The 288,358-nt window shown below is 35.8% G+C and overlaps 1 protein-coding gene across 1 annotated transcript in view; it reads left to right on the top strand.

Annotated features, from left to right (window-relative positions):
- The window catches only part of ALX1 (ALX homeobox 1), a 20,571-nt gene extending 16,388 nt beyond the window's left edge, over window positions 1-4,183 (top strand). Inside the window, exon 4 of the mRNA XM_044226823.1 lies at window positions 3,559-4,183. Coding sequence (XP_044082758.1) covers window positions 3,559-3,879 — 321 coding nt within the window. The 3' untranslated portion in view covers window positions 3,880-4,183. The remainder of the gene's footprint in view (window positions 1-3,558) is intronic.
- The last annotated feature ends 284,175 nt before the right edge of the window (window positions 4,184-288,358 follow it).

Raw genomic sequence — 288,358 nt, 5'->3', positions numbered from 1 at the left:
TGATAGAGGAAGATAATAGCTCACTTTTTTACAGAGCTCTCCTAAAGGGAATGAAAAATTTTTAAAGAGGTGAGCTTCTTATCACAAGAATTAAATATAAGTGAAAGTGTACGAGGGTTTTTTTTTCCTTTTGAAGGAAGTTGGACTTCAGTAGTGTCTCTTAATCCCAGGTGATTTTCAGAATTCCCGTAATATTGTCATTGCTCTCATTTTAATACAAATCCCATAAGCCGCACCCTATGCTTAATGGGTCAGAATCTCCAAGAAGATGTATCTATGATGAAGAATAAGTACTTGATAGGAAATAAAACTACCTAGAGAAATACAGTCAATAGTGTCTAGGGATGAAATTTTCATGATAATTGTCAAGATTATACAGAATAGTGATTATGGAGCTCATATCATGAAACAAATTTAGATATATTAGCATAAATTGTCCATAAAATTTTGGTTATACCTGCAAGATGGATCAGTTCAAATTTCATATTCCTCAAGCTTTTTTCAGTCACTTAAATTTATATGAAGTGCTTATTATGTATTGTGTTAAGCTGAAGGATGAATAAAAAGTTTATGAGCAAACTTTGGGGTTTTTGCTGTCAGAGAATAGAGCCTATGAACCCCCACAAAGCTAAATTCAGGAATAAGTAAATAAATAATTTCAGCTTGTAAGACTAGTTTTTATATCATTGTTGCATTTCTTAAGATTTGTTGGGTTCAGATTTGACCTCTACCGTTGGACTTACACGGTAAGGCTCTTAAGCTCTCTGTTCTGTAGTTTTACCTTTTACAAAATGGGGCTACTAAAAGCAAAGAAACATCTTTTAGTGTGTGGAAATGATGAGGCGTCTTCACAGTACATCTAATACCATGCATGCAGTAATTAATTGATAGCCATTAGCTGTCATGAGGATGATTTTGATTGTTGTCATCAGATCTTTAATCACCCAGAAGGAATACTTCAGAGGAAGCAAAACCTCAATTCATTGGGGATATTGTCTTTTTATGATTTGGATCTAACTTTCGATATCTAAACCAACTAAAACTCTAAAGTCAGATGAAGCCAGGAATTTTTAAATGAAAGAAAGATATGGGGTGGAGGAGATAGAGATCAGGAGATAGGACATACCAGTAAAAATGTGCAACATTATCACTACCCAAGGGACTATTTGGGTATCTTCTCAAATCCAACTAAAATATTGCTGTAGTTACATGCTTTACCAGTCTGTTCTGTTAAGAAAACATTTCTTTCTATATGCTAGAAATTCTGTTACCAAAAGTAGCACATTTAACTTGTTTGATCATGTCCAGATAAGAAGTTTTGATCAAACTAAAAATACTTGTTTGTGCCAGGGAAACTGGAGATTAATATGAATTATTATGAATTATATGAATATGAATTATAATAGATTAATATGAATTATTTTAGGGAGATTAATTAATAGATTAATATGAATTCTTTAGGGAGAGAACACTTTCTTAATTTACATTCATAGATTACTTTCCTTGCCTTTATCATCCTCATTTCCTTTTTTAAAACTTAGTTATTAAATACATTTCTGTGCATTTAAAATATGATAGATGATTTTAATAATAAATTTCAGCAATACTATATATAAATTGAGGAATCCTCTAACAAACTTAAAATGTAAATAATCTTTCTCTACCGCTGTTTTGCCTTTCACTTATTTTTTTCAAAAATAAGCAAGCAAGTTCACTCTCATTTCCTGAAAGCCCTTTTGTCAGACATGTGACTGTGGGTTTTGCAGTGTAGCACAATGTTTGATTGAATGTCAGAGGAAAATCACCCAGATCAAGTTAGAAGAGCTAGGTTGACAGAGTAATGACATTAACAGTCCCTCTTACTGGTTTGAGATACATAACTCAGCAATCAGTGGCACCAGTCATTATAATTTGGCTAAAGTGGGATGCATTTAGTACAATCAGTCCAGATTAAAACAACATAACCCATGGTGACTTAAAGATTAATAAAATGTGCAAACCATTATATATATCTATAGATATGTTTCACAGGTTTAATATATTTAAAGCAGCTTATAAATATATTTATATAAATATTTCTGAAATAACACTGAAGTGAGCATTGTGCCAATCTTTGAAGTCCCAACTAAGAGATGAAATTAGTTGTTCAAATTTTCTCTTATGTTTGAAACTGGTTAAGCAGTCTTTTCTTGAGTGACAGAGTAACATCTCCACCAGTGCCATGTAGAAGATTCAGTGACATTTTATGCTATTAATTGAAAATAAGTTGTCCTAAAAAGAAGAATTTAAGTGTGAGTATTGTGAAACTACACCGGAGATTATATGCAGTAGACTGGAATCTTTATGTAAAAATAAATATAAGCAAACATTATTTGTATATGTGTTAAAAACAATTGAGGGTATGATACTAATGATCCTGATTTTAAAAAAGGAAGCCAGATGTGATAAACATAGGTATTACTGCTCTTGTAATTCAGATTTTTGTGATAGTATTGCAGTTTTAAAGTTTTGTTTTCTAAGGCTCAAACTCTCATTTCCCTCAGCTACTACTGTTTGCATGTTTTTTCTCTGTGCTTCTCAGTAATGCATGTGATCACTTTTTTTTCCCCCTCTTCTTTGTTTGAAGAGTTGGTCTAAGATACCTCCTATTTAAAACTCGTATTATACAAATTCTACTTAGTGTCTCCTTTACCTGCAAGTAAATTTAGAGAAATTTGTGTTTGTTGTTTCCTAATACTAAGAAATGTGAATTTTCTGCACACAAGTGACGATCTAGTTTTCAGTCTTAAATAAAATGTTATATAGTACTTTAATTGTACTCTTATGATATTTTTGCTAGTACCCGCATATTTTTCTCAGTTGTGTTTTCATTATTTGGTAATGGTTATGTTTTAGAATTTTAAATTATTTTGCATGTCATAATTCTGTTGTTACCTCACCATATCGTAGATAAAGCATAGAAAAAATGTATAAAATATGTATATATTTCTCATATTCACAGAGCTATGTATTTAAGACTATAGGAAATAGAAGGCAATGAAAGACTAACCATTCCCAATAATGAGTTTGATTAAAGAATCTACAGAGTAAATATCAGGAATGGTTTCCAACAAAAGCTGCCACACTGAGTCCAACTGCAGAACTTCAGATAATGCAATTGTGTCATTGAGTTTAGAAAGATAAGCTATATTTAAACTTAAAACCGTATTTTAAACTGCTCTTCTAAACACATGGATTTGTCGTGAATCTTGACTAAATCTAGATTTCATTTTAAAAATCACGACTATAAAAAGAATCCTCAAGAGACTGACATGTTCTGAGAGTATTTGATGTCAGATATGTGGGTTTTGGTGATCTATTACAGTATAACAGATTGGAAGAATCTTCCAAATAATTACTTTTTAGGAATCACTTTATGTACTAAGAATGTCATTACAGACCACCCAATGGGAGCAAACAATAAATAGCTGACAAAATTGAGTCAACCCTGTTTAACAAATGTAAGGGAACAAAAGTGAGAATGCGTAAATGTAATATTTGTTGTTTTATATATTCCAGATCCAGAACAATTTGTGGGCAGGAAATGCGAGTGGTGGTTCTGTGGTTACTTCATGCATGTTACCACGTGACACGTCCTCCTGCATGACGCCTTATTCTCACTCGCCTCGGACAGATTCCAGTTACACAGGGTTTTCAAACCACCAGAACCAGTTCAGCCACGTGCCCCTCAACAATTTTTTCACTGACTCTCTTCTTACTGGGGCTACCAATGGACATGCATTTGAAACAAAGCCAGAATTCGAAAGGAGGTCGTCCAGTATTGCAGTTCTTCGAATGAAAGCCAAGGAGCACACTGCCAATATTTCATGGGCCATGTAACATACAGTACTCTTTTATTTTTCCTTTAATGGCAAAGTAAAACATTCTATTTCTCATATTTAAAGGATACCACAATAAGCTGCTGTGTGTGGAATTGCTAAAGGTCAAGATATACAGTGAGACCAGCTTAAATGAATAGTTGTTATTATTTAACATTAAAATCTAAGAATGAACCTCTGAAAAGACTAAATAGGTTTACCATCCATCAGTCTCCACAAACTCTGTTTTAGTAGTAAATTTTTTTTTCTATTGTACAAGTCGATGAAATACGACCGTGCAACTTCTTAAGAGAATAAATGTATTAAACAAATTCCTCTGTTATAGATTGATTTATGTCAGTTCTGTATAACAAGAAATCCCTTGTAAAATAATATCTGATAAAGGAGGAAATGCACTGGGAAAGTGTCAAGATACCAAAGCTGTCAGGTAAATATTGAAGCAGGGTGTTTTGGGGAGTTGACTGTTATTTCTCTCTCTCTGGCTCCAAGACACAATGGGCATATCCCCCGTTGCTGAGAATTTATCTGCAGGCCTAAAAGATTTTTTTACTTATAGATGTTTTAGTGAATTTCCCATGAAATAGAACTCTTCTGAAATGTCCAGCATTTGCATGAAATATTTGGGCATACTTTCCTGAAACCATGTGGCTAAAGGTGATAACTGAAATATTCCGGTGTGATTTAAAATACAGTCATGAGAATAGTTTCTATAAATGCTACCTTTTAAATGGAAAAATCAGCACCAACTCAGTGAAAAAGCCAACACCAACCGACTTAGCATCACACACGAGGAAAAATGTAAGTTACAAAACCAAACCTGCTGCTGCTTTTAAACTAAAAGTATGTCAATTAAAGTGTACGCACAAACTTCTAATAAATACACCAGAAGAAACTTTTTTTTGACATGTCACATTATGCTTTATTATGAAACATTTTCAGTTAAAAGAGCAGCAAATCCAAATTTATATTTATTTCCTGGGCTTATGCAAGTGCACATGTGTGTGTGTGTTTGTTTTTGATATATAAGCCGTAAGCATTTTTTTGCTACTGTGGTTTTGCATAGGGAATTAAAATGTCAGAAGGCTCTTTAAAATTTCTGGTGGAAAAGAAAAGAAAAATACATTGCATCTGGAAAATTGCTAACCCCTTTGATTTACTTCTCCTCCCTTTCCCCTGTCACATTCCAAGCTTTTTCAGATGAGTGAAATGTCAACCTCCTTAGAAGACTCTTAATTCATAAAGGCAAAGTAAATTAATTGAAATGAAGATGGGTCCCATGGCTTGGATCAGAGCAAGTTCTGCTCTTTGTACTCCCTTAGAATCTTACTTGTGGTTCCTGTAGACTTTAGGGATATGCTTGGAAGCCCTCTAGACTAAAAGATAGGAAAAAATGAATTCTAAAAACTAAATTTCAGAAAAGGTACTTAAATCCAGTGTCTCTTCCTAGTAGGAAAAATATTTACAGCAGTTAGGCATTTTTTTGTAATAAAACTTTAAAATCAAGCAGATGATGGAGATGAGTGATGTCCTAAACAAACAGCCCTTGACTTCATAATAACTCTGTTCTTTATTACTTTTGGGTTCTCTCTTTTTAGTTTTCTTCCCAGGACAAACTTGTTCAACTTTGGCCCTGAGAATTATGCTTACATGCAGAAGCTCTTGTTAGAAGGTTGTTTAGGCAGCTGTTAAATATCCTTCATGTTTTAAAAAAGAAGGACTTCTAATACATTCATGTGTCTGGTCAATAGGAGGTTGGTAACTAAAACTTAGAATGAAAGTGTAAGGTTTTCTTTTTAAAAATTCCCAAGTTAGTAGTGTTTGTGTTCATTTTCTCCTGCTTTCTTAATTTAAATTTTAATGTCCCTCAGCTAATACATTGTATTTTTAAAATGAGGGAAAAAACTCATTTTTGAATCAAGTGTGAATTTCACATCATCCCTTAGTTTTCCTACTACACTTTTTTTTCCTCATTGTATTCTAATAATTAGTTAGAGCTTCTGTAACTTATTTTTTTTTAATTTTAACATCTTTTTAATTGAGGTTCTACATCTGCAATGGTTTGTATAAATTTAATTCAATCAGCACTCTCTTTTTTTTTAACACCTACAATGTGTGAAGCACTTTTGGGGATTAAAAAAATAAATAATAGAACCATGGCTTTGTCCTCTATGAGTTCGCAGCCTTCCTGGACTGATGCATCCATAAAGTTTACCCTCTCAGCCATGCCTCACATTTTATAATGGCAATTAAATAATTGAATGCAAATCTTGGTGAGAACATTCTAACCTTTCTTTTTCATTGGCTGGATTTTATTACATATTTAAATAAAGATATAAGAAAATGAACTTTTGGTGCAATGGGAAAGATAAAGCTAAAACAAAGAATGCATAGAATGCACTTCCTGAATTTTCTCATGCAATTTCTGAACTTAGGTTAATCTCAATTTCATATACTAGAATTCAGATCGCTCATAAATCTCAGCACTGCCTTGGTGGCTCAATCTGTTAAGCATACAACTCTTGATTTCAGCTCAGAACATGATCTCAGGGTTGTGGGATGGAGCCCTGAGTTGGGCTCTGTGCTCAGTGTGGTCAGCTTGTCCCTCTACCTCTGCTCCTAACCCTGCTCTCTCTTTCTCTTTCAGATAAATAAGTAAATAAATAAAGGAAGTCTTTAAAATAAAAATGTTGATCTTACACACCTAAGAGAGGAAACATTAAGGAGTGTTTTAATTTACTTTTATTTGGGCTCAAATTACTAACAGAAGTGATCCTGGGAGTTTGGGTCATGGAAGTAGTTGATCCACTTGGACATTTGTTCCCATGCCATTTTCATCCCCTACTTACCCCTTCTACACTTTTTTTTTTTTTTTGCACAGACAGTTTAAGAGATGATTCTTGTACTCTTCTCTTTCTCCTGAGCAATTTGGTTAAGATTTGGTCCTCAGGAGATAAATTTATTGGGGAATTAGATAAGGGTTGCAATTTCATTCGTAAACATAAAATGAAATTTCAGAAAATGGGTTGTGGATTATTGAAGACATAATTTCCTTGAGAATATTAGTGATTATTTTCTCCTTAAATAACTTCTCATGAAATCAGAAAAAGAAAGCCACTGTAATCTTTGCCCTCATTCTTGACAACTATCCCCGAAGAATAACAGAGTTACTTAACCTATATAACCTTGAGGAAACTCATGAAATTGAGTATATAAATTACTGGAATGTATTAGCTTCATTGTTTCAATAGGCTGTTGATTTTCTTTTTTTACCTCCAAGGAAGGGAGGAAAAGGCATACCTATGCATTTAACAGGGTTCTTACAAAAATGATACGTTACTCTTTCCTTTTAGTATCTTTGCTTTTTTGTCTCATATACTAGCTGCTTATTTGACCTCCGTCTGCAATTCTTTTATCACCTCCCTATGTTTTATATAGTGCTGTTTTCCGTATAATGCTGTAGTTTTAGTCTGTCAGCAGCTAAACCAATGTTTTGGCTAAAAAAGAAGTGGAAAGATCAACTACAGTGTTTGCATAAACTCTTTGAAATATTTAAATTGTTTTCTGAACGTACCAGTAACCCTGGCCTTTGTTTTTCAATGTTTATTTCAAGGAGAATTATAAATGATGGGTAATTGTTAGACATAATTTTTAATTATTAATTCAGTCATTATTTTATTTGCTGCCAAATATTTTGGGAGAAATGTAGAAATGATCTTATTTTTAAAATCCTAGTTGGGCTCACTTCTTTTCTCTTTGAAATGTAAACGTATGTTTACTATTTAAAACATAATTGCTAACTTTCAGCCAACCCTACTTTAAGAAATCGGGCATCAAAAATTTCAGCAGACATTATTTCCTTATAGCTATTCATATTTTGCATTGTAGAAACTATGGCTTTTTGTAAGGGATTCTTTTAATAAAACACTATATTAAATAGTATTTTTGTTCTTAGCGTCTAAGTCTCATTACGTATATTTTATGCAAGCCAGGCAGCAATGTCACTAATGATCCAAGTGAAAACAAAATCAGAAGTAAAATGCTTCACAGTCGGGTCCTCATTTATGGCAGGAATTTTCAAAAACAGATTAAACATGATCCTCGTTTTCCAAGGCATAGAAAATGCTCAGACCGGATTTTTTGTCTGTTTTAATAACTCTCCTTTGTAAGTGAACATGTTCCCACTATTTATCCTAGAAATATATTGCAAAAATTGTGAACAAGCTTTCCAGACTAGGGGTAGCCAATTTTTCAGTTTTGCTGCATGGAAGAGGAGAGAATTGAAAAAAGCCTTTTCTTTCCTTGCTAGCCTTAGCACTGTATACCACTATGCGTTCTTTCAGTTCCAGGGGCAAATAAATGACTTCACTTGAGTATTTCATGTGCATGACGTTATTCTATAGCATGTCTGACTTGAGAGGCATTACTTCCTGAAGTTTTTCATGCATTTTCACATCATGTACACTTGTATTATTTTCTTACTCATTTCCCTTAACATACATTCTAAAGACTTAAGAGAGTAATTCAGAATCATCACCAGCATTGTCAAAACACAACAAGTTTCAAGTAGAAGGCAAAAGGAGCCCCCTACAGGCTATTTATGCTGTTCAATTGGTGAACATACAAAAGATTCAAATCCTTAAAAATCTTCCTAAATCACTAGAGGAGATTCATGACTTAGGTGGGAGTGGGGGTAGAGAAGGATGTATCTTTGTTTAGAAGTCAGAGAGGGTCCTTATCCTGAGATGGGGAAATAGGCCCTTAGTTTCCCTAACCCCTAAAAGAAACTTGGCATTTTCTTTTATTTATGACTAAGAACAACAAATCTCAGTGGTATTAACAGCACTGTGATTTTGTCACCAATAAAAAGAACAGGTATTAGCATATTACATTAGAGTTAATACAAATATCTTGAAATAATTATAATTCAAGTTTATCACTTGATCAGGACAGTTTTTCTTAAGATAAATTTTAGCTCTGTTGCTGGGTTTTGTTATTTAATCTATCAGTAAAGATACACAAATATTATGAATTAATATTATAAATATTTGGACACCTGTGTTTCGATATAATTGGTTTCCTTCATAAGCCTTTTTATTTTATTTACTAAACATTTTGTTTACTAAAATACCTTCTCTAAGAAGGGGTTCACAAGACCACTAAACTGCCGGAAGGGTCCAAGGAGCAGAAGGGATTAAAAAAAAACCCTTTTTGTGGGTCAGCATTACTTCCGCATGTCCAATAATTTTTCACCCCAGAGCTTAGTCATACGTTATGGGAGGAGTAAAATCAGGTACATAATAGTTTACCAGGTTATCTCTTACTAGCAGAGGGTAAGATTGAAAGAGAATGGGGCTTTCTAAAGCAGGCAGCCCCACAGCATTCATGGACGAATGAATAAATGAGGGATTTTAAAGAGGATCACTGAGAAGCCAGGATGCACCAGAGAGGAATAAGGCGCTTTTTTTTTTTTTTTTTTTAAGACTTATTTTTTGAGAGAGAGAGAGAAATGAGAGCACATGAGCAGGGTGAGGGGGCAGAGGAGGAGAGTTTTTATCAGACTCCCCAGTGAGTGCAGAGCCCAAAGTGGGGCTTCATCTCAGAACCCCAAGAGCATGTCCTGAACTGACATCAAGAGTCAGACCCTTAACCGACTGAGCCACCCAGACAGGTTGCGACCAGGCTTTTGAAGAAAGAGAGACATGTTCAGGTGGTATCATGGAAGGAATATGGCCTTAGGATTTCTAGTCCTACCACTGTTTAGCTTTAAAACTTTAGGCCTGTCATTCGGTCCCTGTGAGCCTTAGTTTTTTCATTGAAAAACTTACATTTAAAACAGTGAAAAACTTACATAAAGCTTTAAGTTAACAAGGCATTTTCACATTTATTTTCTCCTTCGACTTTCACAATTTTGTAACAAGGGGCTTTCTTATCATCTGCATTTCATGGAGGAGGTAATTTATAGTCAGAGAATATAAGAAATTTCTAAATCCAAAGTCTCTCCTTCTGCTTTCTTACTCTACAGACTTTCCTTAAGGCTATGCAGGAAAAAAAAATTGAAATATGCATTTAAAAATAATTTATTGTAGTCTGTGAGGTGCTTAAATAACATACTTTTTTTTTTTAAACAGATTCCAGTTATTCCTCCTATTGAGTCAATGTTAATTTTTTTCTTCCTTCTTTTTTTCTAATCTTCAAATTCAGTTTTATTCAATTAACAAACAAAATTATTGAGAATCCTTTTGTGCCAAGACCTTAGAGAAATTAACATGCTGCCTGGGGAGGTGAAGAGTGACCATAAAGAGCTGTAATAAGACATGGACGTAGCTCCTGCAAAATATATTGGAAAACAGGTAAGTGAGCAATTAATTCAACCTTTTGTAAGTCATGGAAAGCTGCAGAGAGGAGGTGTCTTGGGTCCGACACTGAAATATGAATAGGAGGAGCGCCCGGCTGGCTCAGTCAGTAGAGCATGGAACTCCTGATCTTGGGTTGTCAGTTCCCATCCCACGTTGGGTGTGGGGACCACTTAAAAAATAAAATCTTAGGGGCGCTTAGGTGGCTCACTGAGTTAATTGTCTGCCTTTGGCTCAGGTCCATGATCCCAGGGTCCTGGGATTGAACCCAGCATTGGGCTTTCTGCTCAGTGGGGAGTCTGATTCCCCCTCTCCCTCTGTGCTCTTCCTCTTTCAAATAAATAAATAAAATATTAAAAAAATAATAACATCTTTTAAAAAAAGATGACTAGGAATTTACAGTAATGTATCATTTTACCTCTTTTTCTCTGAAAGAAAACCCAAATCCATTTTAAAAAGCTGTGTTCATGCTACTTAAAATATTTTCAATTTTTAAAAAATTTTATTTTATTTTCTCAGTGTTCTAAGATGCATTGTTTATGCACCACACCCAGTGCTCCATGCAATACGTACCCTCCCTAATACCCACCACCATATTTTCAATTTTTTGTTTACATCATACCACAATTTCTTCTCTAATTTTAAATATTTATTCTCCTTATTTTATTAGTATTATTTTATTAATTGAACCAAAGTTATCAGATTCACCAGAGAAATAATTTATCTTATCCAATGAGGTTTTATAAGTCTCTACTCTCAAGTAATACAATGAATGGGTGCCAAACTCATAATATTACTTAGTGGAGGTTTTGAATAAATGTAAACTATGGCCTTTGTGTTCAGGGGATATTCAGTTTAGTTGGATAGATGACATTTGTTAAAATTTGTCTCCCACGAAATTATAGCACACGTATTTTAATAAGGTTTCTCTATAAATACATAACAGAAAAAATGGGGAAAAAATTCCCAAGTGCAGCTTCAAAATACACATCTGCAAAAAGCTGATAGAAAAGTTCAGTAAGGAGAAGGTTTCACCCTGGTATACCCCTTGATCTCTGACCAAGAAAAAGACAGAAGATTCTGAGGTCACCGCAGGAAAAATACTCCCCACTCCATGAAAGGGTAAAGGAAAAGAAGCAGCAGTTGGGTGTTGCTTTTGTGTCTTTAATTTAACTCTTTGTCTGCCTCGGGATGGTCAAAGTTTGTCTCACTTTATACAAAACTCTTGCCTAAATTCTATAAACAGAGGTTTAAGGAGGAAGTGCTCTCTTATCTTGATCCCTCTTTTCCCAGCTGTGAAATTGATCGATGTTTTTAAGCCCTAAGACAGCTCCCCTTGTAGAGATGTTTTCTGGTTCAAAGGAGAAAAAAGGCAGGAAAAAAATTATTCTGAGAAATACCTTAGAAGAAAATTGTAATGATCTAGGAAGAGAGCTGTGTAGCTAGATGTTAGTCAGACAGTGAACCCTTAAATTGGTTAAAGTATTAAGAGTGAAAATACATGGCGAGAGAGAATTTACGAGGCTCCTGTAGTTATGTGACTCAGATTAACTTTTTGTAGCTATGTGCAAATTTCTTAGATTTAAAATTGTGTAATAGTTTGATGGGCTTTGGCTGAGATCACTAACAATTTAGCAGAAGAGAATCAAGATTCTGATCCCAGATGTGTCACTAATGATCAGTGCCACCTCACCTCTCCGTTCTCAGAGTTCAATTCAATTCAGCAAATATTTATTGAGTGCTTATGGCTGCCGACTTTTGTAAGTCAGAGAAAAGTAATGAGATGTGAGTAAAATGTGACAAGTCCCGAGGAAGACAGCCCTACTTACAGAAAGCCATTATCATCGTCGGTGTTTTAAACAGAAGTTTGATTTAATTGCATTAATAACACCAACAGTGTACATTGCTTTGAGGTACAGTAATTTCCACACCGGATTTTGATTTTTATCTGCATACTGGATACAAATCACAGTCCCCAAGGCTTGACTTATAAGTAAAATAACACCATCCCCCATCTAGCATCAGTTATGCACATCCCTAATAGCTCAACTGAAGGACAGCATTAGCCATTATATAAACTAATTGGGTTAATTCGGCTCTGGAATTTAGGCAAATAATGTAACTGAGATAAACAGAGGGTCACTTATGCGTCGACTTGTACACATTTATCTACACTTCTTATTTATACTACTAAATGCTTAAAACAACACTAGGCTATAAATTTGCCTTTTCTTTCTGATTCTCTTGGCAGGGTTTCTTACATGCTTAACTTTTAAAGAGTGGAGTTCGTCTCCTCTCAAATAAATAAGAGAGCAGTGGAAGGAAAAAACTGCAGCTACAAAGTAGTTCTAACCCATTAAACGCAGATGGCTCACAGGGGGTTTAATCATCAGGAGTGAACACACATCACGCTGAAATATAGAGCTGTTTTCTATCACTTGTTACCATTTGAACGTCTGTCTCAGGAAAGTGAATTCCATATATCTTCCTGGCCATCAGTTGCCCTTTGAATACTCCTCTCTCTGATGTAGCTAGATTTCTCTTCAGAACTTACTGAGATGAATGAGCTCTTGCCACACGTAGAAGTGAAAGAAAACATTTCTTTCTCTGCCAGAACAGATGAGATTCGTCATTAAGAGAATGGATTTGACCTTGTAAAGTAGACCAAAGCAATTAACAAACAAACCCCTTTGGGGCAGAGTGCCTTTATCCTAGTCTTCCAATAGAAACTGTTTTTTTTTTTTTTTTTTTTTTTTTTTTTTTAAAATGCCCTCACAGCCACATTGCAAAGACCAGGGTATCTGATCACCTGAAAAGAAGCTAAACTCTGGGATAAGAATTCATCTCTAAATTAAGTTTTTCCATGCAAAGAGAATTTCGTTCTCAATTAAAAAAAAAAGTCATACAGTTTTAATCTCAGCTATCGTAAGTCAATTACCATTATCAATAGGTCCTATCGATCAGAAATTATTAAAGAGATCATAAAACCAATTTGATAGCAATGTATAAACCAAAAGTAGAAATAAGCATGACAGCTTATATAAAATGACGGAAAACTCCATTTGAGGACAATTTATAATATCTAAGGAAAAGATTGTGCTTTGCATCTTTCTCAACTCACTAGTTAATCGATGCATTTCCTGATGCCTGGTCTCTTTTCTATAGTTTCTTCCCCCACTCCTTATCTTTCCCTTGTTCTTTTATCTGTTTTCCTCTTTCCCAGAGCCCATACCTAGCTAAAACCCATTCTTCAAGTCTAAAGTCTTAGGTGATATTCAGGGAAAGAGCCGCTACCAATCGCTGGGACAACAGCAATAGTACTGGGTGTGGTGAAAAAATAATGAATACTGTTTTTCTGAAAATAAATAAATTGGAAAAAAAAAAAAAAGCAGCTTCCTTGCTTCCCTGAAGGGCATGTTCCCGTGCTATTACAGTGATTGACATAATCTTGAGTAAACCCAGCTGATAAGCCACAGAAAGGCTGCTCATCTACCTGCAACACTTTGGTCTTGCTATTTCATTTGTCTTTCCGCCTGAGTTTGTAAACCACTCAGCAATTGAAACACTTAGATACAGATTAAAAGTTATCGTTTCATCCCACAAATGATATTTTGAAAGTCATCCTTTCTAAAAATCTTGTGCATGTATTTTGCTCAGTTTACGTTTTAGTTGACAAAAATCTACCTTTGGAAAAACAAACAAAATATGGGTAAGGGGGAAGGATATCAGACTAGCAAAAGATCTGAGATCTCAATGCATTTTTTAAAAATTCAGAAACTTTGCAAAATTTATTATGGAGGGAAATACTAAATTTGCATTATTAATATTATTTTTATAATTAATAATAATAATTATTATATTTACCAGTAGATGACACTGCACGGGTGTTGAAGATGTCTACACCCATACGATCTGGGGAAAGAGCGGATCATCAATCGTGCTCACTGGTGTGAAATGCGCCCTCCACTTGAGTTCTCTTTTGTAGTGAGAATATTATATCCAGGAATCCCAACAGGTTATGTAAGGAAAGAACATAAATTCATTAACACTCATTTTATTTATCAAACCTTTAAACAGGGCTTACTACATGGCAAATGGGTAGGTTCTCTTATTTCCTTTTTCAGATAAGAAAACTGAAGAGGAGAGAGTTGAAGATTCCCTAATGTCACACAGCTAGTAAATGGTAGGACAAGGACTGGCCTGGATATTTGATCTAGTTGAGCTCTCTCTGCTTTGCCCTCTCTCAGTTTACCCACATGAATTACTTATTCACCTAGTCAACATTTTTAAGAGAACAGACTCGAAAATCCAAGGTATACAGAAACAGATAGATTCCAATTAGAAGACTACAGAATCTTAGGGGCTTGGGGGTACTGTTGAGGAAAGCAAAGGGGTCCTCCTTGGGAAGGAGGGGTTGTGTTGGTCTATTAGGAAAAACCACCAACAAAGAAGAAGAGAGGATCTCTACATAAAATTCACCAGTTCACAACCTTGCTTAGGCAGGATGCTGCATATTTTTAGAACAAATATATTCTTAGCATTGTCCAACTATATTTTATTTCTGACTGATGTAGAAAATACTTCAAGTATTTTAAAAACTGTAACAAGCAGATTATAACTTGTTCAGTGTCTTGCAGCATTAACTGCAGTAACTCTTGCCTCCCCCTCACTCGGGGCATCTACGTCCGTGACAGCTCAGTGCTTTGGCCGACCCAGAATTGTGCCATCTTGGACAACCGGAAGCCCAGCTTCTCGTCCTCTGACGGTCCCCCACACCAGTCAAACATTCTAACTTAGTTTCCTCAGTGTGCCTATTATCGAACCTCATCAAATCCTCCGTCCCTCCATCTTAGCCTGTTTTCCCTGACACTGTCTTCCATAGCTACTTCCTTTCTTACCCTTCGTACACCTCACGGTGTACGGCTTTCAACTACTCTTTGTCCAATACGTTCAAAGGCCTGCTGTTTTCCTTTTATCACACCTGCCTCCACCTGGGCTAATGAAGTCGCTAAAAAGGAATGTGTGCAGATTAGCTCCATGAAAAGAATGTATATTATCTCCACTAAAAATGCGCGTCTTCAGTCCCAAAGGGAGCTTTGCATGGCTGAATATAGTCATTCCTGCTTCCTATTTTCCACCATACACATTTTGCAGCTTGTCTGCTCTTCAAATCTTTATTTAATTTAGTGCTCTCCCATCTCACTGCACCTTCTTCACTAGAAAAAAGGCGGAAAAGAGCCATCCTAACAGAACTGCCAATTTCTTGCCACTACACCTACAATGGACCTATATCAATAAGTGTTGCTTTCTTCTGGTTTATTTTAAGGGAAGAGACATTCCCTTGTAGTTCTAATCCTCATTCTGTGCTGTATCCCTCCCAGTCTTGTCATGATTTTTCTGCCATCTCCTGTCTGTTTAAACTTCTCCTTTCAGCCATTTACAACCCATCTCATTTGCTAAAAAATAGTGATAATAAAAGTTGGCAAAAGATCTTCATGCTCCTTCACTGCTTCCAGATTTGCCCCAAAACATCCTATGAAGGTGTATATCTGCACTCAATATCTTTACATTTTCATTTGCCCCTCGCTGAATACTCAAACCTTTGCCATAGCATTTTGAGTTCCACCAATTCATAAAAATTATTTTTTTCAAGATCACCAACCTAAATCCAATGGTTGCTTTTCAATTCTTTTGATCAGTTCTGTTTTTGGTTGAATTATGTCTTCCTAAAAGTCCTAACCCTCAGTGTCCACGAATATGGTCTTACTTGGAAGTAAGGTCTTTACAGACTGAATCAAGTTAATATAACTCACCAGACTGATGAGTTAGGACAGATCTTAATCCAATAACTGACATTCTTAAGAGAGAAATTTGGATATAGACAGATAGGGAGAGAATATCATGTGATGATGAGGCAAATTTTGCAGTGGTGTGTCTCCAAGCCATGAAACACCAAGGATTGCCAACAACCACCAAAACTAGGAGAGAGGTGTGAAACAGATTCCCCCTCAGACCCTCCAGAATTGCAACACCTCAATTTCAGACTGAATACATCCCAGCTTAAACCTCCTGGCATGTGGTGCTTTGTTACAGCAGCTCGAGGAAACTAATACAAAGGCTCGGATTCATTTGGTACTTCCGATTCTGACTACACCTTCCTTCCTGCTAAGGAGAGCCTTCCACATTCGTTTCTGTGGCACCGAACTCACCCAGTCACCCTACTCCTTCTCCTCTTTGCCCCCAGCCTACTCTTCTATGCTTAAAAGTGATTCTGGTTGCTCTACTCTGTCTTCTTCTCACTATCAATAGTCTTTGCAGATGTTTTTACCACAATAACCATATCCGTGATTGCATTCAATGTGGTACAAAATAGAGCTATATATCTGATCACTTACTGGCATGCTCCAGACACAAATGCAGAGGGAAGCTCCACTGACTGAACATAAAATCCCAACCCGCTTCTGCTTTTATATGTATATATGCACACACACATATACATATGTAATAGATAAATATAAATATAATATTTAATATATGTAATCATGTATATAATAAACATAATTTATTTTATTTTATTTTTAAAGATTTTATTTATTTATTGACAGAGAGAGATGACAAGCAGGCAGAGAGGCAGGCAGAGAGAGAGAAAGGGAAGCAGGCCCCTGCTGAGCAGAGAGCCCGATGCGGGGCTCGATTCCAGGACCCTGAGATCATGACCTGAGCCGAAGGCAGCAGCTTAACCCACTGAGCCACCCAGGGGCCCCAACATAACTTATTTTTTAAAAAAATTTTACTTGTTTGAGAAAGAGAGAGAGAGTGAGCATGGGAGGAAGGGTAGCAAGAGAGGGAGAGAAGCTGACTCCCCACTGAATGGAGCCAGACACTGGGCTCATTCTCAGGACCCTGAGATTGTGATCTGAGCCGAAGTCAGACGTTTAATCGACGAGCTACCCAGGAATCTCAATATTATTTCTTTTTTTTCAAAGCACTTTTAGGTTCACAGAAAAATTGAGAGGAAAGTACAGTGTTCCTGTGTACCCCTTCCTATTATTCACATCATCTTGCCTTAGTGTGGTACAAGGGTTGCAATTGATAAGTCAATTTCAATATATTATTATTATAAAGTCCATAGTAAGTTTCACTCTGTGTTGTACATTCTATGAGTTTTCATAGATACATTTACCATTACAGTAGTGTACAGAATAGTTCAGTTCAGTTCACAAAATTCCTTGTGCTCTACCTATTCATCCCTCCCTCCATCTTAACTACTGGCAATCACTGATCTTTTTAGTATCACTTTCTAAATGTTGCATAGATAATTATACAGTAGGTAGCCTTTTCAGATTGGTTTCTTTCATTTAACAATGTGCACCTGAATTTCCTCCAGGGTTTTTTTGTTTGTTCGTTTGTTTGTTTGTTTTTTGTGGCTTGATGGCTCATTTCTTTTTGTTAAATAATATTGAATGGATGACACACTGTTTATCCATTCACCTAGTAAAGGGCATCTTAATTGCTTCTAAGTTTTGGCAATTATGAACAATGCTGCTGTAGGCATTCATGTGAAGGTTTTTATGTGGACATAATTATTCAAATCATTTGGGTAAATACCAAGAAGCATGATTACTGGATTGAGTGGTAAGAGTATGTTTAGTTTTTTAAGAAATTGCCAAACTGTCTCCCAAATGACTTTGTAACTTCGCATTCCCACCAGCAAAAAGCCAGAGTTCCTACTCCTCCACATTCTCACAGCACTTGGTGTTGTCAGTGTTCTGGATTTTGGCTGTTCTAATTGATATGTAGTGGTATCTCATTTTAATTTGTGATTCACTAATGATATTTGATGTTGAGCATCTTTTCATATGTTTATTCTCCACCTATATACCTTCTTTGGTGAGAGTCTGTTCAGATTTTGTCTGTTCAGATTTTTTCCCCATTTTTTAATATATATATTTTCAGAGGTTTTATTTATTTATTTTTCAGAGAGAGAAAGAGAGAGAGGGAGAGAGAGCGTGCACAAGCAGGGGGAGCTGCAGGCAGAAAGAAGCAGGTTCCTCGCTCAGCGAGGAGCCTGATCTGAGACTTCATCCCAGGACCCAAGATCATGACCTGCCAGAGGCAGAAGCTAAACTGACTGAGCCACCCAAGCGTCCTGATTTTTTTCCTCATTAAAATTTTTTTATTGCTTTTTAAAAGTTCTTTGTATATTATAGATGCAAATCCTTCATCATATGTGTGTTTTGTAAAGATCTTTTCCTCCTATTGTGTGACTGGTCTTTTCATTCTTTTGACAAGCATCTTTCACAGAGAGAAATTTTTAAGTTCAATGAAGTCTAACTTACCATTTTTTTCTTTCATGAATCATGCTTTTGGTATATATCTAAAATGTCACTGACAACCTAAGGCTACCTAGATTTTCTCTTATATTATCTCCTACATTATCTCTGAATTTTAGAGTTTTGTTGTTTATCTTTTGGTCTTTGGTCTGTTTTGAGTTAATTTTTACAAAAAAGTATAAGGTCTGTGTCTGGATTCACTTTTTTGTATGTTGATGTCCACATGCCCCAGCACCATTTGTTGAAAAAATCACCTTTACTCCTTTGTCAAAGGTCAGTTGACAGCATGTGTGTGTCTATATCTGGGCTATTTCTGATTTTCATCTTCTATTATTTTCACTTGCCCACTAGAAGCCTGAGGTGTATTCTTTATTCTCTTCTCTCTCATAAATCCTGTGCTAAGCACTTCGCACTTATTATTTAATGGAACACTACAGTAATCCTATTCTATTATTAGGACCACATTAATAGTGAGAACTTGAGTTCAGAGACAGCTCTATTTATATAAATAGATTGAAACATTTTTATTCTTAACCCCCGTGACGTATTACCACACACAGCTCACAAGCAGCCGGCCAACTGGACTTCAGGAAATGAACCCTCAACCCTTACGCTAATTTCTACATATATTTTGAAATCATAATGTCTCTTCAACCTTATGGCCATCGGATTAATTCAAGTACCATCAATTTTCAGAAAATTTACTAACAATACTCTCTTAATGGGTTTCTTGTATCCAGTCTGGCTCTAGTCCAGATTGTTATTTCTTAAGCACAAATCTGATAACACTAAACATAAAACCATCTCATGGCTCCCCATCCCTGCTAAAGAAAGCAGACATTCCAAAATATGTTTACAACTCCCCACTCCATCCAAATCTCAAATTCTGCCATAACGATCTGTTTGTACTTCTCCACGGCACTGCCTATAGTCTTAAATCTGCACCTTTTTGCATGTGGGCCCATTTGCCACTGACGGTTTTTTCTGTTTCTTTGACTCTTTTCCTTCAGGTTGTAACATAAACATCAGGTCCTGGTAGCGTTGCCAGATTTAGCAAATAAAAATAAAAATACAGGATACCTAACGTATTGCATGATCATACTTATATTAAGGAATTATTCAGTCAAAAATTAAAATGTAACTGTGTGTCTTTTTTTTCTGGCTCCCTATGTCCTGTGAAGCCTTGTCTGTAATCCCATCACCTAAGATTGGGTTAATTCCTACTCTGATCTGCTCCCATAGCCTCCTATGTGTGCACCCCTCACAAGACTCACTTCCTCTCTATTATTCATGTAATACTTCCATCTCTATCACCATTCTTAAGGACAGAGGTTGTATCTTTTCCAGCAGGATGTTTCCAGAATCTTGATATTCCATGCTTGGTGCTCAACAAATGTTTATTAAGTGTTTTTAAATAAATGGATTCAACACATTTCATTCTAACCCATTGTCATGGCAGTTGCTATTAGCTGTATGTACTATTAAGATATATTTCACACCTAATTTTGATACATCTGGTAGGGATGGCTTTTTGTATTTAGCTTTGAAGCTCTTGGTTTAGAATTTTGTGAAATTACATAAATTAGCTTCAAGTAATTCCTGGCCCACTTCATGTCTTCTAACCATAGAGACAAAAGTGTGCCCAGTGCAGTGGTAGGCTGCCACCTAGACAGAAACAAGGCGGAGCTCTCCTCTCCTACTCAGAAGCTGGAAGTGATGACCAAGATGACAAGTGTTGCTCATTTACCTCACCTGAGGGGGAAAAATCATTACTTTCAATATTACTCATCTCCATTGATATTTGTTCTCAATAGTGTTTTAAGGAACACTAATTTCCTAGGCTGATAGTAGGCTTTCTTCAAATGCAGACATATGGTTAACTTTGGTTTTCAGCTGGGTTGCACGAATTTGAATAGATTTCTGTCCTCTAGGAGTTTTCATAACTTTTAACATGTAAATAGTGAATCTTCAGGAGGTGATATATAATATAGGGGATTTTGCTAATCTAACTAATCACAGAGTCATTTTGTTAGTTATCACCTAATGTGGAAATACTAATGTAGATTTTGACGCTCTCCTCAGGGTAAATGAGTATATCGACCAGATTATATTGTTAAAAACAGGCTCTTTGGAATGCCTGACTCAGAGATGTGATGATATAATTTATCTAGTAGACCCAGCTTTATTAGGTCACATTCATCTGTTTTGAGCTAGAGCTCCAAAAAGTTTCCAAAATAAATGTCCTCAGGATTTAGTGTATATAAAGTCAAGTTTGTATTTGACACAGAAATTGGTAAGCCCATAAGGAGCTATGGAAAATCCTAGAGCAGTTATATATAATTCAGATTGCTGAATATTTAGTATTATTGGATTTTAAAACAAGAACTTCAAAGGTAAGATACACTTCTCACTAATGAAAAGCACATGTGATATGGCTGAAGTCCCTCAACCCCCCATAGGCAATAGTCAGGGCCAAGCTGGTGTGTGATCAGAGTACTGGGCCACCTGGGAGCTGCAGTTTGAAGTCCCTACCTTCCACATCATACTTAACTCCATTATTTGAATGAGGTTGTTACCAGAGGCTTAATATATATCATGTTGTATCTGAAAGGTGGCACATCACCTATTAACCCAGAAGTAAGCATGAATTTGTTCCTATTATTGTTAAATACTATAGCAGTAAGATTTAATAATAATTTCCATTTGTTCAACCACATATGCCAAGTACTATGCCAGTTGCTTTATGTGATAATTGTGACAGCAGCTGATACTTGTGAGCACTCAGTGTGTTATACACAACGCTGAATTTTCTATTTGTGTTATTTCCTCTAATTGCTTCAACAACTCTTTGAAATTGACCTCACTATCTATATCCATCTTACAGATGATGAAAATTCAAGTGACCTACTCAGAAGGTATAGTAAGCAGCTCTGAGATAGGCTTTGGAATGATCTCTGTCTGGGACACCTGGGTGGCTCAGTGGGTTAGGAAGCTGACTCTTGATTTTCACTCAGATCCTGATCTTGTGGTCATGGGCCCAAGCTCTGCAGGGAATCCCGCTGTCAAGTCCCTGGTGGGGACTCCGTGCTGGGTGTGGAGCCTGCTTGGGATTCTCTCTCTCCTCTCCCTCTGCCTAGTCTGACTGGAGGTTGGCTGGGTTCGCTGGTCATGGAGGAGCCTCTTGGAGAAGCGGGGTCCCACCACCGCCTCTGAGTCTCTCAGAGCTGGTCCTCCACACCCGCTTCCTGCTGCTCTATTTTGTGAGGTTTTCCCCAGAATCGCTGCGCAGTCTTTGGCCGCCAGGTGAAGAATTCAGGAAGGGCTCAGCTGGATGGTTTATTTTTGCTTCGCTGCCAAACCGGCTTCATCACTCACAGGACAAGGCCTCAAGCACTTCTTGACCTCTCTCTGCAAGTGATGCCATACCCTCCAGGACTCCCCCACATGCTTTGGGTTTCTTACAGCCGGTCATTGCAATTCAGAACTCCCTGTTTTGGAATCACAAGCCAGGAAGTCAGAGCCTAGTCCTCTTGGTTCCCCAGCCTGTGAAAGAGAAGGCTTTTTAGTGGCAACTGTATTGGCCTGCGCAGCAGGGGACATGGTTCCAGCCCTGTTTCTGACCCCTTTCCGGCTGTCTGGCCTTGGGAGGATCCCCATTTGTGTAACTGGAAAACAAAAACAAAAACCAACGAAACAAAAACCAACCAAATCTCTCTCTCTCAAGGAAAAAAAAAAAAAAAAAAAAGGAAGAAAGAAAAGAAGAAAGAAAGAAAAAGAAAAGAAATGATCTCCCTGTCCTGTGTGTCTGCATTCTTAAGCAGCACTATGCTATTGTAATGTACATGATGTAGATATCCTTAATACCCTTTTCTTGTGGAAGAAACTGAGGCTGAGAAAAAAATATTTACTTTGCCAGAGCATTGAGGGACTGGGTACTACCAAAGTAAGCAGACACACCAAAGGTAAGGTCTAGGGCAATAAGAACACAGAGTTTTTGGCTGTGCAGAGAGGTGAGCAGAAGTAGAAAAGAAAGAGAGTTGGATGAGTCCCAAAGGGCAAAATGTTCTTCCTAACAATTCTGTTTCAGATTTTAAGGAAAATCTCCAGCAATTTAAACTTGATGATACTTTCTATCTAATTTACCAACTGTATAAATAGTAAAATAAGTTTGATGTAATGTGATTTTTTTTTCTGCTAAAAACATTAGGAAATAGACCACTTGAGGTCAGGGTAACACCAAGAAGAATTTCCCAGCACTAAAATGAACCACATTGCAAACTCTTTCTAAGTGCTTAGTAACGTCCTGAAATGGCTCCATTTACGTGAGGCTTGAAAAACCAAAGGGGCCTCTTCTGAACTTTTCAACCACAGAGAGGAGTGTGCCTTAAGAAAATATATCCCAAATGATATAGCAAGTTCTGGATATAGGTTGGTGAGTCTCTTAAAAACTTAAAAACATGAGTCGATAAAACATATTCTTCCTGTTGAAAACCCAAATAGTACAATCTTCAGACAGTAAGCTTCTGAAAGCCATAATAATGAAATATTATATATTTAATGTTCTTTACTTTCTGTAATTGTATTTTAATTTCTTCCACTATTTTTTCATATATGAACTACATCATTAAAGATCTCACGATTTCTTTTATGAAATGTCCTCTTCAATGACTGGGTCATAGAGATGGATATTAATAAAAATGGACACTTAGTGATCTCAGACATTCAGCTAAGAGGCTTTGGAAAATAGAAACTAAGAATTTGTCATGGTTGTTGCTTGATTTCAATCTCCCTTTCAAGCAAACTTCCCTTGGAGAAAAAGTTGTTCCAGCTCCTACCGCCCGGGTGCAGGTGAGGTTATTAATAACAGTTGTTATACCACAAAGGTCAGTAAAGCAAATTATTATTCTGCTAAGCACTTCATCACCAACTTTCAAAATCACTCCCATAAGGCAGCTATCATTTTTATACCCAGTTTATAGATGAGGAAACTGAGGTTTAGAGAGAATAAGTAATTTATCCAAAGAAAGACAGCTAGTCGGTGGTAGAGCCCTGCTTCCAACTCTGGCAACCTGACTCCACAAACGAACACAGGTAACCATTATGGTCTAGATGGTCTTGCATGGAAAGAGCCTTGTTGAGAAATGAGTTCTGACATGACTCTAACCTTAGTTTCCGTGTCTTGGATTCCTCAGCTGTAAAATCAGGGGATAATCTAGCTGACCCCTAAGATCCATTGAAAATCTAATGTTCTATGATTCCCTCTAATTGTTTTAGCAAAACCTTAGAGAAATGACTCCTTGTGCAATGTCCAAAATGGATTATATTATAAATGGAAAAAATATAGAGAATGAATGGTGATTTATGAAAGGGGAAGTTAAAATCATACATATTAATAACGTATGAAGTACAGTGAACTCATTTAATGTTCCCTGTACATATGAAAAAATTGCTTTCACAGATGCCTTTGGCAACTGCATACCTAGACGGTGGAACTTAAACCTGGAAAACATTTACTTTTTTTGGTTTTGTTTTATGTATTTGAATTCAGACAGCTAATATGGAGTGCCCCTTTTCTCATTTATATTCATAACTAATGGTGAATTAGAAAAATTTTGCCATAGAGACGTTAACCCCTGATTTCTAAAACGTGCTTGTCTGATTTCTTGGGTGTGACCAAAGGACTTTAGTCTTTGTTTGGATTTTCAAGTGAACTTTTCCTCTTTGTAACTTCATCTTCCATTTTTATTAACCAGTCAAGCATGTTTTACTTTACACTGTGATAAGGGGATCAGAAACAGCTTCCCCACATCTAAGACGATCTTAATCAATTGCAAGGAATACATGAGTGGCATGGTGTGGAAGCTTCCTGCCTTGAGGAGGAAGAGATCTCCTCTGGATTATTACTTTTGATTTCATTGATAGAGGGAGAAAATTAGGTAACCTTGAAAACAAGATACTTTTGATTGTGAACCATTTTGAGAGTCCATAAGGTAAATTGTCATCGCCCCCCCGCTTGACCTTTAACTAACCTTTCGCTTTTAACATATGTTTTGAAGTGCCAGCCATGTTGATTTCCATGGCTGTTTGGGTACAAGTTTCAGAGAAACTTACTGCCTCTATGGCTTTAATCACTTTTTTGAACTTTGAATTGTAAGCATTTAAGATACTCTTAGGACTCACAGGAGACTGGCTAAGTGGCACCGACTACAGAAACTTCCCACAAGATGTGCTAAGTCGTCCCTCAAGATAACTCTGAAATCTTACTAACCAGGATACAAATAAGTAGCATGCACTCCCTGTTCATGTGGTGAAATGCTGATTGAATCGTGCAATCGATTGGAGATCTTGAATTCCTCTTTGTGGCACAGGCACAGGTAGGCCCACTGGTTTCTGGAGCATTCTCCAGGTCATTTCAGTGTGAATCATGCCATTGTGTGCTGATATTTCTGTCTTTTAATGCCATAAAGAATGAGAGATGAAAAAAGTAAATGTAAAGTTAATGTGATAGGTAACTGCCATGGCAAAAATGAAAGCAAAGTATCAAAGGTTCATTTTCTTACCCTTTCACTGTGGCATGATCTAAAAACGCAAATGTGCAATTAATCATAAGCATGCATAAAATGGTCTTCAAAAGAAGAGACTAGTAAGTGTTTAGTAAGTCTTAAACACTTTGGATTCTCTAGCTTTATTTTTGGCTCCTGTTAAATAACTCTAATTCTCTTTTCCCCCCCTATTGTCTTTGCTCCCAATGCTCCCACCTCTTAAAAACCTACCACTATTTTTATTTTTATTTATTTATTTTTTTTAGAAGAAGGAAGGTCACAGGAATGGAATGAAAATCAAGTCTCACTAAGGTCCAGGGCAAGGGCTGGCAGCCTTCCAGAAATGCTTTTGCAAAATACTGGTCTCCAGTTTTCATTGTCAAGGGGGAAAAGAGAGAAGGGATTTTGGAACACTGAGAACCTCTGGGGATTATCGCTTGCTCAGACACCTCATTACAGGGCTTTACTGGCAGGAGAGTCCTTGGGGCCAGGGAGATGGTGAAGAAGGACATCATGAAAGCGTGAGTGTAGAAAGAAAAAAAGGAAGAGAAAGAAAGAAGGACAGAAAGAAAGAAGGAAATTAAGAAAGAAGAGAAGGAAGAAAGAAAAAAGAAAAAAGAAAGAAAGAAAGAAAAGAGAGAGAGAGAAAGGAATGTTTTCATTTGTAATATTAATGGTATTAGCTCGCACTCTATGTGCCACTAAAATTACCTACTGTGTGTTGGCATCTCGATATTAATTTCTAATGAAATAATTAGTATCATTATGTGAATTAAATCTAATGAAAAGATTTATGAACAGCATAAAAAAATATGTATTCGTTGCTCTCCTGTGAGTTTCTAACTGATAGCAATACATTACACAATGAATGGTGCATAAGAAGTGCTCGATAAAGATTGTTGAATTACTTTAAATTAAATGTCATGCATGCGCAATATAGCTAGTTATCAAATTTGAACATACACTTTCTGTCCAGCAATATGCTAAGTCTCGTGGAGGATATAGAGGAATAGATCTTCCACATGGATTCTGGCCTCGAGGGGCTTACAGTTTAACTATGATCATAATACAAGTTTCAAAGAAAGTTCTGTGTAATGTCAATTGCATTAAATTGATCTTGAGTGAATGAGAAAATCATGCCACATCAAAAGCCTTTAAATAAGACTTTCAGTTGGCAGGGATAGACAAACTTTAGCTTTTAAAAAAAACTCAAGTATCTACAAAGGAACTAAAATTTCATTATTATGTAAATACATGTGTGTCAGTACCTTGCAGAAAAATTCTTTCAAATAAAGACCCCAATCCCTTTCCTATAACAGCATTTAAAAGTAGATCTCAGTGTGACACATGTGTGTACGTGTGTGTGAATGTGTATTATGTGTGTTGTTGTATGTGTGTGTGTTAAGAAAATGGGAGAGAAGGAGAATAAAAGAGAAAGATGTTCTAAGTCCTTAATGAACGTACCTTTCATGAGTTAATGACTAACATTAGTTTGAAGAAAAACCTCTTCCTAAATATTCTAAGTAAAAGCAAGATAAAAAGGGAAATTTCTCCACCTTGGAATAAACATTTAATCTAGTCACCATGTCTACGTGGATTACTACAACTCTGCATCTGGTCTTACCTATCAAGACCCATAGCTGATCTCTGTACCACAATAGAGTGTAAAACTCTCATCAAGTCACTTCTCTGCTTGAAATTCAGCAGTGTCTTCAAGAGCTCCGATTGAAGTCGCAATCCTCTAACGCTGTTCACAAGGTCTTCGGGGACCTGGTATCTGCTAACATCTCTAAGCCTTTCTCAATTGATGTTCCAGCCCATGGCCGATTGTCGTGCAATCCTTGGATCTTTCTGATCTTTAGGTTTCCCCATATACTGTGAGCTCTTTCTGATCTTTAGGTTTCCCCATATACTATCTTACCTGAAGAAAATGTTTTCTTTCTCTCCTTTGTGTCTCATGATCTTCCCACCCTCTGAGTTCAGACTTAAAAGTCACATATCAGGAGGTCTTTGCTGACCCTTTGCAGAAAATGCCTTACATGATTTTGCTCAGAGTCTCCCTAGCATCTTCTGCTTTCCTGGTTATAGGAATCACACAACTTTGTTAAAGTTGTTCTTGTAAATATCTATCTCCTCATTACTCTGTAAATTTTCCTGAATTTAGGGATAATCTCCATTTCGTTCAGTGTCTGGAACACAGTAGAAATACAATATTCATAGCATTCATTCATCCCAACAAACAGGTGTTCATTGGTACTAAGCTGTTTTCTAGGTGTTTGATATATAGCCGTGTACAAAATTCTCTGTCTTCATGGAGATTCTATTGTAAAGGAATAAATAAAAGCAAAGGAGTTTAGAAATGATGAGGGTTAAAACAAAAAGCAAAGAGGGAAAGAGGGATTGAAAGTTGCTGGGGTGGTAGAGAGTTATCACTGAGATGTTTAAAAGAAAAGCCTCATGGAGAGGTACCTGGTTGGCTCAGTCGGTGAAATATGCAACTCTTGATCTCAGGGTTGTAAGTTTGAGCTCCAAGTTGGGTGTAGAGATGACTTAAAAAATAAAATTTAAAAAAAAAAAAAAAAGCCTCATGGAGAAAATTACTTGGAGCCAGAGAAGAGGTCAAGGGGATATTGGGAGGCAGGATGATGCCACACAATAGGTAACTGTCAGGCCCTGATTGTCCCCATTGTGTTAAGAACATTGTGAGACATGAGATTGGATAGTCCACGGGGCCAGATCATTAAGGTACTTACCAGTTCTCGTAAGAACTTTGACCTTTTGTTGACTTTTTATTTGGAAATCATGTTAGATTTGTAAAGAAGTTGCAAGTACATGTGAGAAGTACATGGGATTCTCTCATACCATTGACCTTCCACCGTCTAACCTTTATGTCTCTCATAATCATAGTACATTAACCAAGCAAGTATATTAATATTGGTGCAATATTGTGAACTAAACCATTCAGATTTCATCAGATTCCTCACCGATGTCCATTTTTTTTCTGGCTCTGGTTTGCCATCCAGGATGTTGCCTTGCTCTTCCTCATGTCTTCTTAGTCTTCTCTCTTTTTTGTTCTCATAGTAAAATCACTTTATTTTTTTTAAATTTAAGTTCAATTAGCCAACATATAATACATTGTTAGTTTTTGATGTAAATGTCCAGTGATTCATTAGTTCCATATAACACCCCGTGCTCGTCACATCACATCCCCTGCCCCTTAATGCCCATCACCCAGGTACCCCATCTCCTCACCCACCTCTGTTTCTGCAAACCTCAGTTTGTTTCCTCTGGTTAAGAGTCTCTCACAGTTTGTTTCCCTCTCCTTAGTCTTCTCTTATCTGTGATATTTTCTTAGTCTTCCTATGTTTTTTACATTCTTGAATTTGTGATGAAAATCAGTCAAGTACTTTGTTGACTATCCCTCAAACAGACAACAGAGTTTTTTTTGTTGTTGTTGTTTGTTTGTTTGTTTTGTTTTGTTTTGTTTTTCTTATGATGATGAGGGCAACGTTTTGATTTCTGGAAAGAATAACTGCAAAGGTCAATGTTGTTCTCATTGTATCATGTCAGGGGGTACTTCGTATCAACATGGTTCAACCCTGGCGATGTTACCTTTGATCACTTGTGTAAGGTGCTACCTATTTTCTTCACTGTAAAGTTACTACTTTTTTTTTCTGATTCAGTACTTTATTTAGAAGGGGAATTCACTACTACCTGCAGTAATTACCACGGTGGTGTTCTAATGGTAATTTTCTATTTCCCTCATTTCTTCTGTTTTTATCATTTGAAATTCTTCCATAAAGCAGTTGAACTACATATATGATACATATATATGAGTTATATCTATTTAACCATGTATATTTAAACTCTATATATCGTTTCACAATAATTCCGTTTCTACTTTTTAAGGGAAATGGGGTTTGCACATTTTAAAGAGAACTTAATTGTAAAATTTAGTTATTTACTAGTAGTTACTATTCCACATCCCTACCCCTCAGTTGGGAGCTCTGTGTGCCGACTTGCATCTGACCAGTTCCAAGCGAGAAGAAATGTGCATTCCTTATGGTCGGTATATCTCCTAAGGACCAGGCAAAATGACACAAATATTGTTCTTTGAAGAGTGCTTCAACAGTGGTAAAGCTTGATATTTTATCTGAGTATGTAGTAGCATAGCTCATAAAGTAAAAACAAAAAGCAGTCATTGACAATAATATGTATTATAAGTTAGTGACTACTATGTCAAATGTATTTTTACATCAAATCATGCACAAAAACACCAAAAAAAAAAAACAAAAAACAAAACAAAAAAAAACCTTCTGAAGCTCAGTTAAGGACATTGGTAGAATGTTTGAGGACACCATGCTGAGCAAATAGCAATAATAAAGAAGTTCCCGGGGACTGAAATTGACTTGGTAAATACTACTCAGCAGCTTGTTCAAATGACGGTTATCTTTCATTGCTTATCATCATAAGTCAAGAGAAAACAAACTTAGTGTAAAAGAGCTCCCTTCAAATCATTTTAATAAATATCTTTGTTTTATTATTATTTTATTTATTTGCATGTCTTCAGTGGACAATTCCAACAGGATTTTTCAGATGGTTAGAATAGAACCTGGGTCACCAAAGTCTTCTTAGACACATAAATAAATTGAGATTTTCCTGGATACACACATTCCAAGAAAACATTTCAGTGTGAGTCATGTTGTCCAGGTGCCTAAATTCAACCTCCTCTTACCTCTCCCACAAACAAGACCCACAGATGTTTCATCATCCTCAGATTTGTTGGAAAACGATGCACACACGTGCTTTTCCCTCCGTTTTCATCCTTCTTTCTTTCCTTTATTCCATTTTGTCAAATCTTGCTTTCCTTTCAGCTTCTGACCTGCTAGCTCTCTACCACTGATTCCATATAATTCCTCCTTGGATTTCCTTAGCATCAACAATTCTATTTCTCCACTTGCTTTCCTCTTTTCTTCAGTCATTGCAGGGTAAAGAGGACCAACTGATCCTAAAATCCATTTAGCACGTCACTCCAATTACCTACGTGTCTTTTTTGCTTGTGCAGCGTGTGCGTGTATGCACATTCCTTCTTTCCAGGCACAAACAAGTGTGATTGTTTTTTCTGTACCGGTCACATCAATCACAGAGTACACCCTTCTTTTTTTCCTCCTGACCTGACTGATTAAGTCAGTCAAAACATCAAACTGGTTTATATGACTAGACAGCATCACTCTGTGTCTTGTTTGTTATGACATGCCATGGTTCCCTGACATTTTTGTAAATTTCAAGTTATGACGTTTTCTTTGAAATCTGCTGCTACTATTTCTTAAGAAAGATATCTGTGAAGTGTCTAGCTTTCAGCTGTCCAGTTGGAAATCATCACTCTCTCCCGAATACTTCCGCTGTACTTTGATCAGCCTTCCATTAGTTCATGTGTATGGTTAGCTGAACACGCAACTGTTTCCTCTGATAGATTATACATTCTTCAGAGAGTAATTTCAAACAATAATTTTAGTATTGCAGAGCTCTTTTTATTTCATAGGTATCTACGTATATATTCTATGACCAGGTGAATACAAGCATTCTAATTTTCAAAATTAAAATTTTGAGTTAACACTAGCCAAAATTAAAAAAAAAAACCACACTATAAACAAATGGCAGCAGGAAATATGACACCTGATTTAAAAGAAAAATAGTCACTATGTAACTGTTAGGTCTTCTATAAGATCATATGTAGCAAAAACTGGGAATAGTTCATTTTTCCCATTACTCTCCCTGACTATAGAGATCTATAGGAAAAAACATAGAGTAATTCTTGTGCTTATTTATGGAAAGAATTTTTTAATTTTTTTTCATTGAGTTAAAGGCAATGTACATTTTTGTAGGCCAACATGCTTTGAAGCTTTTACTTAAATTTAAGTTTATGTAACTCTTAATTGGTAACATGTGCTCTATGTATATAAATGTATATACAGTATACCTATGGATATAGATATAAAAAAAATCATACAAATCCTCTTTATCTGTTTATATGCTTCCCCTTTGCTGCTTCTACAATTTACTAAATCCACCTAAGTCCTAACATATTTCGATAAATAAAAACCATTTAAAAATGTATTTATGCATTTGCTTCTCTGTATCACAAAAGCACATTTGCAGGCAGAGGAAAGAATAGAACAAAAAGAAAGACGAGGAACAGAGGAAAGAAATATGTATGTGAATGAATGCATTTGTGGGGTAACATGTTTGTGTTTGTGCCTCTGACAAGGGATCGGTGAATACTGGACTATATGAACAACTATGTCTACACCTTTGAATCTCATTCTCCATGTATCATCTGGTAATTTAAAAATATCTTTTTGCTTGGGGTGCCTGGGTGGCTCAGTCGTTTTTAGCATCCCACTTTGGCTCAGGTCATGATCTTAAGGTCCTAGGATCCAGCCCACCTCGGGCTCCGTGCTCAGCAAGGTGTGTGCTCAAGGATTCTCTCTCTCTCTCTTTCTCTCTCCCTCTCCCTCTGTCCCACCCCTTCCCTCCCCCTGCTCTCATTCACTCTCTCTCTCAAATAAATAAATAAAACTTAAAAAATATATCTTTTTGCTTATGAATATGCTCCAATTTTGTAAATGAGCATCTTTTATGTTACCAAAAATAATAAGTATTAAAAAAATGAGAATAATAACCATGCTACCAATTATGTAGATAATGCAAAGCTTAAGTCTTAATTTTTCATGTGTGGCTGTTTAACCAAAATGTTAATACAAGCTTTTGCCACTGCTAGTGAATTTTAAAAATTATAATGTTTTTGCTTTCTTAAGTAGAGTAAGATATGAAATTGGAATAATTGGAATAATTATGTGATTCATTTGATCAAACCAGGTTTTTATTCTTATGAGAGATTGTGCAATACACCTGTGTAACTTAAAGTGAATAAATAGCCAGAAACTTAAATTTTTGTTATATGAAACATTAGTTCACTGTAATAATTCTTTCAATTATTTAATTTTATGTTGCATGTCAAAGCAACAATCATATATAAGATTTGCAAAGCATAAAAACTAAACACTTCTTCCCCAAACAGGATAACTTAAGGTTAAAAATACCATAAATTATTTAGTAAAATAGCATATTCAAGAAGCGGTCCCCATCTTTTTTTTAAAAATTCTTCATTCTAAATAAGTCTTTCCTTTTATCAGCAGTTCCATGTTGTATATAATTATAAGGAATATCACTTAAATCTCTAGTGTAATCTGTTTAACTTGAAAAGTTGTGAATCCTAAATATATATAATCAAACAGCAAAATATTTGTTTCTGTGCCCATGGAAACATAAATGATTTATTGATAATATAAATATAGGCATTTCAGTTTCGGTAAATTAACTAGAAGTTGTCAGCCCTGAGTATGGTATAAGGAAAGCTTTTATTGAAAAGCACATAGAAGAAAGAATATTTATTCAAACTGGAATACTTACCCATGAGTCTGAAACAGATTCATTCCTATAATTTTTATTCTGATAGCATTTAAAGGATGTGAAATAGTAGATCTCATGAAAATAAATAATAGGCTTTCTGTTTTCTGGGATTTTTATTTTATTTTAAGACCTGAAAAGAAAAGAAAATCTTAATTAGTTATAGCATCATAGTAACAAATGTATTTCATTTAGCATTTTTCAAAATAGAAACTAACTTTTTTAAAGTTTAGGCAAATACATGCCTTTGATAATCAGGCAATAAACAAGGTTACTAACCTTTTTTTTTTTAATGAATTCAATAATCTTCAAAACTTGTGTGTCAGAATAGAGCTGGATTTAATTATAAAAAAAATGTTCACAAGCCGTTTCCTATAATATTTATGGATTAACCATATATTAGGTTTAGTGAGTCTAATTTTTTCAGTCTAGTTGTTCACTGTAGACTCATTGTTTCTTCTTCACAATTTACATACATAAACACACACACAAGCACACACTCATCTTATTAAAAGGGCAAAAGAGTGAGGGGAAATTCAAAACTTTATCTCAACTTTTTAGTTTTTCTTCTGGGCACTGAAGAAAAGAATGAAACTCTGCATTCACTGAACATAGGACTTAGGAGATTTTTTAAAAATTATATTCTTTGAAAATTGACCAGACAATACCTCCTCCCAATTGAGGATTAAGGCCATAACGAACACACGAAGATACACTGTTGTTCTCTGTCTGGAGGACGTGTGTGTCATTCCCGCGCTTTCTCACTCTGGTCCTCTGATCCTTTTCTCCCTGCCTTGTGGTCCTCATGAAGTTATTCCCTTCTGTCTGTCCTCTCCATTTACCATCACCCTCTTCCTTGCCCTTTAGGAAGGGGGATTGGAAACTGATGATTTAGATAAAATGAGGGAGGCACAGAAATATAAAAGGTAAAAGTGAGAAGAAGAAGGGACAGCAGGAGAGGAAGTGGCCTTAAGAGACAGAATGATAAGGGTGTGCAAGGCAAGACATACTACACATTTTTCTTTCCTTTCCTCTGTGATCTATTCCTTTCTTGGAGATCACTCGATTATATGTAGATATGAAGTTTAGGAAGAGACACAGATTGTTTTAGAGCAAACATCTAATTCAGAAATTTATTCATGAAGAGAGAATTCAGTATCTAAGGGGTTCTTAAAGAAAGAAATCTAAACTTAAGAAGAATGTGACACTGGTCTTTTTGCTTATTGGAAATAAAGCTGTGAATTCTTAAAAAAAATGTGACACTGATTTTATATAATCATCTAACCAATTATCATTTTCAAATGATTAATCTATTTTGTTCCTAACTTTAAATGTCTCAATTGTGAATCTAGTACAATCCATTTCACTTGCTGTGGCTGGTACAGTGGTTCAAGGCTTCCAACTTTATATAAGTAAACTGCAACTTCCAAAGGCATTGTATCCTAAAAATGCCTTCCTAATTTGGTTGTTTGGAACCTAACAGACCTTTCATTTTCTCCAACAGTAAACCATGTTAAAAATGAAGGCTAAGATCTCAAGATAATTCACAAAGACACATTTAACCCGACATTGCAGCCCAGGTTACTCCCAAACACACGTAAGAAACATCCCCCAAGGAAGAACGATGTGCCTAACTACACTGTCCCCAGCAGAGGGGAGGCAGTCAGGTTTTTCCTGGCTTCCATAAGGTATTTTCCTTTTATTTTTGCTTTTTCCTCCCTCCTCACATCATATTTATTCCTTCTCTTTCTCCCCAAATCACAGTTGTGGATGTCAACCAGCTCACAAAGGAGAACTTCTCATCCATATGGTGAAGTCAACTTTAATCCCCCCAATTTCATGAGGCAAAGAGTACTTGTCTAAAGTACTGGGATGGAAAAAATCGGAACACTTGCTTTGTTTTACAAACAACAGATTTTGTTTAAGGATGAGGATTTTCATTTTTCCTCAGGTTTTTCTCAGGCAGCTCATTGTCATTGTGTGTGTTATGTCAGAAAGAAAGGATGCTGATTGTATCTGGCTACACAGACCAGGACATTTATTACATGGTCATAACAATGAAGTAAGATGCTGAACTTCTGAAGGATAGACATACTGCATATATTTATGGCTTCACACATTAATGGAAGACTAGATTACAAACAACTGTTTTTAGATTTAGATTTTTTTTTAAAGCAAATTCTAAAACCAGAAACATTTCACCCTCCCCTGGTGTATTTTTATAATTCCTTTATGGGAATGATGCTCTGTTTCATGTCTGTAAATTTTACTCGATTGCATCCTCAATTTGGTTTGGATGCAGTCTGTGTGCCTTTCCTATCACATCTTTAGATCTGGTCAAGGCTTTCCCTTAAACCTAAAGGAAACAGTTGAAAGGAAAAACCTAGAATATAATATCTTAGGAAGACTCAGACTTGGTCTGTCTATGTTTAGATTTCTTCCGAATTTTGGCTCAGATTTAAGCTTTATTGGCAGCCTCATTCAGAACTGTGGCTTTATTCTCTCTCTCATTCTTTCTCTCTCTCTCTCTCTCTTTTTCCTTTAGCTAATATGATTTGTTAAAACATTCTCTGTTTATTTCTTCTTGCTTAACATTTTTCCACACAGCAGGCATAATGAATTTTTGTTTATGATGGGCTGTGCTGCCTGAATTATGGTATGGAATCTGGATTTGGTTTCCTTGGAAAGGTATTTTATTGCTCTTTTAGTGGATTTATGCTGCTTCTGGTGTTCTCCTAGACATGAGTGTTTCTGAAGTTGATTGCTTAAGAGGAGTTATTTTTAAGGAAAACTAGGCAGTATCTGGTAATAAATAACTTCCATAATTTATTAGAAATAGGTTTCTTGGTATAGGTGCAAGCATATTCCCTGCAAAGTATCTTTGTGTCTGAATTGTGAAATGTATGGTTAAAAAATATATATGCACCTTTTAATGGAAGTTCATCAAAGTTCTTTAATGTGCCACGTGCCCTGGGGCTGACTGATGCTGTTCGACTACAGAGAACACATATTGAAATACACCCTCCCTAAAGAGAGTTAAGGAGATCGTATTTCTTGGTACAAGGAATATCGATATGGGCCACGCTTTGAAATGAAAAGTTCCTGGTTTGTAACTGAAGAAAGGATTCTACCTCTTTGAGATAGCCCATTGTAAATTTACATTATATAAATTAAACTTCTAAAGAGACCAAACTACAGTTTCGGGGTTTATGTGTCAACACAGCGCATGAATGGACTTAACTTGTGAGAGCTTTCCATGAGAAGGATATTAATTTGTTCATTTTTGAAATCCATACTAAAATGGAATGCACTTTCTTTTTACATCAGTTGTATGGTGTTTGTCTTGGGACACAAGATAAATAAGTAAGTAAAAGCCAAACCCTTCCAAACCCATGTGGAATTATTTTTAGTTTATTTACTTGCAAAGTGGCCCTCCCCATATCTGATGTCTTACAGAGGACAGAGCACAGGCTTTGAAGGTAGGCTGATCTCTTTTGGAATTCCAGTTGTACCTCTGAGTAAATTACTGAGTCTATGCTGAGTATCCATTTCCTCATCTGTTAAATAAAATTAGGAATGCCAAACTTGAAAGACTGTTGTATGGACTAAGTGATGTAATGCACACAAAATGACTACTATGACATCTGGCAAATATGATATGTTCAATAAATGGTAGCAAGTGGTACTTTTATTATTATGCATTCAGTGGTAATTACTGGATCTTGACAGACATTTTGAAATAGAAAGATGGACATCTATGCCAGGTTTTCCTGAAAATACATGCTTTGTACTTAATAGCCAGCAAAATACAGATCAGTAACATAGAAATGGTATTTCGAGACAATGCAAATATAATATTGTTGCATAAAGTAATTTTCCTCCAACACTGATCCTGTTAAAGATTTTGCATTCAACCACTCAGGATCAAAGGTTGAATAGAATTCAAGTCCTGTGTGATTAAAGTGGTGAAAAGATAAGACCAAGGATAAATGGAGCAAAAGAAATATTTGTGGGTATTTTTTGGTTCAGTTGAAAGTCGTATCATTTCTATAACGTGGTTGTTAGGGACTGAGGTCAGACTGCCTGGATATGGGATCTTAGACAAGTTGGTTTTCTTTTTGCTTCCATTTCCTTGACTAATATTATAAAATTGGCCTAATAATAATACTCCACAAATCAATTTTTATGCTTCCATAGGTTAATACACATAAAGTTTTAAAAATGGTAATTCCTGCTGTGAGTAGGAGCTATGGAATGAATAAGCCACAGGGACGAAAGGTACAGCATAGGGAATATAGTCAATGGTATTAGAATAAGGCAGTATGGTGACAAATTGTAGCTACACTATATACTTGTCTAGACATGTCTAATCACTATGTTGTACATCTGAAACTAAGGTAACAGTGTGTATTGACTATACTTAAATAAGTAAGTAAGTAAGTAAGTAAATAAATAAATAAATAAGTACCTATGCAGAGGAGGTACTCAAGAAATTTATCTAATGAAATTATATAGAGAGAAAGACAATGATTTCTATTTTCATCTTATTTGTATATACAAAAGTCAGGAAAGTGTGGGAAATTTTCCTCATGTGAATGACATTCTTTTGTTCTACATGAATCTTATGGTTTTCTCTTTATATTACTTTCTAGTGAAGATAAGCTTAAAAAAAACCCCAAAAATTAGTATTTGTGGACCTACCCTATTTCATTTTTTGTAGCATTTTCATGTGTAATTTTTATAAGAGAATCACATGAAATATCAAAACATTTATGCCCCTGTGTTTTTACTTTTTTCCCTTCCTTTTAATGTTTTGAGAGATTTTCCTCTTCCTTTTGATGTTTTCCGCTATACTGCCTGCTATCAGTTTGGTAGATCCTGGCTTACAGTTTCCTTTTCATAATTCTAAAATTATGAACCCTGAAAACTGTTAAGTTTTTGTAACTTATTTGGTAGAAAAACCCAATATAAACAAATAAATCATTTGATTACAAAACATGACCTGAAATAATATGATATTGATAGTCTTTTTTTTTTTTTTTGTCCACCAAGTATGAATACTTATGTGTATATCCTCAGGAAGAACTAGGTTATGCTACGATAGTAAACAGCTTCCAAATATAGTGGCTTAAAACAACACATCCACTATGTTTTGACTCTAGTCACTCAAGAACCTGGACTGAGAGAGCACCTGCCATCCCAAATACTGCTGGTTGCCATGCCAGGAGGGTGGAGAGCTATAGAGGATCTCTCACTAATTAATTAATACTTGACCTTAGAAATGACAGATGCCATTCACAAAGAGAACTAGCCACATGGCTACTCCCAACCACAAAAAAGATACTGCTACTCTACCTCTGGTAGGGAAGAGAATTGGAAATATTTTTGGTAAACACCACAGATGAATGCAACTTATGTTTTACTGCAGAAATACTATTCTGGTGATTACAGGTGATTACAAAGTACAGTTCCCAGTACCTGATTGTGATCTTATAGATTACACATTGTAAAGACCCTATTCTTTTTCTAAAATCCAAAAGATTTTTGGATTCCACCAAGAAAACATCTCAGATATGGAATTAAGAGTTAGTGCTGTGTTGATCTCTAGGGATCTGAAGAATAAGAATGTAATCTCCATTTGGAATCACAGTTCAATGAGAGACATAAAAGCCACAAACTTTCAAAGCAATGCATAATAAATTACATTAGGGATTTGGAGAGAGTGTGATTGCAGTAGAAGTGGAGTGGGTAGGTAGGCCTGCACCAAACAGAAGGCTTCAGACAGAGGTGGTGTTTAACTGGGGATGAAGCATGGCCAAAATGTAGATAAGTATTGAAGAGGATGATAAGCATTCCTGATAGATTTTAATAAAAAAAAGTGTTTTTTTTGGTGTTGGGGTCTATGCTTTGCTCATACATGGATAATTTGTATGTGCATAATTTGATTGTACATGCGATGTTTGCAGCATATTAAATATCATGGTGGTTCCACCATGGTAAAAGGATAAGAGATAAGTCTGAAATAAAAGTTAATGCCCAATCATGAAGAGATGCTGTAGTAATGCAGTTTTAGTATTATTCTGTGGGTAGGAAAAGGCACTCAACCAAGTTTTGAAAAACTTGGGGCATGAGATATTCTATTCTCTACAAAGATTGGGATGTAGGAATGTCAACACATTGGAAACAGTGATTTATGAAAAGAGAAGTGCATCTTTTGTTTTTGTATATCAGTCCTTTTTAACATTATCTTTTCAACATAGGGCTTATAGTCAACATTAAACATGCAAACTAAAATCTGAAACATCTTTATATCCGTTTGAGCAAAACAGCGTGTGGAGACATTCCTCACTTTTATGTTTAGGTTTGGCTGGCATCAACTTGTCCTTATGTGTGTTGTATTTCTGGAGTCCTGTCTGGTGTCAAATCCATTTGCCACTGTCATTCTATATTTTAATTCTTGAAATATGTGCGTAGAAAATGATGGATGAACTTTGTACAAGAAGTGGTATAAACACCTCTTAAAAACCGCAGCTGCGCTTGCACCAATCCTTGAAGTGAAATTGCAGGAAAATCTCTGAAAATGAGGAAAACATGAAAAAATAGAGCAGTTTACATTTATAGAGGAAACACTTCATTTAGAAAGAGATATGGTATATTTGAGAAATATTGAAGTCAGAGATTCCTCATTATATTTTGCACATTTTATAAAATTATAGAATTTACAAAGTGTATAGTCCAGTAGGATCATATGCTATTAACTTGTGGGAAATATTTTGAAGTATGTTCCAGCATATTTTTTTAATAGTACATAAAGTTTAAAATGCTTTTCCATATATTAAGTTCAGTTACTAAATGCTAAACTTATTGAGGTGGCAAAAGTGAAAACTATGTTATATCTTCATCAGGCAGAAAGCATTTGAGAATCACACTGTACTTAACCAATTAAATAAAACTACCCCATATTAAAAATACTATGATATGACTTTTTATTATAGAAAAAAATTACGGCAGACCTTCTTGAAAAAAACACTTTACAAGAGACTTATTAATAATTGCTTGTGAAATATAATTTCCTTCTTATTTACTTCACCCTGTAGACCAACATAGAATGGAACAGTGGAATGAACTGGAACTTTTATTGAAATAATTATGGATTGAAATCCAGTTTGTCATTTATTAGCTATGGTCCTCAGCAAGTTGGTTCAATTCTCATATGTAAATTGAAGACTGTGACATCAATATGTTAAAAAAACAAAATTTAACCGAGTAAACTTTAAAGAACTTCTTGGCTTTATTTAGTGATTCATGAATTGAGTAGCATCCTATCTAACAGATTAAAAGGAACTCGTAAGAATTGGATAAAATGGTAGACTTTTGGGTACCTGTGTGGCTCACTTGGTTAGGCATCTGCCTCTTGATTTCAGCCCAGGTCATGAACTCAGGGTCCTGGGAGAAAGCCTCATGTCAGGCTCTGTGTTCAGCGCCCAGTCTGCTTGAGATTCTCTCTCCTCTTTCTCTGCCCCTCCCCCTACTTGCATGCACACAGACATGCATGTGCACACACAAAGACACACTCTCACTCTCTGTCTCTTTAAAATGTATAAGTAAAATCTTCAAAAAAAAAAAAGTTGGGGGGGAACAAGAACAAGAAAAGAGTGGATTACCTCATCTTTCTTTGGAGAAATGTAGGGGTCTATCAGGTAGATTACCTCACTAGTACTGACCAGATTTGTTAGTTCAAGATTACATTCCTGGGAGAAGTTGAAACTACGATTATGTTAGATAATGTGGATTTAGCCCACCTGACTACATTTTGGATCTGTTGTCTTTTTTTTTCTTTTTTTTTTTAGCATAACATAAAGAGTTCTGCATGTGAAAGAAACAATGCAAAGTCAATTCAGTCAATAAGAGTCATTGATGGACAAAGAGAACTTTGATAGGGTTCTGATTTCACAGCTAATGGCCCCTCACCTCCTTTCACAGAAACTCCATCTTGATGTTTATCATTCTTCAAATGGAACAAACTGTTATTTCCCAAAAAGTTTGGGAGAAAAATATTCCAAAGAGAGGAATCATATTGCATTCTTTTAATAAGAAGAATCACTGCTGTATGCATGGATTAAGTTGTACCACAAAGAGGAAGTTGGGGATATCAATAAAAAACAACAGAATTTCATGGAGATGGGTCAGGATGGGAGTACTAAAAACCAGTTTGAATTTGATATTATCTGTGGTATTGTGATTTATTCATAAGAAATATATGTTAGGTCTTCAACCCAGTTCCTGGAACTCCTGAAACGCTCAGAATGTCCCGTGATTAGAGTGGTAAAAGTATCTCTTGTTGTGTTAGTCAGGTGACTTTGAAAAGCCCTCAGGTGTCCTAAGGATGGGGATTGGTTGCCAGGGGAACCAAACTAACCATTAGAGGGTTGGAATTTTTGGCATCACTCCATACACCCCGTTTCCAACCTCCTTGGAGGGGAGAGAGACTGAAATCAATTGAGTTGAATCAATTGCCAGTGGCCTATGATTTAATCAATCATAACTAAGTAGTGAATCTTCTATGAAATCCCAAAAGGACAGTGTTCAGAGGGCTTCTTTTTGTTGAACCAACCCATGGAGATGCCAGAAGAGTGGTATGCCTAGATTGGGCTTGAAAGCTCTGTGCCCTTTCCTCGTACCTTGCCCTCTGCATCTTTCCCATCTGGCTGCTTCTGAGTTCTATCTTTTTATAACACACTGGTAGTCTAGTAAGGAAAATATTTCTCTGAGGTCTGTGAGCCACTAGAGCCAATTAATAGAAACTGAGAAGAGGATCACGGGAACCTCTAATTTATAGCAGGTCTGTCGTAAGTATCAGGTAACAACCTGGATTTGTGGCTGGCGTCTGAAGTTGGGGGCAGTCTTGTGAGATTAAACCCCTAACCTGTGGAATCTGATGCTATCTCTGGGCAGATAATGTCGGAATTGAGTTGAATTTTGGGACACTCAACTCGTGTCCATAACATTGCTTGATAGGATGGGCAAGCACAGCACCCCAGTGCTCAGTGGAACTGGGTCCACTGATCCATCCATTTAGGATCGAAACTTCACATCTGATGAAACCCATTACATCATTAGTGTTTCAAAATATGTATGTCCCAAGATGATTATGCTCTTTTCCATTTCTAATTTCTTTTCTGGCCTAATACCTCTTCTTTTCCCATTCAAACAATTTATGTTCTCTAAATTATAAAAACCTTCATCCTACATTTGAATCTACTGATAACTTATTTACAACCTGATTTATTTATAATCTTGAGTTCTAACCTTGATGCTATTTTCCTGATATTGCCATGTTTATCTATTCTTGGTCAGTCCTCTTAAGTACTTTTTCTCTGATTGTTTCTTAAATCTTTGTTATTCCAAGGATGCTATCCTCTGTATTTTCCTCACACTTTCTAACTCTGTATCTAGCAGGCTGGTTTTAACGATCACCTACCTACATATTTATTCCTAGGAAATGAATAAGTTCTTTATTGTGAAATAAAACATTCTCTGTGATGGGACTGTTTCTTTCTCTCTCATTGAACCTTATTCTGCAGCAATAAGAGAATTCACACATCATGGCAGATATGCTATATATTCATGAAAACAATTTCTTTCCCTTCTGTATAAAAAGATGGAATATACTTCCAAAGCCTCCCTTGCAGATAGGAGTGGCCATGCCAATGGTATTATAGGTAAATGGAACTGAGGTCAATTACTTTCAGGACTGTGCATGAAAACTTCCCAGAGGCTCTCTTCTCCTTTCAGCTTGCTTAAAATCTTGAAAACCTTGCCACATATTGATAGTGGTGGAGATTTCACATGGAAGGATCCCGGGCCCTTGAATCATCACTTTATCAGGAATCTCTCTGACATCAGGAGTACTTGCTTTGACGGTACAAGGATGAGAAAAAATTACCTTCTAGTAGGTTTGAGTCAATGTACGTTTTGGGGTTTGTTGTTGTAACAGCAGGATTTTGACTAATACACATGCTGTACAAAACTCTGGGACTTCGTCCTTGCAATCTCCTCTCTCTGGAAAACCAGTTTCACCATTGTTATTATTCAAGATGCAGCATAGGCATTACTGTTTCCAGAAAAAACCTCCTTGGGACCCATGTTTTTGGGTAGAAGATTCTTGTTCCCACAGAATGTAAGCTTAGTCCTATTAGTATGGTTCAACATTAAATCGAATTTACATTCACCTATCTTGTGACCGACCTCCTCAACCAAGATGGAGATTTCATAAAGGGTAGAAAGCAATCATTTTGTATCTTCAGCCAAGCTTGGCATTGTGTTCCCGGCTGAAGATACAAAATGATTGCAATAAGGTTGTAATAAATTCTTGCTGGACTGACCTCAATGCAATTTCCTCACCTATAAAAATAACATAATAATTCAGACTCCATATGGTTACTATGATGATTAAGTGAGGCAATCTATGCAAAGCACCTGGCACATAACAGGTGCTTACTAAGTGTTCCTTTTCATTCCTTCACAGAGCCTTCCTTAACGACTTTGTTGCATAGTTTCATCTATATTTTTATATTAATTCTTTCTAGTCAGGATAGAATCTGTCTCTTAGTTTTACTGATAATTATTTTACATGTGTATTAATTTTCTCTCCTCAACCAAACTGTAAACCGCTTCTCGACACAGCTATGTTTTATCCTTCTTTCTAGCCTCATTGCACCTTGGACAGAGGAGGTGTTCAATATACACTTTTTAAGTTGGCTGCGATCTCTCTGTATGTATTCTATTATGTTGCATTAAAAACGGCTCCAAAGCCTGGTCTTCATGACAGAAAACAAATCTTTGGCCAAGAAATAAGCCAATGCATAAAACATGCTGTCAACTTGGCTTTCATACTAACCTATGCAGGTGTGTCTATGTTTAGGGAGTAGAATATTATGGTATATCAGTGCCAATTTAAGGGGGAGAGGAGTGGTGAGAGGGGTGTGTGTGTGTGTGTGTGCGTGTGTGTGTGTGTGTGTGTGTGTGTGTTACAGATAATCTGTAAAACATAAAACTTTCTAGTGCTTGGAAACCATTTACTGGATTTAATATCTGTGCTTCAGGTTCTGCCTCTAGAACCATATGGAGTTTTGTCAGGACTTGACCTTATACAGTTATGGATCTCCCTATTTTATACCTTTTAAATTCCTCCAGGAGTGTATCCTCTCTTAAACCAAGCCTTCTATAGCAACAATAATCTGCATTTACAATTTGCACAAGTTGTCAGAGTTGCAAGTGGTGGAAAGAATGGGTATTGAGGATTAAGGTGGAGAGGAGCTAAAGGTAATCTCTGAATTACAGTGCAGGAGAAGAGCACAGTCTAGAATCAGACTACCGGATTTCAGCCCTGGTACTACTGCCCCTTGCTTCAGGATGCAAGTTTGTTCAAGTTCGTTAAAGCATTTGAGAAGTATATAAGTGCCTAATATGTGCCTGCATTGTTTTAGGTGCTCAGGAAAAAGCATTGAGCAACATAGACGAAAGTTGTTCCTGCCATGGAGCTTATGTTCCAGTGGGAGAAGGTGGACAATAGACAATAATAACAAAAACATGTAGAATGTTAGTAAAATTATCTGAAGAAAAAAGAAGTAAATAAGGAAGACAGATATGGAGTGTAGGGTAGGTGGGTATAAATTTTTAAGAAGGACATCAGGAAAGACCTCACTGATGAGAGAGCATTTGAGAAAAATCTCCCTAAAAAGAGAGGAAGAGATTCTGCAAATATGGGGAAAAGAGCTTTCTAAGAAGGAATGAGCAAGTGCAAAAATTCCCAGCAACATAAGAGGAAAGGAAGGTAGAGAAGTTATAGGCCCCTTAGGGCCTTCTGGGTCATTTCTGGGACTTTGGTTTTATTTGATTGAGTTGGGAAGCAATGAAAATATTTTGAGCAGAGTTGTGACCTTATATGTTTTCACAGGATCACTCTGGTTGCTGTTAAGAATAGATTGAAATGGGGTGAGCTCAGAAGCATTAGACCCATCAAGAGGATATTGCAAAAATTTAGCCAGGAGTTTTAAGACGAGGTTTTGACCATATGATGATGCACTTTGCATCTGCATGCAAAGATGATACAGTAAGAGTTCAGTCCTGGAAATATATTTTTGAAAATAGATTTAGTAGGTTTTGTGAGTGGATTGCAGAATGAGGGCAATGAGAGAAGACAGTCATGGACAACTCAACAGTTTTTGGCCTGATTAAGCAGAAAGGTGGTCAACGTTTACTAATAGGGGAAGGCTGTGGAGCATATTTTGTTAAATAAGAATAGAATCTAGTTGAAAAGCCCATTATACATCCTAGGTAGAAAGATTCATGAGTGTTAAATTCAGATCAAAAGATCTGAACTGGAGATACAGATAAGGAAGTCAGTTCAGCCTATAGATAGTACTTAAAGGAATAATATCAGATAACATTAGTATATAACAGCCTATAGATAAAAAAAGTTTAAGATCTATAAAGTGTGCACAATGATGGCACCTGCCTCAATGGGTCATTCTGAGGATTAAATAGTTACACATGCAAAAGGCTGATGATATTGACTGGTACACAATAAGTCTTCAATGAATAGTAAATGTAGTTGTTTTACTTTAAATACTATAGATCGAGACAGCCTTATTCAGTTATCCTGAACCCCAAATTTTGTTGTTAAATGAAGACTCTATATTATTTGATACAACAATATTCTCATATGTAGTCTTTCTCAAACATATTTTCCTACAATTGTCTAACAAAAATAATTGATATTTAACATTAGAATTGGAGTTGAGCAGTGGTTTTATTTATGCTGATCTTTCTTCCATAGGGAAGTGGATTTGTTCAGTAGGTCTATTCTAGTCTTCTATGATATTCTGTTGCATACCTCTCATTTCATTTATCTCAATGTATCATAATGTGTGTGTGCATTTTACCTACTAGATTATGAAATTCTTGAGGATACATGTGTGTCTTATTTATCTGTGTAGTTCTAGTGCATAATTTGTGCAGGATCCCAAACACTACTCAATAAATATTTGACGAGGGGTGCCTGGGTGGCTCAGTGGGGTTAAAGCCTCTGCCCTTGGCTTGGGTCATGATCTCAGGGTCCTGGGATCGAACCCCATATCAGGTTCTCTGCTCAGCAGGGAGCCTGCTTCCCCCACCACAACCTGCCTCTCTGCATTCATGATCTCTGACTGTAGATAAATAAATAAAATCTTTAAAAAATAAATGAAAATAAATATTTGGCGAATGTATGGAAAAGATGGGTGAACATCAACTTTGTGTTAGGCGTTATGCTTGGGCTTTTGGTGGGATGGATGACTTATTTATTCCATAAAAGAGTCTGGGCTAGATTGGCATTATTAGCTCCATTTAAAATATGGAAAACTTATGCCATAAGCTAATTGATATGCTTGAGACTAACCATCTAGTTAGTTGTAATGTTTGTATTACAACACAGGAATAATCTAAGACCCTCCTGTTCCCTTCTTTATCCAAAAGCTCTTGTTAATATGTAAGTTTCTTTTAAAATAATTATGATGATGAAAGGTAGTCATTGGTCCTTGACTGAAAAACTTTCAAACAAGTTCAGTTCACTAATAACAAATAGTATATGCTATTAGATAACTTTAATAAATAACAGCCCTTACATATCTTAAGCTCAAAGATAAATTATATTAATATGGCAATTAAATATTATGTATATAATCTGAGTGACCACAAACCTACAAAAATTGGAAAGTACATGTAGAATGTTTTTTTCTGAACTATTTAAGTGCATAGTGTCAAGATGATGCCCCAACATCCTTAAATATTTTAGTGTGTATCCATTACCAATGTTATGCTGTGTAACCACAATATGAGCATCACAATTAGGAAATTAACACTGACACACTATTACCATTTAATCCTTAGACCCCATTCAGATTTTACCGGCTGTCTCAGTGATGTTCACTAGTGCAAGAATCCAGGTCAGAATCATGTTTTATATATGTTTGCCATTTCACTTTAATCTTTTTCAATATGGGACAGTTCCTCAACTCTTAGGATCATGACACTTTGGTAGATTACAAGTCATTTATTTTGTTGAAGTGACTCTCAAATTGGGTTGATCTACTGTCTTTTCCAGTGATTAGATTCAGGCAATGCATTACTGACATCACCACTATTACATCCTGCTATATAGAATATGATCTCAACTCGTTCCATGCTGATGGTTCTCATTTTGATCACTTAAGGTAGACTTCTTCACTGCAAAGTTAATCTTTCGCCTTTTATAGTTACTAGGAATTTTGTACATACTATGTCAATATCCTATTCATCAACTAAGTTTCAATTAATTCATCTTTTTATTTGTAACAATATGGTTTCAGAGTTTCTTATATTTTCAGTGCATTATAATCTGTTTTTGTCAACCATTTTGATGCTCATATCGTCACTGATTTGGCCAATGGTAACCACATTCAAGCTGGCTTCTGTATTCTTTTGACAGGTCCTCAATCATTTATGAAGTACCTTCTGCTTCCTGATATATGAAAATGTTCCAGCCGCATTTTATAGTTTTCTAGCTTCAGTCTGGATTAAAAAAAGAAAAGAAAAAATGGGCCAGCATGTGATACTTTAAAAAGTCAAAATATACATGCTTATTTGTAATTCATCATTTTAAAATTTCTTATGAAACATTTTTCTTTATATTTTCAACTCAAACTTCTAGCAAATAATAGGCACAGAACCAGTTTACAGAGTTGTTGTTGTTGTTGTTGTTTTCCAACTCATAGATGATAGTTTGCTTGTATTATTTCATTCAATATCAGAAGATAAGAAGCAAATGTTCTAGGGTTGAAGAAGATCCTAGGGGCTATATACTCTCAGGCCTCTTTTGTTGCAGAAATCTCTTTGTAGGTTCTTGACTGATTGCCACCCAGTTTTTTGAAGCATTATAGAGACAAGTTCACTACTTTTTGTTACTATCTTTCTCTATATTAGATAATTTTCATCTTTCAAATTGAATCAAATGCCTATTTCTCTGACTTCTACCCATCAATACCAGTTCCACATATTTGTGGAAGACAGAAAGGTCATATATCATTTTCTGCATACCAGCCATTCAAATACTGAAGAAAGCTTTCATGCCAACCTTCCTGGCCTTCAGGTCTTCCTTGATCCTGGTAAAATAGCTCCAGTTTCCTAATTGTTCATAAAACATGTTTTCTTGATCCCTCATTTTTTTCTGCACTATGAAAGTATATTAATCTACTCAGAAAATAGAAAATAGCTCCAAGACTACAATCTTTCTATTTAAATCTAATAATACAAAACTGTCATTTTATATTTGGGATGTCTAAGATACCATCTCTCTCGGTCATTTCAATGAGAATGAATCTCAGTGGGAACTGGGATCCACCTTGTGACAAATAAGAATTTTCTTGAGCTATAACTAAGAATGCACTAGAAAGTCTACATTCTAATATCTCTATACAGAGACGTTGCAACCTAGTCATTTTTCTTAAGTATTTTAATAATGCATTGCATTTTTTAAATTCTATATTTCCAATAGTTTTGTATCTTTAGTATAAATGCAATTAATTTTCAAATGTGATATTGAAGAATTTCATTGAAAGAAATTTTAAATTTTGAATTAAATCCCAGAAGTAGATTAAAGAAGAAAAATTGAGAATGTTTCAAACCATTAGAAGAACTTTAATTAAATTCTAGACCCACCAGTCTTCTGTTGAGAAGACCTTACTCCTGATCCCTAATTTGAAGCCTTAGGATGTTAGAAAAAATGTTATTCATTTCCATTGGCATGGAGGTCCAACGGGTGACTGGAAACTATGGTGAGAAAGAAAAAAATGTCATGAAATAATTCTCTCTGCCTAAGGATACCTAACTGGGTGTCTAAAATGCTGAGAAGAGAATGGCTTTGGGAGAAGTTCATGATGTCGGCTTATGACCTCCTCTAAATCAGAAAGAACCTCAAGTAATTATAAGAAATCAATGAATTTTACATTAAGCTCTGATTTGATAAATTACTTTTTAAACTTTGAGAAATAATTGTGCACTTTTGGATTTCTTTGACCAAAATGTAATGTATATTAGTGAGACTGTGGCACAATGTAACCCATTTTACCATACTAAATTTAATAATGATGTTCATTTCAGAGGAGATAAAAGGATAATAAAGTAATAGCCTTTTGGGGGGAAAATAAATAAAAAGCAAAGAAGTTAAAAAATAAAAGTGATAAAAACATACCAATGGTAGTGCTACTTTAAAGAATTTATATTTGTATGTTCATTCTGAAAACAAAAGGGAGGAGAGAACATGCATTACTTTAATTTCCACAAAGGTAACTCCTTATGAGAGATATGGAATCAATTAGTTCATTCTTTCAAGAAAAAAAATGTAAACTCAAATCATTTCAAGTGGGCAAGCAAAATGTTAACTTTTAAATATATAACTTCTTAAAATTTTGTAACATGTTCTGATGCATTTTTTTCTTTTTAAATGACACTTTTAAATGACAAAGTAAATTATCTAAAGAAAAGAAGACTTCCTCAAAATAATAACGTATTTGTCAGTTGAGACAGAATGACAGTCAGATACTGGTTATTTCATTTTACATTTCTCAAAAATAGAGCTTCATTTTGTAGTTTTGACAGGCATGATTAAAATTCTGATACTTTAAGAACATAATTGACCCTATGTAAGAATAAAGGATTTTTTAAAAATCTTGTTCTACATAAAATGGTCTCATAGATGCATCTTTTTCCTTACCTTCTGTAAAGATTATTTAACTTTGGCAATGGAAATAAAAGAAGGTATTTCTTAGCATGTTTCATAGCAAACATTAGAATCCCCTTAAGTGAAGAATAGTCTTTCAAGATTGTTTCTATAAGGCTAAATCATAACAATAATAAAGAAACGAGCATCAAGACCAAATGGAGAACAATATTTGGTGGTTTGCATAAACAATGATTCTTAAACCAGTCTATTACAAAGTGGTGGGCCAATATTTTTCCTAATTATGTCTTACTGAGACAACCAAATGTTCACATATCAAAGGATCCCACAAGATACATTTTTGAAATTTAAAATTTCACCTTTTCCTACATTTGCAGATTTCTGCCTTCACTAAAAGTTGATTTTAATATAAAGGATTTTAAAAGCTTAAATAAATGTAATGTTATATTAAATATCAGGAAAGAATGAAAATTTAAGTATCCCTCAAATTGATTTAAGGTGGCCATGGTGAAAAAGGAACAGGTTTTCTGGTGTAAGTCTTTTTCTTAACAACAGTTCGCTCATCATTATTAATAGCTCAAAAGTTTCAACTCTGAAATTTATCAGATAATAAAAACTAATGCCAAGTGATTTTAGACTTTTGATATAGTAACTTTAGTTAGAGTTTAGGTTATTGGAAATTTACTGGAAAGGACTCTGAACATTTCATGGATTTAAAGTTTAGTGTGATTTTATTTTTAAGGAATACCCAGTTCTGCTGTATGTCTCCTGCCATTGTGTCCTGGAGACATTCTTCTTTCCTTCCCTAATGTAGTGCATTAGTCAAGAGCTCAGTGACCTCTGACAAGGCTCAGTATGGGATTATAGCCTGACAGGAGGCAGCTGGAAGGAATAGTTGATAATTCACACTTAGAGTAATCTCTGAAAATTGCAGGGCAGTTATGAGGAAGTAACAATTTGACTCCCTTGTGAAAAAGACTAATAAAAGATATTTCAAGTAGAGTTTGGGACACTAACTATCGCTTCTAAATTAAAACTAAATCATCAAGTTCCCTAAGCACCAGTCAATAGGGAACATGTTTTCATGAATAGATTCAATCTACAGCCCTATTTCAGGCAGCTACCACTTTCGTCTGTTGATAGAAACCTCATTAAGACAATGGATTATCTATAATTGACTAACTTTTTTAATACAGTTCTAACACATCTCACATGTAAAAACATTTCAGCAAGGGCTCACGGAGAATAATAGTTGTCATCAGAATATGAAATGGTCATTTTCTGTAAAAATTATCACAAGAAATCAATAATACACATTTTGTTGGCTTGTATTTCTCTAACATGCTATTTAAACTGTGGTATTTTTTCAAATAATAATTGCTTTGCTATAATTTTGCTTAAAATCCCATTGTCCATCTAACAGCAAAAATATTTTGTGAAAATAACTTTCAAAGATTAAATTATGTTAAATAACTTCAAATCATCATACATATTACATTGAATATTTTATATAATATATAATGAATAATATACATGTTTTAAAAATACAAATGCCTTAATTTCTCTAATGACCTATTCCTCTAAGTCTCAGACTATCAGAAATTTCTTCATGCTACCTGCTACAATATTCTTGCAGTTGTGACTGAAACCCATCCCATAATAGAAAAATGAAAACATCAGAAAGAAATTTCATTGGAAAATTCACTATTTTTTTTTAGAGATTTTATTTTTTTGACAGAGATCACAAGTAGGCAGAGAGGCAGGCAGAGAGTGAGGGGGAGAAGCAGGCTCCCTGCTGAGCAGAGAGCCCAATGCGGGGCTCCATCCCAGGACCCTCAGATCACGACCTGAGCTGAAGGCAGAGGCGTAACCCACTGAGCCACCCAGGCGTCCCAGAAAATTCACTATTTTTATTCTAATTTTGAATTTTCACAGGTATAATCTATGTTGATTGATTTATACGTAGCTGGCATCAATAAATGTGTAATGGATAAATTCAAATAATTGGTTGGCATTGATCTCCTAATTGTTCAAACTACAGGGAAATAGTTTTCTCAGGTCATATAACAAATAGTTTCTGCCATCCACTGTCAGTGTGACACTCTGTCAAACGCTGAATTCTGTTTTGCTAAATGTCTTTAAAACTTTTTTTTGCTCTGTGGTAAATTCATGGTTTAGCCCCTAAACTTACTCTGTGTAAGTCTACAATGCATGTTAAGAACACATGGTTAATAAACCCATAATTAATCATATTAATCTTTGGCACTTCACAGCACTCTTCGTGCACAGTGGACTAACCTTCCTCCCAAACAAGAACACACACCGAGTCCCTGATTTTCTGCTTAATAATAAGAGCTTTTTGATCTGTATACCTAGTGTCTATGCATCTTTTTAAAAAAATATTTGTTCTCTCAAAAGACTCCACCCCCAAACTACTAGAACTCATACAGCAATTCAGCAACGTGGCAGGATACAAAGTCAATGTGCAGAAATCAGTGGCTTTCTTATACACTAACAATGAAAATACAGAAAGGGAAATTAGAGAATCGATTCCATTTACTATAGCACCAAGAACCATAAGATACCTTGGAATAAACCTAACTAAAGAGGTAAAGGATCTGTACTTGAGGAACTATAGAACACTCATGAAAGAAATTGAAGAAGACACAAAAAGATGGAAGACCATTCCATGCTCTTGGATCGGAAGAATAAACATTGTTAAAATGTCTATACTGCCTAGAGCAATCTATACTTTTAATGCCATTCCGATCAAAATTCCACCGGCATTCTTCAAAGAGCTGGAGCAAATAATCCTAAAATTTGTATGGAATCAGAAGAGACCCCGAATCGCTAAGGAAATGTTGAAAAACAAAAATAAAGCTGGCGGCATCACCTTACCTGATTTCAAGCTTTATTACAAAGCTGTGATCACCAAGACAGCATGGTACTGGCATAAAAACAGACACATAGACCAGTGGAACAGAGTAGAGAGCCCTGATATGGACCCTCAACTCTATGGTCAATTAATCTTTGACAAAACAGGAAAAAATATACAGTGGAAAAAAGACAGTCTCTTCAATAAATGGTGCTGGGAAAACTGGACAGCTATATGTAGAAGAATGAAACTCGACCATTCTCTTACACCGTACACAAAGATCAACTCAAAATGGATAACAGACCTCAACGTGAGACAGGAATCCATCAGAATCTTAGAGGAGAACATAGGCAGTAATCTCTTTGATATCAGCCACAGCAACTTCTTTCAAGATACGTCTCCAAAGGCAAAGGAAACAAAAGCGAAAATAAACTTCTGGGACTTCATCAAAATCAAAAGCTTCTGCACAGCAAAGGAAACAGTCAAAAAACAAAGAGGCAACCCACGGAATGGGAGAAGATATTTGCAAATGACAGTACAGACAAAAGGTTGATATCCAGGATCTATAATGAACTCCTCAAACTCAACCCACACGAAACAGACAAACACATCAAAAAATGGGCAGAAGATATGAACAGACACTTCTCCAATCAAGACATACAAATGGCTATCAGACACATGAAAAAATGCTCATCATCATTAGCCCTCAGGGAGATTCAAATTAAAACCACATTGAGATATCACCTTACACCAGTTAGAATGGCCAAAATTAACAAAACAGGAAACAACATGTGTTGGAGAGGATGTGGAGAAAGGGGAACCCTCTTACACTGTTGGTGGGAATGCAAGTTGGTGCAGCCTCTTTGGAGAACAGTGTGGAGATTCCTCAAGAAATTAAAAATAGAGCTTTCCTACGACCCTGCAATTGCACTCCTGGGTATTTACCCCAAGGATACAGATGTCGTGAAAAGAAGGGCCATCTGTACCCCAATGTTTATAGCAGCAATGGCCACAGTCGCCAAACTATGGAAAGAACCAAGATGCCCTTCAACGGATGAATGGATAAGGAAGATGTGGTCCATATACACTATGGAGTATTATGCCTCCATCAGAAAGGATGAATACCCAACTTTTGTAGCAACATGGATGGGACTGGAAGAGATTATGCTGAGTGAAATAAGTCAAGCAGAGAGAGTCAATTATCATATGGTTTCACTTATTTGTGGAGCATAACAAATAGCATGGAGGACAAGGGGCGTTAGAGAGGAGTAGGGAATTTGGGCAAATTGGAAGGGGAGGTGAACCATGAGAGACTATGGACTCTGAAAAACAATCTGAGGGGTTTGAAGTGGCGGGGGGGGTGGGAGGTTGGGGTACCAGGTGGTGGGTATTATAGAGGGCACGGCTTGCATGGAGCACTGGGTGTGGTGAAAAAATAATGAATACTGTTTTTCTGAAAATAAATAAATTGGAAAAAAAAAAAAAAGATGATCAGAAAACTTGCTCAAGTATGACCCGAATGAACTATCAGGATTAAGGCTGAATGTCCACAGTCAGGCTGGTTTACGTTGATGATCTGAAGATGGCTGAAGGAAAGGAAAAATACAGGATATCTGCTCAGACATCACTGATGGGTGAACTGCTGGTTTCTTTCAAAAGGTTTTGAGGTGTGGTAACCTCTCACCTGCTTGGCAGGGAGCCTGCTTCCTCCTCTCCCTCTCTCTCTGCCTGCTCTCTGCCTACTTGTGATCTCTCTCTGTCAAATAAATAAAATCTTAAAAAAAAAAAAAAGCCAGGGCTCTGCAGTAAGGGACTCCTGACTCCCACTCAAGAGGAGCTGTAGCAGAGGCGCCTGGGTGGCTCAGTGGGTTCAAGCCTCTGCTTTCGGCTCAGGTCATGGTCTCAGGGTCCTGTCATTGAGTCCCGCATCTGGCTCTCTGCTTCAGCGGGGAGCCTGCTTCCCCTGCTTTCTCTCTCTGCCTGCCTCTCTGCCTATATGTGATCTCTGTGTGTCATATAAAGAAATAAAATCTTAAAAAAAAAAAAAAAAGAGGTGTAGAAGCTATAGGTAACATGGTAGGTGGAGGGGTCCTCCTGGGTCTCTCCTCTGGCATGTGCATTAGGTACTGATTTACACCATGTGTCTCCTATAAGAGAACCCCTTGTTCGATGACCAAATTTAGAGTTGTTTCTTCAGTTTAAGGTTCCTCAAGACAATGACAAAATCTTGTTAAAATTAGCTTTCTTGCTTCCCCACTCTTAATTTACATTTTTAAAGAAACTGTGAGCTCGAAGGATCTATTCTTCCTTTTATGATTTGTATTTCCTGAGATCGAATGAGAACAATATTATGCCTGCAAAAGGCTTACAGGATAACATTTAGTGTATCGTGTTCTCGGTTCTTGCAAATTAGGTGATTTGTTCTCACCTCACAGGTTATTCGTTTTTTCTTTCCTAAAGATTGATATTTTTCCCATTCTTGATGAGATTCTCAGATACTCTGCTAGATGGGTTAAGAGTCCAAGACTTCACACAATAAGACCCAAACTCTGGCACTTAAAAGATATCTGGTCTTGAGCCACTTGTTTAATTACTTCAAGGTTTGCCTACTTTTCTCATTGGCAAAATTGAGGTTAAAGTCCCATAATTCAGGAGCGCCTGGGTGGCTCAGTGGATTAAGATGCTGCCTTCAGCTCAGGTCATGATCTCAGTGTCCTAGGATGGAGCCCCCGCATCGGGCTCCCTGCTCAGCAGGGAGCCTGCTTCCCCCTCTGTTTCTGCCTGCCTCTCTGCCTACTGGTGATCTCTCTCTCTGTCAAATAAAATAAATAAAAAATTAAAAAAAAAAAACCTCCCATAGTTCATAAGATCATAATAGTTAAATGAGTGAACATAACTGCACATATTTTGAAAATTTGAAGGCTTCCTAATCATTTAAAATATTAAGCTATGTTGTACTTGTTTCTTCCTTTAATGTACATATTTGTTGCTAATGTATGTAATATAACTGAAGCTAGATTATTTTTTTTTCCAGACAAACTTAGACATAGTACTATCTAAAATATATTTTCAATGATTTTGAAAAAAAAATTAACTCTGAGATGTTAGTTATTTTGGATTTTATGCTTACAAACTCACTCATAAAGTATTTCTTTTATGGTGGTAGATGGACTGAAAATAATGGTGAGAAACATGAATTTTTTACTGTTCTGAGCATAATTAGTATGCTGTAAGAGGCCTTGTGTGAAGTTCATTGTTGTTTATAATTTTAGGAAATGATAAACACATAACAAGACTTTCAGAACTTTTGAGTTGCATTTAAAACAAAGCCAATGGCCCTCTAAACACTGCTTATCAAGAACGCCATATGTTTTTTGGCTACTGTTTCAAGTTTTTTATTCCTTTTTCTAACCTCACTTTAAAATGTTCAGGCATATCTGATTGTTTTGTTTTGTTATGCAAAGTATCAATAAAATTGTGACGTCTAGCGTAAAAATCTATATATTTTAAATTTCAGTTTCAGGGAATATGTGTTTCCTCTTAAATGTAGTAAAAAGTTCTGTGGTTCAATTGCTCAACAGTGAGTCCATTTCTTTCAAAATACACTCCGCATTTTAGGGGATTAGATACATCTTTTAAAATGCTGCTGTAGAATTCCACAGAACTGTCTGATGGCTCAGACTTACCAGAGTTACCCTCACTTGAAACCGGCCAACACTTTCTTTTGCCCAGTTAATTATTTTTTTTAGACCTCATGACCTACCATGCAGCAAAATCATAATGAGTAGCGAGTATATATGACTAAGGATGATTATTTCATGCCATGCTTTTACTGAAAAAATAAAATATATTCATTGTTTGCCATTAGGTTTTATTATGTGGCTAGCATTTCTGTGATGTCCTTTATGCTTTGCAAGCTCATCTAGTAATGGGGAGTTGATGATACGATGTTTAACCTCAGACTGTATATAGTGCCAGCCTGTCTCCTTGAAACTCAAGTTTAGCACATCTGAGGTGACAAATAAATCATTCTCTTAAGTATCTCATGGGGAACTGGATATAAAAATGCTATAATTCCCCAGATAAAGAAACCTCAAGATCACAGGCTAATTTTATAATTAGGTGTATGTTAGTGCCTAGTATAATGCCTAACATGCACACGACATGTTTTGGTAGGCTCCATTATATCAACTAGAAGCTAAAGATTGTTGAAAGATGATGACTTAGAAGAACCACGTGAGGGGCGCCTGGGTGGCTCAGTGGGTTAAAGCCTCTGCCTTCGGCTCAGGTCACCCCAGGGCCCTGGGATCGAGTCCCGCATCGGGCTCCCTGCTCGGCGTGGAGCCTGCTTCCCTCCCTCTGCTGTTCCCCCTGCCGTGCTCTCTGGCGTGCACACGCTCTCTGTCAAATAAATAAATAATCTTAAAAAAAAAAAAAAAAAGAAGAAGAAGAACCACGAGGTCTTAATCTGCTAACTTTCCATAAACTCCTACATCACTACTTTTCTCAGGTAATTACCTTTTGACCCTTACTACTCCTAGGATGCTCTATTTTGACTTTAGGGAATGTGCAAATCATTTCATGGAATGCCCAACTGCCTATGTGATGTGGGCAACGGTTTTTCAAGCATGACCAACCTGAATAACATTGCCTACTTGTTCAAAATTCATTGAAAACCATTTCCTCTGTGTTCTATATATGGCAATAAAGTTCAGAGCAAGATTTTTCTGTCTCAGGGGAAGAAGGAGGAGTATCTCATATTTACACAGTATTTTCCCATTCAACTCCTTTAACTCATTTTCATTCATTAAAAAACAAATAAGACAGACTAGATTCCATGAAATTCTATGTACAATTGTGTATGCAGGTATAAGTTTATCTGACAAAGGGTTCAATATCTTTTTTTAATCAGATTTTCAAATATTTTCTGACATACTCTTTCTCCCAATTTAGAATCTTTGAGATTGGAATTTTCTGAATAAGGCAGCAGAGTCAAAGGAACATTTACCATAAGTTGTAATGTGAGTAGAGACCTGAGTGTAAGTATAAGATGTATATAAAGAAAAGTCACATCATTCAGAGTGGTTGGAGCACAGGGCATAATGGAGTGTACCTGAAGAGGAAGCTGAGAGCTATTTGTCAGATGTTGTGAGAAGCCTTATGGGCTAGACTTATGAATTTAAGGTGTATCCAATGACTCATAAGAGGGAATTACAAATTTCAAAGCAGGAAATAACAGCGGATTTCTTTCTCTCTCTCTCTCTCTTTCTTTCTTTCTTTTTTTTTTTTTTCAAGATTTTATCCATTTATTTGCCAGAGAGAAAGAGAGAGAGAGAGCATGAGTGGGGGAACCAAGAGGGAAGCAAGCGCCAAGCTGAGCAAAGAGCCTGATGCAGGACTCCATCCCAGGATCCCAGGATCACAACCTGAGTCCAAGGCAGATGCTCAACCACATGAGTCACCCAGGCATCCCTCTTTCTTTTTCTTTAAGAAAGATGGGTGTGGAAAGTTTACTGGTGCAGGAGTTACTAGATGCAAGGAGCAGTAAGATGGATATTGTACTAATTTAAAAGATGATGATCAGAGATGTCTGGGTGGCTCAGTTGGTTAAACATCTGCCTTGGGCTCAGGTCATGATCTCAAGTCTCACCTTGGGCTCCCTGCTCAGAGGGGAGCCTGCTTCTTCCTCTCTTTCTGCCCCCCCTGCTCACGCACTCTCTCTCTTTCATGCTCTTTGTCTCTCTCAAATAAATAAATAAAATCTTTTAAAAAAGTGATGATCAGATTAACTAAGGGACAGTCATAAGGTATAGAATAGGAAGAGTCAAGGATGAGGAACAATCCCTGGTGAAAACAGGAGAGCACATGGGGCTCAGGGAAGAAAAGGAGACAAGTAGAAGTAGAGGGACTATGGGAGAGACATGTGTTGATCTAAGAGAGGCATTTTCACATTTTATAACACATACAAAACACTCACTAATGGTTAAGCAAATTATAGAATGTTCTCTTTAGGAGTATCAAATATCCAGAAAACTCAAAATGTTTCAGGTTTTACACTAACTAAAGACAATTACAAGGTCACTGGCGACCTCTCTGAAAGCAACGAGAACAGATCTGTGGACACCGCAATCATAGTTTGGAATAATGAAGAGTGAATTTGACCTGAGGAATCTTTCATGGTGAGGCTGATCTGCTCTTATAAGTTTCACCAAAAAGAGAATAACTCAATTCAAAAAAGATTTATTGATTAGTATTTTGCATCAGGTTCTGTGCTTACTACTATATTCCCCAGTGGAAGTTAGTGCCTGGTGGAGAAAAACAGGGATTTAACGAGTAAGCTGAGCATTAAGAAAATGTAAGATAAAGATGCCAAGGGCTAATATAACAAAGCAGCTGACCTACTTGAGATCAAGGAAGACCTCCTGGGAAAGACACAACTAAGATGAGAAGGCGAGTATGAGTGGAGAGTAACCGACAAACACTGAGGGTGTGGGCTGGAGCGTGGGCGTAAAAAAGGGGAAAGAATATCACTGACTGAGAAATATGTCAAAGGATAGCAACAAGAGAGATGGTAAGAGTTTTTAAAATCGCAAGATAAAGCATACTTTATGAAATAACTTTCATGATAAATCATGACTTAGATCAAGTTTAGATATAAGTTTCATGGATTTACCACCTCATGTAAGAAACAGAACAGTTCCAATTATATTAAAGCTATTAAAGCACTCTGTGTTCCTATTTTTTGTATCCTCCCCTTTTTCTTCAATATGTAGAACTAGAATATATATTTATTGTTATATAACTAGGAATATATATTTATTGAATATATATTTATTGTTATGAATTTAGTGTATGTTACTTGTTTTGCTTTATATTATTAACAAATATGTATATGTCTAGTCCGTACATCACTAAATTTTTCTAGTTTCTGAATGTTATGTATTTTTTTTTCATTCAACATAATGTTTTGAGACTCTTCCATGCTTATTCTTGTAGCTGAGGTAAATTCATTTTCTTTGCTGCATAGTTGTCCAGTGTAAAAGGTTTCAAAATTTATGTGTCCATCTATTAGGCAGATTTTCTTGTTGTTTTCAGAATTTTGCTTTGCCAATAATACAGCCCTACAAATTCTTGTGTATCACCTGTTTCCCAAGTGTGAAAATTTCCTAGGCCATTTACCTAGGAATAGAATTCTGGGACATTGGACGTGGACATGCTTAGCCTTACCATGCAATACCAAAAAGTTTTTGGGACAATAGAGTTTTCGAAAAACTGAAAGAATTTGAGACAGGATGGTCGGTTATGAGGAGATAAAATCAAGGAAAAGTTTGTCAGTGTGTGTGTGTGTGTGTGTGTGGTTTGTATGTTTTCAGCAACGGAAACATAAGCATATTTATGAGAGCATATGGGAGGAAACCAGTTGAAGGAAAGATTCTGATGATAAAAGTGAGAAACTACATGATTAATGGGACAAGTTCCCAAAGGAGGCAGGAGAATATGAGTTCAAGATCATAAACGAGAGGGAAGAAACTGAAGTTCTGAGACGTCAAGTAAACAGAGATCTGAAGGCTAGAGTTTAAAGCAGAGAATAAGAAGAATCTGCCAGTTATACTCCTGGTGTTTCTTTTCACTGGTTAAAACTGGTAAAATGAACAAACAAACAAACAAACACAATAGCAGTGCAGCATAAAAGTAAACACATTTTTCCTTTATAATTTAAAACAAATATTATTTTGAATAGTGAGAAGGTATATGTGTTATAGGTTTTCCCATGGACAACTCAAGTTAACAGGGGGAGCAAGCATGATTAAGTCCATAGGCACAGTGAAAATATCTGAAAGCTGCTCTCTTGGAGTTATCCCTTGAAAAATATCTCTTGCAGTTATGCTAGTCACCATTTTCCACTAGCATTTAGCTGTCTCAACTAGGTTTTCAAAGTAACAGAGCTATATTCTTCAAAAGGATACAAATAGGGTTGAATCGTCTTTTTCTTATACTATTGCTTTTATTACAATAGTCAAGGGAACTAAATTTTACCAGTACATTGAGCATTACTAACAGAAGGACCAAGTTGGGAAAATTCAAATATTTGTCATGTGTCTACGAACAGCTATGAGAGTCAGTTGGAATAAATATCTATTAATCAACTGCTCATGAAGAAGTGTGTATGATGACTGCTAACTTTTTTTGCAAAATCCATATGCATGTCTGTGTATATATATGTGTAAATGTATATAACATTCTGGATATATATACTATATATAAGTATATATTTCATATATATGAAAAATATATTTGATATATGCATATATATAAAATACTTGTATTATCTTTTAGAACTATTGTTAATTCTTTTAAATGGTTAGACTTTTTGGGACAGCTAATTTTCCTGAAGTTGGAAAATGTGTTTCAGGATTCTACCTTTTGCTTCAAGAAATGGCTTTAGAAGGGTCTTAAAAAAAAAAAAAAGTGCTGATAGGTAAAAATTAATCAAAGGAAGGATAAATGCTTCCAGACTTTTGCTACTGTTTGTATCTGGGCTAGACAAGCCTATCTCAGCTTATTGATTTTCCAGTCTGCCTAATTTTCTTTTCATTTAATGACTCTGTTACAAGTGTCTGCTTTATGTTTTTCAAATACTTAATCATCTACTTGTTTTGTCCCAGAGGAACTTTTTATTTATAGATGTAGCTTAAATATACATGTGCTGCTTCTTCTCTATTTGATACCCCTTGAGGATCATCTCACTAAAAAAACCTTCTCTGTTCCCTTCCTTTTAAAGTCAATATTCATGCCTTATTTTTGTTGCTATTAGAGGTCAAAGCAGCAAAAATCCTATAGCCATGCTGGCTTTAGCTTTAGTGAGAAACAGGGAGCTATAAGTTGGAAAAACACAACATAATTTATATGGTGTGGGCAATATCTTTAGCAGTCTGCATGAAAAGATTTCCAGTGAAGGCTTGTTGGTCTCCCACTCGAATGTCACACCTCTATATCTCACATGAGGTCATCAGAATCACATATGCGTTTATTCCTTTGGAAAAACTACCATGTGAGGAACATATTAAAGCTCGACATGATTTTTCCATTGCTGCCAGCGCTAAGGTCACAAACAACTCTAACCTCAGCTGGAAAGATAACACTTTATTTCTTAGGGTCTTTTAAGAGGAAGGGTTTCCATTTTCTTTATAACCCAGGTCACCTTAGAAAAGATTTGTGATTACTGTTTGTAAGAGAGTGTTTTAGCTTCTGGCTAAAACTCCTGATTTTTTATACTGATCTGGTTTCAACATCTACTCTGTCCTTTGCTCCTTGGTGGGGCACAAAGGGCCACAATCTATTACAAAATGATATTTTTATCTCCACTTCCTCCCTCCAAAGATATGCTTGAAAATAGAAGTTATATGAAAAAAAATAAGTCATACAAAATTCATGTGTCCAGATTTATAGTGGAATTTTGAAAAGATCCTATTGTAAACTGAAAAGTTACAAGCTGGCCTCCCCAAAGTCGTTGCTGATAACCTGCTTCATCTGTCTTATGTCTGGGAGCTAAGCTTCACTCAGAGATGAGACAACCTTTCCAACTCTGAAGTCAACATGAGAAGAAACAGTGATGGTGTAGGTAGGAGATGATTTATATACGTCCAACTCCTCTTACCTTCCTCAGACACCCATGGAAATATTTCAGTGACTTTTGTGCCTTATTTATGCCCAGAATAATTTGACTTTTTTTTTTTCTCTCAGTAAATTAGTAACTATACTGACTCTAGGGCTCATTTAATGAGTTCATTTAAAAAAAAAAGAAATCATATGGGCAATTTTCAAAGTATGTTCTCAGTCATTATCTCATTTAGCTACATTAGATAATTATAAATTAACAGATTAAATGAAATTACCCCCTTTTCCTATCCTATTGAAAAAGTTGAGGCTAAAAGTATTTAAAATGACCTTGTCAAGGTCACATGGTTAATCAATTATAGAGTAGTATTCTAGATTCCCGACTCTTAATCCAGTCCTTTTTATTATGTTGAAATATGAAATATTTTTCTCAATTCACATTCAGAATCTTACCCTGACATTTCATGTTTAATGTCTTTCCTGGTTAGAATCATGCTTAGACAAATTTGCTTTAGCCAATTCTCAGCTGCACAAAAGCCCCTTTATCTGTGTTGGTATAAATCAATTAACCTCTTTTACATTCTGCTGAAAGTTCTAAACTTCAAATGAATTGGCCATTAACTTGGACTTTGAGCCCAGTATACTAACAACAATGAAAACAAACATCTATATGATGTGCAGAATGTGCTGTTAGTATCAGTTCAGTTTTCTTAAGCATTCCTAAAAGGGGGCCACCGGGGGTTGGCCCTGATGTATTGCACAGTGGCAAGTTCTGCTGATAGAGCTATTCCACTGTGGGAATAGCTATGATGATTTCAACTAGCCTCCCCCCCACCAGGTTCTTATTTAGATTCCAGCTAGTTAACATACAGTCCAATCACATAGCTTTTAACTAGTCTCCTTCCAGCGGGAATGGGCAACAATTCCAGCATTCCCTGCACGAAACAAGTGCATACTTAGAGTGAAATTCTCACAAGTACGTGATGGGAAAATGAGCCAGAGGTGTAATTGACACAGCACTTTGCAAATGATTTATTAAGCTTCATTGGTTTTGGTTTTGGTTTTTTACTGTGAGGTGTAATAAAAAAAAATTCATTTATCTCGCTGAACAAGAGTCCCTCGAAAGCTGTTTGAAGCATAACTAAAATGAGACACATAGCAAAGAAATTGTCTGGAGTTTCAAAGAGGGCTTATCTGTAGTCTTCCTTCCTTTCTTTCCTCCTTCACTCCCTCCTTAGCCCCTCCCTTCTTCTTTCTCTTTTTTCTCTCTTTTTTCTTGATGAAAGAAATGCTTCACTCAAATGCAACCTGTTAGAATTTTGTAAGGTTCAGAGGATATTATATCAATGAATAACTGCATACACTTTCTCCATTTTTTATTCCCACTTGGGTAACAGTTGACTGCCTACCTAACATATCACATGGTGTATAACATGGTCCTCCTACTCATGTCTGTTTTCTAAGTCCCAGCATAGGTAACTCACTACATGAGCTCCATAAAACCTGAGGCAGCCTATGCCCTGTTTACTTAAGGAGGTGAATCCAGATCAAATGCTTGAATGTCTTGGCAATAACAAATGCTATAAAAAGTTTCTACATGCTTATCCTTAACTTCTGAGCTTCTCTCTTCAAGGATTTGTAATAAGCAGCTTATTAACCAAACCATGGTGCCTTCTTGCCTGGCTTATGCCAGTAAAGAGCTTTCCATTTGAATTTATCTCTTCTATTCAAGTTTCCACGGAGAAGCCAGGGAGATCTTTCTTAAAATGTGAGCAATCGAGTAATTCCTTACTTAAAATCTGTCATGGATTGCCCTTTGCACTTCATGGTAGACACACTTAGTTGACAAGAGGACCTTATATGAACTGGCCCCTGACTATCTCTTCTACTTAATTTCTTTCCATGTTCCCACTTGTCACTAGGGTTCTGCCACTTGGCTTTGTTTAATTTTAGAAGCTCTGTGCATGACCCTACCTGTTCCTGGAAAGCTTTTCCCCTGCCTCTTCCTAAGGCTGAATTCTGCTTATCTCTAGGTCAAGGATGGACAAAGTTCTAGAAAAGACAAGATAGTAAGTGTATTTAGTCTTTTAGGCTAAACAGTCTCTATCATAACTATTCAACTCAGCCATTGGAGAGTGAAAGCTCTAAATGAAGGAGAATGATTGTGTTTCAGTAAAATTTTATTTATGGACACTAAACTTTAAATTTTATATAATTTTCATGTGCAATTCTTCACCCTTTAAAATGATTTTTTAATATTTTTAAAAAAGATTTTATTTATTTATTTGAGAGAGAGAGATCACAAGTAGGCAGAGAGGCAGGCAGAGAGAGGAGGAAGCAGTCTCCCTGCTGAGCAGAGAGCCCGATGCAGGGCTTGATCCCAGGACCCTGATACCATGACCTGAGCCGAAGGCACAGGCTTAACCCACTGAGCCACTCACATCTCCCAAAAATGATTTTTAATGTAAAAAAACATTCTTAGCTCCGGAGCACAAAACAGGCAGTATGGCTTATAAGCCCCTTTGTTTCAGGTATGGCTTAAATGTTATTTTGTAAAGACTTTCCCTAACTTTGGTACCTGATTATGTCTATTTCCTTATTTTAGCACTGTTATTTATATCACCTTTTCTTTTCTCTTGGTAATTATTTTCAAATTTTTTTGTTTACTTATTCTGTCTTTTCTTTTAGTTACAGTTTCCCTGATCTTGTCTATTCCGTTAGTCTCTGCATATCCGCAATTAAAATGATGCCTGGTACATGGTAAGTGCTCAGTATTTGTTGACTTAATTAATTCTGTTAACTCATTTCACTATAACTCAAGTGCTTTAAAAACAGCGACATCAAATGGTTTTGTGTGTTTTAAAACACAGAATGGAACTTAACACAAACATCCTGTTATCTCTCTCATTGTGTCCTGTCTTTAAGCTTAGACTTTGTTATTTGTTCAATCTATGAATAACACTGAGTGACAGTCCAAAAAAAAAAAAAAAAACCAAAAAAACCCCTACCTTCTACATAGTCACACCGTGTACCATATTTTGTTTACAAAAAGGTCATAAAAAGAGACAATGCATTATTCTAGTCTTAAGACTTTCATTTGACCGTCAAATTACAGTCATTATCACAGAAATGGATTCCTGTGGTATCATTTGAAAGTTTCATAACATGTCTTTGAAGACACGTCTGGTAAAGAACCAAAAAGCAGCAATAGTTTCCACCGTCATTGTTGATGACCATCTGGTAACCTGCTCTTTCTGCCCCCTTCTCAATAGCAGAGTCCCTGATTGTGTGTTCAGGAAAGCAGAATCTCGTTTAGCCTCAGAGTGAATGTTAATCAGTTTTAGCTAATATTCACAATTTCATCCTCTCTGCTAATGGAATCACCAGGCAGGGACCAATGACACCAAAAGAGGTTTGTTCGAGGCTTTTGGGAAAGATTTTCCTTCCTGTAAAAAAAGAGACACCAAAAGAGGAACTGCCCTTCCCTTCTCTGAACAAAGTTATGTGAAGACATAATGTCTAGAGCTGTGGCAGCCTTTTTTGGAACATGAGTGGAAAGCTAAGAAAAATAGAGAGATACTGCCTGGGTCACTGGAAACTCCTTCCATTTCTGTGAAATAATGAAATATTCTCTGGATATGATTCTCCAACTGTGATGTGCATCTGAATTTTTTGGAAAACTTGTTAAACTTAAGATTATATCAGTAAATCTACACGCTTCCAGGTGAGGTTGATACTATATGTCTAGGGTCTATACTTTCAGTAGAAAGGCTTTAGGCTGCTGTTAGTTTTGACCTAGTTGGAACTGAAAAGCCTTACCTTATATATTGTACAAATCTAATCTACATAAAGAATGAGAAGCTGATTTCTCTTTTATCTCCATTTACACAATCAGACTAATATATAACTTGTATAACTTTATGTTGCTTTAATCAGGAAAAAATAAATGTGATTCTGTCTTAACAATGACCCTGTTTTTCTGTGAAAAAAGTAATCAAGCCACAAGAGGCTGTCTCCTGTGATAGCGTTGAGTTATAGAAAAACAGAAGCTTTTGTTGAAACTTTAGCATTGTGGTTTTACTTGATAGTGATATAGTTTTTTATTACAATTTTTCAATAATGATAAATATGGGAAACAGATCATGTGGACTTTCAAAGATACTTTTACTAGTAGATACATTTCTTTGGAAATTTGATCAATTAAAAAGAAAGTTTACTATTTGTTGGCTAATTGAACATAATAAAAAAAAAATTAGGGGTGCCTGGGTGGCTCAGTCAGTTCAGCCTCTGCCTTTGGCTCAGGTTATGATCTCAGGGTCCTGGGATGAAGCCCAGCATCACTCTCTGCTCACCAGGAGCCCGCTTCCCCCCCACTCTCTGCCTGCCTCTCTGCCTACTTGTGATCTCTCTCTCTGTCAAATAAATAAATAAAATCTTTAAAAATAAATAAATAAATAAATAAAATTTTAAAAACATGTTGAAAATGTTTAAAAAACTGATGATATAGTATATGCTATAACATAATAAAATATAATGAAACATAAAAATATAATAAAATAAATACAACATAATAAACATAATAAAATATAATAATAATAAAGTACAATAAAGTAAAAAAGAATAATAAAATAATAAAAATAAAAAGAAAGTTTGCTCAGCTAAACTTTTGGAGAGTCATGCAAACCACCATTTTTTTGTTGTTACATGAAATTTTTTTTCAAATGTTCTTTTGGAGTCATGTCAGCATAGAATGAAGTGTGTCAGAGCAGAGACAAAAGAACCAAGGTAGCAAAAAATTGAAGATGCATCTAAAAACTAAGAAAAATCCCATTTTTAAATTTAGGCCTTTTATTTTGGTATGTTAAGGCACAGCTTGCCCAGAACAATGCAAATGTGATGGGATAGTGTTGTGAAATGATAAACAATGAACAAAATTGTGTCAATACAAAAATTGACATAGGAAAGTAGAAATGACAGCTTGAGGATGAAAACTGTTTGCCTCTCATGGTAAACACAAGATGACTTTCTCTGGTGATTGGTTGTTGCTTATGGGAAATAATATCCTGTGTATTTATTGTGATTATTGCTTCCGTGCAATATCATTTATCCGATGATCTAAAAATATGTTTTGCGTAATGGAAGTAACTGTTGCAAAGAAATCTAATTTCATCACACTCCCTTTTTCATATTTTCCAAATTAAAATAAAGTTTATGTCAAAATTAAAAGTTCATTCCCTTCTGAGAATGAGTAACGAACTGGATTAGCAGCCAATCATAATGCAGAGACAACTGATGGGTCATGAAATCAATTCAGCAACCCAGGAACACGATGTTAACTTTGGCCAGTCTCTGAGAATGTTTGCCCAAATATTCAGGGTGGGGCTGACTGTAGTCTTTCTTTCTGCCAGCAGGATGCTTAAAATAAAATTTTCTTCTATGAAGCTCCTTCCTACAAGTGTTTATTCTCTGATGAAATCGTAAGAGAAAGCTTTTTAAAATTTCATAAATTTTCCTAGGCACTTAATCTGATACATTTTCTACAAAAATCCCAGAATCTGGTCTAAAAGAGATAAGGAAACGGGATGGTTATTTAGACCCCAGCTTTTTAGACAAATCATTACTAAGGACGGATTTATGTCTATCTGATCCTATAGAATCAATGACAGCCCACACCTCTCTGAATTCTAGAGTACCTCAAGTCTCTAACTATATTCTGACTTTGAGTGCTAAAGATTTATAAACAGTGATATCTGTTGGTGTGTTTATTGTCAGATGATTCCTATGATCTTTGCTTTTGCATTGTGTGACTTGTTTATGGGTTTTATATACATAGTTCATATTGCGTACTTTAAATATTCCATTATAGATATTAAATTACAAATTGGATGATCTTAGATTAAAAATTATAGATCCACATAGAAATATCCCTTAATTCTTTAGTAATTGTAGTTATTTATGTCACAAAGGAATAACATTTAATAAAAAAACTAAATAAAATTGACAAAATGTTTTATAAATATTTTTACATAAAAAGTTTAATATAATGTTCAGGAAAGAGTCTATATCATCACAAATGTTGTGAATTCATGTTACCAACATACTTGATTGGATTGCCAAAACGATAAGTATGTGAAAACTGGCCATTTTCATTTAAAACTTCTTTGGATGCCTTACATAAAACCCAAGTGCTCCGGCTCAGCCAACTGGAGAAGACAAAGGTTTCTAAACCAAGTTATACCTGTTGGGTCCTATTGCCCAATCTCATGATGGACTATATTGTTTCTTTATTGCAAATATTAAGAAAAAAGGGGTTGTTTGGGAGCTAAGCAGTTCGAATTAAAGATATTAGTATTCCATTTAGATACAAAGATTCCATATAATTCTATAAAAATTATAAATTTCCCATCATACTTATAATTCTAGGTTTGTTTTCTTCAAAATATATTTAATGTTTAATAAATTATTTGTTAATATGGCTAAAGAAGGTCTGGCAATTTAACATTACACAGTCAGAAAATATAGAAAGCATTGATAATATCCGTATGAGTTCGGCTAAAAATCTTGTCTTTGGAATCTTCAGAAGAAATTTACTTACAGTTAGAATTTTTGTTTTCTACAGTAAAAGAGCAAGTGAACAAATCAATACATCCTTATTTTAAGTTTAAAAATATGCCATAAGCCTTTGCTAAACTCTAGCTTACAATGCTTATTGCAGAAAATTAAAATTATGTGATGCTGTTTTCTCTTTAAAAAATCAATAAAAAGCCATTTTATTTGAGCTGTGATTTTCAAAATTATAGCCTACTGGTTTAGATTCACTGTACAACCAATTCAATGATGAGCAGCATATGATCATTAGAAGAGTTTTAGAACAAGCTGGTATAAGAAAATTTAGTTTAGACATCACAGACAGCCTTCACATGTTTAGTTTCCTAAAGAGCCACAAGTAAAAATAATAATTAAAAAAAACCCTATACTGAAGCTTATTCGGTATAGTTGTGTTTTCTGGTAAAAAAGACTATAATACTGTGTATCAATTGTTGAGGTGACCCCGACAATAAGGCATAACACGCCCTGAGTCCTCACCGTGGGGCCAGATGCTGCCCCGAACACCTGACAGGCATCTCTCCGTTTCATTATGCCACGGGCCCTGAAAGGTAGGCATTCTTTGTCTCTTTGTTTTAAAGATCTGCAAACTGAGGCTTAAAGTGGTTGAATAACTTGCTTATTGTCACCTGATTAGCAACTATGGTAGCCAGGTCTGAATCTAAACAGTCTGACTCCAGGGTATAATATAGAACAATATAATTGTTCTCAAATTGTTGTCTTGACCCCAATTTCAAAGCCCCTAGCTAGAGGCTGGTTAGTTACTTTCTCGTAATCAGCTGATGAAGTCCATATATCAGCCACATTCCTTTTCTGGCTTGCATACACAGGACCTCAGTGCACTGGCCCTGGAGCCAAGTACTGGACAGCCGGACCGATGCCTTTTGGTGAACAGGTGAAATTATTCAAATTAGCCAGTCCCCAGGGAGCCTGGGAAGCCTAACCCCACCCCATTTACCTTACATAAGCTGTTTCCTTACAGCTCCAAATTCCATCCCCCTGACCCCGGGTGCAACCCCGAGTGACCCGCTGACACTTTGGGTCTGTAAGTAACAGTGTTCTGCCTTCCATCTGTGCCAGTGTCATGCAGTTCCCTTTAAATCCTATCGACACAAGAGTGTACTCCCTCACCCTCTCTACCGGGATGATGTACAGTGAAGGTCCTTAAGCAGTTATTCATCAGTTTAGATCTATAACTACTGCGAAAACTCTAGACCAGGACTGTGAATAGCAAACCTGTTGACTTTCTTTTTCTTATACACTTAATTGGTCTGGGTTCATATTAGCGAGAATTCCTTATAAGCACTCCCTCTAGTACTTTGCTCCCATGTATCAGTGAAGGTCATATTTAAGGTAAAATTGAGGTTAATAGGACAAAAGAGAGGTTACAAGCTTAAAGAACAAGAATAGGCCTATATTTTCTGGCAAGTTTATGAATAATAAATTGATAAGCAAATTAATCAGAACAGGAAAATAATTATAATTTTTAAATAACCCAATACAGTACAAATATGAAATGATTCAAATGAATAATTACTTCTTTTCTTTTTTCAAAAAAGACTTTATGTATCTATTTGTCAGAGAGAGAGACAGAGAGCGGGGAAACACCAGTGGGAGAGGGAGAAGCAGGCTTCCCGCTCAGCAGGGAGCTCGATGCAGGGCTGGAGCCCAGGATCCTGGGATTACAACAGATGCTTAACCAACTGAGCCACTCAGGTGCCCCTGAATAATTATTTCAAATAGGCTCCTTACACGTGGATACTTAGAGATGAAGCCTTAGTGTTGGTTTCCTTTCTTGGGTGCAGTAATGAAGTGGTTGCAGTGTGTAACCCATTGTGAATTACTTTATAGTTTAATACAGAGTTTGAAAAACATTGTTTGTCAAGAGTCAGGTAGAAGGAGCACCTGGCTGGCTCATCGGTTGAGCGTCCAACTCTTGGCTTTGGCTCAGGTCATGATCTCCATTTGGGAGAAGTGAGGCGGGCTCCACAATCAGCACACAGTTTGCTTCCCACTCACTCTCACCTCCCCCTACTTGCCTCTCTCTCTCTCTTTCTCATTCTTTCTGACATAAATAAGTAATTAAAAAAAAAAAGTCAGATGGCTTTGAGGGCCATAAGATCTTTGTCCCAAATACTCAACTCTGCCTCTGTAGTATGAAAGTAGCCATTAAACTCCTGAGTATATCTGTTCCAATAAAACCGGTTACAAAAACAGGCAATGGGTTGAATTTTGCCCATGGGTCATAGTTTGCTAACCACTGGTCTAATATTCTGAGTATGATTCTAGCTTCCTTTCTTTTCCATAACTGACACATTTTTGTATAAGGAGATTCCAGTTTAGGAAGTATGAGGTCTACGTGCTGGGGACAAGGTAAGTCTAGAATGAACCAACCAAAGGTGTCTCTGCAATTCTAGTTGAATTATAACCCAACTAGACTTTTTAGGACAGTTGGTATAGGTCCCATAGAGAAAGAGAGTGCTTTATTGTGAAAGTGGCAGCTTTAGAAGACCACCAATATTCACGATAAAGTTTATCTGACCTGCTGCTCTGCACTTTCTATTTGCTAATTTCTAAAAAAAAATTACGTGTACCTGCTAAAATACTTACCACTCTGGTGCAATGAACTATTGGTTGGAACTAGAAATGAATGATTATCTTTTGCAGGTGTGAGTAACAGTAATAGTAATAATAATAACAATAGTATATGCTAGTTAGAAGATTTACTGTGTTAGATTCTGCCTTATTCATTAAGACTCAGGCCTATTCTGTCCAGGAATCCTTCCCTAATGTCATGGATTAGGTTTTATATTCTTTTATTCCTCATGTCTCAGCACAGCCTGATTGTCTTGTATCACAGCACTTACTACCCTCGAAGGGCTTAATATTAATTTCCTCCTAAGTTGGTAATAAGTGCCTGGGGGTCATGAATCCCTTAGAGTCCAGGCCCGGGCACCCCTAGAGGCTAGCACAGTGCCTGGCTCCTAAGAGGCTCCCATGCCTAAGTACTTTCACAAGAAATGAATGAACAGATACCTCAGGCCGCAGTACAGCAGACTAGCTGTGGGAGGCCTTGAGAAACTGAAAGGAAAGGCTGAATCCTGGGGTAACATCAAGACTCAGTTGCACCCAAGAAAGGTCCATCATTCTGAATCATTCCAGCACAAATTATAGGCTTTGAAAATGGTTGGTGAATGTTACATTTTTGAGTTTCCTGCACTGTAAGATAGCTTAAATTTCACTTTCTTCTCTGGGTAGCCCTCATTCTGATTGTATGTTGGTTAGTTCACTCAAGCAGAGGAGAAAGCCAGTTCGAAAACAAACCACGAATCAGATTGCTTTTCCACTCTGATTCCCCTTTGTGTTTCTCACAGTACCAGAACTAGGATGCCTTTAGAGATGTGTCCTGATAGGTTACCAGGAATGAAATTTCAATTCCAGTTTGGCACTAAGGGAGCCGCTCTCCCAAATGTCTTTTACAATGTGCTGACTGGAATGCTTTGACCATAAACCACTGGTAATAGCGAGAAATTAGGCCCTGGTTAGAAACATATTACTGCGTTGCCAGATCCTTCTGTGGAATTCAACTACTTCACATTTTTAGGTTAAAGAAAACTAGATCTCTGCACTTCAGCCAAATCTGGCTTTGGTTTCAAATTACTTCGGAGAAAATTTCTTAGCTGATAATTCATCTGACATGGTTTGCTTCACATGAAGATATATTTACAGTGTATATGGTAATTAAATATATATTTTTTTCTATTAAGAAGGTGATACCTACTAACTAGAAGATCCCAGTGGAAGATACTAGTTATCCTCTGGGGGTGGGGAAAGGGGAGAGAAGAAGTGGATGGGAATTATGGTATCTTAGGTAACTTGAAATGGGGAAGTAGGGGTTTGAGAAAAGCAAAAAAGATCATGAGAGAAACAAACAACAACGATAACAAAAATAACTCTGAGGACTCTAGAGAAATATCTGGGTAAGTCTAGGACATTATTTTAGGGAACACTGGGAACACTCTTGTTAGGTTAGTATCAAGGTCTTTAATTCTTATGGGGCTTGTTTGGTTATTTACATATATTGCAGATACGTACCCTCTACACACTGTTATTTTTCATTTCTCTTAATCTCTCTTTATCCCCTTTATTTTGAAAACATGTTGACAAAAAGAGGCATCCTGGAAAATCTCCCCTAAACTCAGGTGGGTAAGATGTCAGCATGAAGTAGGCCTGCATTTCTCCAGTAACTTGCCGTCCTCAGCATTGTTCAATGACCATATCATTAGGAGAAGGAAAGGAAAAGTGAATTGGGCAAAATAGGAGGGGGAGAGAAACCATGAGAGATTGTGGACTCTGAAAAACAAACTGAGGGGTTTGGAGGGGAGAAGGGTGGGGGGTTGGGTGAGCCAGCTGGTGGGTATTAAGGAGGGCACGTATTGCATGGAGCATTGGGTGTTGCACATCAACAATGAATCTTGGAGCACTAAAAAAGTAAAATAAAATAAAAAGAAATGAGTATATCAGGAGTACCAATGTCTCAGGGAAACAACTTATTAGAATTTCTAAAGGAAGAAACAAACATTTCTAGGGCAACAGTTTGTGTCAAGGAAAATTCACTAATCATTTACTTACTCAACAGACATTTATTGAGTGCTAGTTATATGGAAATAGGTGAAAGTAGTAATAAAAAAAGACATTATATTTCATAGTCCCTTCTCTAGAGGAGCTTATTTTGTAGTAAAAATTTCCAACTTGACATTTTAAAGTTATGGGATTGCTGACAGATTCTAACTCCCAAATTCCATTATAGATTCTTATTTGTGATAAGCCTGATCTGTGATCTTTGCAAGTATTACCTACTCGGTCATTTTTATAATTGATCTTATTTCAGATTTTCTTATTTTTGAGATCCCTCCCCAGTAATTTCTGACAATTAATTTTACTAACTGCTAAATGTAATCTGCCAAAGTGACTGTGTCTATATGCTCTAAGCTTTTTGTCAGTCTAAGAGATTTTAATGAGCAACATGGAATATATTCTCCCCAAAAATAGTTCAATTTTCCTTACTTACGTAAAATATTTCTAGTATGTTAGTGCACAGGTTTTTTTTTTAATTTCAAAAATTTCTCTTGCATTTAAGGAATGAAAACCGTTTCAATTTTAATTCATGATTTGTTATAGTCACAAGACTTAAAATACAGTCTTCGGTCATGGCGATTATAATGGTTTCTGCTATTCCTGTTTTAAAAAGGAAGCTTTTAATTGAAGTAGAATATATATTCAGATTAATGTACAGAACAAAAATATCTGCTTAGTTCTCTGGACTAATTAGCATAGTCATATATAGTCATAGGATGCATTATACTTGTAAGGCAATATCACCTTTTCAAAAACCTAAATGTTTAAGATTTTGGATTCAATTCCCTGATTTCCTTCCTTCCTCCCTCTCTTCCTTTCAAATTATTTGACAGAGAGAGAGACAGCAAGAGAGGGAACACAGCAGGGGGGAGAGGGAGAAGAAGAAGCAGGCTCCCCGCTGAGCAGGGAACCCAATGCAGGTCTTGATCCTAGGACCCCAAGATCATGGCAAGAGGAAGGCATATGAGTTAAACACTGAGCCACCCAGGTACCCCGAACTCCTCGTCCTGATTTCCTTTCTTAGAAAGCAAAGGTTGGAATAAAATACCAGTTTCCCTAAATTTAAGTTATGCCTTCCCCTTTTTAAAAGAGAACTTAAAAGTACTCAGACAACACATTATGAAGGATTGTAACATCTACACATAGACATATTACATTGGCAAGGAAAAAAGAAAATTCCCATCCTTCAGACCATTATTTTTTGGCAGATTTTGCTCAGCTGTTTGTGGAGGATAATCACTATGCCAAAATGTCAAGAAACTAATGATAACTGATACTGATGATTTATCTTTTGCACACTCCTTAGAAATAGACATTCTCTTTGAAAGTTAATCTTTCTTTTTAAAATTTTTTTATTAACATATAATGTATTATTTGTATCAGGGATGAAGGTCTGTGATTCATGAAATTAATCCTTCCATTACTTAACAAATGCTATACCTACTAAATACAGGAATAATAATGAGAGTAATATGTCCAGTCATACACCACAATCAAACTTTAATTTATTTCTAAATCTATGCATAAATACTTAATGTTATTGATTCATTCAGATATATGAGGGTTTCCCGGCACAAGTGCAAATTATTTAGACTATGAAGTTTGTAAGGACACAGTACAGAGTAGCCCAAATAACACTGAAGTTGCAATCAGGAGATGTGTTCTGATTTATATTCTGTCTCTGTTAGCTGTGTGACTTTTGGCACGTTATTTTAACTCCAAAGACATTGGTTTTCTTATCTCTTCAATTTACACCCATTTCTAACATTTAGTGATCCTTTTTTTTCTTAAAGAGTATTTATTTATTTATTTATTTGGGGGAGGGTGTGGTGAGGGGACTCAGGCAGAGTGGGAGAGGGAGAAGCAGGCTCCCTGCTGAGCAAAGATCCTGGATCCTGGGATCATGACATGAGCCGAAGGCAGACACTTAACCAAGTAAGCCACTCAGGCATCCCACATTCAGTGAATCTTTATGGCTCAAAGCCTGTGTAGAGACAAACGGCCTGATTTGAATGAACTCAGTGCTTTTAAAGATTACCCAGCTGACTTCCTTAAATTTATCCTTTTGTTTTCCTTCACGAGTTTAATAGTGCTTTTTGTTTTGTTTTTCACACAGCGTTGCTTCTGATTGTTTAACTGCTTTGTATAATTTGACATAGGTGCTTGATTACCTAACATTTTGATTCAGGACAGGCACAATACTGATGGAAATAGCAAAGATAAGCATAGAAATCCATGAACAAGACTGGGCCCTTGAAGTCCAGCACTGAAAAGATGATTTAACTTTCTACATTCATTTTTTAAAAAATTCTTTATCATCATGTAAAGCAATCTGCCTGTTAACCTGTGCCATTTTAAGCATTTGGTTACTTATCTAGATACTTAGAATTACTATTTCGGCACCTAAAATCTGAATTTTCCCCACATCTTTTACCTGAAATTGCTGTTACAACTTTTTTTTTTCCTTTTTTAAGATTTTTATTTATTTATTTGACAGAGAGAAATCACAAGTAGACAGAGAGGCAGGCAGAGAGAGAGAGAGGGAAGCAGGCTCCCTGCTGAGCAGAGAGCCCGATGCGGGACTCGATCTCAGGACCCTGAGATCATGACCTGAGCGGAAGGCAACGGCTTAACCCACTGAGCCACCCAGGCGCCCCGCTGTTACAACTTCTTAAATGCCATATTGAATCATTACTTCTCATTCCTTATTTTACTTGACCTGTGCTTGGTATTTATATTCCTTGGAAATCCCGCCTCCCCCAGACATTTGAAATCTCTTTCTTGGGGCACCTGGGTGGCTCTATCGGTTAAGCGTCTGCCTTGGCTCAGGTCATAATCCCGGGGTTCTAGGATCCAGTTCTGCATCAGATTCCTTGCTCAGTGGGGAGCCTGCTTCTCCCTTTGCCACCCCCCTGCTTGTGCTCTCTCTCTCTGTCAAATAAATAAATAAATAATTTTTAAAAAAAAGACTCTGCTTATGAAATCTCTTTTTTTCCTCTCTTGTCAGGCTGGTTTGATTCAGAATTCTTTGCGGGCTCCCCTTCCCCTGCCTGTACATTCAATGTTGATTTGATCCATAGCCACATTCTGGTATATCTTCTGATTTGACTCACTCTTTTTTAAAAATTATTTTTAACATAGAACGTTTTATTTGCCCCAGGGATACAGGTCTGTGAATCATCAGGCTTACACATCACGGCACTCACCATAGCACATACCCACCCCCAATGTCCATAACCCCACCACCCTCTCCCTACTCCCCCATCACCCAGCAACCCTCAGTTTGTTTTGTGAGATTAAGAGTCTCTTATGGTTTGTCTCCCTGCCAATCCCATCTTGTTTCGTTTTTTCCTTCCCTACCCCCCCAAACCACCTACCCTGCCTCTCAAATTCCTCATATCAGAGAGATCATATGAAAATTATCTTTCTCTGATTGACTTATTTCACTCAGCATAATACCCTCCATGTTGCAAATGGCAAGATTTCATTTGTCTTGATGGTTTCATAGTATCCATTGCATATATATAGAGAGATATAGATATATAGAGAGATATAGATATAGATATATCTCTCTCTATATATGCAATGGAATATATAGATATATCTCTCTATATATATGCAATATATTTATATCTCTCTCTATATATATAGATATATATCTCACCTCTTCTTTATCATTCATCTGTTGATGAACATCTAGGCTCTTTCCATAGTTTGGCTATTGTGGACATTGCTGCTATAAACATTTGGGTGCATATGCCCCTTCAGATCACTACCTTTGTATTTTTAGGATAAATACTCAGTAGTGCGATTGCTGGGTCATATGGTAGCTCTATTTTCAACTTTTTGAGGAACCTCCATGCTGTTTTCCAGAGTGGCTGCACCAGCTTGCATTCCCACCAACATTGTAGGATGGTTCCCCTTTCTCTGCATCCTCGCCAACAACTGTTGCAACCTGACTTGTTAATTTTAGCCATTATGACTGGTGTGAGGTGGTATCTCATTGTGGTTTTGATTTGTATTTCCTTGATGCTGAGTGATGTGGAACAATTTTTCATGTGTCTGTTGGCCATCTGAATGTCTTTGCAGAAATGTCTGTTCATGTATTCTGCCCTTTTCTTGATTGGATTATTTGCTCTTTAGGTGCTGAGTTTGGTAAGTTCTTTATAGATTTTTGGATACTAGCCCTTTATCTCATATGTCATTTGTGAATATATTCTCCCATTCTGTCAGTTGTCTTTCAGTTTTGTTTGTCTTTTGTCTTTTGGTTTTGTTGAAAACCAAAAGCAAAAGCTTTTAATCTTGATGAAGTCCCAGTAGTTCATTTTTGCTCTTGCTTCTCTTGCCTTTGGTGATGTTGCTAGGAAGAAGTTGCTGTGGCTGAGGTCAAAAAGGTTGCTGTCTGTGTTCTCCTCAGGGATTTTGATGGATTCCTGTCTCACATTGAGGTCTTTCATCCATTTGGAGTCTATTTTTGTATGTGGTGTAAGGAAATCGTCCAGTTTCATTCTTCTACATGTGGGTTCCAATTTTCCCAACAACATTTGTTGAAGAAATTATCTTTTCCATTGGACATTCTTTCCTGTTTTGTTGGAGATTAGTTAGCCATAGAGTTGAGGGTCCATTTCTGGACTCTCTATTTCATTCCATTGGTCTATGTGTATGTTTTTGTGCCAGTACCATACTGTCTTGATAATTACAATTTTGTAATAGAGCTTGAAGTTTGGAATTGTGATGCCACCAACTTTGGCTTTCTTTTTCAACATTCCTCTGGTTATTCTGGGTCTTTTCTGGTGCCATATACATTTTAAGATTATTTGTCCCAGGGTGCCTGGGTGGCTCAGTGGGTTAAGCCTCCGCCTTTGGCTCATGTCATGATCCCAGCATGCTGGGATCAAATCCCGCATCAGGCTCTCTGCTCAGCAAGGAGCCTGCTTCCCCTTCTTTCTCTGCCTGCCTCTCTACCTACTTGTGATTTCTCTCTCTGTGTGTCAAAGAAATAAATAAAATTTAAAAAAAAAGATTATTTGTTCCATTTCTTGGGAAAAAATTGATGGTATTTTGATAGGGATTGTATTAAATGTGTAGATTGCTTTAGGTAGCATGGACATTTTCACAATATTTATACTTCCAATCCATGAGCATGGAAGTTTTTTCTATTTCTTTGTGTCTTCCTCATTTTCTTTCATAAGTACTTTATAGTTTTCTGAGTACAGTTTCTATGCCTCTTTGGTTAGGTTTATTCCTAGGTATCTTATGGTTTTGGGTGCAACTATAAATGGGATCAACTCCTTAATTTCTTTTTCTTCTATCTTGTTTTTAGTGTACAGAAATGCAACTAATTTCTGTGCATTGATTTTATATCCTGACACTTTACTGAATTCCTGTATGAGTTCTAGCAGATTTGGGGTGGAGTCTTTTGGGTTTTCCACATAAAGTGTCATATCATCTGCAAATAATGAGAGTTTGACTTCTTTACCAATTTGGATGCCTTTAATTTCTGTTTGTTGTCTGATTGCCAAGGCTAGGACTTCTAGTACTATGTTTAATAGCAGTGGTGTTCATGGACATCCCTGCCATCCTCCTTACCTTAGGGAAAAGCTCTCAGTTTTTCCCCATTGACAATGATATTTGCTGTGCGTTTTTCATAGATGGCTTTTATGATATTGAGATATGTACATGCTATCCCTACACTTTGAAGAATTTTGATCATGAAAGGATGTTGTACTTTGTCAAATGCTTTTTAGCATCTACTGAGAGTATTATATGGCTCTTCATTTTATTAATGTATTGTATCACATTGATTGATTTGAGGATGTTGAACCAACCTTGCAGCTCTGGAATAAATCCCACTTGGTCATGGTGAATAATCCTTTTAATATGCTATTGGGTCCTATTGGCTAGAATTTTGGTGAGAATTTTTGCATCTATATTCATCAAATATTAGCCTGCATTTTCCCTTTCTGGTGGGATCTTTGTCTCGTTTTAGAATCAAGGTAATGCTGGCCTCATAAAATGAGTTTGGAAATTTTCCTTCCATTTGTATTTTTTGAAATAGTTTTAGGAGAATAGGTATTAATTCTTCTTTAAATGTTTGGTAGAATTCCCCTGGGAAGCCGTCTGGCCCTGGGCTCTTGTTTTTTGGGAGATTTTTGACAACTGCTTCAATCTCCTTATTGGTTATGGGTCTGTCCAGGTTTTCTCTTTCTTCCTGGTTCAGTTTTGGTAGTTCATACGTCTCTAGGAATGCCTTCATTTCTTCCAGATTATTAAATTTGCCGGCTTATAGTTGCTCATAATATGTTCTTACAATTGTTTCTATTTCTTTGGTGTTGGTTGTGATCTCTCTGCTTTCATTCATGATTTTATTTATTTGGGTTCTTTCTCTCTCCCTCTCTTTTTTTTTTTTTTTTTTTTTTGATAATTCTGTCTGGGGTTTATCAGTCTTATTAATTCTTTCAAAGAACCAGCTCCTAGTTTCATTGATTTGTTCTACTGCTTTTTGGATTTCTATTTCATTGATTTCTGCTCTGATTTTAATTATTTCTCTTCTCCTGCTGGATTTAGGCTTTCTTTCCTGTTCTTTCTCCAGCTCCTTTATGTGTAGGATTAGGTTGTGTACCTGAGACCTTTCTTGTTTCTTGAGAAAGTCTTGTACCACTATATATTTTTCTCTCAGGACCACTTTTGCAGTGTCCCAATGATTTTAAACAGTTGTGTTTTCATTTTCATTTGTTTCCATGAATTTTTTCAATTCCTCTTTAATTTCCTCGTTGACCCATTCATTCTTAAGTAGGATGCTCTTTAGCCTCATGTATTTGAGTTCTTTCCATCTTTCCTCTTGTGGTTGAGCTCTAGCTTATGAGCATTGTGTTCTGAAAATATACCAGGAATGATCTTAATCTTTTAGTACCAGTTGAGACCTGATTTTTGACCCAGGATGTGATCTAGTCTGCACAATATTTCATGCGAATTAGAGAAGAATGTATATTCTGTTGCTTTGGGATGGAATGTTCTGAATATATCTGTGATGTCCATCTGGTCCAGTGTGTTATTTAAAGCCTTTATTTTCTTGTTGATCTTTGCTTGGATGATCTGTCCATTTCAATGAGGAGGGGTGTTAGATTCCCCTACTATTATTGTATTATTGTTGATGTGTTTCTTTGATTTTGTTATTAATTGGTTTATATAATTGGCTGCTCCCATGTTAGGGGCATAGACATTTAAAATTGTTAGGTCTTCTTGTTGGACAGACACTTTAAGTATGATAGTGTCCTTCCTCATCTCTTATTATAGTCTTCGGTTTAAAATCTAATTGATCTGATATAAGGATTGCTACCCAGCTTTCTTTTGATGTCCATTAGCATTGTAAATTTTTTTCCACCCTCACCCTTTAAATCTGGAGGTGTTGTTGGGTCTAAAGTGAGTTTCTTGTAGACAGCATATCAATGGGTCTTATTTTTATTTATTTATTTTTTTTATCCATTCTGGTACCATGTCTTTTGATTTACATTCAGGGTAACTATTGAAAGATATGGATTTAGTCCTATTGTATTACATGTAAGGTGACTGTTACTGTATATTGTCTCTGTTCCTTTCTGGCTCTGACTACTTAGAGAACCCCTTTCAATATTTCCTGAAGGACTCATTTGGTGTTTGCAAATTCTTTTAATTTTTGTTTGTCCTGGAAGCTTTTTATCTCTCCTTCTATTGTCAATGAAAGTCTAGCTGGATATAGTATTCTTGGCTGCATATTTTTCTTGTTTAGTACTCTGAATATATCCTGCCAGTTCTTTCTGGTCTGCCAGTTCTCTGTGGATAAGTCTGCTGCCAGTCTAATATTTATACCATTGTATGTTACAAACTTCTTGTCCCAAGCTGCTTTCAGGATTTTCTTTTTGTCACTAAGAGTCATTCGTTTTAATATTCGATGATGGGGTGTGGACCTATTTTTCTTGATTTTGTGAGGGATTCTCTTTATCTCCTGGATTTTGATGCTTGTTCCCTTTGCCATGTTAGGGAAATTCTGTATTATAATTTGCTCCAGTATACTTTCTGCCCTCTCTCTCTTTCTTCTTTTTCTGGGATCCCAATTATTCTAATACTGTTTCATCTTGTGGTATCACTTATTTCTCGAATTCTCCCCTTGTGGTCCAGTAGTTGTTTGTCTCTCTTTTGCTCAGCTTCTTTATTCTCTGTCATTTGGTCTTCTATATCACTATTTTTCTCTTCTGCCTCATTTATCCTAGCAGTAAGAGTTTCCATTATTGATTGCACCTCATTAATAGCTTTTTCTTTTTATTTCAACTTGGTTAGATTTTTGTTCTTTTATTTTATCAGAAAGGGATTTTATTTCTCCAGAAAGGAATTCTCTGATATCTTCCATGACTTTTTTTTTTAAAGATTTTATGTTGTTTATTTGACAGACAAAGGTCACAGGTAGGCAGAGAGGCAGGCAGAGAGAGAGGAGGAAGAAGGCTCCCTGATGAGCAGAGACCCCGATGTGGGGCTTGATCCCAGGACCCTGAGATTATGACCTGAGCCGAGGGCAGAGGCCTAACCCACTGAGCCACCCAGGTGCCCCTTCCATGACTTTTTTGAGCCCAGCTAGCAACTTGATAATCATTTTTCTGAACCCTAGTTCTGACATATTACCAATGTCTGTAATGATTAGGTCCCTAGCCATAAGTATTGCCTCTTGTTCTTTTTTTGTATGTCTTTTTACTTCCTTTTCATTTTATCCAGATAAGAATATATGAATGAGAGAATAACATATTAAAAGGGTGGCAAAGACCCCAGAAAAATATACACTAATCAAATCAGAAGAGATCTGAAACCAGGGAAGGGAGTGAGGGAGAAGAAAGAGGGGAAGACAAAAAAAAAAATATATATATATATATATATATATATATATATATATATATATGGTGAATAGAACAGAGACACCCACTTGATTCTGGGTGTATTCTCATCACTTAGAAGAAACTACCTCCCAAAATTTTAAAGAAAGTAAAACTTATATATATATACAAAAATAAGGGTAAACAAGATGAAGGGATGGAATATGAATGTAAAGATGAAAATTAAAGATTCTAAAAAAGGAATTGCTAAATTGGTTGGAAAAAGAAAAAATAAGAGGAGAGAATGTGATCAGGCTGGAGACTAGAACAAAGCCATGTGCTAGATTTAGGGTATATTTTGATCTATTAGAAGAAATTGTATCCAAAAATTTTAAGGAAAAAATCCCTATATGTGTACAAAAAGTATGGTTAAATACAATGAAGGGGTAAAAATATGACTATAACAATGAAAAATTTAAAAGATTTTTAGAAAAGATATTGTTAAGATAAAATAGTTAAACTTTAAAAGAGGGAAAAGTTAAAAAAAATAGAATAAGAAAAAAATAAAATTAAAAAATAATTTAACTTTGCAAGACTAAAGGATCATCAGGAAAAAGTCATGAATTCTATGTGTTGCTTTGCCCTAGCTCTGGAGTTCCACAGTTTTTGTTGATTGGTGAACTTGGTCTTGGCTGGATGTTCTTGATGATCTTCTCAGGGAGAGGCCTGTTGCAGTGATTCTCAAATGTTTTTGTCCGAGGCAGAATTGCACCACCCTTGCCAGGGGCTGGGTTAAGTAATCTGCTTGGGTGCGCTCTTGGTAGCCTTTGTTCCCTGAATGCTTTCCATAGAGCTTTGGAGGGTAGGAATGAAAATGGCAGCCTTCCAATCTCCGGACTGGAGGAACTGAGAGCTTGGGGCTCCACTCAAGCTGCCTCGGAGAAAAGCAGTCAATCCCTCCCATCTCCCTGGTCTCTGGCCGTGCTCCAAGCTCACCTGGCCTGTGACTGAGTGTTTCTATCTCTGGCGCTAAGCCCTGTTTGGAGTCTCCAAACCCAGCAGATTGTAGCTGCATGCTCCCTGCTGCTCCTCCTGGTGGAGGAAGTAGGGGGTGGTCTCTCTGGATTTGCCCTTGTGGGGTCCCTGATTGAAGATCAGTGGCCCAACTCTGCCTTGGATCATGATTTAAGGTAACCCTGAGCTGAGAGCTCACTGCTCAGCTCTATCTCTGTAGCCGGCTTCCCTGCTTGCATACCAGGCAACTCTGCCACACTCAGAGACCCCTGGTCTTTCTGTGACCTTGCAGGCCCTGAGACCACACTGTCCCCTTGAGGGTTCCACTCTGCTTAGCCTCTGGAGCGATGTCCCTCAGTGGAGCAGAATTCTAAAGTTCTGAGTTTGTGCTCTGCTGCTCCACTGCTTGCTGGGAGCTGACCCCTTCCCCTGCAGTCTATCTTCTCTTTGCTTTGGATTCACTTCTCCGCACGTCCTACTTTTTGTGGCTTGGAATGGTTTGATAACTATCTAGCTCAACTCCTGGGACCTAATATTTCAGTTTGCTACTCCTCCCCCATCTTGCTTCCTTTCAACCTGACTTATTCTGAAGTGATTTTATCACTTCAGTACAATGCCCTCCAAATCCCTATCTCTAATTTTCTTTTTTTTTTCCCAAAGATTTTTCATTTATTCATTTGAGAGATAGAGAGCACATGAGTGAGAGTACAAGCAGGGGAGGGAGTTAGAGGATGAAGGGGATGCAGACTCCCCAAGGAGCAGTGAGCCTGATGCAGGGACTCAATCCCCGGACCCTAGGATCAGGATCTGAGCTGAAGGCATCCTCTTAATCAACTGAGACACCCAGGCACCTCCCCTCATCTGTAATTTTCTACCCAGTTCCAGATCCTTATTTCTAACAGCATCCTACTCCATTTAGATCTCCTACAAGACCCTCAAATTCAGTATTAACACAAGTTAAAATAATCTTCCCCCACATCACCAAATACTCATTCTCCTCTCATATTTATTTTTAACACTAGCATGACATCTGTGCAGTCATCTAAGAGAGAAATCTGGTACCCATGTTATTCCTTTTTCCCCATGGTTTCCTGATTATAAAACAGACTCTGGAGTCCCTGAGTTTGAATTGCAATTCAACAGATCCTCTCTTTACTATCAGTGTGAGCTTGAGGGAGACACTTGACTGCTCGGTGCCTTAGTTTCTTCATCCATAAAATGGGGGTAATTATTGAATGAACGCTTGAGGGTTGCTCTGAGCATTAAGTGGATTATGTGTAAAGTCCTTAGAATGTGATCTGGCAAAGAGTGAGCACTGAGTAACTGTGAGCACTACCATCATTACTTCTGGGAGGTGTCACCTGGCTTTCCACTAGTGCCTTCTTCTAGGACTTCATCATCTCCACCTGGACTGTGGGGCTCTCAATGCCTCAAGGTCCTCTTGCCTGCTTTCATGCCCTGTCTCAATGTATGCTTCCTTTTGCCACTTGAGTGATCCTACAGAGTTTTTGAAATCTAGTTATATTTTTCTCTTCTTGACTGCAATTTGTAAGGGGCACAATAACACCTTATACATTATTTTTATTTCCTGTGCTTGGCACAGAGCTAAATCTTTGTTAAACAAAATGATGAGCGATTGTTAGTTTATTTAGAACTATGATGTCATGCCAGGTTTAAAATTTCATGGTAATCAAATTATGTTTACTATGTAGAGTCTTGAGGAGACCAAAAAAAAAAAAATGGTGCTATTACTCTGTGTGTTTTTAAAATATATAATCAGTAGAACTTTTGGTGAGCTGTAATATCTAAAATAATCTGTTAATTTTAAACTCCACAGTCTATTTAGGAGAATCTTACACAGATTATTGCAGGAAGTTTCTAAGTCTAATTTAACACTTTTCTGTCAAAATATACCCCCTCTGGTTAATCTTTTACCATCACATGGGGCTAATTAGGAACTACTTTTTAATGTTTTCCTAGAGAATTAAGAATCCATGATAGGCCCTCTCTAACTAAGCCTGCTAAGCCTGCTGAGGAATCCAAGTAGAACTTTAGTGACTGTTGAGCCCAGAATTAGGCCACAGACAAATATTTGACACCTCCCTCTTTGCCGGAGAACCCAGGACAACACAGCAGGCTCTCTAATTAGATAAGGTACAAGTTAGAGCCTCCAATCCATGCCTTATTCAGGTTAGTCAGTCTAACTGATAGCTAATCTTTCAAGAAAACAGAAATGGTGGAAACTTTGCAGCTTCAACTAGCTATTTTGGAAAAGACTGGGATTCAAGAATAATAATTTTTTCTGACTTTGTTTGGAGATACTCTGGCTGTGCCAAGGGATTCATTAATTCAATCAGTGTACGTATCAAATCCAAATCATTCTCAAGAAAATTGCTAGTGTACTCAATAATAATTTATTTCATTTCAAATTTGGAGATGACTATAAAATTATACTTAGAACAACAATCCTGAAAATTGACTAAATGATGGGTTTGATTGGGCTTGACAATTAATTAGGCCTTTTTGCAAGCAGAATTATATATTTTTCTTTGGTGGTCAATTACTGCCTGAGATTGAAAAGTCAATTTTCCATGGATTTAGATGCCAAGGACATTTACTTCTAAATGGAAAAGGATTTATGTATAACTACCTTAATTATAAATACTAATTTGAGATTATAATGCTCATTCTGTATGGGAATAACACTGTATGAGAAATTATTATGTCTTCTGAAATCATTTCAATTTCTGTTCTCCTTCAGTTCCTATATTAGACTTTAAGTTTGCTCTTGTTTATGATTTGGTTCTTTACTCAATTACATGCTTCTGAATTGAAAAACTACCTCCTGTATGTCTTTGTATTATCTTTCCATAGTGCTTTTAACATACTGGACATACACCAAAAACCCCTCAAACTTCTATTTATACCTTTAATCCTCAAAGCAACCTTATGGGATAAGTACTATTATGCATATTTTATACATCGAAAATCGGAGTTTCAGAGAGTTTAAAGAACCCTTCACCCAATTCCACCTGGGTAGAAAATGCAGAGAGGGAGAATGACTCATGACTCTTTCCACAATGCCATCTTTTATCTGGTATTGATAGTGACTAAAGGCAGCACTTAAAAACTAGTATATAAGTCCCAGAAAAATCTTTGGCTAAAAGTTACTAAATAATTGAAAAAATTTCCATGGAGTTTGATAAAATTTTTGTGGTAGAGTAAATGCCCAAAATCAGCTAGGAGACTTCTAAGAAAAACCAGGAAATGAGGACTTGGCCATAGTCAGTGTTGGAACTTAGTATGAAGCTGTATTAAATGAGACAACTTGGCACTGGCTCAAGGAAAGAAAAATATGACAAGCAGAATTTAAAAAAAAAAATACTCAATTTATTTATGAGAAAAAGAGAGTGCTGGGGGAGGGGGAGAGAGGCAGAGGGAGAAGCAGACTCCCTGCTGAGCAGGGAGCTGGACCAGGGTGCTGGGTCCCAGGACCCTGGATTCATGACATGAACCGAAAGCAGATGTTTAACTGACTGAGCCATCCAGGCACCCAGACAAGCAGAATTCTTAATAGGGATCCTAGAAAGAGACCCTTTCTGTGACTGTGTACAGTATCACCTTAGCTAAGTCAGATTTGTGCTTCTCAGAGTTCTCAGAGTTTTGGGAATGACATTTCCAAAACCTTCACTCATTGTACTAGTTCAAGGGCTGATTCTCATTCTCTCTGATAATCTTTTCCTGATCACTTGAACCAAAAGTGGATCCCATCTCCTCTATACCTCTGTGATTCCTCCTTACCTATTCTTTTTTTTTTTTATGTTTGTTTTTTTTTAATTTTTATTTTTTTTCAATTTATTTATTTTCAGAAAAACATTATTCATTATTTTTTCACCACACCCAGTGCTCCATGCAAGCCGTGCCCTCTATAATACCCACCACCTGGTAACCCAACCTCCCACCCCCCCGCCACTTCTTACCTATTCTTTTAAAGAATGGACCTTCTGTAGGAGGTTCAGCATGATGCCTTATTTCTAAGAAGTAGTAACAAGGGAAAAATCCAAACATAATATAGAAAGCAACTTACTCCTAGACCAGGGACTTTAAAAGTGACCCATTATTTTTATTGGACAGATTATAAAGTGCTACCAAGGACATATTGAAGAATACCAGAATATTTAACCTTCAATTGAAGTAAAGAACCACAAAAATTTATCATTCCAAGGTTGTTGCCTGGTTGGACATTTTATTAACATGACATTTTAATATATAGAATAGAATTTCTCAAGCTTTGCTCCTTAAGATATTAATAGATATTTTTAGAAAGAAAGGAAGAAAAAAAAAGCAAGTTAATTTGAATAAATTTGGCAAATACTGGCAATAATAATTACCTATTGGCTACTAACATTGATAACTGTCATACAAAATTCTCTAAAAAACCTAGATGTAAAGAAGCCCTGTATTTGTTTAAGCTAGTCTTTTCTGTACTTATTTCTATACAAAACACATTTTTCTTACAAATTTTTAAAGATTTTATTATTTATTTGAGATATTGTTTATTTGATAGATAGAGAGAGAACACAGATAGGGAGGAGAAGGAGAAGCAGGATCCCCGTAAGCAGGGACCCGAACATGGTGCTCTGAAAAGACCATGACTTCAGGATCCTGAAATCATGACCTGAACCGAAGGCAGCTACTTAACCAACTGAGCCACTCAGGCACCCCATAAAATTCTTAAATTTCATAGCATTAAAAATTCTTATGATGTTCTCTATCAATCTTCATAAAATTTAGTTTAATAAATGTATTAAATAAGTTAAATGAATATTAAATAATTTAATACTAAAAATTAAATAACTAATTTAAGAATTAATAAATAATTCATACACTTCAAAAATCAGAAAAATGCAAAAGCATTACATTTAGATTTTTTTTTCCACCTCTATCCTTGTCCACTACTCTGATTAGCCACTTTCTTAGATTCTTGCTTATGCTTCCAGGATTTTTTTCTTCAAGGACAAGGAAATTGGAACACCTGGGTGGCTCAGTGGATTAAGCCACTGCCTTCGGCTCAGGTCTTGATCTCAGGGTCCTGGGATTGAGCCCCACATCAGGCTCTCTGCTCAGCGGGGAGCCTGCTTCCCTCTCTCTTTCTGCCTGCCTCTCAGCCTACTTGTGATCTCTCTCTCTGTCAAATAAATAAATAAAATCTTTTTTAAAAAAAGACAAGGAAATTAAAATACATATATTTTTTATTTATCCTCTTTTCTTATACAAAACATAATACGATAGGGATGCCTGTGTGGCTCAGTAGGTTAAACATTTACCTTCAGCTCGGGTCATGATCCCAGAATCCTGGGATGGAGCCCTGTGTGAGAGTCCCTCTCTCCTTCTCCCTCTCCCCCCACTGGTGTGCTCACTCTCTCTCTCTCTCAAAATAAATAAATAAATAAATAAATAAATGAATAGAATCTTTAAAAAACACAATATATACAATATTCTATACCTTATTTTTTTAAACTTAAAAATTATTCATGTATTTCTTTCCACAGTAGTATGTAAGGGGCAGCTTTATTCTCTTCTAAAGCTGTGTAATGTTCCATTGAGTGTATACACTACATGGCTTGTTTCATCCATTCCCTAAATTTGGATAAATACATTGTTTTAAAACTTTTGCTATTATAAAACAATGCCACAGTTAATAAGCTTGTATGTAGGTCTTTTAATAGGTGTACCAGCTTATTCATAAACTAAATCCTGAAGCTTAGTAGGTCAAAATGTGAATACCACAATTTCATTAGACGTTACCAACTCCCTTTCTACAGACATCACAGACTCCACTACCACTGCCAGTTTCACTGTATCTTCGACAATAGAATGCGTTTGTAAGCACTGATTTTTGCTAACATTATAGTTAGAAAATTGTAAGTTAATTTTTATTTTCTCTTACTATAACTGAGGTGGAGCATCATTCAATATGTTTAGGGTCCACTTGTATTTTGGAGGAGGTATGAATTCATATCCTTTGTTTTTTTTTTCTTTTAGAGATTTATTTATTATTGAGATGAGTCCTTTGTGTGTGAGAAACATTCTAATTATGCTCTCTGTTCTCCCTGTATCTTCTAACTTTGAAGATGACAATTTATTTTTCACCATGCAGAAATCTTGGTATGGATGCCTGGGTGGCTCAGTAGGTTAAGTGTCTGCCTTCAGCTCAGGTCATGATTTCAGGGTCCCCACCAGGCTTCCTGCTCAGTGAGGAGCCTGCTTTTCTCTGTCCTGCTGCTGTTTCCCCTGCGTGTGCTTTCTCTCTCTCTGTGTCAAATAAATGAATAAATAAAATCTTTTTTAAAAGAAGTCTTGGTATTTGTGTACTCAATTTTGTGTGTGTTGTGTGTATTGTGTGTGTGTGCGGTCTTTTCTAAATTTTGGTTCTGGAAAATTGCATTTTCCAAATGAGTACGTGATCTTCTATCTCACATACTCTTAATTACAAAGTGACTGAATTAGTTTGCCTTCACTGCCAGACAAAGTACCACAGGCTTGGAGGATTAAATAACAAATTTATTGGCTCACAATTCTGGAGGCCAGAAGTCCTAGAAGGAGGTGTTAGCCTGTGAGGTGGGGTTGGATCCCACAGGTCTGGGATCCTTACTCAAGCCAAAATCCAATCAGCAGCTCAACCAGCTGGGCCACCTAGGCGCCCAGGGTCGATATTTTGGAAGTCTTTTGCCTTGGCTTGTAGATGGCTATCTTCTTCTGCCTTCATATGGTCTTTGTCCTAATTTCCTCTTTTTAATAAGGAGACCATTTATATTGTATTACGGCTTTCCCTAATGACCTCATTTAATTCTAATGATCTCTTTAAAGGCTCTTTCTCTAAATAAAGTTATATTCTGAGGTCCTGATGATTACTGAATTTTGGTGGAACATGGTTTAGTTTGCAACAGTAATTTTGACATTCCTGGCTTGGAGAATTGGAATCTGTTTACTCCATTTAAATCTTGACGGGTCTTTTGACTGCTTCAATCAATAGAATATGGCAGAATTGATAGTATGTGACTCCCAAGGGTAGGTCCTCAAAAGATACAGCTCCCAGCTGAACAAGTCCTTTTGGAATGTCAGGCTCAAAACCATTTGATTTTCATCTTTATACCTGAGGGAGAATTTGAAGGAATGTGTGTAAGTTTATGTGGAATGCTATGTGGATGTCTGATTCCAGCTTTATCTTCTTTCTCATGTATGTGATATGATCATTTTTGCCTGGCTCTTAAATTTAGAAGTCCAGTAACTACAAAGAGATGTCTCAGTGCTCTGAATAAGGTTTCCTTGGCACACAGTGTCTTTCAACGAAGCAATATGGTTCTTCCATTTCTAAACAATTTCTTTAGTTATATATTGAACTTTCTGTTGGGTTTCACAATTCCATTTTTCTTCTTCAGGAATTTCAGTTATATGTAGAATGGATTACCCTTTCCTGTCTTTTATCATTTTGACTATTGTATATGTGTACATATGGCTTCTTTAGTATCTACTCTCCCTTCTTTTCTCTGTAATTTAAGCCCTTATTTTTGAAAATTTTTCACTATTTTACTCCTATTTCCTTCCTTCTACCAGTTCCCACTTACTCTCTCCTGTTTGCTGGTAATCTCCTGCACGCTGTACAACTATTCTGAGTTCATGTATTTCTGGTCTCCCGTTATATCGGCAATTGCTACATTAAGGTGGTTTTTGTTGTTTGTGGCAGTGTTCCTGTTGTAATGTTAGATCATATTTTCCAAATGCTTTGTGACAACTTTTCATTCTAGTGAAGTTTATTATAGTGAGTTTTTTCTCGTATTTTCAACTCTTTAATTTTTTCTTTCAATGCATGAATTTTTAAAATTTTCAATAAAATATTTTTGTTTAATAAAATATTGGATAAACTATTAGGGAGGGTTTCTATGTGTGTATGTGCAGAGCAGGGACAGTGGGAAGGAGGGCGAGGATAAGTGAGGATAGCTTCCAAACTTACCATCCTGGCTCCTTGTCCTCCTAGACATGCAGGATTCTCTAACTTACTTAAATTCTCTGGTCTTTGCATAATTGTGCTTATTTCACTGGCTTACTGTGAAGAAAAATTTGAGCATAGTTCTGGTTGTATAATGAGCATGCAGTATATGGAAATTTTTGTTCTAGCTTTTCTCTGACCTGATTTGACTGTGCTATAAAAGTTAGTAAATGGTTGGCTTCTACTGTAGCATACATTTAAACACAGAAAGCAAATAAATGTTGAAGTATGAGTCGCCAAAACCTTGCCTCAATAATTCTGTCCTTTTTTGGCATCAACCTCATTGTCTTAGACAGAAAGCAGATACCAGCTCTGGCCTGCTCCATAGGGAAACTCTTCAATATTTCTTAATCATCTTAGTGAATGGAAATTTACAGATGCTGGAAGAGGGATGAATGACTATCATCTTAAAAAATATCAATCCTCATCATAGCACAAACGAGATCTTTGGCTTTAAATCCTGAAAGATTCTTTGACTTTGAGTGTTCTTTCAGTTTATACATATTGATCATCTATTGCATTTTCTAGGACAATCCAGTGGAAAATATTAGAGCAGTTATCATAGATTAAAGATGACAAGTTTTTGATTGATGTATGAAATAATTAATCATTCAAATGTAACCTTTCATTAAGAACATATTTGTAGGCATTTCATAAATAAAAGATGATATTTCTTAATATTTGATGTTAGAAGGACTTTGTTAAAATAAAAAATAAAGAAGATATAAGTTAATTAAAACTAAAGTTTCAAAATGTATGTAAAAAGCAAATGAACATGTATGCTACAGTAGAAAAGTTATTATTTATCTTTCATTCAAAAGTAGATTTCTGGGATGCTTGGGTAGTTTAGTCAGTTAAGCATCTGACTCTTGGTTTCAGCTCAGGTCATGATGTCAGGGCTGTGAGATCAAGCCCCAGGTTGGGCTCTGGACTGGGCACGGCCTACTTAAGATTTTCTCTCTCCCTCCACCTCTCCTCCCTTCCTCTCTAAAAAAAACAAAACAAAACAAAACAAATGAAAGTAGATTTCTATGTTAAAAAAATCTAATTAAGTTCATTATAGTTCACATATATAACTATGTGAAATTATTTTATGTACCTGTGTACTTCTTCGGGGAGACTTCTGTCATCTTGATGTATTAAAAAACAAGACATTTACTAATAATCTTAAAAATATCTATATATTCCTCAGAATATTATAGGAAATATGTTCCAGTGTATACTTCAGAAAACTTAGATAATTTATGTAATGGAACTGGCAGCTCAAAAAAGAGAAAAAACCAGTATTTATGTGCTTTGCCAGCTGTATATCAGTAACTTGCTTATGAAACAGCTATTTCTTTTAAATAATTTTTAAAGGCGCAAAACTTATTATTTGTTATCATTTATTGGGAATTGAAATAATCATAGTGTTTATCCAAACATAAATGGTTCCCCTCTGCTCTGGCACTGAGGCTAAAAGTTTGGTGAAAATGAACTTTCTTTTCAAAGATTTACAATTCTTTAGGTTTTTTCCCCCCCATTGGAACAAAATGCTGAAATATCATTTTCCCTTTAAGCATACAGTATTTCTAGGCTCTCTATTCTGTTCCATTGATCTATGTGTCTATATACACAATGGAATACTATGCAGCCATCAAAAGAAACGAAATCTTGCCATTTGCGACAACATGGATGGAACTAGAGCGTATCATGCTTAGTGAAATAAGTCAAGCGGAGAAAGACAACTATCATATGATCTCCCTGATATGAGGAAGTGGTGATGCAACATGGGGGCTTAAGTGGGTAGGAGAGGAATCCATGAAACAAGATGGGATAGGGAGGGAGACAAACCATAAGTGACTCTTAATCTCATGAAACAAACTGTGGGTTTCTGGGGGAAGGGGGGTTGGGAGAAGGGGGGTAGGGTTATGGACATTGGGGAGGGTATGTGCTTTTGGGTAAATTGGAAGGGGAGGTGAACCATGAGAGACTATGGACTCTGAAGAACAATCTGAGGGGTTTGAAGTGGCCGGGGGGTTGGGAGGTTGGGGTACCAGGTGGTGGTTATTATAGAGGGCACGGCTTGCATGGAGCACTGGGTGTGGTGAAAAAACAATGAATACTGTTTTTCTGAAAATAAATAAATTGGTAAAAAAAAAAAAGCATACAGTATTTGTGTTTTAGAGCCAAAACAAAGTAAAGCCTTCTGGGAACTTGCCTTTCCTCATTTTTCAATTAATTCACTGAGTAGAAATGATGACCTACAGCTCTTAAGTTTTGGCACTTAAGTTCACCTCAACAACTGTTGAGTAAATGAACTCATTTGCCCATGTAACTTTTTATCTGTCTCAACTATTTTCAGTTTGTTGTCTCTAAGTCTATTGCTTGACTCGACATGCTGTAAGTCCTTAACAATGCATAATTCTTTTATGATTATTATTATTAATCTCCATTCCTATTATGGTGCCAGTCACAAGTTATACATTAATAGTTACCTGTGAATTCAAACAGTCCATTTTCAAATTCTTATTGCACAGACCTGAAACTACACCGTACATTCTTACAAAGGTCTGCTGTGTTCTTGTGATACATGTTTCCTCTTCTTCATACTTGGTCAGTCTTAGATTCCTAAGAGATCATGGTTGGTGAGAAAGATGGTGACTCTTCCCTCATGGAGGACAAGCCACTTAGAAATGATGGACTTTAAAAAGTACTCAGATGACATTTTGAGGAACCTCCATGCTGTTTTCCAGAGTGGTTGCACCAGCTTGCATTCCCACCAACAGTGTAGGAAGGTTCCCCTTTCTCCGCATCCTCGCCAGCATCTGTCATTTCCTGACTTGTTGATTTTAGCAATTCTGACTGGTGTGAGGTGATACCCAGCAATTGCACTACTGGGTATTTACCCTAAAGATACAAACGTAGTGATCTAAAGGGGCACATGCACCTGAATGTTTATAGCAGCAATGTCCACAATAGCCAAACTATGGAAAGAACCTAGATGTCCATCAACAGATGAATGGATAAAGAAGATGTGGTATATATACACAATGGAATACTATGCAGCCATCAAAAGAAACCATTTGCAACAACATGGATGGAACTAGAGCGTATCATGCTTAGCAAAATAAGTCAAGCGGAGAAAGACAACTATCATATGATCTCCCTGATATGAGGAAGTGGTGATGCAACATGGGGGTTTAAGTGGGTAGGAGAAGAATCCATGAAACAAGATGGGATAGGGAGGGAGACAAAACATAAGTGACTCTTAATCTCACGAAACAAACTGTGGGTTTCTGGGGGAAGGGGGGGTTGGGAGAAGGGAGGTAGGGTTATGGACATTGGGGAGGGTATGTGCTTTTGGGTAAATTGGAAGGGGAGGTGGACCATAAGAGACTATGGACTCTGAAAAACAATCTGAAGGGTTTGAAGTGGTGAGGGGGTGGGAGGTTGGGGTACCAGGTGGTGGTTATTATAGAGGGCACGGCTTGCATGGAGCACTGGGTGTGGTGAAAAAATAATGAATACTGTTTTTCTGAAAATAAATAAATTGGAAAAAAATTTAAAAAAAAAGTACTCAGATGAAGAGGTAAATATTGTGGTATGTGCTATTCAGAAATATCTCGGGTACTGAGATAGAAAGTGAGAGACCTACTTTTGAGTGGGTAATCGAGGAATTCTCTGAGGAGGAAATTGGAGGTGAGAGATGAAGATTGAGGAGTCAGTCGCGTGACTAGTTCGCATTCTGAAGTCAACATCAGTAGTAAGATTTCTTTACAACATGGTCACAGGTAGCTTTCCTTCCTGCCTCTCTGTTCTTTATTTTTTTGAAGTGTCTTTCCTTCACCTTTTCCATTATTAACCTTGTTAGGAACAAACTTGTATTTCTACTTTGACTTCCCTTTCAAACTTTTTTTTTCAGGAGCCTTTATCTATCTCTTATGAACTTTCTACCCAGCCCCCAAATCCTTAATTTTTAATATTCTTCTCTTGTTCTATTGCATTGCTGTTTATTTTCCATCTTCTGCATCAGGAAGCCTGCTTTAGGAGCTGACACTACTCTAGAAAGATATGTTGAACTACATGTTGCAAGAACTATCATGCCATCCAACATTTCTTTCTTTCCTTTTTATAACTATTTTTATTTTTAAAAATAATTTATTTATTTGCCAGAAAGAGAGAGTACACAAGCAGGGGGATTGGCAGAGGCAGAGGGAGGATCAAGCTCCCTGCTGGGCAGGGAGCCTGATGGAGACCTCAATCCCAGGACCCTGAGATCATGACCTGAGTCCAAGGCAGACACCCAACCAACTGAGCCACGCAGACATCCTTCAACATTTATTTCCTAAACAACTCAGTCACACAAGTTCTATTCATGTCTTTTTTTTTTAATCAAACCTGTCATTTTTATTATTTACATTCCCACTCAGGATGTTTACACTTGGTATCCTCTTTGGAATTCAATTCCCTTGATTATTATTATTTCTTCTTCTTCTTCTTCTCCTTCTCCTTCTCCTCCTCCTCCTCCTCCTCCTACTCCTCCTCTTCCCTCTTCTTCTTCTTCTTCTTCTTCTTCTTCTTCTTCTTCTCTTTCTTCTTTGGTATTTTAAAAATTATTTTAAAAAATTTTAATTCCAGCATATTTAACATACAGTGTTATATTAGTTTCAGATGTACAACATAGCAACTAGCAATTCCATACATTGGTCAGTGCTCATCATGGTAAGTGTACTCTATAATCCCCTTCACCTATTCCACCTTCTCCCCTTGAGTAACTTAATAGGTTGTTCTCTATAGTTAAGATTCTGTTTCTTGGTTTCTCTCTTTCTCTCTCTTTTTCATTTGCTCATTAGTTTTGTTTCTTAAATCTACATATGAGTGAGACCAAAAAAATCTCACTTATTTCACTTAGCATTATGCTCTTTAGCTCTATCCATGTTGTTGCAAATGGCAAGATTTCATTCTTTATTCATGGCTGAATAATATTCCATTGTACATATACCACCTCTTCTTTAGCCATTCATCTATGGGATTGACCCTTGGGCTGCTTCCATAATTTCCTATTGTAAATAATGCTGCAATAAACATAGGGGTGTATATATTCCTTTGAATTAGTGTTTTTGTATTTTGGAGGGTGGTAAATACCCAGCAGTGGGATTGCTGGATCTAAGCTAGTTCTATTTTTGACTTTTTGAGTAAACTCCATACTCTTTTCCACAATGGCTGCACCAGTTTGCACTCCCACGAACAGTTCAAGAAGTTTCCTTTTTCTCTACCTCCTTGCCAACACTCTCATTTCTTGTGTTTTTGACTTTAGCCATTCTGATAGATGTGAAATGATCTCTCATTATAGTTTTGATTTACATTTCTCTGATGATGAGTGATGTGGAGCATCTTTTCATGTGTCTGTTGGCCATCTGCATGTCTTCTTTTGAGAAAAGTGCATTCATGTCTTCACCCATTTTTATTTTTGTTTCTTTGGCATTGAGCTGTTACAGTTCTTTATATATTTTTGATACTAACTCTTTCTCAGATATATAATTTGCAAATATCTACTCCCATTCCATAGGTCATCTTTTAGTTTTGTTGCTTTTTTCCTTAACCGTGCAGAAAAATTTTTATGTTGATGTGGTCCCAATAGTTTATATTTGCTTTTGTTTTCCTTGCCTCAGGAGACATATCTAGAAAAATGTTGCTATCGTTGATGTCAGAGAAATTACTGCCTGTGATCTCTTCAAGGATTTTTATGGTTTCAGGGTCTCACATTTAGGTCTTTAATCCATTTTGAGTTTATTTTTGTATATGGTGTAAGAAAATGGTCCATTTTCATTCTTTTGCATGTGGCTGTCATTTTCCCAACACTCTTTTTCCCATTGTATATTCTTTTCCTCTTTGTTAAAGATTGACCATACAATTGTGGGTTTATTTCTGGATTTTCTATTCTATTCTATGGATCTAGGTGTCTATTTTCATGCCAGTACCATGCTGTTTTAATTACTACCCCTTTGTAATGTAACTTTAAGTCTGGAATTGTGATACCTTCAATTTTGTCTTTCTATTTCAAGATTGCTTTGGTCACTCAAGGTCTTTTGTGGTTCCATACACATTTTAGGATTGTTTCTTTTAGTTTTGGGGGAAATGCTGTTGTATTTTGAAAAAGATTGACTTAAATGTGTAGACCCCTTTGGGTAGTAACGATATCTTAAACTACTTATTCTTTTAATGCACAAGCATAGAATGTCTCCTATTTGTTTGCATCATCTTGAATTTCTTTCATTAGTATCTTACAGTTTTCAGAGTACAGGCCTTTCACCTCTTTCATTAAATTTATTCCTAGATATTTTATTGTTTTTTTGTGCAATTGTCAATGGTTGTTTTTTTTAATTTCACTTTCTGCTATTTCATTATTAGTGTATAAGATGCAACAGATTGCTGTAACTTTACTGAATTAATTTTTCAGTTCTAGTGGTTGGTTTGTTTGTTTTTAGTGGAGTGTTTCATGTTTTCTATATATAGTATCATGTCATCCACAAATGGTGAGAGTTTTGCTTCTTACCAATTTGGATGTCTTTTATTTCTTTAAGTTGTCTAATTGTGGTGGCTAGGATCTCCAGTACTATGTTGAATAAAAGTGTTAAAAGTAAACAACCTTGTCTCGTTCCTGACCTTAGGGTAAAGTCTCTCAGTTTTTCACTGTTGAGTATGATGTTGGGTGTGGGTTTTTCATATAAGGCCTTTATTATTTTAAAGTATGATCCCTTTAGACCTACTTTGCAGAGGATTTTTATCATGAATGGATGTCTTAATTTATCAAATGTTTTTTCTGCATCTATTGGAATGATAATGGTTTTCATCTTTTATTGATGTAACTTACCATGTTGATTATTTTGTGAATATTGAACCATCCCACTTGATCTTAGTGTATGTTTTTTTAATGTATTGTAAATCCCACTTGATCTTAGTGTATGGTTTTTTTTAATGTATTGTTGGATTCAGTTTTCTAATATTTTGTTAAGGATTTTTGCATTTATATTCATGAAAGATATTGGCCTGTAGTGGTGTCTTTATCTGGTTTTGGTATTGGGGTAACACAATTTGGTATTGGGTATTCCACATAGAATAAATTTGGAATTTCCCTGTCTCTTGTATTTTTTAGAGTAATTTGAGAAGAATGGGTATTAACTCTTCTTCAAATGCATTGTAGAATTTGCCTGTGAAGCCATCTGGTCCTGGACTTTTGTTTTTGGGGTTTTTTGATTACTGATTCAATTTCTTTGATCTGTTCAAATTTTCTGATTCTTTCTGCTTTAGTTTGGGTAAGTTACATGTTCCTAGGAATTTATCTTTCTTCTAAGTCTCCTAGTTTGTTGGCATATAGGTTTTCATAATATCCTGTTACAATTATTTATATTTCTGTGGTGTGAGTTGTTATTTCTTTTTTTCATTAGGGATCTTATTTATTTGGGTCCTGTTTTTCTCTCTCTGTCTCCCTCTTTCTCTCTCTCTTTTATGTGACTGGCTAGAGTTTTATCAATTCTGTTGGTCTTTTCAAAAAAACCAACTCCTGGTTTTATTGATCTATTCTGTTGTTCTTTTTTAGTTTCTACATAATTTATTTCTGCTGTACCCTTTATTATTTTCTTTCTTTTGCTCGATTTGGATTTTGTTTGTTCTTTTTTCTAGGTCCTCTCAGTGTAAGGTTAGGCTGTTAATTTTAGATTTTTCTTGCTTCTTGAGGTGGGTCTGCATTGCTCTAAACTTCCCACTTACAGCCACTTTTACTGCATCCCAAAGATTTTGGGCCATTGTGTTTTCATTTCATTTGTTTCCCTGAAATTTTTATTTTTTCTTTGATTTCTTGGTTGACCCATACATTGTTCAGTAGCTTGTTATTTAACCTCCATGTATTTGTGCTCTTTCCAGACTTTTTCTTATTTCTAGTTTCATATCATTGTGGTCAGAAAAGATGCATGGTATGACTTCCATTTTTCTGAATTTGTTGAGACTTGTTTTGTGGCTTGATATATGATCTATTCTGGAGAATGTTCCTTGTGCACTTGAAAAGAATGTGTATTCTGCTGTTTTAGGATGGAATGTTCTGGATATGTCTGTTAAATCCATCTGGTCCAGTGTGTGTCATTCAGAGCCACTCTTTTTTGTCGATTTTCTCTTTGGATGATCGGTCCATCGATGTAAATTGGAGAAGGCATAGTCCTTGAATATTCTGTTTGAATTTAAATGTATTTCTATAAATAAAAATATTAATTTATAACATTTTATTGATGACTTATTTTCTGCCAAGCACTGTGGTATGTGTTTTATTTAAATAGTCACATTTAAAATTCATAATCTATTGGTGATATTATACTACTACAATCTTTATTTACAATTTGAGAAAACTATAGCCCAGAAAGATTAAGTAACTTGCTAAATTTATCTCAGTTAGTTACTTCATAATGAGCCACCAATAATCAAAATTTTAGATCATCGAACATGCTATAAAGTAATCGGTTTTTCCTTTATATAAAAGGAATTTTGGGGCATCTTGGTGGCTCAGTGGGTTAAAGCCTCTGCCTTTGGCTCGGGTCATGATCCCAGGGTCCTGGGATCGAGCCCCACATGGGGCTCCCTGCTCAGTGGGGAGCCTGCTTCCTTTTCTCTCTCTGCCTGCTTCTCTGCCTACTTGTGATCTCTGTCTGTCAAATAAATAAATAAAATCTTTTAAAAAAAAGGAATTTATATAATTTTTATAAAAATAGTTTTTACGTGATAAAAAATCTTGGAATTAATGTCATCTTTAACATCCTTAACTGCCTTCTCCTTCAGATCCAAACAGTAGCAAAGTGTAAAAGTTCTATTTCCCTGTCCTTTATACCTTAGTCTGCTAGTTTTCATTCCTACTGTCTCCATTATTGGTTACTTTCTCATGATATCCTTGAAACCAACCTAAGAATTTCCAAAATGGTGTTTTACTCTTCAGTTTGTCACCAGTTTATCTTTCATACTGCTTCCAAATAAATCTTCATTAAAGTATGGGCATAATCAGGTGATTCCCAATTTAAAAACTCTTCTAAGGCCATTTTCCTTGAATTTGACATTCAAGACCCTCCATAAAGTATCCTACCTATTTTCTAGCCAGTGAAGAGATTTTTTACCAGCTCCCAAGAATGAATGTTGTTTTCAGAAATTTTGTGGTCAAATTGTCAAACACAGCATTATAAACAAATTGCATTATATAAGCCTATTACTAAAAATTGTTTTAAAAACAAAGGCAATGAGAAAAACCAAAGGTAATAAATGCTCAAGACTCATCAGTTTTTAATCATTTTAATATATTTTATAATTATGCTTTTGAGATTATTTATATATATTGTATCTGATGGTGGAAACACTCTATAATGGTATGCTCCTTTGTGTCTCTTACTAATCCCATTCAGAATGTGACCTTGGAAGATTGAAATCCCCATTGTGGGAATATTTACACCATAGAAATTAGAAAACATTACAAATCAGGTTTTAGAATGTATTATTTTGTTGAGTATTTGGAGCCAAGTTCAGTAAACTATAGCCTGTGGACCAGCTGTTTTTGTATTGGAATTCAGCCAAGTTCTTTCCTTTATGTATTGCCCAAGTGCTTATGCACTGCAATGGAGAGTAGAGTAGTTTTTCTTTTGTTTATTTGTTTGTTTTATCATCTAGACTATTTATTTATTTGTTGATGTATACTTTATACAGTGACTAGTTTTGACAGAGATAGTTGTCTCCCAACATTTACTCTCTGGCCCTTTAAGGAAACATTTGAGGACCAGCGGTTGCTGTTGTAGCAGAAAAGGAACTAAAGATAACAGGGAAACATATGGAAGGGGTTGTATGGCTGTAAAATGTTGTTTACAAAAACACATGGTAGACCAGATTTGGTCCATGGACTGTACTCTGATGACCCTTAGTCTCAGACTGGTCTATGACTTAAGGAAATCATAGAAAAAAAATGATAATAATGAAATACAAACTTAAACATGTGTCATGTCTGTACAACTCAAGTTGTGAATATCATAACAAATTGAGAAAATATTATTTCAGTATTCAAAAGCTATTATCCAATTCAACAAAAAAGTTTCTCATGTCATTAATGAATGAATGGAAGTTAGCATACATCTTTATTGTTTTACTTTCATCTTACTAAGTAATGAAAGTAAAAATATTAACCAGTATTCATATTGGAATTACACTGGATTGTCATTTGCAACTATAGTTTGCCTTTGGATACAACAGTGCAGCAAAAACTGAGGAAAGTCCTCATATTTTATTATTATTTACAAAATTGTGAGTTATATATCCTTTACATTAGAAACATTTATTATAAATTCAGGTATATTTGTATATATGCATGGGGTACCTGAGTGTCTCAGTTGGTTAAGCATCTAACTCTTGATTTTGGCCCAGGTCATGATCTCAGGGAGGTAAAATCAAGCCCCGTTGGGGCTCTGTGCTCAGCATGGAGTCTGCTTGAGATTCTTCCTCTCTCTCTCTGCTGCCCCTACCCCTGCTTACACTCTCTCTCTCCAAAAAACAAACAAATAAATAAAATCTTTCAATATATGTATTAAGAAATGCATGCATACATTTTTTTAGGGAGATGGTCATTAAACATTTTCAGCAGACTGTATATAACTCTATTTTTAGCTCCTCTCCTTCCATGCATACATTCAAATTAAAGTGAATATGTAATATTTCATGGTGCACCTTTCAATTTTCCCTGCTCCCTATGCTCAGGTTTCTCATTTCTCATGGAAATGACTTCATGATCTAATTATGCTCGTCAGTCCATGCTCTCCAAGACTGTGCTCACATGGCACCTTTATTAAGAGTTCTGGTACCTCTCTGGTCACATAGGACTTGTTTCTGCCCTACATACTTATAGCACTATTTTTTGTATTTCTTTCCAACATTTGTCAGGGTTCTTTGTGTATCGCCCCAATGCTTGATTAAAAGTTCCACAAAGAGGGGTGCCTGGGTGTCTCAGTCAGTCAAACGGCTCAAGTCATGATCTCGGCGTCCTGGGTTGGAGCCCCCTATTGGCCTCCTTGCTTAGCAGGGAGTCTGCTTCTCCCTCTACACTTCCCTCCTACTCATGATCTCTCTCTCTCTCAAATAAATAAATAAAATCTTTATTAAAAAGATTTCCATAAGATGGAACTCTCTATCTCTTGCATTTCCCCCTCCCTATGGAATCCAGTCATCGGTCTTATGCATAGTGTCTAAGGTACTTTGTTGAACTGAGTTGAAGAAGCACTGTACAAATAAAATGGCTAGGATATTTTTGTCAGCCTTACTTCTTTCATAAAAATCCCCTTAGTAAAACCAGTCTCTTCACTTTCTCCTAAAACACATCTTTTACATGTATGACCCTGGCCTACGCTATTTCTCTAACATGTAGGTTCATTGTTTCAGTCTCTTCACGCTGTGAAAGTAACAGACTGGGTAGCTTATAAAAAACAGAAATTTATTTCTCACAGTTCTGGAGGCAGGTAAATCCAAGATCAAGTCGCCAGTATGGTTTTATCCTGGTGAAGACCCTCCTTCTGGTCATTGCTGATACCTCCTCACATTGTCTTCACATGGTGGAAGGGGCCAGCAAGCTCTCCCAGGTATCTTTGATAAGAGCACTAATCTTATTCCTGAGTGTGCAGTCCTCATGACCTGATCAGTTCCCATAGGTCTCACCTCTTAATTCTATCACCTCGAATGCTAGGATTTCATTTAAAAGTTTTTTTTCAGCTGGCGGGGGGCGCGGGACACAAACTTTCAGACCATAACATTGATCTGTTTTTCTCTTCTTACCTGAATCAAACCTGAAAACCAAAGTTGGTTCCCATCTCAAGCAGGAAATATTCCCTGAAAATAAGAGCAAAGGGAGAGTTTCTTTGTCTAAACTTCAGCATATTTCATTTACTCAGTATTCTTCCTAAATTGTATGTGTAAAAATTTATATGTAAAAAAAAAAAAACCCTCCCTAACTGGATGTAGTTTTCTTGGAAAAAGGAATGATATCTTCCTTATCTTCACAAAGCACAGAGTATTTCCAAAGCACTCAGGACACAGTCTGGCACTCAGTCGCTGAGTCTGTTTCACAAATGAATAAATTTCTCCTAAGTCTCTGTATTCCCTACAGTGTTTAACGGTGCTGAACACACTGTAGTCACTCAATAAATAGTTGTTGATTGATTGATATGTTAATGAAACATAAAAACTGAAGGTAATTGAAAATTCGACTTATAATTTATTGGAATGCAATAAAACTATCTTCAGTTTCTAAGTACTCTAATACTTTCAACTGTTGTTTCATCTTTACATCATGGACAAATTTTAATGTAATGTCATGAGGCTGTTGTCTGCTTGAATTTATAAGACACTTAAAAATGCTCAGGCCCCACAGCCATGCCAGGATCTAGGAAATCTGCAGTCATTTATGATTAATGATGCTCTGTGTTTTGTGAGGGATTATTAAAAACAGGAGACTATGACTTCACTGTTTCTGACAATAACTTTGAACACAGGGTCAGTCCTTCAATTTTAACATGTTTCTGTGAGATTAAAAGAAAGTAAAAACATTGCATTGGAAGTTTTACCCAGATGTGACAAAATAGGAGACACAAGTTTTCAATCTGTTCTTTCCAATGAGACGTCACCTCATTCATGGAATATTGATGATGAGCAAATGTTACTGAAGGGCCAATCTAGTCATCAGAAAAACATAGAGTTCAGGACACTATCAGGCATCACATGGTCAATTCATAGAAGATGTTAACCAAAGACTTAAGGGCGAGTTAAGAACTGACTCTTAACAAATGCAGCTTAATATCTGCATTTCCCTCCAGATGAGTAACTGGAACGAGATTTATCAGGTTTAAAAAAAAAAAATCAAAGTATTCAAAGTTCTACCAAAAATATAAAAAAGTACTGGATGTTTGCTGTAAAAAAAAAAAAAAAAGAAAGAAAGAAAGAAAGAAAGGAAAAGAAAGAAAAAAAAGAGAAGAAAATTGTATAATACAATGGTCACTTTTATTCAATTACTTAAAAAGAATAATCATGTGTTCCAGCAAATAAAAAAAATAGGAACAACATGATAGTTTGCTTTTAATGGACACTTCGGATTCAAGAATACACACAGCTCTCCCTCTGTTATCTTCTTATTTATATAAGAATATCTACAATTTGCCTATAGTTATTTATAATAGTTGGATTGCAATTACTGATGTTTTTAAAAGGAATATATGCTTTTACAAAAATGTACTCAAACTCTTCAATTCTGCTTACTGGCAACATTTTACAACCCCTAGGAAATACAAACTAATTTCTCATAAGCATTGTTACAGTCCTCCAAATACGGCATTGCCCTAATTCCGTCTCTGCTGGCATCGTGAAAGCACTCTCTTCCTCGTCCGGTCGTAGGCCTCTGATAGCTGCCCGGTGTGTTACTTCTGCGTTCTAAGCACCTCGCCAGTTGCTGGGCCACCGTCTGACCTTAAATTTGTATGAAAAATTAAGTGGAAGACCAACGATTGAGTTGTGGTTTTTCTCAGTTTCAGATGATTGCCCCGGAGTCTGGCAAGGGAAGAAAAAACCAGCTGCTCCATTGGGTTGTCACTTTCCAGTCCTTCCGTGAAACAGTACCAGAAAGGATTTACTTGGAGCCAGCTTTCAGCCAATTCTTCTTCCTGAGAACGTGATGACGTGAGGATAGACAGGCCGAAAGAGAGAATAATTCAAAAAATTTCTTCCTCACTTTATTACGACAAGTCAACTTCTATTTTTTTTGAAAGGCTCCACTGAGTTCTTGCTTCAAAGCAGTGAAATGATGTGTCAGAGCTCTACGGTTAAATTAAACAGTTCTGTGCCGTAAGAACAAAGACCCCATCGTGTCAGGTTTTCAGTTGTTACAGTAACCCCAATTTAAGATAATCAAACAAGAGATATCTGAAGAAAGAACACCCATTCATAACCATGCAGTTCAAAACCATCTTTCCTATTAAACTGAACAGGATTTGTGAATTAGAAGGTGTAGTACACATGTGCTGAAATGAAGCTCTTTGCAGTTAATGTCACAAAGGAAGTGAGTTATGGGTTTTTTAATAAGACACATTTCTCTTTAAGTACTCTGAGTTATGGTGCTGCTTTCCACCAATAAAATAGGACTCAATTTCTGGATTTTTTTTTTTGGTTGTTATTTTAATGGTTTGATCTACCTTTGTATCCATCCCTTCAGTATTTGACCGATCATTTAAAAAATACTGTTCATTGTAAATAGATCCAAATGTCCTGGGTGTAGATATCTAACAAGGTTGGATAAGCTCCAAGAACTAGAAAATACAAATAATTGGCTCAGAAAGATTGTTGTTAGTATTCCCTCTTTATATTTGGGGGACCAAACAAGCTAGAAACTTCAAGACCTTGCTGTGTTTTAAAAATCCTCCTACACACATAAAGTGAACCAGCAACACATTTTGTACCCCTCCTAAGTACCAAGGAATTAAGTTAAAAAAAAAATAATAAAATCTTAAAAAAAAAAAAGTTCCTAGGCACTCGTGACTTTTGTTCTTTCATTTCTTCCTACAATGAATATTTATTGAGCACTTAGGCTGGCACTTATGAAACCTTAATCTAGGTCTTGAGAGTATGGCAATAAAGAAGGTAGGCATGAAGCAGGGTATTTAGTAATGTGGAACGGATCATAAGTAAGTAACTTGAAAATCGTAAAATATTATTTAGGAATTTTTTTTAAAGATTTTATTTATTTATTTGACAGACAGAGATCACAAGTAGGCAGAGAGGCAGGCGGGGGTGGGGAGAGGCAGGCTCCCTGCTGAGCAGAGAGCCCGATGTGGGACTCGATCCCAGGACCCTGAGATCATGACCTGAGCCGAAGGCAGGGGTTTTAACCCACTGAGCCACCCAGGTGCCCCTTATTTAGGAATATTTATAAATCAATCTGAGGAACTGAAATAAAGGTGCCATGGCTAGAGTCCAGTGCAATGGGGTGAAGTGGTAGTAGAAGGAATCAGAGAGGGTGGCGAGGCCAAATCACACACCACCTCACAAGGGTGGGCAAGGAGGTTGGCTTTTTTTCAGCGGTGATGGAGTGCCCCGGAAAGATTTTAAGGAGGAGATAATACAATTTGATTTATGTTTTTAGAAAGATCCTTCTATCTGCTCTGTAGAGAACCGATGATAAGGGAAGTAGTTGAAGCAGATTCTTCACTCTCTTACTCCTGGAGGGTAGAAGAAGCAAGGCAGCCCAGAATAGGACAGGGGTTCGTGTGTGTAATGGAATGCTGATAAAGTCCTCCTGGTTTTTATCTGTCTTTCGTGTGTGCTGTGAAGATCGTCTTGCCTCCATTCCCCCAGGTGCTGTTTTCCCTCTACTTCACCATCTGTCGTATCTATAGGCTGCATCCCCTTTATGAAATCTTTGATCATTATCAGTAAATGTTTGTTTCCATAAACACATATTTAATAACAAATCATACCTTATAATAATATGTACTACTAATAATTGCTATAGTAGCTCTGATAATAATATAATAATTGGGGCTGATTCCACTTATCCCAAAAACTGAAGCATAAAATACTGTTCTCACTTACAAATAATAAAGACTCAAAGGTGTCAATATATTGACCACCTGCTAAGCAGGGGAACCAGGGTCTGAACCATGGGTTTTCAAACAGGAGATCTATCTGTTTCACTACACTAAAGTGCCCTTTTAATTAAGAATGTATTCTTTTTTGCTAATTAACAGGGATCTTGGCAGACATTGACACCAAACAATGCTTCTGTATATGCTTGCAAATATAGGGTATCAGTAGGTAGAAGTTACTGTTTTAACCAGGGCTAACATTCTCCCTCTTCCAAAATACACAATAGACTATGAATATAGTTCATAGTCTACAGAACTCAGGAACTCAGGTTCAGAACCTTCTTTCAAGGGAGCATGAAGGAAAGGAACACAGAGTCATGATTAATAGTGTGTAATTGTGTTAGTGCCTTTGCAAACAACAAAAGTCTATCCAGTTTGTGAATACAGAGTGGTGCCATAAAACTGCCTTGGTCATCACTGTCTCCTTATTTTGGAGGAAATGATAGCTATAGAATTACACAATTGCCAAAGCAAAACGGATCAGAGAACAAACTGTTTGTCAGTTTCCCCCTTTCATCACCCCATCCCTCCATGGCCACATAAGATAGCAAGAATATAAGAGTGATGCACATACATTCTCTACGAAGACTGATTTGCACATGTTTCCTGAAGAGTTCTTGAACCCACGATGGTGGATTTCTCTTACTGCACTATGCCAGGAATCTCTTTCAGGCTGAAGGGAGTAAATTATGATACCTTATTTTCTTCTTGGCTGTTGAATTTTGATTATAATTTTAGCCTATTGAGGTGAACAGAGATTGCTTCTGAGTCACTAACTGGAGATTGATTTTCATAAGAAGACTAGAAGGAATGTTAAGTCAGTCCATTTGTAAAATCGAATTGCCTACTAACTTTGATTTTATACTAGCACATAATGGAAGAATTAATTCAAACAATGCCTGATTTCAAAATAAATTTCACTTTAAACAGAGAAAGGTTGAAGAATATAGCCACTCTAGACAGTTTAAAATGAAATTAAAAGTATTCCACTTCATCTATGTAACAAAAGTGGATCTATACTGTAGTCTAAAAGGATAGGGAGAAGTGGGTGAAAAAGTATGGTCTATTTTGAATTGCAGATGTAATTTATATTTCCTAAAGGTTCTTTTTCTATGGGTTTCTCACTTTTGTTACTGAAAAGTTGCATAATTTGGATTTATTTAAATAACTTATATTCAGTTTTCAGAAACACTGATCTGATGTATGAAAATCTTATGAGTGTTTTGAAACATGTTATGTAAAGTCCCAAAGCCATGTTTTTTTACCAGTATAAAACTGGATTCAGCAGTTGAAAAACTGAGTTGGCTATTCTATCAGAATTGACAAATCTTTATTATATGCAATTACTCACAGTCTGTCCTAATTTGATTACATTTAATATAATAATTTTAATGTTGATCTTAGCCACTTTGAATTATATAACAACTCATATTCATTTAATACTTTGATTTACCATTATTGAGCTACTATGGAATTTTAGAAGATACATTAAATTAATGCTGCATATTTTTAAACAATAATGTGAAAGATTATAGATCAAAAGAGAACCTACTGCGTATGAACCTTCTACTACTGCATTGCCATACAAAAAATGGAATACTCAGTCATCTAATTGTTTATACTCTGTAACATTAGATACCAAGATATTAAGGAAGATTGAAATGTTATGAAGTATCAACATGGTGAAATTTTTATTTTAGTCTTTACTTAGATTTTTGGTTATCATTTAAAAATAATATTAGATTTAAATTTAGTTGAATATATAAATATATACATATATATATATATATATATATTTTCATTCCTTATGCTGGGCCTTTTATTCCCTATTTTTTGAAACACCATTCTTTAAAACAAAAAGCACAACTCTTTCTTCATGTTTGAAGGGAGCAATGATTCTTGATGGGAGTTGATTTTTGTCCCCAAGGGGACATCTGGTAATGTCTGGAGACATCTTTGGTAGTTGTCAATAGTACCAAGTTTGAGAAACACTGAAGCAGAGAAACTTAATGCTAGAGAATGCAATAAAGATGAACTAATAATAATGTAAGCATAAGAAGTTAGGACCTGGCTCTGTTTGGTTAACAACTTGTCTTGTACATTGTAGAAACTCAATTGTTCCCTAAAGATTTGTTCTGTTTTCCTATATAAAAGGACACGAATAATTATTCTTTTCTATACCCAAATAAGTTAGTAATCATTGTTGTAGGGCAACCTTTTCTAGTCACTGTATGGGAAGCATTTTTAGAATTATGTTTATGACACATGTCAGAATGCATGTAAATGAAGAGTTGAAATCTGTTTTAGCTTGCTCTAGAATAAGGGACATATTAAGATGGATTTGGAAATACATACATGTAGCCATTTTATTATACTGTGAAATTACTGCTCGTTCTTATGAAAAAATAAAATTTGTGAAAAGGTCTTTTTTTTGCAATTTTTAGCCATAAATGATAGAATTTTCATATACCCCAGGCACTAATATTACTTATAAATTTATACCATACACCACTTTAACTCTTTAACTTAAACTTTTTTTTTTTTTTTAAAGGGGAGTGATCAGAGCCAAAACCGTATGCTATGGCTTTTGCCCTATGGAACTCTCAAATACACTGCAAGAATAATTATTCCGACTTAATGGAGTTACCAAAGAGAATGTGGAGCTGGCTGGTAAGACATATGTAATCTAATGAAAACCCTCTGTAAATCCTCTCAAGGCTTGTGTTAAGAGTTCTGAGCTGTGTGGGTTTTCTCTTATTAAAAGACTAAATAGCGGCTGAAATCTCTAAGAGAATAAATGGAGGCTAAAGATTCACAGACTTTCCTTCTCAGGGGATTCCATCATAAGAGTATAATAAAGAGTTGAGTCCTTTGGGAAATCAGTGTCTTCATGAACAGGAAGAGGGGAGAGAAACACAGAGAGAGGGAGAGGGAGAGGGAGATTTTTATTATAGTTCTCAAAAATATATAATGTTGAAGATTTGTTTATTTTGAAACTAAAACATAAATTTAATTCCTCACCATTTTCTTTGATTAGTCTCCTAAGTGTCTTTCTACTCACAGCCGCTTCTCTAGTCCACTCTTCAGAGCTTTGTTTGTTGTTCAATTGTTTGTTTTGTTTTCAAAAGCACAGATCTTGTCTCCAGCCAGAAAATATTTGACCCCCTTACCATGGCAGGAACATTCTTTCAAAATCTGCTCCCTCCCCTTTTTTCCAATTAGTTCCCACCACTCACTCATGCACTATCCACACATATCTCCCTATGTCTATAAATGCTATGATCTTTTATACTTTTCTTTTTTGCTTCTCCAGTTGGGTAATGTGAAGGCCTTTCAAGTGGCAAATCTATAAAAATCTTCTCTAATCTTTCTTTGACTTCAATTCCCTATATTGTTAAAAGAGTTTCTAGGGGCGCCTGGGTGGCTCAGTCAGTTGAGTGTCTGACTCTTGGTTTCAGCTCAGGTCATGATTTCAGGGTCGTGGGATTGAGCCCTGCATTGGCTCTGTGCTCAGTGAGGAGACTGCCCCTTCCTTTTTCTCCTCTTATATTCCTCCCCACCGCGTTCTCCCTCTCTCTCAAATAGATAAGTGAATTAAAAAAAAAAAAAAAAAGAATTTCTACACAACTATGTTAAACAGTTTACTACACTCTACTAAAATTATATGTTTGAGTATACATTTTTTCATCAGCTGTTACATCCATGAAAGAAAGGGCACATGTTATTAAACTTTGTATTCCTACTGCCATTGCCTGGTATATATGCATTTAAAAATTCAAAGGCTGGGGGGAGGGGGGTTGGGAGAAGGGGGGTAGGGTTATGGACATTGGGGAGGGTATGTGCTTTTGGGTAAATTGGAAGGGGAGATGAACCATGAGAGACTATGGACTCTGAAAAACAATCTGAGGGGTTTGAAGTGGCGGGGGGTTGGGAGGTTGGGGTACCAGGTGGTGGGTATTATAGAGGGCACAGCTTGCATGGAGCACTGGGTGTGGTGAAAAAATAATGAATACTGTTTTTCTGAAAATAAATAAATTGGGAAAAAAAAATTCAAAGGCGAACCACCTATAAGAATGGTTAGAATTAAAAAGACTAACCAAACCAAGTCAGTCAAGGCAAGGATGTGGAAGGACTAGAACTCTCATACACTGCTGATGGGAAAGGAAAATCATACAAAACCTTTGGAAGAAAGTTTGGCAATTTCTTAAACAGCTAAGCGTATGCTTATAAATAACCTGACCATTCCCTTCCTGGATAGTAACTCAATAATATGTCCACACAAAAAACTTGTACATGAGTGTTCATGACAGCTTTATTTTAATAACCCCAACAGGAAACAACCCAAATGTTGATTAACAGATGAATGGATAAGCAAACTGTGGTATACCCAACCGGTTGGGATATTTACTTACAACAATACCAAAGAATAAACTATGAAGTGTAATAATGTAAATTAATCTCAAAACAGTTATGTTAAGTGAAAGCAGCCAGACAAAACATAGTCCATGCCGTATGGATCAATTTTAAACCGATATTAAGGTACACTTGAAACTCTTAAAATGCAAAGTTCTATAGTGACAGAAAGTAGCCTCATGTGTGGTTGTTCGGTTGGTTTGAGGTGAATACTGGAGAGTTGGAGAAAGGAATAGAGAAAAGGACTGCAAAGGGGATTTTAGGAAAGTCTCAGGGTCCTGGGTATATTCTTGATCTTTTTAAAAAAATTTTTTAAAGATATTTTTTATTTATTTGACAGAGAGAGAGAAAGAGAGGCCACAAGTAGGCAGAGAGGCAAGCAGAGAGAGACGAGGAAGCAGACTCCCCGCTGAGCAGAGCCCGATGCAGGGCTAGATCTCGGGAGCCTGGGATCATGACCTGAGCCGAAGGCAGAGGCTTTAACCTACTGAGCTACCCAGGCACCCCAGTATATCCTTGATCTTAACTTTGGTAATGGTTTCATGTAAGTAAATATATGTAAAAACTTTATCAAATGGCATATTTTAAATAAGTGCAGATTGTTCTGAATTAGTTGTAACACAATATATATTTTTTTTAAAGAAACAAAACTAGAAGGTGGAATCACAATGAAAAGACATTTTGCAAGTAATTTACAAAGTAGATGTTACTGCATTTCTTAGGGTGGTACTAGGTATTTATATTTGTTGACATAATTTGGCCATGTGTACTCTCCTTTTTTCAAGAACTCATGGAATTGTTGATTTGGGATATTATAAAGTCAAACTCTACTCCATTACATAATATATATTTTTCCCTGTTACTCAAAATATGATTATTTAATATCTATATTTAATGTAGTGTGAGGGATGCCTGAGTGGCTCAGTTAGTTAATCATAATGTGGTGTGCTGTAATGGGTAGAAAAATTAAACTGAGCATTAAGTCTTATATTTCTAGGGTAGCCACTAGGTAGGCCACGAGCAGATAATTCAACCTTTTTAGCATTAGCTCCTCATTTTGTAAAATAAATTTGCTGGTGTGGAGAGAAGACAGTTCAACAAATATTGAGGTAATTTTTTACAAAAGCACTTGGGGAAGCTGTTAGTGTGGAAGTGTTAAAAGATATACCAGAAGGACATTGGGATTTTTTAGAGTTTATTTGAACAAACATCGATTTGAATCAGGCAGCACCAAACCAAGGTAGGTGAGGGACACTGTTTCAACAGGAGTGAGGGGAAAGGCTTTTGTAGCCCAGTGTTGGCTCACAACCTTGAGGGTTTCCTGGGTGAAATCTGAAACTGGCCTTTGTACTTGGAGGGCAAGGAGAGACTGAAGAACAAAGAAGACCACTGCTGGTTGATGCATTTCCAAAATTCACCCCTTCTCTATCTCTATCTCTAGGTCACTGCTCAAATGTCACCTGATCAAAGAATCTTTACTTAACCATCTTATGTAAAAAGAAATCAAACAAAACAACAAAAGACAATACTCTCAATTCTATCATTGACACACAGCAGATGTACAAAAATACTCGCGTGGATACTCAATATTTCAGAGTAGTCTGCATATTATAAATGAGGACTATGTAGTCTCTGCAGACCACTGCAGGTTGGTGGGCAGCAGGTTTAATAAGCAAGGGAACTAATACATGAGACTGATCTCCAGTAGCCGCAAGAGGAGTAGATCTCCACACCCCCCTGCTGGAATCTTTTTTTATTTATTTATTTTTTATTTTCAGTATAACAGTATTCATTATTTTTGTACCACACCCAGTGCTCCATGCAATCCGTGCCCTCTATAATACCCACCACCTGGTACCCCGAACTCCTACCCCCCCACGCCCCTTCAAAACCCTCAGATTGTTTTTCAGAGTCCATAGTCTCTCATGGTTCACCTCCCCTTCCAATTTCCCCCAACTCCCTTCTCCTCTCTATCTCCCCATGTCCTCCATGCTATTTGTTATGCTCCACAAATAAGTGAAACCATATGATAATTGACTCTCTCTGCTTGACTTATTTCACTCAGTATCATCTCTTCCAGTCCCATCCATGCTGCTACAAAAGTTGGGTATTCATCCTTTCTGATGGAGGCATAATACTCCATAGTGTATATGGACCACATCTTCCTTATCCATTCGTCCATTGTTGAAGGGCATCTTGGTTCTTTCCACAGTTTGGCGACCGTGGCCATTGCTGCTATAAACATTGGGGTACAGATGGCCCTTCTTTTCACGACGCCTGCTGGAATCTTGAAAGTTTATATGGACGCCCTACCTGAGTTTAGTCATATACATGGCCCAGGTAATTGCAACAATACATTACTCTTTCAAGGTTGCGTATTTGAAAAAAGCTCCCAAGGACTTTCTAATGTTGACCAGAGCAGGCTACTCTTTAAAGCAAGTAGGAGTAGGGGTGATCTGGAAAGGATGCAAGTCAAAAAGGGCCTTGAATGCCATCATTAAGAGGTTTAGATTTGTGTTAATAGAATCATGATTCAGAAAGCAAGCTCCTGACACTCTGCACTTAAGCAAAGCCCCAGAGTAAACATGAAAAACCTTTTACTCTATCTAGTCTGGAGAACACTGATCCTCAAGACCAGGAAAAAGCATGCAGTTGGATCGTCTGGTTTACAGGAAAGGCGGTTAAACTGAGTGTACACAAATTGATTTTGAGGTACTAGTGAAATGATTAGATACAAAAGACCATTGGGCAACTGATACAAAGAATTGGATGCTTATATGTATGTATTTGATACTAAGAATTTTAGGCTAAGTCAAAAACTAGAATATGAATAAAACAGAATATGAATAAAAGATATGCTATTTTTGATGGTTTATGATATACAATTGTCCAAAAAAATGCCCAACAATTTTATATACTCATTAACTCATGTAAATTCTCATAATATTCCACTGAAGCAATTTTCAGTCTCCTCAATTGGTTTTAACTCATATCCCTGACCTCAAAAGGTGAGAATGAGCCAAGGCTCTGACTTTGACCCTTTTTACTCTTCTAACTATACTCATTCCCTAAGTGATCTTGCATCTAATCTTCCCTCGAAGTACAACTTTATGTTGAAGACACCAACATAAATGGAGTGGACTGGACTTCCCCAGAACTTTGAATGTCTAATAGGTATCTTGACCTTAACATAGGCAAAGGCAAATCTTGATTTTGCTTTCCTCACCCACATTTCTTTCTGTTCTTGCTTATCTCATAAAATGGCTACTCCATCCATCCAGTCACCGAGGCAAAACAAAACAAACAAAACAAAATAAAACAAGAAGCTATTCAATACTTATTTTCCTCTCTCATACTTCCTATCCAATCCATAAGTAAATGCAGTAAGCTCTACCTTCAAAATATATCCAGAGTTCATCCATTTCTCACCACATTTACTGATACTGTCCTGGCAAAAAGCAAGATTGTGGCTCACTTGGATTAATATATTGTTCCTCAAAGAGTCTCCTTTCACTCTTGTCCCATTTCAGCCTGTAATTCATATAACAGAATTGTTCCTTTAAAGATTTTATTTATCCATTTGCCAGAGAGAGAGAGAGAGAGATCGCAAGTAGGCAGAGAGGCAGGCAGAGAAAGAGGGGGAAGCAGGCTCCCCACAGAGCAGAGAGCCCGAAATTGGGCTCGATCTCAGGACCCTGAGATCATGACCTGAGCTAAAGGCAGAGGCTTAACCCACTGAGCCACGCAGGCGCCCCCAGAATTGTTCCTTTAAAACATATGTCAGATTGTGCCACTGCTCTGCTAATAATCTTCAGATAAAAAAGCTAAAATCTTTACCAAAATGCCTAATGACTTCTCTAACACCATCTAATTTCTCTACCCCTGTTCCAACCGGGTTTACATATCTTAGTATTTCTGGAACTCACTGTTCAGGCTTCCGCATTGGGGCATTTACACTTGGTTATTTCTTTGATCTGGAATACTCTTCTCTCTTACATTTCTAAAATTCACCCCTTCTCTATCTCTAGGTCACTGCTCAAATGTCACCTGATCAAAGAATCTTTACTTAACCATCCTATATAAAAAGAAATCAAGCAAAACAACAAAAGACAAGCCTCTCAATTCTATCATTAATGCATAGTAGGTATTCAAAAATACTTGTGTGGATACTCAATATTTATTTTTTTTAAATTTAATTTAATTTTATTTGTGTGTGTGTATTCCAAAATTTATTGTTTATACACCATACTCAGGGCTCCCTGCAATACATGCTCTCCTTAATACCGCACCCAAATAGGCTCACCCAACTCCCTACCCCCTCCCCTCCAAAACCCTCAGTTTCTTTCTCAAAGTCCACAGTCTCTCATGGTTTGTCTCTTCCTCCAATTTCCCCCAACTCATTTCTCCTCCCAATCTCCTAATGTCCTCCGTGTTATTCCTGATGCTCCATATGAAACCATATGATAGTTGACTCTCTCTGCTTGACTTATTCAATCAGCATAATCTCCTCCAGTCCCATCCATATTGATACAAATGTTGGGTATTCATCCTTTCTGATGGAGACTTAATAATCCATTGTATATATGGACCATATCTTCTTTATCCATTCATCTGCTGAAGAGTATCTTGGTTCTTTCCATAGTTTGGAGACTGTGGCCATTGCTGCTATGAACGTTGGGGTACAGATGGCTCTTCTTTTCACTACATCTGTATCTTTGGGGTAAATACCCAGTAGATATTCAATATTTCAAAGAGTAGGCTGTGTATCAAAAATGAGGACCATGTGGCCTAAATGAAATTTCTAAGTTTCATCTCTGATAAATTATAGGATTAGAATTTGTATCCAATCCTTCCTGACTCCAAAACTTCAGTTATTTTATGGGGATTTAAATCTTAATGTTGATTCGGAAATCTTCAAAGAGATTATTTGAAACTGTAGGAGGATAAGAGATTATACAATGGGTAGACCATATAGATGGACCAGGGAAGGACACTAGAGTAAGGATTCTTCATCTTTTTCAGGTCATGGGTTCCTTTGCAAATTGAACAAAACTCTTCGGCCCTCACTCCCCAAAGCACATGTAAGCAAGTACCATAATCTTGCCTAATATTGAATGGAATTTATAGAATCTATTTCATGCTCTAGCTGAAAGGGACAGAAGATAGTAGAAGAAGGTACGGATTGCATGGAGCGCTGGGTGTGGTGAAAAAATAATGAATACTGTTTTTCTGAAAATAAATAAATTGGAAAAAAAAAAGAAGGTACACTTATAGATAGTTTATGTAGACTAGTGTTTGGGAATTTTGAGAATGGGATGGCCTCCCCAGTCTAAAGGTTATGATTCTTACTTCTCTGTTCATGCCTAAATTATTGAAACAGTATGTTCCCATCGAGTCAAGACAGAACAGACAAAGAGATCCTCCATACCCTCATTTTGCTCATGAAACAACAGGGGCAAGATGGCCCCAGGTTCATGCTTGTGTACCTCCAACTGGCTAGTTGCAGAGATTAGATTTCACATGTCATGAGTCAAGGCCCCTGCTCCTTTTACTATACATGCTGCCCCCTCAGAAGAACAGAGTTGTCCTCCTGTGCTTCTTAGCTGTTTTCAAGGTGCTTCAGTACAGTTATTGGTGTTTTTCTTCATCAAAATGTATATTGAATATAGATGATGGACAACGCTTTGCATGGGAATTATTCTTTTGTATTGCTAAAACATGCTGAAAAGTCATTTTGTAACTAACTCACAGTTAGTTTGAGAAATTGGTTAGTGATAGCTGATGAAAAAATATTTGATGGTTAAGTGAGAGCTTACAAATCTAGACATGGATTAAAATACTAGTGTAAGAATTTCATTCCATTTTCCAACTTACTTTAATCTGCAGTTTGGTTTTCATTGTGCAGATGGCTGAATGGTGCAAGATTGTGACATTGTGGTCAATTGTACAATTCTGAGGAATGTTGCACATTCCAGATCTTTGTAGCAAAATGTCAGTGTATATTCATTTATTTGGAAAAACTTAAATAATACCTAAAATCTTCAAGATCTGATGTAAAATTAAAAGAAATAATTAATTCATGTATTTATCTATTTGACTATCCATCTATCCATTCACCCACTGATTAAAAAGGTTTTGGTCCATAAAGTAGAAATCCTCATACATTATTTATGAGGTCTCTTAGTGACTGACGAGACTACCCAGAGTGCTAATGTACTCTCTGCTGTAGCTTATCAGTTAACTAGTGAAATTTAACACGAATGGTGTCAGCTTTATATTTAGAGTGTAACTGTATAAACAAAAGAAGCCACTAGGAGAACCTTGTTTTAGAGTTTGCACCTCATTTAAATTCTTAATTTGTCCCTTCAGTGTAGAAAAGACAATTGCAGTGTGGCCCTGTTTTCAGTTAATGAGCTTCAGAATGGGATTAGGTTTGCCTCACTCAGTCTTTCCAAAATACACTAACCTTGAATCACACAAACTCCAAGAAAAGGTAAATACTCTGTTCTGATTCAAATTAACTTCAACAGAGAAGACAATCCTGTGTTGTTTGTTTTATTATAGCCTGAGCTAAGAGTCCTAAAAGTTAAAGTTGATAAAAACAGACATTTCCTTTGAAAGTTAAAAAAAGAAAAATATTAATGTGGCATACTTGTTACTTTTACTTAATTTTTTTCCCCCGCTTATCTGAAGTTTTCTGTTTCTAGTTATTCAGTAAAATTATAGCAGTAACTAATAGCTTGTAGCACTCTTGTAAGATTGAAAATACTTGGGTGATTCTATTATTTGGAGTTAAATCAATCTTAAGGAGCCAGTTATTAAAAAAAAAAAGAGCCCCTAATATATGAAATATCTTCAGTATATTATGAGATTATAAAAAGAACATAATTATGTATATATTTGTAAGATCACTTTAAGGATATCCACTCCTTTTTAATCACTTTTTGGGGATTTCATAGGAATCAGGACATCTGAAATTATCACAATCTAGTTTTCTTTTTCATGAAGGTAGTCATCCATCTCCCCCTAAAGCGAACCCCACATTCACACCCAAAATAAAAACTTATATGTGGGGGGAACCAAGATGGCATCAATTCTCTCTTATTCCATTTTTGGCAGTATTTTTTATGTACTTCCACCTGAGTCTGATTTATTTATTCCAGAATTCTCTGACTTCAAAAATATTCTGATCATGCTGACAAGCACATGTACATCTAGTCCCTTCTAAAGATAAAATTAAACTCATACTTTATTTATATAAGAGATGAATGCAATACATCTGTTGGTGTTTAATTACTAAATATCAGGTTTTTTTAGTAGCAAAGAAGCAACAAGGAAATTCATTGATTTAGGTCAAATTATTCATGTCGTTAAAAAACATTGACTTTAAAGTGTTGTTTCACATTAGTTACTCAGCCTGGGTTAGGGAAATCAACGCAGTTGTAAGTGGAAATGTGTTTGAATTAAAACAGTTAGGCTTGATTTTCTTGTGTCTTGCATGTCACAGCAGGTATTCAAGCACAGCCAAAACTTGGATGTGCTGACACCTGTAATCAGCACAAAGGGTCTCTTTCAAACTAACAAATCATCCCTCCCAGTGGAAGTATAAACAAAACCCTAATTGGAGATTTTGCTAACTATTCTCCCCTGCTGTGAATACTAGTCAGTATCTAGTGTTTAAGCAGTAACCTCAGCTATAATTTATAATCACCAAAAGATAAGAGCAAATTCTCTTGATTCAGTCAGTGTAACTATGTGTGCTTAAATTGAGCCTCTACCTTTCAATGATCCATCACCAGCTAGTATTAAACATTTTGAAACTATTTTGAAATTGCAAGGAGACAAATAATAATTAACACTTGTAGTGCAGATAAAGTGCCATTCTCCTAAGCACTTTTACATACATTAGCTCATTTGATCTAAATACGTTTGAGATAGATACTAATATTATTCTCAATTTATAGGTGAGGAAATTGAGGCTATGTAGTGGTTTGTCCTAAGCATCACAGCTACCAAGCTGTGTAGGTAAGAACTGAATCCCGGTTGTCTGTGTTGAGGGTTAGTACCTTGTTTTCCTCACTAACAAATAAAGATCTAAGTGAATAAAAACTAGCTCCTATCCCATTTTAGACAATTGAATTGAACACAGATGCAAGTGAGATCCTTCCTGCTAGCTTCTGAGATCCCCCAGGGAAGGGGTTCATGGATTCTGAGATCCATAGCTAACAAGCAAGGCATATCTTTGATTAAAACAATTGATTGCTGGAAATAAATGAAATCTAAGTACATGATGAATTAACACAAGTAAAGAGCAAAAGTGGTACTAACTCAATAATCAATATGTGCTTCATTTCATTTCAGGGAATATTTCTTTCTATACCACACAAGAATGTAACTTTCCCTCTATTTCTTAATGTGATTATCAATACTCCTTAACAGCTACATTCTTCTGTTCCCTAAAGTATTCTTGGGCTACAAATTAAGAACTTCTGAAATTTTCATTAAGTCTTTCAGGTGTTATGCTAGTGTAGTCAATTTAAATCGTGCTATAATTTTATCCAAAGACTTGTTTACTTGTTTAAAGTCTTGCTACTTCGCTGTGGCTATCAACCAGCATCAGTAATGCTTGGGAGCATGTGAGAGATGCAGAATCTTGGGCTGCAAAACATAGACCTATTGGATTAACATCTGCATTTTAACAGGATAACCCAGGTGATGTGTGTGCAAACACATTTCAAAAAGAAGTGGTTTAAGCCACCCTATTTAAAGGAGAGAAGGGGAAAGCTGAGGTTTCAATAGCCATTAGGTTAAGTTTTTAAGAATTGGGTCTAGTCCTCTCTTCTGCTTGTACAATAGAAAAAGAGTAAGTAAATCTTAACAGAAAATGTATCTGACTATATATGCTATTGGATTAATTAATGAGATTCATGTTTTATTTTTTTCTTTTCTTTTATTATTATTATTTTCAGAAATGTTAGGAGAATAATCCAGTTAGGTTTGGGGGTGTTAATTATGTACAGCAGCCGTTTTAAGGTCCCCCATATTGTTTTTATTTTTTGATACCTACTACATCTCCATTTCTATTCTTTGTGATTCAGTGGGACTACAATTTAAGGGTTTATCCAATAAGAGTCTATAATGATTGGTCCAGGATTAGCACGTGACCCCACACTGACCAAAGAGAGCATTTTTCTAAGGCTTTTCCCACCTCCCTGTGCTGTATCTTGAAGGCTGCTCTAGTTCACTGAGATGGTGAGAACTAAGGACCACTGAAGACAGGAGTTTCCATGGATCATCACTGCCACTCTAAGAATGGGGGACATTGCCCGAGAATGAAACCTATAGAGAAAAAAAGCAAACCCAAGAGGCAGATTCAGACACCTGGATCCAGTTACAGCTTTGGATCCATCACATGGACTTTCCAGGTATGTGAGACAAGTCTATTTTTTAAATTGAAATATAGTTGACATATAAGATAATATTGGTTTCAGGTGTACAGCATAATGATTTAGTATTTGTATATAGTGAAGTAACTGCTATAATAAGTCTAGTTAACATCAGTCACCATACATAGTTAGTTTTTTCTTCTGATGAGAGCTTTTAAGATTGAATCTCCTAGCAACTTTCAAATATGTAATACAGTATTATTAACTATAGTCACCATGCTGTAGATTACATCCCCAAGACATTAATTTTGTAACTGGAATTTTGTACTTTTTTTCCTCTTACATCCATCTTGCCTCAGCAACCAATCTGTTCTTTATATCTTTGAGCTCGGTTTTTTGTTTGTTTAAATTCCACATATAAGTGAGATCATATGGTATTTGCCTTTTTCTGACTTTCTTCACTTAGTGTGGTGCCCTCAAGCTCCACTCATGTTTTCGCAAATGACAAATTTCCTTCTTTTTTACAACTGAATAATGTTCCTCTGTTTGTTGGGGGGAGGTTTGTGCATGCACATTTTTTCCCACTCACCTGGTGATGAACACGTGTTGTCTCAGCATCTTGGCCATTGTAAATAACGCTGCAGTGAACCTGGGGATGCATATATCTTTTTGTTAAGTGTTTTTATTTTCTTCAGGTAAATACCCAGAAATAGAATTGTTGGGTCATATGATAGTTCTATTGCAGTTTTTTTAAGGAGCTTCTATACTGTTTTCCTTTAGGGCTGCACCAATTTACACTGCCACCAACAAGGTCCACATGTTTTCTTTTCTCTGCATCCTCACCAATACTTGTTAAATTTCTTGTCTTTTTGAGAATAGCCATTAAGTGATTGCTGATTTTGAATTGTCCTAATGATTGATGACATTAAGCACTTTTACATATGTCCATTGGCCATCTGTCTTCTTTGGAAAAATGTCTATTCAGATGTTTTGCTTATGTTTTAATTGGACTGTTTGTTTTCACTACTGAATTGTATGAATTCTTCATATATTTTGGATGTTACCCCTTATCAGATTATCTTTTGCAAGTATTTCCTCCCATTTGGTAGGTTGCCTTTCCTTTGTTGATGGTTTCCCTTGCTATAGATTCTCATTTTAAAATGTAGCTATTTTCTAGTTTCTAAAAAGATGTTTCACATTTTAAAATCTGTTTATTAAATTGACAATGTGTTTTTATCTTAGGTTTATCCCAAAAGATTTTAAGGTGACTTACTAAGACACAAGCATAGTCTTTGTGAGTTTTATTTTTTTTAAAGATTTTATTTATTTATTTGAGAGAGAGAGAGAGAGAGCATAAGCAAGGGGAGCAGAAGGCAGAGGGGGAGGGAGAAGCAGGCTTCCTGCTGAGCAAAGAGCCTGATACAGAACTCAATCCCAGGTCCGTAAGATCATGACCTGAGCCAAAGATAGGCACTTAGCCAACTGAGCCACCCAGGTGCTCCCCTTTGTGAGCTTTAAATATGAAGGCACACTGCCTATATTTGCAGTGTTGCTTGTCTTTAGCTGTGAGAACTTGGTCAGATGACTCCTCTTTCCTGTCTGTTTCCTTGTTCGTATGATCTGATACTACTATCATCCTATACACCTCTTAGGGTAATTAAGAGGAGTCATTGATTCATATTTTAACTGCTTAGTATAATCCTAGCATATGGTAAGTGTAATGAACTTTAGGTACTACTGGTATGCAACAACAGAGTTGTTTAAAATTAACTCAAAATAAGCAAGGGACGTGTGAGAAAGTAAAATAAGGATTAAAAATGAGAATGTGCCAAGTGGAAATTAAAACCATAAAACATGTGCCACAGAATCCTGCACCTACCAGAAGCAAGCCCACATTTTGGCTATCAGCATCTTAGTTGCCAGAGTGGATGTCAAAGTAGAAACCATCAGTTACTTGATTCATAACCCAAAAAGAAAATTAATTTTTTATATTTATATTATACTTTACATTATACTAAGTATCCTTATGAACAATAAAATTGCCAAAAAAATTTTAAACAAAAAAATCATGTGCCATAATTTACCTAATATATACCTTAAACTTCACATGTAGTTTGTTTCCAATATTTACATAAGCAAATTTATAACTGAGATATTTTTGCATATAACTATTTATTTATTATTTTAAAAAAATATTTTATTTATTTGACAAACACACACACAAAGAGTGCACATAGCAGGTGGAGCAGCAGGCAGAGGGAGAGGGAGAAGTAGGGAGCCTGATGTGGGGCTCGATCCCAGGATCCTGGGATCATGACCTGAGCTGAAGGTAGACAATTAACTGATGGAGCCACCCAGGCACCCCTGTGTATGACTTTTTAATGTGTTTAGTATAACTTGTTTTGGATAGATCACTGAAATTGAAATTGAGGTCAGAGAGTTAAAGAAATCTCATAAAAAATAGTGTATTTGTAAATATTTGCAAAGAGTCCACTGGCTACAGAAATCTTTTCTCCAATCAACTCATCAATACATTTTGACTTTCAGGTAATTAGCTATGAATATAAATACTGAAAGTAGCTTGCATTTGTAATCTTTGTAGTTTGAGACCTTGCATTGCTATATTCACCAGGAAAACTATTCACAACAGATACCTTACCAATGGCAGTCCAACAATTAATTTTCTACATGAAGTATTTTCCTTTAACACGTACTAAACATTTACTGAATACCTATTTTTTCCTAGAAGAGTTTCAATGTGTAGCATTTCATATTTTTGACTTACATTAGTAAATGTTTAGAGAGAAACACAAAACAAAGGGCAACAGGTTAGTAGCTGAGCATAAATAAATTTATATTTCACTCACCTACCAATCCAATGTAGGTATTTCTGATTGGGATGGAGGAAGACCTCTGCTTCATTTAGTATATTCAAAGAACCAGGTTGAGGGAGGCTCTGCCTTCTTTGACAATGGCTTCCACAGTCATCCTGAGTATCAACATCCAAGTAATGTGTTAGTGAAAGAGAGGGTAGAGAAAACATATCCTTTATGGTCTTGTCCTTAAAGTGACAAATAACTTTTACCACCATTCTGCTCCCCCAAACTAGTCCTAAGCCTAGTTCATATCACCTGGGGAATAACCTTTCTAAGTTTCTGTTTTCCCATGTGTGAAATGGGGATAACAATAGCAATCTGCTCCTCTGGCAATTATGAAATTTAATGCTATGTATATAGCACTTAGCTCAGTGTCTGACACATACTAAGGGCTCACTTAATGATAATTCTCTTGTTATTGTCAGTTTTAGTATTAGATAGGACATACAACCTAGACATATATTATGAAACAGTTTTAATTACATATGATTAAATTGAATAATTTTTAAAAGAACCCCAAGAAATGGGAAAAAATGTTATCTACCAAAAACCCCCAAAACAAACAAAAAAACATTTGTGGTCTCTGCCTCTCTGTAGTATTAGATATCAGGAAGGGAAAATGGAAAATAAATGTTGTGGCCAACAATTTGACCACTGGACTAATGTATAAGGCAGTAGGACGATATGTTAGTATATGTAGTTACCTGGAAAATATAGTATGTGCTTCATTTAGAAGAAGGTATGAAGATATGTTCAAGAAGCTGAACTTAGGGATGAACAAGACATTGGATAAAAGGGATGGTGGTAAATTCTAACATTTTAAGTTTAAGGATTATTACAAACATTAGTCTGAAATAACTAACAATTTAGAATAGTCAACAATGTATGTTGTGAAATTAACAAAGTAAGTTTGAAGCATGTGACTATTTAAATAAAGGAGAATTGTGAGGAAAGGTACAGTGAAGGCTGCTCTGCTGAGAACAAAGAGAGAGGAGTGGCATGGAATGTGGTTGAGAAGCATGCCGGGACCAAAACAAGAAAAGCCTTTCTCAGTGTATTGGAAGTATGCATATATCAGAAGCTAATACATGATGAAATCTGAGCTTTTAGAAAAATCACATTCGGTGCATTTTGGCAAATGGATTGGAGAAATCTAAGAGTGCATGTGGTGAGTCTGTGCAAGAAGTTGAAGCAGAAACACTGGTAGTTCACACAAGGTGCTTGGTGTTAGAGGGAGAGAAATTGAGATGACAGAATATCTAGGCCATAGAACTGGTAGAACCTAGTAATGGATTGGGTGTGTGGATGAGAGCGATGTGAAGGATGATTCTGGGTGTACGCTTGCGACCCGAGGTAGTGGGTGGTGGACACCACTCACTAAGACTGGGGTTGAAGGATCAAAGGAGAAAACTTGAGATTAATCTGGGACAAGTTGAGTTTGAGTGGTGTCGCAGCCGGGGGGACAAATCGACCAGGAACGTGAGGGTAAGAGGATGGTGAAAAGAACTTAAGGGACAAAGAGATGGGGGCAGGAGGAGCACTGAGGAGGATGTCCAACAGGGCTAAGTTTATTCAAAGCATTAAGGCCATATATATAGTGATAGGAGAAGCAATACACCTGTGTCCAGTTAAACAACCATGAGTTCCCATAATACGTTTCACATTTAACGATAAGCAGACCTCGTGACGCCAAACGGCTGATGCTCGTACAATTGTTCTGTATTGATACAGCAAGCCTGAAAGTAATTTATGAGCAGTACTAGGGCAGCAAGGACCAGCCACGAACTTTTGACCCCAACTGAATTGTTCTCATTTGTTTAGCAAGCGTGTGGGAAGTCACGTAGGCGAGCACGCAACACACAGCACAGACCCTTTCTCAGTGCCACTCGACTGTTCCTGTCCTAAACCTTTTGTTAGGTTATTTGGACTTTAAAGGAGGCACAAGTCAGGGCCTGGTTTGGTCCTCGTCTCAAGCCTTATTGCGGCCTCCCACAGAGAGGCTCATGCTTGTGGCGATGGCCATGCAAGTGGAGAGGCTCTATAGACATTTGGATGTTTAGATCAAAGAGATTCAAAGGAAATATTTGTAGAAAAACGTTGACACATAGTCATTGAGTAGCTTAAACTGGAGTTCCTCAACCTTGGTACTGTTGACATTTTAGGCAAATAATCCTTTGTTATGTAGGGTCTACTGTGCATTGTAGGATGCTCAGATCTCCCCTAGCCTCACCAGATGCTAGTAGCAGCCACCTAGTCATGACAATGCAAAATGTCCCAGACATAATAAATCATCCTCCGAGGGGCAAAAATTGTCCCATTGAGAAACACTAGCTTAAATGATAGTAACTAACAGGACAATGTGAGTCATGAAAACCCTATAGCCCTACTGAGACCAGTAATTCAGTTCTAAAAAAAATATGGCTCAGACAATTTTCCTTGAAACGAAAAATTGTTGTGGGTACAAGAACGCATAACAGGATTAGAAACAAAATTTATTTGTATGTGCTATTGTAAAACTAGCTAAAGTAGGAGCCAATGTAGATAGCGAAATAGAGCCAGAAGCATTAGAGATTTCAAAATGGTTAGAGATGGAATTTACTGTAATGGAGAATAAATAAGGTATATGATAAATTATAAATTCTAACTTAAAACTGGTATATCCTTTATAGTGTTGGTTAATCCTAGATACCCATGAATAGGCTTAACTGAGAGACAGTGTTCTTGCTGATCCCATTATCAGAAAAAACAGGGCTGAACTGCATTTTCAGTCACATGAGCATGAAAGATGAGAATCTTTCTCATTTGAGTTTTTGGCCCTGTTATTGACAATGAACTCTCATGGCTTCATGGAGAATCTTAGTATCTTTGAAGGCTGATAGAGTATTAGAATAGTAGAATCCTGTAGACTGACATTATTTGTTGCTTGATACTATTAACAATATTTCCGATACATAATTTTTATTGATTTGCATAAATTTAGATTATGTCTGTTAGAAATATTTGAATTGTTCTGATTATTTCATTGGTAAATATTTCCTTTGTTCCCTGAAAAATATGCAAATATATGATGGAAATGGACAAATGGAAACTGGTGTAACCTGAAGTACGGTTAAATTATGCAACATTTGCTCCTTTTTAAAATTAAAGCTAGTGTTTTCATGTACAAATATTCAGTCAAACAATGTTTTCTAAAGTACTCACATTTAACTTGCATTTAAGTAACTCACATAAAACTTTCACTTGACCATGCTCTGGAATGCTCTTGATATTATACATCTTAGAGTCTCTCTGCTGCTTAACTTTGATTTGGAATACTCAGTATGGTGAGTTCTAATTTGCCTCTAACTGCCAACTCCTTTGAAAGTAAGGGTGAAAAAAATAGAAATCTCTTTTAAAATTTAAAGATCTCTTTTTTTTTCCATAATGACCAGAAATTTCTAAATCCTGGTTTCTAAAAACCATGCCGTTTTGAAATTTATCTGGCGGATAGCACCGCTCTGCTGCATTACATGTGGTTGATGTTAGTCACATCCTTGATGTAACATAACACAAGCTGGCTAAGGTAATCCAATGTGACATATGACAGCATTTTGAGCCAGTCTGGGATATTTGAAAATATGCCATCTTTCAAAGACCATGGACAGATAGCATGGTGAGCCAAGATTATGAACTCTGCTGCTTTCATTTTGAACGACCACAAAGGCAAGGTTTTGTGATAATTAAACCGTGAATTCCAACATGGTAGACGTTTATAAATAATAACAAAAGTGCAATATTTTTGATGATGAGTTTATACTTGAAACCACTGAAGTGAAATGATTAAGAAAACATAACAACTAAAGAGATGTGATGATGCATTATTACAAGTATATGAAAAGATAATGCAGAAACCAGCTAACGATATCTGGTAACAAAGATACAAAGAGGTGACTAGTGGGCATCTGGTTATTTACCATTTGTTAGAAGTGCTCAGGTCAAGTCAAGTATCATTTTAGTAGCATTAGAGGAAAACCAGTCTGGAAACATGAGCACCCAGGCAAACATCTATGTTTTCTACACATGTTGCACTTCTCTGTGAAAAGTCTCTCTGTACTCAGTCTAATTTATTGTGCAGGCTGTGGAGAATTTGAAAACCACGTTTTCTTCTAGGATTACTTCAAGATCAGCTCCTTTGGTTTTAAATTTGTTTCACATTTGTTGGAGCAGAAAATACTAGTGCTAATAATACCTGATAAATAGTGATGAGTTACAGAAATGAAAATAAACTAAACACTGAATTAGATAGAGGACGGAAAAGGAAATTGAACATAATGTGTACATCTTAGAATGCAAAGGTAAAATTGAACTACATGTAAAGGGTCAACAAGACTGTTCTTTTTGTGAGATTTACAACTGAAAGTTGTAATATGTGATTGCCTTACTCAATTGTATTTTAAAGTCTCTTCTTTCATAAAAAGCTCTTCTTATCTTTCCAGGTAGGTAAAAATCAGTAAGTAAGTCTGGTGCCAATTTGTTAATAATGTGATTTAAGTAAATGTGGAAAACAATTCACTTTCTTGCAAATTAAAAACCCAGAGTTTCAAAAACATATTGCATGCATATATAAACATATGTGTAAGTACATGTTAATTATTTGTGCAGATATTTTAAAAATAATGACATTTCTTGAACTGCCTAAGATGACATTATAGCATAAGAGGGAAAGGTGTTTTCTTTTTTTTTTTATTACTTCAGGTACAATAGCAAAAATTCCCAATACTTTAATATCACTTTTACAGCTTATAGTAATGTTTTCCTAATGCTTTCTCCTTTGAAACTCAAAGGTATGTGTATATCACAAAGATAAATTGTTTTATCCATTTAACAGAAAGGAAAATTGAAATTTAGTGTTCTAGTAATTGATAGAATCTTAATTTCAGTTCAGGTTTTGAACTTGAAGTCTACTACCCTTTTTGTTTGTTTGTTTGTTTGTTTCTCATAAAATGAGGATTTTGTTGATGTGACCCAAGACCTAGTGACTGATAGCAAAATTTAATGTAAAGATAAACAATTTAACACTAAGTGGAAACTGGATCAGTAACTGTGATGTTATACTTTAGTAATGCTGGAAGTGAACAAAAGGATTAACTATTGAATTCTGGTTGATAATTAGATTAAAGGAATTCTCTAGTTAAATCATTGTAGAATTTTGTACTTAAGGCTATAGTATGTGTTGGAATAAAAACACAGTAATGCCCAATGAATCTAATAAAGAAAGTCTGATATTTTTGATTTAATAGAAACAAAAATATGGCCAAACTAACTGTGATAAAATAACCTAGTAAAACCCATTATAAAAACAAACAAAATAAAAATCATTTTGTCTTTTTGGAGGAAACTAAAGGTGCAAAGGTATAAGCTGAGGAATAGCAAAGTCAAGCAAATTATTGTATTTGTGGGGTTGGTTTCAAACATATTACAAATCCATCTATCAATGACCCTGTGTTAGCTATACTAGACAGGAGTTGCCTAACCAGAAGGAGAGAGAGGATACTAGAAACAGGATTTAATGTTTGTTATGTGCCTGCTGTGTCTACATTTTTAATAGATTATTCTCATAGAAAATTTTTGAAAATGATTTTCCCTTTATATATACCAAGGTTTGCAGCTCAAAGACTAAGTGACTTGTTCGAGACGGTATACCTAACGTGGCTGATGAGGGGTTTGAACCTGTTACAGAGTGGAGATTTAAGTATTGAAAATATTAAAATATATTAATCTTAAAAGAAATATAAGCAGATGACAAATGACAGAGGATGGATGTAGAAATGGAAAAAAAAAAAAAAAGGAGTTTTTTTCAAACTGATAGTCTAGCATTGGTAAAAGCCCACTCAGGAAAACTGATGTGATTCAGTTGAATAACAGATCATTCTGTTTGGTTCTCTAGTTCAATGAGGAATTTCCTGGATTTTGACATTCTGAAGTACTCTAAGGTAGAATATAGGGTATGGAGCTGGGCAACTCTGAATGCATTTCCTTGATGATTAGTTTACTTTCTGTGTTACTTTGGGTGATATACTTAATTATGCTGACCCTCAATGCATTCCTCTGCACAATGAATATTAATGATACTTGTGGGCATTCTGTTAAGTTATACTGGAGTAACAAACATTACCAAAATGTGAATGGCTCACAACAAAGGTTCATTTTGCTTGGACTGCAGATCCTTTCCAGGTTAGGCACAGCTCTGCTCCATTTTCTTCCTTTCCACAGTAGGAGGCTCCCCATTCAGCTTGTGTTTGTCTCAAGGCAGAGGGAAGAGATGTAGAAACCATCAGATGACTCTAACAGGGTCTGCTTGCATGATTTGTGCATCACTCTCACTGAGTGACTTTTTTACATTTCCCAGGGGAAGTCACATACCCAATCCGTATGTGAATGAGGCAGAAAGTATTGTCTCATAGGGAAGGTAGCGAATAATTGAGAACAATCCTACAGTCTATCATAACACCCTCATTATTCTTGTGAGGATTAAATGAGATGACGAAAAGGAGTTTCTAGCAGAGTTCTAGGCACATAGTATCTGTTCGAGACATTTTAATTTCACTTCCATCCCATTTGGGATCCAGAGTCAAGTTTAACACAGGCCAAGCTCAGGAAATATTGCAATTTTATGTAACAATTTTCAGGTGTTCATTCCATGACCTTATTATAGTAAGTGAGAGAATTACAAATGAGTGGGTTACTTTGTTTCTCATTATAGACTGGGAATTAAAAGAATTAAAACCTTACTGAAAAATCATAGTAAGTTAGACCTTAGTCCTCTTATTTAATTCTTAATATATAATTAACAAGTTAAGACCTGGCTTATAAAAGTACATTCTTAATTTCTTAGGAATTCCTAATTTACACACACACACACACACACACACACACACATTCCCAAAATATATAAAACAATTAAATAAACACTATTAACAAAATAACAAGGCAACTTCAATTGGAAGCCAGCATTTGGGATAACAGATGAACATAAATTTTGGTCAGAGTTATTTTCCAGTTTTTTTAAAAAAAAAATCTCTCGGGAATTTTGCAAACTTTAGCACAAGAGGAAAATTCCCTATTGAATGTTTCTGAAAAGGTCTCTTTTCTATGTCATGTGGTCAACGCTAGCAAGAGTTTTGTATGAGTAATGGATTTAGTCTTGTGGATTTTTGGATGAATCCTTGAGGAAAAAGCCAACAAGTCTTGCCTTCCCTCTATGAGATCAAAGACACCACTGTATTTTTGGTATGAAAAGGGTTTTACCATGTTGCCAAAAATATGCTGTTTCCCCATCAGCTGTGTAGTGGCCATGCAATGATTGACAGACCAAGAAGTCTCTCCAGGGTGGCTCCATTTCAACTTAATGGTAGTGTTTAATTTGAAAAGTACTCTGAGCCCTTTTTGGATGAAACTTGTGACAGTACACAAATAGTTTTGCCCTCAGCTAAGAGTCAGTCGACAAAACCCACTGTGTGAGGTATTACTCTAGTACGAAGCAGCCCTTTGTGAATTCATGGAATAAACTTTTATCTGTGTAAGACCAAATTATTCAGCTGATGATTTATCAGCCTGTTTTTTTTTTCCACAATAAATTCAATGGAGAAAAAAATAATCTCAGATGAAGACTAAAGTGTTTAAATTCTCCCAGAAGAACAAATTTGAGAATCCTTTTCATGGGAAAAAAATGTCTAAGAAAGTCATTGGTAAGCCATTCTTCATTATAAACTATTTAAATAATGGAAACCTGTCATCACATGATTTTAATATGCAATGGACTGAAACACAGTTTCTCATACAGCAAATAACTGACAGGCAATGGGCAATGACAGGTGAGTATTAGTCATGTCTTATTGGGGGGTCCCCCAGTGTATGATCTTTGTTACATGTATGAGAGAACATAGGAGAATTCATTTGTCTGTAGTTTTAGCATGTTTATTTTTTAAAGGTTTCAGTGTATCCAATCTACTGCAAAATTAGATAGCAAAAATAGCAAAGTAAATGAGCAAAGGTTAACTAAAAACCCCTATCAGTCATTTGTGGAGAGAGGAAGGATATACAGATAAATAAGGCTCCTTTTAAAAAGCGTACCCTTCACACCTCACACTGCAATATACATGAGCGTGGAGAATCCTGTGGAGAGTCCAGCAAATCCCAGAAAACATCCTCCGCTAGGAATTACCTGCATCTACACTAGCAGCCCTCAGATTTGCCGCATTCCTTGGCTTTCCTCTGAATCTCAGGCCCAACTCAGTGAAATGATGTGGAGAGAAAAAAACAAAACAAAAACACACCAACACTTGAAGCCCTGTATTTTCCAAATCTGGAGACTGAGGAGACAGTATCTTGAATAATTCGGACGAATTGGTGACTGCCGGCAGAGGTCACCTTCACCAGAAATCTGCCTTACTTTTTGCTTGAGTTCACAGGAACTCTTTAATGTGAGAGGTAAAAAGGGGTTGTGTGTTGTGTTGCATCAAGAGTCTGTTTTCTGCTCACTTTTGATGCTATGAAATCAAATGAAACCCTTTGGAATGCGGACTGAAATGGGAGGTTATGGAGGTGTGGCCTTGTCTTGCCCTCAACTAGTTGGTCCAATGCCAGTAAGTATTCATTTGTTCTCCCTCTGGTATTGGGGCTGTGTGTTCCGGAAGTATTTTTGGAAAAAAAGAGAGAGAGAGAGAGAGTGAGATTGAGAGGGAGAAAAGTCTATGTGAAAATGATAAATACTCAGTGAATTTTTTAAGGTTTCATCGTCTCAAATATGTATTTCGTGAATTCTATTTCATCCCATTTTTCCAAATTGATATTTAATGTCTCCACTTCCATTTGTATATATCTTGGCTTAAATATTCTACAGCCTGCTGGGGACATTTAGGTCTGTAGTCTATAACGCCTAATGTTCAATCTATAATGCACAATGTATGTTTTAATTATTTAAGAGCATAAGCCTTTTAAGTGAAATTCATGAAAACCTTAAAAACCCACACGAAATCTAAAGTTCACTTGAATAATTTTAATTTTACTGACAAAGCATGCTATTTTCAGTAGTAATGTTGGTACATGTGTATAAATGCATTTTTTTTTTGAAAGTGTAAATTGATAGACTTCTTTCTTCTAATTCCTACTTCGCAGATGTCCGGTTTATACTTGATATCAGAATGATCTTTGGCAGAAAAAAAAAAAATCCCTGCTCTTTGGCAGAAATACAGGCTGTAGGCCTCAATTGTTAGATTTTTGAAATTCAAATAAAATACTTGGATGATGGTTATCTATAGCTCTATATCTCCTGATGCTTGAATTTGCCTTATCACTGCCTGAATCATTGTCAGGAAATCCCCCTTTTTAAAGATTTCTCTAAATTAGGAAACTTTTAATCAGTTTTGTTCCTGTTACAAAGTCCAATTCTACCATTGACAACAGTCAGTAAGGGGAGAGGCTTTTGCTCCTAAAGTGTTTATCTTTAGACTAATGCTATTTGAGTCAGAGATTAATGATATTTACTAATAAAATATTAATAAAGTAACTAGCAAGTTTAAAATATGCTGAAGTGAAACTCAACCCATTTTGTGTTTAAATTCCTGAGGCTTTGATTAAATCCTAATACATATCATCCAGCTGCATTGAATTCATTTGATGGAAACACTTGATAATTGTTCACCTTATACCCTTATCACTTAGACACATTCTCTAGCGCACTCTACTTGCTATTTCTTGATATAATAAACTCAAGCACCAAAGTAAAAACAAAACAAAACTTAAACAGCAGTTCGAACACTGAAGAAAAAAGTAGCATACTCTGAAAATAAAAACAGAAACCCCTAAAATAATGTTTTATTTATCACATATAAATGTGTTTTCCTAAGAATTATTTCCAGTATGGGCCACCATATGGAAGTAGAAAGCCATTATGGGAATGAACTAAGATGGTTTGTATCACCTGCATAACTTGTTTTATTCTATGCCTTCAGGCTTCAAAATCTACTTCCCATATTTTTTTCCTTTCTTAAAAATAATGTACATCAGTTTAATTTATCCCAGGTCCTGACAGAAGGATCGGATTTTAAGCATTTAATGCTGTGGTTTCAAATCCAATTTCTCAGTGTTCATCGTTTCAAAAGTGGTAGAATTCAGTTTTTGAAAAGGTTCAAGAACTTGGGGAGGATTGGCATACTTTCTAAAGCCTTACATTGATGTTAAAGGCAGCTCTGTACAGAGAGAGCAGTTTGGTCTGAATTTTTCTATAGTGCTTCAGGAAATACTAAACCCCTTGCCTACTCCAACAAGAGTCTCTTCTTAATGGTGTCAACCTAGGAAAATTTTTTAAACTCATAAAGCATATTGAATAAATAACCTATTTACAGATTTTTCTGGGCTATGGCACTGATTGGCTGGTATATTTTCCTAAAAGGAGGGTATCAATATATCTGCTTAAGGCTTGATTCCACCGCATGTGTTCCGAAACAACTTTCCTTAAGACCAATGGGATTTTTATCCATTCAGACGCTGAGGCACTAGATCCTTGCACAGTAAATTCATTGTAGGCTCTTTTATTGGTGGTGGGTGAACCCCAAAAGGTCAGGAGTCCAGATTGCATCAAATAAACATCCAGAATCTCAGATGCTTTTTTGAAATGGGCCCAAGTTTACTTGAACCTCTTTTCTGGTTTGGAAATCAGGCTGAAAATTTTACAGAAACAGATTTTCTTGTGAGATCTCAGAATGTTGTGGTTTAAGCTAAGTAATAAACAAATTTGAAAAATGAAAGGCAAAATTGGCTCAGACTCACCTGGTTTCATTCTATTAAATGTCTGAAACTGAGTGGCATTGTGTAATATTTTAAAAAGAAAAAAAAAAAGACTTTGGCTGTGGTTTTGCCTAGAATCATCAAACATTCCTGCTGAGGAGGTTTAAGAGAACTTTCTGTCACTCTCTCCTCCCCCATCCTTATGTTTCAATGAATTTTCATCTCTTTTGTTTGTTGGTTTGTTTTCCCTTTCCTGACTTCAGCATTTGTCTTCCATTTTTAAACTGTTAGTGAAAAACAACTCTTTGACCTTCTTTTGAGGTGGAATAATGTTTATTTATTTATGGGTGTTGTCTCCCTGAAGTGCATATCGTGGCATTTATATTTATGGAAATAAAGTAGAATTTTTAAAATACTTGCTATTAAATACCAGGCATGAGGTAAAACTTTCATACGCATCATGTCTTATTGTCCCAGCAAGACTATTGAGCAGGTATTATAATCTCTCTTTTATAAATGATAACAAAGCAGTTTATGAAAGGATGGTAACTTGCTCAATTGTGTAGCTATATTACTTATAGTTGGGAAGTAACAGAGGAAGGGTTCAAGTGGAGGATGCCTGACTTCAAAGGCCATTCACTTTACTAACACTTTCCAAAGTTTCCTCCATAGTTGCAGAAGTTTTCCAAAGAGGTTTTTTGTTTTTTTTTTTTTTAAGCTCATTTATCCCTTTCTAATAACTTTAACCTAACCATTACATATAGTGGGTTGTATACATCAGATGTTAGCTGGAAGGAGTATTTGTTTTGTAACTCTTAGATACGAATAGGAAATTTCTATAGTTAAGAAAGTCTGTTATAATCATGCCTTGGATTTTTGAAGCTCTGTCCCATACACAAAGACCTTTTGTGGGTATTATCTCCTTCTGATCTGTCCAGCAAACTAGGAGGTAGGGAGATAAGGCATCTTGATCCACTTGTACAAATGAGGAAAACTGAGGCTCTATGAAATTAAGCTATTTTCCCAAAGCCCTGAAACTGCAAGACATTTAGAAGGAACTCTAACTGAAATCTTTCACCTCCGTGAGTGTCGCTCTTTGCAAATCAACATTTCAGAATTCCATTCTGTGGTCTCCCAGTACCTAGTTTTATTTTCTCACTCTTCCCCTTTTTCAATTACACTATTTTCTCCACAGTCCTTTTGCAGATTTCAGCTCTGAACATATATTGTGCTCCTGATAGAAAGCGCTCTGCGCTATCTGATAAAATCCAAACTACTTTTGCAGAGCCCAAAATAGTCTGGACACATGATCCCAAAGCTGTTCTTGTGCTACCCATTTAAGTTATGTATCAAGTCTAAATTTAATCAAGGCCACATTTTATTTATACATTTCATGCATTAAACTCATTTAAACTTTTAGTCAGATTTCATTAGAAGAAATACTACCGTGCACATCATGCAGGAGAAAAGCTAATGTACTTCAGGAATTTGAAAGGAGTTCGAGATCGGGGGTCTGATTTCACAATTTCTCTTTCTTTCTCTCCTCAGTGCTTGCAGCAGGTCTGTGAGCGGCACACGGTTTGTTTCCTAGGACACTAATATAGTCAGCATGCTCTGTACAAACGTGTAAACACAGACATTCCGTGTAATCAGGGAGGTTGGTGTCTTAAGGCAAGATTATGTTTTTTTAGGAAATGCAATTTATGTTCAGGATTAAGTTTCACTCGCAGACTGATAACGTCTGGGGTTCAGGGAGATGATAATAAGGGTTGTATCCTTACTCCCTGCCCTGCCTCCAAAGCCTTGGATTCGTCTTCCTGGATGGCCTTCATTCTCCTGATCCCAAGTACAATGATTTAGCTTCTGCATTTCTTAGAGACATGAGAAGAGTCAGTGATGTGAAAACACAGAACACATTTTAAGAAATGCCAGGCATCTCTAAGCCTTGTTGGTGGGTGCGAGGAAATATGGAGAGAGATGAGGAAAAAATACGGATGACACCCGAGTTAACATGCTTCACAAGTCAGGATATTTAAATTTATGTTAGGTACTTTGGTCTTCTTGAGGTTGAGGTGGGATTGGGTAGCAAATGAGACATGATTCTTAGAAGGTAATCATTTTTATCTGCTGTGGCATGGCCCTAATACTAGAAAACAAATTAAACATATGACATCACATCAAAGTGGAAATAAATCCACTCAGAATATCACGTCAGCCCTTTCTACAAATCCCTCCATTGAAGAAACTAACTGCTCTTTCTTCTCAAATCAATAAAGTTTTTACAAGTTAAAGAGTGGTTTTCATGCCAAAAACACACCTTTTTTTTTTTTTAACCTAATACTAAATTCACAGGTTTTCTTTCTTTCTTCTTTAGCTGCAGAGTCAGGGATCTGAGATTCCCCCACTTCTTCCTTTTACACAAATTGGGGATCATGCAAGAGAGAACTATGGCCTTGATCAGAGAGCTGCGTTTTCTCCATCTTTAACTCCCCCCCCACCCCCACACAAGTGAATTAAGTACTTAGAACTGGAACTTTTTGGACAGCAAGGAAGACTAAAGTGCTTTTTTATTATGGTAACAGGTACTGCCTGCAGACGGGCCTTACCACAGAAACCTCAATCTGTTGAGGCTGTGACTTTGAGGGGGGGGTGTGCTAACAGGCAGGGTTGTGGGGGTGGTGGGGGTTGGTTGTTTGTTCAAACATATTTTCTAAATTACTTGTTCATGTCAGTTAGGAGGATAGAACTGGAAAATGCAGCTTTGACTTGGTTTTTACAAAGTCCTTGTGTAGCATTATAATAATCTGAGTAACTAGATAATGCTCCTGTTGGCAGGGAATCAAGTCTGATAGGGCAAGATCAATTCTATGTTGTGATGACTCCTGCAGTTTTTCTTCTAAGACATTGGAAAGAAAACATAGTAGCTGAGAAAAAAAAATTCCTTTATTCCCCCTTCTAAAGTCCCACCTCTCGAAAAATAGAATTTTATGATGTTCAATCTAATTTATTTTCAAGATCATTTATTTAACAAGAAGAATGTCCTCCTGGACTGAGATGAAATATAAGTGAAGATATATATATATATATATCTCCCCACAGAGTTAATGTTTACAGCAAAGCGCTAAGCATTGAGAATACGGAGCTGAAATGGAAACTCTGACATCACTTTATCTGCAGACCTGCTGCCTTAACTGGGGAGAAAAATATTAGCCCTTGTCCAGTTTGCCTTTTCCATGAGGTGTAAAAAGCACCCTATTCAGAGGGAGGCTATGAAACCCAGAGCTCCTTTGATTGCTTGCATGTTATTCATATACACGCCCATTGTTGTAAACTGGCACTGGGCGAGCCCGCTGATTCTAACCATATGGCTACATGCAGAAGTGTATTGAGAAGTTTCCTCTGGGGTGCCCACACAGTGTCCTACTGGCTTCCCGGGCTGCAGAAGAAAATAAAAAATCTGCGTTCTCCCATTAGGAGATTTAATCCAGATGCTCTCAAGGTTATATATTTAAAGAATGGATCTTGGACTTGGAAAAGTAATGTTTCCAAGCTTTGAGGGCTCCTTGCTTTTTCCACTGGGTGGCGCCCAAAGGCCATGCTAGTGAAGACGACTCACACCCTAGAAACCAAAAATCTAATTTTTAAAATGTTTTAAGGGTAGATTAATTCAGAACTACCCCTCTTCTAATCCAATTATGGGTGCATAACGTCAAATGTCACTCAAGCTGTACTTGTACTACCTGCTGTGTGGTCAATGATGATTCCCCATCACAGAGAGCAGTCAGAAACTTTAGAGGTATGAAAATAGTTCATCTGGTAAACCAGAATTCTTGGAGAAGAAATATTTTGTATTCAACGTACACATTTGGATGCCCAAATGGCCAGGATCATTTCTCTGCAATGAAGTTCTTTTCCCGCAACTTTTTCCATTTTTAAGGAAGATAGTTCCTGTCCTAAATACTTTCCAAAATTCCAGAAAAACACCATTTCACTTAATAGTAGTTTTTGGTTATGGCCCATTATTAATGATTACAAACCTTCCTTATTATTTCTGGAACTGGAATTTTGGGAGCTACAGGCAACATTCATTTTAGTTTGATAGCAATCCTTTATTGCGTGCCACATGAGCCAACGGTAAATAGGAAATCTTATGTAGAGATTTATGCTTTCTGCACATCGACTCTACAAATCTTGTTTTATAGGTCTTTCTTGGCTTCAAAACTAGCAACATTACCAGTATATGTAAGGTATGCATTAGGTCCAAACTTGTTTGCTGCCTCTAGGACCAGGTTATATGACCCCAGCTCAATCCTATATATTTTGTCACTAACCAGAGCCAGCTTTATGCAAAATATTGAAGTAGGTGACGTTGTTTTGGATAATTGTGCTTTCTTTCCCTGATCAAACAAAACACAGATATTAAACGGACTTGGGTTAGAATCTTGATGTTTCTTGATTACGTGATCTTGGGTTATTACTTCATATCCCTGCACTTCTATTACCTACTTTAGAAAATGAGAATAGTAGTCTGTATAACCATAACCAAAAAGGGTACTTTTGAGTATTTAAGTTATATTAAATGTATGAGGAACTTACTAGTCTGGCCTGTGTGAACTTCTCAATAGTTGATAGCTGTTGTCATCAGGAATAAACATTTAAAAAACCTCTGCTTGTCTTATGATCTATTGCAGTGCCATACACACTACCCTGGGATCTGTGCAGTCTGAGTTAATAATTCATTTGTTCACTTGTTTATTCCACAAATATTTATTAAATATCTACTGTATGACAGGAATTTGATGATGGTATTACAACAATGAACAAAAAGAGACATGAGTGCTGCCCTCAAGGAACTTAGGTTCTTGGAAGAAACACACTATAAACAAAAACACATTATTCAAACAAATTTTAAAGTTGTGATAAGTATCATAAACAAAATACAGCATAGTAAAAGCTTCAATGTAGCCAGGGTCACCCTGATCTTTGAATAAAAGGAAATAATCTGAACTTCTTTTATCTTTTTTTTTTTTTTCCAAAAACTAATGTCTTTTTCATAGCTGTGCAAATTCTCCTAGATTTGATTTTCTGAGTCAGCCTTTTCTCTAACTTTACATTCCTGCTAAAATCTTTATTTCTCTGTGATGTTAAATCCTACAGTGATTTTCTTCTCTTTGCTTCTCATGGACCAAGATAGATTATTCAGCCTTTCTAATGCTAACAAGATTTTGATTTAAAAAAAAATAGTCCTCTCATTCTGAAATTGATTAATCTGGTTGTTAGTTATTAATAGCAATGCTGATACAAATAAAGATTTATGGTGAAGATCAATGATAGTGAGCCTAGTCTGGTGGAGAAAGATTTTATAACAGAATTCCTTTCTTTTGTTTCTCAAATCATGTTAGATAAGTTTGTTTACCAAGCTTATACGCAGATTGGCTTCCGCAAACTTGGAATGCGTGTGCACAGGCACTCATACGTACACATGTGTGTTCTCTCTCTCTCGCATGTGCACACACACACATGTGCACACACACACACAAAACTTTTAACCAAAGCTTAAAAAAATTCCACAAGTTTCAATCTTCAATTTAATTTTTTTTTCCTTAGTATTTCATGATGTCTCTCTAAGGAAGTAAGATTTATAAATTTGGTGAAAAAAACATAATGAAAAATATTTTTTTAGCTAACTATTATTATCAATCAAATTATTAACAATAATTGTTATTGATTATCAATAATAATTGATAATAATTATCAATAATAATTGTCAATCAAATTATTAACAAATAATTAGTTCTATTGAACTAAAATAAAAAATAAAATGAATTAAATATAAACTTATTTCTCAAACTTGTTTAAGTCTTCTCTTGTATATAAGAAGCCAGTTTTGATGGCCACATTTACTGTGGTATCAAGGAGTGAATTTGGAGTTAGGAGGCCTGGGTTCTAATTATCCAAGCAACTATAAATAAGTCTCGAAAGCTTTTTGAAATGCATTTTCCAGTATGGCAGCCAAGAGCTATAGGTGTGCTATTTATATTTAAGTTTAAATGATTAAAACTAAAATTTGAAATTCAATTTCTCAGTCAGACTAGTCACATGTTAAATGTTCAGTATTCACATAGGTTAATGACTATTATGTTGAAAAGCTCATTTATAGACATTGCAGAATGATCTATTATCTTTTTTTCCAGATTTATTTATTTATTTGGGGAGCAAAAGGGGAGAAAGGCAGAAGAGGGAAAGAGAGAACCTCAAGCAGACTCTGCACTAGGTGCAGAGCTCAGTGCAGGCCTCTATCTCACCACCCTGAGATCATGACCTGAGTTGAAATCAGGAGTTGGAAGCTTAACCAACTGAGCCACCCAGATGCCCCCAGCATGTTCTACTCTGTAGTATTATTGTAGAATGTCTATCATGATCTACAGTATCTCTTTTTGTGCCTTGCCTTATTCTTCATAATTTTCTTAATATGTTTTGGGGAACAGAAAATTTTAATTCCTGTATTTCAACTATTCATTCAACAAAACTATGTAGAATTTTCTTATTTACTTACTTTTTGTTGTTTGTCTACACCAACTAGAACGTAAACTCCATTTTAGCTGTTTTCCTGCTAACAGTTTACCGATAATGGTCCCCCACCCTCAACTTTTCTGCATTTGACCTACTTTTTCCTAGTATGAGAAGAAGTGCAAACATCCTGAACAGATGAAGTTAAGGCAAAATACAAATTAGGATGTCTGTTATAAGCAAATATTGTACCCCTTAAATTTGCTGATCTCTATTTCCAGCTCTATCTCTATTATGAAGAATAGTAACTGGCTCATGGTAAGACAATCAATATTTCTTGAGCGAATAACTATCTTCCCAATTTATTAAATAAGCAATAAAAGATCATTCTGTGTTCTCACAGCAGATGCAGGATAAACACACAAATTTGCTAAACATTCAAGCTTATAAACTTTCCCTAGGACAATCTGCCTCTGAACTCAATTTTGATTAAGGACCTCGTGGTGAAGTAGAAGTCTCAACTCACAGAATATGGCAAATTTCTCCTAAGATTCTGCTAAGTTGTACTTCACCACCAAGTCCTTATTGTTCAATAAGGGCAACCTTACAGAATTTCATGTTTTCTAGGACAAATGAGTCACATTTTGAAGTGTGACTTAGGTCTATAAAAGTTATGAATGAGACATCATGGAATGTAGGGCTATCCTGAAAGGAAGTCAGAGGTAGGAAAATTAACTAAAAGGGAGAGGAAGTCATGGCCATAACTTTAGTATTACAAATTTGACAGCAATGCTTGGTAAATTTCTAAAATAGTTCCTGAAATTATACTGGTTATTAATCATTGATCATTAGGAAACACAAAATCATTTGGAATAAAGTTTGCTAAGAACTTCAGTGGACCTGAGAATTTTAGCCTCCTTGGAAACTAACAGAGAGTCTATCTTAAAGTCTAACTTTAGGTTAGACTGCTACAATTGCACAGATGCTTGCAGAAGACAGACGACTCTGGGTCTGAGACCAAGAAAATCATTATTCGTGTCAGAGCAGAAAATGTGTGTGTCAACATGTTTTGTATCAATATGCTTTGCATTGGGTGAAGAGGAAGGCCAGATAATGCCTAAAAATACAGTTTTACAGGAAAGAAATTCCAAGTTTAAGGCCCTAAATTCTTTTAGTCAGGGAAGTAGCCCTTTGCACTTGAGAGACTGTTGCTGTCTTCCAAAGCTGTCTGGTCTAGGAATATTCTAGAAAAAACTGGGAAAAGAGGAAGATAATACCTCTTGTATGAAAAAGTGCAAGAGACCTGAAGAGAACTATCTCTCAACGGAATTATGCAAAACTAAGATAATTTTCTTTTCTCAATAGACATACTATTTCTGAAGAATTATTATAAAATATATACTAATTTCATTCTTCGATAACATTCTCATTGGACATGTTTACACATAATGTCTAGAAATCTATATAAATAGATAGATAGATATTGCAACTGAACAGATTTGTTGCTGATTAAAAGGCTCTATACAATATTTTAATTAATGACAGCTTAATTCGTGAAAGCCTGAAGGCCTATCTCAGGTAGTTATCACCAACATTATATACTCTGATATAAGGATTTCAAGCACCTTTTTCTCTGACTATGCTGTAGGTCAGAGAAAATATATTTTGTTAAATATAATTTCTCATCCCCAATCCAAATACTCTTTCAGTTGTTCTCATTACTTTTTTATCAACCCATCATACCCTTATGTCTTACACACTTTACATTCTGTGGTTTCTCATTAAGATAATTATCTACAACTACACTCTGATTCCATTGCATACAAGCATTTTTGGGAGTGAAGGAAAAACAACCATAATTCATGTTCACTGCAACACACACATGCGCGCGTGCACACACACACACACACACACTCACTACACATATACTCAGACACACTAATGCTGCCTTTTTACTTGTCTGTCACTACAAACCTCAGATGTGCTATGCCCTTAACACTGACAAACCATTCCATTATATTGTTAGTATATCTTCTTTCCTACTCATTCGCTCAAAACATTATGGCACACATTCCCCATCGGCACAGACTTCCAATGATCTTTGAACTCAGATAAAGATCTTTACTCATACTTAGTTGGAAAATAATACAAGATTAATCGGATTCTAGGAAGACAGCTGTCTCCAGAGATTTGTAATGCCATCTAATATATGGTCAAGTGGGCTGATCTAAGGTTAAGAGAAGTTATAGAGAGACTAAGTTCCATTTACTGTGTATAAAAAGCTGTGCCCAGATGAGTTTGAGTTAGTGAAATACATGAGAGAAAAGATAGACAATTATGTTTCTGCACTCTTGTGTATGAAAAAGAACCAGATTTGAGTCACGGTGTTTGTAATAGTCTGGTTAAACTTAAAAATCTAATTCTCAAGTTAGTATAGAGAGCAGTTTCTGTATCTTCTAACTAAGTGAATATTTAGAGAGAAAAATCAGACTTACAAAAAACGAATACAAGAAAAATAGTTGATTTGCTTCATACTGCCTACCCTCCAAGCTTTCTGGAAGGGCTGGAGGAAGAAGATCCGTAGACAGGGCAATATTAAGTGTTTCAGGTCTCACATGTCAGACCTGCAGAGCGGGTAGAAGCTGGAGGAAGAAGACACATTCTGCTGTTGAGGGATGGAGGAGAGAGGTGGTGTTCTAGTAAACACATTTTAACCCGAGAATTTCTGATTCAGCTCTTTACATCTGCAATTCTACCAACAGATTTTTAGTTAATGTCCTATAATGAAGTTTATGTTGGGCTCAGAGTGCTCTAAAGTAATTCCCGAGAATCTTCCTGTGTCAAAGGAACTCGGATCCAGCTTGGGGTTTATCCATGCACAGTTCTTTGGCCTTTTACTGCTGAAAGCTAACAATAATCCTCACTCATTCATTGATTCATTGATTACTTCACCACATTTATTGAGTACTTGTCACTGTTCTAAATGCAAAGGATACAGTAATGAAAATTAAAAAAAAAAAAAGCTTCTCTCTTGCAACCTGCCTTCTAATGAGGGAAGGCAGAAATGAAGCAGGTTGAATAAGAACAATGTATCATGTGCTAGATAGCACTATGAGCTATGGACAAAAATAACGTAGAGAATGATGTGTGTGTGTGTGTGTGTGTGTGTGTGTTACAAGATTAAATAGGGTGAGTAGCAAAGCTTGAGAATGTGACATTTAAAGAAAGGACTGAAAGTTCAGGGAATAGTGGTGGGAGGAAAAGAGATGCATGGTGTAATCAAACACACAGGTGTCTGGAGGAAGGGTGTCCTGGTAGTAGGCACAGTAAATTCTAACCCCATAGTCAGGGCTGGCTTCATGGGTGTACAGTCTGTGCTGTCGCACAAGACCCATGCTATCTTGAAATTCTTAATACATTTTGAGCAAGAAAATCTGCATTTTTATTTTGTACTGGATCCACAACATATGCAGCCAGCCCTGCCCCTTAAGGCAATGCAGGGAAATAGTGGTTCGGTTCCCATGGTTTGAGAAGAAGTGAGCAGGAGGGAGAGCCACAGATGTTAGGGATATACTAAGGTGACACCTCTTGTAAGACCTTGAATGATCTGAGTAAGGTTTTATCAGTATATTCCAACTGGTATGTTGGAAATAGAATGAAGAGATCAAGGGTAGAAATGAGGGGATCTGTTTTGGGAGAATATCTGCAGTGAAATCTCAGCAAGACTTGATGGTGGGATAAACATCTGGCCCTAAATTTAAAATACCGTTGTGGTGCTCGCTTCGGCAGCACATATACTAAAATAAAATACCGTTGTGGGGTATAGAGATTACTTAAAATAAATAACATTTAAAAAATAAAATAAAATACCATTGTGTTTCCTGGTTTTAATTAAGGGCTGATAGATTTCAGTGCATTTAGATGACAGCTGATGGACAACAGGGAGAAAGTCTGGTTATTAAATGTCATTTGCTTGTCACATGCAGGCCCAGAAAAAGGATTGTCTTATGTCCACGTACCACTTATGACCTGTACTCTGAAAGTCTCATGCATATTAAAAAATGCCTTATAAACTATATGAAGTTGTTATGATCATTTTTATAATTGGGGAGTTTGAACTAGATGGTCTTTAAAGGCTCTTTTCCAATTCTGATTTTCTTTGCTTGTGCATTCTTTTTCCATTTAACACTAAACTAAATCTGATTTCGTTTCACTTACTCTGGCCCCAGACTGACTGGGTTTCTTTTTTATTTATATTTAGTTTTGAGGGTTGTGGAATTGTCACAGGTTTTACATTTTTAGGTATAGTTACATATCTATGCATATTTCATCCATTGGCATCATATGAGATAATGTATATAAAATGTTTTAGAAAGTCTACATAATTCTATAAATGCAAGAGATTAAGTAGTATATTAGGAAGATCGCAGTTTAAATCTGTTTGAAATAGTTTGAAATCTTGCTTACATTTTCCAACAATCTGAGAGAACTGTGTATGTACTCATTACTATAGCTAAAACATAGAACCTGCTTTCATTTTATAAAATTAAATTTTTGGAGAAGGATTAACTAGCAATTTTCTACATAGTGTAAAGATTGTTCTTCTGATATTGGCACTTGTAAGTTGTTTAGAATTTTCCTGCCAAATGTGCAGTTTCTTGACTTTTTTTTTTTCCTGTTAGTGGGAGAGAATTAATTTTCTGTGCTCATGCTTGTTTCCAACTTTAGACTTCTATTTACAGGCATGAACATAAACACCCCCAGCCCCCCCAACAAAAATGTTAAGTTTGAGTACTTATTCCCTGGATCAAGTTGTTGGCAGTTAAAATGTTGCTTACAAATTTATCTGTGTTCTTATGATCCAGACGGTGATGTCATTTTAGATATATTTCTTTAGGAAGATGGCCATCTTTGCAAAGGTTAAGTCCTCCAGAATTGTTCTTGGTCCCAGTCTCAAACATCAAGTATCAGCTCTTACTCAGATATCCCTTTTCAGCCCTCCCTAAATTCCCAGATTAGGTCACACCCCTTTACTGCCCTCTACTCTCTTTCTCCAGGACATTTGTCATTATTAGGTTAATAAACAATAACAACAACAACAAAATTAGCTGTCTTCCCCAGAGATTCCCCATACCTGTTTGTTCTTCCAATTTTATCACATTATTTAACAAATAGGAAGCATTGTGCCTTTGTTCATTGAATAGTTAATGCAAGTTGTCTCCTTTAAGTGGAACTGTTGTACTCATGTTTTTTGGAACGAGATGGTATGTGAAAGGTATTAATAGCCAGGGAATGTTTTACTGATTTAATTATTCAGTATTGACTGGATTATGCTGCACTAAAATCTGTCTCCCAAATGTTAACACGTGTCTTGTGAGATCAGTGGGTCCCAACTCCAGAAAGTTACTCAGGGACCCCGGTTGAATGAAATTCATTCTGTGTTGGGACATAAGACCTCAAAGCATGGTTTCCAGGGTCACTGCAACAGGGAATGAGAATGAGCGTGGGGAACTCACAGAAACTCTTAGAAGGTCTGGACTGGAAATGACAAGTGCTACTTCTCATAGCCATTTGGCCAGTACTTGTCACATAGCCCTACATAAATACAGGGTCTTGAAAGTCTTCTTTTACATAAAGGAAAGGGAGGAAAAGCTGATGTGGTGAGAACTAATAACATCTACTATTGAGTAAAAAATTTTATACTAGGAAATGTGTATTTCAGGTGTTAGAATGAGGAATTACATATGGCATAATAGGTAAGTAGAGAGCTCATTCCTATAAAGCAAGAGGACTTGGTCAGAGAATGTCATCTAAAAGGCAAATGTTGTGAATGAACCTCGTTAACTGAGCCCGAACCTCGTTAACTGAGCCCCAACCATCATCTGTCAGTAACATTGCTAAATTTAAATTTCTTCAATCCTTCTCTCTTTCTGTTCTTTCTCTCTCTCTCGAATAATAAATTTGAAAGCTTGAAATTTATAAACTAGTGTCATGGGCTATTAAAGATCAGAAATAACACAGACTCTAGTGTTTTTCGGGGATTTTTTATTTCTTTCAAGAACTTTCGTGGGTTAAAAATGTATCAGACCAATGTATAAAAAAATCATGGACTAAATAATACTTGATAAAATCGTTCAATCACTCTGCTTTTGTAAATATTTGAAATAGAGCATGGTAAGATAATTATAGTAGAGGCAGTGCTCATGATGATGGGAACGGAGGGACCGAGTTACAAGCAGAGTTCCATGCTATGGCAGCCTGAGTATCTATTCATCGAAATGGGAACATAGATTTTCATAAAGAGCCTTGCACTAGTCTGCATAATCAGTTTTGACATTTTAACTAATTTTAGAGCTTACAAAGTACTTATTTTTCAATTTAGTCAAATAACCTACTAATAACATATGTGTTTAGCCAAAGTAGTTAGTAAAACTAAGAAAAATAGTCAAACTGGTGGAACATACATTTTTTATTTCAAATCATAACTAAAAGACTATGACAGAAATGAGTGTGACCATAAGTTGTTTTGGTTTGGAATCCCTGACCCCATTTTGGTATAAATGTTAGAAATCTGCATATCCTGGATCAGCTTCTCACAGGGATGTCTTACTGAATCAGACAAATGGGCTTTTTATCCACATCTGATTCCATCACAATTGGACCTACACAGACTGGGCATAAAAGCCACATCAGAACATCCTCACGTAAACCCCAAAACTGAAATCAAATATAAAAGTGTATATGCATTTATATGACAGATACACTTATGTTACAGCAGTGCACATGCTAAGAAACCTGGTTTGGCTCATTGCATTATCCTAATTCCTCCTTCACTGAAGGAAGTGTTACCTCTAATTATAGCATGTAATGCCAAGTAAGCTTTGGCAAAATTTAGAGATGCCTATTTTGCTTATTGTATCATCATTTGTTGACAATATGTTTTATATTATGTCTTGTAAGTAAACATCTTTTGAATTAAGATTGATACCCATTATGCAATATAATTGACATCTCATTTAGTTTTTTCACATTTCTAATAGAAATTCTCTGTAAAGCGCAAATCGAATTTGTTTTGATTCAACACTAATTATTAAGGCTTAAAGCATAATTAATTCACTCAGATATTTATTGAACACCTTCTAATACCACTAGTCTAGACCTTAGGTTTAAATCAATTAAATAAGACCTCTGCCCTCATGGAGTGGGGAAGTGGTTGTTAATAATTATAAGTAAGTATCCGTATAGTGAGCTGGAAAGTAAGTGGCATGGAAGTACTGAGTTGTGGATGGGACAAATTAGGTCTCATTGAGAAGGTGCCATTTAAGCAAAAACTTGAAAATATGGCAGTAGCTAAGTAGTACTTTGTGAAACAACATTCCAAGTAAAGAGAAGAGTTAGAGTAGAGGTGCATGACTGGTGGATAGATATCTCCTGCATTTAGAGAAAAGCAAGGAAGCCAGAGAGGCTGGAGTTGAGTAAGAGAAGAAGACAATGGTAGAGTTGAATCCTGAGGGGTAAGAGCGAACTGGGAGTTTAACTTTTACTGTGAGTGAAATAAGGAGCCTTTGCAGGTTTTGAGCAAGTACCATGACATAATCTAAGTAGTGATTAAAAGAATCATAAGCTGTAGTTCAAGGAAAAACTGTAGGGACGTAAAGGCTGAGGCAAGATCAGTAGTGAGGTGATGGTTGCTAAGAATAGGCTAATAGCAGGAGAGATGGTAAGTGGCTAGATTTTGGAAATACATTGAAGGTAGAGTCAACAGGATTGCTTGACAATCTGAATGTGGGGGGGGGGGTTATAAAAACAAAAGGGCAAATATTCCAAGGTTTTTGGCCCAAACAAAAAATAAGATTTAGTTGTTTGGTGAAACAGGTTTGAGTGAGGGCTATGATGAAGATCAAGAGTTTAGTTTGGGACATGGTCAGTCTGAGGTGACCTATTTACATGAAACATCTGAGGCTGAAGCATTAGGAAATAGACTTAAGTTCTAATAAGAATATCTGGGGATAGCAGACTTTAAAAACAGTTTTAGAGGCATTTATGTGAGTTTCTGTTCAAATAAGAAGCTATTTTCCCCTCTGTCCTATATACTGTATTTTATGGCTTATATATATATCCCTTAGGACTGCTTATGGGCTTGCTGGTGGGAAGACAGCACCATCTTGTGGATTATAATATACAAATTTTTTAAAGATCTATGTGAAAGTACATTTTTCTACATTCCTAAGGAGTTTAATTCTGAAATTATTTACTAATATTCTGGAAGCTGACACACATTTCTGAGTGTATTTGTATAAGGTTATGTCTACTGGGTGCCAAAATAGCTGATAAAACCTGTAAGTTCAGGCAACTGGATAATTCAAATAAATGTCAATTTAATAAGTTATCTCACAAAATCTTCTAAGGAGATTAAATAATCAGGAACTTTTAAAATAGGAGATGAGATAATTATTTATGAACATACATATAATTTATTAAAGAATATAGGTTCTGCTTTTAACAGACTACTTCCTGGAAACTCATTAATCCATTTTCATTCTTTGATTCTTCAAATATCTTTAAAAATCATTTAATGTATGTGCATTATTAGGCCCAGGGAGAAACCAGGGAAATTAAATAAACCATTATTACTGTCCTGAGGAAACTTACTACCCAGGTCAACTTACTATCTATCAAAATTTAAGGAACAATAAAATTCCTAAATTATAGCAATAAAATAAGAAGTATATAGTAACGACTTATAAGTCAAAATATCTGCTTAGACTAGTGATTTTGAATTGGATTCATTGGAGTTGCTTCTGGAATTCTGCAACTTTTTATCAAAAAGCAACTTTCACCAAAAAGTTGCTTCAGGAATTCTGCAACATTTTATCAAAAAGGGGCTGTTGGGTGGCTCAGTCCTTAAGCGTCTGCATTTGGCTCAGGTCATGGGGATGGAGCCCTTAGTCAGGCTCCCTGATCAACAGGGAGCCTTCTTCTCCCTCTTCCACTTCCCCTGCTTGAGTTCCCTCTTTGGCTGGCAGACTTTCTGTCAAATAAACAAAATCTTAAAAAAAAAAAAAAAAAAAAAGAATGTGATTGTGCAAGAAAGTTTGCTTTGGTTATGTAAATGAGCATATGAAACATATTTAATATACTGCATTAGGATACAAATTTCCTAATTCTTATCTTTTCACTTTTATTTACTTTTATTCTTTAAACAAAGCAATTTGAGTATATTTCATTAGAGACATCTAATATATTTTTTTAATATGATGGGTATCTTTTTTTTTTTTTTTATAAACATATATTTTTATCGCCAGGGGTGCGGGTCTGTGAATCGCCAGGTTTACACACTTCACAGCATCTTTTACAAATTAAAACAAATAAACATATAATTTCCAAGCATCACACAACTAATCCTGGCTCTTACTATTGCAAAAAAGAATTCCAGGCAGGATAAACCAGAAACGAATGAAGTATTTGCCAAAAGAACAATGGAAGAGAAAGGGGAAGAGGTAAGACTCCTTTGAATATACCTTTTAATCAAGCTTTGATTTTGAACTATGAAAACATTTTCCATATTACAAAAACTAACTTAAAGGGATAAAGAAAGCAAATCCTAAAATTAAAAATCAGTGAATATAACATTATATCAAATTGTTAACCAGTCAGAAGAAAATAGGTAATTCAGCTAGATTTTAAACAATATTTTGATTATACACACACTTCAAGGAAATATTGAACTTAAGGTTCGTTTTTGGTAGTGCCATTAGTGTAATGGTTTTTTTTTTTTCTTTTTCTTTTCTTTTTTTTTTTTTTTTTTTGAGAGAGATTGAGACAGAGACAGAGAGAGTGAGCAGGAGCGAAGGATAGAGGGAGAGGAAGAGAGAAAATCTTAAAAACAGTCTCCATGTTGAGCTCAGAGCCCAGTGCAGGGCACAGTCCCAAGACCCTGAGGTCATGACCTGAGCCAAAATCAAGAGTTGGGCACCCAACCAACCGAGCTATCCAGGCACATCTGATGTAGTGATTCTTAAGCAACTTCTGGTGAATTGTAGGATAAAGTGAATGAGTAAATATATAGATGCTGTTGTGAAACAGTATTTCCACTGTGAAGAAAGTGAGATACAAATTTGGAGTGGGGACAGTTTGAGAAAGAAATCTCTGGTGACAATTTTTTTTTTTTTTTGCTTTTATTTTTTTTTTAAATTTTTTTTTCTTTTCAGCGTAACAGTATTCATTGCTTTTGCACCACACCCAGTGCTCCATGCAATCCGTGCCCTCTCTAATACCCACCACCTGATTTCTGGTGACAGATTTTAATTGGAGTTGTAAATATGAGCTCATGTAGATATATTATATAAATAAATATATATGTATATAACCATAAGTATGAACTCTCTCTATCTATAATCTCCAGCTATCAAGCTCTAGCTACAAAAGATTGTAAAAACAATGAAATCTAAGTGGCAAGTGAACATCTACTGCTCCCCATTCACCGATCTTGGTTTCTAAAAACCATGTCCATTCAAAGGAGCCAGAAAAACATGAATTAATTAATGATTTCACTTCACTGTTGGAGAAGGGAAGGGATATTGTGAGCCTGAAACTTACTTTTGTGCCAGAACAAAAAGGAACTTAAAGACTGATGGGTCCTAGGCAAAAGATAGAGGTGTCTTTCTGGTAGACTCTCCCTGTCCAAATGTGGGATAGACTGACTATCAAAAGGATAATGAAACTAATGAATTACCAAAAATATATAATCTAATAAATTAGATAGAATGGTAAAATTAGAAAGTTACCATTTTGTAGCTATCAAATTAATAACTGATTTGGGTGGAGATCATTAACATATTAAAACCCTTTGTTTTAGAGTTGTTGTTTGGTAACATAATCACCTGGTCAGAAAGTATCACCACTGATAACATATGAATTACAAAGGGAAAAAAGTACCTGGAGAATGGAAAAATCTAGTAGACATCCCCTTTACCAAACAATCAAGTTTAATATCATCAACAGTGAGACAAATCTAAATTATATGCCTCCTGAGATGATTCAGTAAGAAGGACACAACATCATCTAAAAATAGTATTGTTGATATAAATATTTAACCTGAATCTAATCATGAAAAAAAAATTAGACCCATCCATAGGGCATTGCTTAATACACCTGGCCTAGACTCTATAAAGATATTAGTGCCATAAAATATAAACTAAGAGCTGTTCTAGATGTAATGAGCTAAAGAGACAACTAAATGTAATGTGTGTGTGTGTGTGTGTGTGTGTGTGTTTATCTTTGATCAGAGGAGGAAAAGAACACCTGCAAACTATGTTGTTGAACTACTTGGGGAGATTTTTTATGTAAGATGATCATTATTGAATTAGTGGTAAATTTCTTGGGTGTGATAATGATAATGTGTTCCGTGGTTACCTAAGACAGTGTCCTTGTTCTTTAGAGATAATGGTTAAGTATTGTGCTTAAGTAATTAAGGATAAAGTCCTTCTCTGTGTCTGCAATTTTCTGGAAAAAAAGACAAATCTATCTGTATCTAGGTCTGTATCTGTGTCTACATCTATACTTATATCTTCCCTACTTTATATCTGTGAAGCAATTGTTAACAACTGGCGAATCTAGATTAAAGGCATGGGGGTGTCTTTCAACTTTTTATAGGTTGGAAAGCTTGCAAACTAAGGAAATTAGCGAAGAAGTGATCTCTTGCTTACTATGTATTTTTTTTCCAAATTGCCTCATATTTTTAAAATAAAACAAGCTAGAAAAATACACCAGCAATTGAAAGCAATATTCAGAAATGTTAGGCTATTTACTCACAAAATGAAAATGTGATAAAGATCCAGACTTGACTATAGATCCTTTGGTCCTGGCACATTATGATGTTGCCTTCACAGCATATATAATCACAAACTTGGAACTAGCTTGGGGAATACTAATTCTATTTATTTAATCTCCTGATCGGAACCCTTTTCTGAATTTAACTTTTGCTTTTCACTGACTTTTTTACTTTGTCAATTCTTAGGGCACTTTGAGTCTATAAGATAGAAGGTTTGGATTCAGTGAAAGTTCAGGGTCCAAATAGTTCTAAGATTTTAAGTTTTCACAGATTTTTAAATATTCTCTCTCAAGTACAGAAATATATGATCTGAAATTATGTGCCTTTAAATCTGAAAGACCACAAAATGCTTTCTGAATTAATAATATATGCATTTATGATTTAAAGGTTTAATATAAAGTTATATTCTGATTATTTGATATTATAATTCAATTATCTAATGTATGCAAATCCTAATCATTCCAGAAATTTCAGCTTTTGCTCTATTTTTTAAAATGGAAATTAAAAAATGAATGTTCTATCATTGAGGTTATAAATAGGTTTTAAAAATTTTATTTAAGTAATTCGGTAATTTAAAAATTATTTTCAAGTAATTTATCTATGAAAGGATTGCTTTCCTCCTTCATGATTTCTAGCCTCTATACTTTGTAATGAAAGTCTCATTCACTAGTTGAGGGATTTCTGAAAGCCTTTACTTTGTTTCTCTTGCTAGTATAGCCATTTCCTTTGCATTAATTAAATTCAGCAAACCTGCCTTACATTCCACATTATTTTAACAGAGAAAGCATTGACGAATGGTATAAGGAGGGGAAAAGTAGATATAAACAAGGAAAAATACTCAACAAATGGAATATAAAGAATGGACAGAAAAGTTTTGGTGTAATAAATTGAGATCACTCTTATTTGGGTTAAGAAAATTTTGTGGATTCTATAGGACACCATGATTTATAGCACTATGTTGGCTAGATTCCTAAGCAAAATTCCCAATATATGAAAATCTAGACCAAATTAAAATTGATAGAGCAAAGATTCAGAAAACAGAAAGTTACTGGTTGCTACTAGGCAGTAACTAAAATGATACACATCTATGTATTAGGATTCATATCTCCCATCCAAGTACTAACCAGGCCCGACCCTGCTTAGCTTCCGAGATCAGACGAGATCGGGCGCGTTCAGGGTGGTATGGCCGTAGACAGGATTCATATCTCTATTAACATAAGGATATTAATTATAATTATATAATATAATTTAACATGTTTACATGACATTTATTCAGCATCAGCTATATGCCAAGCATTGTGATGGACAATTTACATAAAATGGGAAGAGAGAGATTACCAAGTTGTACATATTGAGGTCTCCCCCTTCCCTACACTACAGATTCCGAGCCACCTCATCTGTTCACCTGCCACTCAGTGTTCTCTCTTGAATCTGCTTTAAAAATGCTTTCTGTGAAAGCAAGCCATTGCCCTCATGTTGGAGCAGTAAAGGTATTGAGACATTGGTTATTATGCCTCCTCTTTCAACGGAGTCTTGTTACTTTGTAATGTGTAAGTATCTGTTTTAATCATACGTTTGGCTAGAAATGTATTTCAGACTTTTCAATGGCAGCCATGCTTTTACAGTTTTTAGATGTATATTTTAACTTAATCCCAATATGGAGAATATGAAGTTAAAACAATGTTGTTGCTAATCATGACTTTGCCACTTGAGTCTATGTAGTTTTGTGTCCTAAAGCAGTCAGATTCATTTTCTAAAAGATTTTACTTTTTTATTTGAAAGAGAGAAAGAGACAGAGAGAGAGAAGCAGACCTCCACTATGCAGCGACCCCCTCACACACAAGGGGCTCAATCCCACTACCCCGAGATCATGACCTGAGCCGAAAACAGATGCTTAACTGACTGAACCACCCAGACGCCCCAGTCAAATTATTTTTAAAGATATAGTAAGATAAATAATACACAGAAAATGGCAGAAAACTTGACATAGGAGAACCTTTAAGAAAATTGACTTAGATACATTTTTAAGAATCCTGGAGGCACAATAAAACCTTCAATGTAAATCAAGCAAATGGATTTAATCATAACTTATTTCTTGAAGGAACACAAAATGGTTGCTCTCTTATTTTTCACTTACACAAGTGATTTTCATGCATACCATTTTACAGTACATAATTGCTTTATAAAGTCGTTCTCTCTTTCTCTGACCTCTTCTGTGGCATTCCAATCTAATAATGGATTAAATTAAAAGATGTCAGATAAATGTCCTCAGCAGGTTTCAAAATAAATCTCACCAAAGATCCAAAATCGAAGTGCTTTCACTATAAGTTACTATTTGCATTTATTCAGTTTCCAGGAATCCAATTTATAAGACAGGTTCAGTTGCTAGTTGCGTATTTAATGGTAAATAGTCCAAAAGAAAAATAATTGAAGAATTCTTGAAAGAAACAAGATGAATATGAAAGTAGTATTTAAAATACAGTTCACTTGTCTTCTGTTTTCTTGAAAGCTACTGTTTCTATACCGTGTCCTGATATGGCTTTGCTTTCTGGGAGGAATACAATTTTAAAGTATAAACATTTATAATCCCTATTTGTTTGCTCCCTAAGAGGCAGGGTATATTCTGACCAAAAAACAAAAACAAAAACAAAAACAAAAAAACTCTTTATTTGTTGTCCTGAGTAATATATGGAGACACAAATAATAGAATACTAGAGAAATGCTAGATATCGACATGTGTACCTTGGAGGGATGGAAATTCCAGTGACAGAGAAAGATAAGATCTAGGTGCAGCATGAACTAAGAATGTGTGGTGAGAAAACATGAGGGCTTCATCCCGGCTCTTCAGTCTCTTCAGGGCCAACTGGGACTAAAAGTACATGAATAGTATGAAACTTCTGCTTGTATATTATCATTTCAATTTCATCATATGTGTTTATATCATTTGTCCTGATTATTAAAAATTAGCATTTAGTCTTTTATTCTTTTGACCTGTAGGCATTCTGTTACCTACTGAATGGCTCGCAGTGGATGTCCATTGGGCCCCTCAGATTCATGTGTACAAGACAGTTCATTATTTTCTGTTCACATATGACCCTCCTCTAATAACTAACACTTTTGTGAATAACATCATTCATCCAATCGTGGAAGCTAAAAATTCTAGAGCCTCTTTGGATCTTTCTTCTCTTTCATTTTACAAGTTGAATTCATGACCGTTCTTCTAATCCTACCCCCTAAATCTCTCCATCCCATGGTTATTTTCTGATGTCCGGTGCTCATCTTCTCTTACCTGGATGATTCTACTAGCCTCATGTTTAGTCTCCATTTCAAGTAGTTCGGTTGTCTACGTCATTACTGCTAATTTACTTTCTAAGACAAAGATCAAATCCCTTTGATAGGAGTTACTACACCATCTACCTCAAATCTAACTTTACCAGGTTTACCTTCAGTCCAACTTGACCACTCTTCAGCCAGACTAAACTTATGCAATCTTTTTCATAATTTTGTCCAGTCTGCTCTTCAAACCTGCCTAAACACATTCCCACCTCTGGGTCTTTGCACATTAACCCTACTCTCTTCCGTTGAATGCGTTTCTTACACATACCTTGCCTACTCATAGACTTCTTACTTCGGGCACCTTCTCAGATGTTACCTTATTAGAGAGCCCTTCCTTAGCCATACTGTCTAAAATAGCAATCCTCCCTATGGCACTCTTTGTTTCCTGATTGTTTTGTTTTACTTCTTGTCACTTTGTGGCACTTCTTACCAACTAAGATGTTATCTTTTTGTTCATGAATTCATTGTTTGTTTTACACTACTAGAATGTAATCTTCTAGAGAACAGGGACATCATTTTACTATATCCCTGCAAGAATAGTGCTTGCTATCTTGTAAGTGTTCAAAAAAATATTTGGGAATGAATGCATGAATTAAGTTCTTTTCAATGAGTTGCATGTATTTCTCCCCTCTTTTACATCTGAATGACTCATTTTTCCAAAGGAGACCAAAATCACATTCATCTTCCCAAAGCCACCATTTTTTTCCCTACTTAACGGTTTCATTTTCAAACTTTCTATTGCACTTTGTGACTAATCATTTCAAAGCATATTGTTTTGTTCCAGCATATTCTTTATATATATTTTTGTATTGCTAATGTGTGTTTTTCTCAATGATGACTGGAATATAATATATTAGACATGATGTATTGTGTACCTAGGGCTCAAAAGGAGCTCAGATTGGTAATGAGCTTGAATTGATAATGCCAACTCTATTACAGGACTAGAGGCATCTCTTCACAATTACTTGGGTGGGGTCGCAGATCTGGTGTAAGTTTTCATGCTGACTGCCAGGCATGTTCCCTGTCTCTGCTATTTTAGCCATTGCTATAGCAGTGTCGTATCATAGGCTAAGAATAAGAATCACTCCCATTCGATTACCGTCTTAGATACAAATTTGGGGTAAATCAGTATTTCTTCTTGTTCTAATAACAACAATTAAGCAAAAAGTGTTGGGTTTTATCCTTTCATCTTTGTAACATAAATTTGCCTCCAGCAATTAATAGTGATCATATTTTCTCATGTGAGGCATTGAGTGCAGGAGCAGTCCCCATGCTCACTATTCAATAAAAGTTGTTGAATAGAGTCCAGAAATTGGTTAAATTAATTACTGAATGGACTATAAATTAAAAACAAGTGCTAGATATAAGGAAACATTAAAATAATTTTCCCCTCTTTGCAATATTCAAAGTACTTCCCCACCCCCACTGGATAGCCAAAATCACATGTACTGCATATATAGTTACAATGTTGTGTTGTAAAACATAGAAATACAAAGGGGCTCTGGGCAGCTGGGCTTTGCCATGACTTCATATATCAAGTTAACTCATTCTACAGGACATAGGGAAATCAATGTACAAAATCTGCCTTCCTTAAAATGCAAATAAAGAATTATACTCTTTCTGGATCTGACTGAATTTTTTTAAGAACTTTAGTAGTTTAATCTGGGTCTTGAAATTAGGCTCTTTTCCTAGATTTTTAAATTGTTTAGGAAAGCACCTTCTGAAATATTTTAAATAACGTAATTGCCTGACAATTACATTGAACACATTGAAAAGTTTTCATCCACTGAGAAAAAATGGGTTCTTGAAAAAAAAAAGGGTGGGTCTATGTGTGTGTGTGTAAGAGTTGGAAGGGAGAGGGAAAGGGGGAGAAGGAGGGAGGGGAACAAGGAGGCAAAGGGAATGGGTGAGGAAGAGGGGGAGAAAGAAGAAGACAGAGGGAGTGGAGAGGGGCTGGGCTGTAACATACTGAAGTAACAGTCCAAAAACATAAGAGCTAGAATTCCTTTCTTTCTAGCTTGCCAAATAATCTGAATAAGCCACAGTTTTCCTGTGGCTAAATTATAGAAAAATCTACTTAATTCTCTCTTGTGGTTTTAAAGTTCACAAAAAATGAACCCTAAAGGAATAGCGTCATGAAGAAACAAAAAGTCTTCTCTAATAACTTTATTCTTTAACTCTCGAGTTAGGCATTCAGTTACAGAGGTCTCTCCTCAAACCCTCTTCCCAACATTTCTCTTGGATATTTTTAGAGTTATATCTGTGCTTTCTGTTGACATTCTAATATTACTTAGATTTTTACTTATTTTCTAATTTGAAAGTCCATTCAGCCTATGGGTTGGCACTGTGCAACAATTAAAGTTTTGCAAATCTCCTTTTAGTAGCAATTGGTCCTTATTCTTTGTCTCTGGTGTAGTAATCAGTGACAGCGCTTCATTCAATAATTCGTCATACTGTTTGGAGCAATTACTTTCCTAAATATTTGATTGTGAAAATTTTAATTTTAGAGACAACCACTTTCTCACCTTTATCTCTCTTATGGAAATGCAGATGGATTTCCACCATCATTAAGAATTGTACTTTTATGATCCAAGTTCTCTCTTGTTCAACTGAAAAAAAGAAGTGGCTGTCAGAATTGATTCTGCTTTAGTCTTTCATTTTCCACTAGGTAAATGGAATGATCTTTAAAACTAGGTCACTTGTTTTCAATTTTGGAAGATTTTTACTCAATGTATGTGATGAGTCAAATTTAAAATAAGCTATAGATTTAGAAAACTGTGGTAAAGTAGTTGTAGTCCCAAATAAACAGCTTCATGGCTATTGTCATTGCACTGAATGAACTCTAGATTAAATAAAAATTATTTTTCTGAGGTCATGATAATACAGGTACCAGCAACAATAGTTGATGATATTTACAAGCACTCACCGCTTATCAACAACCCTGCGGCATGCTTTATATGCACTACCTCAATTTATTTTCACAACTGTGACAGGCCTTATGATTCCTATTTTATAGAAATCCTGAATGTCAGAGAAATTATATAAGTTACTCATGTCCACACATTTATTAAGTGGTAGTTTATAGTTGAGACTCCATCCCATAACATAACATACCATAACTCCATCCCATAATTACTTTGTTATTTTAATAAAATGAAATTTATAATAATGTTATGCTAAATCATAATTTCAGATGTATTTGAAATAACTATATCATAGATGATCACAAACAAATATGGATGTTGTACTCAAAGAAAGAGATGGAGATTGTTTAAGGGTTTAATCTTACAATATTGTGAAATACCTTTGAAGGCTTTCAAAAATGTCAAAAAACTGATACCTTAATAGAAGTATGGATTTTTATTATAATTTTATAATTAGAAACTATATTGTATTTTATATCAAGGCTGTAGTAATAATTTCTTTTTGGGATTGAGAAGAATTTTTTTTTGCATGACTGTTTCATTCTTTAGTAAAACTAGAACAATAGTAGGACAGGTAATTAATATTACCTTAATATTAAATATTAATTGTTTTTAACTCTGTAGTTACTGGAAATCCTGTTTAAGGATCAGACAGAACCAGTACTAGAAGAAAAATTTTACTGTGTATGGGAGAGCAACAGTATACATGGAAACAACTTGAATACATTTTGAAGATAGGAATGAATGGCTGGGAGAAATATTTTATTCGAAATCGTGTATATTCAGTACTGAAAATCATAGGACTATAATATATAATTCATCAAACTTGGAGGTTCTTTTCAGCTCTTGCTGTTTTCAAATAAGTAAATGTCATGCTTTGTGAGAGAAGTTTATTTTTCAGGTTCATCTATGATAAAGCAGGAAACATGTCCCATTAGGTCCTGGAGAGAAACTCAGAAGTGAATCAGGGTCCAGGATAATTGGTTCTTCTCTGACCATCCCTGCTTTCTTCTCAAAAATAGGCTTCTGTTGTTCCCACAGGCTCTCCCCCACTCTGAGCGACTGCTAAGCTATTACTGTTGCTGGTACTACCACCCGTGTGTTCCTGCTGTCTTCTGTCCTGTCTGTAGCTCTGTGCCACTCATGACCTTTCCCTCTGACATCCTCAGCTGTAGTAGCATCTGCTTTGGGGAACCACATAGCTCTTTGTTGTTAGAAAGAGGCTGTTCTGTACATGATGGGGATGTTTCACAGCATCCCTGTCGTCTGCCCACTAAATGCCAGAAATATTCCTCAAGTTGTGACAAACAAAACTGTCTCCAGCCATTGCAGGGTGTTGCTGAAAATTGTCTCTGGTTTCAGCCACTTACGCTTAAGAATTTCTTATACATCGTGTGTCACATTCTCTCTCCCTACTTCCTTCTCTCTCTCTCTGCCTCTTTCTTTCTCTCCCTCTGAATCTCCTCCTTGCTAGACTCTCTTTCTCTCTCTCTGTCACTCCCCCTCCTGCTTTCTCATTGTGAAACTCACTTTCAGGGAGAGAAAGCTTCCCAGACAGTACCAGTATGCCCAGCCAATACTTTGCGTGGTCTTTCCATTAGAGTTTAATAATATCTAGCCTTAGGGGATGTTAAATAAACCAAATGAATGACACAATTTCCTTTTATCCTGTTACCGTTTATAAGAATTTATTTTTTGTAAACTTTTGTGGAAAAAATATCTTCAGTCGTGAATAAAAATTTATTTAAAGTTTAATCATTCCTTCATTTTCAATTCTGTTTTTTAAATCCAAGTAAAATAAAACTGGCTACTTTTTAAAAATATAATTCTTATGTGATTTAAGTTTTTACAAAAGAAATTCTACCTACCCCTGCTATTAGTACCTATAGATCTTATATTTTAATGTATGTATAATTTATATTCCGGAATGCCTAGGTTCAAACTCATATTGACACTTACCGATTGTCTCACCCTGGAAATTTACATAACCCAATTATGCCTTAGTTTTCTTATTTTTAAATGTGGATAAAATTAATACCAATCTTATAGGGTTTTAAGAATGATGAAATGATTTAATATTTATTTTAAAAAACCATTTAAGTGTGTATTAAATGAACATAGTAATAAACATATCCATTATCCCCCAAAGTGAGAGGTTCCATGGTTATCTTCATATATCAAACTCACTCATCATATTGTATATTTTAAATTAGGGCACTTATTATATTTATTATACTTTAATAAAGCTGATATAAACATATATTTACAAATATATTTTTATAACAATGTTCACCTAATCATAAAAATGGTTATTTCTAGATAGTGATAATCTGTGTGGTTTGTTTACAGTTCAATTAAGATGTTATTAAATTTAATTAAACTGTTTTCTGCGTTGCTTAGACTTTTTATAATGAGATCAACACAGACTATCACTTTCTTAGAGGAAAGCATTTTGAATATAATAATGAAGTCAATATTCATTTCTAATTCTTTACAACCTGTCACTGTTTCTTAGGCTTCTGACGCAGTATTTCTTATCCCAATGTCTGAGCACTATTATTACATCATTTTACATTTGACAGGTACACATCTCAGAGAAGACTTACTTTACTATCTCTAAATGTAGCTATGAAAACTTATTATGTAAATTTCCCATATGTTGTATTTCTTTCCTGTATTCAGAAACAATGTGTTGAATAAGTGAACCCTTCCTTATGTTTAACTTAATAGCATGAAACAATTTAAGTGTATTGTTGTTTCCTGTCTATGGAATGCAACTGCTATTAACCAATTTTGGCTTAGTAATTTTTCATATAGAGGAAGTGTTATATTCTTAAATTTCTTCTTAGCTCCTCTTTGTAAGGTAATAATAATTTTATATCGTGAATTACTTGTTTCTTTTTGTTTCCACAAGCTGTGCGCAAACATGACATTTTCCATAAAACTGTCTCTGAGTGGGCCAAACTTTATCAATTATGACAGCATAATGGCAAGAACATCCACTTCTTCCTTTCCCTGATACATGCAAAAGTGATCCTTTCATACTTAAAGGTATGAGTAATTTGAAGATTTTTAAAATGAGACTATTGATTACAAGACAAAACATTTCACCAGTAATGTTATGGCTACCAATAGTCTCATATATTTCAACTCTTTATGTAATGTCTATGTGAAATACTTTTGAAAGTTACTTTTGTTTTTTGTTACAGTAATGTGCCTTAATTGTAAACATTTAGAAAAAGCAAATTATTTTATTTCATTATCTCCCCCGATATTGGGACTAGCAGACTGTCGCTATGTCTGCTGTTGTGTATGGACACAGATGCGGGAGGGCAGAGGTGTGCAAAAACAGAACAGCTTTTAATTTCCTCCTTTGTTTTTTTAAACCTTGGGAGCAACTTAGAACCAATATATCTCAACTTTGTTCAACATAATTATATTTTTATTCAAAACCTACTATTTGACCAGCTACTCTTTTTGTCAATAGCCCTGGTTCATTAAGGTATCATTTTGATTCCCTGTATAATTCTATTCTATTTCAGTCCCATAACTACTCCCTTAAAACTTAGTTCTTTCTCTTTTATCCTCTAATTGTATCTCTATTCTTGCTTTTAAAGATGCTTGTGAAAATTCTCATCCTCTTTTTCAAAACACCTTGCGATCTCATCTGGTGGCTGCCTCTGATACAGTCCTTCTGTATGCAGATGAATCATCATGTTTAAGTGGACATCCCATGTCATTCACTGTATTGGATTTTTATTTTGTGTTAGATTTTTCCATGTTTGGATGCCTTTCTTGTCCCCCTTGGACACTTTCTGGAAGCTGCTTTTTTGAGTAGCTCATTTTGAGTCTTATTTTCTCTAATTGTCCTCTGAGAAGAACACTTGTTCTTGTCCTAGTCTGCTTATTTTTAATACTAAAGTCCAAGAATTTAGAGGTAGAAGAACTTTGAGAGATTGTGTGTTCAATCTTTCGGTGATGTCTGAAGAGTTAAAGTGGGTTTGTCCGTGTTAGCGGACTAGCAACTGCAGAACTGAGATTAGAATTCCCATCTCCAAATTTTATATCATATGACCATTATCTTTGCCCATGCAGTTTGCTTCTGTTTGATTTTTTTTTTTTTTTTTTTTTTAGGATTTTATTTATTTAATTGACACAGAGAGAGTGTGCACTAGAGAGCACAAGCAGGGGGAGCACCAGCAGGGGGAGCTGCAGAGGCAGGAGAAGCACATTTCCCACTGAGCAGGGAGCCTCATGTGGGGCTTGATCCCAGGACCCCAGCATCATGACCCAAGCTAGCTGAAGGCAGACGCTTAACCGACTGAGCCACCCAGGCACCCCAGCAGTTAGGTTTTGATATTTAGTCACATACTACTTTCTGGTATTATTGTCTCATCGATGATCTTGTTTCCCAGGTTGATAAAGGCTTACTGAAAATTAGGCTTATACTTGGATATATGTCCTCCACATGCACAGCCCAGTCTGAGCCATGGAGCTGTAATCTGTGCACACCCCATCTCCTTTCTTTCTGTGTGTGTGTGTGTGTGTGTGTGTGTTTGTCAGGGAATACCCTAATACCAACTATAGACTTCACCGATTTTTTTTTTTAAGTGAAGACTTTATCTTTTAGAGAAGTTTTAGTTTTACAGCAAAATTGAGAAGCTCTAGTGATTTTGTATTTACCCCTTGCTCCCACACATGCACAGCCTCCATGTTATCAATATCCTCCACCATGGTAGTACCCTTGTTATAACTGCTGAACCTCTCTTGACACATTACAGTCACCCAAAGGTCATAGTTTACATCAGGACATTAGGCTTCACTTTTTTTTTTTTTAAGATTTTATTTATTTACTTGACAAACAGAGATCACAAGTAATCAGAGAGGCAGGCAGAGAGAGAGGAGGAAGCAGGCTCCCCGCTGAGCAGAGAGCCCGATGTGGGGCTTGATCCCAGGACCCTGAAATCATTACCTGAGCTGAAGGCAGAAGCTTTAACCCACTGAGCCACCCAGATGCCTCCATTAGAGTTCACTTTTGATGAGATGTCTCTTTTTAAGGGTTTTTCTTATGAAGATTATATACCCAATATAAGCTTGGTTAAAGAATTTTTTAATCCTTATTAATTGGGCCCATTACCTCTCTCCCTTTTGTTTTCCTTGGCAGTAGGAAAAGGCAGTCATCTGTGTGTGACAAGAACTCCCTCTTCTCCACCAAAACAAATCTTTGGAAGAAGCCACAAAGGCCTGAGCTCAGTGTAACAAAGCTTTTTGCATCCTTTAGGATCTGCTTTTTATTTCCCTGGTCTATTACGTAATTCTTATTTAAGTTTGGTCATAAAATTGTGACAAGCAGTAGTCCCTGTGTTAGAACACATCTTTGTAGACACATGTGTAGGATTCTGCCTTTCTCTTACTAATCCTACCAAAAATACAGAACTAAGTCTATAAAGACAGAAAATATGTGTGTTTGGTGAATGGGAGGTTGGGAAGCAGCTACTATTAAGACAGTTGTGTGGAAACCACATGACCGAGTAATAAAATACACTCCATGGTGAAGGAACTGGTTTGAACATAAGAAAATCTTACAGGGATTGCCCTTTCACAAGGGAGCAGTCCCTCTGGAACATCAAGTTAGTAATCTAAACTATACTTTACTATTAAAACTACTCATGCTTGAAATAAGTTGTCTTAGTCATTAATTAAATCATAAAACCACAGAATAAACTCACTGACATCTTTGTAAAATGAGGATTTAAATTATAAACTTTAATCTTGGCAATGCTGCTTGAATGAAATTTAAAACTGTGACCATAAATGTGTATACTCAATAAAAGGTTACCTTCTCACTTATTAGCAACACTTCCCCCACTTAAGGAGTTTCCTTTCCTGATGCTTTTGGCACATCTGACCCACTTTCCACTTCATTGGTCCTTAGGAGACATATATACTTTTAAAAATATGGATTCAACATTTAGAAGCCTCTCAAGTGACCCATAACTCAAAACTGTGTTTAATCAGAATTTCAACTTGAAGGAATAAATGTTAAGTAGCAGCATGACACATTCCTTTTCACTTCTAATTTAATTTTTTTTCTTTTTCCCTATAAGCTCATAATGTTTATTACCTTTAGCAAAAATGAATTAGAAAAATCTCATTCGCCAGCTGCACTACCCTTTCACACTTAACACACTTAACACTCTCCTGGCAAATGGACTGTCTTAGAGGAAGTACATTAACATGGAGGTGATCTGAGGCCATATCACAAGATGTCACCTGCTTTTAGTCCACACTCATCCCTTTGGAGATCTTCTTTAACAGCAAGCCCTAAAATTAATAACTTTGTAACACAGCCTATCTTGGGATTTTGCTTAAATTAGTGAAAATAGTAGAACTTTGCTAATACTCCCCAAAGCATATAATGGCTCTTAAAAAATAGATTTTTTTTAAAGATTTTATTTATTTATTTGACAGAGAGAGATTACAAGCAGGCAGAGAGGCAGGCAGAGAGAGAGAGGAGGAAGCAGGCTCCCTGCGGAGCAGAGAGCCCGATGTGGGACTCGATCCCAGGCCCCTGAGATAATGACCCAAGCCGAAGGCAGCGGCCTAACCCACTGAGCCACCCAGGCGCCCCAAAAATAGATGTTTTTTGAAAAAAAATGTTCTCACATAGAATTCCTGTAAGGCAAGAGTTGGTCAGGAAGTCTTCCTCAACAGTCATGCAGGCTCCCAAATGGATAGAGGTTCTGTCATCTTCAACAAATGCTTTCAAGGTTACCCTGTGAGCCACCTTGTCAGTCTGAAGTGAAAAGTGCATTGAGGATGTGTGTTAGATTTTCATAGGCCATTCTACATAGTAGTGCATACCATTTCTGCTTGCCTTCCATTTGTTAATCAGTCACTTGGCCATACTTAAGCACGAGGAAGGCAGGAAAACATGCTTTGGCTTTGTGTTTGGGAAGAAGAGATATACATGGATTTGTGTGAGCAGCTGGTTGTTTCTGCCATACCCATTCATGTTCCTTCAATCTCTGTTGCTGCAAAAAAGGAACACTTTATGCTTGGACAGATCTTAAGAAACCTTGGTCTTCTAATAAAAAAAGAAAAGAAAAGAAAGGTTCGTCTTCTGAAATGAGATTCATTTAATCAACTTCCTGAATTGTAATTCAAGGAAGTAGAGCTGATCTCTTGCAATGAAATTGAAATCATTGTTATCAAAGACATGTAGCTTCAAGTAGATGTAATTTACAACAGATTTTACAAAATTTGTGATCGTATTTTCTGTTTGGACAGTCAGCCATCTCTATCCCTGTGTAAATCTGTCTCCTTTTATCATATCCTTACTGACCATTTTAGAGCTAGGTCAAAAATGCAAGTTATGTAGAGCTGGCTTAAGTTTGTAGGTCTTAAAACTCAGCAAGTTCCTCAACAGGGTAATTTTATTCTTTTTCATTCAGGAAGAGTTATACTGTCTTTGGGATGTGAAGGATGGACATGTTGGTGGAACTGAAGGCTTCAAAAGTCTTCACACAAAGTTGAGTTTTACTTTATTCAGACTGACATGGCTTTCCTGATAGAAAGTTGTGCCAAATTAACATTTCCCCCTTCTCCTTTCCTTTTCTGGTTAGTTTATTTGCTCAGGTGGGAAATAAAGAATACTAAAACTTAAACAAGTTTTTTCTAGAAGGATGGATTATCTACGGCCCTAGCGATGACTCCAATCAATGCGCGCTTCTGAATAACTGCCTCTTCCCTATTGTTAGCTCAGGTAGCTGCTTCATTGAGGTCTTCACTATACCTCCCAGTATAATTCCTAATAGCAATTCCTCAGAGCTGTATTTTCAGTCCAGATTATCTCAAGAAGCCCAATTATTTATCACCAAGCTTGCTTTTGGACACTACAAAGCTGCACAATTCTTTAAAGGTTTCTTCAGTGGGGTAAACAGTTGTCCCAATTTGCTTGGGACTGATTGGTTTCCTGGGATTCTGAAATTCTGAAAATCCCCAGCAAACTGGGATGAGTTGGTTCTCTTGCAGTCCTTTTTTTTTTTTTTTCCCTGACCATAGCACATACCCTCTTCAATGTCCATCACCCAGCCACCCCACCCCTCTCACCTCCATCTTCCCCTCCAGCAACCCTTAGTTTGTTTCCTGAGATTAAGAGTCTCTTATGGTTTGTCTCCCTCTCTGGTTTCATCTTGTTTCATTTTTGCATCTCTTCCTCTCTGATCCTCTGTCTTGTTTCTCAAACTCCTCATATCAGTGAGATCATCTCATAATTGTCTTTCTCTGATTAACTTACTTCACTTAGCATAATGCCCTCTAGTTCTATCCACGTCATTGCAAATGGCAAGGTTTGGGGTTTTTTGATGGCTGCATAGTATTCCGTTGTATATATATATATACCACATCTTCTTTATCCATTCATCTGTTAATGGACATCTAGGCTCTTTCCATAATTGGCAATTGTGGACACTACTGCTCTAAACATTCAGGTGCATGTGCCCCTTCAGATCACTATATTTTATCTTTAGGATAAATACCCAGTAGTATAATTGCTGGGTCATATGGTAACTCTATTTTCAACTTTTTGAGGAACCTCCATACCACTTTCCAGAGTGGCTCCACCACTTTGCCTTCCCACCAACAGTGTAGGATTATTCCCCTCTCTCCACAACTTTGCCAACATCTGTCATTTCCTGACTTGTTAATTTTAGCCATTCTGACTGGTGTGAGGTGGTACCTCACTGTGGATTTTTTTTTTAAAGATTTTATGTATTCATTTGACAGAAATGATCACAAGCAGGCAGAGAGGCAGGCGGGGGGGGGGGAAGCAGGCTCCCTGCTGAGCAGAGAGCCTGATGTGGGGCTTGATCCCAGGACCCTGAGATCATGACCTGAGAACACTGAGAATATTTCTGAGAACATGACCTGAGCTGAAGGCAGAGGCTTGACCCACTGAGCCACCAGGTGCCCCCTCACTATGGTTTTGATTTGTATTTCCCTGGTGCTGAGTTATTTTGAGCACTTTTTCATGTGTCTGTTGGCTATTTGGATGTCTTCTCTGCAGGAATGTCTATTCATTTCTTCTGCCCATTTCTTGACTGGATTATTTATTCTTTGGGTGTTGAGTTTGATACGTTCTTTAGAGATTTGGGATCCTAGCCCTTTATGTGATATGTCATTTGCAAATATCTTCTCCCATTCTGTAGGTTGTCTTTTTGTTTTGATGACTGTCTCTTTTGCTGTGCAGAAGCTTTCTTCTTGATGAAGAAACTTCTTGATGAAGTCTTGATAGTTCCTTTTTACCCTTGCTTCCCTTGCTTTGGTGATGTATCTAAGAGAAGTTGTTGTGGCTAAGGTCGAAGAGGTTGCTGCCTGGGTTCCCCTCAAGGATTTTGATGGATTTCTGTCTCACATTGAGGTCTTTCATTCATTTTGAATCTATTTTTCTATGTGGTATAAGAAAATAGTCCAATTTCATTTTTATGCATGTGGCTGTCCAATTTTCCCAACACCATTTGTTAAAGAGACTATCTTTTTTCCATTGGAATTTCTTTACTGCTTTGTTGAAGATTAGTTGACCATAGAGTTGAAGATCCATTTCTGGGCTCTCTATTCGTTCCATTGATCTGTGTGTCGGTTTTTGTGCCAGTACCATACTGTCTTGATGATTACAGATTTGTAATAGACCTTGAAGTCTGAAATTGTGATGCTGCCAACTTCCATTTTCTTTTTCAACATTCCTCTGAGTGTTTGGGGTCTTTTCTGGTTCCATATAAATTTTAGGATTATTTGTTCCATTTCTTTGAAAAAAGTGGATGGTATTTTGAAAGGGATTGTGTTAAATATATAGATTGCTCTAGGTAGCATAGATATTTTCTCAACATTTGTTATTCCAATTGATGAACATGGAAGGTTTTTCCATTTCTTTGTGTCTTCCTCAATTTCTTTCATGAATACTCTGTAGTTTTCTGAGTATACATTCTTTATCTCTTTGGTTAGATTTATTCCTAGTTATCTTATGGTTTTGGGTGCAGTTGTAAAATTGCAAGGGATTTGCAATTTATAAATTGTAATTTATGACTGCAATTGTAAACTTGTAAGGGATCAACTCCTTAATTTCTCTTTCTTCTGTCTTATTGTTGGTGAATAGAAGTGCAACTTTTATTTCTGTACATTGATTTTATATCCTAACACTTTACTGAACTCCTGTATGAGTTCTAGCAGTTTTGGAGTGGAGTCTTTTGGGTTTTCCACATAAAGTATTATATCATCTGCAAAGAGTGAGAGTTTGACTTCCTTCTTTGCCAAATTGGATGCCTTTTATTTCTTTTTGTTGCCTTATTTCCAAGGCTAGGACTTCTAGTACTATGTTGAATAGCAGTGATGATAGTGGACATCCCTGCTGTGTTCCTGATCTTGGTGAAAAAGCTCTCGGTTTTTCACTATTGAGAATGATATTCACTGCGGGTTTTTCATAGATGGCCTTCATGATATCGAAGTATGTACCCTCTATGCCTACACTGTGAAGAGTTTTGATAAATAAAGGATGCTGTACTTTGTCAAATGCTTTTTCAGCATCTCTTGAGAGTATCATATGGTTCTTGTTCTTTCTTTTATTAACGTATTGTATCACAATGATTGATTTGTGGATCTTGAAACAACCTTGAAGCCCAGGAATAAATCCCACTTGGTCATGGTGGACCAATGACCAATGAGTTTTAACGTTTGTTGGATCCTATTGGTTAGTATTTTGGTGAGAATTTTTGTATCCATGTTCATCAGGGTTATTGGTCTGTAATTCTCCTTTATGATAGAGTCTTTGGTTTTGGGATCAAGGTAATGTTGGCCTCATAAAATGAGTTTGGAAGTTTTCTTTACATTTCTATTTTTTGGGACAGTTTCAGGAGAATAGGTATTAATTATTCTTTAAATGTTTGTTAGAATTCCCCTGGGAAGCCGTCTGACCCTGGGCTCTTGTTTTTGGGAGATTTTTGATTACTGCTCCAATATCCTTACTGGTTATGGGTCTGTTCAGGCTTTCTAGTTCTTCCTGGTTCAGTTTTGGTAGTTTATACATCTCTAGCAATGCATCCATTTCTTCCAGTTTGTCAAATTTGCTGGTGTATAGTTGCTCATAATATGTTCTTATAATTGTTTATATTTCTTTGGTGTTGGTTGTGTTCTCTCCTCTTTCATTCATGATTTTATTAATTTGGATTTTTTCTATTTTCTTTTTGATAAGTCTGGCTAAGGGTTTATCAATCTTATTAATGCTTTCAGAGAACCAGCTCCTAGTTTCATTGATCCATTCTACTGCTCTTTTGGTTTCTATTTCATTGATTTCTGCTCTGATCTTTATTATTTCTCTTCTCCTGCTGGGTTTAGACTTTCTTTGCTGTTTTTACTCCAGTTGTTTTAGGTGTAGGTTTAGGTTGGGTATTTGAGACCTTTCTTGTTTTTAGAGAAGTGTTTGTATTGCTATCTACTTTCCTCTCAGGATCATGTTTGTTGTATCCCAAAGATTTTGAACAGTTGTGTTTTCATTTTCATTTGCTTCCATGATTTTTTTTTATTCTTCTTAAGTTTTCTGATTGAACCATTTATTCTTTAGTAGAATGCTCTTTAGCTTCCATGTATTTGAGTTCTTTCCAACTTTCCTCTAGTGGTTGAGTTCTAGTTTCAAAGACTTGTAGTCTGAAAATATGCAGGGAATGATCCCAATCTTTTGGTACCAGCTGAGACCTGATTTGTGGCCCAGGATGTGCTTTATTCTGGAGAATGTTCCACGTGCACAGATAAGAATGTGTATTTTGTTGACTTGGGGTGGAATGTTTTGAATATATCCATGATGTCCATGTGGTTCAGTGTGTCATTTAAAGCCTTTATTACCTTGTTGATCTTTTGCTTGGATGATCTGTCCATTTTAGTAAGGGGGTTGTTAATGTCTCCTACTGTTATTGCGTTATTGTCAATGTGTTTCTTTGATTTTTTTTGTTAATTAGTTTATATAGTTGGCTACTCCCATGTTAGGGGCATATATATTTAAAGCTGTTAGATCTTCTTGTTGGACAGACCCTTTGAGTATGATATAGTATCCTTCCTCATCTCTTATTATAGTCTTTGGCTTAAAATCTAATTTGTCTGTTATAAGGATTGCCACCCCAGCTGTCTTTTGATGTCCATTAGCATTGTAAATTTAAATCTGGAGGTGTCTTTGGGTCTAAAATGTGTTTCTTGTGGACAGAATATCAATGGGTCTCATTTCTCTTTCCATTCTGATACCCTGTGTCTTCTGATTGGGACATTTAGCCCATTTACATTCAGAGTAACTATTTAAAGATGTGAATTTAGTGCCACTGTATTGCCTGCAAGATCACTGTTGCTGTATATTGTCTCTGTTCCTTTCTGGTCTACTACTTTTAGGCTCTCTCTTTGCTTAGAGTACCCCTTTCAATAAACCAGTAGGGCTGGTTTGGTGCTTGCAAATTCTTTTAATTTTTGTTTGTCATGGAAGATTTTTATCTCTCCTATTTTCAGTGATAGCCTAACTGGATATAGTATTCTTGGCTGCACAATTTAGTGCTCTGAATATATCATGCCAGTCCTTTCTGGCACGTCAGGTCTCTGAGGAGAAGTCTGCTGCCAGTCTAATATTTCTACCATTATAGGTTATAGACCTCTTGTCCTGAGCTGCTTTCAGAATTTTCCTTATGCCTCTGAGACTTGTAAGTTTTACTATTAGCTGATGGGGTGTTGACTTATTTTTGTTGATATTTTTAGGGGGATTCTCTTTGCCTTCTGGATATTGATGCTTCTTTCCCTCCCCCAATTAGGGAAGTTCTCTACTATAATTTGCTCCAATATACCTTGTGCCCCTCTCTCTTTTTCTTTTTCTAGGATCCCAATTATTCTAATATTATTTCATCTTATGGTATCACTTATCTCTCAAATTCTCCCCCTATGATCCAGTAGTTATTTATCTCTCTTTTCATCCAGTTCTTTATTCTCAATCATTTGGTCTTCTATATCAGTAATTCTCTCTTTTGCCTCATTTATCCCAGCAGTAAGAACCTCCATTTTTATTACACTCATTAATAGCTTTTTTAATTTCAACTTGGATAGATTTTAGTTTTTTTTATTTCTTCAGAAGGGGATTTTATTTCTCCAGAAAGGGATTCTCTATTATCTTCTATGCTTTTTTCAAGACCAGCTAGCATCTTTATAATTGACATTTATAATTGGCATACATATAACTGTAGTTCTGACATCTTACTAATGTCCATATTGATTAAGTCCTAGAAGTTGGTACTGTCTCTTGTTCTTTTTTGGGGGGGTGAGTTTTTCTGTCTTGTTGTTTTGTTCAGAGAAGAATAGATGAATGAGAGAACAAAATGCTAAAAGGGTAACAACAACCCCAGAAAAATATAAATGAACCAAATCAGGAAAGACCCAAAACCAAGGGGAAAAGAAAGCGGGGGGAAATATATATATATATGATTAGGCTGGTGAATAGAACAGAACCAGACACTTGATTTTTGGTGTATTTTGGTCTGTTAGAAGAAATGGCCTCCCAAAATTTTAAAGAAAGAAAAATTTGTATACCTATATAAAGAAAAAATTAATATACCTATATAAATAAGGGTAAACATGATGAAGGGGTGCAATATGGCTGTAAAGATGAAAATTTAAAAAGATTTTTAAAAAGGAATTGATAAGATAAGAACTTAGTTGTAAAAAGAAAAAAAAGAAGAGAACGTGATCAGGCTGGAGACTAGAACAAAGCCATATACTAGATTTAGGGTATATTTTGGTCTGTTAGAAGAAACTGTATCCCAAAGTTTTAAAGAATGAAAAACTTATATGTTTACAGAAAATAAGGTTAAATGCAAGAAGGGATAGACTATGACTACAACAATGAATTTAAAAAGAATTTTTAAAAAGGTATTGATAAGATAAATTAGTAAAAATAGGTTAAAACAGGAAAGAGGAAAAATTCAAATAAAAGAAAAGTAGAAAAAGAAAAAAAAATGAAAATATTTAAATTGAAATTTGAAAGACTAAAGAATCATGGGAAAAAAGTCATGAATGCTATGTGCTGTATTCCCCTAGCACTGGTGTATTGCAGTTCTTATTAACTGGTGAACTTGGTCTTGGCTGGATGCTCTTGCTGATCTTCTGAGGGAGGGGCCTCTTGCTGTGTTTCTCAAATGTCTTTTCCTGAGGTAGAATTGCACCGCCCTTGCCAGGGGCCAGGCTAAATAATCTGCTCAGTTTTGCTCTCAATAGCTTTTGTTTCCTGAACACTTTCCATATAGCTTCGAAGGACAGGAATGAAGATGGCGGCCTCCCAATCTCCAGCCTTGTAGGACTTGAGATCTTGGGGCCCCACTCCTCAGAGCACCCTCAAAGAAAAACATTCAATCACTCCCATCTCCCTGGTCTCTGGCCACACTCTGAGCTCATCCAGCCTGTGACTGAGAATTTCTGTCTCTGGCACTTGATTTTTGGTGTTTGGAGTCTCCAAAAACAGAAGATTCCTTCAGCAGACTCCCACCCCACTCCTGGTAGAGGAAGAGGGGTCTCCCTGGATCTGCCACTTGTGGGTTCCCTGCTTGAAGACAAGTGGCCCAATTGTGCTTTGGATTACATTTAAGTTAACCCCAAGCTGAGAAACCCCTCTTTGGCTCCATCTCTGTGGCTGGCTTCCCTGCTCCTATACCTTGGAGCTCTGCCACACTCAGTCACCCCTGGTCTTTCTGTGACCCTGCAGGTCCTGGGATCACACTGTCTCAGCAAAGGCTTCACCCCCCCTCCCCCATTTAGCCTCTGGAGCAATGTCCCTCAGTAAAGCAGAATTCTAAAAGTTCTGATTTTGTGCACTGCTACTCTATCACTTGCCAGGAGCTGGCCCCTCCCCCCACAGTCTCTCTTCCCATATAGTGCCTCGGATTCACTTCTTTGCACATCCTACTTCCAAAAAGTGGTCATTTTTCCATTCCTAGTATTGCTTCTCTTCTCTTCACTCCTGTTGAGTTTGTAGGTGTTCAGATAGTTTGATAACTATCTAGGTGGATTCCTGGAAGCAGATGAAATTTAGGTCTCCTACTTCTCTGCCATCTTGCTCCTCCCCCAGGTTCTCTTATAGTCTTAAAGTCTTCTAGAGCTGCTAGGTAATAATAAAAGCACAAACTGTACTTTCTTATCCCCCGGCTTCATTTTGCTTGCTCTGAGGTAGTAAACTTTAGCTCCCTTGGCCCATGACTCAACAGGAAGTAATTCTCAAATTGTGAACTCATACCACCTGTATCAGAATAAGGATGATTTTTAAAATAAAAACCCCAGGGTTCTACTCCAGATAAGCCCCACCAAATTTTAACAGATGGGCCTAAAATCTTAAATTCCTATTAAGGACACTTGGTGATATTTAAATGCACTACAATTTGGGCTTTATTTCCTTATGGAATCCTCTTAAGAAGTGGCAAGAGATTCCCCTTTTCTCACCTGCCTGGATCAAGTTTAGGTAACTATAGTGCTCAGCACTCAACTTTATTTAGGATATATAGGCCCTTATGTAAATAAAGTTCTAAGTTATAGTTATACACCAGGGGTTTGCAAAACTCCTCCCCATAGAAGAATGTTTGGTGTATACATGGGATTTCAAATATCTTTGTCTCAGTGCCTTCCCCCGACCTCTCACTCAGGGCAGTCATTGAACTTCCAAGCTCCCATCAGGGCTTTCTTTCTCTTGGACGTTGCATAGTAGTCATATAGACAATTGTCAAATCCTCTTGAGGGAAAGCTACATTTTTTTTTTTTTCAATTCCTGACTATTTTCTTTGCCATTTCTTTTTCTGTCTCCCAGTGGTTACCCCAATGAATATGCTTTTCTGTCCTGGAATAGAAGATTTAAGGTCCTTCTCACCCCGTGTCAGGCATACTATGAATAGCTCTTTGAGATAACATAACAAGCCTCTTCCTTTTCCTCTTCCATAGCCTCTAAGCTGGGAAGTAGGTTTTCTATGAGGCGAGAAGATCGCAGTGGTAATCAGGTTTCAACTTCTTTCCTCAATTGCCAGGTATTAGCTACAATTTTCCTTTGTGGGACAACAGACTCTCCCCAGTTTTCTTTTAAGAAAAGCCTGTGAAGTAAACAGCCTGTTGTGGTCATAGTAGATCCTTCCACTAGATGGCACTCCTAGGTTAGCTTTGTTTTCAGCTTCCTCAGCACAGTGGATTGATTTTCACAGTGAAACAAGAGCAGAGGCCCAAGACTTATATTTCATGATTTACTTGGCTGATTACAGAAACTAAAATATTTCGCATTCTTTCAGGAATGTAACTGTATTATACTGTTGAATCTGAGGTATATTGTGGCATATTGGGGAGTACATTACAATGTAGACAAACAGTAATAAACAGATGAATGCTATTTATTGCTGCCGACCAAAGAGCTCAGAAAGACAGGGCCTCCTTTTATAAAGATGGAGGGTGGGCCTTTATCTTTCACTCGGACAACTCAATTTCCACCGGTACCTCTCTTCCAACTCCTAATTAAGTAGCACACCAACCACCCTCTACAGGCAGAGGTTTTAATATCTCAAGATGAAAAGGCATAATAAAAGAGAGGGTTTGGAACCCACAAGTACAAGTGAGGGGATATTAGTGACCTTCAGCTTGTGGAAACAACAATCAAAAACCTGGTTTAGTATATTAACAAATTATGGGCTTGTTTTTCTTTCTTTCTTTTTTTTTTTTAAGATTTTATTTATTTATTTGACAGAGAGAGATCACATGTAGGCAGAGAGACAGGCAGAGAGGGAAAGGAGGAAGCAGACTTCCCACCAAGGAGAGAGCCTGATGCGGGGCTCGATCCCAGGATCCTGGGATCATGACTTGAGCCGAAAGCAGAGGCTTTAACCCTCTGAGCCACCCAGGCACCCCTGGGCTTATTTTTCAACCCACTTTATTCTCTGCTGTATATTAAATTTGTGATAAACTCTTCATTTAGACTTTGATAAAAATAAAATATATGCAATAAAAATATATAAATGATAGAAGCCATTCTAGATTTTCAAGTTGTTAAGTGAATAAATGCCTTGGCTCTATTTTGCAATGATGATGTCTTTGAACATTAATCATCTGTCTCAAAGGTACTAAAACTAGACAGGTAATTTTCTTTATCAGTTTTTGTTTTTAATTGAAAACATTTTTCTATTTTATTCTGGCCTTTTATTTTATTTATTTATTTATTTATTTATTTTTATTTATTTGACAGACAGAGATCACAAGCAGGCAGAGAGAGAAGAAGGGAAGCAGGCTCCCCACTGAGCAGAGAGCCCAATGTGGGGCTCGATTCCCAGGACCCTGGGATCATGACCTTAGCTGAAGGCAGAGGCTTAACCCACTGAGCCACCCAGGTGCCCCTATTCTGGCCTTTTAAATATAAATGCATAGTCTGAGCAGCTTCATAGATTTCTGTCATTTATAGGGAATCACATCAGAGAATGAATATGAATCAACTGTTACCTTAATCGTACCCAGCAGCAGACTGTTCTTTCAGTTTCAAAACATTTAAAACATTGAAACAACATTAAAAAATTAGAAATTACCAAATACATTTGGAAAGGTGGCTTGTTATAATGTTTTCCTTTTTTGTTAGCATGAAGCTTTGACTGGGTTGAAGGTAGATTTATATTATCACTCAGACAAGGCCGCTTGTAGAGTCTCCAGATAATAAGCTAAAGTAATACTGTGAAGAATAGACACCCGCATAGTACAGATTTTGCAAGGATGTCAACGTCCCTTTACTTCTGGCCACTTTTATATCTTACAATGGCATTCTGAATTCCTGCCACTCCTAAAACAAGGCAAGTAAGTTGATGCTGTCTGTAACTGAATAATTTGTATTCAGGAAGTCAGAGCAGGCAAAGAGAACTCTCTAAACATAGGGAACAGGACTCCCTTCCATGAGCATGTGTTCCGAGTTGACAGGGCCTGTTAATGACTATGTATGGAAATAAAAGTATTTTTATCTGATTTATTAATATGCTAAGTAGATACACTTACTGGAGTCAAGACAAAAGAAGACTGAATCATATCTGGAGTGGTAATCTTTGTAAATCTTCTGGAGGCCAGAATCCACAGAACTAGGAAAATTCAGGGAAAAAAACCCCTTTAGTTTAATTGTTTCAAATGAGATTTTGCAGAGATATGAAAAATATTAGAATTGTTTGGTATGACTTAAGGAGGGCACTTTTCAAAATTTTAAAATATCAGATTTAAAGCAATTAAAAGGCCTACTTAATAAAGCCAGAAAGAACCTTAGCTTTTCATTAATCCAAGAGATAGCTGTAATTTTTGTTGAGTGCAAAATTACTACCAATGCTTCTTTTCTTCAGGAAACATTGCCAGTAGCTACCAGTAATTGCACATTCCTTATAGCTCTGGTCTTAAAGGCTCAACTACTTAGGAATGATTGATAATGTAGAGAATTTCCCAATTTTCTTCTTGATTTTAGAGATAATACAATCTATGAATAAGCCAATCTATGTATAATTATCAAGCAGCATATTTAAATGTAAGCCACAACTTAAATAAAAATTTTAAAGAAATATAAATGACAAAATGTATTTGATATCTTTCTTCAAATTCTTTACTTAACCAATGTCTACAAATGTGCCTCTAGTTTTCATTTCAAGTCTGAACTAAATGCCAAATTCAACAAAGCCAATTGAATGTTCTTTTTTAAATCGAAAGACCTTTCAAATTTTATACTTGGGTTTGGATCTATTGTTCTAGACATCACAATGGCATCTGTAATACTTATTTATTAATTGTCCTAAAACCATCTGCTTAGAAGTGGAGAAGGAAGTAAAAAAGGAAAGGAGGGAGGAAGGAATAAATGAAAATAATAGAAGAATTAAAAAGAAGAAAAAAATGGAAGAAAAAAAGGATAAAGGAATGGAGGGAAAAGAAAGAACACATTTCCTTCTGTTATTTCTCTCTCTTTTTTTTCCCTCACCTCCTGGAATATGACTATAGGAATAGAGCCTTAATTAGTAATGGACACATTAATTAATAATCAGGTTACATATTTTACACAGTAACAAATCCCTCAACCTTAAGGTTCTTTACATAGATGATTCACAAGAATGTTATATAGTTTTTGAATTATATATTTGAATATATATTTTGAAGTATATATTTGAAGTATATATACTTCAAATCCATTTATAAATGTAATTAAACCATAAATACATAGATGCTGCTGATTTTTATATCTTCTAATGAGGTATTTTCTTTAGTCTTCATCAAATACTTCATGAAAAACCTCATAACTAAGGAATGTGTCCTCTGAGCAATGGCTACTCCAAATCCATTTATAAATAAATTCATGGAGGGAGAGAGGAGCTAAGATGGCAGAGTAGTAGGAGAACCCTAGTCTTGCCTCTTCCTTTGAACAGAGCTAGATAAATATCAAATCATTCTCAATACCCAAGAAATAAATCTGAGGACTGACAGAACTGTACAACTAGATGAAGAGGAAAGGTCATCTCATGGAAAGTAGGCGGTACTTAGATGTGATTTGGGTGAGAATCAGATCACAGGTGCTGCAGAAGGGACAGAGGCCTGGTTGTGGAGAAAGAGACAGAAATAGAGAGTGAGGAGCTCATAGGGATTGCACAAAGAAAGCATTTCCTCAAAGCCATTGACTGGAAAAATGAAATGGACTGATTTTTATGTTTTCACAAGTGAGGCCCAAAGACTGGAGTTTTAAGAAGTGTGTGGTGTGACCAGCATGAAGCCCTGAGCACATTGCAGTGCTCCAGGAGAGGAGGGCAGAGGACTGGAAGCAGACAGTGCTATCTGAAGATCCCCTGGGATGCACTGGGGGGGATAGCACTCTCTTCTTGGAGCATGTCAGGGAGAGGTGGCATTGCCTCTCCAGGGACAAAAGAGCTGGCAGGTGCCATTACTCTACCTCACTCCTCAACATTGTACAGAGATGCCTGCTGAGGGTGGCTAGCCTGGGCACTGGCTCTTGGCTGGTCTCTACTCCAAATTCCATGCTCCCGTGCTTTAGTGACTGCCCTTCTGGGACAAACGTGTATCAGTCTTTCCTTGGGGAGACCCTCTTCCGGAGGACCAGCATGGCTCTGCACTACACCGGGTCTTTAAAATTTGGAGTCTTAAACTCAGTGGAAGTACACCTAGGACACAAGAGGAGATTGTTCACTCTTCTGGGAAGGCTTTCTGGACAACAATAGGCACAAACTCCCCTCTCCATGGATGAAGAAGTGAGCTGCCTCTCAGCATAAACTAACTTCAGTAAGGAGCACAGAATCAATACTGGAGGTGTAAATCACTTACACGAGCCCTGCATCCCTGTGATCTGCAGCTGCTTTTCTTGGGCAAGTGAACCCAAGAATCAGTGCAGTTGGCCACTCACCCAGAAAACCAGTATAAACCCATTGCATGCACCTTGTCTACTGACACTGAAGCAAACATTGGCTCTAGTGGAAATAGCATTAGGTCTTTTTTAACAAGCAGACCAGAGCACACCTAGTTAAAACTTGCCACATTCTGGCCAAAGTCTAAACACTCCCCAAGGCAAAGAAAACCTCTACATAAGACTCACTTGAGGAAAAGAGCAGCCAAAACACAGCAGCATAGGGCACTCATCATATACCAGAGATATTTCCTGAAGCACCAGGCCTTGGACAGTATAGGACCTCTTCTTCATAAAGCCATTACTCTCAGGAACAGGAAGCATAGCAGGCTTTCCTAATATGCAGAAGAAGACAAGAGCTCTAACAAAATGTTAATATGGAGGAATTCATCCCAAAAGAAAGAACAAGAAAAGGTCATGACCAGGGATGTAATCAAAGCACATATAAATAATATGCTTGATCCAGAATTTAAAGCAACAGCCATTAGGCCACTAGCTGGGCTTGAGAAAAGCATAGAAAACATCAAGGAGTTCCTTACTACAGAGAGAAAAGAGATAAAAACTAGTCAGGCCAAAATGAAAAAATGCAATAACCAAGACTCAACACAGACTGTAATGACCACAAGGATGGAAGAAGCTGAGGAGCAAATAAGTGATATAGAAGATAAAATTATGGAAAATAATGAGGGAGAAAAGAAGAGAGCAAGAAAAATATTAGATCATGAATGTAGACTTAAGGAACTCAGTGATTCTGCAAAGTATAATAGCATTCAAATCGTAGGAGTCCCAGAAGAAGAAGAGAAAAAGAGGTGGAAGGTTTATTTGAGGAAATTATAGCTGAGAACATCCCTAACCTGGGGAAGGAAACAGACATCAAAATCCAGGAGAGAAAGCCCATCAAAATCAACAAAAGCAGGCCAATAGCAAGCCATATCATAGTTAAATTGCAAAGTATAGAGTTTTTTAAAATCCTAAAAACAGGCAAGACAAAAGAAGTTCCTAACTTACAAGGGAAGAAAATAAGGTTAACAGTAGATCTCTCCACAGAAACTTGGCAAGCCAGACAAAAGTGGTGTGATATATTCAATGTGCTGAATGGGAAAAATCTGCAGCCAAAAATACTTTATCCAGCAAGGCCATCAATCAGAAAAGAAGGAGAGCTAAAGAGTTTCCCAGACAAACAAAAACCATAGGAGTTTGTGACCACTACCCCAGCCCTGTAAGAAATATTATAGTGGGAAAGAAAGATCAAAAGCAACAAAGCCTAGAAAGGAACAGAGAAAATCTTCAGAAACAGTGCCAAAACAAGTAATAAAATGGCACTAAATTCATATCTATCAGTAATTATTCTTCATGTAAATGGTCTAAATGCTCCAATCGGAAGACTTAGGGTGTCAGAATGGATTAAAAAACAAAACAAAACAAAACAGAAACAAAACAAAAAATAAAACAAAAGAAAAAAACAAGACACTAATTTTAGACCTAAACACACGTGCAGATTGAAAGAGAGGGGATATAGGCACCTGGGTGGCTTTGTGGGTTAAAGCCTCTGCCTTCGGCTCAGATGATGATCCCAGGATGGAGCCCCACATCGGGCTTTCTGCTCAGCAGGAATCCTGTTTTCCCCTCTCTCTCTGCCTGCCTCTCTGCCTCCTTGTGATCTCTGTCTGCCAAATAAATAAATAAAATCTTAAAAAGAAAAAAAAAAAAAAAGAAAGTGAAGGGATAGAGAATGACTTGTCATGCAAATGGACATCAAAAGAAAGACAGAATAACAATACTTACATCAGATAAACTAGATTTTAAACCAAAGACTGAAAGAAAAGATAAGGAAGGGCACTGTATTATGATTAAGGGGTCTATCTAACAAGATCTAATGATTATAAATATTTGTGCCCCAACTTGGGAGCACCCAAATATACTAAACAATTAATAACAAACATAATGAATTCATTGATAATAATACAAAAAAGTAGGGGCTTTGACACCCCCACTTACATCAATGGACAGATAATCTAAACAGAAAACCAACAAAGATATAATAGGTTTGAATGACACTGGCCAGTTGGACTTAACAGATATATTCAGAACACTGCATCCTAAAGCAGCAGAATACACATTCTTTTTGAGTGCACATGAGAGATTCTCCAGAATAGATCACATACTAGATCACAAATCAGGCCTCAACAAGTACAAAGAGATTGATCATACCATGCACATTTTCTGACCACCACACTATGCCACTTAAACACAAGAAAAAATTTGGAAAGACCACAAATACATGGAGATTAAAGGATATCCTACTAAAGAAAGAATGGGTTAACCAGGAAATTAAAGAAGAAAAATTTTTAAAAATATATAGGGACAAATGATAATGAAAACATGATGGTCCAAACCTTTGGGATGAAGCAAAAGCTGTCATTAGGGGGAAGTATATAACAATACAGACCTACCTCAAGACACAAGAAAAATCTCAAATATGCAACCTAACTTTACACCTGAAAGAACAAAAAAAGAAACAACAAATGAAGCCTAATGCCAGCAGAAGAAGGGAAATAAAGATCAGAGCAGAAATAAATGATATAGAAACAACAACAACAATAACAACAGTAGAATGGATCAAGGAAACTAGAAGATATTTCTTTGAAAAAATTTACAAAATTGTTAAAGCCCAAGCCAGACTACTCAAAAGGAAGAGAGAAAGGACCCAAATAAATAAAATAATAAATGAGATAGGAGAGATCACAACCAACAGCACAGAAATATAAACAATTAGAATATTATAAAAAATAATATGCCAACAAATTGGAAAATCTGAAAAAAAAAAAGGATAAATTCCTAGAAACATATGAACTACCAAAACTGAAACAAGAAGAAATAGAAAATTTGAACAGACCCATAACCAGTAAAGAAATTGAATCAGGAATTAAAAATCTCCCAAAAAACATGGGTCCCCTGGGTTAAGCCTCTACCTTCAGCTCAGGTCATGATCTCAGGGTCCTGGGATTGAGTCCCATATCAGGTTCTCTGCTCCATGGGGAGTCTGCTTCCTCCTCTCTCTGCCTGTGATCTGCCTACCTGTGATCTCTCTCTCTATCTCTCTGTCAAATTAAAAAAATAAAAAATAAAAAAATAAAACCTCACAAAAAACAAAAGTCCAGGGGTAGAAGGCTTCCTAAGGGAATTCTACCAGACATTTAAAGAAGAGTTAACACCTATTCTTCTCAAACTGTTCCAAAAAATAGAAATGTAAAGAAAAGTTCTGAACTCTTTCTATGAGGCCAACATTACCTTATTCTAAAATCAGAGAAAGACCCCACTAAAAAAGGAAACTATAGGCCAATGTACCTGATGAATATGGATGGAAATATTCTCAACAAAATTCTAGCAAATCAAATCTAACATCACTTTAAAAGAGTCATTTGCCACAATCAAGTGGGATTCATTCCTGGGCTGCAAGTGTGGTTCAACATTCACAAATCAATACGATATACTGCATTAATGAAAGAACAGTTAAGAACCATAGAATCCTCTCAATAGGTGCAGGAAAAACTTTTGACAAAGTACAGCACCCATTCTTGATAAAAAAAACCCTCAACAAAGTAGGAACAGAGAGAGCATATTTCAACATCACAAGGGCCATATATGAAAGACCCACAGCTAATGAAATCCTCAATAAGGAAAAACAGAGATTTCCCTCTACGGTTAGGAGTAAGACAGGGATGACCACTCTCCCTATTCTTATTTAACATAGTGCTGGAAGTCCTAGACTCAGCAATCAGACACCAAAAAGAAATAAAAGGCATCCAAATCAACAAGGAAAAAGTCAAACTTTAACTGTTTACAGATGGCATAATACTCTATGTAGAAAACCAATAGACTCCTTCAAAAAAACTGCTAGAACTGATATATGAATTCAGTAAAGTTGCAGGATACATAATCAATGTGCAGAAATCTGTTGCATTTCTATAAACCAATAATGAAGCAGCAGAAATAGAAATAGTGGAATTGATACCATTTACAATTGCATGAAAAATCGTAAGATACCTAAGAACAAACCTAATCAAAAAGGTGAAAGATCTGGACTCTGAAAACTACAGAATACTGATGAAAGAAATGTTCATGGATTGGAAGACCAAATATTATTAAATTGTCTATAACACCCAATGCAAACTACACATTTAATGAAAATACCACTGGCATTTTTAACAAGCTAGAACAATTCTAAAATGTGTATGAAACCACAAAGAACCCTGAATAGCCAAAGCAATCTTGAAAAGAAAAAGCTAGAAGCATCACGATTCCAGATTTCAAGCTATATTGCAAAGCTGTAGTCATCAAGACAGTATGGTACCAGCATAGAAACAAACACATAGATCAATGGAACAGAATAGAAAACCCAGAAATGGAGCCACAACTATATGGTTAACTAATCTTTGACAAGGCAGGAAAGGGTATCCAGAGGAAAAAAGAAAGTCTCTTTGACAAATAGTGTTGGAAAAAACAGCAACTCGCAAAAGAATGAAACTGGACCACTTTCTTACATCACGCACAAAAATAAATTCAAACTGGATAAAACACCTAAATGCGGGACACCTGGGTGGCTCAGTTGGTTAAGCAGCTGCCTTTGGCTCAGGTCATGATCCCAGCGTCCTGGGATCGAGTCCCACATCGGGCTCCTTGCTCCGCAGGGAGCCTGCTTCTCCCTCTGACTCTGTCTGCCTGCCACTCTGTCTGCTGTGCTCTCTCTCTCTCTCTCTGACAAATAAATAAATAAAATCTTTAAACAAACAAACAAACAAACAAAAAAACACCTAAATGCGAGACAGGAAACAATGAAAATTCCAGAGGAGAACACAGGTGTTAACCTCTTTGACATCAGGCATAGCAACTTCTTACTAGACATGTGTCTGGAGATAAGGGAAACGAAAGTAAAAATGAACTACTGGGATTTCATTACAATAAAACGCTTCTGCACAGTGAAGAAAACAATCAACAAAATTAAAAGTAACCTTTGGAATGGGAGAAGATAATTGCAAATGACATATCTGATAAAGGGTTCGTACCCAAATCTATCAAGAACTTATCAAATTCAATACCTCAAAACAAGCAATCCAGTTAAAAAATGGGCAGAAAATTTATAGACATTTTTCCAAGAAAAACATATAGGTGGCTAACAAACACCTGAAAAGATGCTCAGTATCACTCCCCACCAAGGAAATACAAATCAAAACTATACTGAGATACCACGTCGCACCTGTCAGAATGGTTATCATTAACAACAAAGGAAACAACAGATGCAGATGAGGATGCAGAGAATGGGGAACCCTTTTATACTGTAGGTGGGAAAGCAAACGGGTGCAGCTGTTCTAGAAAACAGTATAGAGTTTCCTCAAAAAGTTAAAAATAGAACTACACTACAACCCCAACGATTGCACTATTGGGTATTTACCCAAAGGATACAAAAGTACTGACTTGAAGGTATATGTGCATGATCTTTATGACAACAGTATCAACAATAACCATATGGAAAGAGCTCAAATGTCCATCAAATGATGAACGCGTAAAGTAGATACTGTGTGTATATCTAAAATGAAATAGTAGTCGTCAAAAAGGATGGAATCTTGCCATTTGTAACGACGTGAATTAGACTAAGCAAAATCAGTCAGAGAAAGACAAAGACCATATGTTTTCATTCATATGTCGAATTTAAGAAATGAAGCAGAGGAACATAAGAGGGTGAAAAGAGAGGCAAACCAGAAAACAGACTGTTAACTATGGAGAACAAACTCTGAGGGCTGCTGGTGGGGAGTTGGGCAGGGGGATGGGTTAAATGGGTGATGGGTGTTAAGGAGATCTCAAGTGATGAGCTCTGGGTGTTATATGAAAGTGATGAATCATTAAATTTGATTGCTAAAACTAGTATTACACTGTATGTTAACTGACAGGAATTTGAATAAATGTTCAAAACTAAAGAATGAATGAATGAATGAATTCATGAAAATAGGATATATCATGAGTTTTATTAAGCAAATGCTCTCGGACAAAAAGATTGATTCAAAGGACCGTCATGTCTCCCCAGCATCCCTGGTATCATTGTTTAAGAAACAATTGTCTGGTACCACTGCAGGTATACCTGAATTCTTGAGTAGTAGCCAAGTTAAATTGTTCTCAATCTTCTAAATATTTATCTGTTTAGCTCAGATTTTCAGAAGAAATTTGCCACATTGAGGAGAGTATGAGCTAGTAGAAACTGTCATCCTTTTCAGATCGAATTCCTTTTTGTATCAAATATCCTAAAATTAAATTTATTGGTAATATATCTCTTATACAAACATAACTTACAAATTTACATAATGTCCATTCATAATAATAAAATACAATAACAGGATAGATGATAAAATGATCTGTAATTCCATATGTTAATCCTCAGGCACAAGTGTTCTAGAAAACAATTTAGTGAGATATTGGCACTTAAACACAAAATCATCATAATGCAACAGCTAAACAATGCAAACTAATACAGGGGCTGTGTTCTGGCAAGTAAATTATGGTAATACCATAAATCATTTTGATCAATGTCATGATTTGTCTAAAATGGTAAACGAGGTTTAATAAAGCTCCAGAAAACCAGAAAAAAATAAAAGTACATTTTTTTCCCCTTATTATACAGTACTTGCATTCCTGGAAAAGTCAATGTGTATTTAAAAATATTTTTTAAATGTTAGGTTTTTTTGCAAAGTAGAGTTGGTTTCATTTAGGAAAATATATATCAAAATAATAGTAGCATAAGACCACTAGGTTTCTCACAGAGGGGAATACCAGCTTTCTGAGTTGGAGGTTTCTCTCTTAACTTCAGACACACGGTAATACTGGGAGAAGGGAAAGACAACAGACATGAGAATGAAGACAAACCAAAGGGTAACACAGCTACTGGATTTCTCATCATCGTGATGGCTCTTAGACCCCGAATTAGTCTTCCTCTTAGTAACACAGGTTGGCTCCTGGCACAAGGCAGTGAGGCTACCGAGGTCAAGTCTGTTGTTCTTGAGCAATATTTGTCCTTCTGAAGAGATGAGCACAGCACTACTAGCTAAATAAGTAGTACTGGGTCACTTTTCCAAGATCAGTGGGCTACCCAAATTAGAAATTCTCAGAGAATAGTATGGACAGTGTTGCTAGCCCCATAGTATCACCAATAAAGACACGGTTCTGTGCAGTGGCTTACAGTTTGGACAAATGTGTTTTCAGATCTTAACTTTGCAAATAACTGAATAATGTTCAATATTTACTTAATTACTCTGACATTTCCTGCCTTTACTTCTTGGGGTTGTCATAAGTTAAACAAAGTGTAGTAAGTGGAAGCGAACCTTCTTCATTCTATCTGTTGTCTCATAAAATACCCTAAGAACAGAAATAGAAAAAGCTCAGCAGGGATGCGGGGACATGATACATAAGACAGAAGGAAAAGTAAGTATTTCTGGGAGAGAAGAAAGAGAGGAGAAGTGTCAAACTGGAAAAGAGATGAGAAGTTAAAACTTAATACCACTCTCAAAATGAAGACTTTGTTCTTTTATTTGTCCAGGTAGGAAGTGACTAGAACTATTGCTGCTTCTAGAAAGGAGACTACAGGGAAGTCACTGTTCTCACCATTTATTGAGTGGATTTCATATGTATTCATTTTTATTTTATTTTTTTAATGGATTGAAAGGAATAAAGGTATTTGGGAATACTCTTTGGTTAGATTAACACCACTGTAGTTGTGGTAACATCTTATAGTATCTAGTTAATCTGCTTAAATTTCACAATTTAAAAGTGGCATTGACAGTAAGAAAAAGGTATTTTATGTAAATAGAAAGTTAAAATGTCATGATATTATAAAAATAAACATTGACATATATGCTTAGAATTAGGGGAAAAAGTATAAATCATGATTCATTATGCCCTAACAATAATAATTCATTCCGCCCTAAAATAAAGTTGGTGATTATTAGAAAGGTATCCCTCCTTGATGCATTTGTTAATTTATTTTAATGTAACTAATTATTAATTTTCTTTTCAAATAAAAAACTTGAATTCCTACTCTAGGCCCTGAGCTAAATACTGGGAATCCATTTGATAAATAAGGTTTCAATACCAGCCTTCAGGGAAGTAACATTTACTACTAAGCACACTCTGAAACAGTGATGGATTTTTACATTGGCTTTACCCACATTTGCATATTTCCCCTGCTTTTCCAATTTTGCTTTTTGCATTATGTATCATTCATGGAAAGGCATAAAATTCATTTAATTATTAAAACACATTGTAATAAAAATGAAACCTCACAAAATTTAAAAAAAAAAATTGGTTTACTTAAAGTTCCTCCCCCCTTCCCCACCCCTAAGGCTAGGAAGTAAAATTGTCAGGTAATTTGTCATGGCATCAATCTTCATGATGAATTTGGCCCAGCAGTCTGCCTATTTCTTATGGCTCATAGCACGAAACAATTCCTATCCAAAGTTATAAAGAAATTTTAAAGACTGTCAAACATCCTTTTTTGGAGATCCCTGCTTTTAAGTGTTTGAATATCACGCTGTGATGTCCACACTGTGATGATTTAATATTGAATGAACTCTGAGGTCCCTTGGTTGGTCCCTACTCTGATACTTAGAACTAATAATTCACACCAGTGGTGTAACTAGAAATGTAAGGGCTTCAAATAAAAATGAAGAATGATTCTAGTTCTCACTCAGAACTTACAGAGGGCTCTCTTCCATCCTCAGTCCCAAACCAGAGCAGAAAGTTAGATGTGACGTGGTTCCTAAGAGATCTGAAGTTTTTAGTGGACTAATTTTTAACTGGCAAACTTAATTTTACCCTTCACTTGAATCTGAATTTCATATTGAATAACACATAGGGGACTTAATAGGAAATGTACTGGAAATCATAGATTTGGTCTCAAATGAACTTTTTAGGTATTTGTGGAGTTCTTTAATCTCATCAAAAACAAGTGGCTCAGGAAATGTCCAAGATAAAATTGGGACTGATATAAAAATTGTTGTTTAAGTTCAAATGAAAATGGTCTACAGTGTACACTTATTTTTAGAAAAGTTACTGTTCATAAATCTTTGTCTTCCTCTGGAGAGACTTTCCTTTCATTATATGTCCCTCAAATATATTATCAAATTTCTATTCTATGTAATTATTCAACTTGACAGTTATTGAAGTCTTAACATACAAGGCAAAGTGCTAGGTATTGGAATCCCCAAAATGACTATGCTATGTTCCTTTTTTCAATTTGGTCACAGTCTATCTAGATTTAGTAAGGGACAGGTCTGTCTCCTGAAATCCCATTAAACAAGCACTTTCTATCTATAGAAACTACAGCTCCAAAAACTCAAGGTAGAAGTTCCTCAGGCTCTATAGGAACATTTATGTAAACCTAGTTATTAGCATAATGAAAAAATGTATTTTATTTTCTTCTGGTTGTTGGCACATGCTGCTGTTCTAAAGTTACAACTACCTGTTTTCCCAGACTTTCCAGGAGACTGCTTAGCTGCACAGTGTTCCCACAGTGACGCCTGAAAGACTGGGCAGCACCCATGCTATAGCCATTGGTCCTCAAATCCAACTGCACATTAAAATAGCTTTAAAATATAAATATAGCTTTACAAATAAAACATAAAAATAGTTTTAAAAAATAGCAAGGTCTAAAACTCAATCTAGATTAAGTGGGGCTAGAACTAGGGAACCACTCTCTGTTTATTTCCTATGGTGATTTTAATATGCAAGAGAATTCAGAAATGCCACCATAAACATTTTCTATTTCTACATCTAAATCAGATCACTAATTAATTCAGAGCTAACTAGTTATTGTGTTACAACAGAAAGGCAATATGGGAAGTAGGTGTTTTGTCACATTATGAATTACATAAATCTTTTTTTTAAAATTTATTTATTTGTCAGAATGAGTGAACACAGTCAGACAGAGGGGCAGGCAGAGGCAGAGGGAGAAGCAGGCTCCCCAATGAACAAGGAGCCCCATGCGGGACTCGAACCCAGGACCCCAGGATCATGACCTGAGCCGAAGGCAGCCGCTTAACCAACTGAGCCACCCAGGCGTCCCTGAATTACATAAATCTTATTCCAAATATCTTCCCTCCAAACTATGGAACTAGGCTGATCTCTTTATTTTTATTTTATTTTTATTTTTTTAAAGATTTGTTTGTTTATTTATTCATTTGACTGACAGAAATCACAAGTAGGCAGAGAGGCAGGCAGAGAGAGAGGAGGAAGCAGGCTCCCTGCTGAGCAGAGAGTCCGATGCGGGGCTCAATCCCAGGACCCTGGGATCATGACCTGAGCCGAAGGCAGAGGCTTTAACCCACTGAGCCACCCAGCCGCCCCGAGGCTGATCTCTTTAAACTCAGTTGTATCTCTGGAGCCTTGAGGTCCATGTACTCTAACTTGTCACACAATGTAAGTATCATATCTGTAGCATCTGTGACCTTCTGCACATTGACAGCTCACTGACTCCCAAGGCTGCTTATTATAGTCATGGGAAGATTCAGCCATCAGAAAACCTCTTCTTTTTTTCAAACTGAAATACTTATCTCTTTAATTTCACTTTAGTACTGATATCCATTTTCTTGAATGTACCGTAATTTCACTGGTAACCATTGAGATAGTTGAAGACAGTCTTCAGAACTTCTTTGTGTCTTCTTTTCTATAGATGAGATATTCTTAGTACTGTCAACTCTCCCTTTAGATGTCTGGTTGTTTGGAAATGTGGTTACAAATTCTTTGACATTTTCATCCTTCCAGAAAGGGGGTGTTTATCCAAGTGAATCTGGGTGAGCTCCTGCCGAGTGTACAATTGCTCTGATAGTCTGGGAAGTACCAGGTTAGGTCATTAAAAGTCATGCAGTGGCTTCCTCCTCCTTCTGTTGAATCCCTGATCCAGCACGTAAGAAATCGGATCACTCTGAGGCTGCCATGTTGATGGAATGACAGCCATGAGTTCCAATCAACACTTCCAGCTGAGTTCTGCCTTCCTGCCCTCCTCAAGAAGCCACCCTCCCTGACGGCCAGAGCTCACTGGGTGATTGCAGTCATTGCTAAGGAGGACATTAAGAAACTCCAGCTGAGTTCTATTCAAATTCTCACAAAGACATGGGATATAATGTGATTGTTTTAAGCTACTTAGTTTTGAAGTAGTTACCCAGCAAGGGACAGATATAAAATGGTACATTTGTTATAAGATCTAAGCTTTAATTTGTTGTGGATCTTCTTAGGCACCGGTATTAATACACATCATCCCCAAAAAGAAGGCGTTCTCCTCTTTGTTCTTGTGCAAGGATGCACAAGAACAAGGATGACTTATAAGATGTTTTCACCCAACAAATATAAAGTATATCACTTCAGCTTTGTTGTGACAGTCACCGCATTTATTTTATTTGAGTCACTGTTGTTTATTTTTTCTTCTATTCTATGGTCTCCTTCATTTACCTCTAGCTGATGTTCTATGGTACAGACTTGAATTTCAGCTTGTGAGAACAGAAAGAGAAGAAGAAAGAAAGGCCACAGTATTTAGGACATTTTTGCTGAATATAATTTAGATGGTCTAAACTCACTGTTAAGTATTCTCTTAAAAGGAAAATGTGATGTTTCTGGGATTGAAAAAAATATATATTTTGAATCCTTATCTTTAGTATTGACATATATCTATATGTAAGTGGTCATAAGAAATAAATTAACAATCAGTCAAACAAGTGAATATGGGGCTTCAAATTTAGTAAATATTTGAATATTTGCTACAGCCATTTTTATAAAATATAACAAAAATATTATAATATGGGAAGTTGATTTAATGAATATACATGTATGCAAACAGACACACACAGATACATATGCACACACAGAAATTTAGAATGTAAAAGAGAAAAAGTAATTTGTGCTAATGTTTTTTCCCTCTTAAAAAATACCTGTCTTTGATACATTTCTAATTTTACCACTAGATGGAGCTCCTTGCTAGAAAGTTAGCAACATGACCTCTGAACCTAAAGAGCTCCTTGGGGGTGAGGGTGGGGGATCAATCTATGTGTCTATATCTATCTAGATCATTTATCAAGCATGGGGGTAAGTATATATTTATAATATATATTGATTTTCTATTATATATTCCTCTGAAAATACTAAGAAATTATCCAACTTTGAGAAAATTTTATTAAACATTTAATTATCCAAAAGCTGAGTAGCCTATAACCCATCTGGCAGTGAGATTACATATGAATATTTGAACACTAACAAATTTCAGAAAAAATTTCATCTGCCCTTGGATTAATCCTCAGAAATAGTCTGAGAAGTTCTGGTTCCACAGAACATACATCTTAATTTCATAAACAATATTATTGTAGTGTCCAAGTATATATACCCTATCGTAAAAATCACTCTAAAAATTACAAATTACAAAAAAATACTAATTACAATGACAGACTATAAGAAGATGGATGGGGGAGTTGTATGGACTTTTCTGTAAAAAGCATAAGCAGGTAATCAGCATAATGGGGTACTCTACTCTCAAGAAGTGAGCATCTAATAGAGACCTACATGTTGACCTTTGTTACTAGTAATTTGTATATTCTTACTGTGTTATGTGATAAAAAGATATAATAAAAAATGCAACTTAATAGAAAGAAGTAATGGATGAAATTAGATTGGGGTCAAGATACCAGTACTGAACAATCCTATCCTGAACTAGAAAATGTCTGTAGATCAGAGAGTTAGCTTCACTTGCTCAATCAAGGATGGATTCCAAGCCCAAAACAAGGTTGCAGCCCGGTGGGGGGGGGGTAGAAAAAAGTCTTATCCAGCTAACGATTTATTCATCCATCCCAGCAATGGGATCATTTAGGACATATTGGAAGGTACTATGCTAGCTCATGAAAGTGACAAGTACTATTCATTATAAATCTACATTAGAGGTATGGATGAAGTCTGATGAAGTAGAGGAGAGATTTACCAGAGGTGCTCATATTAGTAGTAAAATGCTTTATCTAGAAGAGGATATTTGAACAGGCTCTGGAAGCATAGTTAGAGATATTAGCAAGAAAGGAGGTAAGAAAGGGGCAGAAAAGTGGTTGCATTGACCTAAGTATGGGTACAAAGTGAAGTGAGATTTAATAAAGTTAGGTTTAAAAATAAAGTGTGGGGGCGCCTGGGTGGCTCAGTCGTTAAGAGTCTGCCTTTGCCTCAGGTCATGATCCCAGGGTCATGGGATCAAGCCCCGCATCAGGCTCTCTACTCAGGGAGCCTGCTCCCCACCCACCCGCGCCTGCCTCTCTGCCTACTTGTGATCTCTGACTGTCGAACAAATGAATAAAATCTTAAAAAAAATTTTTTTTTTTAAATGTGAAGGTCGCCTGGCTGGCTCAGTTGGTAGAGCACGTGACTCTTGATCTAGGGATCGTGAGTTCAAGCCCCATGTTGGGTGAGGAGCCTACTTTTTAAAAAAAGATGAAAAATTAGTAATAAAAATAAAATGTGAGACTTAGTAACCATGTTCTCGCTATTGATATCCTAGCCTCCGTATAACTATGTAGAAGACTCAGTGGTGAGAATTCTTGGGTGGGAGTTCTCTTATCTCTTATTAACTTTGAATACCTTCTTCACGAGTGCTAGACGCTATCACTTCTAAATCCGAGATGTTTTTTCATACAGTCACAGATGTCTAAGATAGAAAGAGAAAAAAAAAATTTGTGAAATGTTTTAGGACTCTACTTCATATCTGAATATGTCCAGTAATGAGCATATCTCCCTGTGGAAAGGATCGAAGAGAGTGGGGGAGTACAGGTAAGTTAGGAGGAAAGTGGGTCTTGCCTTTGGCTCTGGGAACCCAGAGCAGAGAGCAACAGGGGCAAGGACAGCTCTGCTAGTCTTTTACATAGAAGGAACACAGTGCTGACTGGATTAAAAGAAAAAAGAATTGAAACTCAGCAAGTTAGAAATGTCTGTTTTTTGTCCATCAATGGCAGAAAGTACTGGAATTGGAGGTTTTTGTGACAGCAATGAACTGAATTACAGGCTCCCAAGTGTCCTAGGAAGGTAACCAGGCTCTCCCAGTGCATTTAGAGGAGGTTTTGACAGAGAGATTTGGCTTCTTAATCTCTTGATGATGAGACAAGGTGTAGATGAGATGGACATTTGAAAAAAGGACATAGAAAGGAGTATTTGGAAGGGAAATGACAGTACAAGAGGGGCTTGCAGAACTTGATTTTGTCTATCTTGGTGCTCTACTTAGAGTCCAGTACAAAAGTCTAATTAAATATTTGGTTTGCTAGCTCCAAAACCAATTGCTTTTTTCATTATTACACTAAGTGTGGGAAAGAGGTAATTATAGCTATAGGTAGGGAATAAAATAAAGCGATGTTTTATGTTTTATATTGGCAGAAAATCCAGTTATGTTAACACTTTGATTTAGAACAATAATGATTCAAAACAAAACTTGGGCTTTTCCTTTATTCCACATATGCCCTCAAAATATTGTCACGTTACCCTAAATAGGGTCCAGGTCCTAATTTTCATTCATCCATTCATTATCCACTCTTCATTGAGGCACTGTAATAGACTTCTTAAGGAATCTTGGCTGGTCATGATTCCCCTGGCTTGAAGTATAATTAGCCATTTATGTACTATCCTAGGAGATCAAAATATAAACTCTTCCATTATGTCTTTACCTTGTGTTAGCTCCTCAAAACAAGTATTCTCGGAAGTCACTCATTTCTGACATCTTAAGTCATCTATGTAACCACCTTTTAACTGCAATATTGTAAAATGAAAGAAATGTTCTTGGAATGAAGATCTTAGGAAAGCATGTAAAAATACATTTTCAACCACTTTAATTCTAACCGTCAATTTTTTTTAACCAAGGAGAAAAAGAAATGCAATTTTGAAATGATGGTGTTTAGATGAATCACACTTCCCTTTCTCTTCCCAAACTTTCCTCTATGACTATACAATATAAATTTTGGAAATGACATAGATTTAGTTCCTACACCATGAGGTAAGATGACCAACTTTTAATAAGACAACTGAATTTTCATTCTAGCAAGAATCTGAAGAGTCTAGAATCTCCAATGTGGGAAATAAATAATAAGGATAAAGGAAAAAAAAAAAAGGTGTGATGTGGGGCTTATTCAGTAGGATTTACAGATCACATATTAAATTTAAAAATCTTGAGTCACTGTTTTGGGGATCTTACAAGTCCTTGTCTCTATAGACAGAAAGTTAACAAGTAACCTTTTGTCTTGTTTCTATAATTCATTATTTCCAAAATAATGAAATTACTGTTTGACACTTTTCACAGTTTTTTAAACAATCTGCTTATCTGATATATCAGAGTAATGATTAAGCACTGTGTCTCCAACCAGGGATCTAAGATAATTTGATCCTGACAAGTACTTTTTGTAGTGCAAAGTGAAATGAGTTTTTTTGGATGGTAGAAAGTCTGCCCTTATTTGGGAAGCCATCACTGTAATAGCTGACAGCTGAAAGTGCTTATTAGTACTGACCATGTCTGGTTAGGCTATTATATTAATAGTGAATTAATAGTAAAACCAGCCATCCAACTAAAGAGAAAAAATTTGTAATATTATTTTCTTTTTCAATGTAACTTGAAGCCATCGAAATTAAATAGACTCTCAGAATTAAAACACGTTACACAAGTGTGTTTGATGGAGACTAAAATATACAGGGGAAGTGAACAGGAACCAAAAAAGCATTTGTAATGCAAAACTATTCTAAACTGGCAACAGTGAGCTTCTTCTGCATGGAAATTGGGAAGTGACATTGTTTAATGTCAACAAAAGAGATGCCAAATACTTTCTTTACAGAGACCAAAAAGAAATAATTTGCCATGGAAATTTTACCCATTTCCAGAAAGAGCATGTGTTTCCATTCTAATCAGGAAACCTCTGAGATTCTAAATCTTTGTAGACTGTAAGAGAAGTCACATGACTGTTTTCAATCCTTACTTTAATTTTACCAAAAATTTGATTATTTATTAAGTGCTAAGCTAGATAATAGAGATACTCTTGACTTGGAATATAATGTTGGTATACGGAGACAGGAAAAAGAAAACATAGACTTTCTGTGTCCTATCTTCCCATGGACATCTCATCAAATCAGATACCATTGTTGTAGGACACACCATTATTTTATACACAACTAGGAAAGAAAAAGTAATGTCAATTAAAGTATGACAAGCTAGGATTTGCACAGCTCACTGCAGTTTTAGGGGAAATGTTCCTCTTAAACATGTAAAAAAAAATGTGAATTATGGCATGTCTTTCCCACAAGAGCGATTTGAAGAACAAATATATTTGTAGTTCCCAAGCCCAGCACTTTCTGTGGAATGCTTCATAAAACAAGTAGCTAGGCATAATTTGAAAAAGTGCATCTAAGAAACAACAAATACATAGGCAACAAAATATTCCATGCTCAAAGAAGTTTGATAAATGATGAATTAAATAACATTAAACTCTATTGTAGGATTCATGGAGACTTTAATATTTAAGGATCATTGTGAATCTCCAAGAAGTAAATAAGGTATCTCTTGGTTCCCCCAAACTACTTGACATAACTAAACACTCTTTGTTTTGTAGGGCATATTGTGGTAGTAGGGCTCACTGGAAAATATTAGTGCATTCAGCATTTAATGGCAAACAGTTCAAATTTTTTAAAGTGTTTCCCTAATTTTTAGGTTTCTAAGAAATACACAAAGTTAATATATAAGTGAAATGCATACTCTCTTACTTGGTAGTATGTGTATGCCACATTTCATGCAGATTTAATATGAGTTGAGCAATAAGGAAAACTCTATGATCCCTTTTGTTCTTGAGGAACACTTGCTAATATTCCCCAATCTCTTGTTTCCTGGGAAGAGATCTCCATTACAATGACACTCTCCCTTTTTGCTCTGCTTCTTCATTAAACCTATTTGGCTACACACTTAAGCGATGTACTCCAGCCTGGCTTTTAGCTGTAATATTCAATTTTGATCTCTGACTCTTTTAGATTTCTGCTGGTTTTGAACTCCGGCATAGAAGAGAAAAGTCATTGCTTAACCCCCAGGATTTTTTTAGAAAGATTTAGTTACTTGAGAGAGAGCGCACACGAGAAAGCCTGTTTGTGAGGGGGCAGAGGTAGAGAGAGAACCTCAAGCAGCCTCCCTAATGAGTCATACTCACACTCCAGGCTTTATCCCAGGTCCCCAAGATTATGACCTGAGCCTAAAATCAAGAGTTCAGCCTCTTAACCAACTGAGCCATCCAGGTTCCGCTAGCCCCCAGGATTTTTAATCCCTTTATATGAAAAGTACATAGGACAGTCACACCCAAGCAGTTAACTCTTCAACTGCATATCCTTGGGACCTTACCCTTCCACCTCCCAGCCTTCAAAGAAAATCTTAAAATAAGGCACATCTAAGTCTACTCAAGAGGTAAGAGTAATTAAGAATTGTGGGGCCCATGAATCTGAAACTCCCCACAAAAATCCCTAAGAGGAAATTTATCTTTAGAAGCTTTCCTGGAATGATCCACTCATTCCTACCAAGGTTTTAAAGAATGCTGCTCATGTCAGTTCCAGGTAACTGTAGAGGTGAATGTCCTCTAGTTGTCCTACTTCTGTGAAACATGATGCCACTCAAGCCATTTCTTCTGAGAAAATTGAAAGAAGAAGTAATAAGGTATGTGTGTAACCAACTGGTTCCTGGGAAGCCAGCGTTTTGGGAAAATAAGGGTACCTTTTCCTATTTTTCCATTTCTTTCCAAAAATTTGCATGGTTGTTGGTTCAAAAGAATTCTAAAAGGTTTAAGAAATATAAATGCTTTTCTTGTTGTGATCTTAACAGAATCCTCAGAGATAGTCACCTTATAGTCCTCCCTTCCTTTCTGAAACTTTCAATTCTTTCCTTTTAATTTTTTGTGAGCTATATATAAAATCTATGAAGGGTAAGAATTAATAGTCTACAAAAATTTCAGCTTTTCCTAAGGTGTATAAAAGTCTAAAATAACTTCTTCTTTCTTAACTCCTCCTTTTTTGAGGAGAAGATTTCTAGAAACTCCAAGTTGGGAAACTTGAGTTATTGCCCCAAAACTTTATTGCAAATCTAGTGATTACTTTTGAAATGCAGCTGCAAACTAGGAGCCTAACTCTCTAGAAAATGCTTAATTCTGACTAAGTCTTCCTAATGTTGTGTTGTACTTTGAAGAAAGTTATCAGGTTATTGAGGTTCTCAGTGTTGAAAAACTACTGAAGAGGAAATACTATAAGCAGCTGACATTTCCTTTTGGGAACTGTGCCCAGGTTTTAGAAAAATTAATGAGGCATTGAGAAAACGTTAATAGGTAATGTTAGTACATTATAGAAATGTAACTATGCATTATTTCCTCAAATGGTACAACAAATTGTAAAAAGTGGGGATTTTAAAGGACAGAGGTAACTGTAACATAAAGAAAAGTAAAAGCATGTTATAGAACTCCAAGCAGACTATGGGACTGGAGTAGAATGAGTAATGTTTCTCTCAAGAGGGAAGAGTGAACCATTATTGTCAAACAGCTCTGTTTCTACATCCCTATTTAGCCTTCTACTCCCTTACCTTCCTTCCTATAAGGAACCTGGAGGGGAATTAATATCTGGGTCATTAGTTTCCCTGGTAATATCATGGTTTACATAATTTCCTCTAGTGCCAAAGCCTTATTGAAACTCAGGGCAGAGATCTTTTGCCAGCAACTTCTGAATCATTGATCATGTCCTTAAGTCTGTCCTGCTTCTGTGAGATAACTTTTGAGGATAAGGGAACAAGTATACCTCTAAACACCTTGTGCCTCCTCATCTTTGAGCTTGAAAAAAGAAAAATAGACTCTGTAAATAAAATATAGAACCTTTTTTTTCTTTCCCGTTGGATCCCTGAAAAGTCAGAGCTCTGTATGTGCGAGGTTTAAAATTGAGGCTGATAAATGCGACATCAAAACTAAAGTATACTGTGCAAACAATACTTCACACTCAACCAGATTAATGAAATAAGAGATTCTGTTAGGAAAATTTTAATTCCTCAGGAACTTTTTATCTTAATTATACCATCTTTTTAATTAGAATAAAGACATTCTTTACATGGTCATCAGTGTTAGTAAATTATTTTTTTTCCTTTCAGAATTTACATGGATAGTTGATCTTATCATTCTGATAAGCCTAGACTACCAGTTAAACTGCAATCACTTAAAGAATTTTTTTTTTAAACAAAATTTTTCCCATTTCCCATTTGTATGGACTGAACTACAAATGAATAAAACCTGTTGAAGAGCTCTATTCACCCAGCATGATTTGATATGGCTATCAAGGGAATATCTGAACACACACTTTAAAAAGGGCTTTAAGCCCATAAAAATATATTTGTTTTTCACCAAAGTCTTGAAAGGAGGAGACAAGTTATTGGTCATCCATCTATTATCATTTGAAAAATATGACATAAGATCAAATTTTATTTCATTTAGAGTTTAAATAATGATTCTTTCTTTTCCCCCCTTCTTCTTCACAGTTTTTTCTCTTCTAAGCGTAGAGTATAATGCTTTATATGGTTTAGCTTACAAAACTGGCCACTTGATGACATGAACTATAACTATGAAATAGCTTTTTCTTGGCCAATCAGAGGAAAAAAAAGGGACAGACAATGGCTGCCTTTTTTTCGTTTTATTCTAGTCTGGTGAAAATTAGATGGAACAAAGGCTTCAGCTCTAAGTGGACATGATTAGACACAGTCTACTTTGGAAAGTCAGAGGATAAAATTGATGAAAAGCACATTTCGTTATTAGGGGATTTCCATTCCTAAACACGAATGCATTTAAACAATGATGAACTGTGTAAATACATAAATATATAATAACTATCATTTAAGAAAATGTTTGGTTTTTATTTTTTTTAAAGATTTTATTTATTTATTTGAGAGAGACTGAGAGAGAGAGAGAGAAAGAGAGAGAGAGAGTGAGGCAGAGGGAGAAGCAGGCTTCCTGCTAAGCAGGGAGCCTGTGTGGGACTCGATCCCAGGACCCTTGAGTTCATGACCTGAGCTGAAGACAGATGCTTAACCAACTGAACCAGCCAGGTGCCTCAAATAAATGTTTAAATTGTGGTGGCTGTGTGGGCATGGGGGGACATCTCCTGTGGCAATTATAACCCCACTACCCCAGCTGAGTATGAGTATGTGCAATAAAAGTGTGTTGTACCTCTACATTCTATGGACAGCAAATAAAAGATAAGAAACTGTTAACCTAGAAAATCACAATGAGACACCTTCTATTTAAAATCAACTAATGTAAAGTGTCGGGAAATAGATCTTTGCTTCTCTCTTACCCACCTCACCCATGTAATACAAACGAGCTCACTGCACTGGGGATTAGAATTTAGTCTATGGTAACTTTGGTCATAGAAAGTAGAGGGAATAGAGACTATTATCTGAAGCATATAATCTCTTAGGGGGAAAATCCCTCTACGTAGTGCAAAATAATGGTTTCCATTTGGAGAGAGCATAATTTTATTTGCATATTTTGCTAGAATTGAATTTACTAAATTATAGTTTTCAATGTCCATATATTAATAAAGACACCTCATTAGGCAATTTGATGGGCTTAACATATACTATGACTAACACTATTATTGCCTTCAAATTAAACATAAACACTAGGAGATACTCATCTAAATTGACTTAATCATAGTTTAATTACTATATACCAAGGCACACCCATTACAAAATTCAGAGCATCTTGGCCAAATAATAGATTACAAATACAGTGTGATCACACAAGACAGTATAATAAATTCATTTCTTAGATGTTTGAGAAAATATTTTTAAAAAGATTCTTAAGCCATTTGTGATGAAGAGAAAAAAATCCAGTTCTCAAATTTAGAATCTTAACTTTCCAGACTCCCATTTTTCTGGTCTGATAACCAATTAGTTCAGAACCAAGTGTGCTCTTGGCTTTCAGAGTACAAATAGAAACTTGTGATAGCATATCCAGATACCTGTGGATTCAACAGTTGGATATCTAATTGCTCTCCCCCATAACATCAAAATAAGCAGAAATGAAACAAATATTTTTACCCTTCAATATTGTAAACAAGGAAATTTATGATGAGAATTGTTTGTCTATCTTATTATCTTTCATAATTCCAAGATCCCACCTCAAAACTTCTCAATGCAGTAAATGGTTTGAGAGTCACCTTCCTTGTTACAACAATCAAATCGTAAGATAAGAGGTCTCTCTTGTTAGGATACAGGTTTAAATATATTCAAACTGAACCATTTCAACAAGAAGGATTTTTATGTTGGGTTTGGTAAGAAAGAGTTTTGGGGTAAGCCCATACTTTCAATGTAATTCCACAGATGTTTAAAGAACACGGAGCATTCCTTAAGCACAGTACTAAAGATTAAAATCAGGTCCAGGCACTAACCTACAGGCCCACTAAACTATGAACTTTCAGTCAATGTTCTTCCTTAAAGCAAAGCTTACTCTGTGAAAATCACAGTCCATGGACTTAAGGACAGAGGGAGTTCCAGCATCAAAGTCAGGGCATTGATCTGATTTTCAATACCACTCTCTGTACACAATCTCAATTTCTTATCCTCAAGTACAAGTTATTCCAAAACCCAGAGTCCCCAGTCCCCCACATGTCTGTCCTCCGATATCTATCTACTCATTCCCTCTTTTTCTTCTCCACTGCTTTCAAGAATCTTCTTTAAAACCTCTAATCTGATTGGGTATTTTCATTACATGGTTCCTATCACCCCAGTTGTTAGCTGCAAAATTTCTACCTTCAATTTAAAACCCAGATGAGGTAGTATACCTTTTAGAACCTCTTGCTTCCTCAGGGAACATTGTCTTATTCTCTAAATTTCCACAGTGTATTGCTTATAACCCTGCATTTATGTTCATCACATAAGGTTGTAATTCATTTTTTTAAGATTTTTTTTTAAAGGTTGCAATTCAAAGGTATATAATTCTTTCTCTTTAAAGCAAGGACCCTGTGTTTAACCTTTATGTCTTTAGTACTTAGTAGAGTATCAGGTATGGATTGTCCAAAATATACTGAATGTGATTGAGGATGAGGTCTTTTTTTTTTTTTCTCCCCTTAGGGGAACTCGTGCACTAATGGAAACACAAGCATGAAAACAAACCAGCAAACAAGACTATAATATGAGGAGAAGTGCATGTATTAAACGCTTTCTCTGTGCCAAATACTGTACTAAAATCTTTTTAGGAATGATCACATTGGAACTTCATACCCATCTTAGAAGTAGATGTTTATCTTTATGGCCATTTTATATATTCCCCTAAGTACTTCTCACATGATATTGGCATTTCTAACCCACTCTTGTCCATCTAACCCACTCTAGACTAGAAGTTCTTTGAGGACATGGACTGTATCTGGCAGTGTTTCATTCACATCTGATATGGTGCCCAATAGAGAATCAAACTGTTTTTTGATGCTTTGGTTGATGAATTCATGCTCTAATCCAAGGATTTTTTTGGTCCGGTGTTTTAAAGATTATGATAACACACATTCATACAGTGTTCACACGATGTCAGATGCTGCTCTAAGTGCTTCACAAATACTCATTCATCAAACCCTCACCACATCCTGTGAACTAGCTTCTCTCCACTGTAAACTGGGAAACTGAGGCACTGAGTGGTAAATCAATTTGGCAAGGTTGTGCAGTTAGTTATCTATCTTGGTTGCTGCTCTTAAAGATGAACTAAGATAAAAACCTAGACTATGACATCAGCCATAAATAACTTACTAAACGGGCTATTTAGAAAGATTATATTACAGTTTTAGGTACTGTGGTGATCATTTTTCATTTTTGTTACCTGGTGAAGTCCTTAGCTTATCCTGATCATTTTTCTTCCTTTTGGTTCAATATCTACTTAGTTCTTCCTTATTGATCCAAAGTTAATAAGCTCTTTGAAAAAAAGCTTGTGCTTATTTCCTGAAATTGCCCTTAAAAGAATAGGATCTGGGGTGCCTGGGTGGCTCAGTTGGTTAAGCAGCTGCCTTCGGCTCAGGTCATGATCCCAGCGTCCTGGGATTGAGTCCCACATCGGGCTCTCTGCTCAACAGGGAGCCTGCTTCTCCCTCTGCCTCTGCCTGCCTCTCTGTCTGCCTGTGCTAGCTCTCTCTCCCTCTCTCTCTCTGACAAATGAATAAATAAAATCTTAAAAAAAAAGAATAGGATCTTAGTTACATGTAACCAGATTTAAGGGCCTATACTTGAATGGTTGTTTCCGTTTCTGTTCCTAATTACTATCACACAAGGCTGTGTAGAGTAGGAACTGCAGGAAATGTGATCATTCAAATGTAAATACAGCTTTTGTGATAATTAGGCTTCTGGATTTTGTAGATCTTTGCAGTTTAAAATAGGAAAAAAGCAATCTATACAGGTTTTCTACGTTGTTCAAAATTTCTTTCTCTAATGTAGTTATTTCCTAATTGTTTCACAAGTATCCCCATCTCAAAGAAATTCTCTCCCCTTCTGGGTTCAGCCCAGCCAGATGAAAAGTGTATTTTTCTGTTTTCTGTTACACAGTGCAGTAGCGTTGCATGTACATTAATACTCCTGCCCATATACTATATAGCTATTTTGCGGTTATACTTTTCTCTATCACTGATTGAACAACAATGATTATGGATTGATTTAGTATTGACAAAGTTGGTTCCTAATGATTATGAGTAATTTAGAGAGTAGTTCCTTGGTAAGTTACGATTGAATCTTAATCAGTTTTCTTACATCAGAAAACACATAATGTATAGTCTTGGAAATAATTTTGAATCTAAAGAAGCTTGAATGTATTATTGGGACTCTTTATATAGTCCTTCTTTTGTTTTCTGTGGCTGAATAATATATTCCCACAAAATTAGAAGCTTAAAACAACACTCATTTCTTTGTTCATGGTTTTCTATGTCAGAAGTCCAGCAAGATGGGGCTACGTTGTCTGTTCACTCACAGAGTGGAAATAAAGATGTCATCTGGGCTTGGCTCCCCGATGGGAGGAGCTGGAGAAGGATCTGCTTAGAAGTTCATTCAGGTAGTTGGCAGAATATAGCTCCTTGCGGTTGCGGTACCAAGATCCTGAATTTTTTGCCCTTAAAGAATTTCTAGGGGTGCCTAGGTGGCTCAGTGGGATAAGCCTCTGCCTTAGACTTAGGTCATGATCTCAGGGTCCTGGGATTGAGTCTCACATTGGGCTCTTTGCACAGCAGGGAGCCTGCTTCCCCTTCCCCCTCTGCCTGCCTCTCTGCCCACTTGTGATCTCTCTCTCTGTGTGTGTCAGATAAATAAATAAAATCTTAAAAAAAAAAAAAAAGAATTTCTAGAAGTTTCTTTCAGGTTCTTCCTATATGTCCCCCTTAATCTTCAAGCCAACAATGCCATATTAAATCTTTCTCCTGTTTCAAATCTCTCATTTCCACTTCTGCAACCAGCCAGAGAAAACATATGCTTTTAAACGGCTCATGTTATTAGCTCAGAATCACTTGGTTAATTTTCCCATCTTAAGTTCAGTTGTGCCAAATAACATAACTTGATCATGGAAATAAAATTCACTATCTTGAGGATGAGTCAGGGCCTGAATATCAGGGGTTGGGAATCTTAGAGAAAATTAAGAACTCTGCTTATAGCAGTCCCAAATAGAAAGGGCCATCTCCAATTTTCAAAGCATATTCTTTTTCTTTCCCATGAGTGACCAAAAACGTTCTCATATCTTTTCTGATGGTGCCACGTGGTCATACTCTGACAACTTCTGGAGTGCTGACACTTTAGTGCTGGGTAACAATGAATAGTATTTCCCTCCATTTGTGCATATGTGTATGTGTTTTGTATATCCACCACACACACGAGCATCTGAAGTACTGGTAGCACTTTTAATAAATATTAATAATTAAAATCTGCTGACATCATGGCTACAAGAACTGTGAATAACTAGAGATTTAAGAAAAAGCTAGATATATATTAGCAAAACCTATCATTGCTGGAACGATAAGATATTTTAAGAGGCTGTATTAGTTTACCAGGGTTGCCATTAAAAAAAAAAAAAAAAAGAGTGAATGGCTTAAGCAAAAGTTTTTCTCATAGTTCTGGGGGCTAGAAGTCCAAGATGAAGGTGTGAACAGGGTTGGTTTTCTCTGAAGCTTCACGCCTTGGCTTACAGATGGACATATTTTTGCTCCCTCTTCACACTGTCTTCCCTTCTTGCCATTTACATTCCTAGCATCTCCTTGCTGTATCTTAGTCTCCTCTTCTTAGAAGAACATGGTTCAGACTGGATTATGTCCTACACTCATTTTAACTTAATCACCTCTTTGAAGGTCTGATCTCCAAATACCAGCTGTATCCTGAGGTATTGACAGTTAAGACCTAACATAATGAATCATGGGAGGGGGCCACAATTCAGTCTATAACAGATTCTGAATAAAATATATTGCAAGCCCCTCAGTTTTTTATAAACATAGTGCAGTGAGGCCTGCAGTTATCAAAATAAGGAGATGATCTATTGCACATGTCAAGTTTTCTGGCTTACATATAGTTATCAAGATAACAAAGTGAGATCTGATATTTACATTTCTCAAAGAAGATGACTTTTTTTATATTGGGTCATTTATCTCTTATGCACTTATTGAAAATTCGTTCATATGTAAATTGTTCTAGTTAGCAGGTAAGACAAAATATATATTTTCTGAAATATGAATTAAAACAGTCTAAGAAAATTATTTTATTATAATAGAAAGTTCCTGTGTTAACCTGTGCAACAATGTAAACTTGGAAAGAAAGTAAACATTGAAGAATTAACTGCAAGACTGGCAAAATGTAGTCAGTTATTTTCCTTTTTCCACATATATAATATTAAGTATTGTTTTTTAGTAATAAACACATTGTAAACTGAGTCTGCTGTCTGTCTAAATACCATTAATCAGCACAAAAATGGAGAAAACATTTAAGAAAAATTGGTTTTTGAATATAAATTACATCATATTGCATTTTAGCTAGAGTATATTGCTTTTATTTCAACTTAAACAAGAACAATGAAGAATTTACTAGAAGTGCTAAGAGAGTGCTTTCAAAGTGCTAGGAGAGTGCTTTCCACAAGTCCTTCTCATGGCCCAAAGTCCAAGTGTCAATCAAATAATTATTAAATAGCTACTATATACTCAGTTGTATTTGTTTGCGATTGCCATTGAAACATTACCACAGATTTAGAGACTCAAAATAACAGAAATTCATTCTCCTGTTCTGTGGAGATTAAAGTCCAAAATGAGACAAACAAGCTCAAATCAGAGAGTCCACAGGCTTGCTTTCTTCTAGAAGTTCCAGGGGAGAATATTTCCCTGACTCTTTTTCTTCTAGTGTCTTCCATCATTCCTTGGCTTTTGATCCCATTACTCCATTCTCTGCTTTTTGGGTCACATTGCCTTCTCAACTGTAATGAAATCTCGGCCTCTTGTAAGAACATTTACAATTATACCCATAGTCCACCCAGCTATTCCAGGATATTCTTTCTATCTCAAAACTCTTAATGTCTGCAGTGTCATCTAATTATTTATTTTTCGTTTATTTGTTTTTATTTTCTTTGCCATCTGAAGTATCATTCACAGATTCTGGAGCTTAATATGTGGACATCTTGTGGCTGTTACTCAGCCAACCACATCAGTTTTGTTTTGTATTACCATTGGAGATGTGAAGGAGTAAGGAGTTAAGCCCTCCATGGTTTTTGTGGGACACAAAGGGAGCCTCTGTTACTCAATAAAGCATAACCTAGTCTCTGCAAGATGAGGCCAAAAGCAAGTACAATTAGTTATTCAAATAATGAAGAAATCGCTTGGAAGAAGCTTGGGAAAAAATGTATGAGCAAGGACAGAAAAAGCAAAAGAAGCATATCATGAGAAGACAGTTTGTAGAACTGGATTTCTGGGGCAGAAATTGGAAGGTGGAAATATACATGAAGATGTCTAGTTCCTTCTACACTGACAGGTACAGAGGCAGGCAGTAAGTGAGTATCTCTATAAAAACAATAGACGATTGACTGAAATGGGAATGAATGAATTTATAAGGAGATAGTATGTTAAATACATTAGAAGTTGAAAAAAACAAGCCCACAAATTAGAGTCAGTGTGAGAAGCAGAAAGTTTTTTGTTGGTTTTTGAGCATGAGGGGTTATATGCGTAATTAAACTTTAATTGGTTACACCAAGTGCCGATGATACCATTTCTCTCTCATGCCCTTCTGCATTAAGATGGTCTAACCATACGTGTACACTTCTCCAAGGGTCACTTCCTTTTAGTTCTATTTGGAGGAAAGGAAGCAGTCAGATCATGGGGTACCATGCTTTTCCACTCTCTCCTGACACCATTCTGAACTTAAGGCTTCTATCACAGAACTGCAATGCCATGTCACAGCATTGCATTCCACGATTTCTGCAGATCACTAGCAACCCAAGACTGTCAGATATAATAGTTGTTTACAGAAATTGTTGGGGAAAATTGTAAAACAAGCAAGAAATAAGTGTAAAGTCAATGCCAGACATGGCATTTTTTGGAAATTGAAGAGTTATTGCTCACCAAGTTTTATATGGGTGATTTCCTTCTTTATGCCCTGACGTAGGCCCATCACTTTCTCACAAGTTCTTCTGTCCGTATCTGTGTTCCAAATCCCTTATGTCCTCCTCTCCCTGGATGACTTACTGAAACGCAAAATGTTTGTCCTTTCTATTTTACAGATAAAAGCCATGTTCTCTTTGTTTCACCCTTGTCTATCTGTGATATACAGTTTCTTAATTTTATTGAAACAAAAGGTCCACCAACTCAAAAGTTGAGTTACATCACTCTCTTAGAGGGCATGTACTGTGACACTTTTGCTTTGTTTTTTATTCCTCCCTGTAACATAATGAAAGTTATAATTTTTTGCAAATTTACTGAGAAGTGATGTGCAAGATGCTAGAAGGCAAAGAGTGATGGGTTTTGATTTAGTATTGAAAAACATAGATTTATTGTTCAGACTTTTGGTTTAGCCTACACTTCCCTCATACTAAAATAGGAAGAATTAGGTCATCTCGTTCAGCCACAAAATAGAAAAATAGCCTTGTTGTAAGGATTTAAAATGTGATACTCAGAATTTAATACACAGTGAGTTTCAACATGTATTAGCTCTTTTTATTTGAGGACTAGAGACTTTTGTTAGTTAGCTGTTATGACCATATGTCATTCAGGCATGAGGTAACTAGATCCCATACAAGGGGAAGAGCTGAGTGATGTAAGTGAAGAGAATAAATTGGAGATGCAGTTTTGGGGGAAAAAGTGGTAGTAGTTTGTGACTTCTGAGAGAATAATGGAGAGTGTGTTACACTAAGGGAGAATGAATGTGCACTGCCAACTCAATATAGACTCTTTGAATTAAGAAAAGGGAGAGATCAGTATAGCTGTTGATTACATAGTTGGGGAAGAAGTATGGTTTTGCATGGTGAAGAAAGACTAAAAATAAAATAAGTGGAGTAAAGATATGAAGGCATATTAGAAGTAAATATGCATCAGCATGGGAGTGATAATTGGGAAGGTGAGTGAAGAGAAGCAGTGAGGTTATAAATCCATCTGGAGTGATGGATTCATTCTGTGAGTCACAAGATATTAGGCAGGGAGTAGAACAAATTGGGCAATGCTATGAGGTCATCAATAAGAGAGCTTTTATAGACTTTTGCACTAGTAAGACTATTTGGTCAGTCTCTAGAACCTATTACTAGCCCATTTAAAATGTCTCTCAAATTTATCATTTTCTCCCTATTTCCAGGAAGTTCATTGGTATCACCAAATTCTTTGTTTTAATATTTTATTAATTTATTTATTTGAGAGAGAGAGAGAGAGAGATGGGGAGAGGGGTAGAGGTAGAAGGAGAGAAAGAATCTCAAGCAGATTCCATTGCTTGAGCATTGAGCCTGACATGGGCCTCGATCTCATGACCCTGAGATCACCACCTGAGCCAAAATCAAGAGTCAGAGGCCCAACAAACTGAGGCACCCGGGTACCCCTGTCATAACCAAATTCCATGCATATTATGATAAATTCTCTTTTTTTATGGTCCTCCTCCCAGAATAGGTCCTCCTCCTATGACCCAGAAATTTCCCCCTTCTCCAGTCCATGCTGTGTACTATGTCAAATAATCATCAAAAAAGCTCTGTTAAAAAAAAAAAATAGGCTCTTGATTGTAACATTTGTTATGGTAAGTTTCATGCTGGACTTAAGTGGCAACAGTGAACCAAGGCCAAAAAGCTGAGGAAAACCATGCTAATATCTTAACTCACTAAGCACAGCCTTGGGTGCCTGAAGGCATTTGCTATATGTAAGATTTAGATGAGTTCTTAAATACTCTTGTCTTTTGAATATCTTGCTCACCAGTGATGACAGCTTTTAAAAATTACTGTTTTATTCAGTATCTGCTCATCTTACACGAAAGGACAAATTTAAGAAATGTGGAAGGCAGAAAGCACAGAATAGAAATAATAAGAAAAGAAAACTATAAATTTTCAACAATAAATATATCACTGTATCTAAGAAAGATAAAGACAAAGACAAAAGTTTTTAAATTGATTAGGACCAGCTCAAGAAAGTTATTGCTGTCAACTATTTTTGGGAGGCAATGGTGGGCAAGAGATGAGGAGGTTTTGAAAATTATATATATAATATATATATATGTGTGTATATGTATATACATAATATATGTATATTTTATATTTAGCATAATGCTGAAAAGTAATTGAAACTTTACACATAGCTGTCTAAAGATGGGTTTGTGTTTCTTTCACCATGTTAAATATTTTCAGTGTTCATGAAAATGACATGTTTTATGAAAATAATACATGAATAGAATGGCCATGAATTTAAAGTTGAGGGTTTTTTCCTGTATTTTTCCTTAACAAATCACTCAAAAATAATTTCATAGATGATTTAAAATGAACATGTTTCCCTTGAGAATATAAAACTTTTGCAATGGAATAGTTACTGGACTGGAAATCAAATCCAGGCACCTTACCTTCACTGGTTTTGTTGAATGACATTTTGTCCCTCATCTGTAAATGTAAACCTATTCAAATACTTAGGAGATTCACTGCTATGGTTGCTTTTTGTAATAATACCTTTGGATTTATTAGAAAGAAAAATCACTGTTTATAATCTCTATGCCTTTTCAATGAGTATTATTTTTCTCTAGTGGTCTTTAAGCCAAGCATAAATAAGTTTTACAGTTGGTTCCAAAATATAAATTATGGTTTATTAGCTCCTGAACCAAGAACAATTCACTACATTATTTTCAAATAGCTGTTGTCCTGTAATAATATTTGTTCCAAGAACGGGAGGTGAAACTTGACTCAACTTGGAGGTGTTCACTAATGATCTTTTTAATCATCTGTTCTTCCATAATTTTTATTTTTTTACATTACATTGCAATTTTTTACTAATGGTTCATGAAATGCAATGAGTTGAATGGGTTTCCGGAATATTATATTATACTCAAAACTCATACCTCATAATTGCATGGAGATAATTTTTTTTCTTAATTTTTCAATCTCTCAATTTCATAGCTTACTAAATTACACTACCTGCTATTGGAATTTGGATAGCATGTAAGCATTATTCTTTTTAGCTATGTATCACATAGGTATTAGGGAGGAATAAAATTATTTCTTAATAAAATAACTTAATATTTATTTTAATATAATAAAATAACTTAACATAATCAAATAACTTAATATAATAAAATAACTTAATAATTATCTCTTAATAAAATTAACACATCCTGAGTATTCTGAAAAAAAGTAAAAACCATTAAAACAGATTACTTCAAAGCAGGTATATATTTTTTCTCTTTCAGTTTATTTCATATTATCCATTTTTCTAATTTCTACTTTATTTCCTTTATAGAACTTGTTACACTATGAAGTTATCTTGTTTGTTTATTGTTTTATTGTCTGTATTCCTCACTGGAATGTAACACCTCTGAGCAAAGGGAATAGCTCTATCTTGTTTAGTGCTAAATGATCATTGCATGCAACAGCATAAAGTCTACCATAGAATGTTATATTTTAAAGTTGTATTTAATTGCCACATCTAATAGTCCTTTTCAAAAAATTATGGAGATATTTTATTAATAACAAACAATAAACACATTGACTGAAATATGAATAAAAAGCCAAAATTTTATATGTCCATGAGTATTATAAGTATCCATATTCTAATCATTTCTCACTCAAATGGAGAATTAAATAGTCATTTAATTAAGAAACAATACAATTCCTAAAAATTATAGAAGACCATATGTTCGGCACAGACCTTACTTCAAGCATATGCTCCTGAGAGAAAACTAAGATAAAGGAACAGCTAGTTATAAATAAAAGCAGATTGCAAGGAATTAGGAAAATATGAAACAAATGTTCAAATCAAGAAGCTATCAATTGTCTTTATGGTATCAAAAGGTAAACTGAGTCATACTAAAAATTTTTTTTAAGAGTTCATTTGAGTAAGAAATTGATTTGAATCAGGAAGCATCCAAAATAGCAGAGAGGAGGGAGCTCCAAGGCACCATACAAAATGAGACTTTTCTAGGTAGAAGGAAAGAACAAGAAGGAAATTACACTAGGCAAAAAAGCAGGTTACTTATTATAAGACTACTCTCCTTTAGGGGCTGGCAGGGGTTTATATGCAGATTACCTGATTAGTGCTGATCAAGTAATTCCTGATTGGTTTAAGATTCCATTTCTGGGAGAGTCAAAATGTAATTAAGTCAAGTCTCAGTTTGGTAATACGGAGCTTAGCAAGAATGAGTCCATTTTGGATCTGTTGTTTTTAACAATGGAAAAGGTATCTTTAAGGGAGTAACTAAATGATTTTGGAGTATAATAGGATGTGTAAGTAATCTATAAGTAAAGTTGAGGGAGTGGAACATGAAAACAGTCAAGAAATATTGGAAGCTATTGCATGTATTAGAGAATTGAGTTTGGTTGGAACCATGTAGCAGATAAGGTTGGAAGAAAGGTTTGGGTATCATTGTACCAAGTCCTCCATTCCAAGCTGAGAAATTACATTTAATTTATTTAGAAACATTTAATGATTTTCTGTTTCCTATCATATGACTGTAATTATAAGAACTCTGCTTTATAAGGATCAGTATAGCCATGATTAGCATGTTTTTTTTTTTTTAAAGATTTTATTTATTTGATAGAGAGAGTGCAAGTAAGCAGAGCAGCAGGCAGAGGGAGAGGGAGAAGCAGTCTCGCTGCCGAGCAGGGAGCCTGATGCAGGTCTTGATCCCAGGACACTGGGATCATGACCCTAGTCAAAGTGGCCACTTAACTGACTGAGCCACCCAGGCATGCCATGATTTGCAGTTTGACACAACTGAACTGTAACCTGAGGTAGGAGAGTGGGTAGTGGGTGGCTGAAATCGGTCAGGTGAGGGTATGATGCATTGCTCTGTGCATCATGCTCTGTGCAATTGAATAGTTGCACAGAGAATTTAAAGAAAGGTTTTAAGAAATCATAAAGTTAGGAATCTTTAGGATTTAGATATGGAAAAGGTCCTAAATTAATTCTGAACTATGAGCCCTGCGCCAATTTTGATCAGTTCACCAATTATTCAAAAGAGGAAGCCATGGAGAAACTGTCTCCAATTTCCACTCTCTCAGGTGTTTTGTTGTGTTTTTAATTGTATTATTTATAGAGGCTAAGCTTAAGGTGAGCGTTCTCCAGGACCACTACCTCCTGGCATGGTATACTTCTTCTTTCTCACAATGAAACTTATAGGGTCATAAGATATGGCTCCATACTTTGCATACTATTTATTTGCTCATTATTTTTGACTCGTAATACTTTACTCACTAAAACTTTCAGATAGATGTTGAAAGATTTCGCTTAAGAGCCTGGAATGTACTCATCTTTCTCTTGGATTCTCCATTTTTCCAGATGTTTCAAGTCCTTTATTCTATAACTTTTTGTAAGATTAATGTAGCTTTAGGATTCTTTTGCAAAAATATTAAAGCAGAATGATTGGGAGACTCTTGCACCAGGGTAAAACACAAAGTCATTGAAATGCCAGGGGTTTGCTAGGTCATGTCATCTTACACTTGCTCCCAGGTTGTCAGGAACTAAGCGTTTATCTCTTCGATATTAGACCACTAATCTCCCTGAGGCACTTTCTTATCAATTTCAACACATAGCCATACATTTTTGGTCTTTTATAATTAGCCCCATTCCTCAGCTGGTTGGTTCTGAAATTGAATGAGGCAGAAAAGATCCAGATGACTTAATTCAAGTATAGGATTCCAGCAAATCCTTTTATCTTATTGTTTGGGCTGAATATATATAATCAAAACCGTATCTGGAGATAATGGCATACATAGTTAAGATTATTTTGTATTTGTATGGGAGTAGATATTTGCTCACTTTGTCAAACTCTGTAAAAGTAATTGGCTAACAATTATAAATATATTTGAAGGAATACTCATCGAACATTACTAAGCCAAAAGTTTATTTACCCATACTTATTCTCTGAATCTTGACTTATCAATGTTTTATTTAGACGGAAATTGGGAATAGATTCAAGTGTAGATGTACATAAGTATATACAATACATTATAATTGACGGTGTATATTAGGTGATACAATTATATTACATTTTGCTTTGAGATATCCTATTCATGCTTATTGTTAGACTTATAGTGCTTAATATTAAAAAGAATTTTCCTCATTCCAATTATTAATCTACCATATCAGTTTTTAAGTTTGATTTACATTTTCAGAGTTATTATATTTACATGTTGATGAATAAGACAAAGAAACCACACTAAGGATATTTGCTTTTTTGAATTATCAGGTATATGTTGAAAATAAGTGAAAATGTATGCATGACTGTGACTTCACAGGAAACTGTTACCTTAGCTTTATCATGTGATTGAAGGAAATAAAATAACATACATCAAATTATGTACAGACTCTTAACTTCAGATGAGAAAGCATTGCCTTCAGAAATGTAATTTTGAGCATTTTAAAGTACATAATTCCTTTATATTATTTAATGCCTCTATTTCATTTAATAAACTGTTTTATAAAAAAAACTCAATTGAAAATCATTTAATATTCCCAAAGGCTTTTGAGTTAATATAAGTAGTCATTTGCATAGTGATTATACCTGAGAGGATCATAAGTTCTTCTCTCTCTCTCTCTTTTTTTTTTTTCCTTTTTCTCTTATTGTGGCTCAGCAGTGGATTGAGAACAACTGTGGTAATTGTTCAATCAGTTAAGATCCAAAAAAATTCAGGGAATAAAAACTTATCCTGTTTTTCTAACCGTTGTTCATTTAGCTGAGAAAAACTGAAGATTTGACTGACAGCATATTTACTGTAACAAATCTTAGCATCAGCGATGGTAATGCAAGCACGCGTTATGTGCTTTTTATTGTGCTTCACATCATGGTACACAACATCACCTAGGCAGAAGTTCTTGTCAAAAAATAAAAAAAATTGGGCCCGAGCCTTTAGATACTGTTTTCAGCTTATAAGAAGTAAAGGAGATGAAAAGCAGGTAAGAAAACTCTTCTGTTAGTTGGTGAACATCACAGTGCATAATAAAATGTGGATCGTTGCATTTGATATTATTTTGCCTTTTTCTTGTTATTGCCAAGCATAATGCTTTATTTTCTTTAAAAAAAAATCACTGTGTAAGAAATTAGGACATCGATTTTTATGGAATTTAAGGTCTGCCTATATCATTCCATCTGAAACACACCACACCCTTGGGAGGCAGCTATGGCTGTGCTCACTTGAAAGATGAATCTGACTTTGGGAGAAGAGCCATGCTCTTGTCTCTCCCCAAATATAAAACCTTTATCAAATGTAACAACACTCCTGAGGAACTGCTCAAGGACCTGAGGAGGGGGGTGAGTGGGAGTATTAGGGAACTCAGTGAGCTAAGGATAGATCAGTAGAACTACTCATTTGGCATCAGCTACATGAAATTCCACATTATAGGAACTTTTCAACCATTTAGTTGGTTTGGACATCATCTTTAACAAGTAATTCATTCAATGAATGTATCAACTATGTACCAAATAGTTTTGAGGTGTAGGGGAAAACCAAGGGTGAATAAAATGTCCTTACCCTCATAGAACTGGCAATTTAGTGTCAAACAAATTTTACACTACTTTTGAAAACACATACAGAATCTGTCAAATGGTGGTACATTTTATAGAGAAAAATAAAGCTGAGTGACTAAGTGAAGGTATTAATGAGGTGAGGGGTGGATGCAGGCAGGGAAGAGATAAATGATTCAGGTAATTATGAAAAGCTTCACTAATAAGAGATTTGAACTGTGTCTAGAACAAGTGAAGAATTAAGCTGTGAGGGTCTCTAGAGAGAAGTCTTTTCAGGCAGAGGGAACAGTAATTGTTGAGAATTGATGCAGATACAAGTTTGTCAAGCTGGAGAAGAGTGAAATATGGAGTGGAAGGAAGCAAAGGTCAAATATTAGGAGATAAATTCAAGAAGACAGCTGAACACCTGATCCTCGAGGGCTTTGGAAACCGTTGCAAGCACTTTTAGTCTGAGTGAGATAGGAGGCCAGGGGAGGCTTTTGTCACAGGAGAGATGTGATTTGTTCCACGTTTGGTGTTTTTCAAAAACCTTTCTGATTGTGTGGCCCGAAGCAGTATGAGCAGTAAGAGCGGTAAGAATAGAAGAGGGGAGAGGAGGAAGAAGGGAGGAAGGAAGAAATAAAGGAAAGGAGAGGGGAAGGCAGGAACACCTGTACATTTACTTGGCTGAGTGTTATTTTTCCATCAAAACATTATTAGTCCTATGAAAATAAGTGGAATGTAGTCTTAATGAGAAAGATTAAAGATAATCTTGTGAACATTTCATTGAAATGCGTGGTGATCCTAACAGAAAGGGTTGTGAAGAATGACAGATGGACAGTCTGCCTGGAAGACTTCATAAAAAATTGTTTGAGATGGTTCTTAAAGGAAAAAATTGGGATTTGTCCAGCAAGAATGGAAAGTATAGTTCTTAATTCTGATGAAAAAAAGTATCTTCGGGGAGGTAATACAATAGAATAAAGAGAGTAAAATACAGTAAATCAGGGCAAATTCAGGAACCATCAGTGCAGTGATGGCTTCAACTTTAGGCCTGTCAGTGAATGGTCTTCCTCATTTACACATCCTCCTGGTCTCTTAATTTTATACTAGAAAGATGCCCTGAAGAGAACTTAACACCAGGATAATAATTAATGCAATTCATTAAATTGTATTAATATTTCATGATTGTTTTAGTAAGCTCAGATTTTGTAAAATAGGCAAAAATTATTCTGAAATAAGCTATTTATAAATGCTGATTATCACAAACTTTGTTGTTGATCCTACTTGTCAGATGTATGATCTCTCTATTCAATACTTTTTAGTTTAAAAGAGCAATGATTTGGGGGTGCTTGGGTGGCTCAGTGGTTAAAGCCTCTGCCTTCAGCTCAGGTCATGATCCCAGAGTCCTGGGATGGAGCCCGGCATCGGGCTCTCTGCTCAGCGGGGAGCCTGCCTTCTCCTCTCTCTCTCTGCCTGCCTCTCTGCCTACTTGTGATCTCTCTCTGTCAAATAAATAAATAAAAATCTTTTTAAAAAGAGCAATGATTTGTATATGCTGCTTTTCTTGTGAACTAAGGTAACTGAAATGCCAACAGAATTCTTAGTCATTGTTGATGTAAGTTTATTAACAACTTGATTACATTCATTTTGAATGTGCTAACTGGTATTTAAAATTAAAGTAGAGATTCTTAGTACTATTTTAATACCATCTATTTATTTTCTTTGTTCTTAATTAGAAAAGGACCCTACTACTAAATAAGACTTACATAAATTGCCAAGAACTTTACTATTTCTCCTACTCATTGAGCTCTTCAATAAAAGCAAACATTTTGAAAGCAGCCTTGAGGCTTTCATTTTTGAACTAGGAAAAAAAAAACAGGTTTGTTTTTTTTTTAGTTCTAGGTAATAGTATAATACTGAACGAAATGTCAAATAAATGCCACTGCAAAAATTGGGTTTGTCATTCTCCTAATAGTTCAGAAAATAAGACCATCATGATTACTTTCACTACTGTAACAACAGACTTGAATGGAAAAAAATGGGTATAGAAAAAAATACAAATCCTATTCTCATACACTCTTGAATTCTCAGAAATTAAATTCTATGTTTGAATAGGAGTATATCAGTGTATAACATGTACATATTCTTTTACCTAAGGAACAAAAATCAGTAATGTGATTTTTGTTTTTTCTCTAGATGCCTAGGCAAAGAACATCAGCAACTATGCAAATATTTTTCTTTTCTGCAAAAGCTAACTATTAAAGTAATTGAAAAACATCTACAATAACTACCACTTATTGGAAATACTGAAAATTTAAAACATTTTAGCATTTGTTAAAATAATTATAATTTGTAAACTTTACTGTAAGTGACATGTGGTATATGTAATTTAAATAACAGTTCAGAAAATGACACCTGGAAATATCTCCCATCAAATCTAAAAACATGAATATGTACCTGTTTGTATGTACATATGTAACCAAAACTAGAGGGAGAAAATACTATAAAAAATTTTAAAGGACAGCCAGCCACAAAAACATATCCAAAATGCCTGACAATATTTCAGCTTTATTAATATGGAATCTCATATGCATCACACATACACAAAAAGTAAGCACCCAAAAAACAATTGGGCAAAAAATCTGAGCATAAAATCATATGTCAAAGAAACATGAGACTAATGTAAATGTCATTAATGAAGAAAGGAGCATAATGTAAAATAATGGCATCTTTTTTAAACCTTCAAATTGTCAAAGATCATTTAAAATGATAAAACAAATATTTGAGTAAGGAAGCCATTGTCAAAAAATTACTCAAGATTTGGAAAAAATTGGAATCAACTTGAAGTCTTAAAAATGTTTATACTATTTACTTCATACTCTTAAAGATATTTATCTTAAGAAAATAGTCAATGATCTATGATGTACATAAACGTTGATGTATAATAATGTTTATTGTTGTGCACTTTATAATAGCAAAAAATAGGAAATAATCAAATTGTCTTGTAAGGGCCTATTCAGCCAGAGCTGCCCCACCTCGGTTGAATAGCCATTTTGTTGTTTATGCAATAAAACTTAAATTGACCCTGCACCCCCACCCCCCGCCTGGGGAACACACTTAAAAGCAAGTCCGGAAAACCAGTCCCAGGTAACAAAGCCCAAATACAAGGGTAGGTCAGGTCAGGTGGAGATAACAGCCCAAATGCAGGGATGATTCGGGTCAGGTGGAGACATCCAATCAATAGAGCTCACATACTGTCTCCCTAGCTACCAAGGAGTGTGGGCCCCGCCTTTTGGGTGCCAATTCTGACCAAGGTGATAGGCTAGTTCAAATAGCTACTATGGGGTGAATTGTAATTCAGTTGGCCACCAGTGTGCGACCTAGCATGACTGTGCAGCTTTCTCTGTGTGTTACAATCTCATTGGCCCCCTGTGTGTGTGGCCAGGCCCAACCACATGGACTTTGCTCTATAAAAGTTAGTCTGTAAGGCAGGGAGGGGTCTCCTCTTTGCAAGAGACAGCCCTGGCCGGTCAGTTTGATTCTCGATGCTTGGCACGAAATAAAGCTTTGTTTGACCTTCGCTTTGTATCCGTCTCGCTCCTTTAATCACGGACACATTATTGGGGGAACTTTCAGTCTAAATGTAGGAGGATGATTGATTAAAATATAGGAGTACCTTTCTACAGTGTAAGAAACACATAATCCTTCCCTTATCCTTTCATTAAGTTTTAACGAAATATTTAAGTAACAAAGAAAAAAATAGAAAAATAGACAAATCAATAGATCGCAGTAGCCTTTAATTAGCCATCCAAGGATTCTAGATACAGGATTCCAACCCTAGGTTCTCTACCACTAGCTGCCTAGCCATGGGGCAAAATTTCCCTAAGTATTGAGAGATCAAGCCACTACTACATACCCAGTAAGCAACTATTGGAGTCAATTTCTTTGTAAACCTTGCAGCCAGATAAATCTAGTGTCTGTTATTCTTAATGATGGTGATTTAGATCGCCCTGTCATCTTTTGAATAATAATCACCCTTCAATCCTGTGATTATTTAATCCAACCCACTCTCCCCCTGTCCCTTTCTTTACAAATTCTTTCCACTTTGCTTTTGGGTATTTCAGTTCCATGACAATCACCATTTCTTTTATCACAAGTTTTTTACTGAGTGCTTTTTCTACTTTTGTTAACTGTGGCTCTCCACTAAAGATATTACTTTTCTAGCAGATCTATTTCAGAGTCTGAAGGGAAGTTGTTTCCTTTCGTTTCCTCCTGGTGCTGCTTCTCAACTATTCTTTATTCTAATGTAAAATCTCTCTTTCTCCGGGGGCTTATGAAATTGGGCTGAACTCTCTGTAAGTGTTGTTGACCGCAACTTGAATTTCAGCCACTCTCATTCATGAAAAGATTCTAAATCATTATCATCGTGGTTGACCGAAATGCAGTATATGAATACTTCAATGAACAAACCACATTGCCAGATTCTTCATCTTGCTAACTCCAGTGGCCTTCATCTCATTTTAGTTTTCCGCTTCTGCCAAAACTATAAAACTTGGCATCAGAGAAGTTCATTGTTTGTAATAGAAAGTTTAAACATCCCTCTTTCTGACTACAGCATCCTTTCCTCCTGGTTGCCTCTCTTTCTTATTCCCATCATACATTTTCTTCGACCTCCTGGAGATCACCAGTCTCTTGACCACTTCGTTTTTCTTCTCTGAATAGTTACATCCTGTCTTCATTGTCTTTCCTAATCAGTTTAATTCCAAGCATTACCACAGGGGAGTATTATCATTCACTCCCTTTGCTCAGTGGTGCCTTCATTGTCCTCAAATAGCAAAACGTTTAACCAGATGAATCCTACTCACCACAACCTCCATAGAGCTATGAGGGAAGGTGAGCGCCTCGGCTTACATGCATAAGTGTTAAATTCATGGTATCTTGCCATGGTGCTCCAATTCTTCCAGAAAAACTCTGTTACTTGCCTAGATATCTGGTTCCCACTTCTATAGCCCTGATTTCTCTTTTGACTTGTATAATCTTGCTTGTTGACTACTCTTTATTTATTTATTTATTTTTGATTTATTTGACAGAGAGAGATCACAAGTAGGCAGAGAGGCAGGCAGACAGAAGGAGGAAGCAGGCTCCCCACTGAGCAGAGAGCTCGATGTGGGGCTCAATCCCAGGACCCTGGGATGACCAGAGCCCAAGGCAGAGGCTTTAACCCACTGAGCCACCCAGGCGCCGCTGTTGACTACTTTTTAAACAAAACTGAATTCACTGCATTTCCCCACCTAAGACTAGATATGCAGTTTCTAGTACATATTCTATAGAGAGTCACACTTTCTTTAACAAAGAACACTTCCTATATTGATACTGCCTATTTACTTAGTTGTATTGGTCAGTAGCATGATGAATGACAACAGCAACACAAAGCAATGTGAAATAATGTCATTCAGTCTGATTTCATTTTAATAGTTATAGGAATTGTGACCTTACTATATGGTTAATATCTGGTAAAAATAGGAAAAAAAGACCCAATAAAACAAAAAAGAGACAAAAAATCCAACGACAACAAGACTCCCAAATTTGTAGACTTGTGTGTGCTCAAATGAGGGAATGGGAATCAAGAGATTACAAAAGAATGATATAGGAGCTGTATCAAATGTCACTAATAAATCTTTATAGATAAAAGAAAAGGCACAAATGTCCAGAGAACCAAAGAAATGCAAATGAAGCAGTAGAGGAAGGTAGCAAAAATCTGATTGAAAGTTCAGACTCCTGTGATTAAAAAACTAAAAGATTAGGAAGAATTAAGCAATGATGTGGCCAACACTAGGGCACAGACTTCTTTAAAATTTAGAGACTTAGTTTGTGTGATCTAAAAGAATTGGTTGGACTCAACATGTACCTTTAGGCTCACAGACAAAAACACAAATCCTGTGATATGAAAAGAATTTTATGGTTTATATGAAATCTCAATGCATTGACATAGAAATTCTAATTTTCATAGGTTGGGATAAAAATTGTTTATGTGGTAAATATGCATATTTTAAATCAATATTTAGAATAAGCATAGAAATTATAAATTAAATCATGTCCTTAGAGCTAATGTGTTTTATATCACTTATAAACATAATTTGGGCACATTGGGTATTTTATTTAAAAAACTTAATTTATATTAATTTGATTAATATAAATTAAATGTATTTAATTTATATTATATTTTTAAAATATAAATATTTTTAAAATTTTAATTGTATATTTGGCATTTTGAATATAATTAATGTTTAAGAGAATTTTGTACATTAGAGTAGTTAACAAATCTGTCTTAAGTTTCCAATTTGAAATCTGTAATTTAGTGAATGGTTCTGTATTATAATTTTAATTTGAAAGGTATTACCCTTTTTTACTTGGTCTATAAGACAAAGTGTTGAAAAACTGAATTTTTAAAAAAAAAACCTTTAGTTTATTTGAATATTTAAAGCATAGCCCCTGAATCATCTTCTGTAAACCAAAACCCTAAGCATACCAAAGATATCAACTACTAGCTCTTTGAAATCTAAGAAATTCATTTCATAAAATGTTTGAAACTGCTAGAATTGCCTTAGTATCAATATCTAATGACATTAGAAATGCTTGAGAAAGACACAGAAAAAGGGATTACATTTATTTTTAAAGTGACTGTGATTCTACAGAAATTTCATACACATCTATTTTGAAATATACTTTATGTGTAGTATGTATGCTAATGGAAATTAAACCTAATTTTTGTTTTAACTTTGAGGAGATAAATGGGCTAAAACTCTTCTTTCTAAGCTTCAAGAAGTCTTCAAGTTTTCTCTCTCTCAAGAATTAGGGGTGTGAATTACTTTTAGAAAAGACTGTTATTTGAGGGAAAAAATCTCTTTAACAATTTCTCCTTATTTTCTTTTTCTTTTTTTTGCATTGTGTTATGTTAGTCACCATATAATACATTATTAGTGTTTGATGTAGTGTTCCATGATTCATTGTTTCAGAAATAAAAAGAAAGTATTATTATTTTTAGGAAAATGGTAAAATTTAATTTTTTGTGTGTTTTTTATTACATAAGTTGTGCATGTGGTTGGGCATGTGATGAATTTCTGTAGACCTTTGCTTTTAATAAAATGAGGAAAAATTTTAGATGGATTAACACAACACCATGCCTACAAATGTAGTTTGTTTACACTTGTCTAGAGGGAGATTACCCAGAGGTTTAAATGCAGGCAGGATGCTCTAACAGCACAGTCTTTGGGAAAGACCCAATAAAGTTTGGCCTGGTTTTCTCTGCTGTTCAACCTGGAATGAAGGTTCCTGACCAAGTCTCAAGGTAATGTAAGAGACACTGAATGCACTGGGTTGTGGATTGTGTTCTGATATTAATTTTAATGAGGGCAGGGCATAAGATCACAGTCCCATGGTTTTCCCTGAAGGGTATGGGCATTTCCATTCTCAGTTATCCTGGAAAAGGCAAGACCTCAAAAGGGACAAACTTTGAACTAGTCGGTGGGTGGTGGGGCTGGGTCAATGAGCCATTTCTTACTGTGAATCATGTTTGGATCATTTCTGGTGGTAGTGGTGGAGGGAGGGAATTGTGGAAAATAATTTCAATGTTGTGATTCAGTAAGAATGCCACAAGTGGAGCCTAGAATCTATGTTTGTACAAAGTTCTCCTCCCCATCATCTATCACTCCATGATTCTGATAAAGATAGCCTGTGTACTATATGTAAGAGATACAAAACTTGAAGAATAGAAAATTTAGCATATAGAATCAAACACATTTGAACAATAAAAATAGCTTTAAAAAAGGTATTATTTCATCATGTTCAAAAATGTCTACCTTGTTTCCTATGCCAAAACTACATGTTAAAACTTGCTAGAGATCTATCTAATCAAAAAATTTTAAGACTGTGTTCTTTCATTTGAAATACCTGCCATGCCATTTCATAAATGTGGCTAATATGGTGAACTCCTTGTTCAAACTCATTTAGGGTCCTCATTATCAGTCTGGCCTTGGGAGAAACAGAATATGCTGAAATGAAATCTTTTTTTTTTTTTAAATTTTATTTATTTATTTGACAGAGAGAGACACAGAGAAAGAGGGAACACAATTAGGGGGAGCAGGAGAGGGAGAAGCAGGCTCCCCCCAAGCAGGGAGCCCAACGTAGGGCTCAATCCCAGGACCCTTGGAACATGAACTGAGCCAAAGGCAGACGCTTAAATGACTGACTGAGCCACCCAGGTGCCCCTGCTAAAACGAAATCTGTTGCCTTTCTAATCTTAGGTATAAGAAGTGAAACAAGTCTCTGGACTTTCTCTCAATTAAAATGTGAACAAGTAATGTGGTGATCAGGATGAAGAAGGTTGTCCACAGACATATTATTTTTCATATTTACAGTTCACACTTCATCACATCTGGTTCAAAAATAAGATATAATGATCCTACTATGTAATATACAGAGGCAGTCTTCAGTTTGACTAGTCATTAATTTTAAGGTTAGTTTTATAAATGGCAGCCAGTAATTATGTATAAATGCATACAAGCAATTCTAAAGTAAAAGAAATTTATTGCTTTTTCAACAATGATATATATCACAAAAACAATTATCTCTTACTCATTCTTACAAATATTTAACCTTTTTGACCATATATTATGGAAATAAGAATAATCCAATATTCTAATATCATGGAAATAGGATGTTACAATTTACTTCAAATTTAAAATAACAATGAACTTTTAGAGAAGAGATTGAATTCTTAGGTCTATTGCATTAAAATTTGTGCTGTTTTCTGGAAAACAGATATGGGTTAAAATGTATTTTGGAACTCCTACTGCAGCCACTTCTTACTTCAATTACTTGAAAACCAACCCCCACCCCCCATGACCCCAAGAAGAAACTTCTTATTAAAGGGCAGGCCCAGGTGGTCATTTTTGTATTATATGGTACTACTTACCCTGGCAGGAATCATCAGTCCTTGACAGAACTATGTCTTAGGAAATAAAGAATATATTGTATTTTCCCCTTGGGAATTTCAGGAAGAAAATGAGGTTACTCCATTTTGTTATTGCTTGTGAGCTTTAAAATTGAACATGTAGAATTGAACCTTGAATTACAGCCAAACCAAACCCAATTTTGGGACGTAGAGATGATGAGTAAGCAGAATAGACCAGCCATCAGAGTAGGTAGGGGAGATGAAAAAAAAAAAAAAAAAGAAAGCTAGTGAGCCAGGGAAGGGGATGGGGCAGGGAGAGAGAGCAGAAGTGGGGAGAGAATGGGGGAGAAGAAGAGAGAAAGAGAGTCAGAGAGAACCTTGGGCTGGCTTTCTGGCTTCATGGAAATGGGATCTGTTTAATTGCACAGGACCCCACACACGGAAGGGTGCTGATTTAATTTAATGTTCTGCTCTTATCCTCTTGAAATTGTTCATTGTTTTTGAACAAAGCATCCTGCCTTTTCATTTTGTGCTTTACTTTGCAAATTATGTAATTGACTCTCCCTGATCCTTTGCAGTTCCTTCTTTTTTTAATTAATTTTTTTATTTTTTAAATTTTTTTAATTTAATTTTTTTAACTTTTTATAAACATATAATATATTATTAGCCCCAAGGGTACAGGTCTTTGAATCACCAGGTTTACACACTTCACAGCACTCACCATAGCACATACCTTCCCCCAATGTCCATAACCCAACCACCCTCCCCCTCACATCCTCAGTTTGTTTTGTGAGATTTAGAGGCTCTTATGGTTTGTCTCCCTCCCAATCCCATCTTGTTTCATTTATTCCTTTCCTACTTGCTAAACCCTCCACGTTGCCTCTCAACTTCCTCATATTAGGGAGATCATATGATAATTGTCTTTCTCTGATTGACTTATTTCGCTAAGCGTAATACCCTCTAGTGCCATCCACGTTGTCGCAAATGGCAAGATTTCATTTCTTTTGCATAGTATTTTTTTTTTTTTTTGGCATAGTATTCCATTGTATATATATATACCACATCTTCTTTATCCACTATAGTTTCTTCTCGACAGAGTAGCCAGGGTAGTTTTTTAAGTCGTGAGTCAATTTATACATTCCCTTACATGAAACTACTTTCTACCTGTGCCCCCTACCCCCAGACATTTAGAGTAAAATCCATGCTCCTGACTTTTGCCTTGGAGACCTTACATTATTTGACTCCCTCCCCACTGGCCCACTGCCCTTTTCACTCTTGCCATTATGGCATTCTTTATGCTCTTCCCACAAGCTGAATTCCTTTTCTGGGTCTCTGTTCATTCTGATCTTAAGCCTAGAAAGTCTTTCCTTCAGCTCTCTTTGTACCTGACTTTTTAAAATAATTCATGTCTCCCACATTCCCTCTTTAGTGAGGTATCCACAGAGCAATGCCTTCTAGTAACAGTCTACTATATTTGCTTCATTATGTATATGTATTTGTTATTCTGTTTACTTGGTTTTGGTCTGTCTTCTCAACCAGCCTGCTCTACCCCCACACCACTACCTAGTGCCATCAAAACAAGGGCAGGGATGGCATTTGTTGGTTTGCAGTTATGGACCCACACCTAGACCAGTTCATGGAATATGGTAATTACTCACATTCATTTCTTGAAAAGTGAATGAAAGGAATTAGGAGTCTTAGAGAGAGGGAAAATAATTTTGACCAACTTCAGTGCCCAAGATATTTGTGAGTATTTACCCTGATAAAAGTGCTATGGAATTGTTCATTTGGTCTAAAGGTTAAGAGAAAAACTAGAAAACAAGGAATAGGTACTAACTGTCTTATCTAATCTAGAGATACAGTTTATCAGTAGACAATACAATTAAGAAATTATAATTCTGATATTTATGCAAGATTATCAGAGTTTTATTTATTTGCTTGATCAGATTTTTTTTTCTTTTACTATGTGTGAACATCTGGGAGCAATAAAATCAGAGATAGTGCACAAGTGTTTATGCTTTGAGTATTTCTCATGATGAGTAATCTATTGTTACTTTTATGTACACACTTGTGCAATGACAAAATGTGATTCAAAATATAGTCATGTTCCAAGAATGTGTCATTATTAATAGCATTCTGTCTCATCTCATCAGCATATTTTCACTGAGCTGGCCACACCTCAAACAGAGTAGATGTTAACATGTGTTCTGAAACTCTATGTTCAGTATTTTCTGTGACAACACATTAAACTAGTGCTTTTCAAAGGGGCTGCCACAGAACTCAGATGGATTGCATGAACAGACATATGTATGTCCCCTCTTTTCCTGGAGTTTGTATTAATCAACAGACATAAAAGAGGGAGAAAAAAAGCTAACATCAAATACTAGCTATATTGGGACACCTAGGTGGGTCAGTGGTTAAGCATCTGCCTTCAGCTCAGTTCATGATCCCGGGGTCCTGAGACCAAGCCCCACATCTCGAAGGGGAGCCTGCTTCTCCCTCTCCTGTGCTTATTCTCTCTCTGTCAAGTGAAGAAATAAAATATTAAAAACAACAGCAAAAATATAATAGCTAATGTGTATGGAGGGCTTACTGTGTATTTTACATATATTCAATCTCACACTAAAACAAGGGGTCATTTCTCTATGTCTGTTATATAGCGTGCAACATGCTAGAGCTCAGTAAATGTCATGTAAATCTTCACAACTTTATGAAAGAGTTAATATTCTTCCTGTAAGTAGGAAAAATTAGGTAAAGGATGGTCAAGAATTTTCTAAATATGCATTACTAATTTGTGGAAAAACAAAGATTGTAATTCAAATCTGTGTGACTCCAACACCGAGTTTTGCTATATCATAATGATTCTTGGAAAGAAATTTCAGACCTGATGTTTCAATTCAGATATTATTGGTGGGAGTTAATTGATTCTTTTAGGTTTTCCAATACTATTTTGTGTGTTCTTTATGTCTCTCAACATCAAATTCCCTGTAATGGACAATTGTTCATCTGGATCAAGGCATCTTTCTTAATATTTCCTCTTTCTCTGAAATTATCCTGCAGACAGACCAGTTCCTTCCTTTCCAGGCCAGGTCTATCAAAGTCATATCTCTATTAGCTATGATGCCTATCCTTAAACTTTTTTTTTTTTTAAAGATTTTATTTATTTATTTGACAGACAGAGATCACAAGTAGGCAGAGAGGCAGGTAGAGAGAGAGGAAGGGAAGCAGGCTCCCTGCTGAACAGAGAGCCCGACGCGAGGCTCGATCCCAGGACTCTGGGATCATGACCTGGGCTGAAGGCAGAGGCTTAACCCACTGAGCCACCCAGGTGCCCCCTATCCTTAAACTTTACCTTTAATTCTTCTTTTCTTGGAGTAGCTGAAAATTTAGTTTCTCTTTATACCTACCAGATTCTAGCTCTGCCATAACAAATAATTATAAGGAGAATGGCTTAAATGAATAGAACTTTACTTTCTTATAGGCAAGGAGGCTAGAAATCCAAAATCAAGATATTGATAGATTTAGTTTCTTTGGGAGGGTCTGCAGGAAAATCTGTTCCGTGCCTCTTTAAGGTGGTGGCAAACAATCTTTAGTATTCCTAGCCTTGTGGATGCATTGCTTCATTCTCCGCCTGTTTCCACATAGTATTGTCTATGTCTTTGTGTGTCTTCTTCTTTGCTTATGAGGACACCAATCACTGGGTTTGGGACCTACTCTAATCCAGTATGACTTTATTTTAATTTATCTAATTAAATCTGCAAAGATCTTATCTTCAAATAAGATTGCATTCTGAGGTTCTTGGTGGGTGTGAATTTTTGGAGGACATGGTTCCGCCCACTACACTCCCTGAGAGCCCAGCAGCTCCCAGAAAGGAAATCTGCTTTTCTCACTTCTTCCTTCAATGATCGGTTGTCAAATACCTCTTTGATTCAGACTATTGCCTGTAGATCATCCTCATGATGTTATGCTAACTAAATGGCCTCTCTCTAATGACTCTGTCTGACACTTCTGACACTATCCCTTCTCACTGTAGCCATTTACCAACATCCAAGATACCCTCCTATCCTTGTCAATGGCTTGATACCGTACCCATAATCTTTGTTTCATCCTCATTTTCTGTCCTTAACAACAGAAATATTCACATCAGTATTGATTAACTCTCTGACTCCAAAGTTGTTCCATCGTCCTAACATACAGATCTCCATTCCTTTATGCCTGTGACTTTACTTACAGGGGTCCCCTTTATACCTCAATCAGGACTTTTGTCAGAGTCTTAAACTCAGAAGTCTCTCTGGAAGCTTCAGTCTGAAGTTGAATCATGAAGCTATCATTCATGTCTCTTCACTCCTTTACCGTGATTTTCATCTGTATATGGCCTCTTTCCTTTCCACCACCCATAGTACCTCATTCCTTTTATTTATTTTTCTGACTTTTTAGCCTCTTTTTTATTCTGGAACCTGTGATCAAACATTTGAGGAGAGTTTTGTTTTTCCTATATACAAGAGCATTTAACTTATTTAAAAGAACACAAGTGCTGGGTGGCTCATTTGTTAAGCGTCTGCCTTAGGCTCTGGTCCTGATCCCAGGGTCTTGGGATTGAGGCCCACATCAGGCTCCCTGCTTAGTGGGAAGCCTACTTCTTCCTCTCCCACTCTCCTTGCTTGTGCTCCCTCTCTCTCTCTGTCAAACAAATAAATAAATAATCGTGGAAAAAAAAAAAAAAACAACACAAACATATAAAGATCAAATCATATGAAATAACCAAAGATCAAAATTAATTAAATGTCAACTACTTTATCCATTTTGTCCCTCTCTATTCTTAAACTCTGATGAAGGAAAAGAATTCTAGTTGATTTGCAGATTCCCTTTCCAAAATAAATATATTTCTGAAATTATTTCTACTTCTGGGAGGTAGAAAACTTGTTTGTAAGAATGGAAATGGTGACCACAAAAAAGCTTCCAAAAACATAAATAACAGATACTTCTAATTATTAATAAAATGCATGAGTTCTATGAGTTTCTCAAATTTTTCCAACAGGATTACTAGTCTGAGTCTTAATTATGCCTAAAATAGATATCTAGCTTTAATCCTTATAATTCAATAAGTTTTAAATTTTTGTATTAATATTTTCTGAATAATATATAATAAAATACAGTTAAGAAGTTGTAATGTTTAAGTGGGTTTTCAACCCCATTAATCCCTATGTTCTTTTATAGGCTTTCAGAATAAACCATTCATTTTATCCAGGTTCATAATTAAGACTAACTTACACAACAATGACATATGTATAATTTATGACAAAAATAATAATAACTAACACAAAATAGTAATATCAAAATAATAATGATAATAATAAAATAATTTCTGAATATACCTTTCAGACATGTACTAAGATTTTTATATATTATTAAAAATGCATGAAGAAACCTACTATAAAACACCCAGTAATTCCTCAATTATACAAATGAGAAAACATGTACAAGTAAGTTAATTGCTAAAGAGTACTAAGAATTTCAGAACTGAGATTTGTGCCGTTTGCTTGACTACAACACCTGGCCTCTTAGTCATGATACCCCACGACAGCCTAAATTTGTACTGAATTTTTTATAAAGACGATGTTAAAATAAGCCTCATGTCATTCCTCTATTACTAAGTCATGTCAATGTGAAGATGTGATCTTCAGATCAACTCTGAGAGAACCAAAACTCATTCCTCCTTAAAGTAGTCTGCATTAAAAAACATGCTTACACATATTCCTATGAATATGTGCATATACATAAAAAAACAGAAATTCTTATTCCTTTAACATTCATCAGACTATTGAGATAATAAGGCTCTGGGGTTATCTTATTCCCACATTTCTTTTTCTTTTTTTTTCTTCTTCTTTTATTTTAATTTAAACTTAAATTCCAGGTATAATATTATAAGTTGAAGCCAATCCCCAAGTCTAACACTGGGAAGATTCTTCCCCTGGCCCCTGACGGGTACCAGGCTTAGTTTCTGCCTTTGAGGCCAAATTCACAGAGATTTAATTATGTGCTTCTTCAAAGGAAGAGAAGTACAACATAGAAACATGAGTGGGATGGGATCTACCTTGGTTCAAGTCAGAGATTTTCAATTAAAACTGTGTGATTTTAAGCAAATTAATATCTCTAAAATAATAATTTTTCTCAATTGCAAAATTTAATATAGTCATATGCTCTAGTCACAGTTTGTGCAATTAGTAGTAACAGAGATAAGGCACCAATTACCTTTCTTTGGAATGCATTATAGAACAGTATTCCTCTTCCAAGCCCCTATTTTAATAATAATAGATGAGCGAGCTTTTTTTTTCTTGAAAACAATTTTTCCCATTGATACTGCAAACTATTTATTAAAAGGCAGTCTACCTCACTTGTCTCTTATACCTCGAATCTTGGTACAAAATAAGCATCTGTTAAGTAGAAATGAATTTGTACCAAACAGGTAAAATAGGATAAAGATCTGATCCCTACTACTGTAATTCATAAAACACATATTTATATATTGTTTCATTAATAAAATCCTTTATTGTTCTATTAAACTCCCAAACTCCAAGCAAAAACTGGAAAAGAGACTTCAGTTAATGGAATAGAAATTAAATTATGTCAGAAAATAGCCTTTGTAAAGTTAATGCTTATTAGTCTCATTTTTTTAGCTTTAAAAAAAAAAGGTTTAGGAATAGGTGTATTTCAACAAAAATACTGAACTGCAAATTCTGAAGCTTTAGGATTGCCACCATATTCCTTGTGAATAAGATTTACTTTGAAAAATGTGTCTAATTTCCTCCTTCAATTCTGTTAATCCTAAAAACGATTAACCTAGTTTTATATTTCCCTTTAGCTACCTGAAAATTTGTGTTAAAATTTTTTTTCTTTATCCTCAATATATCTTTGTAATCACCTTATAAAGTACAAAATTTACTTTTCTCTCAAATGAGTAAAAAAATTTTCCCCAGGATTATCTCTAATAGTTTGTTTGGATTGCGTGCCTGGTACAAATTAATTGTTAAAATATTCTTTTCAGTAAATGAAAATTTTAAATCCATTGTTTTTCAGATTTTTCTTTTATAAAATTTGATTATGAGAATATATCCAACTTTCAAAAAGATTTTTAATAAAATATTTCTTTTATGAGAAGCAATTTTTACGTATAATTTAACACCCACTTACCTCTCAAAAAAGAATCAAAAGCATTTAGGATCATCATTGAACTACTCATCTTCAAATATGACTAATTAGTTTAACATTATGTTTCAGGTTTTCCTTTAAATGACTCTGGAAAGACCTTAACTGTGCCTTTTCCATCCAAGTGAACTGAAAAAAAAATTTATTTAAACTGTCAGCGGATATAATAAAATCATTTTGTTGATAATTTGACCTCACTACTAAAAAGAGAAAAGAAGTACTTTTTTTTTCTATCACCAGGACTACAATTATATTTTTAAAAATAATTTCTTTAGAATGGTACAAGCCTTTTATTGTTTAGTTTTCTGAAAGATAATTTAATTGTGGACTTGGACCCTGAGAAATTGTCAGACACTAAGACTTAAGTTTTTCAGTGAAGGATGAAACCAGAGATCACTCAACCACCTTTATTCATTCCCAGAAATGAGGGATGGGTCCTAGAGGCTTTTCCTTAGAGTTGCCCTGTTGAGGAGTAGACGCAAGTTCCCAGAATCTCTGATATCCTGTCAAATTGTAACCTGGTGATTATCTATTAATCTCAGATTCTCCTAAAAGAATCATGTTGAGAGTATCCTTTTAGATTAAGGGATATTCTACACTTTAACAAATTGCAATCCTGACCTGTAGCTATTCTGGTTTCAGGGAAACTAGTAGACCTTCATACCGTAGATGTTTCTACCCTGGTCACAGGGCTATACCCTGAAAATACAAAATAGGTGAGAGAGAACCGTGCCAGTTCAAAGGGTGGGAGCAAGGCCGCAGTCCTCCTCAGACCTACCGCTATGGCTAGCTCCCTTGTTACAGCCCTGGCCAGAAATCCAAGGAGGCCAGGTGCAATGAGGGGCATAGTGTGGAAACCACTGAGCATGTTCTTCTGCCTTCTATTTCTTGTCTTGAAATTTGTTTCAGATGCATACATGAATTCCATTCTCCCCCAGAGAATATTATTTTAAGAACAGAGTTTGCAACTACATAAAAGAGAACACCTTCTAATATTGAATAGGTACCATACAAATGTCATATGCTTTTTCTCTTTTTCTAAAATGTCTATACCATGACTGAAATGATTCGTTCCAGAGTTCTAATAATTTTGATTAGATATGTAACACTAGACTTAGGTCTTTATTCTTACTAAATGTTTTGAATAAATAAAAACCCTTGATTGCATATAAGTTGCCATACTTCCTGCATCTATGATCAATCTTGGGTGAATCAAGTGATTTAAGAACACACATCCACAAACACAGGTATTGATAAAGTTTATAAGGTAGTAGTTAAGAGAGTGTGCTCTAGAGATGGATTTTCTACATTTCAAATGTTCTACATCCCAAATCTACATTTGGGAGGTTTATTTAATCTCCTTGTTCTCACTCTCCTTATGTATAAAATAGAGATGATAATACTACCCACTTAAAATTATTAGGCAGATATGAATGAAGTATTGCATGTAATTCTGTTAGTACTCTGTTGGCACAAAGAAAAGGCTCTATACATTCTTGCAAATGGTATTACAGAGAATCATGGAAGATATTGAGTGTAATGAAGTCTGAAGTATTAGAAGTCCTATCTGAGGAAATTTTCTGCAAAGCAAACATATTCAAGAAAATAAATTGAGGCATTATTGCCCAAAATGTAAGAAGCACTGGGCTGCTGTTTACTAACAGGCTGTGCTCATTTTTCATCCATGCTTGACCACTGAGAAATAATATTCTGTTCTGAGTTAGTGCATAATAGAGAAGGGGAAATAATCCAACACTATTTAACTCTGAAGACTGAGATTAAACAGAAACATCTTTTAGTTTCCAGGAATAAGACAAATTGTATTTTACTTAGCCTTTCATATGGGATATTGATTGCTTAAGTTTAAAGTTACCTTGAAGTGAAAATGCTTCGTTGAATTACTTTTCACTTCTAACGTTTCATTAAAGCTACTATAAGTAGTATGAAATCATTCACTGTCTATTACATCAATGTCTGGTATTTCATTACAGCTAGCTTGCCCTCATATTATCTTTTCTTTATTTCTTATGCCATTACCTTTGAAAAAAGATCAACTGACAATCTAATGCCTTAAAATTTGTCTTAGATATATGGAATCTCTCAACAATCATTTTCAATGTTTTATTCAATTGCTAAAATGTAGATTCTCTTATTTATTGCCCATGGAGAAGACAAGAACAGTTTGCTGTCCCTGTTGAACTCACAAAACCCCTCTAGTCTACCCATTTCCACAGCCCCACACTGATCTTATTCACAGAAACCCACGTGGTTGTGGTTCAAGTCCTGGTCTGTCATGCCTGTGGAGCTATATGTCTCTTTAGGCCCATCTCTACCAAAGTTACCTGCAGTATCACTGGTAGGATAAAACTCAGGACCCTCTAAAAAGTATACTGCTGTGGTACAAGACCAAAAGAAGGACCCTTTTGTCCCTACCTGCTTCATAGTTAGCCAGAGAATGCGGATGATGCTGCCTCTGGGATGCTCATTGGACTCCATCAGCTCTGCTGCCAACTGTGATGGGCACAACTTCACCAAACTCTCTGATTGCCATTATGTATTACTGTATCTGCCCAGGTACCTTCTTTCAAAGCAGTGGGACCTAGATTAGTGGGTTGGGTGCTATATAATTTAATGACCTGATTTTTCTAGTGTTCAAATTTTAGGGTTTTTTAAAATTAATTAATTTATTTTCAGCATAACAATATTCATTGTTTTTTGCACCACACCCAGTGCTCCATGCAATCCGTGCCCTTTATAATACCCACCACCTGGTACCCCAGCCTTCCACCCCCCCCCGCCACTTCAAACCCCTCAGATTGTTTTTCAGAGTCCATAGTCTCTCATGACTCAAATTTTAGTTTTTATTGTTCTTTAACAACTGTACTCAGAACTTTTGTTCTCCATTTGGTCCAAGACTTAGTTATGAGATATAGATTTCTATTTTATAAATACTATTCATGGTATCAGCAAGGTATAATATACCTCAGATAGCAGCCCTGTATTTTTGAGTAAATAAGTTCATATCTCTAAAAATTAAGCTAGATCATGTAGTTTTGTTCAATGTATTTGATATATTCACTAATCTGAGGTTTAGTAATAGGAAACAATAACAAGTGCATATCACTGGGGTCAGGGTTTCCGTCAAGGCATAGTGGTAATGACTAGTTCCTGTTCTTCAGTGTCTTGAACCTTAGCCAGGAAGCCTTGAATAGCTGAGGGCATTGAGGATATCTGAAATCATTTAGAGGCATTTTTACCCACATTTCCAGTGTCTGGAAGAGGATGGCTTTAAGAGCTGGGTCCAGCTTGGATTGTGAACCAGGACCCCTCCTTTAAGGCCTTTCCATGTGGCTTGAGCTCCCTGAGTGTAATGGCTGGTTTCAAGTAGGTAGTATCTCAAAAGGAAGCATCTGGAGAATGAATATACCAAATGACTCAGGGAGAAGCTGCATGGCCCTTAAGAATTTAGCCATGGAGGTAATAGAGCATCATTTCCTTCATATTCTCTTGGGCAAATACAACCCTGCCTCTGTTCAAGGGACAGAGACAGCACATCTCAAAGGGAAGAACATATCTAATTGCAGATCTTTTTTAAGTTTCACAACCTGTATTCTGATTATGAAGTCTTTATATTCTTCTTAAGGGCAAAGCACATTAACAGCCTTCAAAGACTAACCAAAATCCTCATTCCATTTTGTGCTGAGATGACTCAAAGTAGGACTTAGCTCTGTTTACCAACCAGAGCCTCCTTTTGCGGCCTCTCTATGTGGTTTGGGCTTCTCATTGCAAGGCAGTTGGGATCCACTAAGTCGAAATCCAGAAAATAAATTTCGAGAGACCAGAAGGAAGCTCCATGCCTTTTTATGACTTACCCTCAAGAGTAATATATCACTTCTCCCATACTCTATTGGTCAAGAGTAAGTCTACTTACATGTACTACTTACAAAGAGGAGAGGACATAGAGTCCACTGCTACATGGAGAGATGTCAAGGAACTTGGAAATTTAATAAATAAATAAATAAATAAAAGCTTCACCTTATGTGGTCTGTCCTTTTTCTTGTCTTACCAATGTCTTCTCTGACATCTCCTCCTACTCTCTTCTTGCTCATCCTATTACACTGAAGTGGCTTCTTCACTTTTCATCATAATCATCAAGTAGGCTCCTGTCTTTAAAATTCTGCATTTGCTGTTCCCTTTTTCTCTTTACCAAGATAGCAGTACATCTCATCCCCACATCTCCTTCAGTTCTTTCCTCATGTGTTACTTTTACTAGAATATAACTTTCAGGAGAATGTTAGATGTTGTTTAATTTTGATCCACTAGTGCTTAGAATACCACCGAATACATAATAGATGGTAAAGTTACTTTGAATGTACTGCATGAACTGATTTCTGTTTCACAAATTGATAATTTCTGGTTCTTACTTTCCCCATTTTTATTCATGAAGACCCATTCATCATGAACTTTAAAGTCTAAACATGAGAGAATGGGAAATTAAGAATAGGTGGTAGGGAATAAGAGACAAAAATCAAAGGAAAATAATTTCAATAAATTAAAATGTCCTTTTCCAAATCATATTTTTACTTCTGACTTATATATCTACCTCAAACATTAAACTTTTTTTTCACACAATAGTCTTAAAACTAGAAACTTGATTTAGATCTTATATTAAATGACTAAATGTTGAGAAAATGTGGTTGAGTGATTAAGGAAATTGTTCATAAAGTTTAAATCTTATCAAATTAAAGAAACTCCTTGTTAGAATTTTGAGTTATTATGATGCATCACAAAAATTCATGACTAATCAAGGTTATACAAATTCACAAGATACAAGTCCTCACTTCGGTTTATAAAACATAAGAAAGTGTATTATTTATATTTTCTTATTCTTTCACACCTGCCATCCTAAAATTACTTGCCATGTACAAAATATACATATACAACATCTACAAAAGTCTAATGCTCTATTTTCCTTGAGGGAACTCTAGTTTTGGAATTGATAAAAAGTAATTCTCTGGTATACTTAATTTTGAAGCATATTAGGTCCTGTGACTCAATTCAAAATTGAATCAATTTAGGATTTATAAGGTGTGTAGAACATTACTAGAAATGAAAGGATTGATGGCTTTTACACTTGGAATTCCATATAATAGTGAAAGAAAGAAAACATATGCTTACCTTGGAAGGAATACACAATAGACCATCCTAATGGACTATGAATTTTTAAAAATTCTATGTCTGTTTATTTTCTTTTTCTCTCTGTATCTTGGAGGTAACAAATTCCATGTAACTAGAAAATAAATACTGATGTCATATTGACTAATCATATAAGTTATTGTAAAAATGCTCAAATTGATTAAAAGAATGATTGATTTTAATAGCTTATCACTGAGTCAAAATCACACACTATATTTATAAATTAAGCTTGATGGGATTTTATGGTTTAGCAGATGAATAATTATTCTCAAGTATCTTTCCCTCATTCATTATGTATTTAAAATTTGTTCAGTGAGTAATGACCAAAACTTGCCATTTCATTGATTGATGATTGGAATCAGAGCCATCAGCTGCAATCATCGCAAGGGTTCCGATTTTGTTTATGAGTTAATTGAGGATTAGGTATGTCAGGTGCCCGGGAATTCAGTGATATTTTCAGATTGCTCATATTCTCTTAGGGAAGTGAATGAAGTCATGTTGCTGGCCACATATTCCAGTTTGGTAATGTTGGTTATAAAATATAATTTTTTAAATCTACAAAATGGAAATAGTAAAAGTCCAATTTATAATTTGTAGTAATGCTGACAACTAAATAATTCCAATTTTCTTCTACCACTCATGGTGGGATTGCACCAGTTCCCTTGAAGTTAGTTGGGACTTGTGTCTTGTTTTGGGCAGTAATAGAAGTGATGTATGGCACTTCCGTTGAAAGCTTCAAGAGCTTGTGTATAAATTGCCACACTCAGTGTTACAGTGCCTTTCCATTAGCCTAGATTTGAGCATCAGAATAACATGACCAGAGATCTCAACCAGACAATGGTGACCATATAGAAGGAGCAAGAAATCAATCTTTGTTGGTTTAAGTCACCAAGATTTGGAGGTTGCTAAATAACACTATATAACCCAGTCAAAGTTTGTGTAAAATGTAGAGCATAGTATTCAGCTCAGGTATTATTATTATTATTATAATAAAAGTTTTACTAATGACTAATATAGACAAAAATGCAATGTAAATACTACTAATTAGAACACATAAAACTTATAAGAGTAGATTATATGCCCCAAATGCTAGTTTGTTCCTTTTTGTTCAAATGTTCTTTAACCTCCGTTGTGAGTAGATGGTAACTAAAGTTAATAAATTAAGAAAAAATAGGAGCTCATTTTCTGGAGTCACAGGCAAACTACCAGAATTTATTAATTAAAATTTTTTTAAAAATAGGACTGTCTAAGAGGTTACTCAAGGAGAAGGAAAGAAGAGAATTGAAAATTGCTGCTTTTAACCCTGTTCTTCTCTATATTTGATTGATAACATGTGCAAGTACTGTTTTCATCCAGCTGCCTACTTGACAGCTTCATCTGGGTATCTCAAATGCACCTCAAATGAAAAAATACCCAACACTGAATTCATTGTCTCTTTTTCCATTGCCTCCTGTATCAGTTAATGGCACAAATCCATTAATCCAATCATCCTTGACACTTCCCTCTCCTTCATCCCCCTTGTTTTATTTTTCACTAAATCCTATCAATCACTTTGATTTCTTAAATATCGCCTGAATATATAGGTTTCTCTTTTTCACCATGGTTGCCATTATGCTCTGCTCTTTTCTACAATACCGAATTAGCTTTTTAATGGTCTTGTCTAAACTCACTCTGAGCGTTCTCATCAGAGCTTCAGTGGTATTTAGAACCGCAGTTGTGATTGTGTTTCATACTCTTGCCTAAAACACAACAATGACTTCCAATTGCTCTTAGAATACAGAACAACTCCTTTTCCTTAACTTAATCTGGAAGGCTGTGCATAGTGAAACCACGTCACCATCTTAAACCCCTGGATACTTCTCTCTCTATGCTCTGGTGGTCCACTTTAACTTTTTAAAACTCACACTGTCTATTCACAGAACAATTGCCTGTGTTTGTTCTTCTGCCTAGTGCAACTATCCTTGCCACAATCCACCTCACTCTGTTCAATCTAAACCATTCCTCAGATCTCAGCTAAAGGAAAGCCAACTTTCCCACACCAGTACCAATCATTTTCCTTTGTCATATGCTCTTAGAAAACATATTCATTTGAATTATATTTGTCTTGCTTCTCTGAAATGATGCTGAAAGAGAAAGTGACTACATAGGTTTTTGCTCACTGTTTATATTGCTCCAGCAATTAATATATAATTTTTAGTGACTGACTAATGGTAAGGAATCAAAACTATTTGTTATGAATTAATATATGGCCCACTGGTCACTTACTCAAACAATAATGCAAACTTCGTCAGTCTTCTATCAATATTCCTTCAAGTTAGAAGATTTTCGCTTTCTCAATTTCTTGTTGGACCTTGGTTTCTATTCTTAATTGTTATCACACGGTTTTATAGAGTAGTGAGATACCAGATGCAGGTAAATGTGCTGTACCCTGGAATGTCTTCCTCTACTGCTTGAGATTTACTAGATCCTTTAAGGAGAAATAATATCTTCCATATTTAGTGCTGATTGTAATTTTTGTCTATTCTCAAATGTTCCTATTTTTGGTCATTTTTCTCTATGTTATATATCCCTTGAAAAATAAATACTTACACAGGCTACTGTGTTTCCATGGAGAACTTTCACATTTATCTGTAGATTGTTCTTGGTGTCATTGTCAAGAGTGGTATATTGTGTTCTATGAACTAAGAGTTTATGGTTTGTAAATTCTGAAATAAAGCACAAGGCTAAAGAGAGTAGATGATTGCTTAATTGATGGAAATTATATCTAGTTTGAAAGAGGAAAAATAAGTAGTGGTACTTCTAGGCTTGTGGTTTTGTTTTGGAACTATCATGGTGCAGAAAACCCTTGGCAGCCTATCTTAGCAGTAGGGGGGGTGGGGGTTATGAGCTCATATACTGAGCTTCTCTATTTTCAGATGGAAAAAAAAAATCACAGTATAGATATTTTAAATTACCCAAGATAGTAGTGTGTTTTAAATATATATATTTTTAAATTTATATTCTTCCTGACTGTCCCATATTGCTGCCCCAAATCAAGGTTAATTCAGAAACAAATGAACAAATTTTTTAAAAAGTCTCAATGTTTTCTGTGTGTTACCAATTAGCAATCAATCTTTCTGATTCTGAAACAAATTTATGGATTAATTTTGATTAGATAAAATTGTTCCCAGGAGAGAACTGTGGAAATAAAACTAAATTATGTTATGTCAAGATTTTCTGTTACATTTCAAGTTGAATGAATTACAAAAGAAGTGACAAAGTTTCCTTAGTTAGACAGAAGTAGTATTTTGACATGAATAGAAAAAAGATCAAAGAGACAGATAAATTTCCACTTTTCTCCTGACTTCATCAAATTGCGGTCGAGTTTGACAAAGCTCTTTTCTTTTGCTAACTCCCACATTCCATAAATTTGAGCTGAGAATTCTCAATAAATGTCAAAGAAGATGCAACTTGTTACTTCGTTTTTCTTGCTTGCATGATCCAATGAGGCATTTTCCAAACGAAGGAAAATGCCATAATCCAGCTATAAATTAAGAGGCTGTTTCATTGTGGAGATAGCTCTTACATATGACTGCGGGAATCTGTTATCAGTGCTGCTTTAATTCTCTGAAGAGGGGTGCCTGGGTGGCTCAGTGGGTTAAGCCTCTGCCTTCGGCTCAGGTCATGATCTCAGGGTCCTGGGATCGAGTCCCGCATCGGGCTCTCTGCTTGGCAGGGAGGCTGCCTCCCCCTCTCTCTCTGCCTACTTGTGATCTCTCTCTGTCAAATAAATAAATAAAATCTTAAAAAGATAATAATTCTCTGGAGAGGCCAACACTTACTTGGCAGACAGATTTCCTTCTTTGATATATCATTAGAAGTTACATTTTTCTAACAAATGCTCAATAGAGTTTATTGCTTCTTTTAGAAAGATGCTAAGATAAAATAATCTAGAGATTAATATACTGGGCTCTAATTAAATATAAAAATTATATTTCACTGATGAATAAATGTAGACTTTGATCAAATAAAAAATTCCTATATTTTGTTTGCTAGATAAGAATGAATAAGGAGGGGTGCTTCTGTGGCTCCATTTGGTTGAACATCTGATTCTTAATTTCAGCTCAGGTCATGATCTCAGGGTTGGGATGCAGCCCAGAGTCAGGCTCCATGCTCAACAGGGAGTCTGCTTCTCTCTCCCTCTCTGTCTTTTTCTCTCTTCCCCCTCTGCCTCTATCCCTGCTCTCTCTCTAAGAGAATAAATTTATTCTAAGTGAATAAATAAGTTTTGTAAAAAAAATAATGAAATAAGGAAATTTTAAAATTGCTATTATTTTTGGTTAATAGACAAAATTGTGAGACAAAGTTAAATGAACAGTTAGATGCCTCTTATAGATTCTTTATTTCTTTTAAGTTGGATTATGGGAGAACAATTTTATTTATCTTGAAGCATCAATATCCATATAACCCAAAGCAAATTTCCCTAGGAAATTTGAACTGATTTCTCTTGGTGTTTACCTTCCCTTCACAGGAAGTTCTGAAATTTCATCTGGCAGATATAATTTTAGTTTTTTTTCTTTAAATCATCAGTAAACATCTATTAATGAGTGCCTACTGTATCATAGACACTTTGCTAAGCACTGATGATTTGAAAGAAAGCATGGTCTCTGATGCTGAAGGCTGTACATCAGTAAAAGTGATACATATTTACCATACAATGTATGACTGCTTATGTGGTGGAATGTAAAAAGAACATTCTGTTGGAGTAGAGAGGGGACACTAATCCTATTCTGCCTGTTGTACATGTGAAAGGCATCATACATAAACAGGGATCAGAGTGATGCCATTGCTGGAAGGGAGCCATGAACCAAAGAATATAGGGGATTACACAATCCAGAAAAGGAAAGGAATGAATTCTTTATGGGAGCCTCCAAAAGGAACCAGACTGCAACACCTCCATTTTAGTACAGTAAAGCAGATTTGAGACTTCTGACCTTCAGAACTGTAACATAGTGAATTTAAGGTGTTTTAAGCTGCTAAGTTTTATAGTGATTTGTTACAGAAGCAGTAGGAAACTAATATAATTACCAATGTATAGTGGCATACCTTTGCAGAGTATATATAAACATCTTCTCGGTAGTGAACCATACTGTTTAAAAATTAATTCAAGTCATTCTCAAATTCCCTTTTAAGGAGGCTTGTTGCTAACCATTCTTCTTCTTAGGAGAATCTTTAGAAAGAGTGAGCATAAAGTTACCTCTTTACAAAGAAACACAGAGTATAAGCCTCAAACACAATGCTTTACATATTCATACTGCTGCATGGCACATTCTAGGTACTACAAGAGCTCGGGATTATCTTCGTTATCACTGTAGCAAATATTACTCTGTAACAATTTGTAACTGCCAGACAAAATATTCTAAATTAATTGAAACCTATAGACTTCAAATTTATGATATAGTAAAGCTTAAATTTAGACATGTGTACTGTATTTGAAATATAGAAGTGTGATTAATGGGTTAATTTATGCCTGAGCCACCCAATACCTGAATTCATGATCACCCTGAGGAGAACTAAACTTACAAATACATAGACTCTCATGGCGCTCACTCAGGGATAGGCTGAAGCAATAAAATATCTGTTTCCTTATTGGACCAAAAGAATCAATGTTTCTTTCTTTCTTTCCTTCTTTCCCTTCCTTCCTTCCTTCCTTCCTTCCCTCCTTCCTTTCTTCCCCCCTTCTCTTACCCTCCTCTCTCCTCTCCCCTCCCGTTCTCTCCCCTCCCCTCCTCATGCTCCTCTTCTCTCTTCTCTTCTCTTCTCCTCTCTCTCCCTTCCCTTCCTTCCCTTCCCTTCCCTTTCTTTCCTTTTCCTTTTCCTTTTCACCTCCTTGTCCACTGGTAGCTAGAGTACTTAGACACCATGGTACTCAACTCCCTCTTTGGCTATGACTCTGTCTCCCACTATTTTTTTCCTGCTTTGATCTGAAGATAAGAGGTAGAATTAAATATCAGAATTTTCTATAAAAGACTGAGAAAAAAAATTTCCTTCTAACTACTCCTCTTAAACAAGAAAAGATTCTTTTAATCACATATATTCAGAATCCAGGGATTTATTTCCCTGAGTATAACTAGATAATCTTGGAGAATCAAATTATTGAAGTATAGTGATCTGCCTTGATGGGTTGATTCTAGACTTTGGAATCCATAAAACTCATTATGTGACCAGAAGACAAATTATTTAACTTAATGTTTGATCCTTTATGTCTCATTTATAAAGAGGAAAACAAATTTCATGAATTTCTATCACTCTGGAGTGGAAAAACTCTGGGAAAAGTTCTATTCCATAAGTAGAAGTATCCTTCCCACTGTTAGGAAATTCTGAGAAACATAAAAAATTTTTCAAGTTTCCAAACTAGAAAAAAATAAAGACCTGAAAATTTTTCATTTGAAACAAATAACTACAAAAATGGAAATAAATGGTAAAATTAGGATGCTTTTCCATTTACTGTTGATAATGATGACCATAGCTTCAATTTTTCATATGTGCATGCACATATATCTATGTATGTATATGTATATATACATATAATCCATATATACATATATATTTATTTCATATATATACATAATTATATATATAACAAATAGCTACACAACCTTATAAACTTAGAAATAGACCAGAAATACAAATAATAATGATTTAAAGAAAAATTAATGAAAACAGCAGGAGAAAGAGTAATTTTATTTTCATAAGATTTTTCACCAGCCAAATTCTATGAAGAAGAAAGAACCTCAGTGTGACAAAAATGATTAATGTATAAGGCAAAAAAAGAGCAAAAAAGAGTTATAAAACCAGTCATTTGAAAATACACAAGATTTTAAAGAACAGAATAAGGAGATAGACTGGGATTTAACACACTGACGAACAGAATTTAGACTCTAACCCTGGAGATTGGATTGAATGTGAAAGCAGAAGAAATTGTGCTTGGGTGAACAAGTTATAGCAACCAGATGGAAGCATCTGTAAGTGTTCTACATTTGAAATAACAACTAGCGACTTTTTATTGTTCAATGGATATTGATAATAAGCTGTGCATCAGCAGATCCTATTAGCTCAGACTGAAAAACACATGTCTCTCAATTCCAGTGTTGAAACCATATCTAAATTAGGAAGTATCTCTTCTTCAGTGACTGTGAACGCAGAGTTCCTGGGGTCCTTTCTTTAATAATTATTGTTCAGGAAGATGCTGATAATAGGGACTTGTCAGAGACTTTTGTGACACTAGTGCCATCCACTGCATCACAGTACTTGCTGGCAGGTATTATAAGAAAACAATACTTTGAATGCAAATGGGATCTAAATCGCATACAGTCAGATTATGTATGGGGAATAACACTGAAATGTTACTCCATTAGCATAAATTTTGTTCATTCTTTTCCAGGTCATTTTTAACCTTTCAGTAAAAATAAAGATCCTCTTGGTAACGTAATTGAAGCCACCTGCCTTCTTTGCAGTTCTCCTTACTTTCCCAAGCACATTTAATGCTGATGTATATTTTTCTTCATTATCTTACTGCAGAAATAGTGTTTTGTCTCTGAGCCTTGAAGCTTTTTCCTAGCTTTAGTTCGCTAGAAGTCATCTTGAAGTTATGTAAATCTGGTTTTAGCCATATGCCCCTGGCTTCTCACCACACACATGTTTTGAGTAGAGTACATTTGTGTGTGTGTGTGTGTGTGTGTGTGTGTGTGTGCTGGGCTTATAGTGCTCTGTTTCATAACTGAATCACTTTTCTGCTTTGGTACCTTCTTCATCTTTTTCTCTTTCCTATGATTTGTGCCTCAACCTAATTATTTCTTTAAAATCTGATTTTCCATCTTCATCATGTGTTCTTCAACATACCCACGATTAGTATGTAACTTTAGTGGACCCCGCTCTTCAACTCATACCTTCAAATTATGACAGTAGCAATGACGAAGGTTTGAAAGGGGAAATCAGTATTTATAAAATTATTGTAAGTTCTCAGGAGTGCGTGGGTGGCTTAGTCATTTCAGTGTCTGCCTTAGCCTTGGGTCATAGTCTCAGGGTCTTGGAATTGAGCCCCTCATTGGGCTCCCTGCTCATGGGGAGTCTGTTTCTACCTCTTTCTCTGTGCACTCTTCCTCTCAAATAAATTTATAAAATCTTATCCTAAAAAAATATGCTTTCAGAAACCTAGTTCAATCAGAAACATGGCAAGAAAAGACAATCAAGGGATTCCTTATGGTAGGATTTAATTTTAAAAAAGAACAAAAAAAAGAGAACCTATAGAAGATGGGTCTCACTGTGGGGTGGGCACTGGACACTGGGCTGCAAGCAGGTGGGTAAAGTCTGTACTAAGAAACTAAGAAGTAATCCTATAGTATCTTTGGTCTTGGGGCAAATTGGAGTTCTGACCAGTTGTAGCTGAAATTGTTGGGATGTGTGGGATGTGTGTCTTAGTTAAATGAAAGACTTGAGTTTGTGAAAATAACAGCAGGTACCCAAATTCAATCTTAGGGGAAAAAAGGGGGGGGTGCTCTCCTCAGGAAAAAGAAATTAGAGGAGTGAACCGAAAATAGATGCACAGAATGCAATGTCACCAAAGAAGAGAACTTTTCTACATTTAAAAAGATGCTATATTTTATATTGAGCACATAAGATGGAATCTGGAGAGTTCTAGCCAAAAAAACCAACACCTATGTAGTATCCAAACAGTTAATAAAAAGAGTGACCATATAGCATAATAAAAAAGCCTGACCATCCTGATTTTTCTTTATCTTTAGTACAAATTACCACATTATATTGAGAAGGAATTTATGATTAGTAAGGCTATATCTATGCTATACATATGGTAATTAGCTATTGATATACATTGATATATTGATATGTGATTTCATGCAGGGAAGAAATTCCCAAGTTTTATTTCTACTGACCTCCAATCTTCCACTACTAGTTTCTCTTGGCCATTCCATGAAGCTGGTGAACAGACAAGCCTAATGCACCACAATAGGTAGTCCCTAGAATTCAGCATCATAGGGCACAGCATATCAGAGAAGGGCAAATAGTAGGTCTGAGTAGAGGAAACAACGAGAACAATATGTAACTGATGTGACTTAGTACATTTGTGGGATAGATTGAGTTACAGATCCTGATTTTTATATTCCCCCGGAGTCATCTTATAAATTCAAGTTCACCTTCCACCTTTTGACTTTGAGCTTGGCCATGTAATTTACCTTGGCTAACATTAGCAAATGTGATGCAGATGGAGGCTTACAGATTCTTGCAAAGTTTGGCTTACTCTCTTGTATTTTTGCTGTTGCCAAGAAAATATACTCTTATAACCCTTTAACTAGGGTTCCTTTCACCTGCCCCCCCCGCCAATGACACACAGAACAGAGTCCCCTAACTCACAGCCTTGCAGACTGAAGCAGAGCTTTTCTAGTTGATGCATGCATCTGAAAATAAATGATTGGTTTTGAAAATCACTGAATTTTGCATGGTTTGTTACACAGCAGTCCTGTGTAGCTGACTGATAGAGCATGCATGGTGCTATTACATGCATTACCTTTAAAAATTCTGAGTGTTAAAATAGCAATTCAGGTGAATTAAAAGATAGAGCTACCTGAAACTGAGAGAACCAAACTACTACTGTGAGCATTTTCTTTTTTTTTTTTTTTAAGATTTTATTTATTTATTTGACAGACAGAGATCACAAGCAGGCAGACAGGCAGGCAGAGAGAGGGAGAGGAGGAAGCAGGCTCCCTGCAGAGCAGAGAGCCCGATGCGGGACTTGATCCCAGGACCCTGAGATCAGGACCTGAGCTGAAGGCAGTGGCTTAACCCACTGAGCCACCCAGGTGCCCCTACAGGTGTCTACTCTTAAGAACCAATTTTAACTCAGTGGATGGCATATCAGGTATTATAAAATCAGTGCCCTGATAGAATCTTGTCTTGCATATATTACGGATAGATTGCATATATCACTTTTTCTTTTCTTTTTTTTTTTTTTACTTATATTCTTATTTTATTTTAGTGATATATACATATAAAAGGAATATTTAATATTCATGTAGGGCATATATATAACAGTATTATGGATTTCTAGAACTCCCCTCCCAGTGCATGCCCTAGAACATTTTCAGTATTTAGTATCTATGTATTCGTATGTATTCCTCCCCTATTTTCCCCTGCTTTCCTCTTCCTGATTAGTGAAAATAATACTAATGCCAGTTTATCAAAAGAATAAACCCGAATTTGTTTAACACTTACTAAATGTACAGGGCATTAGACTTTCTTCTTGTATAGGTGTGATAAGGAACTCTTAATGGGGGCAGAATACGTGTTAATATTTATACAACTAAGAAAGTTATGTTCAGCTAAGACTCTTAGAAAAGAAAGTGATCCTTTCCAAAAAGACACCTTTAAAACACCCTTAGTCATTGCCATAGTGCCTAAAAAAACAAATGTAAATACTTGACAGAAATCTCAAGCTCAGCTTAAAAAGAGACTATGAGCAACCACAAAATTTAAACATTTCTATTAACAAGAAACATCGATAGTTTGAAGGACATGGTAGAGGAAGGAAATGCTTCTTATAGAAACCAACTAATCAAAATTCAGAAACAAAGTCTTCATGAGATAATGCATAAAACTTTTTGTGATTAACAAATAGAGTTCTGAAGTAATAAACAGATCTTCTAACCATGGCAGTTAGGAACTGGATAATGTGGGGCCCTCCAAAGAGAATCCTTTTAGGTTCATTAATAAGAAAAATGCAAAGTTCACAAAAATGATTATCAATAGTTTTCTAGCTGATGGAAGTGACATTAACATCATAATCCTTCTCTAGATTTTTATAGTATGATATATATATAAATATAATTATATATAATTATTATTATCTATATAATATATAATATGTATGTGTATGTATATATGTGTGTGTGTGTGTGTGTGTGTATTTCCAAAAATCAAGTTCAGTCACTCAAAAAACACTTTAGTCACCTTCATGGACTTCCAAGATTTTTTTTTAAAAGCTCTAGATATTGAAATATATAGGCAGTACATGGACAAGATGAGCGCATCCTCATTATTAGAGATGAAGTTCTGATGCTCAGTGTCAACTTACTCAGGTAAGCATACCCTTCTTAAGCAGTACCTTGCAGCTTAGGTTTCTCCACTATGCTACTAATAACATTGTCACATAGCTGATCAGAAGCAGAAGGTACAGAGCTTCAAATCATTAGTTTAGTTCTCTTTCTTCCACATCTTGCTGTCTAAATTCCTATCCTAATCATTAATATCTACTAAAAAGAAAATGTTGGGACCCTTTTCTCCTAAAGGTATATGTATATTTTACTTAGGTAGCTTGAATGGCCACATGCTAATTAAGATAAAGCCATTGCCAGGGGTGCCTGGATGACTCAGTCATTTAAGCACCTGACTTTTGATTTTGGCTCAGGTCACAATCTCAGTTTGTGGGATCAAACCCTGTGTGGGGTGCCGTGCTCAACATGGAGTTGGTTTGAGGTTTTCTCTCTCTCTCTCTCCCTCTGCCCCTTCCCCCATGTGCATGGGCTTGTGCTCTCTCTCTCTAAATAAATCAATAAATAAAATCTTAAAAAAAAAAGATAAAAGTCACTTCTAAAAAGAAGACTGTACTTCAACCCCCGTTAGTTATTTCTAAACTTAATGCCACTGGTCATTACATAGATTGAGAGAGATTATGAATGGACTAAAGCATTTCCACAATCATTAAAAGAAAACCAACACTTATGTTTGCTATACTGCTATTTGACAATCTGTACCATCTTTTCATCTATTACATTATATGATATTCTTTGCCAAGAACAATCAAAAGTCCTAAATATACAAGGGGCTATTATACCAGGGATGTCTTAAGCTGCCAGCCATCTGGAGATGAGTTTAAATTTTAGCCAGTGGGATTAGGGATGCTCATAATCATTGATGCTAATATTGATGAAACATTCCTGGACTACAGATTTGTAGACCAGAAATGTTTGACCATATACTGATGTGAGATTAGGAGCAATCTAATAGGTTTTCAGAGGAGACTTATGCCTTCTTTCCTGGAAATTGTTGATAGATGCCTTGCAGTCTGGGTGTGGCAAAAAAAAAAAAATCTGCCCTCCCCTCCATCAGAACAGATGACCTCAATGTCAACAGGTCCACTCCAAGCCTATGTCGGAGAACTAAAAAGATGATACAAAGTGCAGAAAAAATAAATTTTTCATATCCTTTTTGAAGCCTATTACCAGCAACAACAGATTTGTCCGAGCACCTGTTATATGAATAACGTAAATCATCTTACAATTAACCAGTGTAAATTACATGTAGTTAACCTCACAGCTATTATCCTTATCATTTAATCATAATTCAAACTAGATTGAAAAAAAAAAAAGAAAAGAAAAACAGACCTCATAGTAAAACTCTTGTTATGATTACAACACTTTTCCTGTGGGGTATTGTGGATGACAGTGATAATTTTACAAGATAAAATATTATATTCAGAGAGTTCTTGGCATATGTGAGAGTGACTCTTTTAATAAAGCTAATAAAGCTTTCCCTTCCCTATATTTGATTTGATTATATATTTGATTATATAGGGGTCTGGCTTTACTCTATTTTGATATCACATTACACACACTATAGAAAGCTTTAACAGCAGCCCTTTTAAAGACATACTCCTACCCCCCAAGCTTCTTTGCTCTCCCACTGCTTCCACATCAACTCACATCTTTCATTGTTTCCTTCCCCCCCCCCCCAGACCACTTTGGTTCAATGGCAGTTTCATCCCCTTGAAAGCACATTATATTGGTTAGAAAAACAGGTACCACGCTGCTTTCACTTCTGCAGATATATGCCGTTTTCCCCTCAGCCCATAAGCTCTTCAACATGACACGACGCTATGAAGTTACCTTCACTCTCACAGTTTCAAACAAACCTTTGCAACCACAGATCAAGACGTTTAAAAGTTCACTTCCTGATTTGTAACGGCTCACTGAGTGTTTTCCCAGCTTCAGACATGCTGTTGCAAAGGAACAGTGAAGCTTCTAATGTTTGAAAAGCAGCAGGGATTCAGTTCTTTAATGGAGAACATTCAAATTTGCAGTCCTAAGCCAACGATGTGGGGGTGTCACATTTTCCACAATCTGTTGCGAGGCCCCCAGGTGGAACAGCCCTGCCACATGTCTAAATGAGCACAAATGCTTCTTCTATCTGCTGCAGCCTTGAGGGTTTATCTCCCCCCATCCAGGCCGTTCAACTCACATGCTACAAATCATGTTCAGAAATGCAGTTGAAAGAATGCACTAATAATCTAACCTTTCTGGTTTTTTTAAAATTGTGAATGTCCTGATATCCCTGACCATTAACAGGTAAACCTAGTATCATTCTCCTGCATTTGGTGAGATTGCATCTCACTAAACACAGACCAGAAATCTGGTCAGCTGCTTTCTGTATTATCCTGTCTTGGCTTCCTAACTTTCCAAAGCTTCTATGTTCTTACCTGTCAAATAAAGGGGAGGTTAGGTTAGTATAAAAAATAAACGAGATTATGTCATCTATCAATCCAATGAGACTCAGCCAACACCTCTTGTAGACTGATTTACTCTATGCCTCAGATTAAGAGGTATAATAATAAATAGAATACTGATCCACAGTGGAAAGCACTATGTTAATCATAAGACATTATACTTTTATGTGATGTCTCTGTTACAACCTAAGGTGGGAGTTCAGAACTAGCTAAGTAGTCAAGAAACAGTACTGCTAATAGTATCATTTGTAATTACAGACAATAAACACGTAGTGGTGTAGGCACTAAAGTATGAAATTTGTAGAAAATTGTCTTTTGTAGTAGAGATTCTGGAAGAAAATCAGAGGGGAAAAAACATTTTCTTTTTGTTTCAATTCTGGAAGATATAAAAAACAGTTTGTGTGAATCAAATTACTGTCTCTAAAGGCAGATAATGGGTACAAAATTATATTGTTGCTTTATTTCCAAAGCTGTTGCATACATACAAAACTGCCTCAATTTATCAAATCAATGGACAGAGATATGTCTTCAACTGTAACTGTATCAAAAGAGAATTTAATATAATTCCATGTTTTTTTTTTCCTTTCACAGTGAAGCTGTAGCTCATAAAAATTGAGGTAAAATTATTAAATAGCAGTTGGGCCCAAAACTGTGGTAGGCCTTATAAAGAGGTGATACAGTAAGTTGAAGCACAACTTTTATTTTTAAGTGGTTTCAAATCCGCTTGAGAGAAATAAGCTTGACATCTGTGAAATAACTAAAATACGGTGTTGCATATCAGGGTAGCACACAGAACTCTCTGGCTTGGGAACTCCAGAATACTTACACAATAAATGAACATTGTAACATAGAAATGTCAAAGAAGACTTCTCTGAAGGATAAATTCTATGAACAATTCACAGACAGGGCCTATGTTTTAATCTCCTTTGCATCTCTCTAGTACTTAGAAAAGAATCAGATCCGTATGCATACTCAGTATATGTTGAGTTGAACCCATGTCAGTGGAATCATTAGCTATGCATCAGGTTAGGAAGATACCAAAGCAAAGAAGTTGCAGTCTGGATGGGAAGAAAGACATGGAAACACATGACAGTGGCAAACCTGTATCATGCTTTCAGAGCAGTGACATATGTGAAGCATGTCAGTGGAGTGAAGGAGAGAACAATGCTTCTTTCCTGCATAGTGTCTCCATAGAGATCTGGTAGATACTGGGTTTCTTCTGGAATACAAGCAGCAAAGCATTAAGGAAAAAGAAGAAGAAGAAGAAGAAGAAGAAGAAGAAGAAGAAGAAGAAGAAGAAGAAGGAGGGAGAGGGGTGGGGGAGGGGGAGGAGGAGAGGAAGAGGAGAGGAAGAGGAAGAGAAAGAAAAGGAAGGAGGAGGAGAAGGAGAAAGAAAAGAAAGAGAAGGAGAAGAAGGAGGAGGAGAAGAAAAAAGAAGAAAGAAAAAAGAAGGAAGAAAAAAAAGAAGGCCCAGAAATGTGAAATAGTAATTTTACATTTGGGGATATAAAAAACTCATATGGCTGGAATATTGAGCAAATTTACTCTGTTTCAGATAAGTTCAAATGTTTTGGTGTTCAGCAAAGTTTTCAACTTAATAGGACATGTGAATAAGTCAAACAAGTAAGAAAATTTTCATGGAATAATATGGAGAAAGCATTTGAGTAGTAATGATGGGGAGTGGGAGTAGGGGTGAGTGAGGTAGGTAGCAGGAAAGACCAGGTACTACCATGGCCAAGATCAGTGATTCTTGAACTCTAGAATGTATTGGAATCACCTAGATTAAGATGATATTGTTGGGCTCTTACCACCAGAGTTTCTGGTTCAGTAGGCCGAGGGTAGTCCCATCATTTGAATTTCTGAACAGTTTGCAGAAGATGCTAATACAGCTCATCAAGAACCACACACTGAGAATCACTGGTTTAGAAAAATTAAATTGTATAAACAGTGTAGGACTTGCTGACAAAAAGTTTTAATCTTTGAAGTTAAGAGTTTGGATTGATCTTATTGATGTTAGTAAGTCATAATGCCTTCTTAAACTCCATAATTCTTAGATTTAAAATGTGTAAATATAAATCGGGAATTAGTGTCCACTTCAGGATCGACAACTGTCAAAAATATAAAAACCCACAACTTCAAATTTAAGGGTCCGTGTGGAAAAATGGAAACATTTATACACTGCTAGTAGAAGAGTAAGCTGGAGGTGCCCAGCTGGCTCAGTCAGAGCACGCAACTCTTGATCTTGGCACCATGAGTTCGAGCCCCACATTGAGTGTAAAGATTACTTCAAAAACAAAAAAATTTTTTTTTAAGTGTAAGCTGATATAATGCTCTGGAAAGAGATTTGGTGATGCCTAGAAAATCTAAATATGCGTATGTATTAAGATCAGAAATTCTATTTCAAAGTTTGTTCCCCAAAGGAACTCTCACAATTGTGCCACTGGGAAACCTGTATAAGAAATTTCATTATAGTAATTTGATAATATCTATTTACCTAGATGTAACTATCATACATTATATATGTCACCAAGAAAATGAAAAACATAATTGCAAATGGGATTCCACTGAATAAATTTCTGGTTAAAATGAATTAAATATGTAAACATTAGCATGGATCAACCTCAAAACCAAAATGTTAAAGAATGTATATGCTATGCCTTCTTATAACACGTCAGTGTGTAAAGAAATTCCATATATTAATTGTGGGTACTGACCCATATATGTCAGTATATAAAATGTCATGCGATAATGTTTGCCAAACAGAAGAGTGATTATGTCTCTTATGGATGAAGAATGAAATTGGAGACAAATATACAGAGGGGCTTATATTTTGTCAGTAATTATTTCTCTCCAGGTTGGTTGTAGATACATGTTTGTTTTTTAAAAAATATTGTCATCATATTACATGCAAATTAGTTTATAACTCCAAAAATAAGAAGGTCATAATGAAAACGATGCTTTAAATAATGATGTAATAATTTGAACCTGTTACACATGATGAATTGAGTGGGAGCGACAGGTTAAGAGATAGGCAATAAAGATGCCTTTTGAGAGGTTACTGTTCAGATTTCCTTAACAGCCCCTGGATTTCATATTCTTATGGTGTTCCTAAACAATGTTTAGCACAGCACACTCCACTTGAAGTTTACTATCAGAGAATTTTTTTCAACAGCTTATGTAAAGTTAAAGTTTATTGGCCTTATTATTGATAATTGGCCCCATTTGGTTGAAATTGTGTTTGCTTACCTAATAAAACTGGCAGTGCTTAATATCTTAATCGGAATAGAGAGGCAGGAGTAGTGTGCAGGAGAAACTCAATCACACTTGAGTCTATAAAGTTAACTGCAGTAATAAATTAAATATTATCTTTACGCATTCAGTAATTTTCTTCTACATAAGCATGTCTGGCCAGCAGTGTTAAAAACCAGCTTCACTTGTACAATTAATTTTATTCTTAACTCATAGATTATATTAATATTCTAATTAGTGTCTTTGATGAAATAAATAAGATAGATAAGAGTCTCAAGGAAGAATAAAAAATTGTTTCAGTCAGTGAATTACTCACGTGTCATCTTTCGGGTGTTACTGCTCTTATGTCTTATAAGTCTTATTCTTTCTACTCCTCAACAGCTTTTGTGTATTTCTAGTCACATTAAGATTGGTAAATATTATGTGACTAACGATCAGAATTCAGTGATTTGAGCCTGGACAGCCATTAGTGAATAATGAAATCAAACAGAGGGACCATTCTTGAGTAATTCTTGGTTTGTATTATGGATTAAGGTGAACAAGACTTTCTTATTCACATCAACGTTTTCATGTTAAGCCTACTTCCACATTAGAGAAATCAGCTTTCTCGTCTTATTAACGGTTGTTCAGGTGGTCAGTGGTGTAATTTTTATTTTAAGCTTATTGGAGAGAGCACCAGAAAGAGCGTATGCGTGTTACATAATATTATATAATGCCGTTCAACACCTAACATAGCTCTTTGGGAGTGATTGCAGAGTTGCCTCCTATTTGAATTTCCTCTATGACTTCAGAAAAAAAAAAAATCCTAATGTGGTGATAATACATACCAAAGAAGTTCAGTGGGGCCTGACAACTACTGAATGCTTGAAAACTCTTCTTTAATGTGACCAAGTGAAATACACTTAAGATGTTATGAAAAATGATGATGATGATGATGATGATGATGGCAATGGTTTGAACCTAAAACTAGCATTGGCCCCTGGGTCTCCCAGCCAAATTAAAGGCAGATTGAAGTACAGAGTTTAACTTGACTAATTGTTTAATTATCTGTATTTTGAAAAGCAAATTATTTAAATAGTTGTGGATGAAAAATAAGAAGCAAATCTTCAGATGAGGCAGCATAATATGGAGATAAAGAGCATGAACACAGGGACCAAACCCCCAGTGTTCAAACTCTGGTTCTCCCATAGTACGCTGGTGACCCCAAGGGTGTGACATAGGCTTCTCATGCCTCAGTACCCTCACATGGAGATATGGGTTGATTTGAGCACCTACTGAGTAGGGTTGATTTGAGGATTAAATGATTCAATGTCTGAAAAGTACTTTGAAATAGTATCGGGTAGTAATTACCAAATAGTTATTTGTTCAATAAGTAAGTTGACAGTTAATATAAACAACCTATGTGGCTAAAACCACTGTTGAGACCGAGTCCTGTTGTTAAGCTGGTTCTGGAAGTCTCCATATTTGTCATTTGCTTTCATGACTCCCTTCTATTTCCCGCTTCCAAAATTTAGATGTAAACTGTATAGATTAATAATAAAGGGAATTAGAGGGTAAATAATAGAGGTAATTAGAGGGAATTAGAGAGTAAATTTAATTACTATGTAACTAAATATTTCTGGCCTGGCAATTATTCCAACACTAATTTCTACAAAGTATAATAAATAAAGTATGATTCTTAATCATAAAATATGTAATCAGTCGGTATATAAACATTTCTTATCACAAGGGATCACTAAACTAGTCACTCACTTTTTTTTTTAAAGAAAGGAATCATTAAAGTTGTATTTTTTTTAACAAAGTTGTCCATTATGCCTGTAAAACTTTATCAAATCGTTAATTCTATACACCTCCTTATCCTTGGGATTGTAAGGGGAATTGTATTTTCTAGCAGATAGAATGGCCTGTATACTGCTGAGTTTATGCTCAGCATAAACTTTTTATATGGCATCATGGTTGCCTTATTGTAAACTAGGTCTTGACTCTTAGAATTTGCAAGCAGAGTATCTGATAGTTTCTCCCATGACTTCTTCAGCTTCCTTATGTACATTTTATAAGAACTAATAGGGATTCAGCTACACTTATGTGTTAATTACGGTTCAAAATATTTCACATATATTAAGTAATGTTTATCTTCACAAAAATCTTTTGAAATGTCTACTATTATTATTCTAACTTTACTGATGAGAGAATTGTGACGAAGAACAAGTTAAGCAACTTGGTAGAATCATGAAGAACGTGGCAGACCTGGTGTTTCAACCCAGGCTATACAATTTCAGAAAACATACTTTGAACATTACAATATACAGTCTCTCCCACATCTCACGCTTAGCACTTAAGATGCAAACAATAGTAAGCTTCTGAAGTGGTTGCACCAAAGTCCATCTTTGGGAGCCGGTATGGGAGGTGTTGCTTGAAGGTGGGTGTGTACAATTATTAGTATCACTAACATCATAATGACACAGGAGTTCAAACTTGTAATCAGTGTATTACGTTTTTAATGTAAAATAGTAGAGGGGTGCCTGGGTGGCTCAGTGGGTTAAAGCCTCTGCCTTTGGCTCAGGTCATGATCCCAGGCTCCTGGGATCGCACCCCGCAGCAGGCTCTCTGCTCAGTAGGGAGCCTGCTTCCTCCTCTCTCTCTGCCTGCCTCTCTGCCTACTTGTGATCTCTCTCTGTCAAATAAATAAATAAAATCCTTAAAAAAAATAAAATAGTAGATCAGGCTTGAAAAAAAGTAGGTAAACATACTTACATGTTACTTTCATTCAGTATCTCTTAAATCTCATATTATTGATCTCTAAGATATTATGTCCTCTTTCAACGACCTAATTTTATTACTTAAAAGACCTGAGGATATACACTTCATTACATTTCCAGTCAATATTGAAAGCCATAAATGTGTTTTCTTGAAACGAGTAAAGCAGGCCGACATCTATAATATAAAACATCTGTTTGGCATAATGTGGTTCATAAGCTTTTTTTTTTTTAGCTTTTTACAATATCTTTATTACACATTTTCTTAAACCCTTCACTGCATGCATTACAGAAGAGTATCACCTATAAGCTTCTATTAACAACTAGCTGTCACTTCAATGTCTTTTCTTGTAGGCTTTGTTATTTCTTCAGTCTTGACTCATGTCTAAGTATAACATGGCAAAATTATGAAGATTTCTTATAATAACTTATCCTTGTTCTTACAAAGAACTTTATTAAATGAACAAAATCTATAACTATTTCAAAATACTCCAAATATATTTCATACAAAGCTTTTTTTTATTATTTTCCTTTTTAATTATTTTTGTGAGATGTGACTTTAAAGCTATCTGATTTTAAAACAGAGCTGACCAGAGTTACTTAGTCCAATCTCTTGACTTTTTAAAATCAGCGAACTGAGTTCCAAATGGATTATTTTTTATTGCTGTTGTCTTGGTTTGTGATACAAATGAAAGACTTTATTGAAGGATATTTTTTTATGTGCACAACTGGCTGAGTTTTCTACTCTGGTATTTGAGAAGAAATCATGAGTTTATACCATAATGAAATATACCATTGTATAATCTCTAAGTGTTAAAATAAAAACATGTTTTGGAATAAGATGAAACAATTTGGACTAATCAAAGTTTTCCCAGTAGTCTTAGGAATAGCTCAGAGAATTCAATCTTGAAATATCTCAGGCTAGGTACTGCTTTGTGGTAGTAAACACTGTTCTTATATACCACAAAACAGTAACTATGGAATATTTCTCGTATGAAATATACAACCAGAGGGGAAAATGATTTATGTTAGTGAAAACAGGTCAACACGTTATTTAATTTGATATTTTGAAACACTGAGTTTTTAAAATTTTTTAAAAAGTCCTTTATGTTTGTAAAAACAAAACATACATCACTAAGGATTTTTTAAAAACAAGCTTTTACTATGTGTTCTGTTTTTATGGAATTTAAACTGCTATTGAGGAAAGATCCAAAATGAATAAAGCTCTATAATAATATATCTCCTATGTCTGCACTTAGGCATTCTGGAAAATATCTAAAAAAAGATTACAATGACAGTTTTTTACTTTTGGCTTTGTAGAATATATAACTTACGGTGGAGTTATATAAAAATATCAAGAAGATATTAATACTAATCAGAAATAAATGTAAAAATTCTACCTGGTGCATAAAATCACAAGCTAATAAAGGGATTACCTTAACATAACACTCAGGAAAAAATCTCTCATCCAAATGAGATATTGCTGCACCATAAAATTTAATCAACTGAATTAATTGAATAACACTATAATTATATTTAATTAAGTCAAAGGAAAGAAAACCAACCTTCAAGAATATTTATAGAAGTGTATGGTGTTCATAATCAGGATGAAAATATTGTTTCTTGGAGCACCTGGGTGGCTCAGTCAGTTAAGCAGCTGCCTTCAGCTCAGGTCATGATCCCAATGTCCTGGGATAGAGTCCCACCTCAGGGTACCTGCTCAGCAGGGAGCCTGCTTCTCGCTCTCCCTCTGCCTGCCGCTCTGCCTACTTGTGCTCTCTATCTCTCTGTCAAATAAATAAATAAAATCTTTAAAAAAAAAGAAAATATTGTTTCTCTGAATAAGGATCTAAAAATAAAAGTGGATTGCATTAGAACTCCTTTATTAGTGATTGCTAATAAAAATATATGACCAGAAAAGTCAATATTGATGGCATAGACATCAGGAAACACAGCATAATTTTGTATAATGTGGTCTGAAGTATATCATAATCTGTATAGAAAATTATAATAAAATGTTTGGCTAGTGGCGATGTTAGTTTGCTTTAAATATTCAGCAATTTTTAGCAATTTACCTAACTTAAATATAAATTAATTGGAAGGAAGATCAACTATAAGCTGGAGAAATAGACAGTGAATCTATTATATTGAAAATAACCACAATAAAAATGAAATGACCTGTTTCTTATCTTTTATCAGCTAAATGGTATTACATGTGCAATCTCCATGTGGTAAAGTGTTATGCCTTATAAGGCTAATTCAATTTCCCTTACTGTAGAAGCTAGGACATAAAAAGTGAAGCTGAATTTTTTCATTCTTGGAGATGCAAGATTATTAGATACTTTGTTCATTTCTTTAAGATTTCATTATTTCCTTATTTATTTATTTAAGAGAGCAAGTGGGGGATGGAGCACAGGGGAGGAGAGAATCTCAAGCAGACTCCCTGCTAAGCATGGTGCTCAACTCGGGGATCAATCTCAGGACCCTGAGATCATGACCTGAGCCAGAATCAAGAGTGGGATGCTTAACTAATTGAGCCACCCAGGTACTCCTATGCTTGTTTATTTTTTGGTAATAAAAATAACTAGTAACTCAAGCATGGCTTGAGTGACTAGAAAGACTATAAAATGCTTGTTACTTGCATGAATATTTTAAAGGAGAACCTTTTCCTGATGAGGAGACAAACTTTTGTACAAGAGACATTCTTGTGGAATCTCTGCAAGAAGAGAGTGCAAGATTTAGGGTCATTTATCTGGGAAATAGCAATCATGATGAAAACAACACCAGTTGCAGGTGCCTATCAGTTCTTTAGAAATTTTTCAAGTGTACACCTCAAGAACTTAGCACACATGAACTGGAGATATAAAGCTGTAAGATTCAAATATGTAATTTTCAATTGGTAAGAACCTCAAATAGTTGTCATGATGGCCTAAATGATTTCAGAATGTAGTCATGATAGCCATTCAGAGAAGAACATATATTTTTAGGAAGTTCAAGCTTATGGGACAGTTACTTCCTATGAGACATGTTATACTTAGCCTGGAGAACAGGAAGTACTCACAGAGTGAATGAAAAGAGAAATATTAGATGAGTAATACAGGGATTATTAATGCCCATTTCTTTGTGTCTTTCCTTCATACTTTTCTCACTAGTAGATATGTCTCGTCCCTCATTATACCATTAATGTGCTACATTAGCCTCTTTATCACAGAAGTGTTTGGGATTTGGAAAATTTCATATTTAAAATATAGCCATTATGTTTATCATCATACACTAACTCACAGTTCAGCCCTTGTCTTTTTTAGTTATTGTGAAAGCTCTGATGAACAGAATAATGGTTTTATCTTCTCTTCTTAAACTGGCAGGCGGGTGTATTATACTCAGTATATGCTATGAATAATGCCATTTATAGTTTCACTTTCAATAATAATGTTGAAACCAAGTGCATTAATTCATGAGAATTGAGTAAGATAATTATGACTAAATTGTTTTTCAACATGATAGAAGGAACATGTCCTAGAACAGGCAGCTTTAGTCTAAATTCCAGGTATTTTCATTTAAAATGATTTTCTGGTTCCCATTTCTTTTCTCTTGTAGGATATAGCCTGTCATTTTGTTTTTTTCAGCTAAGTAGTAACACTACTCCTGTTCTAGTAATAGAACACAAGTTCTCCTTTACATGTGGTGTTGGGAATGTCTTCTATGTATCTGATTGGCACTGCCAAACAGAGATCACTTTCCCTAGCCAAGGTGTGGCCGGGTTATCTTTCTTGGGAATATGAACTTTGAGCCAAAGCAGATGCAAGAACAATCATGTTGTTTCAATGAGCTTATCCAGTGGTTCCTGCTACTAAGTCAATCAGAAAAAGATAATTATCATCTGATCTCCCTGATATGAGGAATTTGAGAGGCAGAGGGGGGATATTGAGGAGTAGGGAAGGAAAAATGAAACAAGATGGGATCGGGAGGGAGACAAACCATAAGAGACTCTTAATCTCACAAAACTGAGGGTTGCTGTGGGGGGCGGGTGAGGAGAGGATGGCTGGGTTATGGACACTGGGGAGGGTATGTAATATGGTGAGTGCTGTGAAGTGTGTAAGACTGATGAATCACAGACCTGTACCCCTGGGGCAAATAATCCATTATATGTTAATAAAAATAATTTTAAAAAAAGGATCTAAAGAGCCATTTTAACTCCTATCTTCTCCAAAACCTAGTTCAACTTTTTCTTTTATTTTTGTGACATAATCTATTTCCTCCCAATAATTTCTTTTTGCTGAATTTAGCCAGAGTCGATTTACTTTGCTTTCAAATAAAGAAATTTAATTTTCATCACTATTACATTCATTCATTACCACCCCATTTATTATTCTTCCTTGTGAAGGATACTGTGAAGCAGGTGTCTGATATGCAATTGGGAAACCATACTTCCTCCCTTAAGGAATTAGACATCTGGTGAGATAGAGTAGACCAGACAGGAAATATTTTAGGCATTGTGGGCCATATTATCTCTGTTGCAGGTACTCTGAAGGTATAGCACAAAAGCAGTAATAGACAATATGTAAATGAAATGGAGTGGATATGTTACAATAAAACTTTATTTAAAGACACTGAAATGATATGCATATTTCATAAAATTTTTATATTCTTGAAATATGTTTTTTAAAATTTTAACTAAAAAAGTTAAGAAGCATTCTTAGCTTGTGAAACATACAGAAATAGGCAGTTATCATATATTTTGCTGATTCCTGAGATACCCAGAAAATGAAAACAGTTACTTGTAAGCAGTAGAGTTAAGTAGTTGGGTAAGGAAGGCTGTTTTAGTAGTAAATACAAGGTAACATGGTGTTGTAGATGTATGACCAAAGCTCGGTATTTGAGGGAAGAAAAATTGGGGGAAGCCTTCTGAAGGAATTGCGTTAAGGTATGCCTTGAAAATAGAGTAAGAATAAGCTCACAAAAGAGGAGACAACCTCTTGTGTTCAAATCAGAGGAAACAGCAATTATGCTCATAGGAAAGGCAAAGAATTGCAACCTAACATTGCTAGGCTCATGTCCTGGGGAGTGTAAGAGAAGGAAGTAATTGAAAGAAGGGACTGGAAAGTAAAGCTAGAGTCTTAAGAATGGCCTTGGCACTTTGTTTTCCTGGAGGGATACTGAACATGTACTTATTGCACAAGCAAAAAGAGATCATTCCAGAGTGACTGGTAGGGGAAGACAACATTTGAAGGACAGCTATTAAGAATTTACTCTTCAAACCTGGGTGTCCCAGTCAGTTATTGCCCAACTCTTTGTTTTGGTTCAGGTATAATCTCAAGGTCTTGAGATCAAGCCCCAAGCTGGCTCCACACTCAGCAGGGAGTCTGCTGGAGATTCTCTCTCTTTCCCACTCCCTCTCCCTCTCTCTAATAAATAAATACATCTTGAAAAAAACAAACAAACAAACAAAAAGAATTAGTCATTGTAAGATTAAAGGCATGTTGTTATTTTCCTAACATTTTATGTTTTCATTTTGTGTGCTACTTATTCTAAATTCTTCTGGGAAAGAACATAAAATAATTGTCAGTCTAAAATTTTGATTTGGACAAATTTATAACTAGTTTAAGAGTTTTGGATTTCAACTTAAGATCAATGGGGAATCACTGAAAGCCTTTAACCAAGAAAAACATGATGTTCTTCATTTTTGAAACACGACTTTGGTTTTTTTATGAATAAGACTTAAGGGACTGTGACCTTCCATTACAGAGATGATGATGGTCTAAAATAAAGGAGTGATTATGGAAATGGAGAGAAATGGAGCCACATCTGAAGTATTAAATAGAGATTAGAAAACACTTAGGAACTCACTGATAAGGAGAGTAATTGTGAGGAGAAAGGGAGGGATGGCTGCTGGGTTTCTGACTCGCACAAACTCTATGGGCATCTTCACTCCATAGGGAACATAAGAGGAAGGAGAGCAGATTTTTCAGGGAAAAGAGATTGGATTTGATAAATTGAAGCTGGTGTGCTTTTAGACTTCCAGAGAATGATAACAAGTAGTTTGTTGGAGGTACCAGAAAAGAGATCTAGATTACTGCATTTACTGTATAACACAATGTTTTGGAAATTCACTATAATTAAATTTGCTAAACTCATGTAATGTGTCAGGCATTTTGCTAAAATCTTTGCATGTATTTTTCATTAATCTTCACAAAACTTACAGACATGATTATTATTACTGTTATTATTATTACTACATTATTAATGAGAAACTGAAGGTTTTATAGGTTATATAACTTGCTAAAATTATTGGAGTTAGAAGTCGATGGCAAATGTATGATTTCGGCATCAGATTTGTTAGTTCAAGAAAGCAAAACTCTTAATTACTATGTTGATTCAAACAGGAATCATAACAGGAGAAATGGTTTCTTTCCAAGTTGAAGTAAATAATTCAGGGAAGAGTCTACGGCTATACTACCCTGAACGCGCCCGATCTCGTCTGATCTCGGAAGCTAAGCAGGGTCGGGCCTGGTTAGTACTTGGATGGAAGAGAAGTCAGGGAAGATCTTCTTATTTCAGGGAGGCAATTAGAAAAATAATTATGATTCAGTTTGCCAAGTGTTTAAACGTTTCCAGTTAGTGACACAAATAGTGGAATGATTGGGTATAAATGTTATTCCTGTAAATCTACCTAAGAGTTATCAGTTTAGGTTCCATGAAATTTCAATGTACTTATGGGTCCTTTTACACCTTGTTCAGGAATTTGCCCAAATTAGCTGGCATTACCTAACAGACTTTCTCAACACAGATCATGAACTGGTAATAGTTCTTTTGGACATTATGGGTACCTAATTCAACACCATTAGTCAAGAACTAAGTGTAGCAAGAATGTGACACAATAATGATGCAGTATGTATAATGATTATGTCTCCTTGGGTTAGTATGACAGATGAGCTTCGACCAAGATTTTGCTACAGAAAAAGAACATGTATTAAATAAAGCAAGAGGAAAAATAACTATCTCTCTCTCTCTTATTTATTTTTTTTGCCATCAAAATTGAAACAGAATGTGTTGGATGCTAAGAACTACATTAATGTGTAAATTACACAGAATACACTCATCTCCCCTTTCTGTCCACTAATATAATTTATAATGCGGTAATAGCCATCAAGTATTAGAGATGTGATGCCCATAAAAGCCCCCTATCCTCTTTTCTCTGTAGACACTTTAAAATGATCCATGCCCTTAGGTAACAGGTAGCTTTCTTTGTTATTCACATAGTGAATAACATGACTAAGTGGATTTGGACTAACGTACAAAGGAGTTATTGGAACCAAAAATCAAATGGGAGATTCCTTCTCCATAAAGGAAAAAAATAGCAATTTAACAAATGAGAAGACTCATAACTTCCTTCTACATCAGGGCTTCTCACTTTTTAAATTATTAATAATATTTTGGATTGAGTAATTCTTTGTTGTGGAGGACTCTAACAAGATTAAATAACGTGCCTGGGTCACTAGATTCCTGTAGTACCTGCTCCGTATGACCATCAAAAATGTCTCCAGACATTACCAGACATCCCCTATGGGGCAAAATTGTTCCTGCCGAAGAACCACTGCTTGATATATAATGTCCTAAATCATAAGAGAATCTGTAATCTGTATACATTATATCTTTGCCTCATTTATTAACATTATCTAATCAAATTATAAGAACACACAGAATATTTATGGAACCTATTTTGTAGGTGAGTAGAACAGAATTAGTGAATATAAGATATAACAACTCTATCAGGCTAGATTAAGATACTGGGAATTCTGACATGAAAGTTTGATAGGTACATTTGATTTAATACAATTACTTGAGAATATTTCCATTTTGCAATTAACCTTCAAGTAGTTAAGGATAGAGGATACATGTATGAGAAGTGAAGGAACAATAAAAATAAAAAGGAATGGAAATTTAACAGTAGTTTAAAAGAATTACAGTGTAGAGGAAAAAGGAAAATAATTGGAAACTGAAGAAAGCAATTCTTTTAACTCTTCTTCCAAGAAACAATGGTCTCTGAGCTCACTTCAGAGAAAATTTAAGTCAAATGTGGTGGAATTGAATGTTTTGGTTTTTTACAGATTGATTGTTCTATTCTGCGTCAGACAGGAAAATTATGCAATCTTGTTGAATAATTAGAATACTCTGAGTAAAGCAGTGAAACTTTATAAAATAAGAGAAATTGCCTAAAACATGAGACAATTTTAATTCAAAATGTAAAAACTCTCTGCAAAAACTACTTACCACAAAAACAACCTCAAATTCTGCATAGATCATTATGTTTTGCTTGTGTGTGTGATTTGAGAGAGTAATTGGAATAATATAATCACAATATTTAGCAGAATAGAAATAAATTAAAACTGATATCACAGCTTTAAATTCTCAAGTGAAGGTCTGCATTTCAAGGAACTAAAATGCAGTAGAGATAGGATATCATTGTGTTGAATTATTTACTAAGGCATATTAATTTCAAACATGCTTTTACTTGTGCTCAAAAGATTTCCATGTTGGTTTTGAAACAACTGAAAAGAATTTTTACCTGAACATGATTTAATCTTCATTATTAAAAGCTACTCACAAAGGCACTTTTGTAGATTGCAGTAAATTCAGTTATAAAATTGGAGATTGACAACATCTCGTGAGCAAGGACTAAGCCAGAAACACTCATTACTTCACTTGGACCTTCATAAAATGTTTATTACTTTTTAAATGTATCTCTGTACACTATTTTTTATTTTATTTAACAAATTGAATATGTGTATGTGAAAAGATAAGTTAAAGTTAATAAATAATAGCCTACCATATTGGTATTATATACTCATAATTATGGCTTAAAGAACACTTCTATATGTCCTCTGCCAAAACTCTCACCAGTTACCTTACCAGACTAACAGAAAAAAAATTATTTCAATTTTGCAGATGCTATATGGAATGATCACTTAAAGTCATCATAATTAGAGAAATTTGAGGCTCAAATTCAAAGCAAGTAAATAATGTCTTGATAGTACACTGAAATTTACAGATAAAGTTACATGAATGCTAGTGTAACTTTCTGTCCTTAGCAAGCAAGCTTAACAAAGCCTGTTTCTGATAAGTTTCATGGTATTATACATCTGCCATGTTTAAACTTCTGTCTATGCTTTCCAGCATGTTTTTGCTGTTATATAAAATATCTGTTGTCCTTTCTAACCTTATTTGTTTACTCACCTCTCCAAACACACATAGATTTCAGGATCACTGTAAACATTTTTTAATAATAGTTTAGAAATACCTTTCCACTCACTTCCTAGAGCTTTTAGAGTCATCACATTTGATATGCACCTAATTACATTGTATACTGTGTTCTTTGCTGTCAGTTTAAGTCTGTTTTTCTTATCTCTTATGAACTGTATTGTAATTTATTTATTTTTAAATAACTATATTGTAATTTGCTTGAAAAAGATATATATGTTCATTGTTATTCTATGTCTCAAAGAGTGAGTTGAATCATATATATAATGATAAATTTTATACTGCCTTTAGTTCTATATTAATATTTTGATGATAAAATTCTCTTTTCAACAGTTAGTTGTTGACAAAATTATTTTAAGCTCTGTGGGCTGGCTGCTTTTATTATTCCTATTAGCCTCATTTTGGAGATAGCTTATATATATATATATATATATATATATACACACTCATATATATACACACATACATACATACACTCATTCTCCTTCTTTTACACATACATGCACACACACATACATATACACACAGAAATATCATGCCCCAAGCTCATGTCCTCAGGAATGTGTTTTCTTCTCATTGGCCATAGGATCACTATTCTTTCCTCTTAATTAACGAGTTACATTTCAATGGAAATTATGCCTTGAGCATATTTATAACATATTTGCCTATGAAGATTTAAAAATTATGATAGTGAAAATAATCTTGGATATTTCAGAAGTAAGATGCAGAAACTATTTTTGTCAGACAAGTCATTGCTTACCACCAAACTATACTACATTATTGTTTCAACTTCAGTTTCTAGAACACACTTTCTAGATTGAATTTAGAATATATATATGTATATGCATGTATGAATGTGTTTATATATGTGTGTGTGTGCATGTGTGTGCGTGTGTATATAAAAAATGCTTATTTTATATATATACTTAGTTTGGCAAATTATTTAACTTGTCTTTTCCTCAGTTCCTCATCTGCAAAATGGAGATAATGTCTCTATTATAGGGCTACTGTGAGAATTAATTGAGACAGACCAAGAACAGTGTTTAGTACAGAGTAAATGTATCATAAATGTCATCACTGTTGTTATTGAATCTTTACAAATAAATGTTATTTCTTCTATGCCTGACACCCATTTTATTTTTTAATTGTTTGTGAAAGAAACAATACTTTTCAAATCTAATACTTTCTCCAGTTATATATTGTGATTATATTTAGTTTTTTTATAGTATTTATGCTTGAAATGAGTTCCCTATTCAGGAGGCAGCACTATGAACTTTCTGCAGAGTCATAAAATTAGGGGTGTCTTAGTTTCACAGGGCTCCTGGTTTGGCTTAATTTTTCTGCAGAGAAACATGGCTCTCCCAATGCATTGGATTCTCTTTGTTGAATTAGCTGACTGCCAGAGCTTTCTGTCTCAGCTCAGAGCAGATGAGGAGTCCAAAATGGCAGATTTTGGACTCTGGTCCCCTGTACTTGATGATTTTTTTTATTTCTATAATTATGGACATTTTCTCCCTGATAATTTATTCTCTATTGACACAAATTACAAGAAAATTTTTAAATAGATTTCATTCATTTACTTCAGAAATTTTCTATCAATGCTCACCTGCTATTCACACAAAATTTTAGTGTTGTATCTCATCTTGAATCCATGCCATGCGGTTTATGATAGAATGGGCAGCATGCTGATGCAGTCATGTTTTTAAATGAACAAGTGCCTACAAGTTGTGATACTTCCAAATTCCAGGATAAACCTGACATGGAGCCAAGCTATGTTGGGTTGTACAATTTAACAACTGTTATTTGAATGCAGTGAATATTTCATTTTAGGGCTTCTTGAATATACAGACAGATGTATATAGGTGGGTCTTCACATTTGTGTAAACATCATAAGCAATTGAAAATAAACATTTAACCTTTTAAGTTATATGTTCTATATAAAAGCTGAGGGCAATAATATTTTTATAATGACCTCATCACAATTATGTTTTAATAACCATTGTATTATTTTTCTATTGCTGCATAACAAATTACTTCAAATAATGCTTAAGACATACATTTATTATCTTGCAGTTTCCATGAGTCAGGAGTCTAGGCATCTTAGCTGAGTCCTCTTCTCAGGTGTTGGAAGGATGAATGAAGGTGTTGGCCAGTGGCTACATCCTCATTTGAAACTTGGGGTCCTCTTCTAAGTTTATTCAAGTTACTGTCAGAGTTCAATTCCTTGCATTTGTAGGACTGAGGCCCTCAGCTTCCAGAAGCTTTCTTCTACATAAGTAGTTTAAAAAGGCTTTTGCTTCTTGAAGGACAGTGACAGGCATCTCTGCTGGTTCAAGTTTCTTGTAAAATGCCTGGATTCTTTTTTAAAGAGCTCGCATGGTTAGGTCACATGCACCCAGGATAATCTTCTTTTGATTAGAGACCTTAATTATATCTCTAAAAAATATCTTTACTTCTGTCATATTCTGCTGGTTAAAATAAGGGAAAGTTAGAGGATATCTACAAAGAAGTCTATAGCTAACATACTTAATAATGACTAACTCAAAGCTTTCCTTCTCAGATCAGGTATAAGACAAGGATGTCCCCTCTCACCACTGCTTTTCAACATTGGACTGGAAGTTCTAGCTAAAGCAATAAGATGATTAAGGAAAAAGATGCAGATTGGGAAAGCTGAAACAAAACTCCCTTTGTTTGCAGATGACATGATCATCTATGTAGAGCCAAAAGGATTGACGAAAGAAATTCTGGGAATTAATAAGTGCTTATAGTAAGGTTGTAATATACAAGATTAATATGCAAAAATTAATCAACCAGGAATGAACAGATGGAATTTAAAATTAAAAACACGATGCTATTTATCTTAGCAACCAAAAACATTGAAATACTTAGATATAAATCCAATAATATACATACATGATCTGTATGAGGTAAACTATCATAATCTGATGAACAAAAATTGAAGAAGTAAATAGATGTAGGGATATTCCATATTCATAGATAGAAAGACTCAATATTGTCAAGATGTAAGTTCTTCCCAGTTTGACTTATAGATTCAGTGCTATCTCAGGAAGGTTTTTTGTGGATAACACAGCAAGGTTTTTTGTGGATATTGACTACATGATTATAAAGTTTATATGAGAAAAAAGAATCTAGGATACCTAACACAGTTGTAGAGGAACACAATGGAAGGAATGACTGTCTCAATTCAGGACTTAAAGTAATGAAAATCAAGACAGTGTGGTATTAGTGAAAGAATAGACAGAACAATGTAAGGGAATAGAGAAACCAGATATAGACCCAATAGTCAATTGATCTTTGACAAAGCAAAAAGAATAATAAAAGGGAACAAAGTCTTTTAACAAATGGTCTTGAAACAAGTGAATATCCACATGCAAAAGAATGAATCTAGACACAGACTTTATACACTTTGTAAACAGTAGCTCAAAGTCAATCATAGACCTAAATGCAAAACTCTCAAACTCCTAGAAGATAGCAGGAGAAAACCCAAATAAACTTGGGGATATAGCTATGACTTTTTAGATATAGTACCACAGGCAAGATCCATGAAAGAAAGAATTAATAAGCTGGACTTCATTAAAATGAAAAAAAATCTACTCTGTGAAAGACAATGTTAAGAGAATGAGAAGACAAGCCACAAAGTTGTAGAAAATATTTTCTAAAGACACATCTGATAAAGGAAGGACAGTTATCCAAATTACACAAAGAACTTTTAAACTTCAGTAATAAGAAAACAAACAACCCAGTTAAAAAACAGGTAAGAGATCTAAATAGATACCTCATCAAAGAAGACATAGAGATGGGAAATAAACACATACGAAAAGACGCTCCACATCATATGTTATCAAGGAAATGCAAACTAAAACAATGAGATACCAATACACACATATTAAAATGACCAAAATCCAGAATACTGACAACACTAAATGCTGCAAGGTTGTGGAATGAAAAAAATCCTCATTCATTGCTGATAGGAATGTAAAGTTGTAGAGAACCACATTGGAAAACAGTTTGACAGTTTCTTACTAAACTAAACGTACTTTTACCACATGACCCAGCAATCACATTCTTGCTGTTTATCCAAAGGGGATGAAAGCTTTGTCTACACAAACCCTGGCACACAGAGGTTTAGAGAAGCTTTATTCATAATTGCCAAACCTTGGAAGCAACCAAGATGACTTTTAGTGAGTGAATGGATAAATAAGCTCTGTTACATCCAGACCATGAAATATTACTCAACACTAAAAAGAAATAACCAGCAAGCATGAAAAGAAACGGAAGAACCTTAAATACATATTACTAAGTGAAAAAAAGCTCTTTTGTAGAAGGTATATAATGTAGGTTTCTAACCATAATATGTTCTGGAAAAGGCAAAACTATAGAGACAGAGAAGAGGTCAGAGGTTGTCAGGGGTTGGAATAGAAATCAGAGGCACGAATAGGTGTAACACAGAGGACTTCTTAGGGTAGTGAAAATACTTTTCCAGTTACCATAATAGGTACATGGCATTATACATTTGTTTAACCAACAAAGGGAACCCTATATGAACTATGGACTTTCTGTGATAATGATATGTCATCAATTTTAACAAATGTATTACGCTGGTGGAGGATGTTGCTAATGGGGGTGTTGCATATATGTGAAGGCAAGCGGTACATAATAAATCTTGGCAATTTCCCCTCAATTTTTCTGTGAACTTAAAACTCCAAAAAAATGGTCAGTGAAGAAACAAAGCAAAATGTCTGTCTACATTCAAGAAAGGATTACACAAATATCTACCAGGGGTGAGAATTATGAGTCCTGGAACAAGAGATATTCGATTCTGCCTACTTGTACAAATTCGTAACAACCTAATGGACCACCTTGTTCACTTGGCTGACCTGCTTTGTATAGTAGGAAAGGAAAACAAAAAACAAAAAACAACAACAAAAAAAGAAAAACAGCTGAAGACTACTTTCTCCTAAATGAAATACAAGCTCTGAATAATCAATATTTTTCTCAGCCTAAATTTTCTATTCCCATCATAGAATTCATTGAATTCAAATATATAATTATACTATAACCAAGACATTCCATAATGATGATCAAATAAATGATCTATATTCACCTTCTATAATCTAAATGTTACTTGCCATTTTCTTCATACAATGAGATAAGAAATGCAAGGAAAAATGTGCCTTATTTGACATTAAAAAATTAATAATATATAAATAGGTTTGTTAAAACAAATTTTGATCCTAGTTAGATATGTTCTTAGAAAGCAAGCTAATTAACCTTTTTAACTTGAGAGTATCAAGATACTGTGAAAAGTCATCTTTTTAAAAGTATAGGAACTCTAAAACTTCTATTCCAAATATACAGAGCAAAACAAAAGCTTTTGTTTATATTGTCTTCTGGGGTATTGGGAACATGTACTACTTCAAAACAAATCCTTGGATTTAGAAGATTTTCTTCCATGGATTTACAACATTCCACCCTTGAATGAATAGTTTGTGTAATTGTGTAAACAAACTGTTTTTTTAAATGTACAAATAAATAATTCCTTGTAGCTATTGCAATTCTCCTGGAAGCCTCCACAAATCGTATTGCAATGAAAGTACGATTGAAAATATATAAAATGCTAAGGTCGTAGATAAAGTTCATTACTTGTACGAATTGATACAATTTACTGGAGCTTTCTTTTTGTGCCTGAGCTTACACAGCAGAACACTTTAGCCTATCTCAAATTAGTTTCCAGCTCAAGAAAGTGGCTGATTAAAAAAAAAAAAGAAGAAGAAGAAGAAGAAGAAGAAGTGGCTGATTTAAAGATATCATGAAAATAAGTTATTCTTTTCCTTACTTTGATTCTCAGAGGAAAAAAATCAAAAGAAAATAAAAACATTCTTTACATGGAACATGACATTTAAGATTGTTATCCCCATATATAAAAGTATGGTAGGCCAACCTTTAATTTCTATCAACTCCTTTCATCAGATGATTGGTTACTTTTAAAATATAGCTGTTATTGAATGTTTCTTGTTTCTCAAATTCTATCTTGTTTATTGCCAATCTATTTTTAATGACGTTTTTTCTCTCTTTAGTCTGGTATATTTTGGCTACACACACACACACACACACACACACACACACACACATATATATACACATATATAATTTTTTTCTAATTTTCAGTGTTGTTCTTTTCTTCACCTATGGCAATGTTTTGCAATGGAATTGGAGTTTTCATTTATTTTCCTTTTAAAGGAAATGCTATTGTTGCAAAATGCTGTATTTTGTTGATGTTAGCAATAGTGAATAATAAACTATGAAAACAAAATTTTAATTTAACAGAATCAGAACCTAAAGGCTGAAACTTGTCTCGGTGTATCTAGGGACATTGAAGAATATACTTATCAGGATTCTATATAATCAAAGATAATATGTTTTTTGTAATATGTAGAAAATATGATATTTTCCTTTCTGTTTCTTCATTTCATTTGGTCCTACTATAGGCAAAAACAAAAATATGCCATGAAAAAACTTTAAAGCATATATATTATGGTTATGGGTTGAGTTTTGTCCCCCAAAATTTGTGTTTTGAAGTCCTAACTCCCTGCATCCCTTACAGTGTAGAGCTTATTTGGAAATAGATCTTTACAGAAAATATCAAGCAAAAGTGAAGTCATTAAGGTAGGCTCTAATCCAATATGGTTGGTGTCCTTTAAAAGGGGGAAATTTGGACACAGAAAAATGCATAGAGGAAATATAATGTGATGAGACATCACACTTCACAGCAAAAAGATGGCCGTCTACAAACCAATGACAGAGACCTGGGACAGATTCTCCCCTACAGCCCTCAGAGGGAACCACCCTCCCAATGCCTTGTTCTCAGTCTTCTAGCCTCCTGAGCCATGAGACAATATATTTCTGTTGTTTAATCAGTTTGGGGTGCTTTGTTGCAGTAACCCTCGGAAACTAATACAAGTACTTTAAAACTGTATTGTCTTGTGCTTATTAGTATTGCCTTGTGGTTATTAGTAATCATAACAGCTTCTGGACACCAGAAACAAGAGACAGGACTGGTATTGTCCAAAGAAGGGTGGGATTCCCTTTTACTTTTATTATCATTTATTGATCATATCTTACATTCCATCAGCTTTCATGAGTTTTGATGCCTTAATGCAGAAATAGCATGTTATCCTTAGTGGTTAAAAGCTTACGTTTGGAGTTAGACACCCTGATTCCATGAAATTAAATTCTGATTCCATTATGTACTAGCTGTGTGTTTTTATGCAGTTTACTTTATCTGTATTCAATTCTGTCCATATAAGTTGTGGGGGCTCGTGCAAAGTGATAATATGGTCATCTTTTGAAATAGGCAGGAAAAAGGTTTTGTTAAAAATACTAAAATAGAAAACTTTATTTCTAAAAATATCTTATAAAATGTAATGGAAACAATAGTGAAACATGGATAAAAACATAAAGTTACAAACTATAAAAAAAAAGTCTTTTTTTTTATATTACAGCAAATAATATCTCATTCTATCCTGCTTGGTCATAAGACTAGTCTGACTCACTTTTCTGCAAATTCATTTATTAAGTTATCATTTAATAAAAATTTTATGTTTGCAAGAACTTAATTTTCCAACAATTTATTTGAAAGTAACCTCAGTTACTATTGGCAAATGTAAGATCACAAATAATTTTTGGTAATTTTTCATTTTGAGCAAAAACCTACTGATGTAACTAATAGAGGAGTTAAGGGTATTTTGTAGACTATATTAGCATTGGGATTAATTTCTGATAAATAAATTAGTGGATCTAGAGCTCATGATCCTCATGGAACAATTAATTTAAAAAGGCTTAACTCAATGCAAATCAATTTCACATAACTCTAAATTTAATTTTAAAATTAAGTAGATGCAATGATATTTTAATAATTCCTTCCACAATTTCTATAATTTGTAGAGTCAATTTAAGAAACCAAAAGTAGTTTCATCATGTGCATATAATTCCAAATGCCTATTAATGTAGTATTTTATATCTGAATCCCCAGTCAGGAAGAAAAATTAATTTTAAATTTGTTTTCCTCATTAATGATTGATTTATTTACAGTTTCATATGGATATTAGGATCTTTTCTGTCTAATACAATGGTCTTTTTTTTAAAATGTATTTTTTATTTTCAGCATAACAGTATTCATTATTTTTGCACCACACCCAGTGCTCCATGAAATCCGTGCCCTCTATAATACCCACCACCTGGTATCCCACCCCCCCACCCCTTCAAAACCCTCAGATTGTTTTTCAGAGTCCATAGTCTCTCATGGTTCACCTCCCCTTCCAATTTTCTCCAACTCCCTTCTCCTCTCTAACTCCCCATGTCCTCCATACTATTTGTTATGCTCCACAAATAAGTGAAACCATATGATAACTGACTCTCTCTGCTTGACTTATTTCACTCAGCATAATCTCTTCCAGTCCCGTCCATGTTGCTACAAAAGTTGGGTATTCGTCCTTTCTGATGGAGGCATAATACTCCATAGTGTATATGGACCGCATCTTCCTTATCCATTCATCCGTTGAAGGGCATCTTGGTTTTTTCCACAGTTTGGCGACCATGGCCATTGCTGCTATAAACATGGGGTACAGATGGCCCTTCTTTTCACTACATCTGTAATATGATGATCTTTAAACGTAATTCCTATTTTTAATCCTGTGGATAGGGGCACCTGGGTGGCTCAGTAGGTTAAGCCTCTGCCTTCGGCTTAGGTCATGATCCCAGGGTCCTGGGATCGAGCCCACATCGAGCTCTCTGCTCAGCGGGGAGCCTGCTTCCCCCCTCTCTCTGCCTGCCTCTCTACCTACTTGTGATCTCTCTCTCTCTCTCTCTGTCAAATAAATAAATAAATAAATAAAATCTTTTTTAAAAAATGCTGTGGATATTTGCTTTTGAATATTATCTTAGTTTTCAAAACTAGATATTCTAAACTCTGAAGAATTCTAGTCACTTCCTGGTAAGATTTTTTTAAAAGATTTATTTATTTATTTGAGAGAGAGAGAGAGCACACATGATTGGGGGGAGGGGCAGGGGAAGAGGGAGAAAATTTCAAGCAGACTCCCCACTGACTGCAGAGCCCAAAGCAGGGTTCAGTCCAATGACCCTGAGATCATGACCTGAGCTGTATTAGACTCGGATATGGACTTAACTGACTGCGCCACCCAGGCCCCCCCTCAAGGTACATATGGGCATTTTAATAAAATGCCCATATATACCTTTTTATTTTGTAATAATATACTAACATCATATACAACCTGGGCACCAGCAGTTCTTATCAGAGAGTTAATATCTGTGCACCTGCCATGAAGATGGACAGTCAAGCCAACATTCCAACAGAGGGCCCAGTGCTGCTCACATAAGAGGCCTCTTCTCTCTTCTATAGCTATGGCTACGTGCCCAGGTCTAACCTGGCCACATTGGGCACCTGAGGATACCCTTAATTACTCTGAAACCTGCATCTGTGTGCTGGGCCCCTGGCAAATTGTTCAATGCCCATGTGCCTGTCAGGCCATGGTCCTAAGCTGGAACTGACATGTGCCCTCCCAGGCTATCTCCATTGCTCACTTGTGCTCCCCTGTCTCACAGAGTCACTTGAAGCTCCCAGATAAAATTATTAAGAATTTCAGGTAGTGACATCAGAACCATAGAACAAGTATAAGACTCTTCTGAGAGCAAAGCCCTACACTTGCCCTGTATTTGCTTACTAAACTAAAAGATTATAATAATACCTGCTCTGCAGGGTTGGTGATGATATTAAATTACTTAATATATGTGACTAACTTATAAAGTGTCTGATTCATAGCAAACACTCAATAGATATTAATTCTTGTATTATAATAACGTATAGACCCAGTCACTTTCAAAAGTGTTCATAGTCTAGTTAGAGAGAAAGGCATGTGAACAACTTATTACAATACAATACAATAATAAATACCACTAGGCATTGAGATTACAAAAATGTCCTGTCTATAAAGGATTTATAAAGGTGAAACTAATGTACATATAGAGTTCAATATAATTAGTATAGCTTGAACTTCCAATGAAGATTTGGAGATCTCAAAAGAATGTTACTTCTACTCTAACACTGAAAGGGAAAAAAAAAGATAATCTATAAAATTGTAACTTTTCTGGAAGCTATCAGAAAGCCAACTAGGTGAAATAAATTCCAAAGAGTGACAAAGTCCTCCAAAGACACTGAACAGGGGCAGCTGGGTGGCACAGTCAGTTGAATGTCCTACTCTTGGTTTCAGCTCAGGTCATGACCTCAGGTTATGATCTCAAGATTGTGAGATCAAGCTCTCTGTCAGGCTCCAGCTCAGCGTGGAGTCTGTTTTAAGGCTCTCCCTATTTTTCTTTCTGCCCCTCCCTCCTGCCCTCTCTCTCTCTCTCTCTCTCTCTCAAATAAATAAATAAAATCTTTTTTTTTAAAAAAAGATACTGAACAAGCAAACTATTTTGCCTTTGGCAGAATATGGGAGGAAGTCTGACAGACAGAAACGTGTAAGAAAGAAACAACTGAAATCTTACTTAATTTTTGAAGATAAATGTTCATGAGCAAAAGAATTTAGAAAGCCTAGAAGCTTCAGACACAAAGGTCATCTAAACTTTCTCATCGTCATGTTAACATAAGCTACATGTTATGCATATAAAAAAGCTCTGGATCAGGAAAGGGGATCTGAAAAACCAGCTGCAGGAGGATAAATGAGAAATCCAAGGTCTTCTCTCACGGGAGCCAAATCCTTCCATTGCTGAGGCAGAGGCAAGACCAAGGCCAGGATTCTGTGTTTATGTCATGACGCAAGGCAAAGCTGCTGGAAGAGGGCAGGACAATCACTTACCCAAGACCCACATTCTTACAAGACAGGGGAAGATGGAAGGAAAGCTGAGAAAAATTGCCCCCTAAAGCTGACATGCTGGGCTTACCTAAGAATGAGGTTGCAACAGAAGTGAGAAACCTCTCTGCCCTTCACGAGGTTTGCACCAAATAATAAGCAACAGCAGTCAACGCACCAAATAATAAGCAACAGCAGTCAACGGCTGCTGTATCTTCAGAAGCACAGAGACCCTGACTTCTGTCACACCCACGTGAGGCCTGCTCAAAGCTGAAGGGGTACGGACTAAACCCTCCAGCACTCCAATTTTCTCCTTAAGCTTGAGGGAGCAACTGTTCAGGGACCCAGAATCTTCTGTACTGATGGCTGGCCATAGCAGAAAATGGCCATTAGATGGCACCAAATCTCAACCAAGCACCAGACATTTCTTGATTACACAGCTGTAAGTCTGGATACTTCCTGCTAGATGTGCAGCCTAGCCCAGCCATTTCATTATTTTGGTCATATTACAATTCAGTACCATTTTTTTTTCTTAATTGCCACTTGCCACTGTGACATGGAGTATCCTTTTTTCTCCCCTTTCTCTCTTTACTAAAACAGTGTATTCCAACTAGGTATGTGACTACTTAAGAGATCACACACATACACATACACACACAGAACATTCTAAGGTTTACAAATGTTCAAGCTTAATTTATCAGGAATAAAAATGTTTCTGAAGTATAGTGGCACACAGGAAGAGAAGACATTCCACACGTTTTAACGTGGTTCTCGTGATCTTCAAGGAGCCTAATGGAACACTAAGCTACCATTGATAACACACGCCTGCTAAATATTTGCCAGATCTGGACAATTCAGTTCTCACTTTATCATGGATTACTAAGGGAGGATAGCTGTCAGGTATCTTAAACATAAAAGTAATTTTTCCTCTTCTCTTTGCAATAACTTTTTGGTTTTAGCAGGCATGGCTGATCTTTCCTAACTCAGTTATTACATCAAAGATTTTAAATGGTGATTTGCTATTTGTAGGTTTAGGTCTTTTTATTTCCTCTCATTTTATTTTGGTTCCGAGAGAGAAGAATACATAAACGTGAATCATCAGCCCCCTGCTTTAGCCTGGTATCAGGCTCAGAAGGCCTTAAGAGACGGAATGAAGAGATATTTGAGTTGAAAGAACGAAAAAAAAAGTTAAAAAAAAATATAATCACTTGCTTAGTTCCTGGGCCTAGGCCAATTTTCAGGTCCATATGTAGTGACGGAAGAGGTAGTCAGGTCTCTAGAAGGAAGGACCCTCAAATATGTATATCCTGTAATGATTCCTTAGTTAAAGAAAGAAAGAAAGAAAGAAAGAGAAAAGAAAGACATCTTAAAGATTTAATTTAACTTAATTTTTTTTAATTAAAAAAAATAAAATCTTTCTCATTTGATGACTTCCCAACAGGCAAGAATTTATATTTCTTGTTCTTTTCATCATTTAGTTGGGAATTGGGTGTTTTAAACTTCAGCAGGCATACATTTTACTTATTACATTACTTGTTCTGACCTCTGAGGCTCGGTATGAATTTCCCTTACTTAACCTCTCAACCTCTTCTCCAGTTTTCTTCTGTGATTAGCACAGTACCGAGGTACTTGGCCTTATTCCTCAGGCATATCCAACTTTGCTCAGCACTTCAAAGACAATCATCACATGATTGGTTGATTTGTTTCTTCTTGTCTATTTCTTAGCTTTGTTGTTCTCTCTACAGAGAATCCTTCCCTGGACATTTAATGCTGAGTGGCCACTACCTGTTCTAGATGACAGGATGCTCCTTCAAGTCTGTCACAGCACTGGTGATAGGTGACAGGTTTGTCTTTTCCATCTTTCCACAAAAGAATGGAAGTTCCAGGAAAGCAAGTGTCTTGGCTCTCTCTTCTTGCTCCATCCTGCCATATAGCATAGAATTGAAAATAAGATTCTTGAATAAAAGAGACACCTTCAGTTTATGCACTTGTTAAACCTTTATTTCTCTACCTTTTTGTTAGTATTAGGTGTAAAATATGGATTTAGATCGGGAGGGAGATAAACCATAAGAGATTCTTAATCTTAATCTTAATCTCGCAAAATAAACTGAGGGTTGCTGTTGGGGGGTGTGTGTGGAAAGGATGGTTGGGTTATGGACATTGGGGAGGGTATGTGATATGGTGAGAGCTGTAAAGTGTGTAAAACTGATGATTCACAGACCTGTACCCCTGGGGCAAATAATACATTATATGTTAATTTTTTTTAAAAGGCAGATAATCCCCCTTCCTCCCAAAACAGACAAGGCACTTTGGCAATTTACAAAATAAAACCTACAAATGGCTAATGAAATCATCGCTGGTCACCAGGAAAGTACATATTAAAACTGTAACAAGATTAATTGCAGTGCTATATCCTAGATTGGATCCTGGAAAAAAAAAAAAAAAAAAGAGGACATTAGTGGAAAACTAAGGAAATCCAAATAAAAACTGTAAATTAGTTAATAGTATTGTTACAATGCTATCCTTTTGTTTTGATCAATGTACCACGATATATAAGATGTTAACATTAAGGGAAGCTAGGTGAAGAGTGTATAAGAAACTTCAAATCCAAACTTACAAACATTTCAAAACGTCCGTAAATCCAAAATTATTTGAAAATAAAAAGTTGGAAAAAAATGAGATACGGCTCCATATCCACTAGAAATAGTAAAATGAAAAAGAATTAATGTTGGAGAGGATGTCAGACAACCTCTTGTATATTGTTGGTCTGAGTGTAAAGTGGTAGAATCACTTTGAAAAATAGTGGCAGTTTGTGAAAACATTAAACATCACCTATCTACCTTACGAATCAGCAATTCCACTCCTAGATATTTATATGCGAAAAACAAAAATGTATGTCTAAAAAAAGCCTTGCACAAGAATTTCATATTAACTTTATTCATAACAGCCAAAGACTGGACATAATCCAGATGTCCATCAACAAGATAATGAATAAAAAAGCTGTGGTACATAATGGAATAGTACTCAGCAACAAACAATGAGCAATACAAAAAACAACATGGGTAAAACTTAAAAACATTGCACAGAGTGAAAGAAGCCAATCACAAAAAGTACCTGGTGCATAATCCTATTGGTATGAAATCCTAGAATAGTCAAATTCAATCTGTGGTGATAGAAATCAGACCCGTGATTATTTGAAGGTACAGACTGGAAAAGCATAAGGAAGCTTTCTGGAGGTGATAGAAATATATTGGGTGCTAATAGGGATGGCGCTACACAGGGGTATGCATTTGTGAGAACCGGTAAAACTGTACACACAAAATCTCTGTACTTCATTCTATGTAAGTCATGCCTCAATAAAACAATTTTTAAAAATAAAAAGTGAAAAAATAAATACAATGAACTAGGGGTTTTGCTTCCAGGAGTGGGGGCGGCAGTGGTAATTTGTTTCAACTCCCTGTCCAGAACAGAATTAACGTGTGTGCGCACGCATGCGTGGGGGCGTGCTAATAAGGCAATGATGAAGTTTTAGAATACAGGTGAGGTTCAGTGGGGTGGAGTCTGGAACCCATGACCAAGAAAGAATTCTTGAGATGTCTTAATGGAAAATGGTGGTTTATTAAGGCATGGGACAGGACTGGTGGGGCAGAAAGAGCTGGTGTCCTGGGGTTGTGAGGGGTGGCAGGCTCTGTGTGATGGGGTTGGGGGAGGTAAAGAAAAAGGGAGGTTTCAATAGAACTTTCATATGCTAAAGAGGACCTACAAGATAATGGATACCAGAGGCCTTGCCCTTGTCAAGGTCTTTTTGTTCTTAGCAAGGTATTAACATTAAGATAGATGGGAGATTCCTATAGAATGTCACATACGGGGATGCCTGGGTGACTCCGTTGGTTGAGCAGCTGCCTTTGGCTCAGGTCATGATCCCAGCGTCCTGGGATCAAGTCCCACATCAGGCTCCTTGCTCAGCGGGGAGCCTGCCTCTCCCTCTGCCTCTGCTGCCACTCAACCTGCCTGTGCGCTCTCTCTCTCTCTCTGGCAAATAAAAAAATAAAATCTTAAAAAAAAAAAAAAAAAAAAAAGAATGTCACATACGTCCCACCCAGGAGTGGGGTTGGGGAGTTTGCAGGGTGTCAGCTTCTGCTTTGTCCTCAGCCAGACTTCTGTTCCCTCATCAGCAACAATGATGTGGGAAACCGAGGCAGAAGAAAAAAATTATTAAATGTCCTTACCCACTGACAAGCCCTTGAAATAGGCAGAGTGACATTCCTCTAGGGAACTCTCCACCTTAAGGCTTTGCTAAGAGTAAAGGACAATCCTAGCCTGACGGACCCCTACCCCCAACCAGGATCCTGTAAGTCTACTTTAACAATTCCTTTGGAAACTTTATCTCTAAAACCTCCAAGATACGTGTTGACAATCATTCCCAAGCATATAGCCTTCAGATATACATCTAAAGGGTCTCAGACAAAGGTTTTATTACCGGTAATGAATAACCTTTTCCCAACAATAGCTAGCCTCTCAAGGACCTGGAAACCTTGCTTCCAAAATTCCTTAGAGATTTATGCCATCCCTAACCGCCTCCCATCTTGCAAGCATATAATGGACCACTCCTCACAGCCCCGGCACAGCAGATCTTTCTGCCCATGGGTCCTGTCCCCTTGCTTTAATAAACCACCATTTTGCACCAAAGATGTCTCAAGAATTCTTTCTTGGACCTCACTCCACCAAACCTCACTTATATTCTAAAACTTCCTCAACAACAGGGCCAAAGTCTAAAGGAAAAGAAATAAGACCTAGAGATGTGCGCCTAGTATTTACCTCCACTTTTTCTTTTGTAGAATCTGCCAATTCTGGAAGAAGGTATTGAAAATTTAAGAAGCTGATGAGGGTTTTTGAAAAATATGCAAGAATCAAAATAAAAATTGGGTTCAACAGGGTGGTCAACAGGGAGCCTTGGTAAGTCACCTTCGATTTTGATTAAAATTGAAGTGGTCTACACCCCTGAAATAAGGGTAAAATAAGAAGTGAGACTTCTAATTTCAATCTCCGCTAGTAGTAAGGTAATTCTAGTTTGTTGATGACCTGACTCCCTTACAGAAGCAAACACAAATCTGCTTCAGAGGAAATAAAACTCTTTTAGACCCTGAATATCTCCTTCATATTTGTATATTGAACCTAGCAAACAATAAAGAGCAATCAGGCAAATGAAAAACAAGAGAAGGGGTGGGGAATGCTGGACACAAACAACAGTAGTCCACTACAACAAACTATTGCTCCAGTGGTTTTAGAAAGCATGCATACATTGAATATCAAATTACCATCTCAACCTTAACCTAAAACTAAACACTCACTCCCCCCCCCACCATGCCCCCCAAACCTATCTGGCATGGCCTTCCTTATTGCTGTCAAAGGTAACAACATGTTTCCATAACTCAGCCCAAGACATAATTGTCATCTTTGACTTCATTCTGTTTTGTCATGGCATATCTATAATTGGTCTGGAAGCCCTCACTCTTACTTATAATTACAGGTAAATACATTATCTGACCATTTCTCATCACATCCACAGCTACAACCTTGTTGCCCTGTTCTCACTGAATTACCTGTAGTCACAAGACAGCAGTCAGGGAGATTCTGTTAAAGCATACATCAAACCAGATTTTCCTCTGCTTGAAATTATGCAACCGTTTACCCTTCTACTCAAAACAAAAGAAGCCTTAAAATGGCTCACAGTGTCCTACACCTTTCCAAATCCATGTCAAGGCCTTACAGTTTTATATCTGTACCATAAATTATATATCTCACTGGAATTTTTACTGTCAGACTTGTGCCATAGGATGTAAAATTCATGTGTTTTCCTATAATCTAGGAAATGTTTACAGTGAGCCAAGAACTGTTCTGTTGGCACTGCAAAAACTGCAATGGAAACTATTTACTGGAAGCTTATGTTAATCATTTTTTTTCAAAAACTCATAATTTTGGTGACAGAATTAGATTTTAGTGATTATAAGTGAAGATTATCTTATGCTGATTAATAGGCATCAGCTGCTGTTGTAAATAGTAACCGTGCTTTTAAAAAATATCTTGACCTAACAATTTATTTTTGCATGCATTTGCCTTACTACTTTTACCATTTTTCCTTTCATATAGTGCTATCGATAGTCTCTTTAGCCTAAACAAACTTAGATAGATACGACTTAATTTTTTGGTTTTGGTTTTATGCAGTGTTTCATAATTAAAGCAGTTTCCCGTTGTACTCTCTTACTAATATATTTCAATCTAATAATAGTTCAGAGATAAATAAACTTCAAGGTAAATAAATTTTGACGTAAAGAACTGTAGAGGGCAGAGATGCTAGAAACTAGAGCATAGCCCTTATTAACATCTGGGTATCATTTCTTTTGTTCCTAAAGCAAAGCTTAGAAGTACGCTGAAGTTGAAGACTGTTAAATTTTAAGAGTTGAATTTTTACAAAAACAGTTTCCACTGGCCTCTCAAGTATCTTTTTTCCTTTTCCTTATCTACTCAAACGGAAATTATAACTACTTCTAATTTTTATTCTTAAGTTCAATCAAAGTAAATTATGTAATTGAACTAACATCAGAATAATAAAATAGAAATTAAGACTATGACAAATTTTATATAAACTTTATTTAGCAAGATGACTAATACATTAATAAATCTAACAACCTTGGTTACTGTCACCATGACCTGGACCCTCCTAGACCACATCCTGAATCAGGATCTCAGACGTCACTTAGAGTGGAACTTATGACATGTTAGTGGAAAAATGGAAACGACATTTTGATATTCAGTTCTGGGGAGGAAACTGTTTTGCCAAAAACAATTCGCTTTGTAATTTTTCATTTCAATTATCTACAGCGTAATGGCTAAAGTGTGTTTTCTTCTCTTTTGTTCTGATTTGGTGAGGAAGCAGAAGATCAGTCTCTACAGTCACCTGAACGCAGCTGCCAAGACCATTCCTTATACAGAGGATTAGTTCTGCACAATAGTGAGTGAAAGCACGTTTCCTTTCCCTGTCAAAATTCTATCTACCTTGGGATAGGAAAACATCCCCCACTCTGCTTTTCCCAAATTAGATACTATTAAATTTCTAGAAAGAAGGCAAATTGTATCTTTAAATAGCACCCATTATGAGATAAAATGCTTGAAATTTGCCTTGATAGCAATGCTCTTCTTATACACATGTTTTTAAACATAAGAACATCTTCTCTTAATAATTGCTATTCTCTTTACATGCCTACAAAAGTGACTAACTTAATTCTGCAGTTTATGAGGATAAAATATTACCTAATTTACTAAAACTTAAGGAAAAAAGAAAACCTAGAAATATTTGAACATTTATTTTCCTGTATAGTTTACTTTACAAAATAAAGTAATATAACAATGTTTTATATATAAGACCTGTATTCTTAATAACATTTACTAAAGTTCTAACTTCTATACACTTACAAGGCTTTTGATACTCTATTTAGGGAGATAGAACAAATTGAATCCATTAGGCTACCTTTAGAATTCTAAAGTTTAGAAATGCTTTGTCAGAATATCTTTCATTTTGCAATTTTTTTCTTAAAAAACGCACAAAAAAAGCAATTTGAGACTTCATAATTATATTTTTGGTTCATTCAATAATTCTTGATTGAGTGCTGACTTTGTATTGGGCATACCTCTTTTATGCTAATGACACAGCAAGAAAAAAGGAAGGAACTTCCTGCCCCCAGGTGACTTAGGACAAGTGAGTGTAATTAAGAGAGTATGATTGCTATAGAAATATATTGACTTTCTTTGGACATTGAACTTTTTCTCAAAGTGATGAAGTGTAATGTTCATCTACTCGCTGACCACACAACTTTTACCTATACATTAAGTTGATCTTTTAAAATTGTTTGAAAGTGTATGTAGGATTATTTTTCTAAAGATGATTTTTTTTTTCATTTTAGACACAAAAGAGGTAAAATACACAGTTTGTAATTCGTAGAGTTCTTATTCCTTTTTTTTTTTTTTTTTTTTTTTTTTTTTTTAAATTTGACAGGCAGCGATCACAAGCAGGCAGAGATGCAGGCAGAGAGAGAGGAGGAAGCAGGCTCTCCACAGAGCAGAGAGCCCGATGCAGGGCTTGATCCCAGGACCCTGGGATCATGACCTGGGCCGAAGGCAGAGGCTTTAAGCCACTGAGCCACCCAGGCACCCCGAGTAATTCATAGAGTTCTTACTCCCATCCCTATTTCTTTGTGACCGTTCTATTTCAAGCAAGCCAGTGCAGAATACATACATTGCCCTTGTAACCTGTGAATAAATCCAGAAATCAGATATGTGTGAAATAGTTCTTGTTTTTTCATTGAACTAAAATATTAATGGAACTCCCCAAAGACAATGCCTGTTTCAACCTCTATCATTGACCCATCTTTATTTCGCAGTACACGCAGCTCACATACTTGCAGTGATCTGAATGGCTTGCTTGACAAGAAAAGCAAAATCACATTCTTCTGCTCTGACTCATTTCTGTACTTACTCTGATTAGAATTTTCCTCAGGGCAAAGAACATGCCTTCTTCATCACTTTAAAAATAATCAAATAAAAATCAAAAGGAATTATAATAGTAGTTAAGCAATTCATATACATTAAGTTCTTTGTTGTGGACTTAAATAACTAAATTTTGGGGAGATGAAAACAGGGCTGTGCTTTCAGGTGAACTCAGGGGGATTCCTTAGTTAACATCTGACTGAAGAGTTGCCAGTTCCATGTAGATAAAAGCCAAAGCAAGTGCATCCGAGATTAAATCTAGGTATCAATTCTTCCAGAAAATTTTCCGTGACCTCTCTTTTTCACTGGCCATACCACTCATACTCTTTCCTGACCTCCGATGTACCCCTTCTTTATTCTCCCGTATTTCCTATCGCTACACTTAATACACGGTTTACAATTGTGAATTGTAGTACCACACAGACAATGAGCTCTGTAAGGGCAGGAAGTATGTTGTACTCTTCTTTGCAGACTTGTTACCTAGTATTAAGCAGTTTGAGTTAATTAATATATTTGTACACTTTAGAATGTTGTTTGGATGAACTGAATGGATCTGTGAGTGAATGAGACAGTCACCCTTTTGGCTGGGGGTTCTTTCCTTCAGATAACCGAACCAAGTCTCTGGGACAGTTTTCATCCTGGTCAGCATGGTTTTATTTTCTGGCCTGATTGTAACAGATAAAGTAAATCTGAAATCCAGAGAAGTTAATCCAGAAGGTCCCTCAGTGGAGTTAAATCTAAAATTCCAGATGCACTGAAAGAATGAGACAGGCAGCTAGTGGCTAAAAGCTTAGTCTTTGGGGTCAAAAAATCTAAGGGATTCAACATTTCTGATCTGTTCACATAAGACCATCTTGAACATAAATGTTTTTAGCAATTCACCTCAGTGTTTTCTCACCACGCACCCGGTTAGAATGTAATTTGGATAGCTAGAAGTGCAACATACCAAATGACTCTCTCGAGTTTCATTTTTACTTTTTTTTTTTTTTTTTATCAGCTTGGTTCCACATTCAATTTATTTTAAAAAGGATTTTTATTTATTTTTTACCTTTATGATCTGAGATTCAGGAGTTGAAAAATGGTGAGAAATGTCCATTTTCTTTCTTTCTCTCTTTCCATACAGAACAACATCCTTTCCAATAAGTATTCAATAAAGTGGGGGGGTAAGTTGTGATAGGATATTCTTTCTTGTAGTTATTTACCAGTCTTTGTTGGCGCTATGAAAGCAGTCACATTACTTCAAGTGATTTCTGCAAGTCTGTTCTCAGCCATTATCTAAAAAACAAGACAAATAAATACAAAATAAACTGCACAGTTATTCATAAATATAATAATCATTGCTATTAAAGATCTTTATAATTAAAAAGCAAATATGAAGATTACCTATCTTAAATCCATTTTTGAAGACACTTTCCTTCAAAGTATTATGTAGCACTTTTCTCACTGTGTTAAATCATTAATGATGAAAGAAAACAATATCAGATTATGGTAATATACAAAAGAATAACATTTTAAACCTTGACTCATGGAAATACAGATAGAGATTCAGATCACATTATTAGATATTTAATAATTTTCAGATAATTTTCACATTATCAGAAATTTGCAATTGAAAGAGCTGTGGGGAATTCACTTGGCAAGTTAAACACAAATTTGTAGTTATTATAATTCCACAAAAATTCAAAGAATCCAGTAGTATTTCAAAAGATATTTTAATCAGTGCTGATAGCTTCTTGAAGAGGGTAATGACTGTGAAGTATTGATATGCTTCCGTAAGTACAATAAAATTATGCTACGTTGAACATTGACAGATTTTATTTCTTGCCTTGTAGTAACTATCCAATCTGTTTAAGCATAAAACTGAGTAAACTTACAGGTAATGAGTAAATATTTTACTGTATTTTAGAATGATTTTAATAGTCTGGAGATTCAGAACTTTCAAAGTTACAGCACTGTCACACAAAAATACATTATCTTTGTCATGACAATTTAATAACCAATTTTCCAGAAAATATTAGTTTTAGAGTTCTTAATCAGTTATTTTGAAAATTAGGTGAAATCTCTTTACTTTAAAAGTAAAATTTCTATTTATCTGGTTATCTAGTTATCTGGCTTGGTTTTAAGTTTAGGGATCTTAAATGTCTCTCATATCACAGATGGGACTTAGGTTTGTCAACATTTTTTTTTTTTAAAACAAACTGAGAACTCTCAGTTTATTCTATGTAGCCCTCTGCTACGCGATCATTCTGGACAGACCAACTTTCTATAAAGGTCAAGAAATATCCAATGTTCCAAACTAAAATTATGAAAGGATTGAAGTCAAAGTAGAACAAAGATTCCCAATTTGCCTCTACTTCCTTCTTGGGATTATTCAGGGCATTGAGTCTAATTATGCACAGTGGGAATAAAAAAAACATGGTCACGAGGTACTAACATGAGACATTAGGGGAACCCTCCCTTAATTCCATGTGACCAATCATCCAGGTAAATGCAATTCAAAAAAAAAAATTATAAAATATACCACAACTGATGTTCTGGTAGCAGAAGTTAATTTTGGATTACTGAAGATATTTGAATTAATAGTTCAAATACATAGCAAAGGCAACTGGGTGCTAAGTCAGTTAAGCAACCAAATTTTGGTTTGCCTCAGGTCATGATCTCAGAGGTGTGAGATCAAGGGGCTCTGTGCTCAGTGTGGAATCTGTTTGAGATTCTCTCTCCCTCTCCCTTTGCCCCTCTCTTTTGTGCTCTCTCTCTCTCAAATAAATAAATAAAATCTTTTTTAAAAAGTGCATATCAGTCAGCTTAGCTTTGTGAGTATGTGTATGAAGATGTATAACAGATGTAGGAATTTATGATTTCTATCATCATCTAAGGAGTGGAGATCCCAGAATCTTAACAACTATGGGCTCTTTTATTTGTGGGTCACTCAAACCCATTAAGGCTGAGAGCCATCCACAAACTTGAACACAGGTGGTTAAAGGGATGGCTGACTGGACAGAATTGGTGATGAAGTACAATTTATCAGGATATGAAAGCAGAGGGATTTGTTTGTAGGGGGGATCCTGTCTGGGAGGGGAGGAAGCTGGAGGGTAGAAGGGAAAAAGAAGCTGGGGAGGAAGTGAGAAAGCAAGAGGCCTAGGGAGGTAGGGAGAGAGAGAGGAGAAAGAGAAAGGCTACATTAGAGTAAATCGATATTTTAGGGGTGAAAAGCTGAGTCTTGGGATGTAACTGCCCTCTTCTCCCTTTTGTATTCTATACAAAATTTCTCATAAACTGCTTATTTTTTAAAATGGATTTTCTTCTGAGAATAAAGGAAAGTGCTGATCCCTGTTCCAAAGTTGATAAAGGCTAAAACCTATGGATATTCGGGAGATCTACTATGTGCTTTTGTGCATATCCATCTATCATCTATCTGCTAGCTATCAGAAAAAAAGAGATTGAGAGGGAGAGAAGCAAAAGCTAAATATTAAGTGACAGCTTTAAAATTTCTCAAATGAGGGCACATCGGTGGCACAGTCAGTTAAGCGTCTGACTCTTGGTTTCAGTTCAGGTCATGATCTTAGGGTCCTGGGATTGAGCTTCATGCCAGGTTCCAAGCTTAGTACAGAGTCTTCTTGTCTCTCTCCCTCTGCTACTCACCCTACACTCTCTCTCTCTGGAATAAACTCTTTCAAAAAAACTGCTCAAATGAATACAAAGGAGAATACTTGATTTCTATATTTTGTTATAATCTTCTGAAAAGGGCATGATCCAATTTGAAATTGAGGAATTGAAGTTAAAAAAAAAATGTAAGGCCATTATTTTATATTGTACCGTGTGGAATATTTGTAGAAAAGAAAATAAGAGGAAAAAATTAAAAATTAAAAAAAAACAGTAAAGGTCTGTTATCAGTTAAGGAATGGAAGCTATTAATGTCATAGTGATCATTCTACATATTAGTTTCAGCTTTGGTCTTATTTTCATTCAACTGAGATGTCTGTACAGTTAGATGATGATGTTTTCTCTATCTATTTTCTCCCTGAACATTTTATGCTTTTCCCTTATACTGTTCACCATGATTCGAATTAATATCTGTTGGTATGATTAGTATGTGTCTTTTTCCTTCTTTGAACTGAAATCTCCATGAAGATGTAACTAATGTCAATATAACGTTATCTTTCACTTCAGATTTGTCCTTTTCTAATGTTCTGCATTTAAAAAAAAAAAAAAAATGTTACTACCAATCAGCTAGGAGCAAACCCCAGAAACCTGAGTCAACATTGATATCATGCCCTCTTCACCCTTCATGTATAGTTTATCACCAAGTCTTACTGATTTTAATTCCTAAATATTCCTTAAGTCAAAATAGTTCTTCCCACTTCATCCCAGCATCACTTTGAACTCTCGCTTTGACTTCTAACTGGTT

Source organism: Neovison vison, chromosome 12 (assembly GCF_020171115.1).
Source record: "Neovison vison isolate M4711 chromosome 12, ASM_NN_V1, whole genome shotgun sequence".
In the NCBI taxonomy this organism is placed as follows: Eukaryota; Metazoa; Chordata; class Mammalia; order Carnivora; family Mustelidae; genus Neogale; species Neogale vison.
This window is presented reverse-complemented; position numbering and strand designations above follow the sequence as displayed.